The sequence below is a fragment of the Sciurus carolinensis genome, chromosome 6 (assembly GCF_902686445.1).
Source record: "Sciurus carolinensis chromosome 6, mSciCar1.2, whole genome shotgun sequence".
Lineage (NCBI taxonomy): Eukaryota > Metazoa > Chordata > Mammalia > Rodentia > Sciuridae > Sciurus > Sciurus carolinensis.
In genome coordinates, this window is record NC_062218.1 from 81,311,037 (window position 1) to 81,599,394 (window position 288,358).

Genomic DNA, 288,358 nt, shown 5'->3' on the forward strand with positions numbered 1-288,358 from the left:
TGATAGTACTAGCCTAGCATGTAATCAAGCCATAATTTAATCCCTATAAAAACCAGATCTTGACACTGAATAAAATAGGAAGGTAACAGAAGGGTAACTAACCACAGGTGCTAACCCAGTCATATAAAGGAAAACCCAGAGCACATCTCCAAAGACCTCTACATCCCTACAGCTGCCTGGAAATTGCATTTTCCTAGTACTTTGGTTCTTTGATCTTGGTGTATTTCAGAATCAGCTGGAGAACTTGGTACATGACTCATGATCTGTTCTACTCTACAACTTCATTCTTCATGTTGCTTTATTTTGTAGTGATACATACCAAAGTTAGGGAAACACCATTCTGATCTATTTATCCTTTCCCTCTGCTTGGTTAGTGTTTCTTAAAGTTTTCTGCACATTAGAATAACCTAGAGAGCCCTTAAAAATCCAGATGCCCAGGTCATATACCATACCAATTTAATTAGAATCTTGGGAAGGAGAAGCCAGGCATCAGGATGTCCATCACGCCACCCAATTTGAGAACTAGCATCCTTTACCTGTGATTCTTAAGTTCTGATGTTCACATGTATTTCCTAGGAATCTTGATAAGGTTCAGACTATGATCAGTAGGCCTGGAATGCAGTATGAGATTCTGCATTCCTAACAAGAACCCAGGAGCTTTCCCAACCCCCAGTATTTCCTCCCCCATCCATCCAACCAAAAGATGGATCAAAAGTGTGAATTCAGAGATAGTGAATCCATAATAAAGAATGAGTGGTTGATTTAAAGAATGTTGCTGATAATGTAAAAAAAACAAAACAAAAAAAAAAAAAAACAACTTAAACTGAAACCCATGGTGAACTCAAGGTTCTATTTCAATGCTATAATCAGTTGATCTTCAGAGCAGTGTATGTAGTTTCTAGGAAAAAGTTATTTATAAGTTAAGTCTAAATGAGACCAATGGAGCTATAAAAGATGAACAAAAATACCTTGAGAGTCAATATTTGTACATAAGAATAGTTGATAAAAACAAATAAATGTTAACATCCTGATCATGAGAACTTACCTGATGAAACCTTCCTAATGTAATTAAGAACTCAAATTTTGGGAGATGAGCCCTCTGAATTCTTTAATTTCATACTTACTATATATTGGAACTTAGTCCATTTTCTGTTGCTCAAACAGAATATCTGAGATAATTTACAGGGAAAAGAGAACTGTCTTGGTTCAGGGCTCTGGAGGGTAGTGCCTGCATCCATTCAGCTCCTGGGAGGGTTTCATGGCAGAAGGGCAAGCCAGCTTGTACAGAAAAGACCATGTGGTGAGAGAAGCTCAGGAAACAGAATCTGCTTTGCAACTACACATTCTCACAGTAACTAATTCAGCCCCATGAAGGGGAGAACTCACTGCTATGAGAGGGCATAATCTACTCATGAGGGTTCCAGCTCCAAGTCCAACCACCTCCCACTAGACCCTACCTCCCAACACTGAGAAATTAGGCTTCAACCTGAGTTTTGATGGAAGAAGTCATATTCAAACCATAGCATTCTGCAACGCTGAAATATACATTCCCTCCAAAGGTTAAATAAACCTTTACTGACTGAACAGTAATAAGAAACTAAATGACATTGATTTCCATTAAATTTTGCTTATTTATAAATCACTCATTTAATATTCTGCTAAATGTGCACTTGAACTTTGTATATTTAGTTCATCAACCTAAAAACACTGGTAAGGCTCATAAATATATAAATGAATCCTGGAGAAGTTTTCCAAGTGTAATTGATCAGTACAGCTCTTTGTGCTCTTCTGTTCCTCTGTTACCCATTTTTAGCTTTCATTTTAATGTAAACACCAGATTGAAATGGGTCCTGATAATTACTCTTGTTAATTATAGAGTGTGGAACTCCCAGAGTGTGTTCCTTAGAACACTAGGACCATTTTGTTCAAATAACATTGGGAAATGCTGTATTCAAATCTTACTCTTGGAGGTTTATATTGCATATTAGCATGTTATGAAAGCCTCTATTATTAAAATCTCTTGCAGAAAATAAAAATAAGAGTGCTCAATCCTGTCTAGGCCCAACCTACTACTCTGCAGAAATTCTCCTGGTTCTCTCCACCACACTCCAGGGCACACCTTGTGTAAAATGTTGCTCTAGAGTTTCAGACCTAAAGTTAGAGGATGAAGGATGAGAAAATATTTTGGTGTGCACAGTTTTTTTCACTCTACTTTCTGCTCCCTTAAACAGATCTATTTGAAAATATAAATAGCGTCCATGAAAATTATTTCTGATAAGAAAGAGTTTGGGGTAATTAAAAACCCAGGATAATTAAATTATGGCCTGTATCTAATTAGTTCTTTTTAGTAATTAAATGAACTTTTCTTCTAATTTAAGGCATGACTTCAGGAGCTGATTGTCTACAAGCTATTTTCTAACCAATGATTCTTCCCTGTCAGTTTGAGAAGTGAGTAAACTTGGTTTCCTCAAACTACACTATGCTGTTCATCTCCTTTCACTGATGAAGAGTGAACAGAGAGAACAGAAAGAGAAATTAGGAAAACTACCCCATTCACAATAGCCTCAAAAAATAAAATAAAATAAAATACTTGGGAACCAATATAACAAAAGAAGTGAAAGAACTCTATAATGAAAACTACAGAACACTAAAAAAAGATATTGAAGAAGACCTTAGAAGGTGTAAAGTTCTCCCATGCTCCCGGATAGGAAGAATTAACATTGTCAAAATGGCCATACAACCAAAAGCACTATACAGATTTAATGTAATTCCTATTAAATTCCCAATGACATTCTTCACAAAAACAGAAAAAGCAATCATGAAATTTATTTGGAAAAATAAGAGACCCAGAATAGTCAAAGCAATCCTTAGCATGAAAAACGAAGCCAAAGGCATCACAATCCCAGACCTTAAACTATACCACAGAGCCATAGTAACAAAAATGGCATGGTATTGGCACCAGATCAGACATGTAGACCAATGGTACAAAATAGAAGACAGAGATGAATCCACATAAATATAGTTAGCTCATACTAGACAAGGTGCCAAAAACATTGGAGAAAAGATAGTCTGTTCAACAAATGGTGCTGGGAAAATTGGAAATCCATATTTAACAAAATGAAATTAAATCCCTATTTCTTACCCTGCACAAAACTCAACTCAAAGGAGATGAAGACATAGGCACCAGAACAGAGACCCTGCACCTAATAGAAGAAAAAGTTGACCCAAATCTTCACCATGTTGGCTTAGGAACTGACTTCCTTAACAAGACTCCTACAGCACAAGAAATAAAATCAAGAATCAGTAAATGGGATGAAATAAAAAAAAAAGTTTCTTCACAGCAAAGGAAACAATCAATAACATGAAGAACGGGAGAAAATCTTTGCCACCTGCACCTCAGATAGAGCTATCAGTCTCCAGGATATATAAAGAACTCAAAAAACTCAACATCAAAAGAACAAATAACAAATAAATAGGCTAAGGTACTGAACAGACACTTCACAGAAGAAGAAATACAGTTGATCCACAAATATATGAAAAATGATCAACATCTCTAGCAATTAGACAAATGCAAATCAAAACTAAACTGAGATTCTATCTCACTCCAGTTAGAATGGAAATTATCAAGAATACAAGCAACAATAATTGTTGGTGAGGATGTGAAGAAAAAGGTACACTCATACATTCTGGTGGTTGCAAATGGTACAACCATTGTGGAAAGTAGTATGGAGTTTCCTCAGAAAACTTGGGTCAACCATTTGACCCAGCGATCTCACTCCTTGATCTATATCCAAAGGACTTAAAATCAGTATACTACTGTGATGCAGCCACACCAATGTTTATAGTAGCTCAATTCACAGTAGCCAAACTATGGAAACAACCTAGGTGTCCTTCAACAAATGAGTAGATAAAGAAACTGTGATATATATATATATATATATATATATATACATACACACACATGTGTATATATATATATATATATACACACACACACACACACATATGTACAATAGAATATTACTCAGCCTTAAAGAAGAATGAAATTATGGCATTTTCTGGTATATGGAAAGATCTGGAGAATATTATGCTAAGCAAAATAAACCAATCCCCTAAACCAAAGACCAAATGTTTTCTCTGATTTGCAGATGCTAATTCACAATGGGGGTAACTAGGGAAAATAGAGGTATTTTGGATTAGGTAGAGGGGAGTGAAGGGAGGGAGGGAATATGGGGGTAAGAAGGATAGTAGAATGAATCAGACATTATTACCCTATTTGCATATATGATTATTTGACTGGTGTGATTCTACATTATGTACAACCAGAAGAATGAGAAGTTATAGTCCACTTATGTATGTGTCAAAATGCAACCTACTGTCATATATAACTTATTAGAACAAACTTAAAAATCTTTTAAAAAAAGAGTGAACAGAGACATCAGAATCCACAAATACTCAGATTTTAATATTAACTCTGAGGGAAATAAAAATCTAGAACCCCTTGTAAACGTAGGAAACACATTGTATTTAACATGGTTTACTTTCATAGTTAGACTGGACTTCTCAACTTCCACATTCTTTTGGTGCTGCTTTTCTTTGTTTTTATTCTTTTCAAACTTGGTCCTATAAGCTTATTACCAAACAACCTAAAAGCATAACACAGTAAGCCTATCCGAGACAATGGTTTTGCTCTGTGTTCAATGCATGACAGTGAGTACACTCTGTTTTCTTGCAATCTGCCTCTTGAGCCTTGGATCTGGGGAAATTACTATGAGAGATCACTCAAGTATTGAGGTAACATATGCATAGTCTAGATAAGGCATAGAACACAGTCATGCACCCTATGCTGGGACAGTAGTAGCAGATCATTGCTCTGGCTGAAAATGGCAATAAAGGAAAGGTGAGACACAGGAAAAGGGAGAAGAGCCAGAGGAAGCACAAAACATGAAAAGACCCAGGAGAGGAAAGAAGACTGAATTGCAAGGCAATTCAGCTAGGCCAGTGGTGTGGAAAGCACACTGCAGTACTCTGCTGAGAAGAGGATAAGGACAGATAAACTTAGAGCAATTCTCTCACGTGGAAAGAAGTCAGAAGTGCCTTTGCAAGTGTAGCAACAAGGCATTTGCTTCCTCACACACTCATTCATTCGACAATGATTGAGTTCTCTCTGTGGGAAAAGGCTCAACCGCCACACTCCCAAGTCTATCGCAACAGGTCAAGACAACTAGATTCCCTGATCTGCTGCAACAAGGATAAAGTCACCAGAATTCTCTGCTTTTATATACTGGGAACATGAAATCTGGCAGAAAACACAGATGGTTATTCTTGTTTTCATGAGAAAAAATGCCAGGAAGAATGAACATTGATTGCGGATCCGATCCCTGTCTCCACCTTCCCGCAACCGTCTGCAATAAAGCCTTCTCATGACCACTAGATAGTACATAAGCACTGTAGAGAAAGGTCGAATCCCAGAACTAACAAAACCCTATTATGACTGAAACTTTTCTCAGTTTCTAAAAATAAGTCTCTTATCACTGGGTAGATTTGAGAGTCAGTTATAGAAAAAAATTTAAAATACAATTTTCACATATCTAGGTTTGTTGTTCAGGAAAGTTACATTCTTAGGTTTGGATTGAAAGAAATGTTGGGAAAAAAGTTCCATTTCCTAAATTTTTTCATTAAAATTTAAGTGCAAGATACAGTAACACTATTCAGCAGCAATGAGAATAGTATTATATTTTCATGAATCTAGTGCTTTCTTACTTTTGAAAGAAAAATTTATTTTAGATGCAAAGCTTCATATTCAAGTCTGATAATTAAAAGGAGACTTTTCAAAACAACATTTTATAATCCTATAGTTTTTAATTTAGGCTTACAATGTTCAGATGGTAATGTGAATGGAAATGGTGACTCAATTACTTTTCAAATGAAGTACTTTGATGAGTATATTCATCTTCTCCTGATAGGGAATTATTATTGCCTTAAATTCAATCTTAGAGCTGCAGGAATTTTCATGGCTAAACTGCTTTAAATTATCTTAACTTATGATTCATCCACCATGAAAAATGAATATGTTCTACTTACAGTAAGTTGAAATGACATGTAGTAGACTGAAGATGACTTTCAATATGATTTTCTAAAGATATTTTATTAAAATATTTCTCCTGGTGGCTAATAATCATGCCCCTTATTCACTTCAGGGGTGGGATCAGGGACTATACCAAGCTGGTAGTGTGTGTACTTGTTCATTCATTCATTCAATGGATGCACAGTCAAGCAGATAGTCAAAGCTGCAGACTCTGTGAAAACAAGGAGCAAATCATGGTTCAGGTCTGGGCAGACATTGAGAAAGAAAGGGGCAAGGACAGGACTGTGGCCACTATTCCCAGGGGAGAGGTTACTTGCTCTCCACTCTAGTTTGAAACAACCTGTGGGCAGAAGGTAGGAGAGAAAAGGATCTAGATATAGTAGAAATACATTAGAAGTCTGCTGGTAAATCTGATTACATGAGGTCCTGAGAAGATAAACTTGCTTTAGCTTTAGACCTATGAACAATATGTACACTAGAGAGTTCATAAAGAATTATTCTAAAAGTCAGTTTTAATACCTGGTATATCTTTAGTTAAAAGTATGTACCAATGGACACACTTCAAGAACTGGGAATACAAGACCATCTCTTAGGTCAGAGGGACAGATATGATCAACTTAATTTGGTGCAGTGAACCCACCTTCCCCCAGCAAGGGCTTGCATAATATCAGATGTATTTATTCACAGTAAACACTAGGAAAAAATTTGGGGAAAACAAAGCTCCTTTCTCATACAGACCTGGGTAAATAGAAATGTGGAACTCAGGAAAATATGGCCTTAGAAAGATTATCCTCCCCATGCAGTATTTTAAAATCTGTTTGGTGAGTAGAGTTCCAAACATTATAATAGGAGACAGCGTGGCACATCTAAAGATCAACCAAACTCAAAATATTTCAAACTTCTAAAAAGAAAATATGGTGAGTTTCCTGTCTTTAGAAAGACAAACAAAGTAGTACAGGCCTTCAGTAGTGGAAGCAACTACATTTGCACCCACAATGAAGAAAACGTTTTCTTACAAAGGACAAGTAAAAGATGGGTTTTGAAGAACATCATCTCCCTAGAGATCTGTAATTAGCCATTTTGGACTCTATTCTGAGTCCAATAATCTTACCCTAACCCTGTGTCTTCCTAGGGTTCCCATGCGCACACACATGCACAACTCTGAGCTAATTATTTAACCTTCTTTTTAAAAAATTTTTTAGTTGTTGGTGGGCCTTTAATTTATTTCTGTATGTGTGGTGCTGGGAATTGAACCCAGTGCCTCACACATGCTAGGCAAGCATTCTATCACTGAGACACAGCCCCAGCCCTCTTATTTAACCCTCTTTAGTATTATTTTTCTCATCTGCAAAATGGGAGCAATGGTATGTACCTCCAATTCTGTTGTGAGAATCACATGTGATGCTCACGTGATTCACTTAGCACCATGTCTGTCTGGAAGACAGTACAGGCTAATGTGAGATTGAAGTCGTTGTTGTGAATCAGTACTGTTTGTGTTTCCATAAACACTTTAGGTATGTGAACGTGTTGGTGGAATGGATTGTATTTCACAATTTAACATGAATTTGTAAATGAGTCACATTGAACAGATCTATAAAATTAAATTATTGAAGGAAGGTCAATGCGATAAAAGAACCCTGAGCACTCTTGGTTTTAATTTTCATCTTCTTTGTTAAAATGTCAAATACAGGCATCTTTTATAACCCTATATATGTGTTCCTGGAAAACTTCACATTTTGCAAAAATTGCTCACTAAAAATAATAAGGTCTGTGGGGAAAATAATATTAAGGGTAGATATTAAAAATCAATACAACTTTGAAAAGAGCAATCTAACACAACCAGTTAGAACCCTAATAAAAATTATACTCATATGGTTATATTTCCATGGATATTTCCTATAGTATCTCAGTCATTCCAACCTTTGTGTTCCTTTAGCATGGAGTCATTTGAGATGAATGTTCTTAAAGATAGTCAATATCCATTTAAGTAAAATTTAAAATATGATCCAAGCATATCCTTCTTTAACATTAAATTTTATTTTAACATAAGAGAAACATTTTCAGGCATCTTTCTACTTGAAGTTCCTTAAAGAGTTTAACAATACAGCAGTTCTTAAAACCACTAAACAAGCCACATATTACACAAAAGATAGACATTTCTTCAGGGTATATCTAGCTTTTATCTTAAAGTCTTAATACACTGTGAAGATTTTTCTTTATCTATGAGAAAGCTCAGCCATATTGGCCTCAAAACATTAACAGGCTGGGGAAAACTGCATGAAGCAACTTGACTTACTCTGACTTCATCTCCTATTTACCAATCTCATATGAGCTAATTAGTATTAAACACACATTGTGGGAGAACAGGCTGTATGTTTGCATCATCGTTGCTATGACAACAAATGTAATTATGATACTGGTCATTGAGCCCCATTGCCTGTGGAAAAACTACTCTCAATCAATGATAAGGACTGTTCTAAAAGAATAAATTGCAATGCTGAATAAATATCCAATAAAATTGACCAGTAAGAGTGTAAACAATGTTTCCGTCAAGACTACCTTCCAATGATGATTGTATCTCTCACACCTGAAACACAGAAAGGCTTTGGAGGAAAAATCAGCCCAAGACTAACCAGATCAATTCTCCCCTATTGATTGCATAGAGATCTGTGATTTTAGGATAAAGACTGTCTGTTACTTTCCATCACATACAGAAACCAGGCACTTTGCTCCAAAGGAAAAAGAAGGGGGAGTGACATTTTTAAAACTATGGTTTGCCCCAGAGGCAATTGCAGCATAACATTGGCCAACAATGGATCATTTTCACTTCTCTCCCACTTCCTTGACAGATTGAGCAACACTTGGATCTACTTTCCCTGTCAAGTGAATCAGAGTCCCAAGAATCTCTTTCCTCATCTTGTGGGTAAAAGGGAATAGAAAGAAGTAGGGAAGGGAAATTTTCAGTTTTCTAATAATGTGTACACTTGCCCACTATACATGTGTATGTGAAAAATAAGAGAGCTGTCACTTCCCACACCACCAATCCTGATGCATCTCAAAACTGAAGCGGATGCTTTAAACTTGTGCACTAGTGCAGTTGTTTCAATTGCTAAAAAGTTGAAATATTTCCATATTGATTCTTCTGAGCCCCACAAGTGCATAGACCATCATTTTGGTCTCCTTAGTTCCTCCCCTGGGACTTCCACCTAACCTTGTCATTCTCTGGGCTTTACCAATGAGGGGGAAAGAAAAGTTTTAACTGACCCAGCTGGGGGTCTGGGCTTTGCTCTGCACCAAAGCAGCAACCATTCTGATTGCTCTGTAGTTATTACAGTTTGGATCTGGAATTTCTCCTGAAGGTTTTTGTGTGGAAGTCTCGGTCCCCAAAATAGCAATGCAGAGGTGGGGCACTTGGAAAGTGATTCAAGTATGTGGGCTCTGATCTCATCAATGGATTAATCCATTGACGGATTCATATGTATTTTAGTTCTCTTATTTTGGCATTGAATCCAGGGGTGCTTTACCACTGAGCAACATCCCCAGACATTCTCACTTTTATTATTATTTTTTTTTATTTAAACACAAACTCTTACTAAGTTGTTGAGACTTGCCTTGAAATTGCTGATCTTCATGCCTCAGTCTCTCCAATCTCTGGAATTACAGATGTGTGCCATTGCATCCAGCATGGATTCATAATTTGAATGGACTATGGGGAAGGGGTAGAAAGTGTAGGAAATAGAGCCTAATTAAAAGGAGTGGGTCCTTGGGAGCACGCCTCTGGGGATTCTATCTATCCACAAGTTCTTTCCTCTCATTCTTTCTCTCTGCTTCCCAGCTGCCATGACCCAAGCAGCTTCCTTCACATGCCCTTCTTCCATGTTTTAATTCACCACAAGTGCAAAGCAATGGAACTAACTGACCATGGACTGAGACCATGAGCCAAAATAAATCAATCCTCCTTTCAGTTGTTTATGTCAGGAATTTTGATCAAAGTGATAAAAAGTTGACTAAGCAGTAGTACATATGCAATATGAATTGCTAAATATTTTTAATATCATTCCTAGCTAAAACCTCCCTAGAAATGTCACATGATGGGAAAATTTGTTAATTTGCTGAAGCTTTACCTCTACCATACTTCCAGTAAGTTCAGACTCTATCTCATATTCTGGCACTTGTCCTGTCCTTACGGATGTTTAAGGAGCTCATTCACTGCTCTAAATAACAATTCATATCATCTTTGCTACTACTTCTGGCTACCTGGCCTCTCCAACTCTGCTGATTCCATTTCTTGTTGGACCTGTGGAAACCAACCATTAATTCCTCCCCTTCTCCCTTTCTTTAGATATCCTGGTGTCCCTCTGGCCTTTCTGCATCCTGATGCTCTCAGTTGGGGATCTTATCTCACAGCCTCCATCTTTATAAACTTTTAGAGTTCACATCCCACCATAATTGTTCCTCTGAACTACTTGCATTGATATTTCCCCAAATGTGACCTATCCTTTTTTCTGTCTCTGTCCTCTACACCTGCCATTCTCTTTGCTTAGTGTGTGATCTGCACTAGTTGCTGGCTGATTCCTCCTCATCTTTCAAGTCTCAGCATCACGCCCTTTCCCCAGGGCTAGCTTAGTTGACTTACCATTGCTCTCAAAGCTTCTCATCTTACTCCTAGCAGTCACTTACCACACTGGGCTACTGTTTCCCTACTATAAATGAGCTCCTTGAGTAAAGAAACTTTATCTTGTGATAATTTGTCTTTAGCATCTACCACAATGACTGGCACTTAGAAAACTCTCAATAAATTTTTGTATGATAAAATGAAACAATACAATAAAAACTGTTGATATGGCTAATGCAATTCTGAAAAGCAGGCACATTATCATCATTCCCATTCTACAGATGAGGAAATTGAACACAGAGAAATGCAACAACTTTCTGAAATTCACATAGCCAACAAATGCAGATGTGCTTCATATCTAAACAGTTCGTTCCAAAGCACATATGCATGATTATTACTTTATTATCTATGTCTCCTGCTTCGGAGTTAGGGATTGAACCATAGCAATTGCAAAGTATCATTTGCCTTTAGTTCAAAATAAGCCTAAATTTAAAGCCGCATATTGAGTAAGAAGCCTTGTTTTATATTCAGGCTATTTTATTCCTGAGTATACATATTTAATGTCCAGGCCTAGATGGCAAGACCTAGGGACCAGGGTACAGAGTAAAGAAGAAAATAACTAAGATCAGAAGGATAATATCAAAAACTCGTGTCTGAAAGATAATGCCTAGATCAAGTCCCCGAAATGTATTCAAGATGGATCATCAAAAAGACAGAGGTGGGAATCTGAGAGAGCAAGAGCAACATCCAGCAGGTTGGAGACACAGAGACTGAGCTGTAGATTCTACCACCACGTTTTTGCTAATCAGCCACAAGGGGTCTAATTTTTTATCTGATTGGTTTGGTTACAGTGAACATTGAGTTACTATTAAAAACTGTAAACGCCACATCACTTAATTGCACTGAATCACCTTGAAATAATAATTTAATGATCAATGATAGCCATTCAACTTGGGGATTTATGCCAAAGAATGCTGAGTGCTTCTCAGAGATTTTTAGGTCTTCAGTAATAAAGTTAACTGACTTTATGGTGCCTGACACTGCCTCCCCCATCAGCAGCATCACACCTATTACACATGCTGCCTCAATGGGGCCCAGAGAATCCCATAAATTGATTAATTATCATCAGTAGCTAATATTTCATGCCCAGAATAGAAGACTAGTAAGGGAATAGAGGTAATAAGATGAAAAATAACAGTATGAAATACAGCAAGGTATTCTCATCATTTTTAAACTTCTCTCTATCCTTGGTTCATAAACAAACACAAGTCAAACAGCACCAGCAACAAATAAGTTCCAAGATGGCTGGCCCTGAAGAGCTCTCCTCAAAACACAGTATTGGTTGTTACACATTTAGAAGGAAAAGGAGAAACTCATGTCAGATTAGATCCCCTGACATATACAAGCACCCATCAGAGGGTGTTTTTTAGTTGTGGATGGATGCAATACTTTTATTTTTATGTGGTGCTGAAGATCAAACTCAGTGCCTCACACATGCTAGGCAAGCCCTCTACCACTGCCCCTGAGCTATAACACGAGTCCCACAGCAGATATTTTAATTCATCTCTGTACCCTAAGCAACTAGCTGGGCTTAATGTTTATTTTTGTTTAGTTCAGCTATTTGACATAGAATGGCAATCCATTTTGTGATTTAGCATCAGATTGTGATAAAATACAGCCCCCAAATACATATTATCCATCAATATGATAGCACTTCTTCCCCACTCAGACCACTGACTCATAGGCAAAATCTCTCTGGAAGCCCTATGTCAGACACACCCAGACATAATGCATTGCAAATTCTCTAGGCATTCCTTAATCCAGTCAAGTTGACACCTGAAATTAACCATGGTGGTCCCCAAGGCTTTCTTCTGTCAGTATCATCCTCCACACCTCTCACGTGGCCACCCTCTATCATTTGCAGAGTCCCCACATCCCAACCACTTCAGATTTCCATCACCAGCTCTACTTTGTCCAGCCAGTTTGGCTCTTTACAGTGTGGATTCAGCCTTGACCCTGTCCTGAATTTCAACTGTCTCCTGTAATCTGAGCCACCAGATGCACAGGTGACTCAGCATCATGCACATTCACCTTTCATTTGCAGCTCTCCACAGCCTCTTTTGCAGAACTCTCCTCCTGGGGCTTCTGTATCATGCTCTTATGATCCCTACCCTGACTTCTCTGGCTCTCTTTTCCTTTGCTTGTTCCCCTAAATATAAGGTACTTCAGCCCCTTCCTCTTACAGCTCTGTGTTTCCTCTTAGTAAACTCATCCACAGTCATGACCTTATTGCCTTCTTAAGTGATTTCCAATCTTTTTCATAAATTCCTGTTCACATTTCTAACTGTCCCCTGATTTCTTTTTAAATTTTTTTTATTTGTTCTAATTTGTTGTACATGACAGTAGAATGCATTTATACATTTTGAGAGATCATACATAAATGAAGTATATTTTCTCATTATTCTGATTGTACATGTTGTAGGATCACATCAGTCATTCTGTCATATATGTACATAAGGTAACAATGTCTGCTTCACTCTACTATCCTTCCTAGCCCCATACCCTTCCCCTCCCTTCACTCCCGTCTACCTAATCTACAGTAACTCTATTCTTCCCTATCCCCTGCCCCTTACTGTGAACTACTCCCTGACTTCTGTGTGGAAATTCTTATCAGTTCTCTAAGCTGGATAAGATCATACAATCATTCTATCACTTGTTTCTAGTGCAAACCACAAATTTTAAACAGAAAACTTAGAAATCTCTCTCTCTCTCTTTCTCCCTCTCAACTCCATCACTGTCACTTTTATCATTTCCCATGTGCCTTTTCCCCCTTTCGAGTTCTCATGTAAGACCCAGTTTGTATTCTATATTCTCTTCAAATCTTCTGTCACCCCTGCTTCAATGAAAATTCTGTACTACAAATTTATACAGACAGAGGTTGTGCGCTAGACAACATTGTTATTTCTCACTACATTCATCTGCACCCTACACGTATCATATCCAACACTTAGCAAACTTTCAAAAATAGCTCTTGAGCACATGAAGGAAGAAATTAATGAAGGAAGAACGTCAAGTATTTTGGGTGGTAGAGAAGAAAATACCTTGGTGCACCTCTTGCTTCTGCTGAGAATATTGCACAGTCATTATATAAAAATACAACTATTGATCTTCCACTTTTAGGACTGACCTGTAGGAAAAAAGGCAGATTTAAATATGATTATATGATGGATTATAAATGCTATCTTGAACCTGTAAAAGTGAAGATATGGTTGACCAAATATAGAGGTGAAAGTGATAAGAGCAGAGAGACATTTAGGGACACCAACACCTTTGTGTTGTGGGGGCGGGGAATGGAGCTCCATGGGTCTGGATTCAGATTGAGTAGCCTTAAATATCCCTTTCATATCATTGTCACTGTGACTTTAGGCAAGTCATTCCTCCATCGCCCATGCCTTGGCTTTCTCATCTATAAATTAGCATGATGTCTCTTGGTGTTGCTGTAAAGATTAAATATGACAATTTATACAAACACTTTAAACACTATCTACATGTGGCAAATATACAATAAATTTTAGCCATAATTACCTTACACTTTTTATGATGAAGAGATACAGTCTAAAGTTGATAGGATCCAAAACCAAGGTTTACATATACTGTGTAAAAATATAAAGGTAATGGAGAAACTAAAATAAAAACAATCAAAAGTCAAGTGTAGGAGGGGGAATTGAGGAGAAGAGAAATGAACTAAATCTTCATAATTTAAAGCAGGGACTCAATAAAGCCTACTTTAGGATATAACAGTCTGAAATATTATACAATCACATTGTCACTGTGACTTTAGGCAAGGCATTAAATTAAGGAAATAACCATCAGAACACCAAAAAAGTCAGAAAATGTTTTTTTATTTTTTTGTTGTTGTTTTTGTTTTAACTACAAGTATTTATTGATGGATCAAAGAATACAACTGTAATGGGACAATAAGGCACAACTGTGGATTAGAAATTCGCTACACAGCCAAAGAAGGGGGGAAGCCACAATCTTAGGAACTTTTTTAAAAACACAAATCAAGGAGACTCTGAAGTACCTCTCTAGAGATCAGTATCAGACAATTCTTTCCTTTTATACAATTCCTATACTACATCACTTGATCACAAAAACTGATACTTAATGAAGAATTTCTCATTCATTTATACTTAAGCCATCCTGCCTGGTCACTCCCCTGTTTCCCACCTTTATCCATTCCTTTGCAGTGATATTTTTTAGCAAGTTCCTTCCTAAAGACTTGTTCACACATCTTGGATTGTCTTCTGAAGCAAGGAAACAAGCAAGCAAGCAATGAGTCAGAGAAAAAACAGCCAATAAAAAAAAGGGCAATAAATAAATGAAGACTCACAGACATACGTAGGACAGTAATGGCCAGATTCAGTGAAGTCTAATGAAGCTGACTTTGGCAGAGACATTGCTCTGGCTTACTCAAGGGTCTGTAATGCCACCTTACATTGTCTTACCAGTGCCAGACCCCTTGTTTCTAAGGGATTAGCAGTGGCCTATACAAGGAGCTAGGAAGATATTGTAACCAGGCATCTAATGACACTGTACATTCAATGCTTTGGATCTGTATTAGGGGCTGACTATGGCTTCCAGCATCAACATTTGCCAAGTGTAAAATTCATAATTTTGTGTAAAACTGATACTGAGGACAGTCTTTAATTCTTTTGGACTGAGATAAGTTAGGCACTTCCATAACACTAGTCTCTCTACTTGGAAATGTGAAATGAAAAACATTCCAGTGCACTAACAATGAGGCATAAACCATGCTGCAGAGTGTAAATGTGGCAGGTTTCAAAACAGCAATCTTGTTCAAAAAGTCATGAAAAGGTCCACAAACATGTTGTCAGAACAGTTATTCTGGTAGTGACAGTGTCCCAAAGCTAAGCAGACCTATTTTCTGAACAGTCAACACTGCACTCTCAGGAGAAGCCATGTACGTACATAAGATGAGAGTCAGAGGGCAGAGGTAGAGCAATCCAGGCAAGCCACCCAGCTCAGGTGGCTCTACACTTTTCACCAAGGCCAGCTTTCGAGAAGGATATCTCCACCTAGAAGCCCTTTGATGATAGAGTAGTACAGAGGACCAAGAGAGGGTCACATTCTTCCAAGAGAACTGTTGGTCACCAAAAAGCTCCTGGAAAGGTAACATCCTGGGGACCCATTTAAGAGTGAAGGTAGATGAAAACTGCCAGACCACCAAACTATCCCGCCAAGTCAGAAATACATTTAACAGGTGTAGTTTGGGGTGTCAAATAGAACACAGGGAATTTTGAGGCTCAATAAAAAGCAGGGAGGCTGAAAGATTAAGTAAGGTAAGCTAAGGTAAACTGAGTGACAGGGAAGTAAGAAGCAAAGGACATATATGAAGGAAGTAGGAACATGCTAAAGCCTTGCTGGAGGGAAGGCAGCATGGTACAGCCTACATCCAGTGAGAGCTTTGCTGGCTGGTTCTTGGCATGATTCCATCTCTTTCTCAAACTGGATGAATGTGTGGCATTGAGCAGCAGAACGGGGACACATGGTATTTATAAATGGAGGACCAATGGATGGATACTGAACAGAAAATAGACTGGGTGTACCTTTCTGTAATGCCCTGTTTATACACCAAAGGCAGGTTTGTGTAGACAGAACATATCTGGGGTTGTCATGCAACAGCAGTAGTATTTTGGGAAAAGGGGAATGATGGAGTGGAGGTGGGGTTGGTGGACAGGAGGACTCTTAAGTTCCAGTTCTTAAATACTAGAAAGCAAGGAACAGTTTGGTCTGTCCTTTAGTGAAGAAATCGGATGCTCATTTTCTGTTCTACATCCACCTTCTCCAAAACTTTAACAAATTCTGTGAAAGATATAGCACTATCCCCATCCTGGTCAGCCTCCTGCATGGTCCTGTCTGCAATGCTGCCCAGCTGCTCATCTGAGATACTCACTCCAACCATCATGCATAGCACCTGTAACATCTCATCACGAGAGATCTTGTCATCTTCATCCAAATCATACAATTGAAAAGCAAAGTGCAGTTTGTTGCTTCGGCTGTCGAGTGGTTCTGGTCCATTCACATCTTTGCTCTTTTCATTGTCCTCAATGGGTCGGAAATGAGCCAAAGTTTTCATGCATCCACGGAAGTTTACCTGGTCCTCTCCCTCTGGAAAGAAGGCATTAATAATCCTGTCCCCCGGTGGGTCGATGGCAAGTTCTGGAATCCTCTGGAAATCTTCCCGGCTGAGAGTCCCATTATCTCCTTTGTCCAGGCTGGTGAACCGGCTGTAGAGACGAATGATCTGACCGTGGGAAAAGTCGGTCTCCTTCTTGATCTCCTCGAGTAACGTGGAGGCCTGAGACCCCATTACTGTGCTGGGAGCTCCTCAGGGAGCGGTGGCGCCTGAAGCCAAGCCAGTGAAAGGGAGGGTAGGAGAGAAGAAAGGGCGAGGGGTCAGGAAGGGAGAGGGCAGTGTTTCTACTGCGCATCCGAGAGGGAACCCCGAAAATTGTTATTTTAAAGAAGAGTAACTGAAAGTAGGAAGGTTAGGAAGAAGTTCTGTTATTTTTCATTTAACTTCTCCACTCTTTGAGTTTTACTACATGCATACATTTTATTGTGATTTTTAAAAGGTGCATACATTCACATTTACATGCACACTAGGTGCTAAAAAGCAGGGGAATAGTTGACTCCCTGACAGAACCTAATAGAACACTTTACCAATAATGCATACACATTTTTAAAAATCTGTTGAATGAATAATGTTGCTACTCTTGCCTGTATTTAAGTAAAGTTGAATAGTGATTTGACACTGTGACATTCCAAAACAACAAGATTGCCTTATTAACATAGTAACTGAGCTGAAAGTTATTTAACTTATGTCAAATATGTCAAGCCCATATGTCTTTGTATTTTCCCTTAGACTGGCAAACAGATGCTTCCTTATTCTTTAAACGAACACTCACTGTTCTTAGCACTTCAAAGAAAATGAATGTACATTCAAAATGACATGTTTCTCAGTACATAAAAGATAACTGTGCAAAAGTAAAATTACTTTACCACCTTTGTATGCACCAAGTTAGTACAAATTGCCACAGAAATATTCTATCTGATTATAAACAGAAGTCATATTTCACTTGTGGCAGAAAGTTTAGGATTTGTTTCACAAAACAAAATCATAAAGCAAATGTTGAGTGAATTATTTACTCAAGAGACTTATATAATCCCTTGAAGGAATGCAATGCTTTGAAAAGGAATTCTGTTTTTAAGTCAGTGGTGTCATATCAGATAGCTTGAATTTGGTTCTTTCAAAGATACAAGTTTATGGTAATTTCTTTAGAATATTGGAAAGATGTAATAGGTTAAATAAGGAAGTACCCTTATTTTTCAAATTGATTTATGTATGTATAGTAAAAACATTTCATCAGAGGTTCAGTGTATAGAAAGGTGTGCATTCAATGATAATCTTACTGGTAGATGAATGTAAATCTAAGCTACTAATTTGAAAGACATTTTGGAATTTGGCAGGAAGTTAAATCACCAGTAACAAATTTTGGATTCAAGCTAATATTTAATTTTCATCCTTTATCTTTCATATCGTCTTTTTGGAACTCTGTCTGTGGTCTTTTAGCCAATAATTACAAAGGCTAGCATTTGAACTGAGGGAATGGGATATGGTCCCTGACAGAATGCTGGATTGTTTCCCCTCCAAATGATATATTAACTCCTTAATTCCTCTTATATCTTCTAAATGAGTTAAATTCTGATCCAAATAATGAGAAAGGTCTCTGGATATTCTTGCAGACACAGGAAAATCATGGAAGACTTGCATCTTATAGAAAATTTCTATTTAAAATTGTAATCAAAGTACTCAATCATGTCCATCTTGGAGGGAGGTCCATTTCCTGTGTGTTTAATGTCCCCATTGGTATTATGAAACCTGTTTGCTTTTGTTCTTGTTCTCATTGTAAATGCAAATGAAAGTCTTACTTCTTTCCTAAGTGCAAACTAGTACCAAATGAACTAGGCAATACCAGATTTGCTTCAAGTAGGCCCATTACTGAAATGTGTAAAATATAACCAGATAAGAATATCCAGGCTGGTGCAGTGGCACTCACCTGTAATCCCAGTGGCTCAGGAGGCTGAGGCAGGAGAATCACTAGTTCAAAGCCAGCCTCAGCAACATCAAGGCACTAAGCAACTCAGTGAGACCCTGTATCTAAATAAAATACAAAATAGGACTGGGAGGTGGTTCAGTGGTCAAGTGCCCCTGAGTTCAATCCCAGTACCAAAAAAAAAAAAAAAAAAAAAAAAAAGAGAATATTTGGTAAATAATTATTTATTCTTTACAAGGAATATATCTGAGGTTTTGTTTTCTGTATTGGTAATCAGTTGTGGGAATTAAGTAAAGTTTTCAGATGCTCTTCAAATGTTTTTAATCTACTAAAAGCAAGATAAAACTAGCCTACTTTTTAAAAGCATACATATATGCTTTTAAATATATATATATATATAGAGAGAGAGAGAGAGAGAGAAAGAGTATATATGTATATATACTCAAAAATATAATAATATATATAACAGTATTATATATACACATATATATGTATATGTATATCTTTTACTTCAAGCTTTAGTTGTGCCACACCATTATTGCAAAATTCCTTTTTCTAAAATTTAATTCCATTACCACCCACATGTCTTAATCTAGTTCCAGAGCATATGCAACACATGATTTTTGAATGGATGAGTGATTCCCATTGTATTAGTCAGCTTTTTGTCCCTGTGACAAATATCTGAGAATCAGCTGAGAGGAGGAAAGATTATTTTGGTTCATGGTTTCAGAAACTTCAGGCCATGGCCATCTGGCTCCATTGCTTTAGACCTGAGGCAGGGCAGAGCATCATGGTGGAAGGGTGTAGTGAAGGAAAGGTACTCAACTTATGGCAGCCAGGAAGCAGAGATAAAGAGAGCAAGGAAGGGGAAAAGGACAAGATATATCCTTTCAGGGTATGCCTCAGTGAACTACTTCCTCCAGCTTGGTCCCATCTCCTACAGTTTTCACCCTTTCAATAATATCATCTGATTATTAATCCACCAATGGATTAATCTACTTATGAGGTCAGAGTCTTCATGATCCAATCACTTTCTAAGAGTCCCACCTCTGATCACTGCTACATTTAGGAACCAAGCTTTCAACATATGAGTCTTTGGGGGACATTGCAGATCCAAACCATAACAAGCATATAACATGTTGTTCACCCATGGATTGGAATACTGTCTTCCAAACCCTATTGCTTTTAGCAGGCTTTGCCAAGAACTTTTCTTTCTCACATACATTGCACCCAGAATGATAAAAATTTAACTGTGTATATATATTCTGTGTGCACCACACAAAACTACTTTTCCATATTCAATCTATGAAATATGCATACCCAAAGTAATTAGTAATGCTATTTGTAAGCTTACTTTTCAGTATATTTACAAATGCTTACACTAGCAAATTAGATCCTGTATAGTTATCAGCTTAGAATACTAATAAAGTGTAAGAATGCTATCAATATGGCTTAACCTCCACCCCCAGCCTCTATCCTCTTATTATGCCAAGGGCATACTTCCTTCTTCAGTCAAGTGATCATATTGTCTAAATTCTCTCCCCTCTCCTAAGGGTTAGCATGACCTGAACTCTGTGATTAATTTGTGCACAATTTATTTATACAACATGACCCTTATTTTGGTTGTGGCTTTTTCCCAGAAGAGCTAACTTTTAATTGAATACTTGTATCCTTCAATATTCATATTAATTTCAGTATTAAGAGCACACCTGTATGGGGAAAAAAATGAAAAGGCATCAGTATGTATAACATGTGGTATGATAGTAATAATTAGGACCAACATTTATTTAAAGTGTTTATACCATACCCAACCCAGTCTATGTGCCCCACCAGTCCTCAGGCCCCGTTTGCTTTGATGAAGTTGCCTTAGTAATTGCCAAAATCCTAGTTGCTGCCACAGTAAAACTTAAGAGCCAACACATGGCTCTTCTACAGCAGAGAGACCTTTAATCTGTATACTAGCCATCCTAGAAGCTCAGCAGGTATCCCAAACACCACCAGGAAGTACTGGGGAGTTAATGCACTGTAGAACTGACTACAGAGAGGAGACAAGAAGGAGTCAGCAAGTGGATGATTTCACCACCCACCACTCATGAATACACCATTTTGAGACCCAGTGGATTCATATGACCTCTCTAGGGATTTCCCACAGGACCAAGCTGCTTTTTCTTAAATCGCGACCAACTAATCAGCACATCAATTGACTTGTCTCCCTCCTTCCCTCCCTCACCTCCTTTCCTTCTTCTGTTTCCCTGAAATTATACCTCCTATTTCAGTACCTATGGTGCACAATAAATTAACACAAACTAGTGGCTTAAAACAACAATACTCATTGATTGTTTTTCATGTTCTCTGTATGTTAGGGACTTATACAGGGACGGTGGAGATAAGTTGTCTTCTCTCTACAAAGTCTAGTCTCAGTGGAACTCTTGAAAGGTAGACTGGGATTATCTGACTCTTGTTCATGCACTTACTGGGTGGTGGATCCCTGCTGTCACCCGGAGGCACAGGGCATGTGTGCCAGATTGTGAACGTCATGTGGTTTATTCTTCTTGGCTGATCTCAGAGCATTGTGTTTGAGTTCCAACATTCCAAGGACCAGGGGATTGCGCGCGCGCACGCGCGCGAGAGAGAGAGAGAGAGAGAGAGAGAGAGAGAGACAGAGAAAGAGAGAGAGAGAGAGAGAGAGAGAGAGAGAGAGAGAGAGAGAGAGAGAGAGAAAGAGAGAGAGAGAGAGAAAGAGAGAGAGAGAAAGAGAGAGAGAGAGACCAAGCAAAAGTAGTAGTTCCACAACATGTTTATTCATTATATTTTGTATTTTTTGTTGATTTCTCTGGTGTTAACACTTCCTGTGGCCAATTTCAGGCCACCATTTGAAGTCTCTGAAGAAGGTTGGAAAGAGACACACACATTCAGTTCTCACTTCTACATTAACCCTGGCACTCTACAAGCGCAGAAGCCATCTCTTTTCTGTACCCTAGCTGTGAAACACAATGTCACTTCTGCTGCATGCTGTTGAAGTTCCCCTAGTCATTTCAGAAACTGAACTTGGCTATAAAGAAAGGTTATTTTATTTAAAATCCTAAACTCCTATCTTAAGTTAGTGGCTCTCAAATTTTCTTATATATCAAAATCATTTGGAAGGCTTATCTAAATACAGATTTCTGGGCACCACCCCCAGAGTTTCTGATTAACTAGGTTGGAGATGGACTGAGAATTTGCACTTCTAACAAATGCTCATGTGCTGTTGATGCTGTGGGGGAGATTCACACCTGAAAGCCACTGCCCTAGAATCTACTTTTAAGGCAAATTACTCAAGAATCCAAATTAGACTTGGTAACAGAATCCTATGAATTCTGACTACCACAACCACACCATCCTCCGCTTCGCCGAGCAGAAGACCAAGCTTACCTATATATTTCATCATCTTAGGTCTAGCCTGTGCACTAGATAAACATATGCAATTCCTTTATAGACTGTGCGATTCACCACAGGACGTGTTTGCAGTGTTGGCTCTATGGGATCCTCCGCAGTTACAGTTGCTACCACTAGATGAAGCTTACTCATAGTTGTTTTACTTTGGGAATAAGGTAACTAATCTTATCTTTTTAATTTCAATAGAATTCAGAAAATTAGGTCTCAAAGTGAATATAATTGGCCTCAAGGCTAAGACCATGATTTCAGTACTTGATAATTATTTATTTCAAAACATATACCCATCTCTCCCTAACCTGTACTAACTAGTTTTATACTTTCAGGGAAAAAGAGAGGATATCACAGGAAACGGAAAGCCTCTATTTCCTTCTGTATCAAAGTTGGGAATTAGCTTATTCAACATTTTCAGAAGCATAAACCATGAGCCCACCCATGTTTATTTAATTTACATATTTGTTAGAGGATAACAGATGGATCCAGAATTTCTATAAAAGAGTGTAGTAGGAGCAGCAATCTGGCTGAAAGGAGTAGCCGTCTGAGAGGCCTGTTTTGTAGCTGTATCTAGATAGTAAAACGCTGTCTGAAGGTTGAAGAAGTGCTGTTTTAGGGAGGCTCAGCTTAAGTGTGGTGAAAATGCTCACTAGTGTGATCATTAGCTCTGCAGGGCTATTGTAAAATTATCCGACTTCTAGCCTGATTGAAACGAGGATGAGAGGCCAGGCAATAGGTGCAGACAACCCTTATTGGAGGCTTAGGCAATTCTACAGTTGGACAGAGACAAGGGAAAGGTGCTTCCATGGCAATAATGGTACACTTGGCAATTATCAATCTTCCCACAACTATAAACACTGATAAACATTAAAAACGTTTCTTTATAGCCACAAAGTGTATAAAGAACAGTGAAGAACTACTGAGCCAATATTTTAGAGAGGATGATTTCCACTAAGCAGTGAGCATGGATTCCAAGATGCCACAAGGGTATTTGACAATCTGCAGGAAGAAAATGAGAGGTAAACTAACCTTTATTTATTTATTTATTTATTTATTTATTTATTTATTTATTTATTTATTTATTTATTTTGTGGTGCTAAGGACCAAACCTAGGGCCATCCTAGGCAATCACTGTACCACTGAGCCACATACCCAGCCCCAAACTAACCCTTTGACAGCCTCATAGAAGCAGGTATAAAATCTGAGTCTAAGATCTGCTGAGAGTAAAAGAAAAGCAGCTCCTGATATCCAAGAGCTGGGCAGGCTGTCACGGCCAGGCCTCGTGTTGAAGGCAAGCAATTTCACAGAGCAGTAGCTTCACACGAAACTACTTTCTGACTCCGAAGGACAAACACAAGACAACTCCATAATTATATTTGAATACAGGCAAGTATGGACATTTTCTAGGCCACACAAATGACAGTTTCTTTACCAGTAGTAACCTTAGCCTTGGTCTGATCTTCCCTCCTTAAGATTCCCACTGATAGAATTACTCCCACTTCCTGAGAACATCTAAACCAAAAATCAAGCCTTACTTCATTTAACTCTCCCACAACACTTATGAGATGCCTTTTCTGACCCTCTTTTTCTGAGATGCCACATGGTTCCCCAAGGTGTGTGTTCTCTCCCTTGTTGCAGTGAATGATGAGCCCCACTTATGAAAACATTACTACTCATCTTTATACCTAATTGGGTGGTAGGTTTTTTAATTACTGTAAATATCATTCAGCTTCTTTCAGAGACACATTTAAATTCCTTGGAAATAGTCTGATTATATTATATCTTGTTTTTCTGGTTTGTTCAGTGGACTGGAGCAGAGTTTAATCTACAGCTAATTACATCCCAGTACTGTAGAGTACTTGGTACACTCTACCCTCTAGTCGGTTTGTCTTGAGATTTTCCAGTCTGGTTGGTGGGTACAAGCATTATTTCCATCTGTGTGAGCACCATATCCTGCTACCTCTAATCTTTTCCAGTAGTTCAGTCTCTGTTTCCAGTAGCTTTTGCATGCGTGTGTTGATCACTGATCAGCTGAATACTCAAGGGGAACCCTCCGTGGGCTTCCAAAGTCTGCCCATCTCCAGTTCTCTTCTCTTTGGTATTGATCCTATGCACTTCAGTTCCTTTGCTTTCTCAGACTCTATCTCCTCAATTGGAAGGATTCTTCCTCCCTAGGAAGCAAGCCTGGATCTCTCTCAAGTCAGGAAACTGAGAATGCTGCAGGGCTTTCCATATTTGTTCCCTTTTCTTCAGGGATTACTGGTTGCTGATATTTATTGGCTTGCAATACACATAGACTAAAAGACATAGATTATCGTTTCTCCAATTTTTGTTTTTGGTTGTTTCAAGCAAAAGAATGTATCAGAGACCCTATTCTACCTTGATTGGAGGAAGAGGTTATTACAGATTTTGTTTTTTAAGTTAAATCCTTAAGTAATAAGATGCTAACAAACACTGATTTGGCTTCATCATTTGGCTTTTATCAATTAGTTCAAAACATAGAAATTTACTTTCAAAATATTTACAAAGTTCAGATTCACTCTGGTTTATTGTAACTTTTTTTTTTTTTGTCTGAAAATGTACCATCAGTTATTTAGGTTATCTTTAATAGGAGAATGATAAAAACTCTAGAATTCTTCTTTTGGCTCTTAAATAAGAATTTTTAATGAGGTACAATTTCAGTTGTCTAATGTCAGCCTTATTTCTCTTTCTGTTCTACTTTAACAATGTAAGATTTTTATTGTGCTTTTCTGGTTTTGTTTTTAGGAAATTCTTTATGGAAGACATACTGAAAATGTCAGTTTTTGAAAAACTATCTTCCTGTCAGTACTGATTTAAAATTCTTGGATTGTACTGTTTTAATTTTCTGCCAAAACTGAGTAAGTTTAAAAGAAGCTACAGAAGGTATCTACCAGATGAACCCCCTCACTGGTATTTTGCATAAGGCCCTGGATCTTTGCTCTAACAACTTTCATTTTTTTCCTTTAAATTAAAAAATTTAAAAAATCATATTATAGTCCTTGCCACTATTTTATATGAAAATGAACAGAGGCATTGCAATAATTCTGTGAAGTACTTGTAACAGATTTTTATAGATACTTTTGAAATGAAGTGAAAGGCAAAGAGAAGGAAGCATTTTTTAAAACTGTGAGTGGGTTGTTTTGACAGTGACAAGCATCCAGCATTGACAAAGGCCAAGCTTCGAAAAACTATGTTAGGGGAGAAAATTCAACAGCCTTGCTTGCAAAAGAAAGCAGGAGATTCAGTAACACTTCATTTGTAAGGAGACCATTTGTCATTTCTCTTATCCATAAATGGGTGGCATTAAGAAAGAAAATGTTAAGGCATCTGAGTGCCTCCAGCTAGCTCTACTTGCTAATTTTCAAGTCACAGCACATTAGAAGGAACAACCTTGAAACAGGTCTAGAGCAGAGACTGAGAGTAACTGAAGGAGAAAGCAGAGGGTAAATAAAATTTGGTAAAAATGGAAGAGGCAGAATTAACTTTCTATAGTACCAACAAGAATTCAAAAGGATAGCAACAGAGAGTCTCATTACCTCTCATTTGCCTCAAAAGGATGGCAGTTTATTACAACATAACATAATCACTGAGTATTATTATAAAAGTCACTGGTGCATGTAAAAAGTCGAAGTATGTAAAACATTAATAAGCTGTTATTTACATGTTGCCTCAAATTGATTCTGAGATCGACACTATACCTCTATAAGAATTAAATATTATCATTTAAGAAGGTATTCTAATTTGGAGATGAGGGAGTAACTTTAATAAGTTAACTCAAACCCAATTCTCTTCATACTAGGTCTAGTTTGTAATAAATAGCTTGAGTCATTATGATTTAAATCTGTTAAGAACACTAAAAGACAATGGAAATATTTGTAATATATTTGAGAAAATATTCATTAAAAATAATCAAATCTTTGAAACATTTTGACAAATAAGTAAATCTCATCTCTTTGGTAAATTTACTTCAACTTATTCATTCTTACTGTTTATTGAGGGTTTGTGATATGCACAACACTCTGACAGGAACTGGAAAGAGCAACATAGTAGTGTTTGTCCCAGCCATGAGGAATTGATCATTTAGGGGAAAATATGCAACACAAACATATTAGTCCATGGTAACAACCCATAGACTTGACCAAACAAATGGGCCTAGTTAGGAAGTGGAAAGAAAGCATGTGTCACTTCTAAGGTGGTTTCTTGAAAGTAGTATTTACCTTGTGATAAGTAGCTTTCAGAGGAACACTGAAAAAGCCACATAGGTAATCTATGTTGTATGAGGCAGAGCTTTAGTAAAGATGAGGAAACACTGGACCCAGCTAGAAATGGAAAGTACCCTGAAGTATGGAACAAGTGTTGGGCAATATGTAAAGAAAAACTAAAATCGTTTAAAGTGCATTCTTGCATTCAGCAGCTTATTGAGGGCCTATTCTACACTGGGCTCTGCTCTAGGGTACAGAATTCGGCAGGCAGTGAGCAAGCAAACAAAGTCCCTGCAAATAGCTTGGGTTCTAGTGAGGAGACAAATGAGCAAATATGCATATATATTAAGTACATGTGTGCGTGTGCATGTGTGTGAGTATGCGCACGTGTTATCTGGTGTGGATAAATACTGAGGAGAAAAAGAAAGCAGGTTTAGGGGATGGACCTGGTTTGTGGCAGTATGGATTTAGTGTTGATTTAGGGACTGTTACTTTTTTTTTTTTTTTCTATTTGAAAACCATAAGGGTTTATTTTATTTTATTAAAATATTTTTTATTTTTACAGACACATTTTGATTCATTGTACACAAATGGGGTACAGCTTTTCATTTCCATAGATGTACACAATGTATATTCACACCATTCATGTAATCATACATATATATAGGGTAATAATGTTTCATCCTACTGTTTTTCCATTTCCACCCCCTCCCACCCCTTTTTCCTCTACACCATCCAAAGTTCCTTCATTCTTCTCTTCCCCCTGCCACTCCCCATCATTATATATTATCATGCACTTATCATAGAAAACATTCGGCCTTTGGGTTTTTGGGCTTGGCCTATTTAGAAAGCTTAGAATAGACCCACCATTTGACCCAGTTATCCCACTCCTCGGTTTATATCCAAAGGACTTAAAATCAGCATACTACAGTGATGCAGCCACATCAATGTTCATGGCAGCTCAATTCACAATAGCTAGATTGTGGAACCAACCTATATGCCCTTCAATACATGAATGGATAAAGCAAATGAGGTATATATACACAGTGGAATATTACTCAGCAATAAAGAATAGTAAAATTATGGCATTTGCTGGTAAATGGATGAAGTTGGGACTATTACTTTTTAGAAAGGCTAGGAAGGACTCTTCCAAGTATGAGACCAAGAGGAAGTAAAAAGTGAGACATCTGACCTCTCTAAACAACAAATGTCCCAAAGCTTATTCTATTATCAAGAAAAAAAGCACCAGGAAGCCCTTTTGATGAGAAATCGTCTTAAGTACACTATGAAGTATTTGGATTTTACTCAACTTTCTCTTCTAAGATTCCGTAGTTCAATTGGATCTCCCAGTTTTCTCATTCTCCATCACCATCTGTGTTCCAATGGGCAGGGGAGCATCCCTCATCCTGCAGAATCCACTTTCTGTGAATAAGCCCCTGGAGCCTTTCTCTTTGTCTCCTTTTCTCACTCACTATTTCCAGCCATCCCCCTGCCCCATTCCTTGATACTCTTCTAACCCTTTTACATGAAATGCCATTCTTTGAGAACTCATTTTCAGTCTTGTGTCCCTGGCCCTAGATTAGGTTAACTCCTTGATTTTTGCCTCTCTACTTTATCAAATTGTTCATTCAGTGTTTCAGTCACTGCTGTGACTAAAAGATCCGATCAGAACAATTTTAGGGGATGAAAAGCTCATGGTTTCAGAGGTCTTAGTCCGTAGAAGGCCAGCTCCATTCCTCAGGACCAAAGGTGAGGCAGAACATCATGGCAGAATACCGTGGCAGAGGGAACCAATTCACATGATGATCAGGAAGCAGAGAAAGAGATCTCCACTTGCCAGATACAAATAAATGCCCCAAAGCCATGCCCCCAATTCCCACCTCCTCCAGCCATACCCTACCACTCAGTGAATCCCAATCAGGGGATTAATTCACTGATTGGGTTAAGAATCTTAAAACCCAATCTTTTCTCCTCTGAACCTTCTTGCATTGTCTCACACGTGAGCTTTTGGGAGACACCTCACATCCAAACCATAACATTCAGGTTGAAATAAGAAAATATTATGAGAGGGAGGAAAATAGACCTAAGAGTTAATTAGCATATAATCTTGGCAACATGTGATCTTGAACCAAACAGCAGTATTGCAAGCACAGATGCACAAGAGGACAAAGCATGCAAAACCATTGCATGATGAGCTCTGCAAGAGAGTGAAAGCTCAGTTTGCTATATTTACTGGAAAATAACACATGCAGGGTACATTGCCTTCTAATGCTTTGGAATCTAAACAAAATAAACATAGGTTGTACCGTAGTCTGTCTACTAGCCACCCATGGTCTCCACATTAGATCCTGCCTCTCTTTATAAACAGGGTAAACATCTTGAGCAGGGAGGCATCACCAATCAGCAGTTGAAAGAATAATTTGGTGACACTGTACAACTAGCCTGCTTGGAGAAACCAGAAAAACCTGTTTGAGCATTGTGAAAGAGTCTAGAGAAATAGGAGAAAATCTTGACCAACTATTGCTCTGAACTCAAAAATCTTAACACCAAAAAAACAAATAACCTAATCAGCAAATGGGCAAAAGAACTAAACAGAAACTTCTCAAAAGAAGAAACACAAGAGGCCAACAATATATGAAAAAAATGTTCACCATCTCCAGCATTCAGAGAAATGCAAATCAAAACTACACCAAATTTCATCTCACTCCAGTCAGAATGGCAATGATCAAGAATATTAATAAATGCTGGTGAGATTGTGGGGAGAAAGGAATACTTGTACATTGTTGCTGGGACTGTAGATTAGTATGACCTCTCTGGAAAGCAGCATAGAGATTCCTCAAAAAACTAGGGATGAAACCCTCATATGACCCAGCTATCCCACTCCTTGGTATTTCCCCCAAAGATCTAAAATCAGTGTAGTATAGCAGTACAGCCATATCAATGTTTATAGCAGCACAATTCACAATACCTAAATTATGGAATCAACCCAGATACCCGTCAATAGATGAATGGATTAAGAAATATGTATATGTTAAGAAATTGTCATATGTATATATTTCACACACACACACAGTGGAGTTCTACTCAGCCATAAAAAGAATGAAATATGAAATTATGACATTTACCAATAAATGGATAGCAATGTGGAATATCATGCTAAGTGAAATTAGCCAAACTCAGATACTCAAAGGTCGAATGTTCTCTCATAGGTGGAAACTAGAGGAAAATAAAGGAAATAGAGAGGGAAGGATAGGATAACATAAAGAACTAATGGAATACAAATCAATAGATGTGTGAAAGGAAGTCTAGTAGAGTCTAGAAGAATGGGAGAGGGGAGGGAGGGAAAAGGAGGGATTATGATCTGAAATTCATTTCCACTCAGGTATGAGTATGTTGGATGAACCCAACTACTATGTATAACTGCAAATAAATAATAATAAAAAATAAATAAATTGGATTAAAAATTTTAAAAATTAAACAAAATAATAAAAAAATTTAAAGAGACCTGTTTGGAGGCCATCATGAGGAGTGATGAGGACATGGGTTGCTTTAACAGCTGTGAGAAATTTTTAGATGTTGGATAGAAAAATATTAAAAGGGAAGAATTCACAAAATTTGGTAACAAATTGGAGAGCAGCAGAATCAAAATAACTATATGTTCCAATCACAGATAATGGAGGAAGACTTTGAACAGGTAATAGGAAAGGGTGCTGATGTGGGGAAAGAAAACATTGAGTTGTTGGCAGAACATCCTTGTACCAGAGCATCAGGCTCTTGGAACTATAGCAGGAGAACCCTCGAAGAAGAGATCAGAGGAGGAGAAATGTGGGATGAGCAAGGAGAAGTGCTAAGTCTTCACTGGAAAGTGTAAAGAGAGAGAACATGGTAGAGATGTCATCTTTGTGGAAAGCCCACATTCAGGGTGATGAGGAAGTAGAGACCCAGTTCCACCTGGCTAAGAAAAAAGAGAGCCAAGAGATCTCTGTGCCCAAGACACAGGAGGTTAGACATAGAAAAGCCAAGGATAGTCATCCATGATGGGGATCTCAATGGCAACCTTGGAGTTAACTTTGTTGGTGGGTAGATGGACCTTGGAAATATTTCACATCACCAGGTACAGAGTACAGTAAGGAATTGAAGATCTTAGCTTAAAGTAACTGACTACTAAAAACCATGAAGTAGTTACACTTGGAAATAAGAATATGGGAGAGGCAAAATTGCAGGAGCAACAGCCATTGGAGATACTGGAATTAGATCCTATCTTACCACCTGACTTGTACTCTGAAGTTGGTACATTCTGCAGAAAGTTTTTGTGCTTTATGGAATGAACTTTTTGCCTTATGCTTCATTCATACCTACACGATAGATAATGAACTAGTTAGCCCTGTAATCAGGAAGTATGCAAAGTTTTGAATCTTAGAAGGGAAAGTGAAAGCAAGAATAAATGATCCTCCATTTCAATCTGCAGCAGCGTGGATTAAGGTAATTTATCAGCATTGTTCTTGGGTTTTTCTTTAAATCACAGTTTTTCAGTGAGAATAGTGACCTAACCTGAAGATAGAAATCTGTCGCATTGAGGGGGGTTTGTCATCTGAGCTGAGACTGGTGAGAGAGAGTGAATCTGGTGCTGCTGTACTAGAAAGTGTGCCATTGCTGATGGAACTTGATCTAAGACTTTCTGCTGAACTGATTCACTCTCTTTCAGGAATTTCTTAGCATTTCCCATGTGGTGCTTGCAATTCTTACAGTTTCAATCCCTGAATATTTTGTTTGTTGCAATGCCAAACTACAGGACAGTGTAATGCAAAGTTCACACTACCAAGGCTCAAAAAGGTATATTTAGTCCTAAACCAGCCTCAAACTTCTTGTGTGATTTTTGGGACAGTCACTTACCCTGAGTTTCTTTATCTGGACATTAAGGACTTGTACTATCTGACCTTTACAATCCTTGCCAGATGAAAGTTGGAGACTATCTGAGAAAATGTCACGGCCTTTCTATTCACTCTTGTTTGTGGGGGCAGAGGCAGTTCTCTGGCAGGGTGTGCTAAAGAGAGGCAGAGCTACTCCTTAATGCAGGTCAGTAAATGCAAATTACAATAACTACAGCAGTAATTTAATATCTGGCTTTCAGGCATATTCCCTATATGCTAGCTGCTGTGCTATGCCAAATTTTTCACATGAATTATTTCATTTAATTCTCCTAACATAAGGGGAGTATAATTATTGCACTCTGATAGATGAAGAAATGAATATTTGAAAAATCAGAATATCTACCAAAGACCATACAATAGCATTGGTGAAGCTCCTGTTGGAATCTGGGTGCTATGGTTTCAAAACCTAGTATAACTAATAAGCCATTCTATTTTGTAAAATTCTCAGAAATTCAAGATAATAAACCAATAAGATTTTATTTATCAGAGGAGCTTGGTAGCTATAAGTCAAAGCTTTTCTTAATGAGAAGTATCATATTTATCCATTATTTTTTATTATTATTTTTTCCTTTAATGATACCTTTTAATCTGTATTAACATTGAAAGTTGGAAAATTGAAGTAATTGTTTGGACAATTAATTCTGAAGAACTTGTTAATGATTAATCAAAGAAAAGAAAACAATTTATGGGATTAAGTTGGAGCAAGAAAAAGGTAAATAGAGGCAAGTGGCAGGTAAGGAAGCAGAGATGAACCACCTAAACATTATTCTAAATTTATTTTCTGATAGGAAGAGAATGCTTTAGTTCTATTTACAGAAGCAATGAATTCAGTTTAATTTGCATATTTAAAAGTAATGGAAGGTGGAGGACCAAAGTTATTGCACCCTTTATACCAGTAGCCATAGAATAAAACCATTGAGATGATGTTATTTATCAAAAGAGAGTAAGTTCAATATCGTTAATAATAAAATTAATATCTGAGATGAAAAAATATAGAGACTTCTTTGTGACTTATTAAGGCAAGATAGAGGCATCCTACTCAGTTTATTGTCAGGCATTCAGGCATACTCTTAAAATGATGTAACCAAATGTTATTAGCAACAACATACAATGAATTTACACACCTGCCCTCTGCTCATTGCTCAGGAATGCAGAGGGGATCCAATACATACCATTTTAAGGAAGGGTCCTTTTATTTGAGCCTAAAAGGACTTTTGTTTATAATAACCAGATGATTGCTTAAGTTCTACTTTATTTAATGGATATTCGGCTTGATTCTGATAGAGAGTGGTCTTTCACATTTTTGCATACCTTTTTATAATTTTAAGCTTTTATTTTTTAATTGAAATTTTTTTCTTTATGCTTTAAGTGTCTTTTTTTCCTTCTAGATTAAATCTATCCATTGAAACATTGTTTGGATCTTGGATGATATAACTGGAGCCAAGTGTGATGAAGAACTATGAGATTTAGCCTGAATATTAGCTTGTATTCCATAGAATAGAGTTAATATTCCACTCTTCTGCAATGATTAATTCACAGAGAAAACTGTTATTTAATATTTACATTGGATTTTTCTGCCTAGAAGTCATCCTGCCCAGGTTATGCATTTGTTCTCAGTTCTCAGTACCATCTGATTATCAGTTCAGTGAGGACCCTGGGGCTTTCACAGTAGCCACCAATGGGGAACCATTTCCTTGGCATCAGCTGAGGCTCCCCAAAATGGTCATTCCTCTCCACTATGACCTTTTTGTCCACCCAAATCTCACCTCTCTGGACTTTGTTGCATCTGAGAGGATTGAGATTTTGGTCAAAGATACTTCCCAATTTATCATCTTGCACTGCAAAGATCTTGAAATCATGAATGCCACCCTTCAGTCAGAGGAAGATTTAAGAGATAAGAAACCAGGGAAAAAACTGCATGTTTTGAGTTATCCTGCTCATGAACAAATCGCACTGCTGGTTCCAGAAAAACTTGTGGCTGACCTGAGATACTATGTAGCTATTGACTTTCAGGGCAAGTTAGCTGATGGCTTTGAAGGGTTTTATAAAAGCACATACAGAACTCTTGGTGGTGAAACAAGGTAAGGCCTTAATCAGTCATTACAGTCTCTTGTCATATTTTCTTTGTGGCTTACATCTATTCGTCAGTAGTGTGCTTCAACCCAATACACTGTGGGGAACTTGGAAGAGGGAGAAATTCGACTATTTCTTAAGCACAGTGGGGATGGGAAGACAGAGGCATAAACAGCTGGAGGGAGAATAAGGCAATTCGAGGAGAGGACAGTATGTGACTGAAAAGACAGACGTGCTTATATGCTAGGGGAAGGGATGGACCCCACAGAAAGGGCTGAAATAGGCGTGACTTCCCAAAGAAGGTGAGTCAACACCAGAAGGAAATGTGAGGTTTGGGTTGGAAAAGAGGAAGTGAGAAAGTGTACATTAGCAGGGAGTGGTGTCACTCAAACCCAGGAAGCAGTGGCAAAGAAGAAATCTGTTTGGAGAACTGAGAAATAGAGTCTACTTGGTCAACTCACATTCATAGAACACATGTTGTATGCCAGACACTGCTATGGACCTGGAATTACAGTAGTGAGAGATAGTGAAAGAGACAATGAGGACAAGAAGATAAGTGAAAGGGGCAAGGTAAATGATAGCCATCATGAAGGAAATAAGACAAGAACTGCATTAGAGAGAAAGCATATCTGGGGGGTGAGATGGATTTAGATGAGTTGGCAGGGAAGTCTTTATTGAGAGATGCATTTGAACTGAGACTTGAATTGAAAGAGCGGGGAGAGGGAATCATGAGAACATCTTGGGGCAAGAGTAAAGTCTGTCAGGTAAAACTGATGGAGAGGAGAAGGACAGTGTGAGTTGGGGAGAGTGACAGGGAAACAGAAACCAGGTCATGTAGAGTTTTAGAGCCTCGGGCACAGTGGAAAGTCATTGGAAGGTTCTGATCTGGTTTGTGCTTTATGAAGATCGAATATTATGATGGGAGTATATGTTGTCAATGTTTTGTTACTATGACAAAAATTCCTGACAAGAACAACTTAGAGGAGTAAAGATTGATTTTGGCTCACAGTTTCAGAGGATTTCATATATGTTGGAATACAGGGTATGTTAGAGTGTATGTGACTTATCACAATTTGAAAACTGGAGCTTTGCTGGCCAGCAGAAATGTCTGGGGACTTTGGTGCCACATGGATACCCTTAGCCAATGTTGATACAAGAATATGAGAGCCCAGGGCCTTGCCTTCAGTGGGGCAATTCAAAGGTTTGTTTTCTATCCCAGTGTTCCCTGGGAAAAGAACTGAGGCTGGGACTTTGCCTGATACCACATCTTGCCAGCTTTTCCTCTTCTCTTACTTCCTCCTCTTGACAGCATATTCTTAGTAATTTGGGATCCCCTTTCCTGGGAGCACAACCTAACATCACTCATATATACAATTATTAACACATTTTATTGAGGCCTTCTCAGACTTCAAGACAGTACTGAACTACTAATTTCCTATTCAATTTTGAGGCCAGCTTAACTAGGCATGAGCCTAATTTACTAAGGATCCTGGTATAGTTACTCGAATTCTGTGAGCCTCAATATCCTTGTCTGATATGAGTATGAAGGAAATAATGTAGAGTGCCCAATGATTGGCAGCCTCTGAATAAGATTTTACCTTCATTTTCTTCAAAGAGTGAGAGTTTGGTTTCACTAAGATTATAGTTTGAGAAATCAAATACAGCTGTTTGCTGCAGGTACAAACTCTTTTTTTGTTTGTTTGTTTTGTTTTGTTTTACTTGTGTATTCTGACTGGGGGTGGGTCTTTTCACAGAATAATTGCAGTAACAGATTTTCAGCCAACCCAGGCACGTATGGCTTTCCCTTGCTTTGATGAACCACTGTTCAAAGCCAGCTTTTCAATCAAGATAAGAAGAGAGAGCAGACACATTGCACTATCCAACATGCCAAAGGTATTGCCATGTTCAGAAATTTTTGAGATTGTTCTCAATTGTGTCTCTGTCTTTGCTTAAAATTTTTTCCCTTTGTTTTCAGGATATAAGCCATTAGTTTTGTTTTTATCCATCTACATATTTTACAATTATCCTAACCCCTCTGGACTTTAACATCATTTTGATTGTGGTAGTCCTACGCAAAAATCTTTTTTTCCCCCCAAAGGGATTTATATCTCATTTGAGTTCTTGTGGAAACAGTATTCTCCTAAATCAGTGACAAAATTTAGAATCATCTAGAACAGCACTCCTGAGACTTCAGTGTTAACGTGAATTGTTCAAATACCTTGTTAAAACACAGATTCAGATTCAGTAGGCCTTGGGGTGAGGCTCAAAATTCTGCTTTTCTAACAAGCTCCCAGCTTTGCCACTGCTGCTGGCAAGGGCCTGGAGGACTTTTTCAGGCCTCATTCTGGAAAAGTCTGACCTGGTAGTCTGTAAGGACACTTACAATCCCTTACCCTTTTTTATTTAAGTTTTGTAAGTAGTTCTTAAAATTATTTATGAAAGTTATTTTTTGAAATTTTTAATTGAAAGAGAACATTGGATACTTTTTTTGGGGGAGGGAGCAGTTGAATTAGTATTCAGAATACAGAGATCCTGAAGGACAAAACAGTCCCTGAGCCTCATTTGATATTTCGTCATTAATGATGTGCTTGCCATTTGTGCTATTGAACAAAAGATAAAATATTTCTCCATCACCACTTGGAAGGTAGGATAAAAAGAGGCCCCCTCGGTGGTGCTTCCAAAGGGTAGACTGCACAAAAAACAGTCGGGGTCACCAGCAGCCATTAAACAGCACTAGGGTCATTTTCCACTCTGCTCTACAGAGGGACTGGCCTTTGCAGATGCAGGAGAGAAAAGAGACTGTACTCTGACACAGCATTTACTCAGATTTCTGTTTAATGCTGGAAAACACATTTTCTCTGAAATATTAGCATGGCAGACCAAGGGAAAATGTGGAAATGCTGCAGGTGACACATTCACCTCAATTTTTCCATGATCAGACAGACAGAAGTTTAATTTGCTCTTTCATTTTCAGTATTGATGATCTGCTACCTTAGCTCTGAGGCTTCTTTCCAACAGCATGTTCATTTAAAGGCAATATGTCATTCAGTACATTTCCTGGAAGGTTTTATTAATATAATTTTTCATGTGGAGGGTAAAGCAGGACTGTTCATTAAAATATTATGCAAACAAAAATTGACACTTCTGTTATTATATTAGAATGCTGAATATCCTTAGAAACCTCAAGTAGTTTCTCTTGTTTAAGAAAAATCAACCAGGTACAGTGGCACATGCCTGTAATCCCAGTGGCTCGTGAGCCAGCCTCAGCAACTTGGAGAGGCCCTAAGCAAGTCAATGAGAACCTGTCTCGAAATAAAACACAAAACAGACTGGGGATGTTTCCAGTGGTTAAGTGCCCCTGGGTTCATTACCTGGTACAAAGAAAAAAAAAAAAAAATCAGCCAACTCTGTGAAAATATCTCATACAATCCTTGAATTTCTGCATTGCCTTAGATGACTAGAGCAGCTCTGGTTCATGCTTTCCAGTGAATACTTGAATAACTTTTTTTTGTTGTTGTTGCCCAATCCAGCTTTTCATACTCTCTGGATAATTGTTGCAACAAATAAGATGGGTTATGGTCTGATAGGTTGAAGCAACACACATGAAATTCTCAATTTGTTTAACTGAGAATACAAAATTTAAGGGAAGTAGGGGGCCACCCATGCACTAGCTTGGCAGCATATCTTTGGGGCATTTCCTTGCCTCCTTTCTTCCTTGAGGAAACACATACCTGCTGTGATATTTACTATGCAAATATAGTTCTTCTGGCATTGAGAAAATAGCTAAATTCTTGTCCAGCAATGAGTGTTTTATAATTGGAGCTTACATCACCATTCTGGAAGAACTTATGTGAATACCCCATGCACTTCTATTTAAGGAAATGCTAATCTGCATGGGTCACTCCAGGCTTCCAAGCAAAACTTGGCCTCCATGGACTGTGTTTCTCTGGGGGTAGAAATCAGGGCAAATGCATATCTGCCTCCTGATCATCTCAGCCACCAGCTTTCAAGGGCCCAGACTCATTTTTTCATAGTCCCATAGGTTCACCACCTCTTCTCCCAACTCCTTCAAACACTTGGCTTAATGGTCTTACCACTGAGTTTGCAGAAGGCCACAATCCTACCTGCCCCCTTCCCTCCACTTAAGATAGTTCCTTTGCTGGGGATCCACAGAACTCTAACTGAATCAGATTCCTAAAAGAGATTGTTTTTGGGCAAAATTAATTGGCTGCATAGAGTTAAAAATTACAGCCCAAATAAACTTCTACCTTTCTTAGAGTATTTGATCAGTATCTTCTGTTTATTAGAACTCAGAAACAGATTTTTTAAAATAGAACTCTGAACATTTTAATAACACAAACATTTGCCATTGGAGTAGTTAACCAGTTCGTGGTAATGGTTCAAGCTATGTTCTCTGGTTGAAGCAGACTGTAATCTTATTCCACAAATAAAATATGCTTAATAAAACCATGGTCAGTGCTGTTACCAGTCTGACTTCTTAAAAAGGGATAGGTGGAGCAGGAAAACGTTAGCATTTTGACAAATTTGAAGAAAGTGGAATTTTCAGATGATTAGATCTGTATCCATTCAGTATTTAGGAGCAGTGTGCATACTATGGTGGAGATGTCTCTCGCACAAGTTACTCAGACTAAACAAAGGTAGAACTCAGTAATTTCTCAGTGAATTTAATGGATGTAACTGACCAGTCTGCAGGCTGAAAACCTTCTGCTTCCTCAGTAGATGGGTAGAAGCTTAAATTACTAATGACCTTCTTGGCCTTACTGCTTTCATTGCTGAATCAATGAAGCAAAGATAAAATAAGACTATGATTCAAGCTATCATGCAGCATAAGAAAGAATGAGCAACATCTTTGGAGTCACACAGTCACATCCATATTTTGGTCTTGCTGTGAAACTAGTCGTGTGATCTTGGGCAATTCAGTTAACGTTTCTGAGCCTCTGCTTCCTCACCTATGAAATAACACTTACCTCACACCCACATAAGAGGATTAAAAGATAATGCAAAGTATCTAGCACAGTTTTGCTTCCCATTTCCTTGCACTGCCGAGGTTTATTTATTGTGCAACAAAGGGAAAGGGGCCATTCTCTGGCACTTGTGCTTAGAATCCCAGAACTTGAATTGATGCCAATGTTAGAGGTTATTCTATTTTAAGAATGTAGATGCATCTTACAACAAAATATGAGAAGTATCATTTTGTGATCCCAAAAGCAGTGCATTGTATTTTCAAGAGGATAAAAAGAAATATAGCTAAGAGAGGCCACAGAAAGTTATAAGAGGCCATTGATCTCCTAGAAGAGCATAGTCTGTCCTTCAGAAGGTCACGTTTCCCTCTAACTCTCCTGCCATAAGTCAGGCATGGTCATGAAATACTTAGTTCTCAAATATTGATTCCTTTCCCTTCCTGTAGGTTAAGACAATTGAACTTGAAGGAGGCCTCTTGGAAGACCACTTTGCAGCTACTGTGAGAATGAGTACATACCTTGTAGCCTACATAATTTGTGATTTCAACTCTGTGAGTGGTACAACCTCATCAGGGGTCAAGGTGAGACTAACTTCTAATTTCATACCCAATGCATAATAATATCCTGAAAGCAATGAGCTTTTAATTATTTTCTTTAGTATTTTTCCTTATTATTAAAGTATTATTCTTATCTTACATAATAGTATAGGTTAAAAAATTAAATAAAAAATAATATTTAATCCTATCTCCAAGATGTAGCTACTCAAAATCATAATTTAAGCTTTACAAATATTTTCTGTATGTATTAAGTACATATGGGTGTACATAGTAACACTACATACTGTATATATTTGTGTACGCTTATTTTGTAAAATAATATATTATGGCTGTCTTTTACTGAATTTTCACCAAAAAATAACATAGAAATTAAAAACCATTAAATATTTTTCTAAAATAGTATATTAACAATTGCATGAAGATTTTTAAAAATCAGCATCTTGTTTTAGAACATTCCTATTGTTCTTAATTGGTTTCTATAACTTTTTTTCTCAATGAAAGGAGATCTTCATAATTTTTAGTCCTAAATAATTGCATAAATGTACCAGAATGCCCAATGATTATCTTTTTTGGGTGCTGGGGATCGAACCCAGGGCCTTGTGCTGAGAGGCAAGCACTCTGCCAACTGAGCTATATTCCCCAGCCCGCAATGCTTATCTTGTAGTTACATTTTTGCTAACCTCAGTAGAGACACAATAGAAATAAAGAAGAACTTCCCATGAGGAAACAAATTATAGACATGAAAACATCTTCAAAGAACTCTAAAATAATGCTTATGAAAAATGGATCCCAAATGGCTATTATAACTTTCATACCTATATTCTTACGTAGATATGTATTATGAGTTACGTGTCTGCATACACATCAAAGCACCTCTGAACATAGATGTATATGTGTATAGATGTGGGTGTTGGGGGCTCAGGTGAAACTTCACTTTATTTAGGTTTTTTGTTGTTGTTGTTGTTGTTGTTGTTGTTGTTTTATTGGTACTGGGGATTGAACTCAGGGGCACTTGACCACTGAGTCACATGCCAGTATTATTTTGTGTTTTATTTAGAGACAGGGTCTCACTGAGTTGCTTAGCACCTCACTTTTGCTGAGGCTGACTTTGAACTCGCCATCCTCCTGCCTCAGCCTCCTGAGTGGCTGGGATTATAGGCGTGAGCCACTGTACCCAGTGGCACTTCACTTTAGAAGGACCTGTTTCTGTCAGCTTTCTTGGATTCACAGCCTAGATGTACAACTTTCTACCTGTGTGATTTGGAACATTTAATCTCCATGTGTTTTGTTTCCTTTGTTTCGTCTGTAAAATAAAGATAATAACATTACTTCACAGGAGGGATGTGTGAGTATTAAATTAGATTTTACATGTAAAACTTAGATTTAGCACAGTACCTGGCAAATCATCATCAAAAAACAAAGAAAGTAACCATTTGCATATCCCCTGCATGAAAGTTCTGAGGGACTTCAGTTAATTCAGAGCACGAAAGCAGGTCATGAAATGAAAATAGCCCTAATAGCCCTATACTTGGAAGCTAAGAAAATTGGAATCTAATTTTGTTTTTTCTACTTAACTGTTAGTTACTTTGGGCGAGTTATTGAATATACTTAGACAATTTTGAGTTTAAAATAAGCTAGACAAGAGATATGGGTGTAATCTTTAAGTTCTTGAAGGTTTTCCCACATAGGAATGGGATCTATGTTTTAATTAAATTCTATTTATAACTATAATTTTGGAATAGTGGTTTCAAGTGCCAGAGTATATCATTACTGATATGATATGCTCAAGTGGGTTCTCTCTCTCTTTTTTTTTGGGGGGGGTGTGCTGGGGGTCGAACCCAGGGCCTTGTGCTTACAAGGCAAGCACTCTACCGACTGAGCTATCTCCCCAGCCCCTCAAGTGGGTTCTCATAATGGGTTAATATAGCTTGTAATTTGTAGATCAACACTCAGGGAGTTGATTGTATCAGAAAATGCAGGGGTGTTTATAATTTTCAAAACTGACTTTTGCTTTTTGTTTTAATACTTCATAGAACATCTTATGTCTTTTTTGGCCGGGGGTGGGTACCAAGGATTGAACTCAGTGACACTCGACCACTGAGCATTATCTTATTGACAACATGCTAAAGGTATCTCAATACTTTCCTGAAAAATTCAGTCTGTCTTTCTGTGGGTAAGAGTTGTCAGGAATGGAGTCGTGCCCAAGAGCTGTAACTAAAAGACCACTTCTGATCAACATTTCCCAGGTGTCCATCTATGCATCCCCGGACAAATGGAATCAAATGCATTATGCTTTGCAAGCATCACTGAAGCTACTTGATTTTTATGAAAAGTACTTTGATATCAACTATCCACTCCCCAAACTGGGTATGTTCATAGTCTACATCATCGCCTTCATATTTGTTCATAGAACTTGCTTTGATTTCATCCCTGTTTATATGTGATCTAAATGAACATTGAAGATTCAGTTAGTCCAGGAAGGATAAATTGTGTTCTCCAGAGATGTTCCTTGAGTATAGGAAATGCAGTACTGGGAAATGAAATTGACCAAATTTTGTTATTTGCATGTACAAATAGGTAACAACAAATCCCACTATTAGGTATAACTTTAATGCACCAATGTATTAGAGGAAAAAGAAAGAAAGAAAACATTCAAGAAGTAAAAAATAGAAGAAGAAAAGAGAAATTGTAGTACTTATGAGAACCCAAGTAGAATGGATCATTTTTATTTTACTTCATCAGGTTTAAGGTCAACGTTCATTGAATATTAGAATTGCATGATTTTTCTGGAATATTATCTATACTATATTTGTATAAGATCAGCAATCTTTTCTAAAAGTCGTTTTATGTAACCAAAGAACTAAAAATTGCCCTTCCAAATATTATCCATTTGGTCATTGAAATGAGAAGATAAGACTGTGGCAAAGATTTTTAAAAATTGGGAAAAACAGAAAATTTAATTTGGGTGTATTAGTAGGTCTTTACATGGGATAATACTCATAATATACCTTGGTTTTAATTTCCTATCTTAAAAAATAAAAATTGCAGCCAGACGCATGGCAATAATCACAGCAGCTCAAAAGACAGGAGGATTATAAATTCAAGGCTAGCCTCAGCAACTTAGCAAGACCCAGGTTCAAAGTAAAAAAAAAAAAAAAGGTCTATGGATATAGCTCAGTGGTAGAGCACCTTGGGTTCAATTTCTAGTACCAAAAATAAATGAATAAATAAAATAAACATAAATAAATATACATTTTTATAATGTGCAAAGCACGTAAAAACTGTGAATTAGCTAGGTGCAGTAGTGCACTCCTGTAATACCAATTGCTTGGGAGACTGAGGCAGGAGGATCGGAGGATCACAAGTTTAAAGCCAACCTCAGCCACTTGAGTGAGGCCCTAAGAAACTTAGAGAGACCTGTTTCAAAATAAAAAATGAAAAGGGCTTGGGGATGTGGCTCAGTGGTTGACTACCTCTGGGTTCAAACCCTGGTATCAAAAGAAAAAAATGTCAATTAAGTTTAACCATAATTTATGTAGATTAATTTTTATAGTTTCTGACAGTGGTAAAACATTTTTTTTTTTCCTTTCGGACATGAGGACATATTCCTCATCATATCTCTTCTACCTTCTCCCCTGATAACTCCCATGAAACTTTCTTTAGAGAAGCTAAAATTCACCATTAAAGACATCTCTGGGCACTTACTTGTATGGTTCCGGAGTCTCACTGTATTGTTATGGTGCTGGTTCTAGCTACCCTTATTACAGCAATACTAAGTTCAATTTACTCATAGCCCACCACTATCCTTTAGGTAAAAATCAGGAAGGGACTAATAACAGCCATTGACAATCTTATGCTAAATACACAACCTTGAGATAATGTGAAACATCTATTAAAACTGACAGGAAGCACACAACTTAAGAAGGGGGAGCTGATACAAACCCTTCTAATGGCTATGGGAAATAATCCAACTGATATAAAATCATCGGTACAATGTAGAAAACGAGTTGTTCTCACATTTGAAGTGCTAATGCATATTGATCTTTATTAGTGCTTATTTAGTTTTTAAATGGGTTATAAACACTTGTTTTTTATCCACTAGAATTAACCAGTATTATCTCCAGACAATGTAATTATAAGTCAACTGACTTGATTCAATTCAAACTTTTTAAAAAATTATATTCCTTTTTAGTCAACCAGTATTTCTTCAACATGACCTAGCAGATATTAAGATTAAATATTAGCCAAAAATTTCTTAACTTACCTGAAGTCATTGGCAAAGGATATACATATACACGTAAACATGTATGCATATAATGTAGGTTAATGTAAATTTTACATGAGTTGCTTAAAGATTAGATTTCACTTCTCCATCCACTCCTGAGACTTTCTTAAGAGGTAGAGGAAATATTAATGTTGAAGAGAAAATTGAGGTCAGCAAGAATCAATGTCCACAGCTTTTTTCTGCTGCCTTTGAAGGACACTTGCTCATACTAGAGGCCTTATGTGTTTGAAGTATTAACTGAAATATTGATTACAGAGATTGTTTCTAAAACGTGTTTTCCTGGAATTAAAATACTCTTTTTTTTTTTAAGAAATAATTCATTATATCTTTTGGTGAATCTGAAACATGAGTAGAAAGTATTTGATGACATTAATTTATTTATTTTGGGCACTGGGGATTGAACCTAGAGGTGCTTAACTACTGAGCAACATCCCCAACCCTTTTAAAAAAATATTTTATTTAAACTGACTTCCTTAACAAAACTCCTGAAGCACAAAAAATAAAATCAAGAATCAACAAATGGAATGGGTTCAAACTAAAAAGTTGCTTCTCAGCAAAGGAAACAATAACCTGAAAAGAGAGCCTGCAGAATGGTAGAAAATCTTTACCACACACACATCAGATAGAGCACTAATCTCCAGGATATATAAAGAACTCAAAAACCTTAACACCATAAAACCACAAATAATCCAATCAATAAATGGTCTGAGGAACTGAGCAGACACTTCACAGAAGAAGATATACAATTGATCAACAAATATATGAAAAAACATTCAACATCTCTAGCAATTAGAGAAATACAAATCAAAACTAAGATTTCATCTTACTCTAGTCAGAATGGGAATTATCAAGAATAGTAGCAACAATAAATGTTGTTGGGGATGTGGGGGAAAAGGTAAACTTGTACATTGCTGGTAGGAATGCAAATTGGTGCAGTCACTCTGGAAAGCAGTGTGGAGATTCCTTAGAAAACTTGGAATGGAACCACCATTTGCCCCAGTTATCCCACTCCTCGGTCTATACCCAAAGGACTTAAAATCAGCATATTACAATGATGAAGCCACATCAATGTTTACAGCAGCTCAATTCACAATAGCTAAACTGTGGATCCAACCTAATGCCCTTCCATACTTGAATGGATAAAGAATCTGTGGTGCATATATTTACAATGGAATATTACTCAGTCTTAAAGAAATATGAAATTATGGCATTTGTAGGTAAATCGATGGAACTAAAGAATATCATGCTAAGCAAAGTAAGCCAATCCCCAATACGAAAGGCCAACTGTTTTCACTGATAAGTGGATGCTGATCCATAATGTGGCGGCGGGTAAGGGAGGATGAAAGAACTTTGGATTGGGCAGAGGGTAGTGAGGGGAGAGGTGGGATAGGGAATGGGAAAGATGGTGGAATGAGACAGACATTATTACCCTATTTATAAGTATGATTGCACAAATGGTGTGACCCTGTGTCATGTACAACCAGATAAATGAAAAGTTGTGTCCCATTTGTGTACTGAGTTGAAATGCATTCTCCTATCATGTATAACTAATTAGAACAAATAAAAAATATTTTATTTAGAGACAGGGTCTCCTTGAGTTGCTTAGGGTCTTGCTAAGTTGCTGAGGCTGACTTTAAACTTGCAATCTTCCTTCCACAGCTTCCCAAACCACTGGGATACTCCATTGTGCTGAGCTGATGCCTTTTATTTTTAAAGATTTTAAATTGTGCTAATATAAAATACAATATAAGCATTTTTAAGTAAATTATTTTTTGGTAGTAATGCACCTAAATTTTTTTCAGAGTTCAGCACTTTCAGGGAAAAAATGGTCAAGGGTCAACGAGTTACTTTAGCTACAAAAATGTATGGGTAGAGTTTATTCTACTTGATAATGAATACTGATTATTTTCAGTGCAACTACAAAACACCAAATCAATGTTAAGATATTTTTTGATATTTTCAGAAAATTGTATATACTTAGTGAAATATCATGACATGCATGGGCAGGAATCAATTTCCAGAAAGGAAATTGTAATAATCAAGTATTGTTATTATTATGTTCTAGATTTAGTTGCTATTCCTGACTTTGAGCCTGGAGCCATGGAAAATTGGGGCCTTATTACATATAGAGAGACGTCATTGCTCTTTGATCCCAAGACCTCTTCTGTTTCTGATAAGCTGTGGGTCACGAGAGTCATAGCCCATGAACTAGCACACCAGGTATGTCACATTCATGACATTTTCTTGTATCAGACCATAAAGAGCATCATTCAGGCCACCACTAATATTCCTGAAACAACATAAAATCAGCATTTTCCCTCTAGAGGGGAACTTGGAGATTATCAATGTAATATGGCAAGTAGTGGAGGACTCAGCTTCTAGAATGTGGGAATCATACTAGAGTTTTATCACAAGAGTGACCACTAAATTTATCTTTTAAACTCTTCAAGGAAAAGCCGTCAAATACCCTTTGGGGAAAAGGGTGTGAATCATGCAGACACAAAAAGCACAGAATTAGTAACTTTATAAAGACTTCTTTCAAAATATCTCTCCTGGTTCCGTGGCATTGCAACCTAGGGCCAAATAATCTCCCTTCAGTTAGATCCTTGTGGTTTTGGCCATAATGAAGTTGCTCAAGTATATATGAAGTTGCATCAAGAGCTGATGTATGAAGTGAAGTTAATCATAGTTCCTGCTTCATAAGACCTTTGTGAATGTCATAGATAAAGAAGGTGTCTGTGCCCATCATATCATTAAGCACTCAGTGTGTCATTAATGAAGACAACGACCATTACTACTACCTCTGAAAAATAAGTATTACAACCAGGTCTATAGTTACCAGAGATCATTTCTACTCTATTTTATTCCTAAAATCTCTAAGTAATATAGTAAATTATTAATGGTATTGGAAGTTGCCACATGGGCAGATATCATTTTATTGTAGAAGCTGGTAAAATAAAATCTCTTATCTAAAAATTTTAAATTTCATCCTTGATCATCAAAATAATAGCAAGGTATTGAGTAACTGAACTAAGTACTCAATCGCCATTACACAGGGATCCATGCTCTGAGCGCTGTACTTTGAGAACATGTAAGCTGCTTCCTCTGGTTCAGAATCTCCCCACTGACCATTTTAGGCATTTCAATCATAAGTCATTGGGAGTTCTAAAGCACTTAACTGAGTCTGGAGATTTCTAATGCTGTTCAATGATTGTGGGGAAATGGTCTGAGAGCTCTACCTCTGAGGCTTACTGCTCCCTCTGGGCCTTCCTTTAACGGCTTCTCTTTCACAGAGATAGAGATTAGGGCTAAAGCAGCAGATGGCACTGGGATTTTTGCCTTGATTATTTTATCTCCCCAATGATGTCCATGTCATCATGTCATCCTTTGTGTATAACCATGGCAAAGGATTCCCTAAAACCAATTGGGTCCGTAGCATGACATGCAAGGTCTCCACGAACCAGACTCTCTCCAGCTCTCCAGCTTCATCTCTTATCTACACCCAAAGTTTTAGCCATCCTAGACTACCTGTTATTTCCTGAATACTCCCTTACATCTTTGCTCCTGCATTTTTTAATACCAGCATACCTAAGGTCTACTTGCAAAGCTCAGGAAATAACTCATTTTCTAAGTGTCCTACATGTTCTCCCCAAAGAACTGGCTATTTCATCCTATAATCTTTTCTGCCCCTAGCAAAGCCAAAGATCTTAGCACCAATAACACTTTGCTGCATTTATTTATCTACTGGTTGACCTCCATTATTTGTATTAAGGCAGTGTCTGCATTGTATATACTCTTGTATTTCTGAAACATAGTTGATTCTTAGTAGGTATTTATTGAATGAATGAATAAAATACTTTTGCTGGTGAAGTGATCAGAATCATTTCTATCTGTGCTTCCCCATATTCAACAATTCTCAAATTGAGGAAAACTTCCTGTCCTTTCCTACAAATGACCTTAGAAAGATTGATGTCCACTTGAAAAATGATCTGAGAGTTGTCACAAAAGGAGTAGAGCTGAAGATTTCTAGAGGCTAAAGACCTAGCATTTTCTGTACCATAACTATAACAAGGCATTTCTAAGTCTTAGAATCTTATTGTTTAAGCTTCTGGTTTTTCTGGGATTTCAATCCTAAAATACATATATGAGAAGCACAGTTTTGTGCTTACAGGCTAAATACATAAAAATATGATGAAATGTGAAAGAACACAAATATTTAAAATGCATGATACAGATGAAATATTGGTCAAGAGTAAATATTTAGATTATTTTATCATTCATTTTTATTTAAATATACATCTTAGATCTTAGAACTTAATTCTTTTGGGTGGCCAAATTAATCTGTAGAAGTCAAGGTCAGAAGTTAATGACTACATTTGATCATCAGTAATATTTTTATAATAATCTGAGAATTCTAAATGAATTCTTATGATTTTCTTAAGTACCTACTACTTAATATGAAAGGATGACCTCACCAAGGACATTTTGGCTCATTTTTCTCCTGTGGCCATTATCTTAAAGACAAGATGAGATTATTCTTATTGTTCAAGAAAGAAAAACTACTCCTAAAAAAAAAAAAAATGTTTCCTTCTCTTTCTCAATATTAAATCAGAGCTAAGAAATGTTGGATGGATAGAATGGAAACTGGAGCATTAGGGGCAAGAAGGATACAAAATTAAGAAAGAGTAGACAAGCAAAAACATGGTGGTGAGAAGAAAAACTCAGGGAAATCAGTAGAAGGAAATTCTGCAGAGAAAAAACGGTGGCAAAGATAAGGGAGAGGCCTTAATTAGTAATAATTCTTAAAAGTTAGTAGCTATAATATTTTTTGCTACAGTTAAATTTTTTCAATATTGTTTAAATTCTAATAACATTGAGTCTTTACTTCCTAGTGGTTTGGCAACCTGGTTACAATGGAATGGTGGAATGATATTTGGCTTAATGAGGGTTTTGCAAAATACATGGAACTTATCTCTGTTAATGCTACATATCCAGAACTGCAATTTGTAAGTTCATAATTTTGTGTGTCATGTCATATACCCTAAAGAATCATGGACTTAGGATTAAAATTTTGAGTGAATATTAAAAAGAAACTACATAGCAATGTATTTTATGAACACAGAGTTTTTGATATGTGAAACAGATCACAGATCTCGATGAAACATTGAATGTTGTTGAAAACAATTAGCATAAACACCTCCTCCCAAAGGAGAGTACAGAGAGAACAAACTAGAACAAACATAAAGCAAACTACCACAAACATATATAGGAAAATATCACTGTCCATATACTTCAACAGCACGGCCATGGCTACTGGGTACTGTGTAGAGTTATTGATACATCACCAGAAGTGGACACAATTTGGGGCACATTCCTCTAACATTTCCAAAGGGCCTGTTGGCTTCCCCAAAATGTGCAAAGGACTATCTTTGAGTTCTTTGAAGAAAAGGACTTGTTTCTTTTTTTTTCTTAATTTAATTTTTTTGCAGTGCAGAGGAACAAACCCAGGGTGTTGTTTTATTTTTGTTTTACACCCTCATACATTTTAAATTTTTGTTTTGAGACAGGGTCTCATTAAATTGCCAAGGCTGGTCTTGAACTTTTGATCCTCTTGAGTTGCGGGGATTACAGGTGGGCACCACAGTATCCAGCAAGCATGTCTTTTTTTTTTTTTTTTTTTTTTAAATGAATATAGTGATATGATCATTTTTCAAATCCACATCTTGAGGTGGGGTTAGTAATGGTTAATTAACTCTTTGGATAGACATTTAGCCCTGTACATATGGATTCAAAGTCAGGGTCTTATTATTTCCTACATGCCGAATCAGTAGTTTAATCCCAACACTTCACACATTCTAACTAGTAAAATGCATATAATGCCTCTATCTACCTTGCAAGGGTGTTGAAAGGATTGCAGATAATGGTCCTAGCACACAACAAGTATACACTAAATAGAAACCATTATTTTTATTTCTGTACTCAAGGGTTTGGTATATGGTAAACATTCAGGCAATGTCTGAGGAAATGTTGGATTTGTACCATTTTAAGGTAGAAAATTGGCAAAAGGGGAATATAAATAAAGAGAAAGAAACATCTTGTAAAAAATTTTGATCAAATTTTTATCTCTAAGAACTTCTTACTGTGTTTTTATATTGCTTTTAGAGTGCCAACTAGGAAGTAAAAGTTTTCTCTCCTATCTAGGATGACTACTTTTTTGATGTGTGTTATGAAGTAATCACAAGAGATTCATTGAATTCATCCCGTCCCATCTCCAAACCAGCAGAAACTCCTACTCAAATACAGGAAATGTTTGATGCAGTTTCTTATAACAAGGTAGAAAATGTCATATGCAGGTAGAAGTTCTGCTTTCAGAAGAAATAAAGTAACTGTAAAGTCAACATTTAAGCCATTAATGCTTGCTTACTGCTACCTGTTTAATTTTTTATTTTCTATTCATTTTTTGAACATCGCATGTTTCATAAAATGTAAGTTTGCTTTAAAAGCATATCATACTACCTTTTTCTTTATCTCTTTTCTTTCTGCTTTTTTCTTTTTAAAGGGAGCTTGCATTTTGAATATGCTCAAGGATTTTCTGGGTGAGGAGAAATTCCAGGAAGGTGTAATTCACTACTTAAAGAAGTTCAGCTATAAAAATGCTAAGAATGATGACTTGTGGAGCAGTCTGTCAAATGTAAGTCCTATGCTGAATTATAGTAGATTGTAAAATCTAAAAAGTTATAGGATAATCTCAAAGGTTTATAAGTAGCTGTGTTGTCAATCAACAACATTTTTCCTACTTGGCAGGCTGTCAGCATCTCTAGTAGGCAGCTCCTTTCTATTTTCTATGGCAGCACACTAGACCAGGATGCCACCCTGAGATGGGTTCTCTATTTGACCTTGCTGTGGTTGGTTTCCCTCCCTACACTTGTATCTCCTGTTCTTCCAAAATATTTGATGACTTTACAATCCCTGCCAATGTAACACCTACTTTTCTTGGCCAACTTTTAAGTTTTAATTCTACCTATCAACTTTATTCCCCAACAAGCATTTTTTGTTGCATGAAACTAATATTCTCCTGCTGATGAACTCCTGCTCCATTCCTGCATTGTGTACCTTTGTTTCTAGTGCCCTTGCTACCTCAAATACACTTTCCCTTTTACAACAATTTAAATGCTATGCAACTTTCAAGACCCAGCTGAGAATTTGCCTCCTTCTATGGATTACTCCAGCCCTCACTGGTTTGCCTCACTGTTGAACACATTTATGAGCTGTTTCACACAATACTCTCTGTTATTGGTGTATATGGATTTAGAAAGAGCAATAGTAATTTGCTTAAGAACATGAATAATGTCTATTTTTTCAACACTATGGCACCTATAACATTGTTGATACAAAAGTGGTTAATAAAGTTAATAATTGATTAAATAACTCATGATCTCTTTGTCTTTGGGACTCATAGAAAAGGCAAAGCAGAACACAGCTCAGATGATTCTAATACTTTTAAAAGTATTTTTTACATTTTCTACTGCAAAGAAAAAAATTATGGAATAATTGGACTGGGAGAACTTGTGCCTATAGGTAGAAGAATCTAAGCCATGTTAGGCAGAAGTCTTCTCATTTTTATAAGCATTTGCATTCTAAGGAAGTAACAAAGTTCCTAAAAATTTTCCACAGCATTTCATAGTTTAAAAACACTTTCATGTGCATTCTCCTTTATTATGTGTGTCTGTGTGTGTGTGTGTGTGTGTGTGTGGTGTGTGTGTGCCATATAGAGATCCCAAATGATCATAAGTTATATGTCATTTTGTGGTCAAAGAAACAAATCCCACAAATTCTTTCGAAGTAACTGAAATCCTTTTATTTGCATTTCCTGAAAATGATGAAATTGAAATCCACGGTCCTTGATAATACTTAAAAAAATGTTCTTTAGTATCCAATTGCATCACCTCCTGCCAATGATCCAGATGCTCTTTCTCCAGGATTCCTTTTAAATGTGTCAATACCATGTTGCTTTTCTTTCCCATCACTCTCTTTTTCCTCTTTTGCCATGTATGTACAAGTGTAGAAATCAGCCTAGCCTCTCTCTGGCAAAAAAGAATCTGTCATTTGGTGTGCGTCCTGAAGGATGGGGGGTTGAAGGAGAAATCTGTGCAGCAATTACAGGATTATTTTGGGTCAGCTGTGAACACTCCTTTGTTAATTTTTGACACTTCATGCTTATAACCTTCTTAAAAAATAAAGTAGGCATACTTACCCCACTTTTTGAGATGGGAATACTAATATTAAAGAAGAGATTCCTGACCATAGTCACAAAGTCGTGAGTCAGTACTTAAAATTTGTCTTCTGACTGAAGTTCAATATTCATTCTTTCGTTTACATCACAGGCCCTTCTTAGTTGTCAGAAAAGTTCACCATCAACTTTCTCCTAAGTCCTAGATTCTAACTTCTGATGCCAAATAACATTCTGGTTTGAAAACAATAAATTTCTGAAAATATCTTACCATGTGTTACATAAAGTCAACTCCAATGCATGTCATTGGAAACTTGAGAATCAGAATTTTGGTGTTATTTTTTCATAAGTGTATTTAATAGCTCTTGAGAACCTTATTGTTTATTTCATTTTTTTTCATTTGCCCTTCCCCTTAGAGCACTGACCACTGGATATTCAAGGGTCATTTGCCAAATTCATGGTTTCCTTGAATCTCATTTCAATCTCATTCAGCTCAAAATTTACTATCACCCACTGAATGCTACTGTGGTAGTCATCATAGAAACATCCAAGTGAGCAGATGTTTCTCCCACTCTTAAAGAACCTGCAGAGCACTAGACCAGGATGCCATATCCAAGTGGCAGAAACATCCAAGTGAGCAGATGTTTCTCCCACTCTTAAGGAACCTGCAGTATTGTAGGGAAAGTTAGTCTTACACAGCATTGCCTCCTTAATGGGTGAATGAGTAAAACGCTCAATGAAAAAATAAAATAATACCTTCCCAGGGAAAATGGAAAAAAAACAAAGGAAAGTTCAACAAATTTATTCTTTCTTAAAATGGTTATTGACCACATTGAACTTTTTGGGAAATTACACACACAACACAAAATAATAACTTTTGTGTATTTTTATACTTTGATCACTACAAAGATACCTAGTTTTAATTTTTCATGTTCATCAAGATGTCTAGATGCATTCTCTTTACACATAGCTTGCTAATAAATATCTGCTCATGTCTATTACACATTTGCAGCCAATGATCAACTCCTAAAATGACAGTGCTTTTTTTCTTGTATTCTAGAGTTGTTTAGAAGGTGATTTTACATCTGGTGGAATTTGTTATTCTGATTTCCAGGTGAAAAGTGACACAGTAAGTATAGAGGAAAAAAGAGCTGATGCATCACCTGACCTGGAATGAGTCAGTCATGTATAACGGCCCACCTGTCCCTTTAAATAACTGGAGAGGAAGACAGACTCCACAATTTTCCTGGAAACAAAGCTGACTGGAGAAGGAATGGTCAGGCCTTTTAGGGCATTGATGCTATTATTACTATATTTCTGTTGTTTTAATTCAGCTTTCCCACAGCCACATTGCTCACTAAAAATAGCTCAAAATTCTTTTGAGTGGTTGTTATTGTGCTGGCACCCTTAGGCTCTAAAAAAATGCCAAAACAAGTATGTTGCTAGGTTTGGAAATAGTGTCTGCCTGTCTATCTTGAGATCTTATTTGTTTGTTACCTTTGGATGCTTCATAAGTACTGCAGGAGGGAGAAAAACTCATTGTGGAGGAAAAGGCAAACTTTTTTTCCTTTTTTTTATTTCTTTTAAGAATCATGGTAATCCAAGTCATGGTTTCTAAAGAAAGATTCAGCATCATCCAGTGATCAGAAATCCATATAAGAAGCATAGAAATTGAAGGTTTCACTCTGCATTCAGTGCACCTCTGTTGGAATATTTGAAACTCCCCTAAAGACAGACATTTCCTTTCTAAGCCTCTCTGCGGGCATTCCAGTTATTACAACAGAGAGGGACCTTTCGTATTTTGTTTTTATAAAAGGGAGCAAGAGAGAAGCTCCAGTCTCAACTGCTTCCTTGCTGGCTTTTCCAGTTAATCCTGCAAACTCCCCTTCATATCCCCCACTCAGGAAACCTGCAGACGGTGGCCCTGGGGTGGCCTGTCCCAATCCAGTGACCTGGATTGCCTACACTGAGATACCAGTATGAGTCCTAAACTGCTCTCCCTCCCTGAGCCTTGCTTCTGCCATTCAAGGAGATGGAAGCTTCCAATCTCCCTTTGGAATCTCCCCTTCTTCTTGAGTTACCAGTCTCTTGTCATTTCAGCTTGCCTTTCTGGAGGAAAATAAGGAGGTTAAAGAGATGATGACTACATGGACTCTCCAGAAAGGAATCCCCCTGGTGGTGGTTAAACAAGATGGGGGTTCACTCAGCCTACAACAGGAGCGCTTTCTGAAGGGAGTTTTCAAAGAGGACCCTGAATGGAAGGCCCTGCAGGAAAGGTGGCTACTTTTCTTCTTTGGGTCTAGTTTATCTCATCTCGGTTTGCTCATTATTTTGTTCACTTTCTCCCAACTCCTCTGACAGCTCTGCAGGGTACAATTTCTTTATAGAAATTAGGCCCAAATGAGCCTTGATAACAGATTTAAAGAGCTTCAGGTGGCCCAGATGGCTTTGTTCGACAGTTCCATTCTTAGAAATTCCATGCTGCTTTCAGAGCCTAAGTTCTGATGCAGAGTAGTTGGTTATGTTTCTATAATGTTACACTGATTTCTGGGAGTGACTGGCCAACACCTAAGAATTATGACAGCTAAGCTTCTTATCATTAGAGAAAGGATATTCCTATGTGATAAATTAGATGTAAAACCTCCTGTTGACTTTCATTTTTCAGCAATAGTCTATAAATGTATTCTGAAAACATATATTTGTGATAATACTGAAAGCAAACTCAATTAACCACAATATCATCTTGTTCACCAGCCTTTCCTGCAAAAACTTGTTAAAGGTTTCACTGAAATCAAGTGACACAATACCATCCACATTTCTCTGATCTATTAGTCCTATCTTTAAGATTAATGAGGTTAATTTAAAATGAAATAATCTACATTAACCTGTGCTGGCTCTTCTAATTATTTTATCTTTTGCTCAGGATATAGCTGTATAATAATCAATTTTAGAATTTTTCTGAGTGTAAGAAGAAAAGAGAGGTCTGTAACACATAAAATATATGTGTTATTCTTCTTTTTTGTTCCATCAGTTACATATTGCCAATCCAACAACTGTTCTCATATGGCTTCTCTGTGTGCACATCTTTCCCCTTTTCTGTGTGTTCTTCTCAAGTATGAACCTCAGAGCTTAGGCAACTTAAAACTTAGTAACAGTCTGGGAAATTTAATGTCTGATTCAATGTTGGGAAAGCAGGAGTCACAATTTTGTAAATTTTCAAAATATCATGAGAGAGTTGAAAACTACAGATTACCCAGAATAACAAATATATATGTATACATCTGCATATTTCTGCACACACATATGATTTGTACTTTCCCTCCATCTGGAAAAATATTTAAATGATTCTTATAAAATTATTACCCTCTGATTCATGGTTATCCAAACTCAAGAGGTACTATTCTTTCTCCATGCCCAAAACCTATCCACAAATCCCAATCAGTTAATTCTTGGCAATTCATCTGTCCATTTTACCTTTCTAGGTAAAGATGGCAGGTTTGCTTGTTAAACATCTGTACTCTGTGTTAACATGTAGGCCGTTTCTTCTGAATCTTTACTAGATAGGGCTAGTATACATTTATATTTTACACGGTGTTTATTATTTTTAATTTTTTAATGGTGCATTTTAGTTATATATAATACTAGTATTCATTATGCCATATTCATACATACACATAAGCTGATCAATCTCATTCCCCAGTACCTGCCCTCTTCCCTTTCCTTCCCCTTCTTCCTCTCCCCATTCATTTGCTCAACTCCACCTATCTCCCTTCTGTAATTATTATTACTTTATGTAGTGCATTATAAACATATAAGTTGGATTCATTTTGGCATTTTTACGCATGGACATAGCATAGTTTGGTAGATTTTGTTCCCATTAGTGTATTGCTCTTTCTGTTTTATACCTGTTGGTGTTATCAAGCGCATGATTTTACATGGGTAGGATTACTAAAGCTGTCTTGATCTAAGAAAGGAAATGAATTCTAGAAGCTGCTAAAAAATTAGTCTAGAAAATAGTCAATTTCTGTGATTTATTATGGTAAGGCCATTGAAAAGTTACAGGCCTTGACCTCTAATCCATTCTGTTTTTCTGTTCTCTGAGCTTAACTTTTCTGAACTGGTTGTCACAGACTTGCAGCCACTCAGCAGTTAGGGAAGTGATTAAGAAGATAAGTGAAAAATCAGATTTAAGTGAGTTCTTTACCTCTTAAGAATTCCCTACAGCTTTGGTTTCGTTATTTGAATCAACATCAGGCTGTAGAGGTTTGGGAAATATAAAAAGAAGATTGGTAATTTTTCCTTCGCACAAAATAACCTTTGTTATGGTGTGAGATTTGGACAGCAAATGACACAGATATTTTTGGCAGAGTTCAGCTAGTTATATATTGCTGCTCCTACATAATCATCATGAAAGAAATTTTTGTGTACCCAAGAATACACTAATCACAGTCAGAACATTTCACAAGGCCACTGATAGGGGTGAGGGGTGGGTGCTTCAGTGCTTTTTACTCTCTTTGGAGTCTGACCACGTGAAAACTGTAATGAACATTCATTTACTCTGTGACCCTCTACTTTTCAATACAGGTTCCTGTGGCACATCCCACTGTCCTACTCCACCAGTTCCTCGAACATGATTCATAGACACATTCTAAAATCAAAGACAGGTAATGAACTTACTAGCCAAAGAGGTATCTCAGTGCTGAAAATAAACATGTTTTTGTGGAGGAAAGATATTATAAATAAGTCTGATATTAAAAGATTTATGTTTGAGGGAAGTTCTCATTTATTGATACATTCTCATTAAAGTTACTCTTCAGATAGGCTGAATTTTTTCATGCAGTGGTAAGCTCTCTTGTGCTTTTAACATTAGAGTTAGTTTGAATTTATATCAAGAAATTAGGGAATCCTATCTTATGTTCCTTAATACCTACTAATCCATTTTGTGGATGATGCATGAAGCAAGGCTGTTTAGTAGGAAAAAGCATTTGTTCTGGGATTGGTCATGGATTCAGATCCTCACTCTGTCACTTATCAGATGTGTGACCTTCAGAAACTTAACTCCTCCTGAGTTCTAATTTTTTCATCTAATTTTGAATGAGGACTAGACTTCACACACTTGTTGGAAGGCCTATAATGCAATTTTACTACCTAGAATAATGTATGCCATACTAAAAAATATGATATAATTTTAATTTCATCTCTCAATGCCAATAAAAATTTAGTTTTTCCATTATAACATCATGTTCAATTTGAGACCTTTTATTATCATAATAAAAATTAAACAAATGGATCACCAATTTATATCTACATACATATTTCAATGACCAGTAACTAAACCTTTAGACAAGGGATCAATAAATGAAGCTAGATTTCAATTGTGGTCCTCATCTGGTTCACTGGGCTCTTACATGCTGTAAGACCTGTATAGACTATTTTTTAGAACAAATTCAGTCATACTATTCCAGTGAATTAACTTTTTTTTATTTAATAAGGTCACTTCCCCAAATGAACCATTCAGTGGACTATAAAAATGAGTATCATCATGTTTCTTCCAAAGCTTTGTCTTCTCATTGATTTATTGGTGTTAGTATTAAAGTAATAGTTTTGGAGAGGTCTCTGATATCTATGTTGATAATGAAATGCCTATGACAATTTCTTCCTCTTAGATACTCTGGACTTAACTGAAAAAACCAATTGGGTAAAATTCAATGTGGATTCAAATGGGTACTACCTCGTTCACTATGAGGGCCATGGATGGGACCAACTGATTTCTCAACTGAATAAGAACCACACGCTTCTCAGACCCAAGGACAGAATAGGTCTGATTCATGATGCCTTTCAGCTGGTTAGGTAATGCCAAATTTCATCTGATTTCACAGGAAATAACTGTCCTATAACCAGATATGATAGATTTCAGAATGAAATGTTCAATATTGACCATTCATATGATATGGAATTCAATGGAGGTGAAACACTGGCCACTAGACCAAGGCCCACCCACTGAAAATGGATCTTAGCCAATGAGTGCTTATAAATTTAATCCAACATATTTAAATGTGGAGAATTTTATATAAAAAATTATGACTTCTAGAATCTCTTTTAAATATGAGAGTTGGCAACTGTGGACCTTTATTCCCACAGAACAATCATAAAGGAGCCTGCAATGGATGATCTCCTTTAGGCCATGTCTGTGGTATCCCATGCATCAAAGTGTCAAATGGCACCTGGTGGGCTATTTTCCCTCAGATATGATAGACCTTCAAATCTCTTGAACATTTGACCTCAAATTTGTTTATGGTAATAGCCATTACACGAAATACCCATATAATCTCTTAAAATGAAAATGTATAAATATGATATTAACCTTTATAATTGTAAATGAATAGTTAGCATAGGGCACAAATCATTCAGTTTTCTACTTACAGTCTGGAAATCAATATGAGATTGATAAGGAAATGAAAGATGAATTGGCTGTTTAGATTTATTCCTCTTTAGATTATCCTGGAAAGGCAAATTTTTTTCTGTCCTTTTCAATTTATCATCAACAAAATCATATTTGGAATAAGTCAGGTTACAAGATCTCTAGTGGGGGAAAAAAAAAAACGAGGATCAGAATTACAGTGTTTCACCTCCATTGAATTCCATATGTTCTAAGAATTACTGTAGTATCCTCATTTTATTCAGTGTGATTTATTATTTCCTTATATGCTTATTTACATCAAATTTAGTGAAAGTAACTAGCAGGAATCTCTTCTGTGAAGCTTCTCAGTATAACAGATTTCCCCAGTTATGTGAGGCTTAATTCTGAGCCCTAAGGGTCTCAGGAACATCATAATGGCACCGCACATTGGAGACCAAGATGAGGAAAAATACCATGATGCGTAAGAGCAGATGCAGATAGGCTAGCTAAGAAGTAGATTATTGCTAGTTGAAGGAATTTTGTCTGCTTAGAGAAGCTCTGAGCAGATTGCAGAAAAGATAGATTAAAAATTTAAAACTAGGAAAAAAGAAGAATATTGACAACTCTGCAAATGAAATCCCATCTTTCAAGTAGTGGGAAACTTCCTTTCGCTGTTTCTAACCTAAAAACTTATTGGTAGTATAAACTTAGCAGGGAGAGATCTACAGTTATTGACACATTGGTGGAAAAACAATAATGTTTTCTTCATTAGGTAGACAAATTAGTGAAATCAAGAGTCCAAGTTTTGGAATAAAACAGAAGAGTAAAATAACTACTACATTTTCACTTATTAGTTAACTCAGCTTGAGCAAATTATTTACCCTTTTTAGTCTAAATTTTGTAGATTTTAAAACTTCAGTAATAATAATGCCTAACATACAATACATGATGGTTTTGAGGATTGCATTAGATAAAACACTAAGTACAGTACCTGCTCAGTAAATGTCAGCTGTTAACATTATTGAGGTTGTTGAATAAGAATTGTTTAAAACATCATGTGTTGAATAGGAGAGGAATTGACAACATAAATATGAGTTGGAAAAAAAGCAGAATGTAAATTTGTGTATTATTATTTGCAAATACATAGAAAAAAGTCAATGGAGAAAATAAAACCGAAGAAATTATTATAAAATGCTATTAGTGAATGTAAAGGGTAATGAAATTATGGGTCTCCCCCCACCCCCATTTCTAATTTACAATTGCTTTGCCATATGTTTATATTTGTTATATTACTTTTACAATGACAGTACAGTCAACCTTCTGTATTGTGGAAGACTGGTTTCTGGATCCCCCTTGGATACCAAAATTTGCAGTTGCTCAAGGCCCTTTTATAAGGTTATTTGCAGTATTTGCCAATACTGCATGTAACCTATGCCTATCCTCCTGTACACTTTAAATTACCTATTACTTATAATATCTAATCAGTGTAAAAATTTGTTACACTGTATTGTTTAGGAATAGTGACAAAAAGTCTATGGTCAGCAGTTTCAACTAAATACACAGTTGAATACATGGATGTGAAATCCAGAGATATGGAGAGCCAACTCTATAAGGAAAGAAAAACTCTCATAATGGATCTTAAATATTTTTACTTGCTATTCCCTCTCTGTAATATATACTTCTGCCCTCCCTGTTTTATGAAGCTTCAATTTTAGAGGTAAAAGAAATAAACAGTGATCATGTTTATTTTTGAGAATTTAACCCAGAAATGGATATTTTTCTGAATTAGATTTTTGCTCTGCTGAAATGTACCTTGTCTGAATAGAGAGGAATTGTTAAAACAGCAACTTTATTTTCTTACAAAAAAAAGTTGTATTTGTTTCCTTTAATCTTCCATCTTAAAAAGAAATCCTGAATTAACTCTTCAGCTATATGGTACCATTTCACATCTAACTGCAATTGAATACAAATAAATAAATGCAGATATTTCCTGTTAGATTGAAATGTGTGCTTAGATAACTGTATATTCCTTAAGCTAAACTAGCATTTAGATAACATTCTGTGAATTGATTGAAGGATGGGGCAGGTAAAGACCTGGATTTTTGTTAAAACATTCAGTAACTATATAAAGTGATCTATTATAAATATATTTTAACATTAAAATAAATAAAAGTAGGCAAATAAAAAAGTGAAGAGTTCTAATAATGGCATTAATTTCGGTAAGAAATCAATTAGGTCAGACTTAAAAGAAAAAAACAAAACAACAACAAATAAAGCAACATACAAACTAGTTTTTAATGTGTCAAACATTAAATTGCAACCCTAGAATGCCATTTCCTTCTATTGCTGGTGCTAAGGTATCAACTGCTCCATATCTGATGATACCCACACATGTGGTAAGGAATAGTGAAATTTTGTGGTTGTGTTTCTTACAAAATACAGCAGATCTCAGAATCATAGAGCATATGGTTCAGCATTCTGTCTTCAGATGAAATTTTTGGAAGAAATTCCATAAATGTGTTTTAAAGGTGTATGTCATTATGATTAAGAAGAATAAGGCCACAACAGAACTTGGCTCTTTTTATTTTTACTTCTTTCTAGTTTCGGTTCTCTCTTTTTAAATGGGTTTAAATTTCCAAAGTCAAAGGATGTAGGACATTATGTTAATAAAATATGCAACAGAGACATCCTTTGTTCTGGAATGTTCCACATCATATGATGGTGCTTAGTCTTGGAGTTCAATGTTCTCAAGAACGGCTTAAGGACCCTGTGTGGATCACAGCATCACAGAAACACACGTGAGAATCACTTTCCAAGATAGAGGATGTAATGGTTTATTTCCTTTGCAGAACACATCTCAGTTGCTTGTTCTTCTATTGCAAGAAAATGTAAAAAGACATGTAACTTTAGAAACTAAGTAAAACAAAAACACTTATTTGTCCTGTTCACAATGATCACTACTTTTCTGGTAGACTTGTTATCAAGCCCATACCATTTTGCCCAATGCAAATCACTGAAATGAGTTTTTGCAAAGAAAGTTTGTTTGCAAGGTGGCCAACTGTGGATGTGAGAGACCCAAGTCTCAAATCCCTTTCTCTAAGGATAACCTTTATAGATATTGATGGGATAAAAAAGCAGCATGGACTTCAGTGTAGGGAGAGGTGATTGGAGGTAGAGCAATCCGTGGTATGCATGTGTGTTGTCAATCTTCATCGTTCTTCATGGGACAAATGTACAGAAAATGGCAGTGTTAGCATGATCTGAGGGCTGAATTTTCAACCTCTTGACATCAAAAGGTCACCCACAGAACATCTGCTACAGGCCCAAGTGAGGCTTTTTAACAGAAAGGTTTTCAAGTCTCTGAAAAGTAACCAGGGCATCCATTATCATCAAAACCCTAATATCTGAGATGTTATCTACTGCAAAGCTAGTGGGAGAGTAATTATTTATTATTTAGCTGCCTGACCTCAGAAATTAGTGATTTTTAAAGTCAACTAAAAACAAGTAACTAAAGACAAGTGAAGCTAGAGAATATATTCAGGTTTTCTCTCAGTTTCATAAAAACAAATATTAAAAAAAGAAAAAGACATGGCACCCATCCTAAAAGCTCCCAATTTGTTTAAAGGAACAAGGGAAACACAAATGAAACAATTACAAAATGACAAATATGTAAAAATGTCATTATTTGGTACTAAATATTAATGTTAATGTTAACATATATGTATTTCATTTGTTATCTTCTTGCTATGAACTAGGTGCCTTCTAAGTATTTTTTTCCAAATATGAATTCAATCCTCAAAATAAATGTATGAGGAGGATACTGTTATTATTTCTCTTCATACAAGGGAGGAAGCTTAGATCAGAGAGTTAGGTAATTTGTCCAATATCACATAGCTAGTTAATATCAGAGCTAGAATTTAAATTTAATGGTCTGGTTATGGTAAACTACTTCTAATAATTGCTTTCTGTTTCACATTGCTGTAATAATTGAAAATATTAAGAACTCTGAGATCTGGACAAATCACCCACATTTGCTTTATACCTCAGTGCAGGAAGGTTGACCCTGGACAAAGCCCTTGACCTGACTCACTATCTTCAACATGAAACAAGCAGCCCTATACTTCATAAAGGTCTGAGTTATTTAGAATCATTATACCACATGATGGACAGAAGGAATATTTCAGATGTCTCTGAAAACCTCAAGGTTTGTGTTATTTTCCAAAAATGTATTAAGAAAATACATGGTATATGGAGGATCAACAAGGCTCAGTGTATTTTGTGTGACCTCCTGGGAGTTAAGTTAGGGTGAAGCTGAGGACACTGGCTGATAGCCCAGTCAAATCCCAGCACCCAATGATTGATGTCCCTCTTTTCTTTCTTAGAGCCAATTCTATGGGCAAAGTTTTGCTACTAAAGGTGATTTTATATTAATTGATGGTCCTCTTTTAGATCAATTGATGGTCCCCTCTCAGATAGGAAATGCCATATTTCTAATGCCCAAAATTAGTTTCTTTGGTGTAGTAGGCGGGAGAAAGAAAAAGATAAGCAAAATATGAAGATAAGTAGCTCTGTGTTTTTCAGAAAATTCAGAGTTGAACATTTTAGGTGGGTGAGAAAGAGCTGTGGTAACAACTAAATTTAGCCTCTCTGTAAACCATTCTGTTTTCTGCAGCGTTACCTTCTCTGGTATTTTAAGGGAATGATTGACACACAAAGCTGGAGCGACGAGGGCTCAGCCTGGGACAGAATGCTTCGTTCACTGCTCCTGAAGCTGGCCTGTGACCTGGGCCACGCTCCCTGCATCCAGAAGGCCACTGAGCTCTTCTCTCAGTGGATGGAATCCAGTGGAAAGTTAAAGTAGATCCAGACTCCCCATTCCTACTCTTTGTTCTTCTCACTTTGATGTAAAAGTCTTTGATCAAGGAAGACATTAGATATAAAATCTCTTAGGACAGAAAGAAAATAAAAACATGCTGGAAATTACACACCCTGTTTCCTGCTCCCACATAGTATAGTGCTCAATAGATATTGTGGGAAGCAAGTTTCTCTCCTTGTGGGGGAGAAGTAATATACATTGGCATGGTGACTAAAAGGTAACCAGGGAATAGAAATAGAGAGAGCCCTGTCTCAGAAAGTGGTGTGTTTAAAGATGAGAAGATGTTAGAAGGAACAATGAGAAATATACATGTAATTAAAGCCAGGAATCATTTGATGAAACTCGAAAACAGAGGGAGGTGCTTTTTTTATAAGAATGTGTTCACTCTCATAGGTACTATCAAACCCCACATACTTTTTTGATGTGAGTTTTTAATTCTGTCCAATACAATCTATATTATTTTTTTTAAATTTCTGTACCAAATTGCTGTGATATGCTATTATAACTTCTTTCCCCAAAACTAAATCTCAGCCAGCTTCTTGAAATCCTTTCTTGAATTCTTTTAGGAAAAGTAATTGATGTTTTCTTCATTTTGGACTTTTCTGCTTATTTGGATTCAAGTCTAAAATCTAAAAATATCTTTTTGATTTGTAATTTTCTTCTTTTTGTTCTTGTTTGAATGGGTTCTATGAATGAGAGAAAAATGTAAATGTCACCAATTGAATATTATTATTCCATCTTTCTGCTGGTTATGAGAGCCATGATCCTAACTAACTCAACCACAGTAGATATGAGTTGTCCACATGTTGACCATAGCTGTGAAAATATTGAGTAAAGTTTATTATGCTTATAATAAAAAAATACATAATTAAATATTGTAGGTTTTTTCCTAAACTTCTTGACTGCTAGTATAAATCTTAGTGAAGAATTTTGTTACAAAGATTAATTGATTATTTATCTGTGAATTCAAAGTATAATTATTTGCATATCTCCTATGTGCCAGCTAGGCATTGCTGTAGGAGCTAAGGATTACAAGTTGTGACAAAACCAGTTACCCTATTTTCAAGGAACTTATAATGTGTTTTCTACTAATTTTCAAAAATGTGTGCAGTTAAAATACACTAAAATCAAAGCAATGTGGATTATAATTTAAATCTGTATTTGATGATTCAAATGACACTTGGGATATTTAAGTACACATTGTATAGTAGAAACTGGTACAAGTAATATTTCAATCCAGTCTCCAAAATAGTTATGTCACCTTGTGTACATTTTTCTAAACTTTCCAAGAATTATTTCCACTTCTAAAATTTCAGGATAAGAGCTCTGTCACTGGGTAGTTTTGATAGTTAAATAAGTTATAAGAAAACTAGTGCTATCCCTACCAAAAGGTTGATTCATGACAAATAAAAATTTCCTGCCCCTCCCCACTGCTCTGTATTGTGGTTTTTCTGAACCATCTATTTACCAGTTACTGTTGATCTATCTATATTTGGGGTGGAAAATTATATAACGATTTAGATTAAAACAGGTTAATACCCTTTGAAACAATAAAAAACCAAATTATGTGTCTTCTTTAGGAGGACAGAAAATAATATCATTGTATCTTATAAATTTTAGACTGCAAAATGACGAGGCCCTAATCAATTGTGCTAAATTACAATTCTCTAAACCTAGAGCTGACGAACAACCCTCAGATACCAGAAAGTACTTTTAATGTAAAATTAAAGTATAAAGTAGTCATTTTTTAAAAAGTCATATAGCACCAATAAAGGTTAATATGATTTGATTTAATTTGCATAAATCAGTGTTTTCATATATCAGAAATTTTTTATTTATTGATTTCACGACTTTCTTTTTTAATTTTTTCATTTTTTATTCCTTTTTTGTTTATATTATTTTACACCAACTTTATATCTTCTACTTTATCTCAGAGTAGGTTAAAATTTATGCTTATTCTACTTGAGAACATTTTGTTGATGGTAGGAGATAAAACATAATAATATGCAAAGTAAAATTACATAAAATGTTTTCATAGAACTTGGCAGAAAAATGTTTTAATACTCCAAGTACTGGAAATAATTCAGGAGTGAATCTGTCATGGTAACTTAAAATTGTAAAATTAAGTTTTTTATTTCATAAAACTCTTTTTTCTTTTGTGCTTAATATTACAGTATTCCAACAGATGTTTTAAAGATAGTATATTCTGTGGGTGCTCAGAAGACAGCAGGGTGGAATTATCTTTTGGAGCAATATGAACTGTCAGTGTCAAGTGCTGAGAAAAACAAAATTCTGTATGCATTATCAACGAGCAAGCATCAGGAAAAATTGGTGAAGTAAGTTCATCAACTAAACTGTTAAAAGTAAGCTGACACAAATTCAGTGAAGTCACTATAATTGCAGCCACCAATTTTAAAGGTATAGAAATCATTGAATTCAAATTTGAATGGTTCTAACTTTACTTTTCAAAAATCTATATTGATAAAATGTGAATAGTAAACAGACATTCTTCTGTTATTAATCATGATACTAGATAAATTGCATGCTTTACTTTTAGCACTTTGGAGGAAAAATATTATAAAAATACATTCTTACATATAAGATGTATACAAGATACTAATAAAAATCTTTGAAATAATTACCAAATAAAGTTACTGCTATTAAAAAGCAAATGTTTAATTGGAATTTTAAAATGATTATTCAGTAGAAAATTCATTATCATTTTTGGTAAATTGTAGTTTTATCATGCCTCTTTCTGTTCTATTGTTTTAATTGTATTGGTAGCCTAAGTTAACTTCTATGTACATATAATCTACTATGAAAAAACAAATGATTTTTATTTCTTTAGGTTAATTGAACTGGGAATGGAAGGAAAAGTTATTAAGACACAGGACTTGGCAGCTCTCCTTCATGCGATTGCCAGAAATCCAATGGGTCAGCAGTTAGCCTGGAATTTTGTAAGATCAAATTGGACTGATCTCCTAAAAAAGTTAGTATTTGTATAAGTCCAATGTATGTTCTTTCATGCAGATGTCTCTGTTACTTAAAACCATGTGTAATCAAGTGTATATAAAAGTATATAAAAGATATCATCCCCACTCAAATTTTTCAATGAAATCTACTGGCTTTAAAATTCACTCACTCCAGTTATCCTGTACAGGTGTAAAGGAGAGAAATGAGAATAAGAGAACAAGAAACACACTTTACTCATTCATCCCAGGCAAATAATTGCTGGGAGCAAGTATAAGTTGAGTTAAATCTAGTCATCTCCCCATCTACCCCGGCCCCCTCCAAAACTGGAGCCCTCTCCAATGCTGGGTCTGAGTTTTTTCATGAAGTTTCACAACTTTTGGGAAAACTAGAGCTTATGACTCTGTTCCTGGGCTTAAATATTATCTCTCAGAAAGAACAATTTAGATTTCATTATAATGTACAGGATGGCCTCCTCTCCTTCTCTCTCTCTCTCTCTCTCTCTCTCTCTCTCTCTCTCTCTCTCTCTCACACACACACATACACACACACACACCTTCTTCTAAGGCATTCAGCCCATCCTAATCCAAAATGCCACTTGTGAGCTATACAGAAAATATCCTGAATCAGAGAGCTGTGTCATTTGCTTTGTTCATTTTAGTATCAGTATCTCTAATGTAGCTTTTCCAGTGTCCTCTTCTCTCTTACTTTTTAGAGATGAAAGATTCAGAGTCCTCAAAGACAGCTTTGTGTAACCCAAACCCCATTTCCACTCCTCCCCTGGACCTTCAGGGTGCAGACACTGGTCCTCATGATACCAAACAGAAACTACTTTAAAAAAAAAAAAAAAAAGGTTTCCTTAAAGACTCTGCATGAACCATTGGGTTTCTCTGATTGTCAATCTTCCTCTAAAATGATCAGACATTTTCTGCAGTGCTGTGGATTTCCTTTGTGCTCCTGTTCAACCACATGTAGAGCCTAGACTTGGAGCCTTTGTCTGTGCTAGGCTTTCTCAGCATGAATCACTTTAACCTGTACAAGTCTCTAAACAAAACTGAGATGAAGGACTATAAATGAGAATTCAAACAGAAAACATTTGCCCAAATAAATATAATATTTAAATACAATGGTATCCAAAATGGAATGGGGAAGTATGCAAAAGAATATACTGCAAAAAGAAAATATCACTACATATATTGTTTCTTATCTCATATTTTAAATTGTATGTCATTTATTATAACCTGTTAAAATATATAATATAAATTAAATTTATAAATTATATATTAAGTTATATATAATATAAATTACATAAAGATATTTTATATTATTTCTTATAACATGATTTTAAATATTTTAACCATACCATAATATATAATTCATAAATATATTCATAAATAAAAATATGTATTTTGGTGACTGGGAGTATAGCTCAGTGGTAGAGCACTTGCCTAAATGTGCAAGCCCTAGGATTGATCCTCAGCACTGAAAAAAAGAAAAAAAAATATATATATATAAATACATTTATATATACATATGTGTATACATATATGTAAGTTCTTGTTCAAAAATTTTTACTAGTGGGGTACTTAAACCAAAAATAAAGAGAAGATTGCTTTAAATATAAATTTAAACATAAACATTTCTGAAAAATCTAACCATATTTGGCAAAGATGCCAGATCAACATTTTCATTTTATGTTGAATTTTGTCAATTTCATAGTTTCAGGCTTGTACCAAATGAATATGAGTTATTTTTATAGTAATTAATGGTATTTACTATAATACACAAACTTACACAGTTGTTAATATTTCATATTTTATATATAACATATGATATAATAAACATAAGTTCAGTGTTTCCATTACTTATACATGTGAGGTTCCTTTCTTTTTCAGATTTGAGTTGGGTTCATTTGCCATGAGAACCATCATTTCTAGTACATCATCTCTCTTTTCTTCCAAGGATGAATTGCAAGAGGTGAGGTTTTTGACTTTCTGCTACTAACAACAAATGTGCAGACTGTAGGATTGAAAATAATTTTAAGTGCAATATGATTTGAAGTTCTCATTTTATTTAAAAACGTTATTTTTCCAATGCTACATCACAAGCAAATGGGAGGGATGCAATGCAAACCTGACATATTTTAAGAAATATGTGTTCATAGCATTTGAAATGAAAATTCATTTGACAGATGAGTTCTTTGTATTATTTCATCAGTGTTGTATGATGATGAGGAGTGCATATTGCAATGTGGAAATGTACCTATTTATGTTTTCAACAAAACTACTACTTTTGTCCTTTTCAAAAGCACTTGTGCGTTTTATATCTTCTTTTCATAAGAAATACTAAATGTGTCTTTTAAGCAAATTCAGAATTCCTGAACTAAAATTCCAGCTCACCATTTATTCTGTGACTTCTGTGAATAAATCACTTAACTTCTTTACCCACAGTGTGCTCCCTTGTGAGATAAGCATCTATAATTTCTGCCTGCCTTTATTGTTTGAAGATGAAGGAAAGTAACATTTACGCCAAAAAAAAAAAAAAACTTTTACAGTTTAGTAGAGAAATGCTTGCACCTGTGTGCATATAATTTGCCAGCTGTTTTGAAATCCTTTGAAGAAATAGTATTTTTATGAACCATGCCAGTAATTTTTTTCTTGCACATTTTTTTCAGGTGAAACTATTCTTTGAATCTCTTATGGTCCAAGGATCACATCTGGATATTTTTCAAATTGTCCTGGAAACCATAACCAAAAATATTAAATGGCTGGAGAAAAATGTTCCCACTTTGAGAACTTGGCTACTAGCTAATATTTAAATGGTCAGCAGAAAGGGAACAGCAGACTCAGGCTTCCTTTGCATGAAGTGAGAAAAAAAAGCTGCAAAGCTCAAGGCAGAGTTCTGGATATTTTGTCTAACCAGTGGGGAGTCTCAAAAAATCAAACAAAGGGGAATGAAGGGAAGGGAGGGAGGGTGGGAATAGGAAAGACAATAGAATGAATCAGACATAACTTTCTTATGCTCATATATGAATACACAAATAGTGTAACTCCACATTATGTTCAACCACAAGAATGGGATCCTAATTGGAATGGGTTAGTCTCCATGTGTGTATAATATGTCAAAATATACCCTTCTGTCATGTAAATCTAAAAACACAACAAATAAAACACACAAACAAACAAAACCACATCAAATAAAAACGCAGGAAAAAAGAAAAAGCCACCAACGTAGCTGCTGCTCTCAGCTATCATCTTCAGTTGACAGATGTATGATGCTGGATGGGGGATGACCAGTTTAGTAGTTTGTTTAAAAGCAAACATCTGAATAGTGGGAATAAGTGGAGATCAAACACATATGCTTAAGGATGCAACTGTCATATTTTAGGCTCGATGCTGCCTTCTCCACTGCCCTACACTAGGCCACTGTTTTTCTGCTTTAGTTTGTTGTTTTAAAATTTTTAACCTTGCTTAATATCCTGGAGTTTGCCCAACCAGTTTTATCTCCAAGGAAAGAGCTAATCCATTAAAAAACAAAGGTCTGTCTTTCCTCACTCTCCCCATCTTAGACTCAGCCTCAACTGGTTCATTTAATTTTTACCATTCATGGAAAATCTGATATAGACTTGAAGGGTAAACATCAAGAATCCAGTCTTTGTCACCAAATCTTAGATTGTTAGAAATGGAATGTGAGGATTTAATCAAGGAAGCCAGTGGGTCCCACTGACTTGAACCTTACATTTGTGAAAAGCCTCAACGGCTGACTTTTTTGTTGTTTTTTGGTACCCTGTATTGAACTCAGGGGTGCTTAACAAATTTTGAGCCACATCTCCAGCTTCCCTCCCCTGCTTTTTAAAAAAATATCTTATTTAGGGTCTGGGGTTGTGGCTCAGTGGTAGAGCATTTGCCTAGTATGTGAGGCACTGGGTTTGATTCCCAACACCACATAAAACTAAACAAACAAAATAAAGGTATTGTGTCCATCTGCAACTAAAAATATTTTTAAAAAATATTTTATTTAGAGACAAGTTCTCGCTGACTTGTCTAGGGCCTCCCTAAGTTGCTGAGGCTGACTTGAACTTGCGATCCTCCTGCTTCATCCTCCTGAGGTGATGGGATTACAGGTATATGCCACTGAACCCAGCAAGAGTTGGCTTTTGAAGTCACTTTTAATGAAGTGGAACTGTAATCACAGAGGCACTGGAAAGAAGATACCATATTACTGCAGTACATGTAGTTGCATTTTTAAAATTTTTAAATTTATTGTTATGTTTTACAGACTGCATTTTGATTTATTGTACACAAATGGGGTACATCATTTCATTTCTATGGTTGTGCACGATGTAGATTCATCAACCACATCAATGTTTATAGCAGCTCAATTCACAATAGCTAGATTGTGGAACCAACTTAGGTGCCCTTCAACGGATGAATGGACAAAGAAACTGTGGTATATATACACACTGGAATATTATTCAGCCATAAAGAAGAATATATTAGGGCATTTGCAGATAAATGGATGGAATTGGAGAATAACATGCTAAGTGAAATAAGTCAATGGTATGAATCTACTTGCATTTTTAATAAATCTTTGGAAAATTATAGAATTAAATTGTATTGTATATTTTGCGTTAATTACAATTTAATGTAAATATTTAAAGGATCATCATATTTTATAACCCAGTTTTATCATTCCTTCATATTCTAAGGAAAGTTCTTCATCTATGAGATGTACTGCTTCATGCTTCTCAATTTTTTGAAGGTAGTTTCAAAGAAAAAGAAAGAAGGTCAAACAAAGAAAACACCCCTCTACACAGAGTTAGTAAACTTAAACTCATGATCACATGAATCAGTATCAAATACAAAAAAGTTCCACGAAGACTTGAGTCAATATATATCTGACTTATTTATTTGGATGATTAAGAGAAGTTGGGGATACAGGGCAGGAGAGGAGAGTGTCATCCAATCCATTTCGAATGGTATAATGTAAGTTGAATACACTTCCATAGACCTTTCTTTGGTGCTCAGAGATAAGACACGGTTTCCATGGGCCATCACATGCCCCAATACATGTTTTGCTGTTTGTTTTCAAATCATTTCTTGAAGTCATGGAAACATCTTTGACTATATTTGACCTGGTCCTGTGCCTGCCTTCAATTTTATAACACCTAAATAAACACCTCTAGAATTTTATCTACATTAGCATAAGGAAATTGTATAGAATATTTTTCCACCAAGACAATATGTAAATTAATCAGTAAATGTATAGAGCTTTGGCAAAACTGTGCCATCAATAACATTTCTGTAAAGTGTAAGTTTCTTTCTTTTGTGTAACAATTTTACTGTAAATTTTCAAGTTTTTTAATCTTTTTCTCTTTTTACTTTATTTAAATACAATGTGGAATGCAATTTTTAAGATTCTTAAGAACATGTAGAGAAAATAGTAATTTCATTATTTCATTTATGATTATTATTGTGCCAATAATGTTTGGATGAACATTAGTTTTTTTTAAATAAACGTGTTGTACTTGTTAGTATGATATTTTGAAAGCTTTAGGGTGGATACCAGGCCACCAAGACCAACTCAGACTTGGCTAAAGTTGGTTTTACTTTCTTTTATCTCAGATGAACAAATAAGATTGAAAGAGTTCTATACAAGATCATACTTAAACTGTATGAGAAATGGAGTGCAAGGGGGAAAAGATAGGGGAGCAGTCATGACTTCTCTGACCTCCCTCACTCCCTAAAGGACCCAGTGAGAATTCTGTGACTTCAGCAGCCCCCTCAGAATGGGAATCCAGATCAAAGGAGCCCAGAACCCAGGCCTGCTCCCTTTTTGGCTTTGTGTGTAAGTGAGTGGGCACATTATCCCTCTAGACTGTATCTTAGTATCATGATAATAATTTTTTATTCTACATCATGAACATCTGCTTTTTATTCCTGCTATGCCATTGAGCTTATTTGAGATTCCAGAAAAGCATCTTTGACCAGAAACTACTATAAGGGATCCTGATTTTTTGAGAGAAGTTCATGAGGACCTTTTTGTTTTTTTATTTTTTCTTTTGTGTTTAATTCTACTCTAAACTGGAAGGGATAATTCTAGATACACCTGAGTGCTAGTTTTTCACCTGAACACAAGTTTTCTACCAAACAAGATTGTTTAAAATTATCATATTTCGCCTTACTTGAACTCATTAGTGAGCTTTTTTTCTTCCACTTAACCATGTGTCATTGTTTTTTTCATTTCAACATATGATGGTTTATGACTTTAACATTTGTGAACTTTACACTGATCATATACACTTGACCCTCCATATCAGTGGGCTCTACATTCAACTGAGAATTGAAAATATTTAGAGAAAAAACTGTGTCTGTACTGAACATTTCCAAACTTTTTTTCCTCTTCCTTATTTCCTAAGCAACTTGGTATAACAACTAGTTATAGAGCATTTACACCGTATTAGGTATTATAAGTAATCTCGAGATGATTTAAAGTATACGGGAGAATGTATACATACATTTTATATGCGGAATTCAACATCTGTGACTTTTCATAACCACAGGGGTCCGGTAACTAATCTTTCTTGAATATAAATGCTGGGCTGTCTGCTTCCTGATATCTTAATCTCATCAAAATCTAGTATCTGAATATTGAAGAAGAAAGGGAAAATAAATCATGAAAGAAGAGACTTTTCTTGGTTGAAGCATATGTGTATTTTATATAACCTTATATTTTGAAAGATTTTAATGAATTGTTTTCCCAAAAGGGATGTTATTCACTTTCCTCTTGTTCCCTACATTCTGTCCTTGTCAGTACCAGATGTCAATCTCTTATCCCTAGTAACACTACTATGGTAAAGTACTGCCATGCCACTAGTTTCTTCAAATCATTACATATCCTTAGTTTTAGCTGAGTCTTTTGTAAACAGATACTACTGTACCTGAATTTCATTTCTTGTTATGCACTCGCAACTTGGGCAGCCCCTGGAATTTGACATTGACCCCCAACATTCTTGAAAGCATAAAACCAAAGCTTCAGATGTCCTCAGATGGAAGCTGGCCTTGGTCTTTGACTTATTCCCTCAGGTTTCCTGCCTTCAGTTAGATTTTGGTCCATGAGTATTCCTTACTAATATTCCAGGTCATTGGTGCATTAAAACAAATTTTTAATAATTTCATTTTACACTTCTATTTATTTTTATCAGGATCAATCAGGGTGCCTAGTTTAATGCATTCCCAGAAACCATAATAACTTGTTTTCCAACACACAAATTTTAACATTTTTACATATGAGGCTCCTTAGGATGTAAATTGATTTGCAGCATTGACTGTGTTGTACTGATTTCTCACAAATAAGATTGTGGAATTCTTACCACTATATCACACTTAGGAAGTTGGCAATAAAAACAGATAATTTGTCCAGGATTTAAGTCAGGAATTTTTCTAGTATTCATAGGGAGAAATGGTTAGAATGACTAAGAAATGCACAGTTAGCTGAAAATATAGAAAAATATTTTGTTTTCATTTACTTCGGCAAACTTTACTTCCCAATTATAAGTTCAAGATATTTTGCTAATTTATTCTTCTATCCTTAAAGTTCTAATCTTCTACCCTACTCCCAGGTAAGGTTGGGAAACTGGTTTTCTATCCTCAGTACATGATTCAATAATTCCCATCTTTAAGTATGATTTCTCATGATTTCATACCTCTGTGAGGAATTTCCATATTAATACTACCTGGACTATTCCTCTAGTCATCCAAGCAATATCTCAGCTAAAATTACAAACTTATTTTTTAATAGGCAGAAAAGACTTAATAGAGACAAAGGACATTATTTCTTAGTTGTAAAACTGTACCTGCCTTTAAACACTGTTGTCTAATACACTGAATTTGGAATTCTAACTCGTTTCTAATACTTTGAGTTGGAGTTGGGATGAGAATAGATAAAACATTTTTTAAAACTGAAAAATAGAAAGAGGCCAGGATGGGCTACAGGAACTTTTTCTAAAAAGGAAATTATTTTTCTGTGGCATAGGTTGCTGGTATATAATTTTATCTTCTTTTTTATTTGTACCTCCAGATGTAGAGCCACAAGCCAAAAACAGGAATCTTAGAAGAACAAACAGGGCTTTTATTTAACTGGTTAGGGGTAAACAGAGAGACCAAAGATTTAGGAAAAGATCTGATACAAAACAATTGTGCACAATCTACATGAACCAGGCAGAATTCACAGTGGTGAGACGCTATGTTTTGGGCAATTTAACACAAGTTCAGGGATGGAGTTAGGATTACTTCGACAACAATGTGTAAGCTATTGATTAATAAAAAGAGGTCTGATAACATTGAGAGTATTGTGTCTGTTTATTTTTGTTCTAAGTTGTGCCTTGTCTATAGATAATAGTTATGACACTAGTAATCAAACCATGGTTTTTAAAAATAATTCTATCTTATTGAAAGTCATTACCAAGTAGGGAAAGCACATATTCTTCTAGTGTCAGATAAACATACCTCTAGAAAGTCCAGTTATTTGGATTTGAAGACCAAGAGGAACATACCAACTGTTGGTTTCTCCACTGAGGATCTAGAAAGAAAGCACCAGCAGTATTGGCCTTGTAAATCTAAACCTAAAAAGGTCAGACCACAAAAGGAAACCTCATGGATTTTCATTAAAATATATTTCCCTTAACCAGTCAATTTCACCACTACAGATTCCTTCCTTTGGGCAACTAAAATGGTAAAATACTGAATTGTATCTTTCATTAGTCAAATTTAATTGTGGCTTTAAAAAATTTACACTTATTTCTTTACAACTCCTGAGAAAAGGACCCTGAACCTGAAAGAAAGGACTGGAGAGTGGCTTCTGTAATGGGGAAAATAGCCTGAGAAGAACTGGATGGTAGGAAAGTTTGGAGGGCAGTATCTGTCACTTACTCAAGTGTATTGCATGCATACATACCAGTCGATAAGTATTTGTTGACCGTAAAGCAGCATCTGGCAGTAAGGAAGAAAATTAGCAAATGAAATCTAGAACTCAGAGACAAACCTACTCAGCAATTTTTCTTAGGCTTGTCCTGCTCGTACATGACTGTACACATCTGTGTCATGCATCATGCATTATGTGTGAATTCTCTATGCTTATCCTGCTTGGCCCAATGGAGTGTAAGTGCCTTAAAAGCAAAGTTTTAGCTCCTGTTTTATTTTTAGTTCTTTTTGGTGCTCTGCACACCACAGGCCCTCCATAAATATCACTGAGTGACTGACAGCCTGTGTTGGCAGCTTTCAGGAAAAAAACACCTGAGTCAGTTGAGAGTTGGCCAAGAATCATAGTGAAGAGTTATTTTCTGTATAAATATCGCAGGACCTTCTCATACAAAAAACAAACAGAAATTTGAAGGACACATACTACAGGAGCAAACCTTAAGCTCCATTTCAGCATACCATAAAGCAAAAGGAAAACTAAATCAGAATCTTCAGGAGTATAAACAACTCCCTAGAAAGAACAAGTCACTCAAGATTTCCAGTTAGAAATAATTTCCAAAAATATCTTTTATGCCTTCTGACTTTCACAGAAGGGGGCCTAGGACTCATTTCCATGGCTGCAGCAGGTCCCACCATTCCTGTCACTCTCTAACCTAGTGAGGTCCCTTCTGTTGTGGGGCTTAGATGTCAACCCAGCACTGAAACTTCAATTTCTCAGGACATCACTATTTTCAATATTCCTTTGGAATATATTAGCATGCTAGACATTGTTTGTTGTCACACTATATGTTGTACACTTTACTATATTTTGTGAATCTAAACTTTTTTATGTAAACTACACGGTAATAAAATCTCACAATTCACACTTAATAGTTATAGCAATTACATCTTTAGAGCCAACTTTGTGCCAGCCTCTGTTCTAAGCATACTCTAGGTATTTTAATTCATCTGATCCTCACATTTGTCCTGTAAAGTGGGTACTTGTAACTTTTCTAGTGGAGGTAAATATTAGTTCATGGAGGTTTTTATTTGCATTTCTTTGATGGTGAATGATAGCATCTTAGTCCGTTTTGTGTTGCTATAACAAAATACCAGAGGGTAGGTAACTTAAAAGAGAGTCTACTTAGCTCATAATTCTGATGGCTGAAGAATCCAAAGAGCATGGTGCTGGCATCTGGCTGTGTCACAACATAGCAGAGAAGTGGAAAGGGAATTTGGCTGCATGCAGAAGAAAGAGAGAGGTTATATGGCAAGACAGGAAGCCAGAGACTAGTCTAGTCTCACTGTTTTTATAATCTGCTCATATGGGAATTAATCCAGTCACAAGAGACCTGACCCACTCTAATGAGACAGCATTAATCTGTTCTTGAGGATTGAGCCACCATGACCTTATTACCATCCACTAAACTTCAATGTTCCACCACTTTAACACCACCATATGGGAGCAAGCTTCCCGCCCATGAACCTTTGGTGGACATACTCAAACAGCAGATATTGACAATTTGTATATCCTTTTTGAAGAAATGATATTTAGACCCTTGCCTCCTTTTAATTGGATTACTTTTATTATGGGCTGTAAAAGCTTTAAAATATATTTTAGAAACAAGTCTTTTGTGAAGTATATACTTTCCAAATATTTTCTCCCATTGCATGGACTATTTTTTTTTTTTTCCTGGCAGAATCTCCCTATGTTGTTCAGGCTGGCCCTGGCCTTCATTTCATATCTTCCTGCCTCAGTCTCCCTGGTGACTGGGATTATAGGCATGCTTCATTGCCCCCAGCTTCTTCTCACTTCTTGATGCTATTCTGTTTTTTCCAGATTTTTTTTTATTGGTTGATGCTATTCTTTGAAGTCAATTCTATCTTGGTACTTATCCTCAATCTTATTTCAGTTACAAGAATATTGTTATGAATTGAGTAGTGTCCTCCAAAATTTGTAAGTTAAATTCATTGTTCTCAGTATCTCAGAATGTGACCTTATTTGGAAACAGGGTTGTTTCAGATTAATTATTTAAGGTTGTGTTGGATCCTACAGCATGGGCTTCTAATCTGACTTGCGTCCTTATGAGGAGAAATTTGTACATAGATATATGAACACAGGGAGAATGTCAAGAAATTATCAGAACCTGGAGAACCTGGGGGGGGGGTAGGGGAGAGAGAGAGAAAGAAAGAGAGAGAGAGAGAGAGAGAGAGAGAGAGAGAGAGAGAGAGAGCGCTTGAAACAGATCTTTCTTTAGTGCCTTCAGAGGAAGCCTGTCCCTGCTGACACCTTGATCTTGGATTTCTATCCTCTAGAATTATGAGACCATAAATTTCCATTGTTACTCAAATTGCAGCAGTTTTTATGGTAGCCATAGGAAACTAACGTAGATGTCTAATGCAAAAATTAGATTGTTTTTTAATTTTAGTAGTTATATCAGATCAAAATTCATGGTTTAATAATTTACTGTTTCTTGTTTTATAATCTTAGTTATGTTGCTGAATTACATGAAAATTACATTGCATTTAATGGGCTCTTTATTTTTTCCTGTATGAGTATCACAGGGCTTCAAAAAATTATCAGTATAGTATTAAAATGTGTCAGTGTCCACAACCTCTAGTAAACATTTTAGACTACCTACCTAACATTTGGGTTGCTTAACTTCCTTTTCCCTTTTGAGTAAGAGAAGCATATTTATTCAAATTCTCCCTCCTTCTTCTCCTATTAAATAAGGGAGATGACTCTAAAGTCAGCATTTTAAGAGGACTTTGTCTAAGAAATCAATAATGATAAACTTTTCATTCCCAGTGGTTGGTTTGGATATGTACAAAACACACTTTTAGCATATGAGACCTCTGGAGAATTTCAATGGGGATTTTTGAGAAAAGTTTTCTTGTTCTTAAGAAAGAGACATGAAGAGAAAAATTTCTTCTTCCTTACTATAGTCACCTTTTTGACCACATGGTAGTTAGTCTTTGGGAAAATTACTCATACAGAAGATTGCAGGATTGCAGTGAATGAGAAGTTGGTTTCTTTATGATGTTGGGGAGTTGTAACTGAAGTTTGTCTTGTCTCTGGACTTGTTATGTGAAATGATAAATGTCCTTATTGTTTAAACTAGTTTGGTTCAGAGCTTTGGTTTTCGTAGTACAAAATATCTGAGCTAGTATATAACTATTCCTTCCCAACAATAACCTTTTCCTTTACTTAGCTGCATTGCTTTGCTGATGTTTGAACTCAAAAAGAACATCATTGGATAATTATTCTTTCTTTTGTGCTCTAAACATTTGTGCTTTATTGCCTTTCACTTTAAATTCTTTCTAGATATAAGGAGGCAACAGAAAACTTCATGATAATGTTTTAGAGCACAGATGGCCTGAGTTCCAGCTCATGTCACTATAAGTCCTCTACCCTTTCTAGACTGCAGTTTCATCATCTGTAAAATGTGTGACTAATCTAAGTCCCATATTTTAAAGATGTGTGTGAACAGATCAATGTATGTACAGATCTTAGATCTATGGCAGACCAAATGCTTTCATTTTGATTTTAAAAAATTCTATATTCAACTGTCAAGCTTAGTTATTTTAAAATTTTTTAAAAGTTTTTTTCTTGCAGTTTTAAGGTCTTATTAATTTAAATGGAATATAAAAAATTTAATTTCAGCTGAAAAATTTAGATGTCAGAGTTTTAAGAAATTATTTTAGGTGTACATATTTATGGATACAGTGTGATGGTTTGACATATATATATATATATATGTGTGTGTATATACATACAATGTTCAATGATCAAATCAGGGTAGTTAGCATTTCTATGTCTGTAGATTTTTAATTTTTTTATTACCATATGATAATTATACATATTTATGAGGCACAGCATGAGATTTCAATATACATATACAAGTATTCTGATCAAGTCAGGGTAATTAGTGCTTCCATTTTATTATTATTGTTTTGTGTTTGAAGACTTTGAACTCCTCTCTTCAAGTTTTTCATAAAATATATGTTATTGTGAACTACAGTAACCACACTATGCTGTAGAACACTAGAACTTACTACTTCCATCCCATATATCTTGGTTCCCATTATTCCACTTCTTCCATCCCCCTGCCCTGTCCCTTTCCAGCCTCTAGTAATAACTATTATACATTCAAATTGACTTTTTAAAACATTCACATATGAGAGCATGCAGTATTTGTCCTTCTATGTCTGACATTCCATTTAACATAATGTGCTCTATTTCCATCCATTTTGCAGAAAATGATAGGATAGCATTCTTTTTAGTGGCTAAATTATTGTGCATACATACCATATTTTCTTTATTTGTTCATCTGTTAATGGGCATCTAGGTTGATTTCATACCTTAGCTATTGTGAATAGTGCAGCAATAAACATGGACATGGAAGTACCTCTTTTATATGCTATTTCCTTTGGATATATAACCCAAAATGAGATAGCTGAATCATAGGGTAGATCTACATATTTTTTAATGTTTTGAGGAACCTCCATGCTGTTCTCCATAATGGCTATACGAATTTATTTTCCCTTTGTTGTTCTTTTTTTTCAAATAAACAAATGTTTATTATTCAGGGAACCCATTTTTTTCTTTTCATGTTTTTTTTTTATGTTTTATAATTCAAATATTAAATGGTACAAAGCAATAATTCTGAAAATGGTAAATGCATATAGTGGATAATGTCACACTAGCTTCTCTGATCAAGAGTAGTAACTTCATAATAGTTTTTTAAAGTATTAAGAATTCTTAAACTAAGAGGAAGTTCTGTGAGGGAGGATGGGAGGGGTTAGAGATAGAAACATAAATGGGTCTCAGTAGTGAAACTGAAATACTTTTTCCTCAGAAAGCTTTTGTGAAATTAAATATAAAACAGCACACAACACAACAAAGCAAAATTCATTATTATTCTTTTGAGATAGCTAGGATACTGAAGCATATTGTTTTGTTTACTTTTTTTTCCACAAGATCCTATGTCTTTAAAGAGTCCTCAATGTCTTTATATGTATGAAAGAATTGGAGGCAGGAAGGGCAAAGAAATTGTTCCTCTGTCAAATCACACCAAGATATCTTGATCCACCTATATTTGCTAGTGCAGTGGGGAAACATTTTTACCACAAGTCTGCGGAGTTGAAGTATTTAAAACAAAACACAAGACCACATGTTTCACACTTAAAAGAATGATAGACTGTAGCTTAAGGGTGAGGTGGGGTGAGGTGAGATGAGGTGAGGTGGTTTAACAAGCTAGAGTTTTAAATATCTCTGATACTAAGTGCGTTGGCTGCAAAAATAACTCCAAAGGAACATGACATGACCTAAAATATAGAGGAGTCCCTTATCTAAGTAATGCAATGTAAGAGATCATTTTAACAAAATCCAGCTTTGCTTATACTATGTAATATCTGAACATTGATACACTAGCCCTTGTAATTTACTTTCTATTTTTGGTTGTGAAGTGCCCTTACAGGGTCCACCCTAAGGGCTATTGTCTTTCACACAGTGGGAAGAGAGCACCTCTGAAATATCATGTAATACATATATTATCTCTGTATTGAACACAAATACATCAATTATAAATGTTCAATATAGAAACACTCCATGGGTTTTTTTAACATTGGCAGTGAATTATAGCTCTAAATACCACTGTATCCATTCACTTATTCAACAATTATTCATCGCATACTTATCTAGGCATCAGGATACGACCCTAAAAAGGGTAATCATTCAGCCCTCAAAAAACTTGCATTCCTAAGAGGAAGATTGATAATAATTAAACGACGAACCAAAACCATTATTTTGGACAGTGATGAGTGTGGTAAAGAAAATAAAGTAGGGTAGAAAAGAGCACACGGTGGTTATTTTAAATGTGTGCTCAGAGCAGCGTTCTTTGCAGACGAGATATCTGAGCTGAGACCTAACTGGCAAGAAGAAATCAGCAGACAAAATACCAAGAAGGAACAACTAGTTCTTTTGCAAGAGGTATACAGAAGAAATGGTTAACAATGCTAGATGGAACTTGGCGACTTTCAAGAACAGCTAGAAGGCCTCTGTAGCCAGTGCATGGTTGAGCATGTATTGCTGAGGTACCAGAGTTAGGTAAGGAGTTTTACTTTTATTCTAATTAAAATTGTTATTGATTTTAAGTTTTAAAGCGGTGTGGGAAGTAAAAGATGTAATACAATTGACATTTTAAAATACGATATTGCACTTCAATTTCATTTCTCTGAACCCAATTTCTAATTCTGGTGTTGGACGGAAAACATCCTGGCCCTCCGTCCCTGTTTGCCCAGGCTGTTTGCGCTCGTCGAGGCCTGTTTGCACCCGACGCCCTGCTGTTGACAGCCTCAGAGGACCGTGTGACAGTTGGCAGGCGCAGTGAGGCGTATCCGGAGCCAAGTAGCTGCAGGGGCCGGAGCTGCGGGAGGGGAGGAGGGAGTGGAGCGGTGGCTGCGCGCTGGGAACCCGGGAGGCCTCTGTCGCGAGGGTGGCGGCGCTGCGCACTCGGAGAGAGAGCTGTGGAAGAAGGCGGAGACCGGTTTCCCCGGGGTTCACAGGTCCACTGAAGATTCTGTTTTGTAGGCTCACAAGAGCTTCCCGGATTTGGACTGGAAACAATGGAGATTCGGGACTGGAGACAATGGCGCGAGTGTTGGGGGACAGGAGAGACTAAGAGAGTGTCCTCGGCCTAGCGCCGCGGGGCCTGGCCCAAGGCCCCAGAGACCGCACCCCAGGGAACCGCAGGTGTTGATTTAGAGCCGAGATCAGGCGGGCCTGTGCCCACAACCTGCGGCGCCTGAGGCCCGGCCGGGCGATCCAGCGCCGGGTTTTTTGATCCGCCGGCATCTAGAGGCCGCGCCCAGAGCCGCCAGCCCGCAGACCCGACTTGGAGCGCTGTGGGGTCCGTGTGCGTCCCCGCCCTCATTTCGGTCTCCAAGCCAGCTGGGGACCACTCTGCTTCCGGCGGGCAGCCCTGCGGTAAAGATCCACAGCACTTGCTCCTCTGGCCTCTAAGTGAGTTGCCTGGAGTCAGTCTCCCTGGAAAACCGACGTTTCGCGGCCCGAAGAGTGACTTTTCGTCCGCAGGATCCTGCTCTGCCTTCAGATCGACTTCAGTGACACCTTCTCAGCGAGGCCGCACACTTCCACGCCATCCGAATGAACTACCCACTCACTTTCCATCACATCACCCCGATTTAAAGCGCAGTGGGGCACTGATTTTACTCTCGTGTGTCTTCTGCCTTTGTTTATTGTCGGTCTTTGGAATGTCCGCTCCACAGGGGCGGGGCGGTGCTTTTCTGGCGCCTTGCGGGTGTAGCCGCGCTCAGAACCCGGAGGGCCCCCACGTTGGCTGAAGAAGTGAACTCGCTTCCCGGTTCCCGGGAGCGCAGCGGCCGCGGGCACTTCTGGAAGGGGCGGGGCTTGTGTTGGCCCCGCCCCTGCCGCTCTTCCCCCGCCTCTCCCTGAAGTCGTCCGAGGGCTGAGCGGTGCTTTGGGCTCCGGCCTCCCTGGCTCTTTCTGCAGCCGAAGCGAAAACCCGGAACGGCGGAGCGGCGCCGCCCCACGCGGCACCTCCCCGGCAACCCTTAGGCCGCGCTGGGCATGCTCAGTCAGCAGGGCCGCCTCAGCTCTCGGAGTAGGAAGCTTGGGCGCTCCGACTGTAAGGAGCCGCGGCAGGGGGATAATGGAGCCCTTCACCAATGGTGAGTGGGCAGCGCGAGACCTCGGGACCAGAGCTCTGGGGGCCCCGGAGGGTCTTCGACAGTAGTGACACGAGGGGCCGGGCTGCCGTCGTGCCGGTTCCCCACGAGGGCTGGGGGGCGGTGGAAGGGGGTCGGGGAGGCAGCTGGAGGCTCGGGCGGCGGGTTTGGCCCGCGCGCAGCTGGGTGCTGGCGTGAAGGTCAGCGCCGCTGCCTGCTAGCGCTGCGGCCACGACCCAGCCCTCTGCTACACCGCCGGGTGAGCGAACCACAAAGTTTGAGCTTGTGCGCAGAGGAGGGGGCCGCGGGAAAGTTGGCATCCTGGCTTTCCCCCCGTAGAAGGCGGTGTCAGCCTCCACTCTTCAGCAGGAAGGGTTAAACTGTGGCCGCCGCCAAACCCCACTTCTGCCGGTGCGTGCGGAGCTGTCCTCCTGTCCTTCAGCGAGTTGCCGGCGTGACTTCTAATAGGGCGGGTGGGGATGCGGGTCTCGGCCGGGTAATTTCGTGGAAGGAAGGGAAACTTACGGAAAAACTTGCTGTCCCCTGCCGTGTGCCGCCGAGGTGCTGCTCCCATTGCCACCTTCCTGTCTGTTCCTGGTGCACTCTGCAGGGCGATCAATCTTCTTTTCACTGACTCCTGATATTATCAGTTTTTCAATCAAGGACTCATTGAATATCAAAGATCTGTCACGGTGATATCACAGTGTAGGGCAAGAATTAAAGCAGGAGCCTGCAACCTGAAAACAGCCACTGCCTTTTACCGAATGGGGAGAATAAATCCCACCCTAGTTAATAGCTTTTGTTTGAACCTGAAGTGCCTGAGTCAACAATACAGGAGTGAGATGTCTTAAGCATTTTGCAGCATTTGAGTTTGTGAATTTCCCTTTAGGATAGAAAGTAGGAAAACTGCTAATAAGGAAGCCAACATACTAAAATTAGGGGATTCACTCTCTATGTGACACGTGTTTTCCTGCGGGATGATTGGTTACCTCAGATAGAGTATTGCATTAATAGGAGAAATAGTCTACCTTGTTGAGTGAGTTAATTGCCACCCAAGAGATATTGCCCACTATATCCCAGACCCCAGCCAGACTGTTGTAGAATGCTTTACTTCATTCATGGGATTAAGAACCATTCATTATATTCTCCATGTCCCTAATTCAGACTGCTTTATTCTACTGCCATCTTTCTGTCTGTACGGTTTAATTAGGATGGCAACTTCAACTGTGAATTTTCTTTCGTATTTAGGTTCTACCTGTAAGTGCTAAGGTTCTAAGAATAGTCTGGTAAAGTTCCTCAGAGTTAAAGAAGATATGAGCAGAAAGGAACCAGGGACCATCTAGTACTTGAGTGTAAAACATGTATTAATACAGATCATTAAGTCATTGTAAATGAGTATTCCAAGGCTTATTTTTTAGTCTAGGCTGAATATTTGGATTTTCCATGTTTGTAGGATTTTAAATGTGAAATTTCACCTAATTGAAAAAAAAGGGGACAAGACTGAATCACCCATTTGGTCAAGACTGGTGCTAATTGTTTTGCTGAACCTTTACCTACAGGATTAAAGTACATTCTCAGGTCTTAAAATTAATTTTCTCCCCTCAGAATATCCTACTCTAGATGTGAATACTTGCAAATTATCACATTTGAGAGGACAGTGGCAAATTCCCAGAGAAAAGAACAACAACAACAAAAAGCAATACTTAATTTTCATGTAGAAAATTGGATTTCTGATTCTTATTCACATTTTCAGAGTTGATGCTGGAGATAGATTGATAAATGCATCATTTTAGTTACTGTAGCATCACTCCTTGAAACCTGAACTAGTATCCTTTAACAGGTAAAATAGAAAGCACAACATGTAAAGTCAGCAAGAAATTAGATGCTGGTAACTTGAGGTACTTTTCAGGTTTACTTCAAAACTTTTGAAGGTTTGTTATAGGATTTTTAGTGTCTTCAAACATGACATGACATAATGGTAAATATGTTTATTTTTGTACTTAATTCTTTTGAACGCAGAAAATATGCACACATAATTCTGTCATCGCTCTGGGTGTTTTCTTGCAGAGTATTTTATTATCTTAGAATTTATTATTGCAGGATTTATCAAGCTTGGTATTGGCTTGTGTTACATGTTCATCCTCTTTTAATAAAGTCTTTACCACTTATATTTTCTCATATGTCCATATATAGAGGGGTGTGGGAACTTAACAAGAACAGCTTCAATAATTCAATAATTCAATGGTTCTACCCTCTGACCTATAAATTTGTAAAGGAAGTGAATTTAGTTTCTATTGTCATTCTGACTTTCAAGATTTATCTTTCCAGTAGAGATTTCTGTCTTTTCTCCATTTTCTGTCAAAAGTTGCTGCTGATATGGCCCATTTTCTTGGGCTCTGCTCTCTGCCTGTTGATGATGGGTTCATTTGTTGAATATCCTATGTTAATATGTTCAGGTCACATGCTGCTGCAACCCATTTAAAATGCATGTCTCCAGAAGGAGCTTATAAGGATGGACCTTAGGGTCAGGAATTCCCATTTGGCCCGGGAGATATTTTTGGCTTTGCCCTTGGGGAGGGACTGCTGACTGTTAAGCTGAAGACTGGACATCTGGTTTGGCTTTGGCACTCTGGTGACTATTTTATGGGGAGAGAGATTTAAGATTGGTTTCACAATAACTCTTGTATTCTATTAGGCAGGTTTAGGTGAAACTTTTAGGAAGTAGTGATTTGTTTATTTACAACAACCAAAAAAATCAATGGCAACTCTGTTGATTATTATTATTATTTTTTTGGATAAGGGTACTACTAAATGAAGACAAATAATTATTTGGTGTCTATCTGCTTTGTCCTCTTTTGCATGCAAGGTTGGGATATTTCAGACTAACTCAAATTCATGTTAAGAAATGCTAAAGCCAGTGTTTACCCTCAGAATCTGATTGACAGTTTCTGAGGTTGGGCCTAGACATCAGCAACTTCATTTTGAGGATACCAGGAGTGTTCTCTAGAAGGGAGCTTTTGGGAAACAAATTCAGGATTTGGAAACATGTTGATGAATACATTTCCTGCTCTTACATAGGAGATATTTTTCTCTATTTTCTAGTTTAAAGTGTGATCTGAAACAAATCTAGAGGTTAGAAAAGCATTGGTATTTTGAAGTCCCAGAATTGAAAAGATAATTTAAACAGCTTTATATTTTTTATATGAAAATAATAACCACAAATCACTTTATTGGTGTAACCTGGTGTACAATGAAACAAGGTGGATTTTCTTATTTTAAAGAGTTGTTTTTGTTTATATTTTCAGATTGGTATCCAGTTGAAAGTATTTTTCATTTCTAAAACGGAAAGTCTTGGCAACAAATTAGGTATTTGTGGGTTATAAAGCAGTATAAAATTGTGGTTTCATCTTTTTATTTTATAACTTAGTTGTTCCATAGGTATATATATCTTTTTTAAAAGCCTTTTTAGCATCATCTCTCAAAAATGTGAATTTACCACATTTTGTTTATATGTATACATATGTATGTGTATTTGTATATGTATGCATGTGTATATATATAGCATATATGTATATATATTGTTCTATAACAAATTATTGCATTGAAAGAAAACCTAATGAAATGAAAGCTCATAAGTTTCTCTGTGTGATGGAATATAAATTAAACTGTTTTTATCTAAGTTTTTTCATTTGGGGTAAATAGGACTGTATAGTAATTGAGGGTTAGCATCATTAGAAATTTAGTGGTAGAAACAGTCTTTGCTATTACTTAACACATTTCTAAAAGTGTCTTGAGACAAGATAAAAAACAGCATATTTTAGAAATGGTTGTAGTCAGTGATTCTCATTTGTAGATTGTCTTTGAGAACTCAGTCTCAAAGTGGTAAAGAAATTATCATATGGAAAATAAGCAGGGGTGATTTCCTGGGTAGTCAGGTAGATACCATTTTTGAACACTCACATTTTCTGCTAGGCATAGTTACAAAAAATCCTAAAAACAAACAAAAACAACAAAAAAACCCCAAACCAAAATGCAATTCTGTCATCAAACAGTATTAACCTAAGATAAATGAAAGAATCCAGTTTTTTTTTCATGCTCCAATAAAAATATGGAAATGTAGAAGAAATAAAAAAGTAATGAGGCTTAGTCCAAGACAGTGTTCTAGTGATGAAAAAGAAATAATCTTTTTAACCTGGTTATATGGCATCTGTCACCAATAAGTGCACATTTCTGCTGATTTAATGTACTAGTCTTATTAGGAAACTAATATTCTTTTTTTAAAAAATAACTTTATTTTATTTGTTTATATTTTATGTGGTGCTGAGCAAGGGCTCTTCCACTGAGCCCCAATCCCAGCCCATGGAAACTAATATTCTTATTAGCAGTGTTGTGACCCTTTCTGTGAAAACATTAGAAATTGCGATATGGAAGAATTTAACCAAGATCACCTCAGAATTTGGACTACACCTAGATTAGGCCTGTGGTTCTTGGCAGTTGAGGTAACAGTGCAGCCATGTTCTGTCAGTTATCTCATGTCTTGAAAGCTAGGAGTTGAGCTCATATTACTTGGTCTTTTCATAATACTGTGGGAGCAGCCAGAAAAAAGTCTTTTTCTTTTCTTCTTCTTATGTTTTTTTAAAAATCCCTCAGTATGTACCTTTTCTTAATGTTCATAGGAAACCAAGATTGGAAATGGTGGGAAGTTCTGGAACCCCTTTTTGTGGTATAGCTGCCTTTATGTCTTGTGGTTTTTGTAGAGAAGGCTGCTCATTGTCCTAGTGTTCTAAACAGTAAATCTAACATTAAGAGTCCACAAAATGGTGCTCAGGAGTCCCCTAATACCTGATCTATTGTTGTAATCCATGTGTGGTTGTTTTAGAAGCAACTTTAAGAGTTCAAATCCTTCAGAGACCTTTAGGAAAAACTGGAACTTAAGAGGAGAAACCCCAATAAAGATCAAAGGAATGTGGAGATTTGGGGGTAAAGGAGGAAGCTGCGGGGCAAAGATTTTTTAAAACTGTCATGCATTAAGCCTTAGAAGTCTTTGGTTTAGAAATGAGCCTGCAATGGAGAGCAGAGGCACTGTTGTGTAGGGTTGAAAGATAGGGATAGAAGAGGAGAGGTTGGTGGGTCTGGTGGATAAAAGAGAATTGAGTATGGGGATGAAAAAGTTAAGACTGGTGTTTGGATGCCTTAGCAGGAGAGAAAACATTTGCTAGAAATTTAATCATACTGCTTTCTTGCTATCCTAGTCAGAAAAATTATACTTACTTATAAGTTAGGACTTTTCTCTTTCCTGAATATTTTATGTTTGATTTCAAGGGAAAAAAATACAAAGAGGACTGTAGAGTCATCCTCCTTTCCCCACCCTGGTGGCAGCGAGTGGTGGCTCACTGTTTTTATTACCTGGTTTTGATATCTTTTTTGCTGGTGTTTATGGTTGAACAATGAACCTTTTGTTTTTTTGTTTTATTTCGTTTTTATTCCAATCTTAGCATCTTAACTAGGAGGAAACCCAGCTATTTGCCAAATAAAATTCAGGCTTCTAAGAGAGTTTCAGAAAACAATGGAAAACAGTTTAATTGTAGGAGACCCTTTGAAGTTCTTTTCTTTCTTATGTGTATTGCTTAATGAAGGTCCTCCTGGGAATTCCACATATTTCAAGAATGTTGTCACTGAAACAGAACTTGAGTCTGCTGTCTGGACTTCTAGATTGGGGGACCCAAAGTCTTTTCCAGCTCCAGGGTGCTTCATGGGGGAAGCCAACCCAAAGATATAGGATGAAGAAAGTAGAAGAGGTCTTCCAGAAGTTTCTGTGGGTAAAGCCTCTTCCATGGAAGGGAACAGGAGAATGGAGAATGCAGTGAGAAAAGGATTCCTCTGTGGGTTGGGTGTTCTCCCTATCTCTTGCAGCAAATGATGGCCAAGTCTCTGCAGTACTGTTTCCCAGACAACTGCCTCAGGTATCATTCACTGTCATAGAGATTTCTGGTGGGGAGGAGGCTTTGAGCTATCTGAAACTATTACTTTGTAAGATTTAAAACAACTCTCTGAATATTCATCACTAGAACAGCATTACATCATTCTAAAGTTGTTCTTTAGAGAAAAAATGCATAGAGATTAATGGGAGTGGTTGGGGAGAGCTAAAGATACAAAAGATCTTTTTTAAGTTGGTATTGGTGGTATGATTTGAAGAGAGAAATCTTGTAATATTTGCCCACTTTTAGTTGTCAAAAAGGCCTCCCTTCATGGTTAAGAAAAGAGGCTGGTACAGCCCTGGAGACTCAGTGGGAGCAACTGGTATATCCAAGCTTACAGAGACCATGAGCAGGAGTTTGGGTTGACATGCCCTTAGGTTTAACTGCTCTTCTATGCTAAGTGCATCAGCCCTTGGGGCCATTGATATTGTCCTTTCAGTATCTAGATTAGGTTACACAACTCAGGCTGATCATGAAATATTGGGGGCCAGTCAGTGGGAACAAGAAATATATTGCTTTCTTTTTTGTGTGTAGTGCTGGGAATTAAACCCGGAGGCTGTCTACCAATAAGTCACATCCCTAATCCTCACCACCTCTGCTCTGTGTGTGTGTGTGTGTTTGTATGTTTTACTGGGGATTGAACCTATGGGTGCTCAACCACTTTTTGTTTTTTATTTTGAGACAGGGTTTCCCTAAATTGCTGAGGCTGCCCTCAAACTTATAATCCTCCTGCCTCAATCTCCTGAGTAGCTGGGATTTCAGCTGTATGCCCCCATGCCTGCATAGAAATGTATTACTTTTAAAGCAACAATTTCTCTTCTGTGTCAGTACTTGCTTGAAAGACTTCATAATTTCCAACTGAAGGAAAAACACAGAAAAAAAATTGAATGTGGAGAGCAGGGTCTAGTCTGACTTGGGGATTTGATATAGTATAGTGTGTTGAGTTAAATATAAATAAGCACACTTTCACTAAAGCATGATTAGCTTTGTTCAGGTTTAGATGTTCATTGTAGTGGAGTACATAGTTATGTTTTAGTTAATTTGGGAAATACTATTGACATGAAGAATTGAAGAATTAATATATAGAAGCTTTTTCTTGGGCACAGAATTAAATGAGGATGATTCTTGGTATACAAAAATGTGGTTACAATCTCAGCCTTTTGAGTAATTATCACTAATTTTTAAAAAGTGGGTTAATAGTTAGAAAACTGACCCTCACTTATAAATTGACAGGAAATTTACTGCTATAGAGATTAAGTCTGACAAGTCTGCCATACACATACACACATGCACAACTTGACTTATTGGTTTGATGAGTCAGATTAAAAAATTTTTCAGAGAATAATCAGTAAAATAATTCTTTGTTCAAATTCATCTGAGATCAGGTTTGGAAAATGTATTCAACAACTTAGATATTTTCTAATGCATCAGCTTTCTATATACATTAAAGAGTTCTTATAAATTTCCTTTGTAGATCCTGTTCAGTGTTCCTCATTTTCTATTAAAGAATTCACAGATATTCATTATGCCTAATGCCATATTTTCATTTTAAATAAGAAATTATGTTAAGATGTTCTTTTAAAAATATATCCAGTTGATGGAATTAATTAAAAATAAACTTTTTACCTTTAGATTCTACAAGGGTATTTACATGTATACAGATTTGCCTGAGAGATTAATGAGCATATGTAAGGCATCGCTGACAGTTTCAGTTACTTTCTAGGAAGTGTCCTGAGGATCATTAAGGATTTTTATACCTATAGTAAGAGGAAGGATTTAAAATTATTTTACAAGATTAAGATTGTTAATTTGTTTGGGGAACAGGTTTGACATAAACAGCATAAATAATTTAGCCTAGGAAAAGAAAATTGAAACTAAAGTATTTGATATTTCTTAGCAAGGATATTGGCTGTCCCTTAAGTTAATAAAGTGGCATAACTGTGGATTTTGATCTTTATCGTAATGATAATGATAAACAAAGCAAACTGGGCATGGTGGCTTACCCCTGTAATCCTAGTGACTCAGGAGGCTGAGGCAGGAGGACACACGTTCCAGGCCAACCCTCAGCAACTTAGTGTGGCCCTGAGCAACTTAGTGAGACACTAACTCAAAATACCAAATTAAAAGGGCTGGGGATGTAGCTCAGTGATAAAGTTCCCCTGGGTTCCATCCCTAATACCAAAAAAACAAAAAAAGCAACGAGATACTTTTCCTGTACCAATTGCTATGTTTTTTTAGTCTATGGGAAACCATATTGTACTTGGTATCTTAATGCTTATTGTATTCGAGGTGTCCTAACCAGAATTTTAACTAGAAGTCCTTCCTCTGTGGCATTGGCAACACATTTTGTCCCTTCGTGTCATTGACAATGTTTTTTGAACTCCTATTTATTCTTCAAGAACTCAGTGATGCATTATAGTAAATTTTTAATTTTCCCTTACTTCTATATTAATTCCATTATAGATTATGCATATATATGTATATGTTTTATCTAAATTTTTTTATAATGTATACATAACTATGTAACAGTTTTTAGAAGATGAATGCTTGGGCTTAATTCTACTTTAATGAAACCAAAGAATAATAGAGTTCAAATTTAATTAATTTTTCTTCTTTTTAAAACTTTCCATTGTTTTTCCTTATTAGACTTCCATTTTGCATCATGTTAATAGTTTGTTCTTCTTTGCTTATTTTTGTCTTCTAGGATTAAAATAAAATGTACCTAAATTAACCTTCCTTGCACTGTTCTTTTTTGGGAGGCAATTTTGGGAATGGGGATCAGGGAAGAAGCATAGAGTAGAAATTTTAATATAGATTTTCTTCAGTACTTTTTTTTTTTTTGGTACTGGAGATTAAACCCAGGGGTGCTCAACCACTGAAAACCACTGAACCACATCTCCAACTCTTTTTTTTTTTCCTTCTTTAATTTTGAGACAGGGTCTCACAAAGTTGCTTAGGACTTCACCAAATCACTGAGGCTGTCTTTGAACTGCGATTGTCCAAACTGCTGGGATTTTGGGAGTGCACCACCCATCATGCCCAGTTTCAATACTGTTTTAAACTGCCTCCTTTTATAAATATTTTAATTTTTTTTTACTTGTGCCTGTTTTTCTTTTTAGAAATATAGTAGTATTTAAATGATGATGCCCTTCCCAAAAAAATGTTAAAATGTACCTTTACTGTATGCTAAGTTATTTCAAACTTTGGTCTTAAATATGGGATAAAAATATGAATGCAGCAGGATCCCTGCCCTTGAGAAGCTTATATTCTGGTGGCAGAGCTATTTTTTTTTTTTTTTTTTAAACATGAACTCAGAAGTTAGTATACTCTTTTTGAAAACTGTCAGGCTGAGAATTACAGGTCCCATCCCACAGTTCTGCCTTCAGATACATTTGGTTTTGTACTTTTCTTTTTCATCTTGGACATCTATCCATGAATCTACCTATTTTGTAAGACTATGACATAGTTAGCATAATGATGAAAAACAATTCAGACTGCTGCATTTAAATCCTGACTCTATGATTTTTACTTAAGGATATCGTAGGATGTTTTCAGATCTTTAGTTAAAAAACTAAAATATACAGCAGCTCAAACTTTTTCTGATATTGATAGTGATCTAAGGTACATGGTCATGTGGGTGTGTTCCAACCATACATGGTGAGATTTTGAAAATTTGGGAACAAATGGTATTTATTGTATCTTAATTATTTTTTTAAAAATTTGTTCCTTTTGGTTATACATGATAGAATGTATTATGATATATTATATATACATGGAGTGTAACTTCTCATTATTGTGGTTGTACATGCTAATATCCTAATTCTTGACTAAAGACTTGACGACAATACAGGACTCTGTCCATTCAGTATTTGCTAACAATCATAAATGTGTGACATTTTCAAGGAAGTGTTGCCTGAGAGTAGAGGAATCCTTCATTCCCACATCCAGTTTAATTTTGGCCTTGGTAGGTTGTTCTGGTTCCTTCAAGCAAATGTAATATGTAATACCTCATTATTTACAGAAGTCAAACTTGTTTTAATCTTAGATCAGGTATTGAGTGTAATTTTTCTGTTAGTTGTAGTTGAAATAGACCAAAAGGGTTAGTGTTCACATAATAATAAGGAAATTTAATTGGTAACAAGGTTCCAATTCACAGGCATCAGGAATGCAAATAAACATACACATAACAGATTGTGTCTTTAAGTTCAAATCTGTGTTATATTTCTTCAAAGGAGCTAGTTTTACTAATTTTTGCTGGTTCCTGTGATGCCCTCATTATTGTTTTTGCTCAGTGAATGTAACTTGGCAGCAGCTTTTGGCTCTAAGAATCTATTATGAATTGTGGCGACTTATCTGCCTACCTCTACCCTTCCATGATCTGGATCCTTCCCTACCAGCCCCAACAGAGGTAATATTTTAACTTATGAAACACAAAAGCTAGTATTTTGACCAAAAGCAAGGTGAAGGATATAAGAAATAATTATTTAGTAGCTATATGAGTGGATTGCGTGAGAACAGAATAGAAATATTCCTTACCTTGGACCACAGTCGATTCTGGGAAATCTAAGGATAGCGATTATATTTTCGCACAGGAATAAGTTGGAATCTACTTTTCTGCTCAGGGATGTTCAAAGAAGCATAAATGGTATGTTACCAAAGCAGAAGTACCACTTATTTAGGACTCCATGGTTAGAACTACATTTTGGGCTCCATATAAAGGATGTTCGTTCTTGTTCACTGAAGACCAGATAAAAACACAATTTTGTTTTCTACATAGGTAGCATCTAACATAGTGTTTATTATAAAATACTCAATGAATGTCATCTGAGATTAATGCTAATTCACATAACTCATAAATAATAGTTCTGTTTTGGTTGTACTGCTAACTTGGAGGGTTTCTTTCATTCTCTTTTTTAAGGAAGATCAAATTCAATGCCTGTTTCCTTTTTCTATGAACTTTTGTATAGCAAATACATGTAATTCCAAATTATGTTTTTTAAATAATCTTCTTCAGTGTTTATTCAACTTCCCCCATGCATTAATTGAGTATTTACTGTGCTTTGTATGGAGGAGACAGTGCTAAATAAGACAGTGTGTCTGTATTTGAGGATAAAGATGATATGGCTGGAGAGAAGCTCTTATTCTGAAGAATTTTCAAAATCAAACTTGAAGAGTGACCCAAAATTTTCCTTTTTCTGTCTTTCTTGTTTGGTGCTTACTTTGTATCTGGAGAGCTCTTGTGAATCTGAGACGTAAGTTAAATCAGTTTTTCTTCTTCTAGTGTTGCAGGGCCTTCTGGGGGACCTGTATTGGAGTACTGTGCCCTATATTGGAGAGCCACAAAAGCAATTCCAAATCAATTGGATTTAGCTTTTCAAAAGGAATTTTCTCATATTCCCTAGAGTTCACAAGTGGACATGAATTGGTCACATACAACCTTTCATGTGGCCTTTTGAAAAGAGTAAAGGAGTTGAAGCTATGACTTGTCTGTCCATTGGGCAAGGCCATTGAAAGGTGGGGCTCTCTATTAGTGATATAACAGAATTAGTATGATTGGTTAGTTGCAGCAGAAACTAAAATATGAAAACACAAATTTTAGCATAACCATAAAGAGGAGGAAAAGAAAAAAAAAGAATGTCTTGGTGTTGAAGGATAAAAATAAAACGACACTGCAAGAAGAACAAAGCTTTAACATTACCTTAGTGACTTCATAACTCAAATTATGGTATATGATACTGGGAAGACATTGATTCACTCTTCCCTTCTCCCTTAAAAATTTTTCATACCTTCCTCTCCTCCTTACTTGTCATATTTATGGGGAGATTGTATAGGAAGAGTACAGGTAGTATTGTATTGGCCTACTTTGGCTGCTGTAATGACAGAAGGTACCAACATGGTAAGTTTCTGGTGAGGGCTCTCCTTTAGTGAAAGATGCCTTCTTGGTGTGTCCTCATATGACCCTTTCTTTGTATGTGTGGCATGAACTTTGATGTTTCTTTCTCTTCTTATGAGAATACAAATCGTATATGGCTTAGGGTACTGCACTTGCAATCTCATTTACCCTTAAAGGGCTTTCTCTCCAAATAGTCACATTGGGGAAGTGAATTTGGGGGATTTCAACAAATGAATTGGAAGGAGGGACACAATTCAAGTCTATAACAAGATCCTTCAGTTTTGGACAGTTCGTTGCTGGAAATTTGAGGGTAAAGTGACTGACTTTCTCCATAGAAAGCTGTTATTGGTATTTATATTTCTGCTGGGAAATGCTCAAAGAATATATGGTCATTTTTTTCTGGACCCAGGTATCCAGGATGACGCCAAACCTCTTGTCTCATTCATGTCCTGTCAAGGAGTGATCCAGACCTTCTATATTTATTTTCTTTACTTTGTGTATTTGCTCTATATGCTTTTTCAAGCAGTACAGTGAGATTGGTATGCTCAAATAAAGATGTCTGAGGTGTTTGGGAGTTTTACTTTATATTTAAAGACAGAGTTGTACTTCTCAACCCCTTTTATATTCTTAATTGTGAGCCCCTAAGAGATTTTATTTATATGAGTTACAGCTTTAGATAATTATTGTTAGAAAATAACACTGAGAAAAACTTTAAATATTAATTTATTTAAAACAGTAAAAGACCTTTTATATGTTGACATAAATAACATTTTTATGAAAAAACTTTTCTAAAACAAAAAGACAAATGGGAGGTATTATTACATTGTTGCAAATATCTGGCTTATTAGAAGACAAATTGGGTTTTCAGATTTTCTTCTGCATTCAGTCTGTGTGTATCACCTTGTCATGTAGCCCAGTTAATGCTGCCATATGCTCATAAGAGAAAGAAATGAAAGTATAAAATAAGATGTTGTTATTCCAAAAATACTTCTAACTTTGAAGACCCCCTAAGAGGGTATCAGGACTTCCCAATGGTACCCATACTACATCTTGGGAAATTGCTACTCTAAGCATTAAAACCTCACTGGGGAAGAATAACTAGACGTCCACAACAGGTAGGAAGTGGGGCTGTTAGAACTGGTGGCAAGTTTCTCAGGATAGATGTACATCACGAGGCAGAAATGCTCTGGCCAGGCATGTCTTAGAAGCCATATTATCAGATATTTTGCTTATTAGAAGATTTAGAATCCCTTATTTTAAACTTGGGTGGTTCTAAAGCTGGAAGGACACATGTTCTCTTTTAACTAGTTATCTTTTAAAAAATGATTTTTGTGCCTATTTCTGTTTATACAAAGGATTTTCAAAAAGCTGCCCCATTTCAAACCATATGACCAGACCACCACTTCACACATTGTAGAGATATATCATTTAGCTTCTTAGTTCTTTAGTGATTTCTGGACTTGTCTTAATTTTAGTGAAATAAAAACATATATAACTAAGTTCAATTTTTTTTAATACTTGTCCTTATCTAAGGACTCAGGATGCTACAGTGTTCTTTGTCCCATCCCTGCTCTACCATAGAATGATCCAGATCTTTAAGAGAACTAGAATTAACCCTCTTTTTTTCTGGGGTCTTTGGGGCCATAAATTACTAAGCTTGATCCATGTTCCCAAGCTTTGGTCCTGGGCATTAGCAGGTCACATGGGATCAGCCTATGGAGTTTAATCATGCATGTGACAGTTCATCTGTAATTAGTTTGGTATAATATGATTTCCACTTGGCTGGCAGTGGGGATAGGAGGGTACTACACTGAGCTATACACTGGTTTTCAACTAGGTGTTCTCCTGTAGGGCTGAACCCTCACATTTCTAATCGGCATTTTGTCAGCTTGAAATGCTGGTAAGGCACAAACACAGATTGGTCTTCTCCCAAAGTTGTTAGAGGTCATTTTATTCTGTTTTTCTTAGAGAAAATCTAATTAAGAAGTTGAATTAGCACCTATGACTTCTTTAAATGCAGTTCTTTTCTTTCCAGCAACTACTGCCACCCACCATGTCTCTCTCATACACACAGACACATAAGGCCATTTCTGGTCCCATTTATCCCGTAGAATAAAATGAGATGGAGAGGAACATTCACTTATGCATTAGCTTCATTTTTATGGGACATAATATGTGGTTAAATAATGTCTCCATATATAGAAATGTGTGCTTTTTTCATTTCCAGGACTTTCATGTGTCTTTGGTGGTTAGTCTGAAAGTTTTCTCTTGTGTTTTGATATTTTCTTTTTCAACTAAAATAACAATTTTAAGAAGCAAAGCAGAACTGTCTTAGTTTGTATAAACTGCTTGATGTTTTATTTTCCAGATGTGTTAGCAGAAGTTAATATAAAAAAATCCTTGTGTGGCATAATGCAAAAATTATTTCTGAATCTGAACCTGCAGTAGTTTCTAACTGGTGTTTATCACTTTATGTTTGCTTTTATCTTTGAGGTTAAGGAATGATCACCAGATAATTTAAGGTATCTGTCAAGTCTTTGATTACTAGACACATTGCAGAAGAAATAAAATTGTTGCTAGTGTTAACCTGGCCATAGCAGGGTTGTCAGTGATATTAAGATTCTCTGTAGTCTGTAGAATCTTGTTATGGTATGGTACAATAGAGATCACTGAAGCTGTGAAGTTTAAAGTTTAAGATATCAGTAATAATCCTAAAACTGTCTTCCCTCCCCTTTTTCCCCAAGTAAGACAGGGCAAAATGATCACATGTAAATATATATGTCCCAGCATATGCATGTAGGTTCCCCTGACTGAACTAGGACTCTAGGAAAGGAGGTTTAATACTTCCCCCATCCTAACCCATCCCTTCAAAATACCTTGAAATACCTATTAACTTGCTAGAAAATTACCCCTTCTCTCTGCTGGTTTTTTTGGTATCATTAATCCTTTTAAGCAGAACTTGTGGAGGTCCTGAAACAATAGTGAATCAAAGGCTTGGAGTCTGACATGTGAATGTATAATAATTATTCAATTGAATATGCCTGTAAGATTGACCTTTGTATAATTAAAATCAGAGTACTGAAATGTTGTATATTCCTGATTCTTGGTGGTATATTTTCTGAACTTGAAGTTAAGGCAAAACAAAAAGGAGGACTTTACAATCCCAGCTTTCCCTTTATCCCCCATTCTTAAGCAATCACTGGTCTACTTTCTGTAAATATAGATGATTTTGTGTTTTTTAGAATTGTATACAAATGAAATTATATGAATTTTATATAAATCACTTTGTCCTGTTTCTTTTTTCATTCAGCATAATAGTTCCTTTTTAAAAATACTGAATAGTATTCCACTATAAAAACATATGGTAATTTGTTTACCTCTTGATGGACATTTGTTTTGAACACTGTAGTCAAGTCCTTGTGTGGACATTTGTTTTATTTCTCTTGGGAAGTACCTGGCAATTGTTTGACTGGATCATCTGGTGGCGGTATGTTTTGACTTTTTAAGAAACTGTCAAACTTTCAAGCAATTTCATATTTTTATTAGCAATATATGAGAATGCTTATTAATTTGATATGATTAATCTTATAATTTTAGGTAATCTAATGGTCATGTAGTAGTATTTCTGTGTGTTTTAATATGCATTTTCCTCACAACTATTGAGGTTATCTTTTCATGATTCTTTTTTTTTTTTTTTTTTTTTTGGTATTGGGGTTTAAACCCAGGAGCACTCAACCACTGAGTCACATCCCCAACCCTTTTTTGTATTTCATTTAGAGACAAGGTATCACTGAGTTGTTTAGGACCTTGCTAAGTTGCTGAGGCTGACTTTGAACTTCCTATCCTCCTGCCTCAGTTTCTTGACCCACTGGGGTTATAGGCATATGCCACCATGCCTGACCATTAGTTCATCTTTTATGAAATGACTATTCAAATTTTTTGCTCATTCTTTTAAATGGATTATTTGTTATCTTATTGACCAAAGAATTCTTAATATTCCAGATCCACATTTATACAGAGATTGTAAAAATATAATAATTCTTTTTATATAAAACCTCTAAAGATGTTGTTCCATTGTTTCTGAGTCTTCATAGTTTTCTATTAAGAAATTCATGATAATTTGAATTTATTACACTGTTTGAATATGTCAGGGTTTTTGTTGTTCTTTTTAGTTATACATGGCAGTAGAATGTATTTTGACATATCATACACACATGGAGTATAACCTCCCATTCTTGTGGTTGTACATGATGTGGAGTTACATTAGTCGTGCAGTCATATATGAACATGGAAAATTTAGGTATGATTCATTTTACTGTCTTTCTCATTCACATCCTCCTTTCCTTACCCCCATTGCCATCTGTCCTGTCCAATGTTTTTGTTTGTTTGTTTGTTTTTGTTTTGTTTTTTTCCCCCCTCTAGCTGATGTTTTAGTTTTTCTTTACTTTGGTCTGATTATTTGTGTTTTGGTTTGGTTTTCTTGGGGGTTATTCATATATAGTTTTTTTCTTTTCTTTTTTTTTTTTTTGAATATCTAAATTTATGTCTTCACCATTTTTGTAAAGTTTGGGGCCATTGTTTCTTTACATAATTTTTCTGCCCCCAATTTTTCTTTGTCATTGTAGAACTCCAGCTACATAAATATTTGTCCTTTTGATATTATCCTACACATCCCTGAGGTTCAATTTTTCCTCAATCTTTCTTTTCTAGGTGATCTTCAAATTGAATAATGTCTGTTAATCTTTGACTTTTTTTCCATCACCATTCTTTTGAAGCTGTTTAATGATTTTTTTTACATTTTCAGCTTAAAATTTCCCTTTTGTTTAATTTATTTTTGCTGAGAATTTTATTCTCATTTATTTTAATGTTATTCTTTATCTTAGAGCATTATTATAATACATCTTTAAACTATTTATTTGAAAATTCCTTTATCTATTGATTGTCTTTACCATTGATAATAAATAGTAGTGAAATAGTATATGTGAAGTAATTTTGGATTGTATTCTGGACATTGTGAATTTCATATTGTGTAGTCTCTGGATTCTGTTTTAATCCTCTGAAGAATGTTGATATTTTTGTTTTAGCAGGCAGTCAGCCTGCTTGAGTTCAAAATTTGAGTTCTGTTTTGTCTTCTGTGGACAGTGGTTCTAAACTCATTTCATGTCTTTTTAGCCTTTATGTGATAGCCAGAACAATGACTCCCAAAGATGTTCTCATCCTAATTCCTGGGGCCTGAAAATATTTTAGGCTACTTGGTAAAGGGGAATTAAGGTTGCAGTTACGTTACAGTTACTAATCAGCTAACATTAAAATAGAGGTTATCCAGGATATCTATATAGGACCAATGTAAAGGTTTTTAAAAGTGGTGGAGAGAGATTGAATATTCAGTATCAGATTGCCATAGTATAAGACTCAAAAGGCCATAGCTGACTTTGAAGATGGAGAGGGACACAAGCCAAGGAATGCAGTTTCTAGAACTTAAAAAGACAAGGAAATAGATTTTGCCCTACAGCCCCTAAAGGATCTTAGCACTGTTGACATTTTGATTTTGGTCTAGTAAGACTCATTTTGGACTTCTGACTTCCAGAACTGAATAATAAATGTATGTTGTTTTACGCCCCCAAGTTTGTGGTAATTTGTTCCACCAGCAATGGAAACTAATATACTTTGCTTTATTGATTGGTTTTGATCTCTCATGCACATGTGTGACTTTTCTGTAATTTTTGTGGATTAGTAGATAGAGTTAGGAGATCCTCTTTCTGATTCTCTCCCCCTTGGCATTCCCTCATACTGTATAGCCTGAAGAGACTATTTTTCCTGCTTCCTTTGTGAAGAAATTTGGGACTCCCAATTTTACCTAAGTGGCCCTGTCATATAACTGACTCTATGACTGCAGCTTGTCCCCAAGGCAAAACAAAGAAGGGAAACAGAACAAAATTAAAGCATACAGTCATCCCAAGTTTGTCTCTATAATCCATCATAAGACGAAGTGAAAATCTGACACCTGCAAAGTAATCTGAGTACAAAGTTTGCCTAGATGTTGTTTTTTCCCTAGTCTCATACCTGATTCAATGAGTTTTAGTTGACTTGCTTTCATTCAGTCTTTCCAAAGATTTCAGCCGATTTTCTCAGAAAGCCTTTCTTCATCTGTTTCATAAGTTAGTTGAATTACCTAATAGCTCTACCAAGCATAACTGGAAATGTCATGACTGGCTTTGGGCAAATTTCTTATTAACCTGCAGTGCTGGTGTGGAGCTGACCAGCCACGAATGGTGTGTGTGCTCTGAGAACCAGTTTATTAGACTTACATTGCCACAGTAACAAATTATCACAAATTTAAAAAACATAACCCAAATTTATTATCTTATAGTTTTGCAAGTCATACCTGACATGAATTTTACTAAAGTCAAGGGGTTGCCAGGGCCATCTTCTCTTCTGTAGACTCTGGGCAGCATCCATTTCCTTCACCCACATTCCTTGGCTCCTTGTTCCTTTCTCATCTTCTAAGCTGGTAAAGGCAAGGCAAGTCCTTTTTATATTACTTCACTCTATTTTGCTTCCTTCTTCCACTTTCAAGGACCATCGTGATTTTATTGAGTCCAGAGAGTTTCTACAAGATTGATTTTGTTTTTCCCTACAATTAACTTACAGCTACTATAATGATCTCTGTGTTTGTTGATGTGTTCTGTAGGTAGAATTGAGGAAGAGATAGGAGTGGGATTATTTGGGCATGGTTCATGATATTGCCAAAATATCCTTGGTCAGTTCACCAAAATAGCCATGTAATTACATTTACCTAATTTAATCATTTGCTAGTATGTTTTAACTTTCGCTAAAGTTTTATAGCCATTTATTTATATTAGACAAGATGATTTTGTTTGTGTGGTATTGAACCAAGGAGTGGTGCATACTAGACTAGTGCTCTACTACTGAGCTATACACCCAGAACTATCACAATGATTTTTAAACAACTTTTGAAGATTTAAATAATAGATATAATTGTTTTAATATGGTCTTAGTTTTAGATTTTAAAAATCTGGTTTAGTTAAAGTTATAACTTTTTAGGTAACTCTTCATATCTTACTAAATTTGAGTGTTTGGGGATTTTCTGAACCTGAGAAAATAAAAAAAATTTGGTCATGAGAATTTATTGTGTATTTAAAATTACAAGTCTTATGTATGGTTCTAGTATCAAGGATAAAAATTCAAGTTTATTTAAACACATTTTTAATCCATCCTGCTGCTTTTTAAATTTACCTTAATTCCCAGATTATAAAATTGACTATATCAAATAAATATTTGTAAGCAGAAGAAATGTTTACTGTCTGATACTGTGAATCATAATCAGAACTGGCCTTCATGTGAACTTACAAATCCCCTGAAAAATAAACAGCTGCAGTGAAATTCCATTCAGTGAATAAATCTAAACTAAAACTTAAAAAGCAAAATAAGATGCATGCAATATGATTTGCTATAAGACTTAAGTTGTTAATTAAAATGCATTTTAGGCAAATTGACCAAGTTCTGAGATTGGGGTTGGGGAGTGTCATTACCTACCCTTTCAGCCAGAATACTGAACTAAGTCCCAACAAGTGACAGTGCAGTCATTGATTTTTCCACAATGATGACCATATGTTTAGACTATTGTTTGTAAGAGACAGAAAAGTAGTAAAATGTGTCGGAAATATTTACAATAAAAAACATACTTAAAAATTAGTAAGTAGAGTTTTATCACTGAGGAAGAAAACTTTTATATTAAAAATTACAGGGCTGTGAATATAGCTGGTTGGTAGAACGCTTTGCTTGCCTTGCAAGCATAAGGCCCTGGGTTTAATCCCCAGCACCGCAAAAAAAAAAAAAAAAAAAAAAAAAAAAAAATTAGTCTTTCAAAGGTGCAAAAAACATATATTGGAGAAAAGATAACCTCTTCAACAAATGGTGCTTTGAATGGAAATTCATATGTAGCAAAATGAAATTAAACCTCTATCTCTTACTCTGCACACAAGTCAACTCAAAGTGGATCAAAGAAAGGCACTAGAACAGAGACCCTGCACCTAATAGAAGAAAAAGTAGGCCCAGATTTTCATCAAGTTGGCTTACTACCTGACTTCTTCACTAGACTCCTAAAGCACAAAAAGTAAAACCAAGAATGGATAAATGGGATGGATTCATACTAAAAAGCTTCTCAGCAAAAGAAACAATCAATAATATGAAGAGAGAATCTATAAAATGGGAGAAAATCTTAAACACATGCACATAAGATAGAGACTAACCTCCAGGATATATAAAGAACTCAAAAAACAACACCAAAAATACAAATAACCCAATCAAATAACCCTAATAGGCTAAGGAACTGAACAAGCACTTCACAGATGAATATGATTGATCAACAAACGTGAAAAAATGTTCAATATCTCTAGCAATTAGAGAAATGCAAATCAAAACTAAGATTTCATCTCCAGTCAGAATGGCAATTACCAAGAATATAAGCAATTATAAGTGTTGGTGAGGATGTGGGGAAAAAGGTACATTCATACATTGCTGGTGGGACTACAAATTGGTGTAGCCACTCTGGAAAGCAGTATGGAGATTCCTTAGAAAAGCCTGAAATGGAATCACCATTTGACCCAGCTATCCCACTCCTTGGCCTATACCCAAAGGACTTAAAATCAGCATACTACAGAGATGCCACCACATCAATGTTCATAGCTGCTCAATTCATAATAGCTAAACTGTGGAACCAACCTAGATACCCTTCAATAGATGAATTGATATAGAAACTGTGGTATATATACACAATGCAATATTACTCAACCTCAAAGAAGAATGAAATTATGGCATTTGCAGGTAAATGAACAGAACTAGAGAATATCATGCTAAGCAAAGTAAACCAATCCCCAGAGAACAATGTTTTCTCTGATAAGTGGATGCTGATCTATAAGGGGTGGTGGGTAGGAAAGAATGAAGGAACTTTGGATTGGGCAGAGGGGAGAGAGGAAAGGGGAGGGGTATAGGGGTGGGAAGAACAGTGGAATGAGATGGACATTATTACCCTATATACATGTATGATTACATGACCATTGTGACTCTGAACCATGTACAATGTGTCAAAATGCATTCTACTGTCATGTACAACTTATTAGAAAAAAAATTTTAAAAATTACCATCTTTTATCCCAAGTATTTAATTTTACTGTATGAGGAATCAGCTAGTGCTACAGGGAAAAAAGAAATAGCAACTACAGTACATGAGAAATTTCTCTAAAAATCTATTTTTTCCCCCACGATTTTCCAGACTTTGTTTTGTCTGAGATCACTATGGAATTTGTTGCTTAGAACTTTGTTGCTTAGTTTGTCTGTTCTCTATAGTGATTTTTATCTTCTGATTTGTTTTAAAGTCATGAGAATTAATTTTCTTATAATATGTAAAAATTCATTTAAAAAATGAGTTGCCATTTCTCTTTTTATAGAAATAAGAAAATCTGGAATAGAGCAATAATTTGTAGCATCATGTAGACATCCTTCAGTTGATGAATGCTTGGGTGATTTGAGATACACTCTTATTTGAAAATAACTCAAAAAATTGTCTGTGGTACAAAAACAAATGACTTCTCAGAGGTTGCTTAACCATTTCCTGTGAGTCTGGGAAAGTGGTTGTTTTCAAAATCACCAAGCTGAATTTAGATAGAAGTAAACTTAGGGAGTAGTTCTGTGGGTTGAACTCACCATTTCACTTCTATCTTCCTACAGAGAAGTTAAAAATTTAAAAATGTTAAAAGGAGATCTAACAAATGATAATTGTTTTATCTATAAATTATAACAGAATTAGAAGCTCTTTTTAAAAAGCTTTTGTCTTCTAAAATAGCAATAACTTTTCATTAAAAAGCTTCTAGTTAACAAAAAATTAAGTACAATGAACACTGTGTTGTGTTTGGACATTTTCATAATCTTAATGAAGTAGAGGGCAAGTTCAGCTGACTGCCAGTGATGAAGAGGTAATACAATGAATTTTGTGGAAAATGTCAATTATCATTTTTTGTATGCCTGCTACATGGCTGGCTAAGGGAGTTGTAGAAACCAAAGTGTCAGCGTCTGACATGTTGTGGTGGTTGTATATGGGTGGGACTAGTCTAAACTTCTGTGCCGCTCTAAGCTAACTCTAGAGGCTGCATAAATATAAAACATACCTCTGATACTAGGATCTAGTTGACACTCCTGGACTGTTTTAAATACCAGAGTCAGGTCACATGATATGAAAGGGTTTAGGTACTGCAGTAAAAAATGTGGGTTAGGAATTTTGTTATGTTACTTGTTGTTTAGCCTCTGCAAGTCCTACTTCTCCATCTGTAAAATGTAAGGACTGTGCCTGGGATTGTATGTAGTTCAGTGGTAGAGTGCTTGCCTAGCATGTGTGAGGGACTGGATTTGATCCTCAGCACCACCTTAAAAAATAATAATAAATAAAGTTATTGTGTCCATCTACAAATAAAAAAATAAAAATAAATGTAAGGATTGAGATCCATATAAAATGTGGATTAATAATACACACAGCTAATAATTATTGACCACTTACTATGTGCTAGGTTGTATTCTTAATGCTTTAATTCTGAAAACTTGACAAGATAGGTACTGTTATTATCCCTGTTTTACATATGAGCAAACTGAGCTTAGAAGGATGAAATAACTTGCTCAAGAGGCTGATGATGTAGCTCAGTGGTAGAGTATTTACGTAGCATGTGTAGGCCTTGCTCAAGGTTACAAGGAAATAGCAGTGTATCTGGTTCCAGGATGTTCTTAAAGACTCTTCTGTGCTGGCTCTATTGTTTAGCCCAAGATTTTACTTCAGTGAATATTGCTGTTTATCATCATCATTATTGGTGCTAAGGTGGTGGTGGTGGTGATGTTGATCTTGAATTTACTTTTTTAAATATCTAGATTGCTCCTGTGCAAGGGTCCCAGGCAATGTTCCTTCACATCCATTGACAAGGGAGTAAGAAACCATTAAATCATATATATCAAAGCCCCCAGACTTAGAAGAAAAAATCCACAGGTACACACAGGGGGTTTTGTATAAAGAATGCAGTGTCCTTACATCGAGTGTTTCATTCTCTCCTTATGTTTCTGAATTAAAGTCTAAAGTCCCTGCATGTGTTCCCATTTCAAAGATACCATAGAATTGTAGAACTAGTTAGTACATACAGTGTAATTTCAGTTTTGTCTTAGGGCACAAATAGTTCATAAGAATAGTAGGGGCCGAAGGAAGTAGTTCAGTGGTAGAGCACATGAAACCCTGAGTTCAATCCCTGCACATTTAAATAAATAAAGAAAGAAATCACCAAAATATTAAGAGTGATACTGTGTAAGGAATAAAGAGATCATTTATTGCTACATGGCACATTATAACATGTAATAGCTTAAATCAACAGCCCTTTTATTTGCTCATGATTCCTTAGGTCAACAATTTGGATTGGACTTAGCTGAGTGTTTCTTTGACTGATTTTGTCTGAGGTCATTTTTATGGCAGCCATCACTTGACAACTGGACTTGAGACTGGATTGTCTAAGATAACTTCATTCATATATCTGGTAGTTGGTGCTGACTGTTGACAAGGACAGCTTTCCATATGGTTCTTCATCCACAAGTGGCCAGCTTAGATTTCTTCTCATGGAGCTGTCAAGGAAGTAAAAGAAGTATTGAAAGCTATAAGGCCTAGGATTGGAAATTCTGCAGTGTTCTTTTCTACTTTATTTCATTGATTAAAGCAAAAGTAGGAGACATTAAACAGTTGAAGATACAGTCTTCATGTCTTAATAGGAGGTCTGTTCTATGGGAGAGCAATAGCAAATTTCATCCTGGTATGCATGTTTCCTCATTTCACTGCCCAAGTGCACAGTATTGATAGTTTTTCATTAATTTATTATCTTTAGATTTTAGCAGATTAAAATATGATGTCTCAATTCTTAAATATAAAAAGAATACAAGATAATAAAAACACGCAACATATACAACTCTACCTCTCAGAAATAACCAGTTAACATTTTTATTTACTTTGTATTCAAGCAGGTATTTATTTGTTCAAAATTCTAAAATCTATTTTTCTCTATATTTTTAATATCTTTCTATGTTTAAGATAGATGTAAATTTTGTCTGCTTAGTATTTTATTAGATATGAACATACCCATCTCTATTGCTAAAAATTTAAGTTGTGCTGTGGTTTGGATATGGTTTGTATCCCAAAGGTTAATGTGTTGGAAGCATAGCCCCCAGTGCAGTACTGTGGGAGGCTGTGGAATGTTAAGAGGTAGGGCCTGGTGGGAGGTCCTTATGTTGTTGGAGCCTTCCCATGGAATGTAGTTAATGTAGTTCTTGTGGGACTCTGAGTTAGTTCTCAAAAGAGAGTTTTATAAAAAAAAAAAGTGAGCCTGATCTCCCATCTCTGGCTTCCTGTCTGACAATGTGATCTCTTCTTCCCACATATGCTTCTGCCATTGTGGTGCCATCTGCCACGAGGGGCCCATACAGTCAAGGGAGCCCTCACCAGAGCTGGTGATATGCTCTTTGGACTTTTGGAAAGCTCCAAAACTGTGAGCTAAATAAATCTCTTTTCTTTATAGTACCTAGCCTCAGGTATTCATAGTAACAAAAAACAAACAAAAAAGGACTAACATAGGTTATTTCCAATTTTTTGCTATATAAAAATACTACTATAGAGCTGGGGCTGTGGCTCAATGGTAGCGCACTTGCTTCGCATGTGCAAGGCACTGGGTTCGATTCTCAGCACCACATAAAAATAAACAAAGATATTGTGTCCATCTACAACTAAACATATATTAAAAAATCTTGCAGAAAAGTTAAAGAACACTGCTGTAAATATTCTTTGTATAGCTCTGTGCAGTTCCTCTTAGATTGAATTCTTCTTGTTAACTTCCTTGGTCAAGGTCAAGGAATATATTTTAAACTTTGATGTGTATTCATGAGGCATGATTTTAAGAATTCTCTGGTTTAAAATCATTAGTGAGTACAACTGTTAAGAGCTAGGTTCTTTATATTCAAAATCTTGTTAAAGAGAAATTTCTAAAAGGTAGTTAAAGTGGAAAACATAAGAAAATACATCCCTTTAGCATTTCACTTGTAATTTGAAATGTGCAAATTTAGTTGCTGATATTATCTGATTGACCACAGTTTTTATGTTATATATGGGTTCACTGATTAAAGTTCATCTTTCATCTTGTATATGGATATGTTCTAATAATGATACATCTGCAATTTCCAGGTTTTTGTTTTGGTTTTGTTGTGGATTGAAAACTACAAGAATGGGTGCAAAAATTGCAGAATTCCACCTTCTCCCTCTTCCTTTCCCATCTCTTAGGTTTCTCTTGTTTGTGTCTAATTTGCTAGCAGTGTTATTTTGGGATCTCAGCTTTGTTGGGTCTGAGGTTTAATTCAGTTTTCATAGAAACAATTTTCATGTAATACAATATTTACTATAAGTACCATTATAATTTTGACTACCATGAACTTGTTTGAGAACAACTAAATCTTGGTAATTCTTGATAAGAATGTAACTACTTTGGTGGAGCCAAAGGTGCTTGAATTCTAGACAGTAACCTTGTAATTGTAGGTATTTAGTGACCCCTTGGCATCAGAAAATGTTTTACAGAGGAAGTAAAAATGTTGGTTAATTTGGAGTTTAGTTTAGTGGGCATAGCTTAGAAGAACTTCTGCTTTGTTTGTTGCGATAGACAATTTCTTTTCTTTTCTGAAAGAAATTACTTCTTCATTTTTTTTTTCCCGTTTTCCAGTTAAAACTTGAGTTGCACTATAGGCATTTATTTGCTCCTCTCCTTGATCTTTCACATTAAATTTTATATCTTTGAAGCATTTCACAGCAGGATTCTTCATGTGCTTTAAGTTCTTGTTTTTGATACTCTCTGTAGTAATTGGCATTCTTTAGTAGAATTTCTCCTTTTTGTCTTAAGTGATCTTCATCGATGATTAAAGCAACGTGCTTCTAAGCTACAAAAACTACACAAGCAAGTAGTTCAACTTCTTTGCTTCCCTTGAGCACTGAAATGTTGATTTGTACTCACAGAACAACAGAACTGCCCAGAAAATAGCTGTGATTAGACTCTGCAAATAATAGTACAGCAGAGAATTAGAATATGTTGGAAAGTTTACTACTCAGTATTTTAATTTGGTAAAGTGTATTTGATATCTATGTAATGTTACCTTTTAGATTATTTCACCCAGAAAAGTTGAATGTTATGTAAATTTAAATGCCTTCTTACAAATTACAGCTGTCCTGAGATATATGAGTTGTATTGTATACATGCAGTTGAGGCAAATGAGCATGACTTCAGATACACTTAATCCCTAGGGATGTCTTGGGAGTTATTCTAGCATCTTTATATCAAAGCAGCCATTTGAGAAATGTCTTGGAAGTCAGACAACTTAAAATGTAAAAATCTGTATTAAATTCTCAAACAGATGATATCTAAAGTTGCACAGTGGCCAGGATCCCGCATGAATACTCTGTGGCAGACCTTAAAAAACATCAAAAGGCCAGAATTGATCCTTTGTTTTTTATGTGGCTCTTTCATTTTTAATGAAATTATCTATTAATATGTGCTGCAAATGACATTTAAACATCATCTTTTATAGTAAAGGTATGAAGGGGGAAAATTATGCTGATGGATCCTGGAAAGAAATATCAATATGCTTGGCTGAAAAGTAAAAGATGTGTTTATTTGCTTATGCATTTGAAGCTTCTATCCTATTTAGTATAATAGCTATAAACTATTAAGTGGTACTTCTTAGTTTGCAAAGTGTTGTGACTCACCTTGTTTGACCCCTATGGTAAATCCACAGGGTAGTTATGCCCATTTTACTATTGGGAAACTGAGGTTCCAGAATACACAGGGAGTAGAGCCTCAACTACAATCCCTGTTTTTCTGTACTATATTTAATGTTTCATGAGCCATAATTGATTTAAATTAGATGCCAGCTTTGAGTAAAGAAGAGGAAATGTAATGCGTGGTCTCAAGAATCAGCATCCAGTAAAATGCAGTAACTCTGTGCCCATCGTTGAAGTAAACCTGGGCCCTACAGATTTAAGATCAAGCCCCACAGCAGGTGTTGAAAAGACCTTACTAAAACCTCAACTCACCTACGAATTTTGTCTTACTTCAAGCTTCAGTAAACTTGGGTTCAGCCTTTGAACAGACGTGGTGGTAATTTTCATTAGTTAATATTTCATTTTTGTTGTGCGGATTACTGCTATTTTTATTTTAATATTTATTTTAGGCTTCTTCCCTGCTGGGCACTATGAAGACCAAGATAAGTGAGATAAAAGCCTTTCCCTGGAGGAATTACCCATGGGTGAAGAAAAATTTGTAATTGCAGTTTATTTTTGCAGAAATCCCCTTCTCTACAGAGTAAGCCAGGCCTTGAGATTTTTCTAAACTTTTGTTCAAACTATAATACTTTAATAAGCAAAAAGTTACCAGGGTTGAAAGGAACTGATTATTTTAGAAAAGTCAATATAGTACAAGTATTGAACTCAGTTTTCATCCTGAATCTGAAAGGTTTTTAGGCAAATTGTGTATGATTTCCATTTTTTCAGATTTGAGAGACTACTCATGGTGTATAGTGTGGAGAGATTGAGATGACTCATAATTCCGGAATGTCTGTTTTGATCTCTCCCTTTAACCTCTTTGGAACATTGGCAGGGTGGCCAGCGAAATTAACACTACATAGTCTACTTATAAACAAAACTCTTTGTGCAGTGGCTAGCAAAGAACCTGTAGTTGATAATCTTCCAAATTGGCAGAATTATGCTAGATAATGTGAAGTTTACTATAAATCAAGTGACTTTTCCTTGATAGTCCAAGGAGTTAGTTATCATGAGGGGAAAAGGTAGATTATAGTAATACCTGTGGAAGTCTTACTGTTTTGTTTTGCTTTTTTATTGGAGGGGAGGTGTGTATTTAAGCATTTCTTTATTGTGGTCCTCCTAACTTTTTTTTTAAGAGAAGAATTATGCATCTTAATTTTTTGGTGTACTATTTTAGAGACAGGAGGAGAATTGGTTAGAGTAAGACAAATTGTTCCAATAATGGAGTGATTTTTAAAAGATGAAAGAAACTAGGGATTTAAAAAAATTACACTGGACTAGGTAATCGATACAGAGGAGAAAAAGGAGGCCTAAGGGATGAGGGCAGTCAAAAGGGTAGAAAAAGGTACAGAAATAAAGTGACAGCAGGAACTATTCATGCCCGTGAGAAACCATGATGATGGTCTTATAGGCCAGAAGCAGGACAGGCATTGTACATGGTTGTATGTGCTTTACAGGTCTGTGGAAGAGTGGCCAAGTGCTAAGGACTGATTTAGTTTATGGATAGGATTGACCACAGCATCTCTGAGATTCAGGCCAAAGGTGCCAGCGATGGAGATTTCATTTCATGTAGCTAACCTAAACTACTCTAGAATTGGTGGTATTTCTGCAAAGTGAATCTCAGAGTTGTTGATCCCTAAATTAAGTAAGAATTTAAAATAAGATGCTTAAAAATTGCCTCCCCTTTTCCTGTTCAGAAGCACACAGTTAAAATTTTAAATGAACATTTAAAAGAGGGTTTCCTTTTTAAGAAGGAAAAAAAAAAACCCTATAGAAAGAACTCAAACATACAGAAATGAATGAGAGGTTTTTACTGGGGTTGGGAATCAGAACATATATATTTTCTTAAATGGGGTATAACTAGCATTATCACTAGCTAATTTTTATTTTTTGCTAGATATTCTTGAGAGAGGGACAGATTAAGATGGGCCTGTTAAAGTAGATCTCTGTCTCTATCTCATGACCCAGTTCTGATTGGTCCCTTTAATTAACTGTGCTTTTGAAAAGAAATGGAAAATTGGTCTTGGAGATCCACCAGGACTGAATGATATATGTAGATTTTTAGGCCAGTTTCTAAGACAATATGATTTAGAGGCAGTTTGGCCTTGGTGGCACACACCTTTAATCCCAAGACCATGGGAGGCTGAGGCAATAGGATCTCAAGTTCAAGGCTAGCCTCAGCGATTTAGTGAGACCCTAGACAATTTAGTGAGACCCTGTCTCAAAATTAAAAAGTTAAAAAAAAAAAAAAAGATTTAGAGGCAAAATCCCTACCTTCCTGCCCTCAAGCAGCATTTTTTTAGTTTTTCTTATTTTTATTTTTTTAACATCGCTAACTTTTGTGTCTTTTTTTTTCATATTCTTATTGCTGCATTACAATTATACATAATAGTGGACTTCCTTGTTACATAGGCATACATGCACATAATATAACTATAAAATTTGACCAATATCATTCCCCAGTGTTTTCCCTTTCCCTTCCCTCCTCCCTCCCCCAGATCCCTTTGCTCTACTGATCTTCCTTTGATTTTTATGAGATTCCCCCTACCTTTCTTTTCCATTTTCTTCTTTAACTTCCACGTGAGAGGAAACATGTGATCCTCAACTTTCTGAGTTGACTTAATTTCACTTACCATTTCCTGTAAATGATATAATTTCACTCTTCTTGGTGGCTGAATAAAACTCAACACACACACACACACACACACACCATGTTTGCTTTATCCTTTAATCCATTGAAGGACACCTAGACTGGTTCCGTAGTTTGTCTATTGTGACTAGTGCTGCTATAAATAGGAGTTTGCATGTATCACTATGGTATGATGACTTTAATTCTTTAGGGTAAATACTGAGGAGTGATATAGCTGGGTCAGATAGTGAATCTCTTTCTAGTCTTTTCAGGAAACTGCATACAGATTTCCATAGTGGTTGTACTAGTTACAGTCTACCAATGGTATAAAGTGGTTTTTTATCCTACATCCTCTTCAGCATTTATTTTGTATTCTTGATGGTTTTTTGGTTTTTTTTTTTTTTTTTTGCTTTAATTTACTGTTATCTCTTTTCTACTTCATTGGTTTTTGCTCTGTTCTTTATTACCTTTCCTTACTTGGGTTGTTATTTTGTAACTTCTTAGGTGGAAACTTATATAATTGATTTTAAACTTTTAAATAGTATAAGCATTTTAAGTAACAATTTCTCTCAAAATCTGATGTTTTTATTATTCATTTCAAATATTTTCTAAATTTCTTGTGGTTTCTTTGTCTCATGGATTATTTAGAAGTTTTTTTGTTTTGTTTGTTTTAGTTTTCCAAATATCTAGAGATTGTTTGTCTAATTTACTAATTGATTTTTTTAATCGTTTCTGATATGGTTGGAGAACAAAGTCTCCAAAAGACCATTTTGGGTGCTATGGATATAGCTCATATAGGGTAGAGCACATGATAGCATACCCTATCATTGCCACTGATAAAAACAATTGCAGCAACATTCATCATCATCATCATAATGCTTTAGTGTTTTGAAGTTTATTGAGATCTTGTTTTTTTTCCATCTTGGTGAGTGTTCCATATATGTATTTTGCAGTTGGTTGCTTTAAGTTTCTATACATATCAATTAGATCAGATTGGTTGATAGTATTGTCTATATCTTCTATGACCTCATGTATTTGTTGTCTACTTGTCCTATCAATTATGAAGAGAAAGTTTATACATTCTCTAACCGTGGTTCTGAATGTTTTTTTTCTTTTGAATTTTATTTCCCTTTTTATGAATTTTGAAATTGGCATTAGGTATGTACATATTTAAGATTGATATCTTGTTGGATTTCTCCTTTTATCATTGCACAACTTCAGTATACTTTTTAAAGACACTTTTTGTGTCTTTAAACTTAAAATGCATCTCTTGGGCTGGGAATGTAGCTTAACTTACTAGCATGAGTTAAGCCCTGGGTTCAGTCCCCAATACTGCAATAACAACAACAAAATTGCATCTCTTCCAGATAGTATACAGTTGGTTCTTGCTTTTTATTCCAGTATGACAATGTCTGCCATTCAGTTGGATCTATTTATAATTAATGAAATTATTGATATAGTTGAGTTTAAGTCTACCACTTTGTCACTGTTTTCATTTGTTCCTTTTGTTTTTGTTTGTTTTTTCTATCCTGCTTCCTTTTGGGTTAACTGGGTATTTTTAGTATTTCAGTTTATTTTCTCTATTGGAATCTTAACTACATATACATATATTTTAAATTGCCTTTTCAGTGTTTGCTCCAGGGCTAGTAATGCACATCCTTAACTTACTGAAGTCTGTGTGTAGTCTGTTGTACCACTTCACATTTTATGCCTGACCCTTCTTACTTCCTGCTCTGAACCTCCCACTTTTACTTAACACATCTAGTTTCCCCTTCTCAATTCATAAATATGATTTAATATCATTTCTCTTACTCAGTTTCTTCCCTTTTTTTGCTCCTGTTTTTGTATCTTTTATTTCCATATTTTATAAATTATTTACAATGTTGTTTTTGGTTTATGCATATAGTTTTGAAAAATAGTCTTTTAAGTCTTTTAAGATGAAACAAACATGCATTTACTTTTTAACACTTACATATCATTTCTGGTATTCTTCTTTCCTTTCTGAAGTCTGTTTCTTTCTGGTATCATCTGTGTTCATCCTGAGGAACCTTTATAATTCCTTGCAGTGTATGATGACTTCAGATGAAGTCATCTACTTTATCTGAAGTCTCTAATTTATCTGAAGATATCTAAATTCATCCTGTTTATGAAGGATATTTTCAATGATTTGGAATGCTGAGTTGACAGTAATTTTCTTCCATCCCCTTATAAATGTCATCTGTATCTTTTGACTCCCATTATTGTTTTGCTCTTGTATGTAGTGTGTTGTTCTTAGCCTCCTTTAAAGATTTTCTCTTTATCTTTGATTTTAAGCAGTTTGATCATGACATGCCTCAATATGTATTTGTTTGTATTTTTTGTCTTTGGAGTTTTTTGAACATTTTGGATCTGGTAAATGGTGTTCTTTGTTAACCCTTAAGTCCCAAGTTTAGAATTCTAAGACCATAAAAAACATTTAGCTATGATTTCAGAGTTACTACAAGAAGTGTTTTCTTTGTTGTTCAATTTAAGTTTTTATAGGTATTCTACATCTGGGATGATGGGATAAAATAGGTTCCACTTAGAAATTTTTAGCTATTTTTCAGATATTTTTTCAACCTCATCCTCAAACTACTGGGGCTCCCATTACATATATGTTAGATTATCTGTTATTATTCCACAACAATGTGATACCATGTTTTTCTTTCTCTAACCATTTGTATCTTTGTTTGTCAAATTGGTATTTCTAATGCTCTGTCAAATTCATGGACTTTTTTTTCCCCTGCTATTTCTGGTCTGTAATCAGGTCCATTCAGTTGTTTGTTTGTTTCATTTGAGTTATTCAACTTTTCAATCCTACAATTTCATCCTCCACTTTTTCTTTTCTTTTCTTTTTTTTTTTTTTTAATTACTGTGGATTGAACCCAGGGCTTCATGCATGCTAGGCAAGCATTCTCCTACTGAACTACATCCCTAGTCCCCTCTTGGTTCATTTTATAGTCTCAACTTTTCTCCTGAGATTCCTATCTATTCACATATTCTCCTTTAAAAATGTTTTGTCCTTTATTCTTTGGGCCACATTTATAAGAGTGTGCTAATGGTGTTGCTAAATGCAATATCTGGACTCATCCTAATGAGATTTTTTTTCTTATGGGTCACATTTTCTTTTTCTTTTTTTAAATTTTCTTTTAGTTGTAGATGGACACAATACCTTTATTTATTTATTTTTTTATGTGGTGCTGAGAATCGAACCCAGTGTCTCACATGTTCTAGGCAAGCTCTCTACCACTGAACCACAACCCCAGCCCCAACATTTTCTTATTTCTTTGAATGTCTAGTAATTTTTAATTACTTATTGGACAGTACTGATGACACCTTGTAGAGATGCTGTGTTAAATAATTCTCTGTAGAATGTTAGTTTTTATTTTTGTCAGAAACTTTGTTACTGGCTGATCACTTTCTGTAGGTTTAGTTTTATAAAGTTTATTAGGGCAGATCTGTAGAAAGCCCAAGGTGATTCTCAGGCCCCTCTCACTTAACAAAGTCATCCTCAGATTCTTCTTCCAATGTGGATTTCATTAGATCTTGGTTTTTAGGCTTTGTTAGTATGGGTGTACAGCAGACTTCATGCTAGGGTGTGACTTTTGCTCCTAAACTCTTACCTATTTCAAGGTGAAGCCCAGGGTGCTAATGAGTTCTGATTCCTCTGGTTAGGTTGAACTGCTAATGTTTCCCTACACTGCTGACCTCTAGTATATCTTTTCCATCTTAACCTTATTAGAGCCACTTATTTGTTTTCCTCCTGCATTTGGCTGAGGACTCTGAGGAAACCCTATAGACCTCTCTGGGCTCTCTGTACAACTCTCTTCTCCCCAGTGCCCTGGTCTGTGCTCTACTTGAACTTTAGCTTGCCATGCTACATAGTGACTGATTGTTTGAAGATAGAGAACCAGAGTGATTGTGGGCTCACCTTTTCCCTCTCTCTGAAGTCACATTTTGTTTTGCCTTTTATCCAATATGTGAAAAAGTTGCATCATTTGTCCAGTTTAATAGTTATTTATGACAGGAAGAATAGTCTGGTAAAAATTTCTCTGCCGTATTGGAAGTAAAAGTCTCCCACAGAAGTTTTAAGGGGTTGAAGTAAACTTTAGTGGTAGTTTAAAAGGGAAAAGTGAATTTTATTTATTTATTTACTTACTTACTTAGAGAAGGAGTCTCACTGTGTTGCTCAAGCTGGTCTTGAACTCCTAGGCTCAAGTGATCCTTCCATCTCAGGTAGGACTATAGGTGTGTACTCACACCCAGCTGGTCAAAGTAAATCTTGATTTCTTATGATTAGAGTGAAATAAAGTAAAATGAATTTATGGTGCTCATGGAATGCATCATTTCTCTGTAATCTTTCTGCTTCCCACCACTAGTCACCTATTCAGTTTTCCCTTCACAAAAGAGACAAGTTGGGTTGAGAGTGTGTTAACCAGAAATAAGACTTGGATCATGCATACAGCGTTATGATCTTGTGCACCTCACCTGAAGAATTAAAAGTGGTTTGTGACAAAGTACTGTCTGCTAGGGGTAAAATAGTAATGCATGCAGGAGTCTCTGTTTTTATTTTATGGCACTACTTATACATTGAGGTGTAAGGAAACAGTGTGTTAGAGAAAAGGACTGCTTATATACACCTTGTTCTCTGTCCACGATTGCTCATTAGATTCTGATGTTAGAACTTAACATGAGCACAACGACCAATGAGAAGAGGTTTTCTTTGAGTGCAGGTTAAGGTGACTGGGTAATGTTTTGTCTGATTAGACATATGCATGAAAAAAAATCATTTGTTCTAAATTCTAGTTTTTTTTTTTTTTTTTTTACTATCAAGCCTGAACTTCTTTAACATAAAATTCCTTTTTAAGGATCCTTACTAGGGAAATAGTTACTTTTTTTGATAAGTAGCCATCTCTTAGGAAATTTAATGAAGTTTACATTTGGAAGTGATCTGGAAGATTTCAGTGCTTTCTCACCCTTGAAGCTTTTAGTTTTCTATAAATATGTCATAGGGACCTCCGAGAAAAAGTAATGCTTTATTGTTAGGACCTCATTTGAATATAGCAAGCCTTGTATCTGCCCAGAAATACTTATTTAGATCGGGCCTGTTCTTTTGAAGTTGTTTTGACTTGTTAATTTGAAAGCACATTTCATATTCTCTGACAGTTGAGAGGGATTACAGTCTGTGGGAAATTTTTTGCTTTTCTTTCAATTTGCTTTCTGTGTTATTTGCCGTGACTTCATTTTTTTGTCCTGTTTTCTTAATTGCACCTCTCAGTTAACCACTTGGTTCTTGCCTGCACCCACTATACAAATGCCCTTGATTTTTCACTACATGTGTAACTGTCGAGTAAAAGTTTGCTTCCTCTAGGTTTTACATATTTTTTCTTTATTTTTATGTGATCTATATATCACTTTCTTTCTCTTTTTGGACCTGGACTGGTATGCATTACTAAAAGATGCTTATAAAGACTGGTGGTCAAATTCCACATGGCTTTTAAAAGGACATCTCAGGCATATTTTTCCCTAATTCATACTCCCTGACCTCTTCCATGGTACCTGTGATTTATTATTCTCCTCAAATCATTTTTGCCTTCCCCACAGTTGGCAGAAAGAAGCTCGGGCACAAGACCTTGCTTCTCCTCTCACAGAGAACACAAAGGCTCTCTGGGGAGCCACACCTAGACATGCCTCTTCTCTGCCTTCAACTCCTGTTCTCCAGGTTCAGAGGGAGAGTGCCTAGCTTGCAGTCAAGGTTAATCCCTGTGTTGGAATTCTTGTGATCTCTCTTTTTCCCTCTGGGATGTTACTCCAGTACTTCCCCTTTTGCCCCTCCACCTCTACTTTTTATCTTTCTTTGCTTTTTCTTTTTCACCAAAATGTATGCATAAGTTGTTCCCATCTTAGATATATTTTTAAAAAAGGCTTTAACATTTCTCTATACCATACTTTCTTTAGCTTGACCCTATGTTTTTTCAAGAACAGTCTACAACCCTTCCATTCCCTTGTTCACTTTCCATTCTTTCTTTGGGAAACTAGAATCAGGCTTCTACTGCTTCCCACTTCCTTCTTTCTACTGTTCCCCTAAAAGTGCCTCACAGAAATCACTGGTTTGCTGGTTGACAAATGTAGGGGCCTCTCTAGCCTCATTTTATTTGACCTTTTTAAGATACTTAATACTGAGCACTTCCTTCATGAAATCCTTCCTTTGGTTTCTGGGGTGCTACCCTCATAATTTTCCTCTGGTCCATTCTTTTTTATTCTTTATTTTTGCTTTATTCCTCTGTCCCACCCCTTAAAAGCTGATGCTTCCTGACTGTTCTCCCCTTTCAGTAGTCTCATCTATCTGCATGGTTTTGAATTATATATACCCAGGTGATTTGGAAATTTATTTTTTTACCCTCATCCCTCTTTTGAGCCCCAAACACACATATAATCCTACGAAACAATGATGTTGTTTATTTACATTTATAGGTGAGGAAATGGAGCTTAACCGGTTTAAAATCAAGCTGCCAAATCCTGGCTCTTTTACCTCAATGTAAAATCAGGTCTTGAATTTTACATTATGCTGTAAATCAAACATTTCTACCCAGCTGTCTGACAGGTATATCAAATATATCATGTCCTAAGCTGAAATCCATCCCCAAATTCCCATTTTTATTCCTTCCTTTCCTGAGTGGAGGGGGGGAGAAGAGGGGGAGAGAGAGAGAGAGAGAAGAATATGAAAACCTATATTTTCAATCTCAGTGATTGACTTTCCTTCTTCTAGCTATGCAAGCAAGCTGGATCATGTATAGGAATTGAGATCAGCTTCCCTCTGTCCCTCCACCCTACTGGCCCATCCAGCCCAAGGGAGTATTAATTCCTGTGGTTCTACCTCTTTACGATGACTTGTTCCCTTCTCTCCACTCCCACTATTACTATCATGATTGAGAACTTTATCTTGACCTGAATGGTCACTACAGTGACAGTCTGGCTCACTGCTTCTCAAATTATTTGAGTTGAAGAATCAGGGTTTCTTATTTTGTTTTGCTTTACTTTTACTCTATTATAAAAATATATCATTAGAAAAATGAAATGAAAAAAGACATGCAAAAAAGTTCTATTTTAAAAATTATTAAGTTCAGACATAAAATTACACTGACAAATTGCAATAATTGTTCTTGAATACTAAACTTCCAAATGTATCCTGTCAGGTGGAAAATGAAGTTTGCATATTGGCACTGGTCTACAAACAACATCAAGATAGTTCACAGTATCTGATATAAGGAAATGCTTCACTTTTCTTAGGTCATAGCTACATGGGTCTGTGTTATTTAAAACCATAAACTCTAATCTAGAAGCTCTTGACTTATAGATAGCTTGCATATGTAAATTTGAAAGGTTTTAGATAAATGCCTATTTCTTTAATGCACTATCTTTCAAAAGGTATACATCCCATTAGAACAAGAAACAATCAAACATTAAATTATAGTTTATGCTGAAATTAAATGTACTGATTTAAGAATCAAATTAACATTTTCTTTTTAAATAGGCTTGAAGTACAGTCTTCATGGGCTACTGTAATAAAAGAAATTTTCACTGGTTTGATATATTTAATTTGATATGATTGTACATACCAGAAAGTGCTTCTAATATGCAGTAGAATATAATAGATGGTTGAATGTGCTTCGTTTCTAAAATTCTCCTTAAATATTAATATAATGGGGCATTAAATAAGGAGTAAGTTATCTGGATTTTGTCAGGCACTGACTAAGCAATTCTCAGAAAACTTGTTAGTGAAGTGCAGACGGGAGAGGGTAAATAGTCAAATTGTAGACTATCCTTTGGCTTTGAACAGGACATGGCTGAAGAATCAAATGAAAGCAAGGTTTTAAGGGGACAGAATTTAGAAAAGGGAATGCTTCAAATATTAAGCTGAGACTCTACCTACAGTTTGTTAGAAATTTATTAAATAAAAACAGATTGATCAGCCCCCATTGTTGTCTAGTTAGGTATGGCACAGAAGAAAGCACATAGACAGATGCCTAAGGGAGCATAATCTTCACATGTGAGGCACAAAGTTAAAGGGCTTCTAGACTTTTATTCTAGGTCTAAATTATAGTGCTATGCCAGGTTCTAAAAAACTACCACAGAACATTTCTAAACATTTAAGAGTTCGTTAAAATTAAAAAAAATTTTTTTTAAATATTTGGTCTATCAATGAAGTAGTCGACCTCAAAATACAACTAAACTGTCAAACAAAATAAACTCTGTTACAAGAAGTTGAGCATTGTTGGAAGCTTAGAAGATTATTCTCAGAAGCAGGGTATTATAACCCCCTTCCAGTTTCAAATCACTCACAGAAAATGGCACAAATTTACAACTTTAAAATGATTAAGTTTTATTCAGAGAAAACTTTTAAGGTAGTATATACCCTTTACAAAGTTCAGGATGGAGAAGAGGTAAGAAAAGGCAACCTCACTGGTACCTGTACATTTCTATTAAGTTAAATATTGAATAGTTTAATGTAAGCTTTGCTCTGGTAATGGTGAAATAATAGGCTTAGCAACTTTATTGCCAGTTAACAGGGTCAATAATTGAGGTATAAGTTTTCATCTTTTATTAAGTAGGCGTATGCAGTATAATCAAATAAAATTTGAAATCATAATTTTTAAACCTGGGCTCTAATATCAGTATTACCACTAAATCATCATATAGTTATGAAAAGAAATCAACCCATTTCTGTTCTCGGTTTTCTCAAGTCTGAAGAAGAATGCTTGCCACTTCATATAATTGTCGTGAGTCCTAGAAATAATAGGTAACAGTACTTGTAGAGAAAGATTAAGAATAATTCAATTTGATAACTTCTTAAAAGCTGAAATTTTATGATTTTTAAATAAAGTACAGTGAATGTGAATGGCCTAATCCTAAGAATTATTGATATATGATGGTTATTTACTTTTCTACTTTTTGAAGGGTATTACTTTTTCTCAGTGATTCTTGGCAAATTGGAGGAGTGGTTCCTTGTAGTTTGTGAAAGCCTCCACTACTTCCCTACCCCAAGATTCACTAACACTTGTGGTGTATAGTATAGCTATTGTAGATGGGAGTATTTTGTATTTTTGAATGCTATAGAAGTGTGGAAAACAGGTTGAATTGTAGTTTTATCTGATATTTAGAGATTTTTGTCATATAATTTTATTACTTCTTGCTTATGGAAATTTTCCATATAATTTGCTATTTCTAGTTTGCTATGGGACAAGAATAGCCCTCTCCTGAGGGGTGGGGAAAATAGTCCACTCTGTTGCTTAGCCACCACTGGAGCCTAGAAACAGGGTGACCAGTTTGCATTACTCCCCAGGAAGAATGAGACTCAGGGAAGAGACAAAGGCCCTGAAGGAAGGCTCAAGGTTTTTGGGGCAGGAATTCTAGGGTCCAGGTGCCTAAACCCCAGAATAAAGACATGGACTGTGGGTACATCCCTTTGATCCTATTGACTCCTGGCCCTGTGGGGATAGACACAGCCAGGCAGGCCAAAGCAGCCTGCTAAAGCCTGGAGCCAGGGCCCAGGTTGTTGGATAGGAATATATTAAGAAAATTAATCTGTAATTTCAACTGTCTTTTTTGATATTAGCCTGTTTATTTATTTGTCTTATACTGTGGTATGTTTTATTTATGCTTGGCTTTTTAATGAATAACTCAAGAATGTCACAAGCATCAAATTCAGTAGCTCTGATATGGAAATAAGTCAGTAATTTAAAAAAATTGTACATTAAATCTGTTATGCTAGAAAACATCATACTATAAACTTTTTTCCCTAACTCCTTATGTTTGGATTTTTAGATCGACTTCAGCTCCCCAGGAATATGATTGAAAACAGCATGTTTGAGGAAGAGCCAGATGTAGTGGACTTAGCCAAAGAGCCTTGTTTACATCCTCTAGAGCCTGATGAGGTGGAATATGAGCCCCGGGGTTCCCGACTGCTGGTGCGAGGTCTTGGTGAACATGAGATGGACGAGGACGAAGAGGATTATGAGTCATCTGCAAAGCTGCTGGGCATGTCCTTCATGAACAGAAGCTCAGGACTTCGGAACAGTGCAGCTGGCTATAGGCAGAATCCAGATGGGGCCTGTTCAGTACCCTCTGCAAGGACCTTGGTGGTCTGTGTTTTTGTCATTGTGGTTGCTGTTTCTGTAATCATGGTGATTTACCTACTGCCTAGGTGTACCTTTACCAAAGAAGGCTGCCATAAAAAAAACCAGTCAATGGAACTAATTAAGCCAGTTGCAACAAATGGAAAGTTATTTCCATGGGCACAAATTAGGCTTCCCACTGCCATTATGCCACAACGCTATGAACTTCACCTGCACCCAAACCTAACTTCAATGACTTTCAGGGGTTCTGTGACAATTTCACTTCTGGCTCTTCAGACCACATGGAATATCATTCTTCATAGCACAGGTCATAATATATCAAGAGTGACTTTTCTGTCAGCAGTTTCAGGTCAAGAAAAAGAAGTTGAAATCCTGGAATATCCATATCATGAACAAATTGCCATTGTTGCCCCTGAAGCCCTTTTAGCAGGGCACAATTATACCGTGAAGATAAACTATTCAGCAAATATATCTAGTTCTTACTATGGGTTTTATGGTGTCACCTATACAGATGAAAGCAATGAGAAAAAGTATGTAACCCTCTTAAATGTTTCTGTTTCTTTGCTGTATTATAACTTCTGCAATATGGATCCCTTTTCCACACCAGACATATTAGCTGCATTTTTTTTTTTTTAATTTGGGAAGTTATGTGCACAACAGAATGGTGATTTGGGAAAACATACTATTATTCTTAGGCAAAAGTTTGAGCATATATTATTGCGGGGTGCAGGGTAGAAGTTTGCTGATGGAAGGAACTGGATAAAGCATAGATCAGTTGTAGTCTCTGTCATAAAACCTTAAGTTGTCTTCAACTTTTACCGATTTTACTTATTCTGTGATTCTGATTTTCTATCACACTTTGAAGTCTCTATGGGAAGCAGAAAAAGGAGGAAAATGGAGAATTTTTAGGAGAGGCTTAGTGAGATGGAGAAAGAGGACACAAAGCATGGTATGCTTATATATGCAATTTTTAGTATCCTTATCTTTACTGGTTTACTTTTTAAAGAAAATTCCAGTTTGACTATTTGATATCTGATGGAAATTTTTAAAAGTGTAGGAGAAACTCAGTTCGTTTCAATTAAAAAAAAAAAAAGGTGAGACAAAACATAAACATATTCAGCTCCTTATTTGGATGCTATATTTCTTACTTTAATCTTAGTATTCATGGCATATAGTTGGAATTTCCAGAAAGATGTAATACACACTACATATATCTTAAATAGTGATATCATAAATATATTAAATTAATATCATAAATAGTGATATTATGTGCACAAAGTCTTTATGTGCACAAAGTCTTTGTCACATCTGCTCAATGCAATTGGCGTATTTTCTCTATTTGTGAACCAATTTGTGAATAACTGATGTGGGCAATTTGGCTAATGTACCTTGATGTGTTATAAGAAATAGTTAGAAATGAATATTTTAAATGAATATTTTAAATCTATCTTAAGAAAGCTTTTTGATTCTTAAATGGAGAAAGAGACAAAGCAACATCTGTGCTTCTATTCAGAGAAATAATTTTATTTTTTATTTATATATAATACTTTTTAAATAAATGACAAATCCATTGCTGCATTTCAATTCATACATGTTATTTGACATTGAATACAAATTTATAATTGGAGTGGCAGTTTGGAGTTCTTGGCATTAGTCCCTTTTCTGTAACCTCCATCATCCTAAGAAATACAGGATGTACATAAAAGAATGACTTAGTGTGCAAGCTCCTAACCATCTCATCCAATTAGAGCATTGCTTCAGAATCCCTGGACCTATTACTATACAATGGAAAGCATGAATGTTGTGTAGCAGAGTAAGATGTTTTTGGGTATGACTATTGACTCTTGCCATGGACTGGACTGAGATGTAGAACATGCTAGAAAAATGGAACATGATTTCTTAAAATTAAAAAACGCAGTATTAAAATAGTAGTTTAAAGCCTTAAAATAATCAATGAAACCACTGCTATAAACAAAACGTAGCTTTATTAACCTACCTGTTAGAGTAATGAAGGCCTCACGTGATATCTTGGTAAAGGTAAAAGTTTAGAAGATTATTTATATCTTTTAATATATTATTATTTTATAAGTTTAGGAGATTATTTATACCTTTTAATATTTTGTTATTTATACCTTTTACTTTTAATTCTGAGCAGGTTTTCTTTTTCTTTCACTTTTGATTATGCTTAGTTCTACTGGAAAAGTTTTTATACTTTTCTCCCTCTGAGGTATAATTAGAGTAAAATTTAAACTGGTAGATAAAGTAATTAAGGTGTACATTCCTTGTTGATTAGAAAAAAAAATGTGTGTAATACCTTGAATAGTCACTGTGTGTGGTAAGGAAACTACCTGTGTGATCTAAATGGGGGACAGTGAGTAGTAACCTTGTACTTAAACAGAAGTTGTTGATAACAGGCTTAAGATTCTAGGTGACAAAATGATACTAAAAGAACAGTAGACAAATTTAAGATGGAAGTGTATTTTGTTTGTTTTTTCATCCTTAAGTCTTTTTCTTGAACTCTGGAAGCATCCTCTTAATAGATCTGGGCTGATCTATAATATTTTAGTCTCAGCCTGGGTGTTTGGAAGGGAATCCTGTTCCTGATTGCCTAAAGGTACGTACCTGGGAAAGTGTAGAGTTTGGGTCTCCACTTTCCACACTGTTTCTTTTATACTTATCATCTTACAGTGAAAACTAACCCCAAACAAGAAGGCTGCCATGCAGTGGCTGTAAATATGCTCTATGGCCTGGGAATGCACCACAGGGGCATACTTGCCTTGATTGTTTTATGGCTATTTGGATTATCTCCCAAGTGGAGACTTGCTTTATTCCTTTACCTAATTGGAAATTTGCATTTTCCCCTGTGTCTTTTTATACTTTCCTCCCAGCCTGTAATTGAGGACCTTTATATGTGTTATATGTGTTAATTGTTGCTACTGTGTAGGAGGGAGGAAATTTTTGATTCATGTCTAAAGAGAGAAAAGGAAATCAGAATACTATAGGACAGCTAGATTTTTTTCAGTCTTGATCAAAATGTAATCTGTGAACTTGAGGTTTAGTGCTGTGAAGCCAGAGTATGTACAAAAGATTAGTGGCAATTAATGGCAGCTCTTCTTATTTATCTTCCATCAGACATCTATCCAAGACCTCAGTGGCCAGCTGCAGCTGACCTTCGTGGCTTCATTTCTAACTACACTCAGCAGCTGCCTTAGTCCATGAACATACATTGCTTTCTTTCCTTGTACTGCCCACTCTTCCTTCAGTGTACTCTCTTCCCTTTTCTGCCTGCTCAAATATCCACGTTTTAAGACCCTTTCATACTTTTTTACCAGTTTCCTTAGAGTGTCTTCAGCCACTAGTCAGAATTTGCTTCCTTTTCTTTGTCCCAATGCTTTGTTTTCACTGCCAGGATATGATTTGCAGCCTGATATAAGCTTTGGTGCATTGTATAAACCTCTGCCTTTTCTAATTGATTGCGGGTCCTTTAATGACTGGGATTGTACCACATTTATGTTAATACCCCTAGTACTTGGCAGGATGCCTTGTATAGTAGGTGCTCAATAACTTTTGGATTGAATTTGCATTTGTTTTAGGTACTTTGCAGCAACTCAGTTTGAACCCCTCGCAGCAAGATCGGCTTTTCCTTGCTTTGATGAACCAGCGTTTAAGGCCACATTTATCATCAGGATCATAAGAGATGAGCAATATACTGCTTTATCAAATATGCCTAAGGTACTGTCTGTTCTTTGAATATAAAATCTTTGGTCTCTTTCTCTAAAAAACTTGAATTCCTCTATTGCTGAAAATGATTAGAATCATATAATATTAATATTCTTTCTTAAAATACTTAAGTTGGAATACAAATATTAGTTAGAATCAGTTGGGAAGTCAGCCTGTGGAGCACTTGAAAGAGAAAGACCTGCTGGACCTAGAAAGTTGGTATAGGAAATGCAAAGTGTTCTGTGTAATGAAGTTGTACTAGCATTAATACTGTGAACTAGTACAAGATCAGAGTGATATTTTCTGACACAGCGATTTTGCTATTCAAAAAAGTGTTATTTGATTTTGTTCAATCACAATTGTTCTTATAATTCTACTGCTAAATAAAAAATTGATATCCTGTAATTTCAAGGTCAACAAGAATAGGAGTTTCTTTCTTCAAGCAGAAATCAGAGTAGTTTTTATGCTAAATAGAACCCAAGGGGTGATTGGTTGTCTTGGATACCTCAGCCTGATAGAAGCCTCCTGGATCCCATTTGGCTTGTGGGGAGGCACAGTCATACCCAGCAAGACATGGAGCTCACCCCTCTAGGCAGTAGCCAACATGGTCTGTCCTTAACTGAGACTGCATTCTAATAGCTTCACTTTTAGCCATACTCCTCGCTTTAATCTTTCTCTGTAAGAGGTGGATGTCTATTTGCCTACTATCATGGCTGGGAAATCCTGCAGTTGCCTGCAGACTTCCCTAGTGACTTACCATCTTAACCCACTAAGCCTTCACAGTTGTCTTTAACATGGCACTGTACAAAGCCCTTTTTATCATTCAAGGGATATCCCAGATGTAGTTTCTGCTTCTATGGATGTATTTGTAGCAGTAAAGTAGAACCTAGGTTGTAGAAGATTTGTTTTGGTGGAGTTTTAAAGATGAGAAACAACCACTTACGTGTATTTAAAGCCATCTCAGGGCTAAAACCTCATGGATTTCACTGTACTCAGTATGTCCTCATGATGAAGGATGGTAGAACAAACCGAGACTAAGGGCTGTGCTCTGTCCAGAAACTCATGCTGAGATTAAAATATGTCAGTATCTTCACTTCTTATTTCTTATATGAATATTCAGTTTCTCAGTGTCTTTGTCATTGTAATTTATTCCTGCAGTTACAGAACTATCATCTTTTCTCTTTGCCTGTAGAAGTCATCAGTCTTAATGGAAGATGGGGTTGTTCAGGACGAGTTTTGTGAGAGTGTGAAAATGAGTACTTACCTGGTCGCTTTCATTGTGGGGGAGATGAAGAACCTGAGTCAGGATGTAAATGGAACCCTGGTATGTTGATGTGGTAATTGTCTGAAAACCTGTTTCAGAGAAGGTTAAGAGGAATTCTGACTTTAATGATTCCTTGTGGTGGCCTTATGAAAAGAAAAAGCTTTTAGATCACACTCTGACATTTTATACCACAAATATTATTTTACTTATTGTTATTTACTGTTATTGGTTTAATACCTGATAATAAATAATTTTCAAGTTTCTTAATTTATAAGAGAATTCTAATAAGGCAACATGTTTACCAAAGTTTCTAGAACTATGCTGTACAATGTAGTGGTCACTAGGCCTATATAACTATTTAGATTTAAGTTAAGGTTAAATAAATTTACAATCCACTTTGTCAGTTTCATTAACTACATTTCAAGTATTATAGTAGTGTTTCTGTGGCTACCATATTGTGTAGGTTGAAATAATTAGACAAATCCCCTTTTTTTTAACAAAGCAAATCCTGGGATCCAGGGTATTTATTGGTCAGGGTTCAACCCCAACATAAAAACAAAAACAAAACAAAACCTCCTCTCATCATAATGGCAATCATCAAGAATACAAAAAATAATAAATGCTGGCAAGAACGTGGGGGAAAGGTACACTCACACATTGTTGGTGGGACTGCAAATTAGTACAACCACTCTGGAAAGCAGTATGGAGAGTCCTCAAAAAACTAGGAATAGAATTACCAAATGATCCAGCTATCCCATTCCTTGGTATTTATCCAAAAGACCTAAATCAGCATACAATAGTAATACAGGCACATCAGTGTTTATAGCAGTGCAACTCACAATAACCAACTCATGGAACCAGACCAGGTACCATCAACAGCCATAAAGAAGAATGAAATTATGCCTTTTGCTGGTAAATGGATGGAACTGGAGAACATCATACAAAGTGAAATAAGCTAGACCCAAAAAGTCAAGGATTGAATGTTTTCTCTCACATGTGGAAATTAAAACAAAATAAAGGGGAAAGGCAAGGGTGGGAAATCTCATGAAAATAGAAGGGAGATCAGTAGAGTGCAGGAAGGGGATTGAGGAGGAAGAAGGAAAGATGGAAAAGGGAGTAACTGCAGAATGAAATTGACCAAACTATACTATGTACATCTGTGAATATACCACAGTGAATTTCACCTTTATGTATATCTATAAAGCTCTAATTTAGAAAGAACTAAACAAATGGTTGAGGAGGAGAGGGAAAGAGGAAGTACTGGGAACCGAAATAGAAAAAATTATATTCCATTTTCATTTTTTTCAAAATGAACCCTGATATTATATGTAACTATAATGCACTAATAAAAACATTTAAAAAATAAAAGAAAGAAAGAATGAAAGAAGAAAAGCAAGTCCTGATTCCTGATTGAGTTTATTCATAGAAAATGAGTAAGATTTTTAAGGGTCTGGTCTATCTACAATTTGCCAAAATTTCATTCTAGTAAAGTGTTTCTGTTTTTCTTTGTCATTAACACCTATTTTTAAAAGTTTATTTGATTTTATTTTAATACTTTAATAGCAGAGACCTAATAAAGTGAATATTTTCACATAATGATAATATAGAAGAGTAAAGGGCTCTTTCAAAGCCTCCCTTCCCCCCCCCCTTCCTCTTTCCATTCTTGCCTCAACTTTCATCTGCTACGTTGGCTTCTTAATACCTGTAGTATTATATTCAAACCCATCATTCTGATATTCTAATATGCAAGGCTGCCCTCATAAAGCTCAGCTATCTTTCCAGTTGCTCCAATGCTAATTCTTCCACATAGTGAAGCTAAATTACTCATAACTCACTTATATATGCCTCATTTGTTTGTGTGTGTGTAGAAAGAGATTGAGAGAGAAGAGTTTAAGGTGGCTTTTTTTTTTCCTTTTGCTTAGTTAGATTAAGAAGAAACATGAGTAAGTATGAACCCTGGAGTCTTCTTGGATTAAAATCCTTCATACATACCTTATTAGCTGAATCCTTGGGAAGATAACAGTCCAATCTTCTGAACCTCACCTTGTACAATTCTAATATTATACATACATAAAAAAACACATATATAGTATACATATAATATATACATAGTGTACACTCCCTTTTTATCACATGTAAATGTCATGTGAAATCCTTTGCATGTCAGTATATATAAATATTCTCAGTTTTAGTGTTACCCAGTAGTAAATGTTTTGAAAAAAATATACAAATAAACAGTAATTTTATTAATTTCTTCTGTTTTATTAGGAAATATGGAACAATGTAATGCGTGGGATTCTGTGTGTTAGTAGCTATTGTGGGCAGTCATTTATAGACATTTTTTCACTTTATATGCTGAGTGAGGATAAAGCATTAGATCCATGTGGCAGATGAGGAAATCAGAGGTTAGATTGACCTGAGATTACATACCAAGTTATAGTCAAAATTTTACTGTCCAACAAATATGCTACATCTTACGCCATATGGCATAAATAACAAATGTAGATATGGTGACCAGAAATTCAAAACTTGGAGTGTAGCAAAGGATTTTTATTATGCTAAAATATTATAATCTTTAGGCTGGCTTCTATTTTGTAATATTTGACAGTAGTTCAATTTAACAAGGTCACTTTTTAATGTGAATCTTACCAAGTAACTAAAAATGTCACAATTGACTATAGATTACTACACGTGACCTGTAATAATAAAGACTGTGTCAGAGGCTTGAAAAAGAACATTAATTTTGTCATTTCTGTTTATTCTTCATTCCGTAAATCTCTTCCTGCCTTTAGGAATGCCAGAATTACCTGAAAATTCTAGGCCAGTTGTGAAAAATATACTGATATTTGTTTGTCTTGAGGTTTTTGTTTTGTTTTTTGCCACTGCCTGCTTTCATTTTTATTGTACACAGACCTAATTGGTAGAAGCAAAATTGAATCATCGTTAGTCAGATGTGGTGTCTGTCCACATTTAAAAGAATCGTCAATAGTATTATCTATGTGGTTAGAATTTTAATATTCTGTTAGAAACATACTCTGTTCAAAATTTCTACAAAAAACATTTCTACCTCAAGTGTTTTTCCACCAGCCTGGGACACTATGCATAATATATATTATTATTCTGTTCCATCGAATCAGTTATTTTGAATGAACTTGTTACTGTTTGTTTGTTTTAGGAATGTATGCTTTTTTATTTGTTCAGTTATTTATTTGGGAAAGCCAGCATTTTTCAGAAAATTTAGTACAAAAACCTAATATTTTCTGTCCCTGTATAACTTGCTGACCATAGTATTGTTTTGGTGGAGGGTGGGGCTAAAACTTGATTCTGCTTTTGCTTTTGTTAACTAGTGTTTGTTTTTAATAATTTAAGGAACAGATAAATTAAGCCTAACAAATCTGTTGTTCCTCAATCTTAAAGAATCCTTTTCTTTGGGAGTTGTGTTTTTGGGAATCTCCTATAAGGTCCTTGCAAGATATCCCACAAGAATTTTAAGTTGTAAGTCTTGAGACCTGGGTGCCAGTTGATTTCCATTTAATGTTTTTTTTTGGAGGAGAGATGTTATTTTATGTTTTCTTATTGGGTAACAACTCCAGGCCTTAGGCATGCTAAGCCTGTCTATACCACAGAGCCACACCCCTGCCCCCATTTAACAATGTTTAGAATTCTCTTATAAAAGCAAGAATGCTATTCAGGACTTTCTTTACTGAGATAGGTTGCTCTGTTTATTTTTATTTTTTTACTACTTCTATTGTTTAGAATAAGCTTGATAATAATTATAATGATGAGATGATTTATCTCCAGTAAGGACTCATAGCTATGTTCTTTTAAGGAAAAGTAAAAGAAGTAGAAAGGAAGAGAAAATACCAAAGTACCTTCTTTTTATACTCATTGTATTCTAGAAATGGGAATAAATGAACCCTTTCATCAGATTGCAATTTCATTTACAGTCACATCATATGTATTTAACTTAGCATTTAGCCCAAAAAAGAGGAATACCTATTTAAATAATATAGGTGATTCCATCTTCTTTCCCACTTAGTGAATGCAGTGAATGGGCAATGGGACTCATGAATCTGTTATTCTCTCAGTTGTTTTTGTTTACTATGTGCCACCAAAGTGTGAGTATTTCACATGAATTATATGTACATATAAAACATAGGCCATAGAAACAAGCCCTAAATGAAAAAAAAAGGAACAAGTAAACTGACCCAGCATTGAAAGAAAAACTGAGTGGCCATACTTTTGAAAGAGAATATGTTGATCTAATCAGTTTTACAATATAATTTCAATAAATCTGCAATTTCTACTTTGTATGTTAACTTTAGAACTAACTCTAGTAGTATGTGACTCCTCTGTATTTAGTGTTTGCTAGATACCAGGCTCTATGATAGGCTGCTGAAAAGAAAACTAAATACATATGATGTGACTGTAAATTAAACTGAAATCTAACTCAGGATCTTCATAGTTCATAGGTAAAGAAAGACAACTCTAGGTAATAGGAGAAGATGAATATCATAAAATTTAAAATGGGCAAGTGCTTATGAACCTCTATAAGATGACTGAACCTAATTTACTTGGGATGTTAAGATAGTTAAGAAAAGGAACCAGTAAGGTATTTTTTGAGCTTCGTTGTATGTGTGGGAGGGACTTGCTAAACTGTGGGGATTAAAAGAATTGTAAGCAAGAATTTCTGTCCTAAAATATCTCTTACAACTCTGTGTATTTCTTAGATATGCCAGTCCTGACAGTACTCACCTGAATATTGTAGCATTTTAATTTTATCCGTCCTTAATCATACATAATGTTTTCCCTTAGGTTTCTATATACGCTGTGCCAGAAAAGATTGGTCAAGTTCACCATGCTTTGGAAACAACTGTGAAGCTTCTTGAGTTTTATCAAAACTATTTTGAAATTCAGTACCCACTTAAGAAATTGGGTAAGAATCACAGTGACTTCTGATTTTTACTTCAGTTATAATAGATTAGTGTTGCAAATGTGTTTTTAGAAATAGTTTTTATGAAAGTTATTTTTTTAAAAAACAAGAAACACTGTTAATTCTTTTAAAAAACATAATTATTAAATTACTAACATGCCATGAATGTACCTGAACTTGGAACTTAAAACACTTAGAAGTTATGCGGCTGTCACAAAGGCACTGTGTAAGTGGGAATTAGCTTAGGGCTTAGTCTGAAGTTTGACTGACTTCCAAGAAATTTTCTAATTCAAATAATAAAAACTGCATATGGGAAATCGGGAGAGCAAGAGGATTTTAATGCTCTTTAATGTGGAGCTGTTCCCAGAGAGTTCAATATGGATAGACCCTGAACTTCATTCATCCTTGTTGCTCTAGAAAGATGATTGGTTGTGAGGCACTTTTTTTTTCCTTTGGGAAGGGACAGTGAGTCACCTGAAAGGATTTGATCAGGTCTTCCTCAGCTGACAGCTGGGTGAGGAGTATGGAGAGAATAAGGATGGTTCCACTTACTAAGGAGTATAAAAATAACTCACTGCCTTTACCATGATAAACCAATGAGTAACATATTTTGTTTTAATTAGGGGGTTTTAATAAGAGCCTTACATGAAGAAAAGTTCATAACGTTTTTCCTGTTATCTCTAGATTTGGTGGCCATTCCTGATTTTGAAGCAGGAGCAATGGAAAATTGGGGTTTGCTTACTTTCCGAGAAGAAACTCTTCTATATGACAATAATACTTCTTCAGTGACAGATAGAAAACTAGTCACTAAAATCATTGCTCATGAACTGGCCCATCAGGTATTAACAACCAGTGCTGTTACATCTCATGACTGTGTCTACTTCATGTACTAGAGCTTTAAAATACACGTAGATGTTACTAATTATTCAGCTTTATCAGAAAACACTACCTTCTTTTATCATAAAAAGTACTTTTTTTAGCACAAATTTAATTTCCAGTTGAAAATTCTTTGTTTTTATATGATATTTAAAGCATTTTTTTATTTAAAGCGTTTTAACCCCTATCGTCTCACCTCACAATTGCCTTAAGATGGGTGACAATCCCATTTTACAGATGAAGAAACTGACTCTGCTTAAATAAATGACTTGCCCAAAGTCACATATATTAATAAATAGTAGCACTGGACCTTGGAGTCACTATCTCTTCAAGACATTTTCCCCCTAACAATTTACAGCTTCTTGGTATAACTTTTTGTAGGGAAGTTCCCTACATTGCACTTTTCTCTGACAACTCTTAAATTCACAGTTGTCATGACTAGAGTTTTTTTTTGTCTTCTTTTGCTAGAATGGGGTTCTGTGTTAATGTAGGAGAGAGAAGTCCCAAGTAAAAGGTGAGGGCATCTTTGTGTGACACAGAGAAAAAGAAAAAAATTGTGTGGGTGTATAATGCCTTGTCTCTGCTGGGCCCTGGATGTGAGGTCCTTGCCATTGTTGGGTATGGTTCAGGATGTCATGAGGGGCCCTGTGTGAAGGAAGACCAGGAAGTGCTCTGGTCTGTTTGCTTTCTACCTCAAGCACATCTGCGTAGGGCTCCATAGCCCTTGAGAAGACTTCTTGGCAAGCTGGAATATGAAGCCCTTATTCATATAAATGGGCCATAGATAAAAGGTGTCTGTGGATTCCTCTGTATCTATTATTTCTGGGACCAGCCATTTCTACTTGGGGAGTATTTCTATTATTTCTTCTTTAGAACTTACAAAAAATCTTCCAGTGAAACAAGGTTTAGGATAATGTCTTAGAAATTTTTCTGTTGTAATTCTGTAAAGCGTTTTGTTTTACTATCTCACAACTCAATCTTTTGCTGCTGATTTTAGATAAGTCATAGGCTACCCTAACTAAATTGCATACCCTGCAACCACTCTTTATTTCAAAGATTTTTAACAAACATATTTTTAGGAGAGTCTCCTATTATTTTTTCTTTCTTTTTATTTCCTCATAGAAGAAAACATTTAAAGATATTCCCGAATTCATCTGTTTATATAAATACCAACTTTCTTAAAGAATGGTGTTTGAATTCTGGTTTGAATCATGCCAATACAAAACTAAAAAGTTTTATTTTATTTGTAAAGCAAATTTATATGACTTTTGTAAGTCTTTGATTTATTCAAGTATAGTTTATTTGACTATAATACGAGTATATTAAGATACTTTAATCTGGTTATGGACAGTTAAGATGACAATTCAGCCAATTATTAGAATATTCCTAAGAATGTAATTATCATGTTGGTTGGAACTTTGTTTTTCCCACAGTGGTTTGGCAATTTAGTAACAATGCAGTGGTGGAATGACCTATGGCTAAATGAAGGTTTTGCCACTTTCATGGAGTATTTCTCTTTGGAAAAAGTATTCAAAGAACTCTCCAGTGTAAGTACAATATTTTTCTTATTTGGAATGCTCAGAGGAAAAATAACCAAGTTATGTTTTCTATGCATTTGGAGAAATGAAAATATTTCTAGAAAACTATAATAAAATTCGTCCTTGTTCCCTTTACAGTGGGTTCCTACACATCTACCCTCAAACCCAGGCAACCTCTGATCTGCTTTATGTTCTGTTTATAGGTGAAATTTGGCATTTTTGTATTTGTCTAAGTCTTATTTTGCTCAGCGTAATATCTGGGGGAAGCATCCATGTTGTTTGCTCGGTAGTGTTCTGTGGTATAAATGAATATACTATGATAACACTTTGTTATCTTTCTGTTAGTGGGGTCCTGGACTATTTTCAGTTTGGGACTATTATGAATGAAGTGGTTGTGAACATTTGTTAAAAAAGAAATTCACCCTTGTTAATGATATCTATACCTTTAGGAAACTTGATGGTGAAAATTATACTTTTATTGATATGTTTCACTGTAATTACATAAGTTTATATATTTTTTGTCATTAAAATGAATATTAAAAAAATTGTTTTCTTACATTTTATTTTTAACAGGTGTGGCTCTTCTGCTTGATGGGATTTAGATAAATTTGAAAAGCCTTTTTTGCATATCAAAACATTTTTTATCTTGTCTATAAAGAGAGAAGAAAATTAAGACATTTTGTAGCAATGCTCTTTGTTATCACTACATGTGTGCTTTCTTATAACAGCGATATATAAGTTCATACAAACAGATCATTTGCCCTTTTATGGTACAGACCATACTTTGTGTTCTTTTCCAAAAATGTGGAATACCAATCCATGATAGAGAGACATAATAATGTTGTTACTGTTATTAGACTCTGGAGATATTTTTTGTATTTGGGAATATTTGAAAATATTAGGGCATGATGTGCCATATTTTGCCAAAATAATTCAGACTGTGAGTGGAAAAGTGTAAATACCTTTTTCAACTCTTAAATTGAGTGACTTTCTGTTTAACTTCCTGGAGAAATGAACCAAGACTGCTTTAAAGCAGAAGTGTGCTGGGGCTGGGGAGATAGCTTAGTCGGTAGATTGTTTGCCTTGCAAGCACAAGGTCCTGGGTTCGATCCCCAGCACACACACACACACACACACACAAAAATAAGCAGAAGTGTTCTTTGAGCTTTCAATTTGAAATTTTTGTGTAGGGCTTGTTTAAAAATTTCAAGTAATAGGAGGAATTAATTTTTAGGTACTAAATAAGTTATTCCAAATTTGTATACCCTATTTAATTAAGCAGTGAGATATACAGTTTCACCACTTGGTGGTGCCCAGAATGTTGAAAAACCGCTAATATATATTCTTTGGGAGCTCATCTGCTGAACTATCAAGAGTTCCTTCTGTTTAAGAGTTATATTTTATTTTATTGGTTCTCAATTAAGAGAAATATATAATGTCTTATTAAAAACCTGTACTACATATGATAAATCAGTTTAAAGATGTATTATTTTAATTTCAGATTTTATTTAAAAAATTTAGTCATTTTAGAATATTAATCTTGGATATCCACATTTGGCAATTGTTTACTTTAGTAATGGGTTCTTAATTCATCTTTATTCTCTTGTTTAGGAAATGCTGATTTTCTTGTGACTAGGTTTTAACTGTATTTTTAAATTTAAGGGATGTGCATGAAGGTCATAATCTCCTATTTTCAAAATTTTATATTCTGAAGTTTAGTGCAGCTGATTATATTTTCACTATGACTTTAAGTAATAATTAGTGTAATTCATATCAATAGCTACTGTACTTAACCTTTGCCTCTGATACTGTTCATGATATCCTAATCTGTTTCATTTTTGCTAGTATGAAGATTTCTTAGATGCTCGGTTTAAAACCATGAAGAAAGATTCTTTGAATTCATCTCATCCAATATCATCATCTGTTCAGTCTTCAGAACAAATTGAAGAGATGTTTGATTCTCTTTCCTATTTTAAGGTATTGCTAGGCAAAAATATGTAACTGCAGTAGACCTCAAATTAATTTCCTAATGTCAGTCAGTTGCATGATTTAAACTATTTTAAATATTAAATGAATATTATTTTCAGATATCCTGCTGAACTTTGAGTAAAATTTTAGACATTTGTATCTATTGAAATTTCAGTGTTAACTTTTTATGAGGTTTCCTTTCTCTGTCTCCTTTTTAAGTTCAGCAACTAGTTCTCCAGGTAGTTACTAAGGTCTTATAAGCAATACATCCTTCAAAGTTGATTTGTGCTGCAGATCTACAGGTAGAACATGTCCAGAAAAGGACCTAAGTAAGCCTGGAGTTGTGTTACTCAGCATTGAGGGATATTCTAAAGTTAGAATTGCTAAAGCTAGTAAGCAAAAAGACATTTTAACTATTAAAGATTACAGTCCTGGATCAAAAAGAAGTAGGCCCCAGGTTTAGGGATGAAGAAAATATAAAAAAATTCGAAACTGTGTTAGGATCACTGTAAGAGAATAAAGGAGTCAAGCTATCAACATTGTTTTAAGGGCAGGGGTAAATGTTATGGCTTATTTACCTCATTTTGGCTATCAAATTAGTTAACAAATTCCTGCACTAGAGCTGGATGCAATAGTGTACACCTGTAATCCAGCAGCTCAGGAGGCAGGGGAGGAAGATGGAGAGTTCAAAGCCAGCCTCAGCAACTTAGAGAGGCCCTAAGCAACTTGGTGAGACCCTGTCTCAAAATAAAAAAATTAAAAGGGATGGGGATGTGGCTCAGTGGTTAAGTACCCCTATGTTCAATCCCTGGTACAAAAATAAACAAATCAATAAATTCTTATACTAGATAGAGAAGAAAACATGTAAAACTTAAGATATAATTCAATATATTCAAAAAACTCAAAATTTAGGAAGTGGGATCCTTTGGCTCATGAGTTGATGATTGGGTGTTCACTCTATTGTGTGAGATGTACCTCCCTCTAAATCTTGTTACCACTTTTGCACATTACCTGTCTGATGTAAAAAAAAAAAAAAAAAAAATTTATGAGGTGGGTATTTATGGAGCAGTAAGAGAAATAATGCATGCTAACATGGTATAGAAACTTTTTACCTGAGATACTGAAGAGTGATTCTTTGGAGGAAAATGGAAATTTAAATGAGTTAAATAATAACAATATATAGGTTAAGAGGAATGGGAGAAGCAGGGTAGGAAAAGAATGAAATAATGGGTTCTACAAGGAAAAAATCAGGACCAAGAAATGTTTATTTAGAGAGAACATTTGGCTGCAGTGGAAGCCACTGTGAAATATAGAAAGATGAGAAAGGTACGGCAGGGTCCAGTGGCAGAAAGTCCTTAATGCCATCAGGACTCTGGGTGTTTTTTTCTGTACACAGTGGGAAGCTTCAAAAGATTTTTGAACAGAAGAATTACTTGATTTAAGTTACTGTTTAGAAAAATGTTTCAGTTTATAAAGTGGATTTAAGTGAAGGGAACACTAAAGTCAGGAAATTGCTGCTGAAGTTCAGGCATGTAATGTGAAAGTTTGAAATAAGGTATGGTAGTAAGAGTAGAAAGAAAACAATGGGCATAAAAAACTGGGTGGGAGTAAGTACTTAAAGGACTTGGTGACAAGTTAAGACAGGTAAAGAAGGAGGCAGAAAAACGTTTCCCAGAGTCAAGCCTGACTGACAGGGAGAATTACAGTACTGCTAACAAGAAAATCAGGAGTTTAATTAGCCATATTAAATATATAGTAGGCTTCCTTTATCTGCAGTTTTTCTGTCCAAGGTTTCAGTTACCTGTGGATAATGGTGCTTGAAAAAATATTAAAGGGAAAATTCCAGGAATAATCTGTCAATTGTAAACTGCACACCATTCTGAGTAATGTGATAAAATCTCATGCTGTCCTTTCCCTGGTGTGAATCACCCATTTGTCCAGAGTATCCATACTATTTATTGCTACCTATCTGTTAGTAACATAATAGCCATCTTAGTTATCAGATCACCTACACAGTATCACAGTGTTGTGTTCAAGTAACCATTACTTTACTTCATAATGGCCCCAATGCACAAGGGTTGTGATGCTGGCAATTCCTATGTACAAAATAGAAACAATGGTGCTTCCTTTAAGTGAAAAGATGAACCTTCTTAAATTAATATAGAAAGAAAACAAATTATGTGCTAAAGTTTCTAAGATCTATAATAAAATAAGACATTTTGACAGTCTACAGTCACATTTATGACAAAATATTATCATAATTGTTTATTTTATTATTGTTATTGCTGATAATCTCTTAATAGGCCTAATTTATAATTTAAACTTTATTGTATGTATGAGGTTTGGTACTACCTGTAGTTTCAGGTATCCTCTGGGGGTCTTAGAAAGTATCCCCTGCAGATATGAGGAACTAATGTTTTTGAATTAGAGCTACTCCAGTGTTAAAGCCTGTTCTGGAGCTGTTGATGAGGAAACATCTTAACTTATGGTTCTGTTCTTATACAGAACTTACTGCCTTTATACTGAACTTAAACAGAGTAGTTATTTTAGGATGTGTTGTGACAGAGCCCTGTCTGCTTCCAGTACCTATCTTCCAAACCCAGAATTCATTGTCTTCTGATCATATTGTTTCCACAGCAAACAACCTCTATCGATATGGTAACTAATTATTTTTGAATCTTACATCATTGAGAAAAGCAGGAAACTGAGTAATTATCAATATTTTGTGCAAGAAAAAGTAAATGACAATAGGGAATGTGTTTGATATGTTCTGTTTGTTCTTTATAATTATCAAGCCCAGTACTGATGCAGGTTGTCTTGTGAGGATTCATTCATGCAGCAAGTTTTGCAAGTACCAGCCTGTGCCAGCCTTTGTTCTGGGTGCTGGGGATACCTTAGGAAACAAGCTAGACTAGCTTTGTGAAGCTTTCATTTCAGGGGTCACCTCCACAGATATCACCCTGGGTTCGAGTCTCTAATGAGCATTCCTGGTAGAATATATTTCACATATGTTATCCTATCTTGCTGGAGGAAATAAATACATCCTGTATGATTACCCTGAGAGAGGACTCTTGAAAGTTTGAACCTAGTTTTCTCTGGACTTTATCCCATGCGACTTTTCCCTTAGCTGATTTTACTTTGTAACCTTTCACTGTAATTTATTAAGTATGACTGTCAGTTTTGTTTTGTGAGTCCCCCTAGTGCATTATCAAACCTGTGACTGATCTTGGGGAGTCCCACATAGTTTGAGATGAGAGATTGCTTTGCATGTTCATGCACCAGCAAGGAGCCAGTGTATCTGAAGTGGAGGAAGAGGAAGAGGAAGTAGTAGATTAAATGAGAAGAATTATAAGAGGTCAGATCATCGTAGGGTCTGAAAGGCAATAGCAAGAATCTTGATTTTATTCTAAGTGAAATAAAAACCATTTGATCCAGGAAAAATCATGATACATTTTATTTTGTAAAAGATTACTCTTGTCTTCAGTAGCACATGAAATCATGAGACTAGTTAGGAAGTTGTAGTGGACTAAGGTAACAGTAGTGAAGGTGATGAGATATGACTGGACTTGAAATATTTTTAAAAGTTGTTCCAGTAGAATTCACTAATGGATTAAACATGGAATATAAGAGAAGAGTCAAAGACAGTTTCAAGGTTTTTGTCCAGACAGCTGGAAAAAAACATAGTTGTCATTTGCTGAGGTGGAGAAGTAGAACTGGTGAAAGAAGGAAAAAAATAGTTCAGTTTTCAGTATGAGATGCACATCAGATATATTAATGGAGATACAAAACTGGCAGTTGAATATGAGTCTGGAATTCCAAGGGGAAATATGGTTGTATATATAAAATTATGGAGTCATTTAAAACCCCTGAAGTTGAGGAGATCAACTAAGAAGCAAATTTAGGTAGAGAAGAAAAGAGCTCTAAAGAGCAAATGCCAGGGCACACCAAACTTGACTCCCTGGGAAGATGAGAAGGATCCAGCAAAGTAGACTAAGTGTGATGCCAGGGAATAGGAAGAGAGTCAAGAGTGAAATCCCAAGGCCAAGTCCATAAAAAATTTTAAGGAAGAATGGATGATCGGTCATACTGAATACTACTAGTGTGTTGATAGGATGAGTCTGAGAACAGACTTTGGTGTGGCACCAGGAAGTTTAACGGTGACCTTGATAAGAACTAGGGAGTGATGGCTAGCAGATGACTCAAAAGAAAATGCAGACCACACTTTTGCGGAGTTTTACTACAAAGAGAGAGGGGACAAGAAATACAGTGATAACTGGAGCGGCAGGAAGTTAAGGAAAGGTGGGAATTTTTAAATTTGTTTAAAATTAGGAATGCTAAATAGTTTTTATTTTGTTAATGGGAACACTACAGTACAGAGAGAAAAGTTGGTGATATAGGACTAAAGGAACTGTTTTGGAACAAGAATGAATACTTAAATTTATAGAACAAATAATAGGTATAAAATGTAGGGTATTAAGTTTATATGTTCTGATAATTTTGATGACAACAAGGTTACATTTTTATCAGAAGTGAAATTCATTCAAAAAATATTGCTAGGCATTGAGCTACTGCTTTAATTACTGTAGTTGAGTTTTTCTATTATTTCCCCAATTAGTATGTAGTCTAAAAGAGAAAATAAATATATAACCAATGCAGAAAGTAATATAAATTGCTACTGAAGATGGACAGAGATGATTTCTATTTCAAATAAGGAAAGGCTTAACAGAGGAGGTGGTAGTTGTGAGAATGAAGATGTGTGCATGAGTGAATATGTGTGGACTTAATAGTTGCATGCCTGGTTATGAATCCTCTGTGTACGCTTGCTGCCCTGTACATATTTGAAGTGACTCTGTAGGAAGAGGAGAGATTCTGGCTACTTCAGCAACATGGCACACTAAAATTAGAAAGTAATGCACAATCTGGAAGACAGACTTTTGGGAATAGAGTGACTCATGGAAAGGTAGTGCACATGTAACTCTATTAATTCTTTTTCAAATCCCTTAAGTTTGAGACAATTTGAACATAGTCCACATCTAGCTGTGAGACAGTAGAGTATAACCAGGTTGTATATGTTAAAGTACATGTTCAGAATGGTTATATTTTGAATATTAGATTCTCAGTTCTGTTGCCTATAATGTTCTATAATTTTCTTCCTTTTCCCTCAGTTTTTTGTTTGTTTGTTTTTGAAAACAGGGAGCTTCTCTCTTGTTGATGCTAAAAACTTACCTTAGCGAAGATGTATTTCAACATGCTATCATTCTTTACCTGCATAATTACAGCTATGCATCCATTCAAAGTGATGATCTGTGGTATAGTTTTAATGAGGTGAGTGAAACCCACATAATTTATTTAAGTCCTGTCTTCTTACTGCAGGAACTCTTCTGTTTATATTTTTATCACTTAAGCAAATAAATCTGTGGTTGCAAAGTATGGTTATTTAAGAGATAGGGCTATAGTATATCAGTGTATAATTGGCATAAAAATATTTGTGAATACCGTACTGAATTTAAAGTCAAGAAATGGGAATGCTGTTCTTAATTGTTGAAAAAATGTGTGGGTTTCTATACTTTATTCTTCATTCCTCTTTTGTCAGGAAAAGGGAATTATCCCATATTAATTAATATTACTGAATCTTTGATATTTGATTTTTTAAAAATCTCTTTTCCTAGTTTTATTCTTTCTCTCTCTCTTTTTAAAAAAAATCTCCTATTCACCATTCTGTACTGTCTCCTGTGAATCCCTTTGTCTTTTGAGTCCATGTTGCTCTATGTAGATGATATATCACAGGCTAACTGCCATAAACTGTACACTGCCCTGGGATCATTTAACTCTTTGGATTCTGTTACCTACAAATATTCTGATATACATTGTAGTTAGGTAGATGTTATGCTTCAAAGCAGTCATGAACCCAGCCTTCTGCTTGCATGTGCGTTGATTCTACAACCTTGATAAGCATTTGAGTTTTTTACTCTGATCTAGATCAGTGGTTCTTCATTCTCTGAAATATTGCAAACATATTTGAAAATTTGATGAATGTTCTGTCCATATTTCCTAGGAAAACCACAAACCATTGCACATTTTCAAACTTTTATGAATGTTGGGTTAAGAGTCCTTGCTTTGACTCTTTCCCCATACTTTCTCTGGTACAACCTAATGTGAATTCTGGTGTTTTCTAGCTGTTAACTTTTTGCCCAAAAGATACACCTTCCCTACTCTCTGAATTCTTTTTGAAAGGTGTCAGTTCTTACTAACACACACTTGATTCCAAATTCGGTAATCATATAGTAGCATTTCAGTTGAAAGTCATGTTCTTTACTTTATACCCATTATCTTATCTCTTAGCATTTAGAAAATATTTTTGCCTTCCTTACTGACTGCAGCTTTTGTACCATAGTGTAGTCTCATCCCAACTTAGTCCTCACATCATACTCAATTTTTTCAGCATTCACATCAAATTATGCACCCGGCTCTTCATTTCAGTATTGCTTCAAACACCCCAAAGCAAGTTGCTTTCCTTCCCAGCCTCTGGTCCATAAATAATGAGGCCAGAGCCATGAGAAATATAAGAGTAATATCACAATGAATTTAGAAATAATCACTTAATCCTTTTGTGATTTAAATAAGCATATGGTGATTAAGTTTGCATAGTAGCATAATATGAATTTAGCTGCATGTGACTTAGTTACTAGCAATTCAAATTTAGATGTGATCTAGAAAAATAATTGAATCATAAATTCAACCCTTTTGCTTTAAAGATACAATTGTTCATAAATTGCTTCCTAATCTTTGATACCAGACTTCTTAAAGGTAGTGGTTTTAGAGATCTGTGTACCTCTGCCACTAGATTCTAGATTTTGCAGATAAGTTCTTTTGTTTTCTCGGAAAGAAGATCTTTGACCATCAAAAAAGTTTACCAGTATTCTCTAAAGAGTCTTAGTCAAGAGAACCGACTGCTGCTTCTGCTGCTGCTCCCTGGCGCTCCCACATAGGTCTTTGAAAGACTAACATGAAGCGGAACATAGGAGAATAAAGAAAATCTGACTTCAGTTGATTCACAGAATTGAATAGCAATGCTTTTCATTCTAAAATTCATATCATTAATCATATCTTCTAAATGTTAGCATTGTAACCTAAAAGAGTGCTTCTTCCTTCTTAGAAATTTTAATTTTAGGGAATTTAGGGATTTTAATCTTAATGAACTCAATTGTTCGTTAGAAGTACTAAGAGCACATGCTGCTTTTTGACACAGAGCCCATCTCACACCCTTACTTTTCAGTCAGTTCTGTTCCATGCTTCTTTTCTTTGAGAAGTTGCTCATTTACCTAAATTAGAAATGTAAACTCAACTCAGTTTTAATGCTTCTTTTTTACATTAAAATTAAATGTTGTCTTGATAAAATGTGCTGGGGAAAGGTAGAAGGGTACAAATAAAACAAATTTTTAGTTAATGTTTTAAGTAAAAATGCCTTATTCTTTTTTTTTTTTTAATAGGTTACAAACAAAACACTAGATGTAAAGAAAATAATGAAAACCTGGACCCTGCAGAAAGGATTTCCTTTAGTGACTGTTAAAAGGAAAGGAACAAAACTTTTCATACAGCAAGAGAGATTCTTTTTAAACATGAAGCCTGAAATTCAGCCTTCAGATACAAGGTATATACTCTTTGTTTCTGTATTATGTCTTTTGTACCCTCAAGTGAAGTATATTTAAATGTTTTGTAATCACACATTCTAATGAAACCTAACATGATTATCCTTGTCTGGGAATAGCTTGAATTTCTCCTTCCTGTCCCCAAACCAACAAAACATGTGTAACTAAGTGAAATACTGGAAAGAGATATAATCTCCAATATCTTCTTTTTACAGCTACCTGTGGCATATTCCAATATCCTATGTCACTGATGGAAGAAATTATTCAAAATATCGATCAGTATCATTACTGGACAAGAAATCAGGTTTGACTGTAATTAATACCTCCATATTAAGAAATTACAAATAGCATAATTTCTAAAATATGACTAAAGAGCAAATCAGACATTACACTTTTCAGTGTGTATATTCTCTGAACTGGTTTTATGAATCATATATCCAAGATGTGATGAAAATGAGATTGATTCTGTATTTGCACAGAATTGGCCTTTAGTTATAAGAAATAAGGTACAAAAAGTTACAGGGAATGTGCTGGCAGTCTTGATAAGAAATAGCAAATGTTTTTATTTCCTGGGTAAACATTTCACATTTACAAAATAAGAAGTAAGAGAAGCGGAGCAGTTTCTTAAACCGTTATTTACTATCCACTGTCTAGGAATGGGATATATTAATTGCATTTTAACAGGCATCCTAGATGATTCATATGTATAATAAAGGCTAATTAATGACCTACATTTAGAGCAAATAATTATTATAATATGTATTACACATGTAGCATACCTTTTTGGCAATGAGAAAATGGAGCAGGAAACTATGATAGCAAGGAGAATGGAGATATTGAAATGTGAAGGTGGCATAGGTTCCAGGATCTAAAACTTTGAGCTCTAACTTTGACATTCAAAATGTTTCAGATTTTGAAGATTTCTGAATTAGGGATGCTCACCTAGTAAAATCTATGCAAATAGTTAAAAAAATATATATAAAACATTTCTGGTCCTAGGCTTTTCAGATAAGGAATGCTCAATTTGTATATGTTGTCCTACAAGTTGTCTTTTAAAAGCAATTGAAATGTATTTTCTGACCATCTGTTAAAAACCAATATGATAAGCTACACCTTGCATCCTAAAAATTTCCATCCTAAAAGGGTTCTGTAGAAATCAGTAATGATGCTTTAAATTTATGTAAAAGGGAAATTTGGATGTGGTGTTTAAGTCCATGTATTTGAGAAGTGAATGTAAAGAATGTAAAGAAGCTGACTTTTTATAGCCAGATTGTCTGGTTCACTACTTGCGTCTATCACTTATCACATGTGTGATTTTAATTGAATTATGTAACCTCTCTAAAATCTCATTCCCTTTACTATAGAATAAAAGTAGTAATTATATTTAACTTTATAGGGTTCTGGTGACATTGTCTGACAAGTGTTATGTATTATATTAAAGCAAGCTGTTATCAATGTTGTTCCTTTTCAAAAAATAAACTTTTAAACATAGTGTATCCATATCACGTAAAACTGAGGAAATGAAGAACAAATGTTTTCCTATCATAAATATTATCATGATTCTTTTTTTTAAATATTTTTAGTTGTCAGTGTACCTTTATTTTTTTATTCCTTTATTTATATGTGGTGCTGAGAATTGAACCCAGTGCCTCACACATGCTAGGCAAGTACTCTACCACTGAGACACAACCCAGGCCTATCATGATTCTTTCTAGTCATTTTTAAATAAGTTTTTCACTTAGTTGAAATCATTATGTAATGTGATTTCTGTATCTTACCTTTTTATAAATGTCTAACAATTTGATTCACTATTTGCCTTTTTCTTTAAAATTCCCCAATAAAAATGTTTGCCTCCTTAAGTTTTTTCCATTATAAAAACTTATAAGGAATCCTTCTCAAAAATGAAGACTATTTTATCACTTGTAATCCAATATATGTAACTACATTGTCCTTCTGTGGGATAACAGTTGAATGCCACTTGAAATATATGAATGTGCCAGTTTTATTGCAGTTTTATCACAAAACTGCAATGGAGTGTTACCGTAACAACAATAATAATTTAAAACTCCAGGAACATTTGGTGATGTCATCCTATTTTTGATTGATATAGCATGGCTAGAGGAGCAAGGAAACGCTTCTTCTCTGGTGAAACAAAACTGTAAACTTTAAGGTGATGCTTGGAAAGATATTCCGACCCCAGGGAGAGCAAATAGGTTTGTCTCCTTATATCCACCAACACAGCCAAAACATGGCTTCAGCATTTGAAATGAACCTATAAGGAAACTTAGCAGACCTCCTGATATTTTATTAAAATTTTGATGGTATTAGAAATAATTGGGCAATAAGAAATCTCTTTTTGTCTGTTTATCTTAGCTAAGTTTACATGTGAGCTTGTTTAACTCTTTGAAATTCATACTGCATAGATTAACTCACGTTTTCCTGCTTAGACTTCTCTTTGTTAGCCTTTACTGGATGTTCTCTTCTTTTGCTGGTCAAAAATTCTTTGAGCAACTCAAGTAGATCATACTGCCTTTCATCTCTGGGTCTTTACATGTAATGTTTTCTCTCCTTGAGAAACACCCTCGCCTCCTTACTTCCTAGACCTCCTATTCTTCAGATCTTAGCTCAGCCATTGCTTGCTCTGGGAAGACCTCCCTTGCCCCAAGATATGGTAGATGTCCATCCTATTTAGGTTTTTTAATAACATCCTCTACTTCTCCACTTTTAATATACTGTAAGTACTGTTTCACTTAATGTCTATCCCTGTATTCTATATACACCCCAATTGAGGGTAAGAATCATAGCTATATGAATCACTCTTGTAAACTTGGCACTCAGTAGACACATAAAAATTTATTGAATGAATAAATGTTAGTCTATAATGAGATGACTCAATTTCAGATTTAACTATAAAGAGTTCTAGGAAAAAATATTCAAAGCATGATGAAATATTTTTTGTCCTCCATTTAAAAAGAATCTCAGTAAAGGGGAATATACAAAATGCCCTGTAATATAATTATTTTAATCTAGAGATAGAACTTGGCCAATATATGACCCACATATGACTGTTACTTCCTCCTCTCAACTGCTTATTTCCCTTGCTGCTGCTGCTGCTGTTCTAATTTCTGCCAGTCAGGTTTTGAGAACCCACATTGAAAATGTTCTATCTTACAAAAAATATTTGATGCTGAGGTCAGTTGAATTTCCTTGGTTCCTATACTCCCACTGAGAATTATGCTTACTATAATCTTATTTTCATTTCTTTTCTCTTTATTTTCATTTTTTTCTATTCAGAGAAGGTAATTTCAGGCCTCTGCTTTAAGACTTGACCATAGCTTATTATCTCAATTTGTTAAATCTATACAGGAGTTTATATTTGTTCAGTGTCTTTGTCACTTTTCCCCATATGTATGAATTTTGGACAGCTATTTGTATGAATAAGAAGACCTAAATGTGGCCATTTTCAAGGCCACATGTTGAAGAAATTACACTAAAATGATATTTCCTTCTCCACTTTCTTTTTCTCCCTTTTCTTCTCTTATCCACATCTTACTAAAATCTAAGCTCTTTAGCTATAGGAGGTATTTATTTTAAATTTAACAGGAAACATTCATGTTTCTGAAAGCATATCACTGTTCCAGAAATATATTTGTGAAACTAAAAGACATGTGATGAAGGGAAAGGCACTTAGAAATAGGAATGGGATATAATGACTGAGTGTGATGGTTCATACCTATAGTCCCAGCAGCTTAGGAGGCTGAGGCAAGAGGATCTCAAGAACAAAGCCAGCCTCATCAATTTAGCAAGGCCCTAAGCAGTTTAGCGAGTCCCTGTCTCAAAATAAAATAAAAAGGGGACATGGCTCTGTGGTTAAGTGCCCTTGGGTTCATTCCCCAGTAAACACCCCCCTCAAAAAAAATAGAAAGGGATGTAATGAAATTATTTATCATGTGCCATTCTCTGCTCTTGCCCTTTTTTCCTAATAAAATAAGAGAAAATAAAGGATATTAAAGAAAATATTAACTAGAAGGGATGCAGTTCAACTGCATGTGTAATACTAGCTCCCTGGAAGCTAATTGGATATGAAATTTTGAAACTTTGTAGTAAAATATGTTTTCTGTTTCAGTGCTTTAATGTTTTCTTTGCAAAACAGTAGTTGATTTCATAGCTCATTGACAAATAACTTTTTAAAAATCACAATTAGATTACTTCATTGGGTTTCTGCCATTGAAGATCAGAGTTGCTCACTCTTTTGTACATTTCAATGGACTGTGAAATTTGGACTGTTAATCTGTTAATGATTATAATAAATTAAGAACATATGAGGGTGGCCTCATCCATATTTGAGCTGCAGGATGTAGTTACGCTCCCTTGTGTGTAAAGCTATTATTTTTGATATCTGTGGTTTTAAGGTCCTCCATTCTTGATCATTCAGAAGACCTGAAAGGGACTAGTTTGTTGATGCCTTAAATGATAACTCTCCCCTCTATACTGTTGGCTGCACTGTTTATATTCTGTCAGCTTGATGACAGTAATAATTTCAAATACATTCCCACCTGGGTTCCTCCTCTCTACCATCTGGAATTGGCTAGGTTTACAACAGGACAGGTTGCTTATCAGTCAGGATACTCAGTTTTTCATAATTATTTGCATTCATCCAGTGGAACTATTGCCATTCTTTTTCTCCCTTTTTATGGGGCCCCCTATTTAGGGGGCTTTGTAGTCCTTTCTCCCAAGGTCTTTTCTTGGAAAAAACTTTATAGGAGATTGTTTGGTGAGCTGGAGAATGTTGGTATTTTTTAGATTAGCTCATGACCAAGTTAATTTCATTAGTCATAGGTTTGTAAAAAATGATTTCAACTTGGAGCAGCTGTTGTTGCCTTTACAAATATTCCTTAGAAGTGCATTCTCCCTGGAAAAAGAAATAAACTGATTTAATCTAATTGATCTTTCCCACCTGCTGCTATATCAGCATACAGAAATGAGTATGGAATTTTTTAATGAAAAAAAAAAGATGGATGGATATGTCCTGTTAAGACATGATCTGAATGTCCTTTTCATAGAATTGGAATAGCAAAGGTATTAAAAGAATCTGATAAATTTTTTTCTTGTATTTTCTTCTCTCTCAATGTTTCTCTCATTTGTTTTGTTTTTGGTTTCTCTTAGATATCATCAATCTTACAGAACAAGTACAGTGGGTCAAAGTCAATACAAACATGACTGGCTATTATATTGTACATTATGCAGATGATGACTGGGCAGCACTAATCAAACAATTGAAAACAAATCCTTATGTTCTAAGTGACAAAGACCGAGCCAACCTCATCAACAACATCTTTGAACTTGCAGGGTAGAGTATGCTTGGTTTGAGTTTTTGTTGTTGTTTTGATGAATTACTGAGGTAAAGAATATTTCAGAAAAATGGTTTACTGACAGACATGGTGATGCATGCCTGCAATCCCAGTGACTCAGAAGACTGAGGCAAAATCAATCTCAAGTTTAGTTCAAAGTCAACTTTGGCAACTTAGACTCTGACTCAAAAAAAAAATAGGGGGAGTGGGGGTAGGCACTGGGGATGTAGTTCAGTAATAGTACCCCTAAGTATCACCAAAACAGAAAAAGAAAAATGGTTTCGGAACGTCAGCTATAAACATTGAAAAGTTAATGAACACACAACAAAATTTTAAATAATAATTCAAGAGTAGACACCAACAAGCAGAATACATATTTTTGCTGAATAAATTACTTTAGGAGTTCAGACTTCCTTTGGCTTCACAGAGAGAATTCTTTTCAAGCAGCAGTAGGATTTAAGTGTGATGCTTAGTGCCCACCTACTGGCTTGATGGACACCTGATGGCTGGAGTCTCTTTATCTGTAGACTACTCACCTTCCAGCCACCTCATAAATTATAGAATCTCACAGCCAAGAATGGCAGTGGCCTACTGTAAAGATAGCCTTTGAAGAGATTACTATCTAGATTGATAAATTGGCCTGTAAGCATGAGGAATATTCAACAGGGTTCTACTTGACTGTTCTTGCCTTGTTTTGGTTCATTTTTTATGAAATGACCTTCTTGTATTATCTCAACCATTGCTACTATGACTTTTATAAAATGCTTACAGGTTTAAAATGTGCTCACCATAAATTCACAGTGGATAAACAATTTCTGAAAAATAACCAAGGAAACGTTTTTGATTCACATACTCTCTGTGCCATTCCCTCTCTTCTGTTAAATATAATTAATTTAATAAATAAAGAAAATCTGTACTGTTTATCTTTTCTCACCTAAGACATTGTGATACTTTTACTGAATCAGAAGAAATTCAGAGGTGACTTAAGGAATAAAACATGAGCTATTGTATTTTTGTCTTAAAATGCATCTTTAACGTTGGACCACATGAACATACAATTAATAATACTGAGTATTAACGGTACAGGATGGTGAGTCTCAAAGATCAGAAATTTAAATTTCTATGGTTAAATTTCTGATCTTTGAGACTCACCATCTAGCCATAAAACTTCTCTCCAGCATTCATAGAATTTTTCTGTGTGTTTCAGTATATTTACTTTTCCTGTTCTTTTATCCATTAGCCTAGGCAAGGTGCCTCTTCAGAGGGCTTTTGATTTGATTGATTATCTTAGAAATGAGAACCATACTGCACCCATCACTGAAGCTCTGTTCCAGACTGGCCTTATCTTTAACCTTCTTGAGAAACTAGGGCACATGGATCTGGCCTCGAGACTGGTGGTAAGTCTGTCTTTCTGCCAATTTCCCTTACTGCCTGCCTTTAATGTTGTTGTTTATAGTTTGAGTTTGTTCAGCCAGTATTGGACTAAAATAGCAAACAGTTAAATTCCATTTTCTTCACTTTCTTGATTGTGAAATCTTTACTTCGAAACAAAATGTAATTGCTTACCATGAAGAGATGATAAAATTTAGTTTAAGGTAGATTTGTTTGAATATCCAAATGTAGACTTTTGACACTGCTCTCAAAGTGGGGTCACATATAAAGAAAATGGCTGTCTTTTAATCCTGTTTTCACACAATGAATTTTTTAAATAGGACCTTTTTCAAAGTAGATATCCCAATAATTTGCTATTTATCAGGCCTTTATATTTGTGCTGAAAGTATCTTGTTTAGGAATCCTGCTGATTGCTATCCAGTGGCTGATGACACTATTAGCAAGCACTAAAGGAGTCTTGGTATTGCAAGTTGTTTACTCTTTTTTTTTTTCTAATTTAAAAATTTATTTATTAATTTGTTCTTTTTAGTTATACATGACAGTGGAATCTATTTTGATATGTTTGTACAAACATGTAATAAATATATCTTATTCTAATTAGGATCCCTAAAACCTCTTTCCTGATCTTAACAGTTGTTGTTTTAGACACTTTCAGTATTAAACTGTTGGTTGAGTCTTTAAAGATGGGAGGTAGTGATTAATTCTTTATTTTTGTCTAATTCTCTGATTCAGCATATTCTGACAATAGGGGCTTGCTTTATAAATCAGGTTTTCAGGAACCCAGGCAAAAGGCACCTTTTGGAAAAAGGAAGAAGGCCTTGGACCAGGAATTAGAATAAGTCTTTGGGAGTTTTAGAATCCTTACTTGTAAAAGAAAGGGTTTGGATTAAATTCGTTTTAAAAACAACCTTCTTTGTGCCTCTGTTATTGTGCTACTGTACATCTTCTGTGATGACGCTTTGATTTTATGGGTGATTCTCAGTGAAGGAAGGGAATACAAGGCAGTTGGGCCAGATGGAGCTTGAAAAGCACCCTCTCCCACACATTTCTGATCTGACCCCAAAGAAAGCACCTCATTCCTAGTGCATGAGATGTTGAAGATTATTTCTGAGGACTTTTCTAATGGATAAGATTTTATCATTTTCCGTTTCATAAGGCTTTCAACTAGCAGCCCTCATAAAAACTAGTGCCTAGAACATGACCTGGCCCAGGGTGACACTCAGAAATGTTAAATGAATAAATGAGTGAAGCACACCAGAAACAAAAGCATCTGAGTGCTTTTTATATTCTGTACATGCTGAGTGCTTAATGGAGATTACCTTATTTGATCCTCATACATTGCCAAGATAGGTGTTTCTATCCTTGTTAAATGAGGAGACTAAGCAACTTCCCCAGGCACTTACCTAGTAAATTATAGAGCCAAGATTCAAACCCAGATTAGTTTCACTCCAAAGCCTACTCTCTGTGTTGTGTTCTTATATTTTGTGTCCCAGAAATGTCATCTTTTCAGGATGCCTTTTTGTTAGAAAAATTAATGCTTCTTTCTTACTATCATTTGTTTTCTTTTTAAAGCTGAAATTTTACATAAAAATAGTTTGAAAAGCTTATAGACTATACATTTAAGATTTAAAATATCAGAACCACATCTAGTTGTTTTCTTGAAAATGAAATTATCAATTTACAGTATATCTTTTATATCTATAATGTTAGTAACAGAATTTTTTTTACAGGTTTTATGTGCATTTCCAAGAGGTATGGAGATAACTTGCTAATCTCTTAAGGCAAATTTAAAATCCAACACAGATTTTCTATGTTGGTATGTAAAGAGATTAGCCATTTGTTAACCAGTTTGGCTAATGTTGATAGACATGTGGGTTGTTTGTAGTTTAGAGCTATCACAGGTAGCACTAATATGAGTTGTTCTTGTGTCTGTGGAGAACATTTATATGCATTCCTATGGGGTATATGTCTGGAAATGGAATCACTGACTCATAACATATGCATATTTAATGCTGTGCTGTCAAGTAGTTTTCATAGTTGTACCAATTTGCATTCCCATCAGCAGTATATGCAAATTCTAGATCTGCCATAGTTAGTATTCATAGTAAATTTTTTTTAGAGGGTATTTACCAGTACTGCAATTTTGGCTTTAATCTGCATTTCCCTGATGACTAGTGAAGATGAATTTCTTTTGATATGTTTACTATTTTAATATTGGATGTTATCTTTTGTAAAACTGCCCAAGTCTTTTGCTAATTTTCCTATTAAATTTGCTGTCTTTATCTTACTGATTTATAAAGTTCTTTATCTATTGCAGATATGAATCTTTTATTGATCATATGTATTTTCAAACATCTTATTTTCCTCTGAATGATGTTTATAATTCATATAAACTCAACTTTCAATGTAATTTAGTGTACAAAATTTTTGCCTACATCAAGATATTGTGTTCACTTCTGAACTTTACCTTTTACATTTAGAACTAGGATGGATCTGGAATTGATTTTTGTGTATGGTATGAGGTAGACACCAAGATTCATTTTTTTCTTCATTGTGGCTGTCTGGTTTTCTCAGCACCAGTATAGTTCATTTTATATCTTTTTTTTTTTTTTTTTTTTTTTTTTTTTTTTTTTTTTGCGGTGCTGGGGAAGCACTCTACCAACTGAGCTATATCCCCAGCCCTATATCTGTATTTTTAATTGTAGAATTACTTTGGAGGTGATAAACGTCATATTAGATCAGTACAAATTGAGGTACTATATTAGTTTGCTTAATAAATTATTACAAATTTAGTGTCTGAAAACAACAGATATTTATTTTTTCACAGTTCTAGAAACTAGAAAGCCAAAATCAAAGTGTTGGCAGTGTTGGCTTGTTATTTTTGAGGGAGAATCTATTTCTTGTCTCTTTCTTAGTTTCAGGTGGTTGCCAGCAATCTTTGGCATCCCTTGGTTTGTAGATGAATCACTCCAATCCCTGCCTATGTCAACATGGCCTTCTCCCTGTGTTTCTGTGTCCCAGATTTCCCTGTTATTCTGAGGACACCAATCATTTGATTAGAACCCACTGTTTGCCAGCATGACCTCGTTTTAACTTGATATATACAAAGATCCTATTCCCAAATAAAGTTATATTCACAGATTCCAAGAAGACATGAATGGGGCAGGGGTCATTGCTCAACCCAATAGAGGTAGCAGTAAATAAGATTAATACATGTAACTCATTTTCCCCCCTATTGAAGGACAGTATCAGTTCTGAATATAAAGAATGTCTGCCTACTCTGAAGCCATCCACCTAATTAGGTTTCATCATGACAGAAACCATTTTCCACCAGCTGTCTCCATTAGCTTTGTTTAGGGCTTAGTCTCAGGAAGCACTTGATACTTACCTCAAGCTGCCCTATGCTGAGAATATAGATGTTAAACTCAATTCAAAGAGCTGGACCTTTGGAATTCTTTCTTATTGGCACTCAAGTAACTCTTCTTCCTACTGGATCTTCATCCTGGATGATTTCCAGTTTTCTGGGCAGGTGTGTGTTTATTTTGAACATACTACAGGGTAGAACCCCAAGGACTGATGGACAGATGGTGGGGAAAAGAGGCTTAGTATATGTTTCTAAGATCATGGTTCTTTTTGCTGCTATAGGTCTTCATATTGTTAACTAAAATCCAGGTTGTCTTCAGTTCATCACTAGGGGGAACCTGTATCTTTGAAATTTTTTTTTCTAATTTTAGGACAGTATGGTAGCATCGAAACTCTCAAACTTTGAAACCTGACACTCTGTAATTAGGATTGGAATGGCAGACCTTTCTGAATCCTTGAATCCAATGTTCAAAGTATAAGTGTTTAAAATTGGTGTCTAATTATTTTTATAATTTTAACCAGAGAATTATATATATTTATTGGGTATTTTTGTGTAGGCCGTACATGATATATGGCACATATTGTGATCTATACTGTACCTGACACTCTGTAATTAGGATTGGAATGGCAGACCTTTCTGAATCCTTGAATCCAATGTTCAAAGTATTAGTGTTTAAAATTGGTGTCTAATTATTTTTATAATTTTAACCAGAGAATTATATATATTTATTGGGTATTTTTGTGTAGGCCGTACATGATATATGGCACATATTGTGATCTATACTGTGGTGTTGTGGTGGGTGGATTTGGAGGCACATTTGAATCTTGTTAAATTGTTCACATCTGATGTTAATGTCTGATCCTAGCCATATTCCTGTTTTATCACTTACAAATCTGTCATTCTCTTGCATATGAGGCATTGGTGGGATAAGCCTTTTTCAATAAAAACTGACATTTCACTTTTAAGAAACTAAGTTGACCTAGGAAAGAACTCTCTGGGCGTCAGTGTAAAATTAAAGCAGTAAATCAAAATGTAATATATAAGTGCCAGCATCTTTCCCTATCTTTTATTTTTTAAGTCATTGTATGTTATTGTTGTTGCATTTTATTGCATATCCATTGTTTATAATTTATATAACCCAACAACTTATTTCCTCTCCCCACTTCCTGTTTTCACTTTATGAAATCATAGGGACAAATTCTATTGTTTGATGAGCTAAAATTTCAGACATTAATTTAGAAACCATAGAAAAATAGATCTTACTTTATCTCTGAAAGGGAAAGGTAGTTCGAAGTACCTGCTTCATTAATATTAATTTAAAATGTAACCTAAATTGCTTATAAGTGATCATAGTTTATAACAAAATTTTCTAAAAATATAATTATTTTTATAATTTGAAACATATTTAAACTAAGCTATTTTAAGAATTCCTCTTGATGATGTCATCTAGAGAGACAAACTAGCAAAACTGCACTCCATAATTGCAGTGGTGTAACATCTTCAAGGGTCAGGTTTTCTTTGCTTTCAATACATGAAGTGCCATTTTTTCTATGAGCTCCTTTGTGTAATAATAAACTCTTCATAATCATTGCCATGTTTCTCCACTGGCTTTTTTACAGTGGGATTTCAAACATGTAACTTTTTTCCCCTTCCATTCTTCCTTTGTTCCTATTTGACAGTTATGAGTAGCTGTTAAATTTCTTTTATTATTTAGTCATTTGGGACAGTGAGCTATCAGAATTCTATTGAAAAGGTCAGGCCAGTTGAAGACAGCTGCTACCAAGTCAGTCAGCTGTGTCCATGGGGATCTCCTGCTTTGCTTTTATGTTCCTTGCATTATCAATCCACATTGCAAATATTTTCCACTTCATGTCCTCCCAGTAACTCCCAAGCTTTACCACTAACACATTCCACAAGTTGTCTATTTTCTATTTCATTGCTTTTGAACAAATGAAGCAAGTTAAAAAATAGATTATCACAAACTTTGAGTCCTTCTTGCATAGATTCTTTTTTAGATTCTCCTATTCAGCTTCATAAGAGACTTATTCAGAGAAGGTCTACTGAAAAAATGGCCTCAAGTTTAAAACTCTCCAAACAAGACTCATTTTGGGTATTGACAGTGATACACAAGAAGAAAATAATGCTTTGTGAAGAACTTGAACTGTATTTCTGAGTTGAAAGATTTTTTAATTTGGTCATCTATGACATTGATTAGTTGAGATCTGAGAGTGATGGTGATGGTAAAGATCAGTGGAAGGGAATCCCCCCTGACTAAGATTCCTGGGGGAGAGGGGACACCAGTAAATTTTTTTTCATTTTGATCCTCCTATATATAGCTGTAAAATTTTTCTTTTTCTTTTTTTTTTTAATTTTATATTAGAATTTTTTCTCTTCTAATGGATTTAATAAATGCATATTTCATAGGTAGTTTTTTAAGTCTGCCTTCACTGCTCCCCATGGACAACAATTTGCTACATGAAAATACTTAGTAATATGAAAATACTGTGAATAGTTTTATGCTTTTATTGTAGAGAGATGAAAAATTTGGTGACTCCTAAATACAAAAAATACATATTCTACAATGATATCCTGTTCTGAAGTAATTATAACAATGAACTGGGTAGTATAGTAGATATTATTAAATAATTGTTTTCTTAATTGTGATAAGGCATTTTGGTTATATAAGAGAATGTCCTTATTCCTGGGTGTTGCGTGCTATACTATTTACAAATGTAACATCATGTCTGTAACTTATTCTCGTATGGTTCAGCTAAAACTAGAAAAAACAAGCATGTGTGTGCTTATTACACACATACAAAACAAAAGGATGTTAAAAAGTGGTAAATCTAGATGAACAGCATATGGATTTCCACTGTACTGTACTTGCATATTTCTGATAGGTTTGAAAATTTTTTACATAGAACATTGGGGGAATACTATAATTTTTCTTCCCTATAGTATTCATTTTCTTGTTAATTTGGTTATATTAATTTGCTATAGCATCAGACTAGTTGATATATTATAATAGCTTTAATATTGAATTCAGAAACATTTAAACATTAGTCTTCAGAAAAGAAGTACATTTTTCTCTCCTTGTTTTGTGGGTTTATGCAGTCTAAAGTGTTAGGTCAGGAAGTTTGAACTTCCTTCCATCAATGAGTGGTTATAGGTGATCATTTTGGGCAGGAAAATAACTTCTAGCTGAGCACACACAGCATACTGCACTGATACCATTACTTCTTTCTGTGTTTATCATTAAAAAATTCCTCCTTGTAGCAACCTTATGTACAGACTTTGTTATTGAGTGGATTCATCTCAGCTATACATGGAATTCATATGTCATTTGATATCTAATGAGAAATATCTATGCCCTTTTTTTTTCCTCATGGAATGAATGTTGGGGAAAAGATGTAATTGTCCTGATTTTGCCAATTATTCTATTATTATTACTCCTTTATAATCCATTTTGTCTCTTTAGACTAGAGTATTTAAATTGCTTCAAAACCAAATCCAACAACAAACTTGGACTGACGAGGGTCCCCCATCTATGCGAGAGCTTCGGTCCGTCTTGCTAGAATTTGCTTGTACCCACAGCCTGGAGAACTGCAACACTGAAGCCATGAAGCTCTTTGATGATTGGACAGCATCCAATGGAACTCAAAGGTGAAGTGTATGTCCACTCAAGTGAATTCCCTTCCTTTTTACCTCACGTCATACTGAAAACAGATATTCTCATCCTGGGTCATAAATGTTGTAAAACTGTTAATGTAGAAGAGCTCTATGCACCTATGTTCTAAGACAAGACATTTTTAAAAATTTAGTCAAGTACACATAACATTTACTATCTTAACCATTCATTAGTGTACAGCTTAATAGTGTTAACAGTTGAATACTGTTAAGTATGCTCACATTGGAGTGCACCAATCTCCAGAACTTTTCTGCTCTTTTAAAATTGAAACTCTATACCCATTAAATAATTCTCCACCCCTCCTCCCTATGACCCCTGGAAACCACTTTTCTGCTTTCTGCTTCTATAAGTTTGACTACAGTAGATATGTCCTATAAGTGAAACCATACAGCATTTGTCCTTTTTTATTTAGCATAATGTCTTCAAGTTTCACATATGTTGTAGCATGTGTCAGAGATTCCTTCCTTTTCAAGACCAAGTAATATTTCACTATATGTACATACTGTATTTGTTTATCCATTTATTCATGGATAGACCTTTGGATTTCTTCTACCTTTTAGCATTGTGAGTCATACTGCTATGAACATGGGTATACAAATACCTCTTGGAACTCTTGCTTTGAATTCATTTTTAAATATATTCAGAAATAGTATTGCTGAATCATAAAAATTCTATTTCTAGTATTTTGAGAAACTGTCATGTTGTACCATTTTACATTCCCACCAAAATTATATAAATATCCCAGCTTTTCCACATTCTTACCAATGTTATTTTCTGATTTAAAAAAATTTATTGCAATACTAAGAATTGAACCCAGAACCTCATACATGCTAGGCAAACACTCTACCACTAAACTACATCCCCAGCCCCTATTTTGTTTTTATTTGATAGCAGCTATTCTTATGGGTGTGATGACAAATAAATCTCTTTTAATCTACAAATAAAACATGGTAGGTAGAATGAACAGTTAGTAGCAACACTTTGGGTGATGATCGATTATCTCCAGGCAACTTCTTGGGCATTATGGAGAAAAGAATCAAGTATCAGAAAGTTGGTGGTAGGGAATTTGAATAATCTTTTCAACTTTCGCCCATTTCTGAGGCAAAAGTTGAAGGAAGTAGACTGTGTTTCATCCCTTCTCCTTACACTCTGTCCCACATTCACACTGCTGTATTTATACCATGAAACTTGTCGCATGTTATTATCATTGTACACTTTGAGATAGCCATGAGTCCTGGAGGACAGGGACTATATCTCATTCCTTTCCCCTCTCCAACATCCAGTCAGCTGTCTGCCTGATTCCTAATAGTGCTCAGTGAATAATTATTGTATTAAATTAAACTGTGAACTGATGTTCTTCAGAGTCACATCCTTAGGAAATCAGCAATCACTGAATTAACCTTTTTCTTGACTCTTAATTGTATAGTTAAAATTTTTGTGATTATTGCCTACCCTGCCTCCTAGCACATCACCGCCAGTCAACACCATGTCCTTGTCTCTATATTCAGAATGCTGTCTTATTCTTCTCATTTTCATTGTCTCTCTTACAGCCTTCCTACTGATGTTATGACTACTGTGTTCAAAGCTGGAGCAAAAACTGAGAAAGGCTGGTCATTCCTCTTAAGCAAGTACAAATCTATCGGCTCTGAAGCAGAGAAGAACAAAATACTTGAAGCTCTTGCCAGCTCAGAGGATGTACGGAAACTATACTGGTATGAAGCTAGTCAAGGAATTTGAAACCAAAAGATAAAAAGCACTTTGCTCCTAAGATGGAAGCTCATTTTCTTTGAGATATCCCTCTTCCTCTTTTTTGTCTTAAGCCAGACCTGACTTGAGCAGTGTGATGTGATGCTGCAGGTGCTGGGCTTCATATCGGGGACTGAACCTTTATAGATAGGCAGAATATGCATTGTTCAAAAGAGGCTGGAAAATATTAGTATCACAACCCTGTCCTCCAGGAACTACCCTGCTCAAAAATGTCTCTTCCCTTTGGCATGTTATCCTAAACTCCACAGTTAGTACCTCATTCTTTTGGGCCAAGGCTCTGTTCAAGCTGTCATTTTAAAAATGCAGACACTTCAGAAGATAATGTAGGACTAGGGCTTTGTAGCTTAGTGGCAGAGTGCTTGCCTAGCACTCATGAGGCACTGGGTTCGAGCCTCAGCAGCACCACATAAAAATAAATAATAAATAAAAAGTATTCTGTCCATGTACAACAAAAAAAAATTTTTTTAAACAAAAAGATAGTATAAAAGCTTAAAAGTTCTGTCTTCATTCGAATTTATTAGGCTTCTTTTTAACATCCAGCTAATGAAGATTTGGAAATGGGAATTTCACATGGGTGAAAGAAGGGCTGTAAGGAGGCCTCCTAATAGGAGGAACTTGCAGGGGCAGCATACAGGAGCCTGAGCCAAGAGAAGTGAGAAGCATGCACACAGAAGCTGAAAGCCATGCAAGAAGGATAGGTGGAGGCTTCTGGGTCTCCTTGCTTCTCTTATGTAATTTCACTTAGATAAATCCTAATGGTTCTCACAGAGATGCCCTCAGCATGTGCCTATTTTCTAAACAATATACCAAAAATAAGCATTTTCTTTAAAGCAGTGGCCAGCCTTTGACCTAAGCAGATAGAGAAAACATTCTTTATTCTCTAGTGTAACACCCACATAAACTCCCTTTATAAAGTGTTCAAACAGTACCTAAGAAGATGAACTAAAATGTGAAAGTCTCTCATGATCCTTCACTTTCATTCTTATTTGCCCTTCTCTTTGTTAATAGTAGCAGTTGTGGTCTACAGCTTAAGCATTCGTCACCTGAAAATTTCTACAAGAGAAGCACTTTGTCTCCCACATTTCAGATAAAGGATGCTCAATCTGCATATGCATTTATACATGCATGTATATTTAACCATATTTTTTTTCAGTACTGGGAATTGAACCCAGGGGTGCTTTACCACTGAGCTGTATCCATAGCCTTTTTATTTTTTATTTTGAAAAAGGATCTTGCTAAGTTGCTGAGGCTAGCCTCAACTTGCAATCCTGCCTCAGCATCACAAGTCACTGGGATTACAAGCATACACCAGCATGCCCAACTTTAATCACATTTTTAACATGGGTTTATCCTACACTCAGTGTTTTATGACATTCTTTTTGATTAGTAATCAGTCATTGAGTTTGCCAAGCCAATTCATAAAGCCTATTTTATTTGTTTTTATGGCTGCATAATATTCACAAGTATGGTTCTATTATAATTTGTTTAATCTGCCACATCTTGTTGGACATTTTAGTGTCTTGTACACAAAATCAACAAATGCTAACTATTAATTAGTATATTCTGAAATATATCTTCATTGTCAAATCATTTAAACAGCCCAATTTTTAAAAGAAATTAAAATACTTATCTGCCTATTCAAATCAAAAATGTTTATGCCAGAAATACCAATCTCAAGAATTGTAATAAATTCTATCAGAATCAATTCCCTAAATGCCCTTCCTATATCAAAAATTATTATGTGACAGTGTATATAAATGCCTGTGTCGAGTTCATCCTTTATTTTTAAAAAATGGCAAACTTTCACTCTTAAACTAATTCAACACTTATTTCCCTTGATTTGCTATGGAGCTTTACTTAGGAAGTCAATACTAATTTCAGTAGAGCCACCATGTCTTCATGAATGATTATCTTGGAGACTAAATCAGTTTTGCTCTTCAGGTTAATGAAAAGTAGCCTCGATGGAGATATCATCCGAACACAAAAGTTGTCATTTATCATTAGAACAGTGGGCCGACGTTTTCCTGGACACTTATTGGCATGGGATTTTGTCAAGGAGAACTGGAATAAGCTTGTACAGAAGTAAGTTTCTCAGAAAATGACTTTTAGTGTTCTCAGGCTCTGCATTTGGAAAAAGCCATCAGTGTTGTGCTGGTTCACAGGAGTTGTGATTTGCTGTGAGAGGAAAAATGCTTCCTTGACAGTTTATTGAAACACCCAGAAATGTTCACATTTATAAACATAATTCTTTGGTTAGAATCATTTAACAGCGGTATTCCATCAAGTACTAATCAAGGCCAGCCATGCATGACACCACACCAGGTCACTTAGACCAGCCTGGCCACCAACTATTTCAGAATAGCAATTTATTTAGCGTCTTTAAAATTTCTCTCCATTGCCAAGGCATTGTGAGAACTCACACCTAGCCAGATAGCACATGTAGGTTTCTTTCCTCCTTTCTCTCTTTTAAAACAAATGATATTTCTGGGTGTGTGTGTGGTGGGGAGGCGGGGTCTTTGAAAAGATCAAATGGATTAAAATTCACCTGGATATCCCAAACTCCCCTAGCCTAATCTGCCCACCTTCCCTTCTCACTGGCAGTAACCCTTGACCCTGAGGTGCAGTTCCCAAGAGGCTCCCCTTTGCCTTTAGCATTAAAACATGTCCTTTGCCCTCAGAAACAGTGCTTTGCTTACCAGTAGCTGCCTCATTTTTCTCTCTTATATTTGTGTTTCTTCAGGTTCCATCTGGGGTCCTACACCATACAAAGTATTGTTGCTGGATCTACTCACCTGTTTTCAACGAAGGCTCATTTGTCTGAGGTTGGTTACATAAAATGCTAATGGAAAAAGAGGGGTGGGAAGGGTGGGGGGAAGGGAAAAGAAAAAAATAACAGAATGAATCAAACACCATTACCCTATGTAAATGTATGATTACCCAAATGGTACGCCTCTACTTCATGTACAGAGAAACAAGTTGTACCCCATTTGTTTTCAATAAAAAAAATTTTTTTAAATGCTAATGGGAAGTCTGAATAGCTTTTCCCCATAGGGTTCCTGGTTTAAGTGATCTGATGTTCTTTCATGCTAATTCCCATCCCTTCTCTGTTAATCAGTGTTAATGCTGCTATACTGAGATTACTTATAGAGGTTCGGAAGTATGACAAGGAGGAAGCATTCTAAATCCATCCTCAAGACTATTTATTTCCTTCTCTTCCTGATAAAAATAATTTCAGTGGTAATAAAATTGTTTTGAGGAATTCCATTCAGAGTTTGAATTTATAGCACCAAACCTAACTTCAGATACCATTCATTGTTTCTTGAACATTTTTTCTCTTTTAAGTTAGAAAAATTTGTTCTTGTGGGAGTAAGGGAAATTCATTTTAGTCACCACTTCAGATATCATTGTGCTTGGTTGAGAACTCCATGTAGATACTTAGGATTTTAAAGTACTTCTCTCTGCTGCTTTCAAGGAATCATCTGAGCCATCAGTAAGTTAAGGCTCATTTTTAAAGGATGGTCAGAGTTACCTGAGGTTTCCTATCCTTTTCCTTTATAATTCTTCTATGTGGAACTTACAGGTCCAGGCGTTCTTTGAAAATCAGTCAGAGTCAACCTTTCGGCTTCGTTGCGTCCAAGAGGCTTTGGAAGTCATTCAGTTGAATATCCAGTGGATGGAGAAGAATCTCAAAAATCTGACGTGGTGGCTGTAGCATGCACAACTGCACCTTGTTTTGTCACCCATTTAGAGAGCTTGTGAGTTTGGGCTCTGCTACTTCTGCCAAAGCCAAGGTGAAGCCAGGACTACGGCAGGGTTGTTTGCACTGTTAGGAGTTTTAGTTAGCTCAGGGCCCAATCGTATTTTTCATCTGTCTTTTCTGAAATGTCTCTAGGCAGTATGTAGTTATTTATTATAAAATTATATTCATCTGTATGCCAACTATCTACAAAAACAACAAGTAATTTTTCTACCTTGAAGATATATGGGGAAAAAAACATTTTGGAATTCTGTCCTATTTCTCAGTGTCCAGGAAGTTACTGACACAATGAAACAAGGAAAGGTCTGCCATAAGACCCACCGTCTTTGCATGCTGCTTGTTTGGCAACCCTTTGTTGCTTCTCGTTGACAGACACTTTTGGAACGTGGCTCAGAGCTAGCCTTGAAGAGTATGATAATGAAGATGGTGACACATGCAGCTGCAGAGAACTGATCTGTGTGCAGATCTATTTTTGATTTAGGGTTTTGAGTAATCCTTTATTTTCTGAAAAGAGTTTAAATAATATCTCTATTATATTTTTTTCCTGCACAATAGCTGGGTGCTACAGAATTTTTAAAAATTTTATGTTGTTGTTGAACAGATAAATAACCAGGCCAAAAGGTTAAATTTTCCAAATATTAATACTTTTTTTTCATTTGTATAGCATTAGCATAGGAAAATGTTCCAAACTGAGTTAGCTTTAATTACAATTATTTTATTCATAAATGCCAATAATCCCCCAAATCTGTACATGTCATCACTTATGTCCTAGGTAGGCCTTATGTTTTAGATAAGTATTTCTGTGTTTGTGACAAACATTCTGTTAGCACTGGCATTTTCCATTGTGACTTGCATCACTAGTACTAGGAATACAAAATTTGCTTAAGTTGTCTTTTGACCTCACAGATCATAGATACTTTCTCTCTAAATCACACCTATGTGTGAATTTTCATTTTATATGATACAGTGGCATATTAGAAGCATATTTTCAAATAGAGCCTTTGAGAAATTAAAAATTTTTATTTGAAGTTCACCACAATACCTTAAAAGAAAACAAAGAGAATGTGGGATAGGAGTAAATTAAATTCATGTTTAATATGGTGGACTTTGAATTTTTTCCACTATTAAAAACAGTACCATACTTTGGTTGAAAAAAAATCATATTTTTTCTTTTACTGTGGCCAAACTAACATTAAATGGAGTGGCCAAGGAAAGAAAGAATGAAAGAAAGAAAAAGAAAGAAAGAAATCCAAAATTGTATGGCATTTTACTCCTGAAGGAGAAATACTGTACTTGAACTTTTTGAGCTATGCAGACTTAACCTAGATTGTTGTTGTGTTTCCTTGATATTAGTAGAGAGTTTTCTTCCTTAACTCTTGAGAACTTTATATTTTGTTTGAAAACAGCATCAATGTTCATGAAAACAGGGGTGACTTGTTTGTGAGCACTTCAAACACTCCGCACAGTCAGACATTGGGAAAGGTCACCTTTTTTTATTCAGCAGATATGAAGTTAGAATATGTGGGGTTGTGTACAAAATTATATTTTATTTTATGAAAATATTTTTATATAACAAATTTAAGGCTGGCAAGCTAAAAGATAGCCTGCTTTAATCCTAGTGTGTCTTTCCCCAGTTTAGTCTTTTCTAAACATTTACCTGTTTTTGAAAATATTCTGAGAATCACAGAATCATCTAAAGATGTCTTATTGAAACTGAGATGATTGTAGATCTTTATTACCCTGTACTTTGGTAAATGAATGATAATTCAGTTGATATTAAAAGGTAGTGTGTTTTTGTACTTTCAAAGTGAGGGAAAAATAATCTTTTAGGCAGTTTTTTGTTACTGGCATTTTGCCATCTTATATTACTAAGTTCCACTTAGATACAGAGTTTAAAGTTTGCTGCTTCCCAAAGTTAGATTCTTCAGTTTTATATCCCCATCTTCATATTGCTCCTAAAATACATATTAACTCTGTATATGGCAAATCTTGTATTAAATTATTTAATTGTTTTCTGTGATTGTATGTGAGGTATAGGTGGTGGCATGTTGTTATAAGTAAAACCTTATCAAAACACAGACTGAAAAAGAGGTAACTCATGATCCATTACTGTCTTTATACTCAAAGGTATTCATTCCCGTAATCCTGGATCCATATCATCTGCAGTTTTATTTGTAACCCTCACCTCAGTTTTTTTGTCATGTTAGTAGGCCTCATCTCTGTTTTTCCCACAGAATTCCATAATTTTTAATGTTAGGCTAACCCATTTATATGGCACCTCTTAGAAGTAACTCTTAAGTCAGGAATATAAGGTTAAATGAGAGTTATAACTTATAGTTATTAAGTATATTGGTAGTTTTCTGATCTCAGCCCCCCCCCAGTTTTATGATATGCATTGTATTTCTTTGAACTCAGAAGCACAGAAGTCATAGTATGCTTTCACATAAGCACACAGCTATCTGACATAATTGAGTACTTGTATGAGTATTCAGTTCACTGAAGAGAGATGATCTACTTGAATGTACTATAAAAGGCACATCATACTAAATTATTAGGAAAGACAGAATTGAAAATCTAGAGTTGTGGAAGGAAAATGTGTACCTTGGAGATCTGAAAGGTTGAGAAAATAGAAATTAGAGTTCAGTTTGTTTTTTTGATATGAAGGAATTAGACATATTAAACTGCAAGTAGTGGCAGCTTCCACCATAAGCTTATGCCTTCCTTTGTCTTGTTTTTTAAGTTTCTCTAAATGAAATTATATTTGTCCTTGTGTCAGTGTTCACAAAATTACTATCACAAATTCTATTTAACCCTTTTTTTCTGTGTGTGTTTTCATTTTATGGGACTTCAGCCACTGTCGCTGTAGGAATAAAAATGCTCTCAGAAGAGTCCTGGGTATAGAGAGCAAATTGAGCTGCATCAGTTTTATTGGGCAACAGTCAGAATCCTTTCTGAATATTGGGAAGTAAGAAGTCAAAATTAAGTGCTGAATTGATTAGATTACTTGTAGCCTGTTACTGAACTGAATTTTAAGAGTCACTCAGCTAAAGCATTGGGACCATGATCTGCAATTAGGCTGCTGAGCATTTACATGAGTCCTGTGTGTTTCATGGGGTGACAGGGAAAGTACAATGTGTCTCAGATGTGTCATAGCCACGGACAGCAGTTCCTGGACTGAGGGCAAAATTAGACCTGGATTTTGTTACATAGGCCTAAGAATTGGGGTCATAGGTGTGATGGAGCTCTTCTCACCTTTGCCTTCATTACTTTTGTTTTGATTGGAGTTAGCTCTCTTTAAAAAAAAACAAAAAAACAAAAAAAAAAAAAACTTCTTTCCCTCAACCCTCATTTACATTTTAAAAAACTAAGGTATATATTTTTGCTGAGTTTTGCATCCTTTTATTTTTTAGCTTCATTCTCTTCACTAGCAAGTAGGTACCGGTGAAAAGTGGAGGTCCAAAAGTATGATAAATCTCTTCTCCCTTTCCCTGTTGCCTGTATCGGCAATAGCTAGTAGAATGGTTGATTTTTTAAATGGTTTTTACTTTTAAGATATACATGTGTGTTTTGTTTTTATATTCTTTCATCTTAGGTCTTGATGAAAAATGAAATACTGCCCTATGACTCTCTCCTCTTCCCTTATTGCCTTTGTGACTATAGCTACAGAGTAATTATATGCTTTCTGTTTTTGAAAGGAGATGGTAGTGCTGGAAGGAATGCAGAGTAACTTCTTTTTAAAAAGTATGAACAAATGAGCTAGGTGCAGTGGCACATACCTGCAATCCCAGCAATTCAGGAGGCAGAGGCAGGAGGCTTGCAAGTTCAGGTGAGCCTGGGCAACTTAGTGAAACCCTGTCTCAAAATAAAAAAAATTTGAAAGGACTGGGAGCATAGCTAAGTGGTAGAGCACCCCTGGTTTCAATTCCCAGTATCCCCTCCCCAAATAAGTGTGTACAAATGTTTTCGCTACGATTTTGTGTTGTTTCATTTTGCACTTCATTCTTTTTCATGGGCATGTCTATAAACCGTGGAGGTCCACAAGTATGACATTGTCCCATTTACCTCTCTTATTGCCTGCGTGGATAATAGCAGAGTGGTCATAGTGGCTGTTGCTTGGATCTAGTCTTAGGGACTATAGTTCTTTCAAGTGTATATAGATGTTATGCTGCTTCTTATGCTTCATCTTATACTTCTTTGCATGATTACATATATGCTTAATGAAAATTGAGGTTCAGAGTATAACAAATCTCCTGCTTGCCCTTTTCCTTTTTGTCTTCTTAGGCAATAACTAATGGAGTACTTTGTTGTGTTGGGGGTGTGGGAGAGTGGGATTTGCACTCAAGTGTATATAAATGTGCTTGCTACTACAAGGTGTTACGAATTCATTTTGTACTGTGTCCTTCTCATGGATGTGAAAGTACCTAGTGAAACATGGAGGTCCAGACGTGTTATCAGTTGCCTCTTCTCTCCACCCCTTATGCCTGTTGGACAGCAGCTAGAGTAGTTGTGGAGTGAGATATTTGGAGGGTGGGGGAGAGAGGAAGTGTATTTAGTGTATATATGTGTTCTTACTACTATCTTGTATTAATTCATTGGGTAACCAGACTGGAAGGTACTTAATGAACCATGGAGTTCCAGATGTATAACAATCTCCTCTTCTCCCTTTCCCTTATTGCCTATGTGGGCAATACTTTTTAGAGCAGTTTGAGTTTTTTGAAAGTTTTTATGCTAGAGGAGAGAAAGTGATTTTAGGGTTAAGGTATATCATTTAAACATGTATATAAATGCTTTTGCTGCTATTTTTTTTTTATTTATTTACTTCATTTCCTACTCTTTCCTTTGTGTGAATATATGAAGAAAGTTGAGGATTTTTCCATGACAAATCTGCTCTTCTCCTCCAATGTCTTGCCTGTGTGGCAGTGCCTTGTAGAGTAGGCAGTTAGTTGCAGGGCTTCTGTAGGTACTGGAGCATATACTTTTTAAATGTATATACATGTTTTTACTTCTTTATTGCAGTATTTCTCTGGGTCCCAGTCCTTCACTTGGACATGTGAGGTTCCCGGTGAAACCGCAGTTTCTCTCCTCTTCTACTTTTTCCTCTTTTCCTTTTTATCTATGCGGGCAATAATTTTAAAGTACTTTGGATTTTTTAAGTTTTTAGGGATGGATGGGGACTAAGGACAGGATTATATACTTCAAAACGTGTATAGTTTTTGTTACTGTACTGTACTGTGTTCTCTCATTTTGTGCCAAGTCCTTTGCATGGGCTTAACAGGTACCTAATGAGACGTGGAGGTCCGGATGTATGAAAATTTCCTCTTTTCCCCTTTCCTTATTGCCTTTGTGGGCAATAGTTGTAGAATAGAAGATTTTTTTTTTTAACTCCACATCCCCAGAAGGATGGGGTATGTACTTGTATATCTGTATATAAATGTTTTTGCTCCTTTTTTCTGTTACTACATTTTGTACCTAGACCTTTCTGTGGATGTTTAGGTACATAATGAAAATTGAGGTTCATTCTATGAAAAATTATCCCTTCTCCCCTTCCCTTATTGCCCATATGGGCAATGGCTAGTAGAGTAGTTGTTTAGTTGTGTTTTGTTTTTGTTTATTGTTTTTTGTTTTTTGATTTTTTGTCAGAGCTGGGGAATTTCTGGGTTTACATATATATTTTTGAATGTATGTTAAAGTCTGCTAGTTTTCATTTTTTTTTCACTCCCAACCCAGTTTTTTGTTTGGACTTGTAGGTAACAGATATAATGAGAGGCTCAGACCCAGAGGTGTGATGTATCCTCCTTTTCTTCCCCTATCACCTGTGTGTACAGGTAATAGTATCTAAGTACTGTAGGGCTTATTTTTGTGTGTGTATGTTTTGTTTGGGGGTTTTTAATGGGGAATGAGCTTATTAGAAAAAAAGGCTAAGTATATATATTTTTAATGTGTAAATATTTTTTCACCTTTTTGAAACTAGTTTCATGTTGAATCTGTCCTTTGCATGACTATTTAGGTACTTAATGAACATTGAGATTGACTCTATGAAAAATCTCCCATACACCCCATCCCTCATTGCCTATTGGGCAATGGTAGAATAGATGTTTGGTTTCTTTGTTGGGGGGAGTCTGGTTGTATATATTTTTTAATCTATGTAAATATTTGCTGCATTCTGTGTGTTATTTCACATTGTACCCAGACCTTTGCTGGGACTTGTAGATACATAATTAAACATGGAGGTCCAGATGTATGATAACTCTCCTCTGCTCCCTTTCCCTTGTTGCCTATAGAGGCAATACTTTTATTACTTGGGTTTGCTTTTTTGTGGGGTGGATTTTTTGGGTGGGTTGTGGATAGAGGAAAGGGATGGGGTTTATACTTTTTAAAACTGTATATAAGTATTTCTGTGTTATCAGTTGGGCCCTTTGTCCTTTGCATGGATACTTAGGTGCCTAATGAAAATCAAGGATCAGTGTATGACAACTCTCCCATTCTCCCCTTCCCCTTACTGCCCATGCAGGCCATAGTCAATAGGATAGTTGTGTGTTATCTACTTAGTTGTTTGTTTTGGAGGAATTTTGGTAAGGGGATAGTCTGAATAAGTGTAGACATGTTTTCATTTCTTTGTTGTTTCATTTTTTTATTTAGTCCTTTGTATGACTGTGTAAGGACCTAATGAAAATTAAGCTTCATAAGATAATAGAGCACTTCTTTCTTTCCCACATATTTCCTCATTTAGTGGTAGCTAGTATAGTATAGTTGTTTTGTGGTTATTTTGCTTTATTCTGTAGGATACATACCTTTAAGGATGTAAATACACACACACACACACACACACACGTATGTGTGTGTGTGTGTGTATATGTGTGTCTAATTTTTTCCCTTTTCCCCATTATTTCCCTTTTATACTTAGTCCCTTGCAGGGCTCTGAATATACCTAACAATAAGGCTTGAAGGTGTAGCAATGTGGTGGTGTAACTAATGCCAACAGGCATGCAGCAAGTAAAATGAGAAAGGACACTTGGATGTGGTTGAGTAGCAGAAACTAATCAGATCCAGCATTTCTTGTGTTGATTACACTGAATGAAATGGTGAAAAGGAACCTGTACTTTTGTAAATTTCAGAAAGGCAGAGGATAGTACTAAGTAGAGGTGTGTTTAAGCTTCGTTGCTGATTCATCTTTCAGTAAGTGGCAAACCATTGAAGCAGGTAAACCAATAGCACCCCCTCCAACTCATTTGAAGACCCTAAGAGTAGATTACTTTTAAGGCCTGGAATTATGATTTATCTACAGAAATCTTTTATAGATCAATATCATGTTCTTACATCCCCATGAGGCATTATTTTGATTGTTGGAATGAATATTTTTGAGTCATTGCCATTGCTTTGGTGAATGACAACATAGGCCCAAAAACTAATCCAAAATAAGTTTTGGGGACAAGCTCTTTCCATCTTTCAACACCTACATGTGGCAGGGCAACTTGGCCCTTTGCTACCCAGAACTCTTTTGTGTGGCTGTATCTTTCCTCAGTTCTCCTTAGGCTGGATCATCCCTGCTCTTTTTTTCTCTTTTGTCTTCAGTGTCTGCACTGTTAGATATTATCTTCAATTGCACTTAGAAATTTAAGCTGGTGTTGCCTCATTAGCTTTGTATTTTTTGTGCATTTCATGCATCCAGGCCTGTATGTTTGCTTTCAGCATTCTTATATCATATTTCACATTGTCTCTTCATGGTACGTGTTATGACTGCACAATTGTCTGCATCAAAGAAAATGCATGTATAAACCTCGTTCTGTTCATTGCAGCATCTTAGCATTATTTGTTTTGTTTTCACCTTTGTAATGATGCTGTTTCATGCTGAAGATTTGCCATATCATTATTTAAGAAACATTGAGTGATAGGACTCCTAGAAAAGTTGCAAGGACATTTTATTTACCATATGAAACTCTCAGGTTTTAGTGTTGAAAAATTAGCCTATACATTGCTGTTACTTATACCTGCTGCTGTAGGAAAAATAAGAGTTTATTCTTGACACATTTAACTTTGATCATAAATAAAAGAGAAAGGGGCACCTTTTTGCAGTTAGTCATGGCAGTCATTAGTGATATTTCTGAACAGTTCTTAATTTGAAATACTTCAAAGGAAGTAAAGGTCATGGCTTAGCTGAATGAAATGCTCCAGAAGGTGAACTGTGTAACCACCAGTACGATAATACATTTGTTTGTGTATATGGGTATAAAATGAGAATTACAGCATAATTGGAGCATTTTCATTAATCAACAAACTCATATTGAGACAAACCTTAGTCTTACAGCTGTCTTGATTAAAGCCAAGTGTTCCACATTGCTGTGAAGAGTAGGCTCTTTCAAATACTTTGGAAAGTAATTACTTGGAAACGTGTAATGGTATTACATTTTTGTATTTAAACACCTGTAGAGAGCTTCAGTTCCTTCAATCTGAGCTTGTGGGTAAAATTCTAAATTTGTACCATAATATGTATTTTGTGGAAGATTTTGAAAATAGTATATATATATATATATATGTATATGTATATATACATATATATATAATATTATATATGCAAATTATGTTGTTTCACTTATAAAGGGAAAAGGCTTATTTTTCTTTATACTTCTGATAACTTGTTTTGCATATGACCAGCACTGATTGAAAGGCATGTTTAACTGCAAACACTGTTGCTTATTTTTTTTTTCCTTTTGGGAAATGAAAATAAAAGTATTTAAATACAAATATTGTGTGGATTCTTCAGAACACAAAAGATACTTAAATAAAGTAGTATTTCTTCTCAGATTTTATAATCTGAGATTATGCCTTGCTCTACCAGGACAGCTTCCATATACATTGTCTTGCCTAATTTACTTTCTACCTGACCAGTACCCCCATATCCTTACTACAGTGTAACTCAAGGCTTCTCAAACCCACATTATTGACATTTGGGGCTGGATAATTCTTTACTGTGGGTGACTGTCCTTTGCATCACAGGATGTTAAACAGCAACCTCAGCCTCTGTTGCCAGTTGCAACGAAAAGTCATTAGATGTCAATAGGAATGCTTCCCCTCCCCTGTCCCCTGTGTGACAAGGAAAAACGCCTCCTCTAGACATTGCCAAGTATTTCCTGGAGTGGGTTAAAACTTTCAATGGATGTATGAGACAAGGGACTCAGTAAGAGGAGCTCCATCCAGGACAGTTACTTACTTTTTGGACTGAAGAAATGCATGTACCCTCAGATTTCTTAAGGAGTGATTTTTACAGTAATATACATACCTAAGTCAGTATGAGATATGTAACTTCCTAAGGGGGCAAAACCAGGGAACATTCTTGGCTTAGTCTGAAGGTGGGACTCCCTTTAACTTACAGATAATTGGGGTGTGAGTGCACAGCCTGTTTGGAGTGACACAGTTATGTTCCTGGTCAGGACCGCAAACAGAGCTTATTTGATCTATCCCCATGAGTAGTCTTGAGGGAGAATTGAGAATTTCTTAGACTTCCAAAAAAGGAAACGAACCAGTGTTCTTTCCAGTAATCTTTAGGACTTAAAAGTTGATCCTTTGAGGGCAAATTAAGTAAGACTCTCAATTCCCATACCCAAAGCCTTATTTCTGAAGTATAAAACCTTGACACTATGCCCTTTTTGAATTTTTTATTGTGATCATACTAATACATAGGCAACATGCTCTTAGAAATTGCGAAGATTTGATTAAAATTCTTAAAATTTTTATTCACATCAACAGTAAACCATTGAACTAAAAACCCATTATAAGTGTATAAAATATTTTTACTCCAATAGACTTTGAATGGAGAGTAATGCAACTTTCCCCATTTTTCAATACCATTTTTAGAACTTAGAGTACAGAAGAATTTCATTTGACTATGTCTTTTTGCTTTCTTTCAATTCTTATGATAAGGCTTCCCCTCCCCAGTGTTTACTAAAACTTGTGTGCAAATCTAATGGTTGATTTATATGCTGTAAAGGGGTGTTTTATTATCAGAGAGCAAATATACACTTTTAGGTTATTAATTATGCTCATCCTCTAGAGCCAATAATTTGTGATAAGTTTTCAATACCTTTTGCTTATATACTTTTTTATTCATGGATGACATATAGTCTACTAATCAAAGTCTAGTTGAGGTTAAATGCATGTTGGGAACTATTATGATTTCTATTATGGTTTGAATATGAGGTACCTCCCAAAAGCTCATAGGTTATCCAAAGTGGCAATGTTTAAAGTTGAAGTGATTAGATTATAACAGCTGTACTCTCATCAGTAGATTAATCCATTTGATAGACTAATTCATTTGATGGATTAATAATTTGAAAGGACTACCATATTGGGAGGTAACTAGATAATAAGTAGGGCATGTCTTGAAAAAGTGGGTCACTTAGGGAATGCCCTTGGGAATTAAATTTTGTACCTGCTCCTCCTCTGTCTCTGCTTCCCGGCTGCCTTGAGTTGAGAAGTTCTCCTCTACAACCCACTTCTGACATGATATTCTGCCTTACCTCAGTCCAGAGCAATGGAGTTGGTGATCATGGGCTGAACCTCTGAAACCATGAGCCCAAAATAAACTTTTCCTCCTTTAAATTGTTCTGGTCAAGTATTTTGTTCACCATGATGAAAACCAACTAATGTCATTCTGTTCTTAACTAAGCTTAATTATATTCAATACCTTTTTTTACATACATAGTGATTTTCAATCTGGTTTTCCCACTCATTTTTATAAAAGTGGAACATGATGTAATAATACAGTAATATAGCAGAGTTGTCAACATCGAACTGCTGATAAGCAAAAAGCACCAGGAGTCAAAAATTTGAAAGGATATTTGGAGACGTACAAGAGGCCAAATATGCACAATAGGTATACTAAGGGATGTCAGTATATGGTTTACTAAGGTTCCATTATGTTTAAGCCAAAGATGGGAAGTTGAAAGTCCTTTTGTCCAGTGTTCTGACACTGTTGCTCTCCTCTATAAATACTGTTTGATAGCTACTGGGGTGCTAAATGTAGGATTGCTCACTGGCTGCCCTATGGATTTAGTGGCTATTTATATCTTCATTTTCTTCATTTCAAAGGCCCCTGCAATTTTCAATTTCTGAAAAATTATTGAAATATTTCATATGATAACAAAGTAAGGATTTCAAGAAATTAAAACACTCAAAAGGCTGTGGAGCATAGACTGGAATCAATCAGGAATTATTTTCTATTTAAGAGGGAATTGTTATTCCTATTAGCCTTAGTTTCATCTACTTGTAAAATTAGGGTGCTGCCTACCTACAGTACCCTATCCTGCAGGGTTGTTGTTAGTGTTAAATGAAATACCTGTAACTTTTCTAGCACAGTATCTGGCACAGGTACAGTAGATATCAATCACTATTATTAAAATTGCCCACTGCTTTCTGAGTTGTAGGACATTAATATCTTGAGTCATAGATGGAAATGGATTTTTAAAAATTGAATAGGGTTATATAAATTGCCAGTTAGTAAATCACATAAATAGTCTTAACTGCTTTTTTATATACACTTAAGTCTTAAATTTGCAAGATTTTGCTTGAGTGCCATTGTGGTGTAGTAGAACAAGCATGCAGTTATATTGGTTTTAACAGAAATAAAATCCTGTTAATGAATTTTGGTAATGTAAGTAAGTACAAAATAAAATCCCAACTCTGTTGACTAATCTGCAATGGGAGTAATAATACTACTTTGCAGTAAAAACGTGAGACAGGTATGTGGTATAGACCTATACTTCATAGTGGCTCAAATATGCTTTTCCTTCTTTCAATTTATTTGCCTTAAATTTGCAAAAGAATCAAGCATGCCCAAGTTCAATTTTAGCTAGAAAATATTGTATGTAAATTATGCCTTCGATGGTATGGTGCAGAGAAATTGGCCAAATGGTTTAGGATCTCTGATAGCTAGTACTAGGAGGAAGCTTCCATATGACCTGGTCTAACTCTGTCATTCTCGGAATAATGGCACCAGATATTACACCTTACCTAAACTCCCACATGATAATGTTGTATGTTAAATTTGTATATGTGTTTAGGTTAAAAACAGATTGTATGTATCACCTTTGAGACAAATGACGTGCAATTGCTTAACAAATACTGTTTCCTTGTAGTAGTAGAGAATATTAGAATTTACTATTGAAAGAGGTGTTTCATTACTTTAATGTTGAATGTAGAGTTAAATTAAACTCTCCAGCATTTTAACATTTAAACTTGGTGATGATGTGAATGATTCAGTCATGATATCAATAAAGTAACTCTTTTGTGTGTGTGTGTGTGTGTGTGTGTGTGTGTGTGTGTGTTATCAGAGACTGAACCCAGAGCCTTATACATGCTGAAAAAGTGCTCTACCAAATTGTGCTATCCTTGAGCTACCTCCCCAGCCCTTTTTAACTTTATCTTGAGACAGGGTCTTCCAAAGTTCCAGCTTGCAATACTAACTGTCCCAGTCTCTGAGTTGCTGGCATTACAAGTGTGCACCACCACACCCAGCAAGAATAACACTTTTGGGGTATGTTAAATGAAGTATGTTCCATTGAAGTCATCTGTCTCAGGTGGAAGGTGCTAATATCAGGAGTTTCCAACAGACTCTTACAGCAAAGGGGAGAGGAGAGAGAGAGGATGGTTTCCATTACTGAAGTGAGAAGTACTATAATGTTTGATGAGTCAGATGGAACTACTAGCTTCACTGACTACAGGTGGATAATAAAAATGAACCATCCTAAAGTAGTTTGAAGTCAGACTGAAATGGACCTTGGCCACAGACTCCTAGACCGTGGATAGACTACTGTCTTTTCAACAGATCCCCTTTTGTTACCAGAAGGTCAGAACCTTCAAGTTCATAGTTAAGAGAAAAGAAAGAGTATTAAAACAAAGAATTTTAAAATCAATAATTTCACTTATTTGATCTTTTAGAGAATGTCTTAAGATGCTCCTCTGTCCTGCATGTGTCTATAGTCTTTTTTCTTCCTTGCTCAGAACTTAGCACCTCTTCAAGAATCCTTCCCATAAAATGCCTAAAGCCAAAGCATGACTGAACAGCACAGGTTTCCCCAAAACATTACCTCTGGTGGGGATCCTGAGGGGCAAGTAACCATCCCATGTCACAGAGCTTAATCTTCACTCAGTATTTCTCTTCTCCAGGGCCTCCCCTTTACCTGGACATTTCTGAGGGATCTTTTTACTTACCCTTCACAGACACACACATACACATACACATATACACACTCATAAATATTCACATGCACATATGCACACACACATACCCAGGCCTTGCTTACTCCTCTCCTATTCCTAAACATCCTCCTGAAGTTAAAATTTCTCTCTCCCTGTTCATCTACATACAATGCACATGGTGAAGTACATCACCAAAACTTAACAAAACTTAACAAAACTCAGGGCCTACAGTTTGCTGCTGGCCCCACAATTTAGAAGACCAGTTTGTGGACTTTTTCTGTTTGGACATGTTCCTTGAAGTCTCACCCCCTAATTGCAAGCAGCTTATCAATTGCTTACATCAAACACATTGTTCTCATAAAAAGAAATTTCATCTACCTTTTTAGATTGGCAACAGATTTTCTTCCTATGCTTTTCCACGCTAACATGAAAATTGGCTTACAATGTTTGAGCACATCCTGACTTTGGGTGAGAGAAAGCATCCATAAGTTGAATGGGTAGAAGAGAAGCCAGGGCATCCTTGTAAAATGTCCTTCATGAATCATTTTTCCAATAACTATTGTGATCTACCTACCCACTAAGCCCTGTGCTAGGCAAGTACATGAGGTTTGGCTGTAATGTGAGCAGTTGGCTCAGCCAGAAGAATGCCACCTGGGTTTTATAAATACTGCCTACATGGTGGGTGGCAGATAGTGGAGGGCATGTGGGTTCACAGGGAGCAGAAGCAGCCTACCCTAATAACAGCATAACTGGGTGGAACAGATGTGGGGGACGCTCATTCTCCAGCCAGAATTCTCCCTCTGCTCATTTGGGTGTGGGGTAGAATGTGAGAATTGGAGGCCTTTATGCAGATTGGCCCTCTCCACTGACTGGAGACCAGAGGGGTTTTTTACTTGTACTGAGTAACTACACAGGTATTCATTTCTAAAGGTATTCCAAGTGAAGGACAAGAGGTAGAAAGTTAATTGCCTGGTTCCATTTCACTTCAGGTTTCCTTAAATTCTAATTAGCAATAAATGAGCTTGACTTGCCTCAGCCTGAGTTATAAGAGTGCTTTCTTGTCTGAGTCCCTCTGTGCAGCTAAGCAAGAATAAGGAGAGTGTTTCAAGGCAGATTTGTAAAGCAGGGAGTCTTGGCTTATACCTAAGTTCAGTAAAAGGAAAGCCTGTAGCTATCTGTAGTTAAAACCCGATGGGTGAATTCCCATAGCATAATCAATTAAATGTGCCACACAGAAAATGCACTGTTTGTCAGCTTGGCTTCTAGATGACAGGCATCCATCTCAGTTATTTCAACTACTGCCCACCAGCCTTAGTAATCAAAGCAGGAATTCTGACCCTTGACCTTTCAAAGGTTGTTGTTTTGAATTAAGAGCAATCCGCTCACATTTTTTCAGAATATTCTTAGGCTGCAGCTTCAGCTGGGCTGGACTGGGATGAGGAGGGAGGGACTCTGGGGAAGGAAATTGAAGGAATCTTGGGAAATACGCTTATGGTGAAAGGACACTAAAGAAAGCTAGTTTCATGTTTTCTCTGATATGCAGATGCTAATTCACAATAAGGGGGCAGGGCTAGGGAAGAATAGAAACACTTTGGATTAGACAGAGGGGAGTGCAGGGAGCTTAGGGGTAGGAATGATAATAGAATGAATTGACGTTATTACCCTATGTGCATATATGATTACTCACCCTGTGTAACTCTACATCGTGTACAACCAGAAGAAAGAGAGGTAATACTCCATTTATATATGATGTGTCAAAATGCATTCTATTGTTGTGTATAACTAATTAGGACAATAGAATGATTTTAATTAAAAAAAAAACTCTTTCATGCTTAAACATAAGATTGGGAAGATATGAATTGGGGAAAAAATGGCAGCAAGAAAGCACAGGTCCAATCTTACAGAAATTCCTAAAACTGGAAATTCAACAAGAAAACCACCTTAACAAAATCATCATATTTTAAGTAGTGGACCTCTCTTTTTAAAGTGCATACATACACAAAACAAAAGCTAGAAATAGGAAAAATGTCAAATTACTTATATCTGATAATGATATACTAAATTATAAAAGACATATTGAGAAAAGTTTCCATCAATTTAAGGTCTGTGGTTTCCCCTAAGACATGAAGTATATAGTATTTTTTGTAAAACTGGAATTATAGACAATGTTTAACTCAATATTATGAACAATTCTAGACCATTATTGATATGTATGTATATATATACTGATATTTAAATATATATATATGTATATATATATATTTAAGCAAATTTTTAAATTTTCAGCCTTGAAGATGTTCCACACTCCACTTCCCAACACTTTGCTTCCACACCCAGTAACCCCCGTATGCTGGTATCCAAGCCCTTGTGTAGTCCTCTATACCCTATGGGCTAGACATGTTAATTTGCTTCTAGTAAAGAGAACATGTCAGAAGTAAGGAGATGTTACTTCTGATATCAGATCATAAAGACACTGTGGCCTTTGTCCTTGGTACTTGGTCTTGCTCTCTTGGACTACCCCATCTAGGAGAAACCAGACAGCGTGTCACGCAGCAGCTGGCATGTTAAAAGGAAGTCCACATTACTCTTCTTAGAAGCAGAGCTTTAAAAGCATGCCAACATTGTGAGAATAAGCTTGAAAGTGAATCCTACCCTACTTAAAAGATAAGGTGATTACAGTCCATCTTACACCTTGACTGCAGTCTCATGAGAGGCCATGAGGAGAAATACCCAGTGAAAGTGCTCTTAGCTCTTGACCCACAGAAACTAGTCGATAATAAATGTTTCTCTTTAAGTCAACAGATTTTGGAGTAATTAAGCAGAAATAGAATACTATTATAAATTTTGGTACCTGAGTATGAGGGTTACTATTACAAAAACATAAAACAGTGAAGATTTTGAAATTGAGTGGTGGACATTGAGCATAGTGTTTAAGTGACAACTTAAACACACTGTGTATGGAATTTTGAACTTTGAGGGTGCTGTGGGTAGCAGCATGCAGAAGTGAAGAAAATCTCTTTGAAAACTGGAAGAAGGGGGATCCTTGTCATTTAATGGAAGAAAGACTAGCAATACTTGATAGGATTGTGTTGAAAATGGAGAAAGTGCCTAAGGGACTGAGATTTCTAAAGGATATATCTAAGGAAAGTTCTAAAGGTGCTTACTAGTACTTTGTGCTGCTAATGGTGAAATATAGCAAAAAAGAAATAAGTTGAAAGAATAATTATTTTAAAAGAGCCAACATTTTATTATTAAATTTTTTTTCTCAGCTTCTCCAGATTGCAAATGATGCTAAAATTAAAAAAGTACCAAATGAAAAAAGCCTTTAAACCTTCAGATTTTTACTTGTAGGAAACAGGCTAATACATCTGATTAGCTAGGGGGTGGGGGTAGGAGGAAACAATGCTAGCTTTCATTAAAGAGAGACAGAGACAGAGACAGAGAGAAAGTAGGGGTCAGTGCCATAGAAATAGTCTAAAATATTTTTTATAGCTGAATGACTATTTTCTGCCTCTCATTTTCTCCCTCTATAAAAACAAGACTGCTGCAATTATCCTATGTCTGTCTAACCATTGCATGCCATGTATTATGAGGGTAGATAACTTATTTTTAGTTTCCTTGTTCTATAGATTTAGAGGAATTATATTGAGGAGCTGTACTTTGAAAACACACCTGAAAAGCCTCATCTACATATGGACATGATTTAAATGATTGGATTCTGGGCTTTGAGCTAATAGTCAGTAATGGGTTCAAAACTTTTGGGGCCTTGGGTATGTTACACAAGGGAGAGACCTGAATCACCGGGATGAACAAGTGGCTGTAGTGTTCTATTACCACTCCCAATATTTTGCCTCCTGGAATTCATACCTTTATGTTAATATTCTGTATGTGTGGACTGAGCTTGCTGAGTCCCTTCAAATGAATGGAAAAAAACCAAAATAGTTTTATGTCACTCAGAGATTAAATTATTTTAAAAAATCTCTGGTGAACTCAGTTGCCACATCTTGAGTCAACCTGGGGGTGAGAGGTTCAGGTGAATGAATCTGTAAGTAGGTCTTTTGAGGCTTTCTTACATCAGCATGTTAATTTAGAAACTAATTCATCCCCAGTTGAGCCTTAAAATGACTACAGCCCTGGCTTATGCTTTAATTGTAATCTTATGAGAGACTCTGAGGTGGAGAAATCTACAAAATTGCTCCCATATTCTTGACTTACAGATACTATTAGATAATAAACATTTATTGTTTGACTGTAAAACAAAACAAACAACAAAAAGAAAGCTAGTTTCAGGTGAAGTGGCCTGACATGAAAGTCTTTCCCTTTTATTTTGAAGGCGGGGGTTAGCTCTAAAAGGATATCCTCCACCTTCCTTCTAGAATGACTGATCTATGTTCTGATTTAGTAGCCTAAAAATTGCCACCAGCCAGATGACCAGGAAGGGACCTGAGGCATCCTAAGGAAGGCTCACTCCAGCAGCAACTCTGAATGATGGTGCCCTCCCAGGACAGCCAGACTCTCTCCAGGAGGAGGCAGTGCAGGCTCCATCCCAGGGGCGAAATGTCAGGATAGATCCCTGCAGGCAAGGGATCTTGGAATTGGTGAGATGAGGTTCCTTGTGCGGAGGCAGGAAGAGTGCTAGCCCTCAAAGGTGTTCTTGCTTGACTTGGAAATGTGATCTTAACATAGCTCGTAAGCATGCTCAACCTGTATTAAGGCCAAAATACAGACTCTTGATTTGCCATGAAAAGAAGACCAAGTGGCACTCGTGCCAAGTGTACAGAAGAGACCTGCAGCTCGGCCTCCTCAGCCTGCAGCTCCTCAGGAACATTTCTTCTTTTACTCCTTAATGAACCAGTTTGCAAACAATTGGCAGAAAACTGAAAGGTACATTCAGACTAGAGTAACCTAATAAGAAGAATGGGTATTTAGGAATATCAGTCACTGGTTGGGGGGTAAAGACAGTTTGTCAGTTGTCCTCTGTGTGTTTTTTCTTTTTCCCTCCCTTCCCCTGCCCTCCCCTCCCCTCCCCTCCGTTCCTCTCCTCTCCTCTCCTCTGTGTGGAAGTTTAGCTGTGTCATGTTTTATATATTATAGCTCCTTCTTCAGTCATTACAGATCATAAGTAAAGATCTTTGCTTTTCAATAGTCAGTATTACTTGTATGACCAGAGCACATTCTGAATACAAGACAAAATGCAGACAAGAATGGCAAACTATCCTTGTTTCTGGAATTGTGATTCCACTTTTACAATTGCACTGAGTGGTAAAATTCACTTCCTGCTTAAACTTTGATCCTATTTATTTCATTCACTAGGCCTTATATTTGAACTTCATCTCTGACCCCTGGGTTTTATAGAATTCCTTCCACAAATGTGTAGTTATATCTCGTTCATCTGTCTGCCAGGAGAAATTTCTCAGGTGAGCAAATACTGGCAGAACCCAATGAATGTACACAAATCAATGTCTTTCCCATCTCGGTGAACATGTAGTAGGTGCTCAGCAATTTGTTGGGAGGAATATTAAAGCAGCACGTAAAGGAAACACACAAACAGGGATTTACACTTTTTTCTTTAAATAATTCATATTACTTGAGCTTTATATAGTTAACATGTGCTGCTTTCTTAATTTAGGGAAAATGAAAGACCACAGAAAATTTAAAAAAAAAAAGTTACTGTCTTCCAAATTTACTATAGAAAATGTTCAGAAAGTAATTACAGAGAACTGTCAGTGAAAAATAGCAAATAAAGGACCTCTGAAAGCTTACTCATTCACAAAAAGGCAGAAGAAGCAATCTGGCAAGGAAAAAAAAATAAGAACCATCTTTTTTTTTTTTTTTTTTAAAATGTTGAAGTTAAACAAAGGCATACAGCAACCCAGGGAGTGTTTGGTTAAGAAGAACAGTGGAATCTCAGTAAGAACAGTGAGTCAGTGAGTTTTGTGGCATTTTAAGTTACCCTAGACACATTCACTCTGCCACCAGCTCATCAGCAGCCTTGAAAAGTAACCACTTGTGTTCCTGATACTGGGGTCTCAGAATGAACCTCATCCCCAAGAACTTTCATTCTTTTGGCCAGTCTTGTGATCCTTTGGGAGATCCTGTTCAATAGATCTGTCTTTATTTGACTTTGCTTGAATCCATTCAGTGTTAAAAAAAAAAAAAAAAAAAAAAAAAAACTCAGAGCAGAGGAAAGAGTGTTTGTAGCAGGTTTTAATATGATGGCTGCATGAGGCAATGAGACAACTAGTAGACTAAAAATCCTATCTCACTTTACCATGTGACTGACTTCAAAATTCCATTGGAGGAGGAATGGAGACTAAGGCACAGTTGTCCATTGCCTGACAGCATTGATGGCGTACCCAACGTGCACACAGAACTCCTTGGCAAACACTGGAAGACTTTTTAGTTCTAGGTATTTAAAAAAGGGAATCTCTGATCAGTTAGTTAGCCAAGTAAAGACTTCAGTGGCCACACATGACAAAGATTCAGACTTTTAGAGAATTAGGTCAGAAAAGTCACTAAACAAACAACTACAACAAGATGCAGCTGCAACAGCAACAAACCCTGGGAGTACAGGGAGTGTCAGATTTCCAGAGTTCCACGTTACATTATCATTATATTTTTTGAATGTTCAATTTTTAATAACAACAACCAAAATATGCAAATAAACAAGAAACTTGAGCTATACAGAGAAAAAAAAATATAGAAACTGTCGCTGAAGACACAGCCACATCAATGTTTATAGCAGCTTAATTCATGATAGCAAAACTATTAAACCAACCTAGATGCCCTTCAACAGATGAATGGATAAAGAAAATGTGGCATATATACATGTATAGCATTTGCAGGTAAATGGATGGAACTGGAGAAGATCATGCTAAGTGAAATAAGCCAATCTCAAATAACTAAAGGCCAAATATTTTCTCTGATAACCAGATGCTGATCCATAGAGCGGAGTGGGTAGGGAAGGATGAAGGAACTTTGGATTATACAGAGGGGAGTGAGGGGAGGGTTGGGTGGGTGTGGATGGGAAGGATGGTAGATTGAGACAGACATTATTACCCTATATACATGTGTGAAAAAAAATTTTTTTAAATATTTATCACTGTCAAATTTAATGAAAAAAATAAAATTAAAAAAAGTCACTGAAGAAACTCAGATATTGATTTATTTTGAATCAATTATATTTTAAAATATTTAAAGAACTAAAGGAAAATATAAAAACAATGACCAAATAGGAAATATCGATAAAAAATAAAAATTATAGAAAGGGACAAATAGAAACTCTGGGATTGAAAAGTATTAGAATGAAAAAATTCACTAGAGAGTCTTAGAAGCAGATTTGAGCAGGCAGAAGAATCTATAAATTTTAAAATAGATCAGTTTCCATTATGTAATCTAAGGAGAAAAAAGAATAAATTTTTAAAAATGCGATCTCAGAGACTGATGGGACACCATTGGACTTACCAATAAATACTTAATGCCAGTCTCACAAGAAGAGGAAGAGGTAGAAACAACTACCTCTTTTTTTTTTTTTTTTTGACTAGAAACTCCCCAAATTTAATCCACATATCTAAGAAGCTCCATGAATTCCAAGTAGGATGAATTAAAGAGATTCACACCTGAACACAACATGATCAAACTGTCAAAAACATAACATAAGAGTCTTGAAAGCAGCAAAAGAAAAGCAATTTATCCCACATACAAGGAATTCTCAATGAGATTAACAGCCAATTTCTCATCAGGAACCAGAGAGGCTGGAAGGCAGTGTGATGACACAGACGTGATGTGAAAGAAAAAGGAATCAGTGAAGGACTCTATATGCCACAAAAATAACCTTCAGAAATAAAGGAGAGATGAAATCATTGCCACTTGAACAGAAACTGAGGGAATTTGGTGTTAGCACAGCTTCCTTTTAAGAGTTACTAAAGGGTATCTTTTGGACTGAAGCAATAGGATACTAGACAAAGCCACAGTAAGATTAACTATATGGGTAAACATGAAGGACAGTATAAGTGCATTTTAAATTATAACTGTTTTCATCTATGTGAATAAAAAAACAACTGCATAGGACAGTAATAATGAATCAAAGCTGATTGGCTCAAAGTGTGTAAAGATGTAATTTAATTTAGCAGCATCACTGGAGGGAGGAATGTAGCTATAAAAGGAACAAACTGTTTTGTATATTATTGAAATTAAATTGGTACTAATCCAAAGTGTTAGATTATTACACATTAAGATGTTAAAAGGGGCTGGAGATGTGGCTCAGTGGTAGAGTACTTACCTAGCATGTTTGAGACCCTGAGTTTAATCCCCTGTAATGCACACACACACACACACACACACACACACACACAAAGATGGTAATGGTAATCCTCAGATTAATCAGTTAGAAAATAATTACAATATGTAGAAGAAATAATAATAATTAAAATAGTATGCTAGAAAACAACGATTCAACACAAGAGAAGACAGTAACGGAGAAATTGAAATGCAAAAATAATATCATATAGAAAATAAATTGCAGATATAAACCCTACTCTATTAGTAATTATATGAAATGCAAATAAATTAAGCTTTGCAATTAAATAACAGAGATTGGTAGCATGGATTAAGTGATCCAATTATATGCTATCTATAAGAAATACACTTAGATTTAAAGATACAAAAACACTGAAAGTCAGAGAATAGAAAAAGACTTATCATGCAAATGATGACCAAAATAAAGCTGAAGTAGCTATAGTAATAAGAGATAAAATAAACTTGAAGGCAAAATTTATTTCTAAAACAAAGAACATTTTATTATAAAAAAGGTCAACTCACTCCAAATTATAAATAATATACATTTAAGAACAGAGCCCACAACTGCATGAAATAAAAACTGAGACTTGACAGAAGAAATAGATAATTCAATAATAATAACCGTAAATTTAAGAACCTCCTCCCAACCTTTTAATGGTGGCTGGAATAACTAAACAGATTAGCATGGTAGTAGAGGATTTGAAAATAGTATAAGCCAACTTGACCTAAAATATATCTATAGAACATTCCACTCAACATAGCAGAATACAAATTCTTCTCAAGTGCACATAGAGCATTATTCAGGAAAGAGTATATACAAGTGTTATGGTTTAGATATGAGGTGTAATTCAGAGGTGAAATGATTGAGCTATGAGAACCTTAACATAATCAGAGCATTAATTCAATGATATGGATTAACTGGGCAGTAACTGTGGGCCAGTAGGGTGTGGCTGGGAGAAGTAGGTCTCTAGAGCATAACTTTGGGGTTTATATTATTTCTGGTGAATGGAACTCTCTCTGCTTCCTTTTTGCCATGTCCTGAGCTGTTTTCCTCCACCAGGCCCATCTGCCTTACCTCAGACCCAGAGCCATAGAGTTGGCTATCTATGGACTGAGAACTCTGAAACCGTGAGCCCCAAATAAATTTTTCCTCCTCTGCGTTGTTATTGTCAGGTCTTTTGGTCACAGTGACGAAAAAGCTGACTGAAACAGTAAGCCATAAAACAAACCTAATAAATTTAAAGGATTGAGATCATACAAAGTATGTTTTCTGATCACACTGGAATGGAATTCTAGATAATAACAGAAGGAAATTTGGGAAATCCATGGAAACTAAACAACATACCAATGGGTTAGTTAGGCTTACCTAGAAAAAAAGAAAGGTGACTTAACTTACTAAAATCAGGAAGGAATGAAAGGGACATTACAACTCTACTAATGGAATAAAAAAGATTATAAAGGAATACCATGGACATTTAATTGTGTAACAAAAAATCAAATAACAGATGAGATGGACAGATTCCTAGAAAACCTTTTTTTTTTTCCCTACAGAAACTGACTTTAAGAAGTAGAGCATCTGAATGCACCTATAATAACTTGGAACAAGTAAAGAGATTGAGTTATTGATCAAAAATATTTCCACAAAGAAAAAACAAAAACCCAAGACCAGATAGAAAATCATCTGTGAATTGTAACAAATGTTTAAAAAATTAGCACTAATTCTTCCACAAACAAGAGAAGGCAACACTTCTCATTCAATTACATACTTTATTCACATGTGGATTATCTCAATTTAAAAAAAGTTAAACAAAATGTGATTTCATCAGAATATCAGTTCTCAAACTTTTTGTTCTCAGGATCCCTTTATTCTGGTCCATTATTGAGGACCTCAGTAAGATTATGTTTATGTGGGTTAGAGACACTAATGTTATGAGGGTTTTGTTAACAATTCTGACCCCTACATAGACTAGAAAAAGAAATCTCAAGGAAAGAGAACTACAGATCAATATCCTTAATAAATACAGATACAAAAATTCTTCAACAGAATACTAGTAAACTAAATCTAACCTCATATCTCCCAGGAGTACAAGGTTGAATTACATAAGAAAATCATTTATGGGAATACATCATATCAACATAAGGAAAGATAAAAATAACACCATCATCTCACTAGATGTTGACAAAGCATTTAACAAAAGCATACACATGTTCATGGTAAAATGAAACACAAAACAATCTAGTATCAGAAGGGAACTTCGTTGACTTGATAACTCGTACCTGTGAAAAATCCAGTTATTGGTGCAAGACTGAAAACTTCACACCTAAAAACAGGAAAAGACAATGATGTCCACTCTTACTACATCTATTCAACATTGTATTGGAGGATCTATCCAGGACAATATGGAAAGAAAGAGAAATAGAAGAATTAATATTAGAACTAGTGTTAAGCCTCCTTGAAGTTAAAACTAAGAATTTTTAAAAATTAAATTAGTAACTTATTTTATAACAGAAGAAACTATTGACAGACTAACTATGAAATTATATTTTATAACAAATAACTACATTTTTCAAAATAAAACAAACAAAAATCCACTGTTTTGCATTTTTCAAATCTCTTTCAATGTCTGGCCTAATAGAAGGCATCTGGATTCAGATCTGCTGTTTCATTCAGTCTGTTGTCATATGTACTTTTGGTTGAAGTATATAAAGAAAATTCAGGGTCTGCCATGTTGGCCATTCAGATCTAGGCTTCATTCTCCTCGTTAGGAGCCCCAGGTTGCTCTGCTGTACAGGAGCTGAAGATCCTTAGGGAGAAGGACTGGCTCCTGAACACCCAGAAATGGTTCAAAAAACTGGAGAGAGACTGCTCTGAATGAAAGCAAGGAGCTTTAAGCAGAAAGCTTCCAGAGAAAACTGATCGCCGACCTCCAGTGGAGCACCAGCAGTCTGCTGTTGCCTGGAAGTTCACTGTTACAGTACCTGCAGGTTTGATTACACGTGGTTGCCACCATTTTGAGACAACAGCCAGGCCCCATAGGACCCCTGGCCGGACTGACTGAGCCCCGTCTCCAGGATCCCTCAGCCCAACCGATCACTCCCTGCCTCTGGGGCCCTCACATCGACTGACTGCTCCCTTCCGCCAGGACCCCCAGACCAACTGACTGTGCCCTATCACCAGGACCCCAGACCGACTGATTGCAAACAGCCTCCAGGATCCCACAACCACACCAAACACACCGGACCTTCAGGACATCCTGCTGACCACGTCCACCCCTGAGCTGCAGCTCCCCATTTGGCAACACATTTCGAAGCCACAGCGATCATCTTGGATAATCCTGGAAGCCCTAGCTCCGATCTTTAGGCGTCCCATCCTGAGACGCGTACTGGAGGCTTGAAGCTCATTGTCAGATACCTCTCAAGCATCAGGCTACTGAACACTAGGAGGTTTTATTACAATATGACTGTTATACTGTAGATTTTCTTTTTTCTCCTTATAGAAAACATTTAAGTTTTATTTCTTTACTTTTCTTGCTCTCTTTTCCTTTTGTTTACCTGTTCCCTCAGAGTCTCTTTCTCCCTTTTTTTGCATGCTAACATCCAATTTCTTTTGATTACACTCTCACCCTTTCTATTATCTAGAACTTCTGTATAATCTTTTCTTATCCCATTAACAGCCACATTCTACATCCCTCTGCATCCTCTTTGTCCTCCATTAGAAACTGCAGACCTTATTGCAAATCTGTTTGTTTCATTGAAGATAATATTTGAACTCATTCTGTTTATTATGACAATTTTGTTATTGTCCTCATAGGGGCATTTGGTTTAGGATTGCATAGTGTCTGAATTGGGCACTGCTAATATTGATCTCCCCTTAAAGAATGGGTTTTGGAAACCTATAGGGCCACTATATGCCTATAGGGGGAAATCTGCAATACCCCAGATCTGCACTGCTAGAGGGGAAGACACATGAACAACATGAAAAAACAAGGGAAGAAAATGATCCAAACAAATCTAGATTCTATATTAATAGAATCCAATGACAGTATGTTAGAAGAAATGTCAGAAAAGGACTTCAGATTATACATGATTAAGATGATTTGCGAAGCAAAGGATGAGATAAGAGAGCAAATGCAGACAATGAATGATAATACCAAGAAGCTGAAAGAGCACCCACAGGAAGCAAAAGATCATTTGAACAAAGAGATAGAGATTCTCAAAAAAAAAAAAAAAAAAAAAAAAAACAAATGGAAATCCTTGAAATGAAGGAAACAATAAACCAAATAAAAAACTCAATGGAGAGCATTACCAAAAGATTAGACCACTTGGAAGACAGAAACTCAGACAATGAAGACAAAATATTTAATCTTGAAAATAAAGTTGCCCAAACAGAGAAGATGGTAAGAAATCATGAACAGAATCTCCAAGAACTATGGGACATCATGAAAAGACCAAATTTAAGAATTATTGGGATTGAGGAAGGCACAGAGATACAAACCAAAGCAATGAACAACCTTTCAATGAAATAATATCAGAAAATTTCCCAAGCCTGAAGAATGAACTGGAAAATCAAATACAAGAGGCTTACAGAACACCAAATGCACAAAATCACAACAGAGTCACACCAAGGCACGTTATAATGAAAATGCCTAACATTCAAAATAAAGATAGGATTTTGAAGGCCACAAGAGAAAAGCATCAGATTACATATAGGGAGAGACCAATACGAATAGCAGCCAACTTCTCAACCTAGACTCTAAAAGCTAGAAGGACCTGGAACAACATATTTCAAGCTATGCAAGAACATGGTTGCCAACCAAGAATTCTATACCCAGCAAAACTAATCTTCAGATTTGAAGATGAAATAAAATCCTTCCATGATCAACTAAAGTTAAAAGAATTTACAAATAGAAAGCCTGCACTACAGAATGTTCTCAACAAAATATTCCATGAGGAGGAAATGAAAAACAACAATGTAGGTCAGCAAAGGGAGGAAGTACCTTAGAGAAAAACCACTCAAAGGAGAAATCAAGCCAACTTAAAAACCAAAAATAAGCCAAATGACTGGGAATACAAATCATATCTCAATAATAACCCTGAACGTTAATGGCCTAAACTCATCAATCAAAAGACACAGACTGGCAGAATGGATTAAAAAGAAAGACCCAACAATATGCTGCCTGCAAGAGACTCATCTCATAAGAAAAGATATCCACAGACTAAAGGTGAAAGGATGGGAAAAAACCTACCATGCACATGGACTCAGTAAAAAAGCGGGGGTTTCCATCCTTATATCAGATAAAGTGGACTTCAAGCCAAAGTTAGTCAGAAGGGATAAAGAAGGACATTTCATACTGCTTAAGGGAACCATAAATCAGGAAGACATAACAATAGTAAATATTTATGCCCCAAACAATGGTGCATCCCTGTACATCAAACAAATCCTTCTCAATTTCAGGAATCACATAGACAACAACACAATAATTCTGGGTGACTTTAACGCACCACTGTCACCACTAGATAGATCTTCCAAACTAAAACCAAACAAAGAAACCATAGAACTCAATAACACAATCAATAACCTAGACTTAATAGACATATATAAAATATTCCATCCATCAATGAGAAGACTCACTTTCTTCTCAGCAGCACATGGAACCTTCTTGAAAATAGACCATATGTTATGCCACAAAGCAGCCCTTAGGAAATGCAAAAAAATAGAGATACTGCCTTGTTTCTATCAGATCATAATGGACTGAGAGTAGAAATCAATGACAAAATAAAAAACAGAAATTACTCCAACACCTGGAGACTAAATAATGTGCTATTGAATGAAACATGGATAACAAAAAACATCAGGGAGGAGATAAAAAAATTCTTAGAGGTCAATGAGAATGACAATACAACATATCAAAATCTCTGGGACACTATGAAAGCGGTACTAAGAGGAAAATTCATTGCATGGAGTGCATTCCAGAAAAGAATGAAAAGTCAACAACTAAATGAACTAACATTCAGCTCAAAGTCCTAGAAAAAGAAGAACAGAATAACAGCAAAAGTAGTAGAAGACAGGAAATAATTAAAATCAGAGCTGAAATCAATGAAATTGAAACAAAAGAAACAATTCAAAAAATTGACAAAACAAAAAGTTGGTTCTTTGAGAAAGTAAACAAAATAGACAAACCCTTAGCCACACTAACAAAGAGAAGGAGAGAGAAAACTCAAATTACTAAAATTCGTGATTAAAAAGGAAATATCATGACAGATACCACTGAGATACATAACATAATTAGAAGCTACTTTGAAAATCTGTATTCCAACAAAATAGAATCTACTGAAGACATTGACAATTTCTAGAGACATATGCTCCTCCCAAACTGAACCAGGAGGACATACACAATTTAAACAGATCAATATCAAGCAATGAAATAGAAGAAGCCATTAAAAACCTACCATCCAAGAAAAGCCCAGGACCAGACGGATTCTCAGCCGAGTTCTACAAGACCTTAAAGAAGATCTCATTCCAATACTTCTCAAAGTATTCCAGGAAATAGACAAAGAGGGTACCCTTCCAAACTTATTCTATGAAGCTAATGTCACCCTCATACCCAAACCAGGAAAAGACACATCAAGGAAAGAAAATTTTAGACCAATATCCTTGATGAATATAGATGCAAAGATCCTTAACAGAATATTGGCAAACCATATCCAAAAGCATATTAAGAAAATTGTGCACCACAATCAAGTGGGATTCATCCCTGGAATGCAAGGATGGTTTAACATCTGTAAATCAATAAACGTAATGCATCATGTCAATAGACTTAAGGATAAGAATCATATGGTTATTTCAATTGACACAGAAAAAGCGTTCAACAAAATACAACACCCCTTCATGCTCAAAACATGAGAAAAAATAGGGATAGTAGGAACATATCTGAACATTGTAAAGGCTATTTATGCTAAGCCCATGGCCAACATCATTCTTAATGGAGAAAAACTGAAACCATTCCCTTTAAAAATGGGAACAAGACAGGGATGTCCTCTTTCTCCACTTGTATTCAACATTGTCCTGGAAACTGTAGTCAAATCAATTAGGCTGACTAAAGAAATTAAAGGGATACAAATAGGAAAAGAGGAACTTAAGCTGTCACTGCTTGCTGATGACATGATTCTATATTTAGAGGATCCAAAAAACTCCTCCAGAAAACTTCTAGACCTCATCAATGAATTCAGCAAAATAGCAGGCTATAAAATCAACACACGTAAATCTAAAGCATTCTTATATGCAAGTGATGAAACAACTGAAAAGGAAATGAGGAAAACAACTCCATTTGCAATTCCCTCAAAAAAAGGAAATAAAATACTTGGGCATCTATCTAACGAAAGAGGTAAAAGATCTCTACAGTGAAAACTGCAAAACATTGAAGAAAGAAATTGAGAAAGACCTTAGAAGATGGAAAGATCTCCCATGTTCTTGGATAGGCAGAATTAATATTGTCAAAATGGCCATACTACCAAAAGTGCTATACAGATTCAATGCAATTCCAATTAAAATCCCAATGATGTACCTTACAGAAATAGAGCAAGCAATTATGAAATTCATCTGGAAGAATAAGAAACCCAGGATAGCTAAAACAATCCTTAGCAGGAAGAACGAAGCAGGGGGTATTGCAATACCAGAACTTCAACTCTACTACAAAGCAATAGTAACAAAAATGGCATGGTATTGGCACCAAAATAGACAGGTAGATCAATGGTACAGAATAGAGGACATGGACACAAACCCAAATAAATACAATTTTCTTATATTAGACAAAGATGCCAAAAATATGCAATGGAGAAAAGATAGCCTCTTCAACAAATGGTGCTGGGAAAACTGGAAAACCATATGCAACAGAATGAAACTAAACCTCTATCTCTCACCCTGCACAAAAATCAACTCATAATGGATCAAGGACCTCAAAATCAGACCAGAGACCTTGCATCTTATAAAAGTAAAAGTAGGTCCAAATCTTCACCTTGTTGGCTTAGGATCAGACTTCCTTAATAGGACTCCCATAGCACAAGAAATAAAAGCAAGAATCAACAACTGGGATAGATTCAAACTAAAAAGCTTTCTCTCAGCAAAGGAAACTATCAGGAATGCGAAGAGAGAGCCTACAGAGTGGGAGAAAATCTTTGCCACTCATACTTCAGATAGAGCGCTAATTTCCAGGATCTATAAAGAACTCAAAAAACTCTACACCAAGAATACAAATAACCCAATCTACAAATGGGCTAAGGATATGAACAGACACTTCACAGAAGAAGATCTATAAGCAATCAACAAACATGAAAAAATGTTTACCATCTTTAGTAATAAGAGAAATGCAAATCAGAACTACACTAAGATTCCATCTCACCCCAATTAGAATGGCAATTTTCAAGAATACAAGCAACAATAGGTGTTGGAGAGGATGTGGGGATAAAGGTACACTCATACATTGCTGGTGGGGCTGCAAATTAGTGCAGCCACTCTGGAAAACAGTGTGGAGATTCCTTAGAAAACTTGGAATGGAACCACCATTTGACCCAGCTATCCCACTCCTCGGCCTATACCCAAAGGACTTAAAATCAGCATACTACAGAGATACAGCCACATCAATGTTCATAGCTGCTCAATTCACAATAGCCAGACTGTGGAACCAACCTAGATGTCCTTCAATTGATGAATGGATAAAGAAACTGTGGTATATATATACATTGGAATATTACTCAGCTATAAAGAATAATAAAATTATGGCATTTGCAGGCCAATGGATGAAATTGGAGAATATCATGCTAAGTGAGATAAGCCAATCCCCAACATCCAAAAGGCGAATGATCTTGCTGTTAAGCGGATGATGACACATAATGGGCGGTGGGAGGGGGGCAAGAATGGAGGAAGGAGGGACTGTATAGAGGGAAAAGAGAGGTGGGGGGGGAAGGAAAAAAGTAACACAATGAATCAAACATCATTACCTTATGTTAATGTATGATTACACAAATGATACACTGTTACTCTATGTACAAACAGAAACAACATGTATCCCGTTTGTTTACAATAAAAATAAATTAAAAAAAAAAGAAAATGCAGCCTCCCACAGATATGTAATTGGATGAGGGAGGAGCATTTTAGTAACATTTTCAGATAATTACTGATATTCTACTTGTATCATCAGAACTTTACAAGTGATAATCTCCACAAGGCTAGTTGCAATGTGCAATCTGAAATGCTATTAGTGAATTTTCTGTCCCATTTGTTAAAAACTATTGGTGTATCTTATATCTTAAATTAATTTTTTATTGATAGTTTGGATCTGGAATGTCCCTTAAAAAATTCATGTGTTGAAAGCATAGTTCCCAGTGTGGCAAGGTTCAGAGGTGGGGTTTTGAGGAAATGATACGATTGGGAGAACTATATCCTCGTCCTCATCAAATCTATTTGATGGATTAATAATTTGAATGAACTGTGTGATGTATCTGTAGGAAGGTGGGGTGTGGCTGAAGGAAGTGGGTCATTGGGGGTGTGCCGTGGAAGCCTGGACCCTTCCTGTATGTTTCTTTCTTCCTCTCTCTTTCTGGTTCCTGGCTGACAAGAGCGGAGGAGCCAGGTCTAAGCTGCCTCACCTCAGACCAAAGCAATGGACCCAGGTGGCTGTGGACTAATATCTGAAATCATAAGTCAAAATAAACTGTTCCACCTTTACATTGTTCTTATCAGGTACGCTGGGCACAGTGATGAAAAGCTGAATAACATACCTATGAATCATTTTGAAATGTCATGTGGTGGTATTTGGACAATTTTGGTTCAAAGTTATAAAGATCTTCCAAATAGCTATTCATGTCATTATACATTATGAAAAAGAAAATCATATCCATTACTTTTTTTTATTATAAACATTATTATAATTTGAATATGCATTGTCCCCCAAAGCTCCTGTCTTAATGCAGCAATGTTCAAAAGTGAAATGATTGGATTATGAAAGATGTATCCTAATTAGACCATCAAAATTTGAATGGATTGAATGGTAACTGGAGGCAGGTGGGGCATGGCTGGAGGAGGTGGGCCATTGGGGGTGAGCCCTTGAAAGGCTCATCTTCTTTGAGGTTTCTTTCCCTTCCCTCTCTCTGCTTCCTTACTGTCATGAACTGAGCATTATCCCTCTACCACACCCTCTGACATGATGTTCTGCTTTCTGAGAGCAATGGAGTTGAATGACCTTGGACTAAATCTTTGACACTATGAACCCAAATAAGCTTTTGCTCCTCTAAATTGTTCTTATCAAGCCTTTTAGTGATAGTGATGAAAAGCTGACCCACTAATATCACCACACCCTCATAAAATTAATATGCCAATAGGTATTGTGAAGTCATGATGCTGTGACAAAAGATTTACAAAGTACTAGTTTTCTCATGAATTTTCAGATTTTATCATTGTCAACAAATGCTGTCCCTTGCTTTCCTTGAAAGGCTCAGTTCATCATTTTTTAACCTTTCAAAAATTATTTATTTTTGCTTTTAATTTTGAAATAATTATAGTTCACAAGAAGTTGCAAAGCTAATACAAGAGTACTGTGAACCCTTCACTCCATTTGGGGTGCCATGGGAGACCAAGGTTACATTTTATATAATTATGATATAATATCAAAATAAGGAAATCTACAATGATCCAAAATGTATGCAGTTCTTGCCATTTTATCACATATGGACTTATATAACCACAATCACAACCAAGACACAGAACCTTTTTATCAATACAAAGAACTCTTTGTGCTATCCCTTTATAATTATATTCATTCCTTCTCCCCTCTAGCAAACAATCTGATTTTCATCTATATCACTTTATTTCTAGAATGTTATATATATACAACCATGTACTATATGACCCATTGAGCTTGACTTTTTTCACTCATCCTAATACCCATGAGATCTTTTTGTTGTATGTTTCAATAGATCATTTTAGGCTGGATAGTATTCCATGGTGAGAATACTAAAAAATAATTTTTATTATTTTATTAATTTTTTAGGAAACTTCCACTAAGTACTGACTTTTGATTGAGAAAGTATGATTTGTCAGTGTTCTTTCAAGTAGACATGGTGTTCCATGAAAACAAGTGGCTAGTTTAGCTCACATCTTAATTGTGCATGTACTTTGCCTTGAGATGACCGTCTGTTTCAAGAGAAACAGAAATGTCTTGTGGGTACTTTCCAGTTCACCTTGCAAACTATTGAAAAGATCTACACTTGTGTTAGTTACATTTTCATTGCTATGACTAAAATACCCTACAAAAACAACTTAGAGGAGGGAAGGTTTATTTTGGCTTACGTTGTTTCAGAGGTTCAGTCCATGATTGCCGATTCATTGCTCTGGGCCTGAGGTGAGACTGAACAGCATGGTAGAAGGGTGTAACAGAGGAAAGTTACTCAATCATGGCATCCAGGAAGCAGAGAGTAGTTTGGGGGAGAAGATATAATCCTCAAAGACACATCCCCAGTGACCCACCTCTTTCACCCCTGCCCCACCTGCCTACAGTTACCATCCAGTATAGTACTCCTTTCAAATATTAATCCATCAAATGGATCAAACCATTGATGAGATTGCTGTCTCATAATTTAATCATTACACCTCTGAGTGGTTCTACTTTAACAGGAGCTTTGGGGTGACACCTCATATCTAAACCATAACAGTACTCAAGGGTTGAGACTGGTTAAAATTGACACTTTTTGCTGCGCCATCAAAGACATTCTTCAACAAAACTGATATTTTGTCCTCTTTAAATAAACTATATTTTTAAAAAATCATTTTAACTTTACAGAAAAATTTGAAGATGGCATAGAAAGTTAATGTATACTCTCATTCATTTGTTGTTTTTTTCACTGCTACCACACACTTTTGAAGAATGAAATGACTACTAGTATGGTCTAGTTGCTGCTGTCTTCATTCATTCGAGGGCACTGGCAGCTTTATCCACCATTGCTTTCACACTATCAGTGCTGATGTCAATACAATAAAAAAAAAGTTTAATATTGATAGGAAAATAATTTTCAACCCAGGGTTGCCCCCAAAAGAGTCTTGGGCACCTTCAAAGTATCCACATACTACTCCTACATTAAAAGAATATAAAAGCTTGTTGTACATTGTCACCAAATACAGTAGAAATGTGGATCAATAATGGAAGGAAACAAGGTGGAAGAAGGAATGGAGGAAAGAAATCTCATTCTGAAAACTTAGCAATCCCACCATTCTCTTCAACGCTTCATCCTTCTACTCCTGGGCAGACCACTTTTGCTGGGAACCCCTGAATGATGTGCTCAGTTCCATTATGAACTGCAGGTAGCCCACATTGCCTCAACACCCCTCTCTTAAGAAAACATGGCATATAGAATTATGGATGGGTTATGTGCCTGCCTATCCCTTCACTGTGTTTCAGCCAGAGTTGATTGGACCAAGGATGAAAACCCAGTGCAGGGGAAACAAACCACAGTTTGAGCTGATCCCCTCAGGTTCTCCCAACATCAAGACCTTGGGCCACAGAAGGACTCAATACATTAACTCAAAAGGGCTGTTAGGGTTGAATTTATTACACTAATTTGTAAGGAGACCTCTGAGACTATGCTAGATCAAAACAATTCAGGTTTGCCTGAGACTTTTCTGGTAGTAGCACTGAAATTCTTGTGTCCTGGGAACTCCTCAGTCCCAGGCAAACTGAATGGTTGGTCATCCTACAAAAGCACCACTGTGTAGCAGCCACAAGTCTGTGAAGAAATAGACAAGGGAAGCAGGCACATGTAAGCAGAGGTGTAAGATTATGGGGCCAAGTGAAGAGTTGGTGAGATCATCTACCTTGATTCCTGATCCCTTCCTGTTCCTTCTTCTATACACCCATTCATCCATTTGTTGGACCAAGCTTATTGAGCATTCCCCTTGTGCCTGCCAATTTGGTAGTGATGGGATGGCTTTGAGGCTTGGGTATACTTCCCACTCTTGGATTTTTCTAAGATACCTGAAATTCTTCCAGTAAATTTCATTTTTCACTCAATGAAAATGAGTTCTCTCTTCATTATAATCAAACCATTCCTAAAAGAGCTTGTCTGTTGAGATGATTGAAGGGGAGTAGGAGGGAATTTCAGCTTTAAAATTCTACAACTTTTTGAATCCGTGTATAAAGGACTCTCTTACTTGTGGCATTTATCTAACTGCATCCTCCTTTGGGGTGCTTTGAAAAGAGTGATGTACATGAATCTTAATGACTGGGAACAGCAAAATTAAGTAGACAGTTTTGAGTAAAGAAAGCTTCCTGTGTTGCTCCACAAGTTCCCTCTAAAGAATCCTGGATGTACCCACTAGATCAGTGACTTTCAAACATTTTTTTACCTTGTCTCAGAGAAAGTCAAAGTATAAATGGTAAATAGCACCACAGATTACTCTGTAGCGGTGGAATGGAGCAGATGTCAGATTTTGTCTTTAATTCACATAACTTTGTGTAAATTATAAAATATGTCCCCAAAGTAAGACATATTTTGTAATAACACACATATGAGAAAAGACAGAGTGTTAAACACATTTTAATAATTTCCTGTTGGGGATAAAGTGGTGAATGGAAGTAGGTAATGGGCCAAGCGAAGAAAGAAAAGAAAAATGAGAAGGAACTAATGTTGACTAATATGAAGATAAAATAATTAGTGTAATTATGATTTTTAAAAATGCATTTTATCTTGCTACTCAGGTACACACACACACACACACACACACACACACACACTCATTTATCTGTAACAAATCTTTCCCAAATTGTTTACCTTCCCTGTGTTTAATATTCTCTAGTTTTAGTCCACTTTTTAAAAAATGTTTACAACCCATTAAAGTGATTTCACTTCTTCCCAGCATCATAGGACACAGTTGGAAACCTCTGTGTGACACGTCAAGTTAAAAGTGCATGCCCTCGGTAGAAGATCATCTAGCATCTCTAAATTTGTTTGACAAAGAGTTCAAAATCATTTGTGCACAGAAATGTTTGCAGTAAACAAAAATAGTTTGTCTTTTTTTTCCACTTTATATAGATACATTTGGGATTCATTTCTTTTCTTTTGGTGTTGGGAATTGAACATGGGGCCTCACACATGCTAAGTACGTTCTCTATCACTAAGCTACATCTTCAGTTGCATTTCGTGTGTGTGTGTGTGTGTGTGTGTGTGTGTGTGTGTGTTTTTCTGGAGAGTGAACCCACAGTTTCATGTGTTCCAGGCAAGTGTTCTACATCTGAGCTACATATAAAGCTCCTCAATTTCTAATTCTAATAAAAGTTTAGAACTACATTGTGGTAGGCAAAACAGTGGTACCCCAAAGATGTTCACAGCCTAATCCCTGGAACCTGTGAACTTGTTACTTGACAGGGCGAAGGAAAATTTAGTTCTCAGATGGAATTAAAGTTGTCAATCCACTGACCTTCAAAAAGGGAAATTATCCTGGATCTTCCAGTTGTTCAGCCCCAGCGTTTTAAATGCCCAAGAATACTGTTTACCAATCCCAAAGAAAGAACTTGGAGGACTCAATGGGGAGGTTTGGGACATGTTATTACCTACACACTCCTCAGCACCAGCAGGCTGGGATTCACTGGAAGATCACACTGTACCTACATGCAGGGGGAATAGGTAGGCTAGTCATGTGTACACTGTGCAGATGGATTTCTTCAGATGTCTTACAAGTAAATTCTTTTACTTTACAACCAACGTCACTCTGCTTCAATTCTCACCTGAACATAGGAAATAAAGGAGTGGCCAGCTTCCCCTCTCCATTCCCTTCATTATCACATTCTTCAGAGTCCTACTTAACTCATGACAAGCTTTATTAGGCTCTAAGAATGTAATCCCAAGAATCCTTGAAAGTAGAAGGGGAACCAAAAGAGGAAATCACAGGGGAAGAATCCCTCTTACCTTTGCCAAGTTTGAAGAGGGAGAGAGAGGGCACCAGCCAAGAAATGCAAACCAGGTCTGGAAACTGGGAAAAGTAAGAAAGTGGGTCCTACCCATACCTAAAGATAGGCTGCACCAACAGGCCTTGATTCTAGGTCAGTGGTTATGCATGTCATATTTTTGACCCACAGGAACATAAGATAATGATTTTGTGTGTTTAAACTTCTAAAACCTGTGGTACTTCCTTCCAGATGCAAATGAAAAATTAATACCCAAAGTTACGTTAATGTAGTTAGAAAAGTTGGATCTAATCACTTGCTACTAAACAAGTAACTGCAAATCCCATAATTCTTAGCTCTGAGGAAGGAGTTCTAAGCTTCAACAAGCTACTACAAATGCCAAGAAAGTTACTTGGTAACAAAATAAATAAATAAACAGTTTCAAATGCAGCCAACTAGAGATCACACTCAGCTCTTTCAGACTATGTCTCTTGGAAAAAATTGCTTTTTTTCTTTTCTTTAACTCCTTTACTTAAAAAAAAAATTCCAGAGACATTTAAAAGATATGTAGAAATCATCACTCATGAAAATTTTCTCAAATATAGGAATTTACTGGGTGGTAAAAAGTGAAGAAATAATGTCTCTCCCAGGGTTCCTTTAGTAGAGGTAAGATCTAAATCAGCAGTTATTAATACCTCTAGAGTCATAGATGCATTTGAAACTTTTTAAAAAAATACACATATACACCTACACACTCAAATTGCATTTTAAGGGTTTATCCAGTCTCTACAATGTTTATTCACCCACATTATAAATAGATATTTGATTTTAGTTGTACTTGATTTTAGTGAGGCAGAAATGTCTTAGCAAATATTCATGTGATGAAGCATAAATTAAAAAACTAGAAATAATACTATTTTAATTTTAATTAACTATAAGGGACTATGTGTTCCCTGAAGGACTGATGCTATTTGTTTTTGCCAACAATAGGCTCTAACTTCAATATTTTGTTGGGCAATGATGTGGGCTCTGAAATCTTATAACTGTGAGTGCTGTGGGAGTGATTTTGTCAGTCACAGGTTCTGAAGTATCACTTTCAATTGAAGCATCCTGGAAAACTTCACTCTGGAGAATGTGACCAGGAAGTCCTGAGGGAGAAGCTCCAAGATCACAGCAAGGTACTAGGGGGTAAAAACAGGTGAAACTTTGGGTTTTTCCCACTTTTTCTAAAACATTCACATTTTTTGCTTGCTTATTTTAGTTTTTAATTCTCTTCATGGAGATCTAGTAAAATCAAAACAAAATCTCTGGTGATCCAAGATGGCAGACTAGAGGGTGACTGCATCTCCAGTCGCTCCAGAACCCAGGATTCAAGAAGGGGAGGCATTGAGAGACTTGGACTAAAATAGAGTCACGGGGTGAGTCTCCCCCACCAGGTGAAACTCGGCCTGGGTGGCAGGCCCAGATAGGGGCGACTTATCAGAGCAGGGCAGGGCAGCTAGAGTCTTCCCCAGGTAGCCCTGCTCACTCCGGTGGTGGGCTCCTCCCACACAGCCAGCTTCTCAGAGCAGGCCACCCAGTGAGAGCCTCTCTGCACAGAACCAGCTCCAAGTCCCGCCAGCGGCAACCTTTGGCCCACAGGCAGCTTCAGGGACCAGGACAGGGCAGCCAGGGACTTCCCCAAGCAGCCCTGCTCCCACCAGCGACAGGCTCCTTTCATGGCCAGCTTCTCAGAGCAGACTGCCCAGTGAGAGCCTTTCCGCACAGCTCCAAGCCCTAGAACCAGTAGCGGACTAGGGACAGCTTTCTTTGGAAGCACTGCATTATCAAGTTCCTCCAAGACTTCAGGCTACTGAAGGTTGGGAGGTGATACACTGGAAATCTACAGGGACACTATAAGCCAATAGAGGAAATCTGCAATATCTCAGGGTCCCACTGACATCTGACCAATATGAGAAAACAAGGGAAGAAAATGTCCCAAACAAACCTAGATACTATATCAATAAAACCCAATGACAGCACAGCAGAAGAAATGTCAGAAAGGGAGTTCAGAATGTACATAATTAAAACGATCAGGGAAGCAAACGAGGAGATGAAAGAGCAAATACAGGCATTGCAGGAGGAAATGAAAGAGCAAATGCAGGCATTAATGATCACACCAATCAACAGTTAAAAGAGCAAAAAAAGGGAAGCAAGAGAGCATTTCAATAAAGAGTTAGAGATACTGAAAAACAAACAAACAGAAATCCTTGAAATGAAGGAAACAATAAACCAAGTTAAAAACTCCATAGAAAGCATAACCAATAGGATAGAACACCTGGAAGACAGAACCTCAGACATTGAAGAAAAAATATTTAATCTTGAAAACAAAGTTGACCAAACAGAGAAATGGTAAGAAATCATGAACAGAATCTACAAGAATTATGGGATCTCATGAAAAGGCCAAATTTATGAATTTTTGGGATTGAGGAAGGCTTAGAGAAACAAACCAAAGGAATGAACAATCTATTCAATGAAATAATATCAGAAAATTTCCCAAATCTGAAGAATGAAATGGAAAACCAAGTACAAGAGGCTTATAGGACTCCAAATATACAAAATTACAACAGACCCACACCAAGGCACATTATTATGAAGATACCTAACATACAAAATAAAGACAGAATTTTAAAGGCCGCGAGAGAAAAGAATCAAATTACATTCAGGGGGAAACCAATAAGAATATCAGCAGATTTTTCAATCCAGACCCTAAAAGCTAGAAGGGCCTGGAACATTTACCTAGCCCTGAAAGAAAATGGATGCCAACCAAGAATCTTATACCCAGCAAAACTTACTTTCAGAATTGACAACAAAATAAGATCCTTCCATGATAAACAAAAGCTAAAGGAATTTACAAAAAGAAAGCTGGCATTACAGAACATTCTCAGCAAAATATTCCATGAGGAAGAGATGAAAAACAACGATGCAAATCAGCAACGGGAGGAACTAGCCTAAAGGAATAGCCAAATAAAGGAGAAAGCAAACCATGTCAAAAAACAAAAATGAGTCAAATGACTGGGAATACAAATCATATCACAATAATAACTCTGAACGTTAATGACCTGAACTCATCAATCAAAAGACATAGACTGGCAGATTGGATTAAAAAGAAAGATCCAACAATATGCTGCCTGCAAGAGACACATCTCATAGAAAGAGATACCCATAGACTAAAAGTGAAAGGATGGGAAAAAACATACCATGCACACGGACACAGCAAAAAAGCTGGAGTATCCATCCTCATTTCAGATAATGTGGTCTTCAAGCCAAAACTAGTCAGAAGGGATAAAGAAGGACATTTCATACTGCTTAAGGGAAGCATAAATCAGCAAGACATAACAATCATAAATATCTATGCCCCGAACATTGGCTCATCCATGTACGTCAAACAAATCCTTCTCAATTCCAGAAATCAAATGAAATACAACACAATAATACTAGGTGATTTTAACACACCTCTCTCATCACTGGATAGATCTTCCAAACACAAATTGAGTAAAGAAACCATAGATTTCAATAACACAATCAACAATTTAGACTTAACCGACATATATAGAATATACCATTCAACAAAGAATGAATACACTTTCTTCTCAGCAGCACATGGATCCTTCTCTAAAATAGATCTTATTTTATGCCACAAAGCTACTGTTAGCAAATACAAGAAGATAGAGATACTACTTTGTACTCTATCAGATCATAATGGATTGAAATTAGAAATAAATGACAAAATAAAAAACAGAAACTTCTCCAATACCTGAAGATTAAATAATACACTATTATATGATGAATGGATAACAGAAGACAACAGGAGGGAAATTAAAAAATTCTTAGAAGTAAACGAGAACAAAGACACATCATATCAAAATCTCTGGGACACTCTGAAAGCAGTACTTAGAGGAAGATTTATTTCATGGGGCGCATTCAAAACAAGAAGTAGAAATCAACAAATAAACGACTTAACATTACAGCTCAAAGCCCTAGAAAAAGAAGGGCAGACCAACACCAAAAGTAGTAGAAGACAGGAAATAGTTAAAATCAGAGCCGAAATCAACAAAATTGAAACAAAAGAAACAATTGAAAAAATTAACAAAATAAATAGTTGGTTCTTTGAAAAAATAAACAAAGTTGATAAACCCTTAGTCAAACTAACAAAGAGAAAGAGGGAGAAAACTCAAATTATTAAAATTCGGAATGAACAAGGAAATATCACAACAGACACGAGTGAAATACAAAACATGATTAGAAGCTATTTTGAAAATCTATATTTCAACAAAACAGAAAACCTCGAAGACATCAACAAGTTTCTAGAGACATATGAATTACCTAACTGAACGAGGAGGACATACACAACTTAAATAAATCAATTTCAAGCAATGAAATAAAAGAGGTCATCAAAAGCCTACCAACAAAGAAAAGTCCGGGACCAGAAGGGTTCTCAGCCGAGTTGTACAAAACCTTTAAAGAAGAGCTCATTCCAATACTCCTCAAACTATTCCATGAAATAGAAGAGGAGGGAACCCTCCCAAACTCATTCTATGAAGCCAATATCACCCTGATACCTAAACCAGACAGAGACACATCGAGGAAAGAAAATTTCAGACCAATATCCTTAATGAACATCGACACAAAAATTCTCAACAAAATTTTAGCAAATCACATACAAAAACATATTAAAAATATAGTGCACCACGATCAAGTGGGTTTTATCCCAGGGATGCAAGGTTGGTTCAACATTCGGAAATGAATAAATGTCATTCACCATATCAACAGACTTAAAGTTAAGAATCACATGATTATTTCAATAGATGCAGAAAAAGCATTTGATAAAATACAGCATCCCTTCATGCTCAAAACACTAGAAAAAATTGGGGTAGTGGGAACATTCCTTAACATTGTAAAGGCCATCTACGCTAAGCCAATGGCCAATATCATTCTAAATGGTGAAAAACTGAAAGCGTTCCCCCTGAAAACTGAAACAAGGCAGGGATGCCCTCTTTCACCACTTCTATTCAACATTGTCCTTTAAACTCTAGCCAGAGCGATTAGACAAATCAAAGAAATTAAAGGGATACGAATTGGAAAAGAAGAACTCAAACTATCCGTGTTCACTGATGATATGATTATATATTTAGAAGAACCTGGAAATTCCACCAGAAAACTTTTAGAACTCATAAGTGAATTCAGTAAGGTGGCAGGTTACAAGATCAATGCTCATAAATCCAATGCATTTTTATACATAAGTGATGAATCTTCAGAAAGAGAAGTTAGGAAAACTACCCCATTCACAATAGCCTCGAAAAAAATAAAATACTTGGGAATCAATCTCACAAAAGAGGTGAAAGACCTCTACAATGAGAACTACAGAACACTAAAGAAAGAAATTAAAGAAAACCTTAGAAGATGGAAAGATCTCCCATGCTCTTGGGTAGGCAGAATTAATATTGTCAAAATGGCCATACTACCAAAAGTGCTATACAGATTCAATGCAATTCTAATTAAAATCCCAATGACGTATCTTACAGAAATAGAGCAAGCAATTATGGAATTCATGTGGAAGAATAAAAAACCCAGAATAGCTAAAGCAATCCTCAGTAGAAAGAGCAAAGCAGGGGGTATCGCAACACCAGATCTTCAACTCTATTACAAAGCAATAGTAACAAAATTGTATGGTATTGGTACCAAAATAGACAGGTAGATCAATGGTACAGAATAGAGGACCTGGACACAAACCCAAATAAATACAATTTTCTCATACTAGACAAAGGGGCCAAAAATATGCAATGGAGAAAAGATAGCCTCTTCAACAAATGGTGCTGGGAAAACTGGAAAACCATATGCAACAGAATGAAATTAAACCCCTATCTCTCACTCTGCACAAAACTCAACTCGAAATGGATCAAGGACCTCGGAATCAGACCAGAGACCCTGCATCTTATAAAAGAAAAAGTAGGTCCAAATCTTCAACTTGTTGGCTTAGGATCAGACTTCCTTAATAGGACTCCCATAGCACAAGAAATAAAAGCAAGAATCGACAACTGGGATAGATTCAAACTAAAAAGCTTTCTCTCAGCAAAGGAAACTCTCAGTAATGTGAAGAGAGAGCCTACAGAGTGGGAGAATATCTTTGCCACTCATTTTTCAGATAGAGCGCTAATTTCCAGGATCTATAAAGAACTCAAAAAACTCTACACCAAGAATACAAATAATCCAATCAACAAATGGGCTAAGGAAATGAACAGACACTTCACAGAAGAAGATGTACAAGCAATCAACAGATATATGAAAAAATGTTCAACATCTCTAGTAATAAGAGAAATGCAAATCAAAACTACACTAAGATTCCATCTCACCCCAATTAGAATGGCGATTATCAAGAACACAAGCAACAACAGGTGTTGGCGAGGATGTGGGGAAAAAGGTACACTCATACATTGCTGGTGGGGTTGCAAATTAGTGCAGCCACTCTGGAAAGCAGTATGGAGATTCCTCAGAAAGCTTGGAATGGAACCACCATTTGACCCAGCTATCCCACTCCTTGGCCTATAACCAAAGGACTTAAAATCAGCATACTACAGAGATACAACCACATCAATGTTCATTGCTACTCAATTCACCATAGTCAGATTGTGGAACCAACCTAGATGCCCTTCAGTTGATGAGTGGATAAAGAAACTGTGGCATAAATATACAATGGAATATTAGTCTGCTGTGAAGAATGATAAAATTATGACATTTACAGGCAAATGGATGAAATTGGAGAATATCATGCTAAGTGAGATAAGCTAATCTCAAAAAAACTAAAGGACGAATGATCTTGCTGATAAGCGGATAATGACATATAATGGGGGGTGGGAGGTGTTAGCGTTAGGGTTAGGGTTAGGTTTAGGGTTAGGGATAAGCAGGGTGGTAAGAATGGAGGAAGGAAGGACTGTACAGAGGGAAAAAGGGGGTGGGAAGGGAAAAAAAAAAGTAGAGGAAGAAATGGAAGCTCTGAACCATTAGCCTGTCAAGGTCCCAGGAGAAAGAGAGGCAATGTGGAAGGACAAAGACATTTTTTACTTCCAATAATGGAGAGACATAGTCCTTCTCTACACTGCGTATCACGGTTTAATCATCATGCATTCCTCTAAACCAGGAGCCAGCGAACTTCTGTTGTAAATAGTCAGATTGTAAATATTTTAGATTTTGTGTTCTGTATAGCAACTGCATATCTGCTGATAAAGCACAAAAGCAGCTGCAGACAATATGCAGTGAAGGAGCATGCCTGTGTTTCAATAAATCTTTATTTATGTACACTGAAAAAAAAAATCTCTAGGGCATAGGATGGATCATGTTGTGTCAGGGTTGAAGCTGCTCGCTGATTCTCTAGCTATGAAGTACCCAGCTTATAGGACTGCTGTTAAGGACACTTGGAAGAAGTCCCTGGACATGAGTGCTATGCCCAGGGCAGCTATGGTTGTAATTATTACTCCAAAGTGCTTTCTTTAGTGATATAATTCTCATAATCCTAGAAGTTTTTACTTTCAAAGCAATAGCCTAATGTAGTACTCTCCACACTTCTTTCCATTTGACAAGAGAGAATAAAGACCCAGTTAGGGTAAATGATTTTTTTCCAAGGCATGCCAAAAGTAAGACAAGAACTAGAATCTCATTCTTCTGATTTTATGAAACAAAATCTAGTGCTTTTATAAAAAAATATTTTTGTAGCACTCTGGTTCTTATGGTTCATTTCTTTATTAATCTACAGCAGTTTTCCATGTATATCATAAGAACTAATGAACGTTGCTGTCTTTGAGAACTTCAGAGGATGGAATAAACATTTACTGTGCCTGTGGATGGAACATTTAGCTGGAAACCAAATGAATACCAGAAGATCTTACAAACACCTCTTAAAATTCCTTATTGAGTATTTACTTTGTTTCAGTCTGTGCATAACAGGTTAGTCATGGAGATGGAAAAATCTAGAAGAAGGGAATATAATACATATGGCTATAAAAATATCAAAAAATTGTAGGATGTGTCCTAGACACTTTGGAACAGGATTTTGTCGGGAGAACCCTGAAAAATGAGAGCATCATTTCAAAGCCAGTAAAGAGGTAAAACCAATGCTTGGTGCATTCTTTTTGTGATTGTTCATCCAACATAGAAACATATTTTGGGGTTTCTTCAGTGTAAGGTATTGTAGGTTGTTTCCAGGAATAGAAAATGTAAATGGAGTAGAAAAGTTTGGAACCAAGGTGCGGCTTGAGACTTGGAGAGGTAGGAGTAGAAGACAATCCTGCAGAGTCACATATAAGGAGGAAGTTGGGAAACTGAGGCAATGTTCAAAGAAACAATATAGTCAGAAGCACAGTTCTAGAGGTACCCAGTCAGAAATGGGGCAGATTATCAGGCATCTAAAGTGGAAATCATGTGTGTAGACCGTTCATATTCAGAAGACTCAAATATTCATGCCATAATCTCAAATACTGGAGAAAGTAGCAGGTAGAACTCCAGTTCCAAGAAAAAAAGTGCTGAGCAAGTCAGAATTACTGCCACTTGTGGTCTTGGGAAGATTAGGTATAACTTAGGGCCAGATCCCATGCCGAAAACCATCTTGGTACATGAGAAACTGAACTGTGAGCTGGTCAGTTTGGGCAGGATGAGATAAGAAGCTCATCTATTCAGGGATGGCCCTGGGCATGGGAGGCACTGGGAAGCAGGATGTCTTGTGTTGGGCAGAGGAAGAGATGCAAAGTTTGGATTTTCATTCAAGGACCAGCTGGGTTTGGAAGAGATTCTAATGAACCCCAGATTCTTGATGCAGTTTGTCTCAGAACTTGGAGTAGGTGGAGTTAGCTGCTCAGTCTCTGTGCTTTCTTTTACTGACAGAAATACCTAAGAGAAACAGCTTAAAGGAGGACAATTTTGTTTTGGCTCATGATTTCAAAGGTTTCTTTCTGTTCATGGTCTCTTGGCCACGTAGGCCTGGGGTGAAGCAGTACGCCAGGACAGGAGCTCAGGGTAGAGGAGAGAGTTCACCTGATGGCAACCAGGAAGTAAAGGAGTGAGAGGGAAGGGCAAGGGTCCCAATATCTCCTTCAAGGGCACACCCCCAATGGCCTAATTTCCTTTCAATAGGCCTACTTTCTAAGGTTCTTGTACCTCCCAATAGCACTATGGGGGCGGGAACCAAGCCTTTAGCACCTTAGAGGGACATTTAATATTCAAACTATAATAGGCTGGTAGGAGAGCAGCCACCTACATCTGAGAATCTGAGAGAAGGCAGAGATAGAGAAAATAAACAAACATATGAGATAGAAACTGATTCAAGTGCTGAGACTGAAATCTGTAGTGGATAATGAAGTAGTAGATTTGCCCTAAATAAGTAGTTATTATTTGTCAGGCAGCCTGGGGATCTTGGAAATAATTTTCATATACATAATTAGGCCACTTTTCAAAATGTTGACATAAATGGCTTCAGTTGCATAGACTGAGGAGGAATTATGCCAGTCTTTCTATGGGGGACTCTGCAGGCAATAACTGTCCCCAAATACTTTTGCCGAGTGCCTGAATGTCCCACCCTTATAGACAATTCTGTGGTTGAGGACATTATTGCCTTAGAGTAACTACTTACAAACACATATTGAACTAAGAAGAATTCTTCTGTGGATTAATACAAATTACCTTATCACATTAGTTCATTACCATTTTAAAAAGCAGACCTCTGAGGGAAAACTTTTAAAAATAAATTACGTGTGAGAAAGAAGAGTCTAGAAAAGTGGTTCTTAGACTTCCCCACTTGGGACCCCTTTTATTGTGTCACACATTCCATTCCATGCAACCTCTATTTCAAAAAATTTAGTTATAAAGTGTTGGGGTGTGATTTATTCATTTAATAAGAATTCTACTATTCTTAATCCCATCACCCCATCACCAACTTCTGTGTGCCAAACTACTTTGCCTAACATAGTCATATTAATTTAGGTGAAACAGATGCCTGAGCCAGGAGCAGTAAATTCATAGTACTTAAACACACACACACACACACACACACACACACACACACCATTTGAGTGCCATGACAAATGCCAGAAACTGCTTAACTTTGGGGCAGGCATCACAGGGCACTGGGAACCTCGGTTCCTGGAGAAGCACTCCCTCTAATAGTAACAATTCGAGAATTTAGTTCCTTCCAGGCATGGTGGCACATGCCTATTATCCCAGCAACTCAGGCTAATGCAGGAGGATCCCAAGTTTGAGACCAGCCTGGGAAACTTAGGGAGACCCTATCACTAATAAAATAAAAAGTAAAAGGACTGGGGATGTAGCCCAGCAGTGCTCCTGGGTTTAATCCTCCCACTGAAAAGAAAAGAAAAAAAATTCCGTTCCTTCCTGTGAAGGGTGAAGTCAGTCTTGCCTTGTTCTGGTTTAAAACAAACACCAAACACCTAGATTTCTACGTGTTGGCTCCACTGTTTCTCCTTGAAAGCATAGAGGAGGTCAAACCTAAACTTCTATAGACAGGTAAAACCTATGGGTTGAGATTGTGAAATCCTCTCTAGATGGCTTAATGTGGAAGTCTTTACCCTGGGATCATTTTATTGAAATTTGTTAACATACATGTTTTTCCAGTAAAAGCTTAACATGATTTAGTAAACTGAAACAACAGGGTTTGTTTTTTTTTTTTTTTTTTTTTGGCATAAAAATGTCTGATATCTCAGCTTTCTAAAATATTCAGCTATTTGTCTAAGGGAGGCACAGGGTTAAGATGTCAACCAGGTATGGTGGGAGCAAGTCTGCTGGTTCAAGTGATACTCCAGCAGCAGGGAGACACCACGCCCTGTTTTCACAGCAAGGCAATCCTGATAATAAAGTAGACTTAATTTGCATCCTAATTTGCAAGGGTATTCTTGCTTTGCCTCCTGCTCCCCTTACACATTTATTTCTGTACAGTGACTATCAAATGCTGATTATTTCTCTGTGCAGCCCAAATGTCCAGAGGATTTTCACCTCATAATATGTTGGAATGTAAAAGTCCCCAAGAGTTGTGGAGATTTGCAGATGAAAAAATTCATCCTGTTTCGGTCCTCTGCATGCTACTTGTGTTGCTGAAATTGGTGTCTTTGTCAAGCCGATGCAGGGCTGCTTTCCAGTACCTACATTCTGAGTGATCCAGGTAACCTGAGCTTCCCAGGCCATACCATACAGCCGGAAGGAAACTATTTCCTTTCTCTTGGAGGTAATGCATGTCAACTGGCCAGGGCCACGGGTTCAAAAGCAGCATCACCTTCTGCCTGGGGGTGACACTGGCCTGGTAGGAGCCCTTTGAAATGCCAGGATGGGCTGCAGACTGGTTGAGCAGGCACTCAACTGTGCAACAGCTGGAACCCATTAAAGTTGGCAATTTTTGCCCAGGGGATGAAAATGCCTTCGCATTGGCAGGGCCAAGGACTTGGCTCACACTTGACCATATTTGTAAAGGGATGCTGAAGAGAATTTGAGACAAAGGAGGTGAGCCTTTCCCCCAGGGCCCTGTTTCACATTGGAGCTACCTGCCTGTGGAAGTAATTAGGTGCTGCGCTGATGCTGATGGGCTCCTTGTCAACTTAATGACACTTCACTATGTCCAGGAATGGTGGTCCAGAGAATGCAGAGCCATTCTGTGAGAATTTTCTTGAGTTAAAATAACCTGTGCACAGGGAAGGGATTCCAATGCTAGTGGGTTCCCTCTTCTTCATTTTTTAATTATTGTTATTATTGGTACTGGGAATTTAACCCAGGGCTTCGTGAACGCTAAGTCCTGTGACTGAGTCCTCTGTTATTATAACTTTTAATGTTAATGGTTGTTATTTTTAACACTAATGTCATGAATGTATTCTTTCTAATCTGTTTAGAAAAAATACAAGATATTTCTGAGGGCATTATATTCTGATACCTTTTGCATTCTTTCCTTTAAAAAGGTACACACAGCTGGATGCAGTAGTTCACACCTGTAATCCCAGTGGCTCGGGAAGCTGAGGCAGGAGGATCCTAAGTTCAAAGACAACTCAACAACCTAGTGGGACCCTAAGCAACTCTGAATTCAAGCTGTATTTCTCTGTGAAGAGCAAAGCCTCCTGAGCAGGCTAGGGAGATTCCAAGACTTAAAAATGGTGATTCTTACTGCATCACTCAACAAAGTGCCAGACTGATAGAGCTAATCCTGAAGAGATTAACTTATAATCAATGGCAAAGAACTCTGATCTTCAGAATGTTTTATAACTGTTAAGGTTGGATCTTTAATGACTCCACTAAGATTTCATGTGTTAGGCAACACAGAAATGTTCAGAGGTGAGTGACTAAATTAGAGATCTGGCCGGGTGCAATGGCATATGCCTGTGATCCCAGCAACTCAGGAGGCTGAGGAAGGATGATCTCAAGTTCAAAGTCAGCCTCAGCAACTTAATGAGGCTTTAAGCAACTTAGTGAGACCCTGTCTCTAAAAGAAAATATAAAAAGGACTGGGGATGTGGCTCTGTTGTTGATCACCCCTGGGTTCAATCCCCAGTACCAAAATAAATAAATAAATAAATAAATAAATAAATCTGTAACCTTATCAGTGTATTAATTTATTTGATTGATCAATAATTCAGATAGACTACTATACTGGATGGTAATGGTAACTGTAGGCAGGTAGGATAGGTCTGCAGGATGTGGGTCACTATGTTTGTGCTCTTGAGGATGACATCTAGTCCCCCTGGCTCCTTCTCTTTCTCTGCTTCATGACTACCATGACCTGAGCACCTTTCCTCTGCCATGACCTGAGCACCTTTCCTCCAGGGATGCATATTCCACCATGATGTTCTGCTTCACTCAGGCCCAGACCAGTGGAGTCAACTGACTATAGACTGAGTCTCTGAAATTGTGAACCCAAATAAACTTCTCTTCTAAATTGTCAGGCAATTTGGGCACAGTAAGAAAAAGTTGACTAATATGGTAACATCACGTGAAATTGCATTGTCACTTTATGAGTGACACTCTACTTTGACTATTGCTTCCACTTTATGGGCACGATGGTTTCAAATTGTTCCTTGTACTACCAAAGAACCTCCTTTAGGAACTGGCATCCTAGAGTTTTCCTTTAGAACTAAAAAAGGCAAAGATGTGCAAAACTTAAAGCTTTGACATTTATAAAACTATATTTAATAAAAGCTTGTAAATTGCATTAATTATAATTATAGGATACTTTATTAGAATTACTAATGATATATTTAGGAACATAAGAAACATCCACCAGAAACATCAAACACTTACAGTTCCGATTTGACAGGTATAATTTGTGTTATAACACCTAAGCATGGGGTTGTGCTCCAGGCGGGCACTGAGGATTACCATGTGTGAATTTTAGATGGGTTCTGGGGTACGGTGCTGTGTTAGTCAGCTTCCTGTTGCTACAACAAAAAGAGAAAAGCTCACATAGACATAGTGCCACATGCCTCTAATCCCAGCTATTGGGGAGGCTGAGGCAAGAGGATCACAAGTCGAAGTCCAACCTGGGCAACTTAGCAAGATTCTGCCTCAAAAAATAAAAAAGGTTGGGGATATATCAGTTATATCTCAGTGGTGGAGTGCATCCTCAGTTCAATCTCTAGTAGGAAAGAAAGAAAGAAAGAAAGGAAAGAGAAAAAGAAAGAGAGAGAGAGAGAGAGAGAGAGAGAGAGAGAGAGAGAGAAAGAGAAAGAAAGAAAAATACAAAGCAAAGTTTATTTGGCTTGTAGTTTAGTTGTTGAAGTCCACGATCAGTTGATCACATTGCTTTTGTGACTATGACAAGATAGTACATCGAGGTGGGAGCAAGTGGTAAGGAAGCTGCCCATGTCTGGAAAGTTGAGAAGCAGAGAGGGAAAGGGGCTGGTGTTACAATGCCCACTCAGGTATATTCCCAGTGACATAACCTCCCACCAGACTCCACCTCTTAAAGGTTCTACAACCTCCCAATAGTGCCACAGGTTGAGACTAGGGCCTATGAGAGACAATTATCTAAACCATAGTAAGTGGTAAATTTAATTCCGGTCCCTGTGGGTCCTCACATTCTTTTTTTTTTTTTTTTTTCTTCAAACTTCTTTCTTTTCCAAAGGACCTCGATTTTCTGTGAAATGTTTTTGAATACCGTCTCCTCCTGCCTGCCCTCCTGTGGTGGGGAGGGTAAAACTAGCACATATTTAAGTAACAGTATAAGAATCAATTTATTCTTCTAAAAATGCTGCGACTTGAAATCTGTGCTTCCTTTAAAGTTACTAGGTTTTCCCCACTCAGTGTCATTTGTCTTCATAGGGGTGGTTCTTACATTAAGGGGACAGATATCCAAGGATGCTCTGAGATTGACCTAGTGTTGCTTAGTGATTTGTTTGACACTGAGAACAATTGCAAAAAACAACTGAGAGAAGGATTGGACTCACTGAAAAAGAACTTGAATCAACTTCACATGGGAACAGGTCCGGGTGAATATGTTTCTGTGAACTATCTTATTCCACAGGTGGAAAAGACTGTTAAAGAAACTTATTATGGCACTGAAGAGCATTATCAAGTAATAATTATTTATGTATGCTGATGTTGAACTCTTTAGAGAAACCTTAGAGAGATTACCCCAGATGCTCTTTTGTAAAGACTTACAGCTCCACTTTTGAAGAAATATCATGAATTTGAGATCCTATGATTTAAGGATTAATTACCTGTTTGCCAATGCACCTTTATTTAATTTCCATCCCCTTAGCTGAAATCTGACTCTGAGGAATGCAAACAGGAAGGGGTGGGAAAGTGCCTCCAAATACTGAATTGTCTTTGAGACACATTAGTCTGACAAACATGCCCTTCAGTCATGTCCTCAGTTCTTTTGTTGATGTGGCTTTGCTGACATTACACACAAACTCTCCTTGCCCTAAATGTTGAACTAATCAGACTGTTTTTTTCATGAGTTTCAAAAGCAAAGAAATGAAAGACAAAAAAAAAAAAAAAAAAGAAAAAAAGAAAAAGAAAAACTGCTAGTATGTTATTTACCTTTGTATTTAATTTTTACCTCTCTTGCTATTTTTTTTTCAGTTGAGTGAATGGAGGATGCATAAAATTGCAAATAACGATGTTATAAAGTGAAAACCACATTTTTTCTTGAGAAAAACAGGCCAGGCAGTGTGCCACTTGAATTCCAAAATAAGATCAATGTTTTAAAACAATGTCCAGAACTGTTTATTAATTTAAATAATAGATTCATTACCAAGCCCTGGCTTCAACTGAGTATGGAGAACTAGCTTGACTGTGTCTTTTAATGAAAAACACTACCTTCAGGAATACCGAACACCTACTAAATTGTGCTAGTTAGCAAAAGATGACAGGTGACTGGCATGGCAGTGACTGTAATGAAGTATTTTGGGGTTGGTAGGGCAGAAACGGAAATGATGGAGTTTCACTTACAATCACACATTGGACAGGGAAAGACCACCTTTAAGAAAAGAGAAAAGAAAAAAGAAGAAAAAGGAGAATGTGTTTTTCATTTTTATCCATTGCTTCTTCCAAGTTTTCCCCCATTAAATTTGTAAACTGTGGGGTACATTATACCATAGTTAATATTATTTATCAAAACAGGACAGTTACTATTCTCTAAAGGCACATTAAACATAAGTTAGGGTATACCCTTTCCATGGTGACCTTTTTTGGAATCAAAAATCTTTGTTTTTCATTGCTATGTGATTTTCCTATACTCCCAGTCCATGAAACTTCAGAGAACATCAGGCAGGCATTTTCTCTATCTCAGGCACCCTTCTCGACAAAATAGTGCTTGGCTCTTTTATTCAGTTAGGTTTCCGGAATGAATTTTGAAGTAGAAGTCATGAAACATAACAGCCTTAAAAAACTTAGTTCATTTACTCTAATTGTTCCTGACTGAAAGCAAGCAAACTAATTTCCCAACCTGTGTTCCTTCTTTGCTTTTAACTCATTAAATAATCTAATTTGAAAAGCCTTTAAAACTGAACAGAATTCCCAGGTAACCATCCTTTCCTTTGAGCCTAGTAAATGCCTGCTTGGAGTGGTTTTTCAAAGGGCTAATGGTTTTAATTCTGTGTGCAATATATTTTACCCTATGTTTTGTTTTGTGGAACTATTTCTGTGGCAGAGAGAGGAGCATAATTAGAGAGGAATGGGCCTTATGGTAGATTGAGGGAAGATTGTAATGTCAAAAACAGAAACGGGTCCACCAACAGTGTTTTCTTGTACTGAAATCCGTACACAGCAGTCGCTTTTTTTCTGGCTTTCTTCTCTGCTACCCAGAACAACCTCACTTGAAGGGACAACTGAATTAAACTGGAAAAGAAGCAGGTATGTGAGTCTGACAGTTGGTTTTGACTCCCACCCACTGAGAGAGTGAAGAAGTTTATTGTTTCAGTTGATACCTGGTTTTTGGTGATATATTGTTTGTTGCTGTTATTTTTAAAAGCTATTCAGTTACTTTATTTTGAAAGGTGGGCGTGAGAAAAGCCTTTCTTCTCCCTTGGAACTAGTCCATATTTTAGCCTACAAGCAACAGGAACTGTTCTGTGTCAGTCATTTTCTGGGCCCTGCTTATGAATGAAATCTCAGGAGACTTCCCCAGGAACCCCTGCATACTGGAACTCATTTACACACCAGACGTGCCTCGCTCCTCTCTTTACATGCCAGTAGGCTTGTCATTGAAATCCACAATGGGGCAGCATATTCCAGGATTCTAAGGAGACAGAGTTGTGAAGTATGTGACAAGCTTTTAGGAGTTATGGTTATAATTGGGATTTCTGCACATTATCTCTTTTACCTTGTTCTGAGTTGAAATTCTTGAAAACAAGAATATTTCGCCAGGCATGATGGTGGATGCCTGTAATACCAGTGGTTTGGGAGCCTGAGACAGAGGATAACAAGTTCAAAGCCACCCTCAGTAACTTAGTGAGGATCTAAGCAATTTAGAGAGATCCTGTCTAAAAATAAAAAAAATAAAAAGGACTGGGGATGTGGCTTGGTGGTTAAACACCACTAGATTCAATCCACAGTGCCAAAAAAAAAAGAAAAATCCATTTATCTTCAGGCTCCTTTTGATGTCACCATGCAGGACATGCAGTTGCTATAAATGGAATGACAAGAAGTAAAATGTGGCAGCCACCTGAAGACTCAATACACTACATAAAAATTCATAGATGCTTCCGTCAATCTTTTTCTAGAGGTATACTCTTCCCTTACTGAATGGATAGAATGAGAGATAGGTCAAACTTCATATCAAATAAATAGAAATATCTGGGGGTGAGAGCTAAGTGTCAGTACTTTTTAAGATTCTTAGATGATTTCTTTCTTGCTTTCTTTCTTTCTCTTTCCTTCTTTCCTCCTTTCTCCCTCTCTTTCTCTCTCTCTCTCTCTCTCTCTCTCTCTCTCTCTCTCTCTCTCTCTCTCTCTCTCTCTCTCTCTCTCTCCACTGGGGAATGAGCCCAGGGGCACTCCACCACTAAGCCACATCCCAAGCCCTTTATACCTTTTGTTTTGAGACAGGGTCTGGCTGTTTGCCAGCCTGACTTTGAATTTGCCATCCTCCTGCCTCCTGTAATCCCTGAGTTGCTGGGATTACAGGTAAGCACCACTTCACCTGGCTACAGGTGATTCAAATATGCAGCAAAGTTCAGGAAGCACCATTACAACCTACTGCGTTCATCAAGGGCTCTTCCTCAGTCCTTGTGACCCACCACCCTAAACCATGGTTCCTCAGCCTAACAAGTTTGCCAAAAACTCCATTCAACTTTCTCAGACATTCTGATCCATTTCTTAATCATACTTGATTCAAGTATCTTCAGAATCTAGCAAATGTTTTGAAGGGAAAGCAGGATAGGTTTCTGGCTCTGTTCTAAACCTATTTATTCTCTTTCACCAGGATTGTGGCCTCCATGCCTTCAGTATTGCCTCATCAACCCCATGAGCCTCACAAAGTTCTGCTGATTTCTTTAACTCCAGAAGCCTCCCTCTGCCCAAGTGAAGTCCATACTTTTAGCTTCTTATCTATTTCCCACATCAGCATGTGTCCCCAGGAGAAAAGCAATGGAATATCAATTCAACTCTCCATGATCTTCTATCTCCCACCCTATCCCCGTTAAATAATGGCTTCTGTAGCTTCAACAATTCTCCAATGCCTGTGAAACACATGTGCACATAATTTTTTAAATCTGATTTTCAGTGAGCATTGTCTTCTTTTAATGACTCCATTATACCCAGGAGTAGAAATCTGACAATAAAATTCAAACTATTTAGCTAATTATGTTCAAGATTAACAGTAGTATTTTGCATCCCAAACCATATTCAGATAATCACTTATTTTTAATTTTTTATCGAGCATCTACTATACATAGGGCATTAGGGGCAATGTAGCAACCAGACAAGCAAACAAATACATTTCTTGCTTTTGTGGACTGAACCCTAAAGAGCAAGAGACAATAGTCAAACAAGAGGTAATTAAATGCTATGAGGAACACAAAATAGGGCAAGGGGACAGAGAGTAGGAAGGAATCTCTTGTTATAAAGGATATCCAAGAAAGGCCACATTGTGAAACAGAAGCCTGAATAAAGCTTGGTGAAGCCATGTGAGTGATCTGAGATCAGTTTATTCCACAAACTCAGAACAGCAACCATGAAGGTCCAGAAAAGCGAACATTCTGCTATGTTGAACAGCCACTAGATCAGCAAAGCTAGTAACAATGAGGGGGAAAGTGATAGAAAATATCTAGGTTTTTTTTCTTCTTCTCCTTTCTCTTAGTATTTCTCATGCCCTCTCTTGTTACTTTTTTAAGGAACCTAATGGGGAAGAGGACATCATTGTCTTGAAGATTCAATTTTCTGTGTATTGAAAGTCTTTGTAGTCATTCCTTTGAGATTATGGCCCACTATGATATCCTGGGGCCTGTGCCATCTGCAAGTGAGATTTATGTGTGTTTTTTTGTTTGTTTGTTTGTTCCTCAAAGAAAAGCTTTATACCAGCTGCTCACTCTTGCTGGTGTTTATGGAGGTCTGACCCAGTACACTGAGCTAGGCTTACAAAATCAGGCCTATTGCGGTAGAATTGAAATGTTTAGTATTCTTGAGTCACGTTTTTTTCTCTTTAGTATATAAACACTACATATCCTTACATTGCCAGTTTTCAATTTTAAAAGAATTCGGTATTAACCATGTGTCCAGTATAACAGTAGAGAAAGGGCCCAAAAGGAGTATGAACTTTGCCTTTGAGGAACTTCGTCTTTGCACAGGCATCCCAGTGTGAACCAAGGTTAATCCTGCTCCAGGATTCAGCCTCTAATTACGGTGGGCAAATGAGTCTTCTTTAATAGAAAAGACAGGCCAGGTGCCATGGCAAATGCCTGTAGTCCCAGTGACTTGGGAGGCTGAGGCAGGAGGATTGCAAGTTCAAGACAAGACTCAGCAACTTAGTGAGACCCTGTCTCTAAATTGGGGGAAAAAAAAAAAGGCTGGGGATGTGTCTTCAGTGGTTAAGTGGGTTCAATCCCAGTAGCCCCCCCCTACCCCAGATAGAAAATACAGGTTAGGTAAACAGTTTTGATCTAAAGCCAACAGACCAGTGATGAAGAGAGAGGTTTTTCTCTTTGAGAGAAAGATTTCAAAATGTGTAAAAACAAAAGAACTGTTTTCTGTATGTCTTCTAAGACAGTCAGAGCTCAAGGCAGTTCAGATTTACATTCAGAGTGTCAGAAAGAAGTTTCAGAGTTACTACCTGAGCAAGAAGAGGGCCCAAAAGGCCAGAGAAGCCAGGGGACCAATCGTCCCCTTAACTGAGAAGATGCAGGAACAGGCCTCTTTCTTTTACAGTCTTAGTTCTCTTGCACTGGCAAGAGCATAATGCCTTTGACCACCACTAGGGACATTACCCTCTTGGGTGGAACCACCAGTGCTTTTGTATCAGCAGCCACAGTAAAAAATAGCAGAAGAGGATAATGGTAGACACTATGTGGTACAAAAAGAATTAGCCTGCAAGCATGTCCAAGATACTCCCTGTGTGTCTCTTCACAAGGGGAGAAATTTGAGTCAGAAGTCCTACCAGAAGTGGGATGTGATAAGGACAGAGCCAAAGAATAACATTCTTGGGTCCCCCGGCCACCGTACTCAGGACTGAATCTGGGGTGCTCTACCACTAAGCTACATATGCATCCCTTTTTTTTTTTAAATTTTGAGACAGGATCTCACTAAGTTGCCCAGTCTGTCTTCCAATTTGTGATCCTCCTGCTTCAGTCTCCCAGATCACTGGGATTATGGGTGTGTGCCGCTGTGCCTGGCAAGAATAATATTCTTGATACTAGGAATTGAACCCAGGGGTGCTTTAACATTGAGCTAAACTGCTGTCCTTTTTTTTAATTTTAAGACTAAGTTGCTGAGGCTGACCTCATACTTGCCATACCCCTGCCTCAACCTCCCAAATTGCTGGATTACAGGTGTGCACTACCATGCCTAGCTAAAATGACATTCTTAAGGTTAGCAATGTTATTTTTAATCCCTAAGAAGTAGTGGTTTCTGGAGTGAGTTATGAAACATAAAATCATACTTCTAAGAAAAAAGGGGATAAAGTAAATTCACTTTACACAAGGAGATTAAATTAAGGCTCTTTATAATAAAAATATTAGTATCACTTCAAACTGTATGTGTTAAAGCCCTAACTCCCTATGTAATGGTATAAGGAAGTAGGGTCTTTGGGTGATAATTAGATTTAGCTGAGGTCATGAGGTCATTCCTTGATGGAATTTATGTCTTTGTAAGAGGAGGAAGAGTCACCACAACTTCCTTACTGTGCCACATAGGGATACAACAAGAAGGCAGTCATTTACAAGCCAGGAAGAGAGTCCTCATTAGGAACCAAATCTGTTGACCTTGTTCTTAGACTTCCCAATTCCAGAACTTTGAGGATATAACTTTATGTTGCAACTTTGTGGGGTTTTTATAGAAGCTAGAGTAGAGGCCCAAATAAGTAAATGATTTATATATATTTAAATGTTTTCTCCAGAGAACATGGGGACTAAGTCTAGGCTTCAGCCTGAGTTAACCCCTTTATATATTCTGTGTGGCAAAGTGGTGGAACTGAAAATGTTTAGCAATTTGGTAACCAACACATGATCAGGTGTGTTAGTAAACTTCCTGCTACTATAACAAATACCTGAGATAATTAACTTATAAACAGAAAAGATTTATTATGACTCACAGTTTTGAAGGTTTAATTCCATGTTGGTTGGTCCCTTTGTTTTAGGGCTGTGGTGCTACATCATGGCAAAAGCATGTGGCAATGCAAAACCACTCACCTCATGACTGGAGGGCAGGGAAGGAAAGGGGTAGGGGCCTACTATTCCTTCAAGTGCACACCCCCAGTTATCTAAAAAGCTCTCACAAGGCCCCATCTCTTAAAATTTCCACCATCTCCAAATAGCATCAAGCTGGGGGCCAAGTCTTTAATACCAAGCCTTTGTGGGCCATTCAAGTCCCCTGGTACTATAGTACCAGGAATTTTCCTCCAGCTTAGCAGCAGGTATTAAATATTTTCATTCATGCCTTCATTTAATTCACCCATTACTTCTAAAATACCTATTATTGCCAATAAGTACTTACAGTGGATCATGTCCTGAGTCAGGAGATGAAGATTTTTGTAAGTGTGCTTAGGCTTTGCTTTCCATTGTATTCTGAGCTTCTTGAGCACATTTACCACTATGTTTATCAATGTATTATTTAAGGAATATTTGTTGAATAAGGGGAATGAATAAATGTGACATTGAGCCTACTGTTTTTCAGCCAGACTCCAGAGAAACATGTTGACATTCTTGAGGTAGTTCTTTTACTTATTAGCATCGTTGCAGTGTGCACTGCTAATATAAGATTTTTTCTCTTGGGCTATAATTAACAACACATGAGTTATATGCCAACATGTTTATGAATTTCAAATATGAATAAGACATGGTGGTTTTATAGTCTTGAGGAGAAAAAAGACAGAAACAGGGGAGCTCTGACACAAAATAGAGTACCAGGAAGAATGTGGATTCAGTCTAACCTGAGGTTTGAGGTGAGTCTTCTTGGCCGTGATCTTGGTTTTATTTTGCCCAACCTATAAAATTTTTCAAAAATGCTATTATTTATCTGGCACCTATTATATGCCATATTTTATTCTCATCATCCTAAAATTAGCCTACTTAATCTGCACAACAAACTGAAATGATGATATCATCCCAGTTTGAATATCAAGAAACAGAACCTCAGAAAATTAAAGCAACTTGCCCAAGTTGCTTACTATTAAGCTAGTAAGTTTGGGAGCTAGGGATGCAAAATCCAGATCAGTCTGCTTTTCTCTTGGTTCCTGTGTAGACTCACATTAAATCAGAGTTATACAGTGTGGAGAACACATTGGACTTGGAGCCAAATCCCAGATCTATTTCCTATTGTTTATGTGACCTTGGGTAAGTCATGTAAAACTCTAAGCCTCAGTTTTTTTCATCTATAAAGCAGAAATGAGGCAGTTAATGATAGGATTGTTGTGACCATTAAAATATAGAATTTAATTTGAAATACTAAAGCAAAGTGCTTATCTCCATGAATATTATTAAGAAAAGACATTTTAGTTTCCCTAGATCTGATCAGAGGTCCACGATGCCCTTGTGTTTGCACAAAATACTTCCTTGTGTGCATGCTTCAAAAGCACAATTGTTAACCAATAGCAAACGCTGGGTAATTGTCTTGAGAATTTGAGGTTTTATCAGTAGCTTTTGAGGTAAAAATGTCTCCCAGAGGAGAAGCAGAAGCATATTTTCACACTAGCTTCTAAGTTTCCTAAATTCTTGAGCACAGCTGGGTGAAATAAATTGAAAAAGACTGAAAATATTATGTAAACTTGCTTCTCTCCACTGATGATGGGGAGTGAATTTGACAGGAGACCAGCAACTCAGACAAATCCTAGGATTCCAAGGAATTCTAATGGGCAAATAAAAGTTAATATTAACTGTCAGATCAAGACTCAGATGATCATGTCAAATCCTCACAGGCATCTCAGTGGTATTCCTTCCACATCTTACACATGTGCCAGACAACTAATAGCATGACCAGTGTGCACAATGCAGCCCAGACCCATGAAATTTGACAAGGACATGGTTGACCATATTCATACTCCAAATATGATCCTCAGACCAGTAATATCAGTTTCACTTGGAAACTTGGAACTTCTTGGGCTTCACCCAGACATACTGAATCTGGGACTGCAATACACAAAGCCTGAGGTGATTCTTATGTTTATTAAAGTCTAAGAAATACTGAATTAACCCTGATGAGGAAGAGCTTGTGCTCAAATCTACATAGTGGTAATAGAGGCTTTTTAAACTTCCTAGCTGTGTGTCTTTGGGCAAATTACTTAATCTCACTGAATCAATTTCATCCTTTATAAACTAGAAATACTAATAGTTCCTACATTATAGAACTGTCGGAAAGTAAATGTGTGACTATATATACAGCATTAGGCTAGTAATGGTGCATAGTAAGGGAGCTAAGTGTTCTTATTTTACAAACCCATGTCATACAGAATAGAAACAGAAAATTATAAGCCTCCAAATTGTTGAAGTCAGAGGCCATTGCTATAGTTTGGACGTGAGGTGTCTCTCCCCCAGCCCCCCAAAAAAGTTCCTATATTAATTAGGAATGTTCAGAAGCAAAATGTAATTAGATTATAAGAGCTGTAACCTCATGAGTGGATGCACTAATCATTTAAAAGGACTACAGAAATGGGTGGTAAATGTGAGCAGGTAGAGTATGACTGGAGGAAGTAGGCCACTGGGGCCATGTCCTTTGGGATTATATATCTTGTCCCTGACTCCTTGCACTCTCTTTCTGCTTCTTGGTTGCTGAGTTGAGCGGTAAGCCTCCGAGCGGTAGGCCTCCACCACACCTTTCTGCCATGATTTCTGCTTCATCCAGGCCTAGAGCAAGGGTGTCAGCCAACCATGGACTGAAACCCGTGAAACCCTGAGGCAAGAAACTTTATTTCTCTACATTGTTCTTGTGAAGTATTTTGTTCATAGTGACGCAAAACTGACTCACATAGCCATCAACTTTGTTTCCTGTCAAAGAACTGTGAAGAAGGGAAAATGTTCACACAGTGATCTTTTGAGTAGATTCATCTCCAGATCAGCTAGGATGTCTTAGCAAACAGATTAGAAAAGGTCAGCAAATATCTGAAACATCTATTGCATACCAAAATTTAAGTTAAATTATGATTTATTTTATCTTTTATTATCATAAGCTTTAGTTTCCATTCAAGTCTGTTTCCTAAGAAAAGCAGAGAGCCTCCCAGAAAAAGTGAGATGTCTGTTTTAATGGTTCTCATGACTGTTGCCTAGTGACTTTGGGATTAGAATGTTTGTTATAGTAACATTTTCGAAAATATTTGCCACAGACAAGTTTATTTGTTCACCTGTGTTTATCATAGGAATTTGATTTTACTCTCTAACCTATTGATAACAATCCTATTATATCCCTGATTTGACCCTAAACCAGTGGATCAGTATAAAAGGTCTGTGCAGATACTCCTTGAATTAATAGTACAGCCAGGCATAGCAGTGCATGCCTACAACCCCAGCAACTCAGGAGGCTGGAGCAGGAAGATCACAAGTTTGAAACCAGCCTCAACAACTTAGCAAGACCCTGTCTCAAAATAAAAAATGAAAAGGACTGTGGCTGTATCTCTATCTCAGTGGTAAAGCACCCCTGAATTCAATTCCTAGTACCAAAAAGAAGGAAAGAAGAAGAAGAAGAAGAAGAAGAAGAAGAAGAAGAAGAAGAAGAAGAAGAAGAAGAAGAAGAAGAAGAGGAGGAGGAGGAGGAGGAGGAGGAGGAGGAGGAGGAGGAGGAGGAGGAGGAGGAGGAGGAGGAGGAGAGGGAGGAGGAGGAGGAGGAGGAGGAGAATTATTAAGAGCACAGATAAAGGTTGTTTTCTTGTTTTTGTTTTTTGGTAAAATGTGTGTGTGTGTGTGTGTGTGTGTGTGTGTGAGAGAGAGAGAGAGAGAGAGAGAGAGAGAGAGAGAGAGAGAGAGAGAGAGAGAGCGCAAGCACTCATGCTGGAGATTGGCAACAGTGCCTTGTGCATGCTAAGCAAACCATCTACCACCAAGTTACATCCCCAACCCCTGTAAAATATATTTTCAAAGTAAAATGAAGTAACTTGGCAATTAACTTTAAAATTTATATATATATGTATATATGCGCATATATATTTATATATAAATTTTATATAATAATAAATTTAATTAATTAATTTAAATTAAATAATAAATGCAGTCTTGCTGTGTTGCTCAGGCAGGCCTCGACTTTGGAAATCAAAGAATCCTCTTGCCCCAGGCTGCTGAGCACCTCGGTCTACAGACTATGCCACTAGGACCAACTGACTGGCTAAGATGTATACTGTGGAATTTAAATTTGCCACAATTAGCAAGTGTTAGAATAATTATGCCACTACTTGGTTGAGCAGAAGGATAGGTACATAAAAAGAGTATGCAAAATAGATTCATATTAAAAGCTTAGATTGGGTGGAATTGGGAAATTTAAGTAGACTACCAAACATCTATATATCATACAATTAGTTTTCTCTGAGTTAATGATGCTTTAGAGATTGTAATTTTAAGCCATAGTTGCTTATTTCATCATATTAGCCATTTAACCTAGTTTTCCTTCCTCATTAGTCTATGGTAACCGAAGTGGATTGTTTTCAATTTAACCTATGTCTTTTAAAATCATTTTCATCTTTATAAACATAATTTCTTCAAGTGTCCAGGTGGGGAAATCTTTTTGATAAATATACATACATATATGTAAATGTACACATAGACAAATAATAATTTAGATATTAAGTGGGGAATTATGTAGATTCACAGGCAGAGAGCAGATTGGTATTTACCATCTATGCTAAGTGCTATTTGCATAAAATAATGCAATCTGCTTCTGAGAAATAAACTTCTTTTGTCAGTGGGGAGAAAAATCTTTCTCATTGGAGAAAATCTTTCTCATACCAGGGTTCGTTCAATTTGGACTGCCAGACATCATAATGACAAAGCTTTTTCTTTTAATTAGTTGGGTAAACTAGAATAACTCTCCTGCATTCAGAAAGACTATTGTGTTTTAAATGCTCAAAACCTAATTATTCAAAATATCAGAGTTCATTTGTACCAGAAGAAAACCAGGAGAAGAGATGGGGAAGGAAATTCTCACAGTTGTGTTTGTTCCATGGTGTTAACAGATTTAAAACTTCACCTGTATTGCAAACTGTATCACTGTATTGACAGTGAGGAGACACAGCTGTCTGCCTTGGCCCTCTTGCCATACCAAGTGGATTTTGTCAAGCCATCTATTGTGAGGGTAGAGGAGCTCGTTCATTTAATGACACATTGACTCAAGACATCCTTTGCCAGCCCCACCGAGGAAAATAAGTATGTAACTAGCACATGGGCCCCATGTGAGCCTTTCTCTTTTCATGTCCCTTTTCTTTATTCTTTCAGGTCCCACCCCTTTCCTTGGAGGCGGAGGGGATGAGGGTGGGTGTAAGGGCTGTTATAGAATATGGAACATCTGTAGGATATTATTCCAAAGCACAGAATAATGGTTTGGTAGGAACCAAAGAACAGAAACAGAAATATTTAGTGGTATAACTGAATAGATTGGTTGAAGGAAGGAAGGCACAGAAAAGAAAAAGAGGAGCTCCTAATATTTAAATGGGACATTGATGTTTGTGCTTCAAGTTTTCCTCCTGTTACAGCCAGTTCCTCCAGGCTGAACAGTTCTCCAGAGAGCAGAATCAGCAAAAGTTGACATGTGCATATTTCAGTGTCTTTCCTTTCCTTCGTTTGCAGCAAAATCTAGGCTATGGTGAAGGGATGCAAGAGACACCGTGATGGTTTGAATATTTAAAGATAAACTTTTGAAAAACAGAGAACTGGAATAAATTTGTGTAAATTTATTATAGCAGAGATGGGTATTTCTTATAACATGTATACATAGCCACTTTCTACAGGGAATATGTCTTCTTCATCTTTGTATAACATTGCTAATAATCTTTATTGGTTAATCTGAATGACACACTCTCTGTTTATTCTTTGTATATGTTTGTGTTTAACATTGATGTTAACTTTGTAAAAACATACATTACTCCTATGTAATTGCCCCCATCACTAAACATCTCTAAACATTGTCTATATATTTTTTTCTCATTTGGTTGAGTAAAAATTCACTAGTGAAAAATAGAAAAATGGAAGAACAAAGAAATAAAACTTCTTGAATGTGTAGATTCTCCATCAGATGACAGGGTCTGGTTGTGAAATTCAACACTTCTTTTTCTCTTTTTTAGTGAAGAGCATTTACAGATCTCAAGAACCTTACCTATTACAGCAGCAATAACAATAATTCTAAGACTTTTAAGAGGTGACTTTGTGGGCAAATTGGACCACATATGTTGCAATCTGTAATTGGTTTTCTATTTTTGGAGAGTAATCTCGTAATATGTGCTAAGTATTTATTATGTGTTAAGAATCTTTAAATATTCAAACCATTTGTCAAGTTAATTCCACCCTAAAAAATGTTTGCTTATTATTATGTGATTTTCAAAAGGGATTGAGGCCACTTATATTAAAAATATTTCATAAAAGAGTACTCAAAATAAAGATTTAAAAGAGAGTTCAGAAATACCTAACAGAACTACCCTTGGAGAAAATAAATCAGACAAGAAAGGTGGTTCGTACAAGAATTTTCAGAATAGTGCTACTGAAGATATTGAAAACTGGAACAACAAAAATTCCTCTGAAGAGCAAATAAACTTGCTGATGACATACTATTTAAGACAAGTGTGGGAAACATGGTAACACATGGAAAGATTTAAGTGAAATAATGTTAAATGACTAAAATAGAACAAAATAATATGGATACAAATCAGTTATATAAATATATGTAAACATGCTATAAAAGTGAAAGAGAATAGCTTAATGTTTGTTAAATGGTCTTTATTTTTCCTTCTAACATGAAGAGAATCTCCTGCCTAAGGAATTTTTCACCACAGCTTCCTCCTACCACTGGGAGCAGAAGGATGGGATTTAAACCTTCCGTGCATTGTTATCAACCCCTTGGAGAGAATCACAAGAACCAAGTTATTGACTCACTGAAGTTTGGTTTGCTGTCCACCACCAAGACAAGACAATTTACCTACCTTTTTTTTTTTTTAATTTCCTTTACTGAGTTTAAAAACAAATGAATAATAATAATAAAAGAAAATTATACCATTTCTTTAGGGGAAAACTGAATGATGAAGCAATATATCATCAAATGAAATTTCTATAGCTAATGAATGCCAAAGCAGCAAAACTCATATTTGGATATTAACCAACATGAAATCCTGAAACTGTCACAGTTGGTTGTTTATTCTCCCCAAACCCCACGAGTTTACTTTCAATCGTCAGCTCTTATAAAAAAAAAAAAAAAAATTCCCGATATACATAAACTGAAATTTAAAAGATAATGTATTTTCCCTCTTCACCCCCAATCCCTATTTCCCCCCAAATACTGAAGCATATTGCTCCAAATTTGTTTTTTACATATTTAATTTATTTTTTTAAAAGAATTTGTACCTTATATTTGCTTTGAAAATTGTTTTTCTATCAATCTATGTTGGATCTTTTTGTGTCTGTACATGAAGATCTGCCTTCTTTTAATACATTTAGTACAGCTAATTGCTAAGAGAAATACAATGCAAATTTCAAATGTGAGTCACATATGCAATTATACATATTCTAGTAAATATAAAAAGATAAAAATAAATAGATGAAATTAACTTTAATAATATATTATAGCCCAATATACCCAAAACATTATCATTTCAGCATGCAGTCAATGTAAAAATATTAATTACTTATTTTACTGTGTTTCAAAATCCAGTGCATCCTCAATTAGACTAGCTGTATTTCAAGTGCTTAGTAGGTACATGTGACTTGGACAGCACAGAAAGTAATGTATCATGAACCTATTTAAGTGGTCTCTACTGAGGAACATTTCAATGTTTACTATTATGAACAATAAAACAAGGAATATCTTTTTGTACTTATTTTTGTAGAAGTGTTTCTTCAGGATGAGTTTTGTAGAAGTGAAAATCTTTGGGTCAAAGGGACAAATCATATCAAATTTAATAGCATTGACTCCAAAAAAGACTGCATTGATTTATATTCTCACCCATACAGTGTATTTCCTCATGAACTGACCAATGTTGGATATTATAATTCATTACTTTTTCCAATCTGACTGCTAGAAATTTTATTGTTCGATAAATAGTGAGGTTGAAAATAGGAATTTCTTCTCCTGGAAATTGCCTGTTGAGCATGCATTTTTCTCATAATAGAATAAAACTGTCTTCATTTTCTAGGTTAATGGGACCAGATTCTAACTTTCAATTCTGTGTGTCTAGATTCCAGAGACTTCCTTCCTCTTACATGGTGGAGTGCCTCCCATTCACATCTGGGAACTGACTGGAAAACCCCTATTCTTCAGCCTGGTGCAGGGAATGAGGGCAGTCCTATTGATGCTCTTTGGCACATACACTATCTTTCCAAGTTCCCGATCTTTGTGAAGGTTAACCAGAAACATACACGGTCACTATCTTTTCTTTGTCCTTAGGATATAAGAAGCTTTATTGCTGTCAAGAAAAAGATGCTGGCAGTGCCTCTCTGAGTTATATATTTCACCTAAAGTACTCCGGGTATCAGTGGTGTAGAAATGCATGGCACAAAGAAAAAATAAACACTTTTCTAGCAAACCTGATTGTTATAAATTGACATATTTTTATAAAAATGACATATATAATTGTTATAAAAATGACACATAGTAATATTTTATTATATATAATATACATTAATATAATGATATTAATATGATATATGCAATAACATATTATCATAAAGCAATGATACTAGTAAAAAGGAAGAAAGGAAGGAAAGAGAAAAAATAGGAAAGAGCTGGAAGGAGAGTAGCTTTATTGGGAGTAAATGTAAATGAGAAGGCTTTAATTACCACAGTCGACTTCCTTTGATTAGTGCCACAGTACTTTAATTCTCAAGTGTGAATAAAGAATAATTTGAATAAAATGAATGGAATGTGTAACAGATGACAACAACTTGAGAAGGAAATTGAAGATTGAATCCAGGGAAGGGATGGTCCTCGAGTTAAAAGGAGAAATGAGGGGTCAGAGTTAGAAGGGTAAAATTAAAATTTTCTGCTTTGTACTAGGTACTGTAGGGAGAGAAAACTTCCTTCCTGCCCTCTGAAGATTCAGTACTGGAGTTTATGGAGTAAACTGTCAGGGCATAGATTATCAAGAGAAAAGCAAGTTTTATTATAGGCATATGTGTGGGAGTCCCATAAAATGAAACTTGAAGAAGAGCCAGATGATGGAAGCTAATATTCGACGTCCTGAATGGAGATAGGGGTTAAGGGTTTCTGGGAAGGGTGAGTGGAAGAAATGTACAGCTAAAAAAGTTGTCTCAGAGCAGCCCCTCAGAGGGCGCGAGTCTGGGACAGACTGTGTCTGGGTGTGGTATCTTCTCTCTTGTGAACTAATCTTCCCTGGTTGGTGAGATTCCTGAGGAGGGGCTCCTGACAGTTGAGTTCTTTTTTAAAGGATCTAGCTTTAGTTAGATAAAGGGATGTTAGAGTAAGCCCCTCCCTGAGCACTGGGGGAGAAAGAGGTACTAGAGATAAGAGAACAGGAGGTCAGAGAGACCATGCTTCTTTAGTTCAAAGTGTTTGGCAGCTGGCATTCTGGCTCATGCCTATAATCCCGGTGGCTCCAGAGGCTGAGTCAAGAAGATCCACAAATCCAAAGCCAGCCTCAGCAACTTAGTGAGAGCTGTCTCAAAATAGAAGAATAAAAAGGACTGACTGGTGACGTGAACCAGTGGCTAAATGTCCCTGGTTTCAGTCCCTGGAACAACAAAGTTGCTTAGCAGGCCTAAGTATCACAATTGGGAGTGTCATTTTCTGATCTGCAACAGTATGATTAGCTCTCATCTTCCCCACAGAGTCCTTTTCTCAACTGAGTTCCTCCCTTTAACTCTGACACACTCTCTTCTAGTTGTATATATAGCTTTTGGGTTTGTTTTCTTTTCCTTTTTTCTTTTTTTTTAAGGCCACTCATCTTAGACCCTGTAAATCCTACAGTAAATGTGTGTGAACCTTGCAATGCCTGGGATGAAGCTGCTCATGTGGGAAGATGCAGCCTGTTAAAGCCTCTTTTCAGTGGAATAATAGCCAAGCACCCCTGGCTTTTCACAGGCAACTGGTAAACCAGCCAAAAAGAGCTTGTCCTTGGATTTTCATGGGAGAAAAAATGAAAAAGGATGCATGACACATTGCCAATAAGAATTCTCTAAATGAAAGGTAGTAAGTTCTCTTAATTTACTGAACTTAATCTTTAACAAGTACATTTATGTGAGTCATTTAAGATAAAAAGAGCTATGTTTTGATGTTTTGACCTTCATGAGAAGTGATGTTTCCTCCCTCTTTATTTCAATTTGCTTTGGTGATTTTATATCCAAAAAAAGTTTTTTTTTTTTTTTTAAGTCTAAGAAGTCATAATAAGTAAATAAATAAATGTATCTCCCAGATCATTTGCAAGATTAACTGAAAGGGTAAAATATCTCCCACTTTTTGGTTTCAACTAATTATGGTAACAAGTTGACTTTTCAACTCTCCTTGTAGTCTGGAATCTCGATGGTTCACCTGAATTTTCAAAATTTCCATATGGAAAACTGTATGCACTCGGCAGTACCTATTTACTTCTAGGCATCATCTCACAAATCACTACACAAAAGAAAACTATCCAGGAGAGACACAGTGGTTTGCCTCAGAATAAATTGCTTCCAAAATCATTTTAGGATTGCCTGAGTCTGACTTGTGAGTCAGAGGAGGGCCATACTGAAGGCTTGCAAGTCACTCAATATTAAGTAGGGATATATAAACTGTCTAGGCTATTGAACAGCCCAGTTTTGCTACAACTGTTTTCATTTGTTGGGATAAACTGTTTTCCTTTCCATTAAGGAGCATTAGCAGCCACTGATAATGAAAGCCAGGGCCCACCAGAAATAGAGCAAAGGAAATTTCCTGACTCACTTGCATAGCATCAATTCATCAGCTCTAAAGATATATGAAGTGTGACTGCAGAGTAATGTGAGTGATTAGGTTTCTCCACACACTAGAACCCTTACATATAAATGAGCACTGTCCCCTTGGGGCGTCCTAAGGGAACCTGTCTGCTTATTTCAGTGTGATTGTCTGGAATTATTTTTGGATTTCCCCTCTAGGGAGAATGCTCTTTTGAACATCCTTAATAGTGACAGTTTGTCCTTTGAGGATGGATTTGATTTTTGGAAATGGTACAATGTATTCATAATATACATCTGTTGTTTTTGTCTACCCAGAAAGCTTTCTCCCAACTTCTATTGTTTATTCTGTCTTTGAAGGCTCTCAAAGAGGAAATGCTTTTTAAAATGTCTTGGAAAATGGCCAAGTTTCCCTCTGGTTATTGAACCCATTATTTTATGTGGGTTTCTCTTCCTCCTTCCTAGGTATAAATTTAGGTAGACTGACTTGTCCACTGGATTCAGAGGAACAGAGAAGTGACATAGGCCTGACCACAGCCATTGATTCAGGAATGGTCACATGACAAAAGCACCACGATGGCCCTGAGCTCTGGGACTGGCACTGGTCCTGTTGGGGGGAAATGTCTCACTCTACTATGACAGAGTGAGACATTTGCTGCTGCAAATTGAGAGAGACATTTGCTACTATAAGAAGAGCTCCTGCCTAAAAATGGGACCAACACAAAAGAAAGCAGATCTGAGACATGAGAGGTGATATATAAATCTGTGCACATCCATATACAACTATACAGTAAGAGAGACCAAATTCTGGTTTGTGCTCCTGGATTCAGATATACTTGAAGCAAAAATTGGCCTGGGATTTTTTTGTGTATGTCATGAAGCAGTAAAGTCCCTCTTTGCCAGAAGGTTTGACTTGGGCTTCTGTCTTACCCCAGATCAGTCCTAACTAATCCAGTAGGACAGAGTATTTTTGGTGAATGAACTTATCCAGAAGGGAGTATAGAAGGCACTCAATTATGACAAACTTCTACTCAAGAAACATTTATGGAGCACCTGCTAAGTGTTGGGCCTAGTGATCAAGATACTGAGATGAGTTGGTCAGTTCAAGGTGCAAAGCACTTTCACTTACAAAAGACTCTGTTTTTCTCCCTTTCCTTATGCACACTCACAGGGCCCTTCTTAGAGAGGACTTAGTGGCAGGAAGGCTTTGGCATTTATGCATGGTCTATATGTGTGATTAATTTCCCAAGGTGAATAAGTTTTGAAGAAAGCAACAAATGTTTGAAGTTGTGAATTCTATTTTTTTAAATAGAATTTTATTTCCCTTCTCTAGGAACACACACACACACACACACAACAGAAATTTCTGTTCAGGGGAACAGGATAGAATGGTTAGCATATAATTTGCAAGTTTATTTCAGAGTAGAGAAGGACTCCTGACCTTGAGATACCTTCTGTGGAGTGGGAGGAGCAATAAGTGGGTTAATGTTAACCTTGTCACTAAATCTAGTGCTGGATCTAATTTTCCCAGCAGCGTTTCTGTCACTGAAGAAGGTCCTCATAGTGTTAGCTTTTTTGATCTATTCCTAGGATGAAAAGTCCCAAATAGTCAAATGTGGTTTTGCTCTTAAGTGGGTGGTGAGTTTTCTTTGGCTGCAGGGTGAGTGATCTACTCAGAAAAGGAATAAGGAAGTTTATTGCAGGGTGCATGGGCCCACAGTCCTCATTATCCTCTCCTGGGCTCATGCTCTCACCATCTTGAGTCACTGCCTCTCTCTGCATCTGCTCTATGCACCAACCAACTTCTCCACCTTCTCCACCAGCTGCCTTTACTGACTGGTTTCTGCTTTCTCATTCCTTCAACAGGCAGAGCCTCTTCCAATTTCAGCTCTCAGTTCAAAATGGCAAATTTCTTCCATGTTTCTTAGTAAATATCCCCAAGGAGGACATTGATCAGTCCAGTGTGTAGATTTGAGCAGATTTCCCAGAATCCCTGTCTAACTAATGGTGTTGCTAGTTGTGATCAGGGTGAGGCAATGTCACCTGGAGACAAATGAGGACACTGAGGAAGCAGGGAAGCTCAGAGGCACCTGCTCTCTGTAATCCTGCTTCACACGCCTCTGCCTTTCCCCACAGGTCCAAGTGAAAACAGACTACAGAGAGGCTTATTAGCTGCTTTTTTAAGTCACCTGGACATTCCTATTTCTAGTTATAACAATCAGGGAAATTTTCTAGGGGTTTGTGGGAAAGGCAGGAAAAGCCATCTCTTTTTCAGCAAGTTGGTAGAAGAAACCGTGATCAGAAGAAGCAACTTCTTATTGATGGCAGTGGTGAGGCACTGGAAAACTGATCTATTGGGGAACAAAGGAAAGTAAAGGGACTGTCCAGACAACCTGCCTAAAACTGAGAAATGCACCTAGAGAGGAAATTCAGTAGGATGCCCTAGACCCATTCACGGCTGCTCCTTGTTCTACCTTCCCTGCCTCGACACAACCTAAAATCATATCAGGTCCCATAGATCAATATTTTAGGTACCCTATGGCTTATCTAGGCTGGTCTAGCAAACTTAGCACCATTTATGACCTTGTTTCTACAGAAAAATGCACCCTCAGGGTTGAACTAACTGATTTACAAATGGACTTGTGGAATGCAATTTCTGCCAAAATTGAGAACTGCCCATCAATAGCAATCTGGGACTTTCACTTGGGAAAAACCACTAGAAAATCAACACCTCTTAGAAAAAAGATTCTGCTTGCTTTCCCACCACCTACTCTGTTCCCAGAGGAAAGTGTTACCAGGGTTTAGTTAGGTTTTAATAAGTGAATTTAACCATGAACAATAGAGATTGTCATGGTTTCTAGTAGAGTAGTTAAGTGAAGTTGAGTGTTGGAGCCAAAGTGATCCAAGAATGGGAGTTACTCTGTGGGAGAGAGCAGGCACATCTCTGTATCTCTTCTGCCTCTCTCTAGCTTCCAGGAGAGGTATTCCTTTTCATGTCCTCTCCTCAGAGGCCAGACTACTGTTGCCCAGGAAAGGATGTCTTAGATCACTTTAGGCCAGGAGATCTCAAATTAAGTGTGCTCTGAAACACAGCAGAAGTGGTAAATAATCTAGACTCTCTGCCAGAAGTTTCTCAGTAAGTCTGGGGTACAGCCCAGAAATTTGTGTTTTTAAACCAGGCCCCCAGATGATTCTGGCGCCGATGGTTCATGTATCATATTTGAGAAAGAGCCCATACCCTGGGGCAGAATCTGGCTCTCTGGCTTGGATGAGGGGTGTGTGTTGCATGTATGCGTGCCAACGTGTGTGGGCACTTGCCCTGTTTTAGTTCTGGGTTTCAGGAGAGACATCTTGTCTAAACAAAAGGATTTGCCCTACCTAGTTCAGAAGAGCTCTGCATTTGACTTTGGGGCCAAGTTTAAATGAAATAATAACCCCCACTGGTTAGGGCATTGAAGCCAGTGCTTCCTGGGCAGAGCAAGGATTCTCAGCCTTCTTATACATCAGAATTACCTAGGGAGCTTTAAATAATACTGATGCCTGAACTGCACTCTCAAATATTTGATTTGAGTATAGTCTGGATATAGTACAGATATCTAGATTTTTTTAAAGTTCCTTGGCTATTTCTAATGTGTAACCAAAATTGAGAAACACTATGATAGGGAAAATGAACTTTATTTTCCTGGGCCCTAGCTGAAAACAATTTTAATATTAATTCTTCTTTTTTTGCAGAACTGATGGATTTAACCTAGGGCTTTATACTGGTGCTACATCCCCAGTCCTTAATAATAACTTTAGGAATTTTATTATATATTTCACTATAGAAGAAATCTCAAATTTGCATTTCTGCATGGCAAAAGAAACAAACAAAAATAATAGGAGAGAATATCTTGATTAGGATTTATCTGTAACATACTCAACAATAATGAAAACATTGTTAGTCTGCCTTCTTTTGTCACTTAGCTATAAAAAATGTCACGACTGAATTCCCTAATGTGTCTCAGCTTATAGATAAAGTCAACTACAACAATACTTTTGGCTTTAAGTGCTTTCCTTAGAGAAACAGGAAAGTTTTAGACCATTAAGGTTTTTTACCTTTACATTTGTTCCGAGACCTATACGATGAGATTCACAGTTGAGAATAGTTACATTTCCTGAATTCTTGTACTTTGCTAGAAGTAGGTGAATGAAATTAATAGAAAAAGTAAAAGTGAACTTTTGAACAAATGGACAACTGATTTTGAACATTAGAGGAACAATGCTTTTATTAAGTCTGTAATATTCTGATATATTTACCCTAATTTATTGGCTAGTTTGTCTAAGCTTTTTCCATAACAATGGTATATTTGGATTTCATGAAAATTAGAGTACCTTTTGTCAAACACAGTGGAATTCTGTATTTCAGGATGGCGATATTTATCATAGAAATAGTGTGCATGGGCTATAGCTAAGCCACATTGTATCTCTGAGGTGACACTGAAGAGACTGTATGTATGTTTTTAAAATTGTGAGTCCTAAACTGGGGACCAAGAATGCTCTAGGCAATTCATGGACTTTGGAGGGGCAATATACTCTCTGAAACTGTTCAATTTTGAATGTATATGCCTTGTTCTATTTTCCTTGGAGGTGGAACAAAACATTTTTGAGAGTCTCAAAGGGTTTATAATCAAATAAACAACAAAAAATAACACACTAAGATTCAGGACTTCATATGTTTAAAGAATCCTTCACTCTGGTCCCTTTTACTTCAGTGTGTTACTGAGAACAAGATACAGAAAAAGAAAAGACAAAAATCTGCTTTGCTCCTCAACCCTGCTCTTCCCTGGGTCAGATTACTTTGCTTATATGATGTTCTGATAGCCATTGTCTTAGCCAAAACTGATTTACTACTGAATGGGAATCAAAGGGACCTGTCAAGATTTCAACTTTTGTTTCTTTTGCCTCTATTTACAGTTTAAAGAATGGATACCATTTTCTAAATTGTAGGACGGAATGTAAATTTGACATTGTCCTACATGATCCCAGTTCCTGTACTTAATTAAATGGTGTCCCCTGAGGTGGTCATTATCAAATGCTGCAAATCCTAATAGTAACCTAAATTTAGATACACTCAACATGGGAAAGAGTGGCCTCTTTAAAATAATGTAAAGAGGGATGATTTATGAAAAAAATTAATAGAAAGTTTCCTTAACTTTAAAATTTAATACAATAAGCAAAAGTTAATTCTAATTCCTTTCAGGAATATAAGGGACTAGAATTCTCTTCTAGGTGACATTTAGCCCCATTATGGGGGGACTATGACTTTTGTTAAAATAATATTTTAAGATAAAGTTTATTTAATATTACATATCATCACCTTTTTGAGATATTAAAGGAGGGCAATTGTGTACTTAAAATTTCCCTTGCTCTACAGAAATGGGATACTTTATATTTTTATTATCAAGCCTATTTTCAAAGTATATGATCAGATAATAGTTTTCATGAGGAATTAAGGAGTGACAATAATCTTTATATGTATTTAAATATGAGGGTGAAATATGCTTTGTAAGCTTCAATGTAATTGTAATGATTTAACTTTTGGGAAAGTTAGTCTGCATTTGCATAAGCAAAAAAAAGAAACTAAACTTAATTTATAATTGAAAAATTAATTTGAATTTCTATCTAAATGCAGATTAATCCTTTTCATGTTAAAGTTATAGAAATACCTATGAACATTTAAAAGTATCATTGATGTCATTCTTAAATCTGGGTGGCCAGGAACTATCTAAAAATTGGTTTGTATTTGTGATTTTCTAATTGCTTGAGTGACCCATAGAAATGAGTCAAATAGAGATGGAAACATTTTATCCCTCTTGTAAAGAAGATTCCAGTGACTTAAACTTAATAATGATACTACATGTGAGCTCCTGGTTTCTTATGTACTTAACAACGAATACAACTGAAGATCTCTTTAGTCCCTGTGAAATGGACCAAACGTGCTTTGTTACATGCTAATGATTTTTCAAAATGTTTTAGTGCTACATGCTAATGATTTTTTAAAATGTTTTAGTCCTTAAAGTATCTCTATCATAGCTCTATCACAGATATGTCTGCAATAGTAAAAATCAAAGCAAATTATTTCAAGTTATCTATTTGCAATTAAAAATGACATGATTCCAGCAGCTCGGGAGATTAGGCAGGAGAATCGTCAGTTCAAAGCCAGCCTCAGCAAAAGGGAGGCTCTAAGCAACTCAATGACACCCTGTCTCTAAATAAAATACAAAAAATTGGGCTGGGGATGTTGCTCAGTGGTCTAGTGCCCCTGGGTTCCAAAAAACAACAACAAAAAACAAAAAACCGAACGTGATTGACTGTAAGACTCAAAAATTGGATATTAATTCTTCTGGAGGAATAATGAGAGTACCACCCTTGGTGACATTTATCCTCACCTATGGAAGAATGTGGGTTTCAAAAAATTATTACAATGTGTTTTAATCCACATTAAATTTATCTAAAATTTTTATACTGTTAAGATCTTTGATAGTGAAATGTCCAGAAAAAATTCCCATAGCTGCCTTAGATTATACTTTGTGGAATATAAACTTACATTTAGCTTTCAGAGATTAGAAAGAGACTCTGACCCTTTATATTTTTTAAAACAATCTGTGTTGTTTATTTAATTCCAAGTATTTTTTTTTTAAATTGCTATCCTGCTACCTCCCCTGGTCCTGACTGCTGTTTTCTGGTGGGTCCTATATCAGTCCATTCTTTAAAACAACATAAACAGTCTAGCAAGGCACGTGTCAGCTAGGTTTTAGATTGGAGCCAACCCTGGAAAATTGCTTTTTTCAAACAATCCTGTCTTTCAGTCTTTTCTTCTGAGGCAAAAATCTTGAGGAAGTGATGAGAAAATAAATCAAGTGGGAGGTTGGGATCTGGAGCAGGCCTACTATTCACAACGTCTATGAATGGCATGGATGGGGTATTAGTACAGCCTTCAGGTAGTAGCTATTGATGCTCCTTCCAAGAGCTTTCTAAGGTTAGAGTCCTTGGGGACACTGGGACCTGGCCTTGCTAGTGGTAGCCACAAAGAGCCGCAAGGCTCAGTTGGTCATCACTGGGTGAGGAAGGGTCAGGCTCACTGTAGATCTGAGTCAGGGCTAAGCTTAGGATTTCTTTCTTTTCTTTGTAAAACCGTAATTCTTGTCCTGCTTTCCTAGCTTCCTCCAGCTGCCTCAGGGCCATTCGTAGCTCTTGAGAGAGAATTCCTGGTGACTCCCGCTCCTTCATGATCCAGTCCAGGGCCATATGGCTGCGCATCTTTTCATCTAGTGAATACTGGGAATAATAGGAGATGACTTCCTGGGAACCAAGAAACCAAAGTTCAGTGTCAGTTAAGAGCCACAGAAGCACTGTGCTCAAGGTCTCCCACACCCTGCCCCCCAGTCTTGGGCTTTACCAAATCTCCTGGACATGCATTTAAAAAGGAAACGATGAGCTAATTTTGGCCCACCAAACAAGTCGCTTGGGTCTGAATCAAAACACACTATTAAGAATGACAATAATGTTCACAAAATAAAGCCCTTTACACCTCTAGAAAATGCAAGCCTTTCTTTGAAAATATATTCCTGTAACAACTGTTATGAATACTGCCTCATTCATTCATTGGACACGTCTGCCCAGCATTATTTCCTTTAACAAGCTAGAAAGAGTGAAACACCTATTGCAGAAAGCAGAAGTGTTTAATCAAGGGGGCTTCAGAACAAGACTTGTTGGAAGCCTGGAGAGTCAGCTTCCCAGTTGCTGTGCTATTAGCATACAGAAAATGACAGTCTAGAGAGTTCATAGTAACTACAGAGAGAATGTTAAAAATGTATTATGGAATGTAGACATTATTATTATTGATAGGACAATGATAGCTTCATGGTATTGAGACATGGTACAGTGTCTCTTGCTTAGCAAATGATTAAAAATTAGCCACCACCTTCAATTCAATTGTTAATACATCCTACTGTCATGTATAGGTTTGATTGTGTGGAGTGGATGCATTGCTTATTCAAAAACATGTGGTATTTATTTATGACCTTAACAAATTAAAAACAATCATGGAAAAGTGTTTATAACCAACCCAGCATATTTCAAAGGACTTCTACAAAATCAAAGGAAAGGGGAAAAAAATAGCCAAAGTCATTGTCAGCTACTCATTTCTTTTCCATTTTTGACATTTTGAAAACCAGGCTTTCTAAGCAAAGAACAACAGAAAACTCCTGGGGCAGCAGTGCACAGGAAAACTCTCACATCCACCCTCCACTTGCTGACTATAGAGGCTTTGTTCCTCATACAAATTCCTGTTAGGAAATTCTCGAAAATAAACTACAGTCTTTCAAATTCTGTTAAAGAAGGATAAATCTCCCAGAGGCCAGCAAGTGAAGACCATTAAATACGCAGGGTTTACGTTTGCTATTAGCAAGGGGGAAAGGGTGCTTTTCATCAGAAAGAGTGAGAGACCCTGTCTCTGAAAAAGGAAGAACTGCTGAAAAATTGAGGTGATTGAATACCAGCTTGTCCAACTTAACAATCCTTTCTGTGGTCAGTGGGAACGTTTGGTGTGTGTATGTGTGGGGAAATACCTTAACCACAACCACCTTTGCCTGTTGGCAGTAAGAATGTTCCAGATGGTGTGTTTCAACTTCCTTCTCCACTGGAAGGTTGAGGGCATCAAGCTGAATGAAGCAGGCAGGACAGTCACACAGAGGAGATTCTGCATCTGACTTGGAGACCAAGTCTGTCAATGGTGGCTGCGTTCGGCATTCAGTATGGGTATTTATATCAGTCCTATGCCCAGACATTTTTCGTGTATTTGGACTGTTTTATGTATTTCTTCATGCACCCTCTACGCTTATAAATAATTATGAAATTTAAGTAGAGAAATAATCTGCATCAAGGGAATTTCCCAAGAAGATGACAGCGAGCCATCTGCTTCATCATACAGAGCAAATCTAGTGCTGACTGGACAGTCTCACCTGTCGAGAACACTTTGTTTCACGAAGGGCTTTTAGACTTCCATTCCAGTGCAGTAGTTGGAAAATGGTCATCAGCTCCTAAGAAATGAAACACCTGTCATTAGTCGTGAGCAGATGTGTCCATCTGCAAGAGAGGACCAGGGCATAACTCTGATCCCCCAAAATATTAGGGAAACATACAATAGTATCATAATACATTGGGACTTTTCAAAGACCAGAGTCCCCAGTCTCCTGGAGAATTCATTCTTCACACCCTTGCTATGTCTGTGCCTGCATAACACAATGACTTGTACTCAACATTGAAAACTCATATACTCTAATAATCATACACCCAAGACGTTTTCTAAATATACCAGCACATCTGAAAAATAAGTTAAAGGCAAAGTTAGATGCTGCATTGTTTTTTTGAAATTGTCAGAGATTGGGAAAATTTTAAATGTTCTTTTTTTTTTAGAAAGAAATGATTAAATAAGTATGATGTATCCATGCTACTGAATACTTCACATACAAGAAGGATGAGCACACGCTCTAAGTTCTAATGCAAAGAATTCCATGATCTATTGTCAAAACAAAAGCAAAGTGCACAACAATGTATGCTCTGTGTTACTTTTGATTAAAAAAGAGGGGCAGTGGTTGAAACTCAGTGGCAGGGCACTTGCCTAGCACGTGTGAGGCACTGGGCTGGATCCTCAGCACCACATAAAAATAAATAAATAAATAAAATAAAGGTTAAAAAAATTATCTATTTGAAAAATAAAAAAGAAGAGAAGCTCCCTATATACACATTGACATGTAACTGCCTAGAAGAGTTCTGCCAAAGCATAAAAGAATCTGGTAATAAGGTTGGTGATGTAGTTCAGGCGTTAGAGCCTGTGCTTATCATGTGTAAGGCCCTGAGATCAATCCTGAGAACCAAAATAATAATAGTAAAATAAATTAATTAATGAAAAAAACAAAAACAAACAATAAGAATCTGGTTGTTGTGGTGGCAGATACTTGTAATACCAGTAATTTGGGAGACTGATGAAGGAGGAAGGCAAGTTCAAGACCAGTCTTAGCAACTTAGCAAGAAATTGTGAAGAAGGAGGAGGAGGAGGAAGAGGAGGAGGAGGAGGAGGAGGAGGAGGAGGAGGAGGAGGAGGAGGAGGAGGAGGAGGAGGAGGAGGAGGAGGAGGAGGAGAAAAGGTCAGGGACTAACAATGTAGTGGTAAAGCATCCTGGATTCAATCCCCAGTATCAAAAGTCAAAACAAAACAAACCTGGTAGCCCTTGATATTTTTAGGAATGGTAAATGTATGCCTGGGAGACAGGAGTGGGATCCTTCTTCTAATCTTTTAGAAAACCTTTTGAATTTTGAATCATGTAACCATGTTACCTTATTAAAGAAAACAATTTAAATTTTAAGAATTTAAGCCCAAACTAAATATGTAAATATCATGAAATAAAATTTATAGGAGGATACTAGTTTTGACTGAGCTTTTGCAGAGGACCCAACAGACCAAACCAAAATGGAGTCACTCATGCTAATATTACGTGTTACCAAGCTGAAACTAAGCTATTTTTCTGATCTTCCAAGAAACCAGAAGAGAGAGATCCCAGTTGTAGTTGGGATCCCAGCATGATAAGGAAGTCGTCCCTGCTTTTACCTTCACAAGGAAATTAATTTTGAAACAACCAATCTACTTTTGATTCTGTTTCTGCTTTCTTTAGCTGTTTTCTGCCTATAAATTCAATATTTACTGCTGAGTTCATCAGAATGCTTATTCTATTTTATGGAAATCTTGTCCGATTCTAGAACTGTAAATAAAAGCCAACTAAATCTTTAAACTAAATTTGTTGTGATTTTATCTCATGACAATACAAAACATATAATGGACAAACTACAAAAAAACTGTAAATTTCTCTAAATTTATAAATTCAGTCAAAAAATGCCTCAAAATGTGGACAAATAAAATTGTATTGACATTATAACATTATACACACCCCCACACACACACCCACACACAAACAAGTGGACAGTGTCCACATCTGAGGGCATTGAGTTCTGCAGGAGCTCCATTTTTCCTTTCACTGCCTGATATCAAGGGCAAGCCAAGGCATATCAATTAAAGACTTTTATTTTCCTAATGTAGTTATAACTAGAAGTTTTCCACTGAAGTTATCTGTGTTTCACTTATAGAGGGATTTTTGTTTTTCTTTGTTTTTGCCAGAGAGACATCTATTAGGATTAATAGTATAAACCACAACCACATAATTATTGGAAAATTACTCAATATAATTAAAGAATTTCCTGCTCATGAAAAGTTATGAAAAACATTTAGACAGATGTCCTACTTATACAAAAAGCTGACTTTAATTAACTGTCCCTACCTCTGCTTACTCAGGAAAGAGTTTTCTTTAGGAAAACCAGGAGATACATATTTAGTCTTAGATGTAGGCATCTTAAAATTATCTGGCAAATTTTAAAGCTCTAAAACTAACTGTGGGAGGAGCACATAGTTTTATCTAACCTTATTTTAAATTTGCCATTATAATTTAGTGTTTCTCTTCTTTTCAGTCTGGGATCAAGTTTGGCTCTCTTTCCTGTGTTCCACTGAACAATAAGTACCTTGGGAGAGTCACAATAAAAGCAAAACCATTTATTTCCATTAATAAAAATACAATATGAATATCAGGCAAGTTGCTTGTTCTGTCCTAGAGACCCACTGTCTGCCTGGGGTCCTGGATCTAACATCCAGGGAAGCGACCCTCTCATGACCTCTCCTCCCCCGACCACATCCAGGTTTTCACTCTATCACAGCACTGCACTAATATGGAACAGTGGAAGGCTTCGTTCTAGAACGCAAATCTTGCCAAATGAGTCTTTCATTGCTGTGCTTGTCCATCTTTCCATGAAAAGAAGCCTCAGTGACTCTGGAGGGTAAATTTGTTCTACCCTTCCCACCAATCCTACTCATGAATATTTGTAACCATAAAAGTGAACATAAACTGTGCATGCTCTGATATGGAACAGGATCTATGATGCAATAGGCGGGCCAATATTTGTAAGTAGAAAATTTCTTTTGGTTTCATATTTTATAAAGAATCTACTTGAGCATTATATTCATTGTGTATTTCCATTTTTTAAAAAGAAGATAAATATCACCATACTCCTCCACCTGACCCCCACACACTCCAAATCTGTATGTAAAGTTTGGGTTTTTTTGTGGTACTAGAGGTTGAACCCAGAGTCTTGTGCATGCTGGGCAAGAGCTCTACGCAGCTATACCCTCGGCCCCTATCTAAAATTGACAATCAAGTAAGATTTATTTTGTGGTTTCCAGTATCATCTTGATATTGTCCTATCATTCCTGTAGTCCAGTTTGAGAAACAGATAATTGCTATTAGGGCTTTTGATTCATCCTCTGATAGTTGCCTAAAAAATGTACTTTTCTCCCTCTAAGGTCTTCTGGGCTCTCATTCTTATCTATACACTAAGGGCTGCCTCTTCCAGATTAAATGATGTCATTCCAATCTGAAAATCCCCAAAGATTCTAAAATCCACAACTACACTGTGAAAAGAAATGGAAACATTTCTCCTGCCCCTTGACAACCTTCATCTCTCACAAACTTCCCCAAAGAGAATTATAACCATTTTTGCCTCCAGATTCCTTCTCTGGTTTGTCTGAATCATGATCCCATCAACAAGCAGCTGTTTTTCACTTCAGTAACACGACCACCTCTTCAATGTTGCCCTGGTTGCTAAAATTCTCTAGGGAAAATGACCTCCTTTCACTCTCTTACATTATATCCTGACCTAGGATTTGTCCTTTGTAGAGATAGTAATCACCACTATACTTCCTGTCCCGCTTCTCTGTTTCCCTTCATAAGATGAAATTCACCATCTTCCTGACACTGAGTGAGATATGCTCAACCCCAGAAAATCCTCACATTATTGCAGATTGATGGGGAGAGGCTGCTGTGGACCTGTGAGGAATCTCTTCCTAGTCCCACCACACTTCCTTGCTGCCTGGTGCTTGCCATCTTGCTTTCTACCTGCAGAAGTCCTGTCACTCTAAAGGAAGTTAGTATTGTCTGTTCCACCAGGCCTGCTCTTGGTTGAAGTTCTTTGGGCCCTGGTGTTTGTTATATGGAATAATCTAGAAGCCTGGGAGCCTGACTGAACTGATGGTGGGTCAGGAAGGGTTTAGGCTGAATGAGATGATTCATGCATGCTTAGTGACTTTTATTTAAAATTTTGATATTTTGTTTATTAGGAGGAATTTGCATTAGTTTTGAGTTTTTAAAAGATTACAGTATAACATTATCTATCTTGATCACTGAGTATTTTCAGTGTCTGTTTCAATTTTGGGCCAGAGATAAAGGCTTGACTCACCTAACCCTAGTCAGGGCTCTTCTTATAGGTCTGTCAGAAACAAGCCCTGCTTCATGAGTGTGAGGTCTATGCAGTCACAGCGTTCAGCACTTGGTTTAATATACCACAGTCTCAGACTTCTTAATAGTTTTAGAACAAAGACCCTTGCATTTTTGTTTTGCATTGGGCTTTGCAAATTATATAGCCAGGGTCATGATCAGCAAGGAAAATTAAAGTTGAATGGAGAATAAAGCCTGTGTTTCTTTCCTCTTCAGGCAAAATTGCAGTTGCAGCTCTCAATACACAGCTTTCCTGGTTCATTTTGTCATTCATTCCATTTAAACTGGCAACAATCGGGCTCTGTCCTCAGGGTTCTGCCTGGTGTTGCCTCCTATTAGACATGATGTTTGATTTTTCGGCTACTTTGTCAGGGAGAAAATGCTCACCCCTTCCCTCAGGAACTTTGTCTGAAAGACTGGCTTGGTTCTGTGATTCATCAGAAATAAGAAAAACAAACACTGTAAATGGAGAACTTGAAAAACAGGTGGGCACCATCTCCCCACCCAAGAGAATGGATTTAAGAGGAAATTTGTTTATGGGATGAGGTTTTAAAAGGCGACCTGGAGAATTTAGCAAAGATGTAAATAAACAACTCTTCCATGGATTGCATTAGGCTTCAGAATAAATATATTAACCAGCTTCAGTCAATGTCTGCCTAGAAGCTGACCTTGACAAGACCCAGCGACTATTGCTGCCCCATTCTCTCCCCACCCCCAACAGCAGGCAGTTTTCTCCCGTGGCAGGGTTACCTCAAAACAAGCAGCCCTGGCTTCCCGTGCTTCCCTCCCACGAAGTGAAGGTAAGCAGAGGCCTATCATGTTTCCTCTGAGTGCTGGCTGCAGCGTGGGCCCCCTGAAAGCCTAAGGGCAGTCAGGAGACACCAGCCTTGTTTTTCTACAGCATAGCCATCCATGGCGAGATACAAATACATAGCTATGACCCACCAGGGGACTGAATTGCTGCACCTCTGCAGAAACAGCCCAGGTCTATAGTCAGTTCCCATTATTTGCAGACCCAAGCTGATGCATTTAGCCTAGGCCACTAAGGAATGTGCTGGGCCACAGCAGGCAGGCAGAAGGAAAAGGGATGTGCTCCACAGGTCTTCCTCCAAGGTTGCCAGAATCCCTCCTGTGGGGAGGGGTTTGGATTTTCCCTGCCCTCACGTTTTCCCCTTCCTTGTCCCCATCCTGTATCCAGTCTCTTTATGAGAATTTATGAAGCATTTCCACAGTATGATTCAAATTATTATTTCACATATTAAAATCCCCTATTACATAGACCACACAGAAAACACAGCCCAAAGCAAGGCAATTAAAATATTGCTAAGAGGAGGTTGAGTAAAGCCTTTCATAGTACTTGGAAGGAATTTTCAGATTTTTAAAAATTCTCACCTTCTCCATCTTTGGCATACTGACTCAATCACATCCAAAATCATTCTCAATTTTTCTGAAAATAGAGCTAGTAAATCACATGGTAGGTACTGTGTAGTGGGGCAGGAAATGTTCATTCTATAATAAAAGAAGTATAATATTCTTTGGGTGTAAAGGGAGGAATTTAAAAAAAATTATTTTCTTCCATGTGGGCAGGACTATGCTATGTGCTTTATAAATGTCACATTACTTAATCTAGAGTGGGCATTATTGTTTCTATTTTATAGATAAGAAAACTGAGTCTCAGAATGGGCAAGCTTCCAGGTGGCTTTACACACTGGTCTGTGTGATTTTTAAACATGTACATTCCTTCTTGTGAGTCATTCTTTTCCCTTTTAATTTTCTGTTTAGTTTTACATCGTTATGGAAAAAACGGACCTTTTGTAGTTCCACATTTTTATCCTACAGCAGGGACTCACAGTCATCTTGGCTGGAAGCTACCTTTCCCCATCTGAAGCTTCAGGTTAGGCAGAGCTATCAAGGAAATTCATCCAGCATCCCCTGGCATTTCAGTAAAGCACCTCCAGAAAGACATAGAGTAATGTTGTTGACCTCCTGGAAGCACTTGCCACATTGAATTATGATAACATTAGTTAAAGGCTAATCATCACATCAAATGTGGAAAGAATCCAATAAGCATCACTTATTAATGCTATTATTATTGTTATTCACATAAGTATTTATTTTGCATATACAGGTGCACTTTGACTTCCCATGGGGTAATGGCCTGAAAAGTCCATTGTAAGTTGAAAATGCCATTGAGTCAAAAATGCATTTAACTAGCTGAATATTATAGCTTACCTTAAACATGCCTTCCCTACTTTAAACATGCTCAAAATATGACCTACAGTTGTGCAAAATTGTCTAATGCAAATCCTATTTTATACTTAAATATTGAATTTGTCATGTATTTTATTGAATACTATATTGAAAGAAAAAAAATAAAATGGTTGTTCAACTGTGCTTTCACACCATGGTAAAGCTGAAACGTGGTAAAGAGGGAAACATCTGCAATATGTAACGTAGCAAGCTCCTCAGCTCTGTTGTTGCTTGTCAGTAGCAGATGGAAAAGAGTAACAGATTACTAACTTTTTTGATTTGATTGATGATAGGGGGAGGCAGATCTTATGTAACAGAAATATCATAATTGAAGTGGTATTGTTCAGTGTACACTGCGGGAAACTTCCTCTATGACAATTATGAACTAGAGGGGTACAACCAGAATTTCAAATTTGATTTGGTTTAAGGGGAACTTTGTATTGAGAAGCTGGTGTGGTGTTCCAGGGAAGTAAGACTGCTGTGCTCCTCACCTATATCTTAGACCTAAGTCTTTTACTTCCCTTCGTAAAAGTGAAAATTTTGCCTGGTTTGCTTGTTCATTTTAGTTTACTGAAGTGTGGCTAAAATGGGGCCATGGTGCTCTATTCTAGAAAGAGGAAATTAAACAAATAGTTTTTTTCAGTACTGGGGATCAAACTCAGAGGCACTTTACCACTGAGCTAATCCCCAGCTCTTTGTTATATTATTTTGAGACAGGAGCTTACTAAGTTTCCCAGGCTGACCTTGAATTTGAGATCCTTCTGCCTCAACATCCTGAGTTGCTGGGATTACAGGCCTGTACCACTGCCCCCAGCTGAGAACTATACTATTAGAAAAGGAGATGTTAGTGATGTTATCTGCAACTCTCCCAGACTTCTGGATAGAGTAACCAGAAGGCAGGTACCTGAAACTCCAGCATAGTCTTCCCCATGTTCGACTCCAGCATATAGTGATAGGCTCCAATGCTTGTGCTGGGGTCATCTGCATCATCTAAAGTTCCCTTGGGAAGGAAAGCAGAAAAAGAAAATGTTAGTGATTTCTCCTCCCCTTATGTGAGTGATCAGGGATTAATCCGCCACACAGTAAGTTTACAACCAACTGTCCCAGTTGATTTTGGATAAAATCCTTAATCTCACCATAATTCAGAATAAAGAGGGTTTTGTAATCAACTTGAATCTAGCTTTTGATTAGAATATTGACTGATTATATACTTGATAGAATAGTAGTTTCAAAGTAGAAATTCCTGTATCATTGCATAGCGTTTTCGGTGGTGGTGGTGTTAATGCTTGTGTGGCTACCTTCTGAGGATGACTTCATTGCTTTCTGAACTCTCAAAGCACTGACCCTGCTCTGATTTCAGTGATAGCCAGCAAGATTATGTAACTGATATTGAAGAATTCTCCAGCTGTATGGATCATTCACATTTTATTACTATGATTCTTAGTGGGAAATATTCATAATATGCTGGTATTTGGATTGGAGACATGGATCTTGGCTTATATTTTTTCACTCCTGGACCACTTAATCTTTAGGAAACTAGGTGGGTGAGTGATGGGTACAAATGAAATTCCCTTTCATTGTGGTTGTGGGGAGTGGTGCTAAGAAGCTAACACAAGCTCTAGAACGGCATGCAGGCCTCCTTCAATATCCCATGACCTGAATTCCAGGGAAGGTGGGCAATGGCGACTTTGTGAGGCTGAGCAAACAACGTCTAGCATCAGATAGCAGCAAATTTATAGCTTTTGAATGCAATAACATTAACACACTGCTGCTGAAATATTTATGTTGGCTTTTTAAATATCCCAGAGGAAATCCATGCAGAAGCCTGCAAGCCATATATATTCTCTTTCTTTAGAAATTTCCACGAAAAAATGATAAATTACATTTACACTGAGGGTCCTCCCTGCTCCTGAGTAAATTCCACACTTATATAAATCAGGCATCATTTTCCTAACTTCTCTTCCTCAAAGGCACTTGAAATTTACAGGGCCGGAAAATAAAGGCTTCCTTTCATCCTCAGAATAGATATGGAGCAGAGCTCCCTGCTTCTCCCTAGCAGGTCAATTGCTCTCCTTCCCTTGCTCCTTCCAAATATCTTCTCTATGTGATAAGAGCATTTGTGAGGGGAAAATGACCATGATAGCCAAATGATGTCTCCTTCATTATCAGCAGTTTTTACAGAATGACAGATTTCTAGTCAGGTTTAGGCAAACAGAGGGAAAATCTTAGATAGGATTAATGCATGCTAATGCAAACCAAAGGTGGCTACTCCCTTTGGTAATGCCAAATTCCTGCCTTCAGGCATATGCAGAGAAACACCTGTCACAGGTGGGAGGCCCAAGGCTTCCTCTGTGGCTTATAGTTTGGAGGTAATGGGGACAGGGACCTCCAAATCATTCATGGGGCAAATAAATAATTCAGTGCTGAATTGCTGAGAAGATGTCTTATTTTTGCTCTTAAAGTATTTCTTGTTTTTTTTTTTTTTTTGTTTGTTTTTTTTTTTTGCGTTGCTGGGGATTGAACCCAGGGCCTTGTGCTTGCAAGGCAAGCACTCTATCAACTGAGTTATCTCCCCAGCCCAAAGCATTTCATACTTGTGTCCATCACAGAAGTTTTCAAAACTCTCTGAAAGAAATAAATTGATATTAAATTATGATAATTTTAAAGGTTAATATATATCTGGTTGACTGTCTAAATAGTGTTTTCTTAAAAATACAGATTGTAGGGCCCCACATTGATTGGCCTTGAAGTTAATAAATAAATCAAGGTAGATCAAATGATCTACCTTAGTGTAAAGTTTGATTAATTGTGATCCAGGGAATTCAAGAATATTACTGAGTCATGCATGGTGGTGCATGCCTATAATCCCAGTGACTCAGGGGACTGAGGCAGCAGGATCACAAATTCAAGGCCAGCTTCAGCAACTTAGCAAGACCCTGTCTTTAAAAAAGGGCAGGGGGGAGAGCTGGGAATATAGCTCAGTTGTAAAGCACCCCTGGACTCAAACTGGAGTCCAAAAAGAAAAAAAAAAAAAAGAGAAAGAAAGAAAAGAATATTACTGAGATGCGTATTACTGAGATGCGTATTATTGAGATGGGGAGTGGGAAGCCAGTTCCAATTTCATGATTTCCAATCCAAGTATTCTTTTTGCTGAAAAGTAATCATTCAGTGGGTAAAAATTTAACCTATGCAATTTTTAAATTAAGAATTTTCTCACTTTAGCATCTCCCAAGATTCAGATGCCTCCTTGATATTCTCAGGGAGGCCAGCTCTTCCCTCCGTTGATGGTACTCACACTGGTGGAGGCCACTGCTTCCTGAACACTTTCCATAATGAATTCCTTGGTGATCCTGCGAGAAGGCAGTTCATTGAAGAGGGAGTTGATTAAGGCCACTTTCGCTGCATCCCGCCTGGCCTCAGCTCTACTTAAGCAGTACTTGAGAAGGGAAGGACAAAAGGAGTCATTAAAGGATTCAGCAACTCACCATTTCATCCCTGCATCAGTGGGTCTCTGGATATTTCTATTCTTACACTCACTGTCTGCACCTGTTCTTCAATACCCCTTGCTAATTTCCCTGAAGATCATGCCGATTTTCCATCAGCTGTAGAGCCCATGCAAATATCTTGATTGTCTTTGATGGCTTTTTTGAATTGCACAGCTATGCAATGTCTACTGTGGATCAAAGATTTTTGCCTACTCTGTTAATAAGTTGTAATAAGAGTAGTAATGGTTGCTATTATGTGCTAGGTTATTTAAATTCATTATCATGGCCTTCCCTAAATCCCCATTTCAAAGAAAAGAAGTAAGGAAAGAAGATTAACAGGAAATCTGGAGTTTCTTGAACAATGATTAAGACCCAGGATTTGGAGTCATACTGCCAGAGTTGGAGTTCAAGTTCTAGCACTTAATAGTTAAGACTTTGAACAAATTAATTAGTCTCTCTGTGTCTCAATTTCCTCCTTTGTAAAATGGGAACAATAGCAGGGTTGAAGTAAAAATCAATCAAATATTACAGATAAAATATTGAGAATACCTGGTACATGGCAGCACTCTCCAAGAACAGGCCAGCCGTATATACTCTTACCTGTAGGTTCAGGTAAGGGTGCTGCTGTCAATATCTACTGTTTTTGCTTTTCCAGCATTATTCCCCTTTTGTTCTAGAAACAGTTCTACAATTTTCTTGAGGGCTACCTTTTTCACTTTGCTTTTAGCTCATGCAGTTTGGGTGGGTCATTTTCCTTTTGGTTTTTCCAAAGATAGACAACACAGACAGCCTATGATTAGTCACTCATTAAGAAAAATGTCAGTGTTCCCAAATGTAATGTTCCCCATCCTCCTAGCCTGGCTTCCATATTGCCCACACAGGTCTGCCTGATGAGCCTGTTTTTTTAATGTCCTCTCTTGTCTCTTTTACCAACAGATAAAAATTCCTATTCTTTGAGTTCTGGCTTGATGTGTATCCTGGGTGTACAGAGATGAGTGAAAGTCCTCTAGATTTTAGCCCTTCTCCAATTCCACCCCATGAGCCCTATGTTGACCATCTCTACCCTACTCAGGTACACTCCAAACATGTCCATGTGTCCTCCAGAGCCCTGCCTCTTCTCCTCATTGCCACAAACTCAGTTAGGGTCCTCCGAATCAGGTTCCAGGTCCTCTGTGATTTCCCCTCAAACTTTATAGACTAGTAGGGATGATGTAGTGATCATGTAATCGACTTCTGATCGCTTTTCTCATCCTTTCTCCCAACCTCCAGGCCTTGAAGGGGCTTAACCCAGTGTCAGTGTTTGGAGATGCTTGTTATGTGGTCAGTGCATGGATGAAGTAACTGAAAACCTCTAAAATTACAGGACAAGACGCTGAGGAGGAGAATTAAAAATAAATCTGCTTGGGTCTAACAAAGTAGAATAATTAAGGGTAGGGAGAGCTATTTTAAATCACAACACAATCAATCTCACAAAAGAGGTGAAAGACCTCTACAATGAGAACTACAGAACACTAAAGAAAGAAATTAAAGAAAATCTTAGAAGATGGAAAGATCTCCCATGTTCTTGGATAGGCAGAATTAATATTGTCAAAATGGCCATACTACCAAAAGTACTATACAGATTCAATGCAATTCCAATTAAAATCCCAATGATGTACCTTACAGAAATAGAGCAAGCAATTATGAAATTCATCTGGAATAGTAAGAAACCCAGAATAGCTAAAGCAATCCTCAGGAGAAAGAGTGAAGCAGTGGGTATTGCAATACCAGATCTTCAACTCTACTACAAAGCAATAGTAACAAAAACGGCATGGTATTAGTACCAAAATAGACAGGTAGATCAATGGTACAGAATAGAGGACATGGACACAAACCCAAATAAATACAATTTTCTCATACTAGACAAAGGGGCCAAAAATATGCAATGGAGAAAAGATAGCCTCTTCAACAAATGGTGCTGGGAAAACTGGAAAACCATATGCAACAGAATGAAATTAAACCCCTATCTCTCACCTTGCACAAAACTCAACTCAAAATGGATCAAGGACCTCAGAATCAGACTAGAGATCCTGCATCTTCACCTTGTTGGCTTAGGATCAGACTTCCTTAAAAGGACTCCCATAGCACAAGAAATAAAAACAAGAATCAATAACTGGGATAGATTCAAACTAAAAAGCTTTCTCTCAGCAAAGGAAACTCTCAGTAATGTGAAGAGAGAGCCTACAGAGTGGGAGAATATCTTTGCCACTCATACTTCAGATGGAGTGCTAATTTCCAGAGTCTATAAAGAACTCAAAAAACTCTACACGAAGAATACAAATAATCCAATCAACAAACGGGCTAAGGAAATGAACAGACACTTCACAGAAGAAGATGTACAAGCAATCAACAGTTATATGAAAAAATGTTCAACATCTCTAGTAATAAGAGAAGTGCAAATCAAAACTACCCTAAGATTCCATCTCACCCCAATTAGAATGGCGATTATCAAGAACATAAGCAACAATAGGTGTTGGCGAGGATGTGGGGAAAAAGGTACACTCATACATTGCTGGTGGGGTTGCAAATTAGTGCAGCCACTCTGGAAAGCAGTATGAAGATTCCTCAGACAGCTTGGAATGGAACCACCATTTGACCCAGCTATCCCACTCCTATACCCAAAGGACTTAAAATCAGCATACTACAAAGTACAGCCACATCAATGTTCATTGCTACTCAATTCACCATAGCCAGATTGTGGAACCAACCTAGATGTCCTTCAATTGATGAATGGATAAAGAAACTGTGGCATATATATACAATGGAATATTACTCAGCCATAAAGAATAATAAAATTATGGCATTTGCAGGCCAATGGATGAAATTGGAGAATATCATGCTAAGTGAGATAAGCCAATCTCAACAAACTAAAGGACGAATGATCTTGCTGTTAAGCGGATGATGACATATAATGGGGGGTGGGAGGGGTTAGTGTTAGGGTTAGGGTTAGGTTTAGGGTTAGGGTTAAGGAGTGGGGCAAGAATGGAGGAAGGAAGGACTGTATAGAGGGAGGCACTGACTCCACTGTAGTTTTATTGCTTGCTAGAGCTCTGCCTGCCTGCTTCACCTCCAGGTTGTGAGTTTCCTACGGGCAGAGTCCATGGCTTAGTTGACTTTATGTCCCTTGCCCCTTTAGCACAGTTTTTTGAATGAATAACTGAATTCAGCATAGGAAATTTTTTTAAAGTCACTAGACTACCAAATATAATGTTCAAGAAATTCTCTTAAAGAAAAAATTCTTTAATTTTAAGAAAAGGGTCCCATTTCATGATACCTTATGTGGTATGTGTAACCCAGTAATATAAAAATATATTAATACCTGGATTTCAGAGGAATAATTGGGTATTATGTTTAAACAGTCTGATATGACCATTTTTGCCTAAGTGCAAGATACGTTTATTATTCTTTGGAAAATCAGTTCCCCATTAAAAAGCAAACAAAGTTTTTGCAAGTATTACCTGACATCTGTAGCAGTAGCTCATTTTAACAGCAATTTAGTTTCACAAAATCTACACTAGAGCTGTTGGGGTTTTAGAATTTAGAGAATTAGATTCAGACTGGAGCACTCTTAGGAGACAAGTTTCTATCTAAATAATAGCAATTTAAACCATCTTTCATGAAGAGAGAGACCTAGTAAACACTACTTAGATAAAAGAAGCTATCTATTTTAAATAAGAGCAGTTAAGTACTACATCAAAGGCACCACATACATTTACAACCAAATGGCACTGCTTCAAAGATCAAAGTGCAGCCAGGCTGAGAGAACAGAAAGAGCCTTTACCCAGAAAGCTTGGGAAAGGAGACTCAGCCAGTATCAAGTTGTTAAGGCGGACACTTGTCTTTACTTATTTTCTTGTTTCAGTATACAAAATTCTTCCTTAAAACAGGAAAGAAAGTGTACCAATTGAAAAGTGCATAAAACAAAATAAATTCTGAGTATTTTGAGACTTTTCTTCCTATTGTTCTTTACATTTCTGAAAGACAAGTTCTTCAAACTGTCTATAACATTAACCAGTCACTTCTATAAATCCAAGCCAGTAAGCATTGCTTATTTTTCTTTAGGGTTCTTTTAAGGGAAACCTTAGACCCATAAGAAACCTGTACTTGAGAAAGAAATTCAGTAAAACAGAAATCTACTGAGTCTAAATCAGAGTGTCCGGATTCTCCTGGAAAAGGTGCTGTTAGAGTTTCCATCAAATAGTTGGAAACACTGTAAGAAAATAAAATATGGCAAGTGACAGGACGTTTTACTGGTGTCCAAACTGGTCATCAAAGGCATCAGTTGGGGAGTGAGTGAAGTATGATGTTATTTCAATGCAACTTCCTGCTAGAATTGGACTTCCCAGGTTGTATAGTTTATTATTGCTATTTTAAAGCCAGTACCCCATCATAAATACAGATTAGTACACTGTGCCTTATCCACTAGCCAAGCTTACTTGTTAGTATAGAGAGACAACACCTCTCCCTTACACTCTGTGAACATGCAGAGCTAGACCATTTAACAGTGCAGATTTTACTGAAGTCAGCTGTGAATTTCTTAAGAAGGAATGTGGAACCACATGCTTTCCAAGAGGCCAGTAGACCTCACTCAGACATTATTTGTCTTGATGCTCAGATGCCTTTCATTTGCTGGTAGATTATAAAACATTATAATAATTTCAAAGTCTTCTGACTAATCTAAAATTAAAGAAAAAAGAACAAGAGAGAATTTAAGTAGCTCAGAAAAGCTATTTAAAGGCAGTAGTAGCTTGCCTGCAACATGCCCTGGTGATCCCTCCTTCTGGGGTTCACATCCTAGTTTATTCCTGCTTACACTGCACTACTGCACTGGGGGTGGTCTTGAAACAAATGAAACATGGCAGAAGTCATGGGCTATCTCTTCTGATGTTACTTTGTAAAGGACCCTGAGCTTCCATCTTGGTCCTGCTTGCTTTCTCTCTTTGATCACTGCTTTAGGAAAAGTCAGCTTTGCTGTTATGAGCAACCCTGCAGAAAGGCACATGTGGCAGGGAATAAAAGCCTTCTGCCAGTAACACCTGTGTGAGATTAGAAGCAGGTCCTCCAGTCCCAATCAAGCCTTCAGATGAGTATAGCTCCAGCTGACAAATTGCAAGCTCCCAAGACCCTGAGCCAGAACCACCTAACTAAGCTGCCTTCAAATTCCTAGTCCTCAGGGACTGTGTGAGACAGTTAATGTTTATAACTTTTGAGACCATTTGTTATGCAGCAATAGATAACTATGACAAAGGCTTTGCTGACTGCCAGTAATCAGAAATTCTCTTAGCATACCCTTGAGGGAAAGCTCGATGACAATAATCCTCATTGCTGACACTATGTGCTTGGCACTATGCTAAGCACTTTATGTTTATTATTACATTTCATTATTACAGCAATTGCTGTGAGGCTGATTTTGCAGTTGAGGAAATGTAATTTGAAGACATGTAATTTGGCAAAGGTCACATAGTATTCCCTAAACCAATAGAGTACTCTAGACAAGACTCCAGCTTTGACATTCCATGGGTCATTTTGACATTAGATTCCAAAGTGTTTTCTCCCATCCCTGCATGACAAACCTGGCTTGACTCAAAAGGCCAAGGAGGACGGAGGACACTGGGGCACTAAATTGTGCTGGCAAAGGAGGGGAATGTGTTGATGATTATCTTAATATCCTTTTTCCTATTCCCCATTTGATGTTTTCCTGAACTATAGGAAGATAGAAATAGAAAGACCAGTATGACTAAACAAGAGAACAGATGTTATTTCCTGTAGGAAATGTCTCCTTCTGATTGGATATACCCTCTTGATGAACTATGTGGCCAAGAGCTTTGGAAAGTCTACCACTTAGAGTTGCTCAACGATTTTAAGAAATGTTTGGAAACTTCAAAAGTAAAAGTCATTCACATTAAACCTTCTCAGTTGTATTGGGTAAGAAATTCCACCCACCTCACCAGCTCAGCTCTTTCTGGCTTTGTGTTTTATTTTGAAGTTTAGCTCATCAAAACCCACCAAGGTCCTCCCTTTGAAGATTGACATTTTAATAAGATTTCCAGGTGATTTCGAAGCACCTAGGGCTATTTTTAGAGGAACATCACTCCAGGCTCTCCCTGACTGTCTCATATTTAACTGGCAGGGACAGAATCAGTTTTGTGTGGCCCAAGGCTTATCAATTTAGGGACCTTATTTAAGAAAAACCATATGAAATTACAAGTGAAAAAAGCTGGCATTGTGACTTCAAGGGACCTTTGTGGAAACTTCTTGGTCTTATGGTAAATTCACCTTTGCTAAGAATGAAAAGTGCTAATTTCTCACTAGAGGACTTGCCTCTACCCAAGAGTCAAAAAAAGCAGCATTCGTGTTAAAAAAAAAAATCCTTCATTATATTTCTTTTAAAATTTGCTGACTTATCTAAGTGATCTCTCAATTTTACTTTTACACTCATCATCTTTACTTATTCCATAATAATTTGCACAATGTAATGTTAAGATCCATCCAAGATGACGGTGATGATGATGATGATGATGATGATGACAACTTTGTTCAAGAGATTGGGCGCTTAGCCACTGAGCCACATCTGGGCCCTTTTAAAAATTTTGAGACAGTGTCTCACTAAATTGTTTAGAGCTTTGCTAAGTTGCTGAGGCTGGTTTTGAACTTGAGATCCTCCTGGCTCGCTCAGCCTTCCTAGTTGCTAGGATTACAGGCATGCAGCTCCACACCCTGCCCATGCAAGATTAATTGTTACACTGTCCTCAAATAAAATAATTTTTAGGATGCACAGAAGTTCTTAAATTCATTTAAATAAAATTTTGAGAGTTGCGAATATATTTTAAATAGAAATGCCTCATAAGAAATGAGTTTTATTGCTATTTATGAAATACTTTAGAACTATTTATAGGTGTGTTCCTGTTTATAGGAACACCTTCTAACCAAGCTGACACAATGTATACTATGAACAGCAACTTTCCTGGCAAACCTCATTTGAACAATTTTTCCCCAGACTGTTTTTTAAAAAAATGAGGCAGGATACACGTGTGATATAGACATTTCTATATCCCAAGATTTTACTGAACATATGCCACAAATACAGTGCTTTCTACAGTTATTCATGCATGTGTTTTAAAGACAGGAAGAAAGGTCTTCAGATCCAAAATATACACAACAAAGTTAGGTTCCCTTGTACTCACTGCCTATCAATGGTAGCCAAGGAGTTGAAATGTGACCTGTAAGAAGCAAAGTTTTTGAATAACGGTAAGTAATAGCAAATGCTGCAGATTGTATCTACATGGGAACTCCAAAGTTAATAATGCCATCTTCTCTGGGGTTAAGGACAGGTCAGGGGTATTTAGGTAGCATTCATTCAATAGTACACCGTACCTGAGAGGTTCTCCCAACCTGGGACTGTGCAGGTGGCAAACCTAATAAACTGACTGTGAGAGGTGAGAATTCTTGCCCAAATCCTGTAGGCTGTTATGTCTAACATTCAGGTGGTTGGGAACATTTTGCTTTCGCAACTTGCAGTCTCCTTGACTTGCAGAGTTTGTGTGTATGACCTGCCAGCCCTGGTCAGTGTCACCAACACCTCGGTTACATCCTGACAGCAAGGCTTCAGCAAGGAAGAATGCCACCAGCCGGGCCCCAGTGCTTTCAGCTCTTTAAGACCTTGACTGCCCTGGCCGAAGCATGAACATTTGCATGTGTTCCAATTTATCTAATTATGAATGTCTTAGCATTTTACCCCCTTCCAGATGGGGATATGAAAAAGGGTAACCATTGAAACTCAGTCACCCAAGTTAATATTGTGTCTCTCTGTAGGTCATGCTGCCAGCAAACATGTTGGGAACAATTTAGAGCTCTGTGTGTGCTGGGAATGGGGGTCTTTGCTAGGTATGGGGGAGGGGACTGGTCTGGGAGTCCAATTTTCAGAGAAAACTCACCAGTTCCTGTCAACTGAAAGAAACGTTTCAGGCACATGGTAGGTCAGAATGTTATTTTATAATATAAACCACCTGGCATTCTCCTAATTTACCTCTGCCACAAATGCTATTCTACACACATACCTGGACCAAGTCCCTGGTAACTATTACAAACCCACGTGATACTGTGCTCCTTGAAACCTTTCTTTTTCTTTCTTTTTCCTCTGTTTTTTAATTTATTTTCTTTTTCAAATTAAGGTGAAAACAAGATGAATTGATCAGGACTCAAGATTTCAGTTTATTTTTATAGTAACTTTGATGTAGAAGGATCACATGAAAGGGATGGGAGGGAACTAGAAGGAGATGGAGTCAGACTTTCCTCCCTACTCAGCAAGGACAGATGAGAGGGACTGTGAGTGTCATCCCAGAGGTTACAAACCAGGGTCTAGGAGACTCCTGTGGAGTTAGTCTGAAGTCTATCATGGGGTCTTTTCTAAACTTTCCTTTCATTACATTCTACTGTCCTCTTTGAAGGTCAAGAATCTCTGTCCACTCTGCTTAATGAGGGAAACAGATTAAAGTTAGGTAAGGAAGCTGGGGAATAAATACAGGGTTTCATTAAAACAATATGCACCTCCAATTTCATGGGCAAGTCATTAAAGTCTGATAATTAGCTGAAGTGACTTTTAAATGGGATGGGGTTATAACTGGCCTATCTTTGTGTCTCATTAGTAATAGAAGAAAATCCTTTCCTATGGAGATTTCCACCAGGAAGTGTGCCTTTAGAAGTTGTTATGCTGCATCTGAATCTAGGTATTCAACTCTAGAGACAGAGAAGAGGTCACGGATGACTTCAAGTAGAAATACTTAGCATTAAAACAGCACTGCTGCTGGACAATAGTCTCAATTTTATGGCAGGAACGAAGCCACTATTTGGAGTGTGGAATGTTAAGGCCAGCCCTTATTAAATTATCAGCAAAGACAGCATTACAATTCCATTTAGTCCATTATATAAATTGATCAAATTTTCTCTTAGTCACTCTCTCCTGGGAAAAAACTTAATTTTATAAAATGAATTTTCCGTGATTTAAATGTACCTTTAGTTGCCTGGACTTCAAGAAGATTCACTCAATGTATGAAGGTATAAAACATTTGTTATTATATCTGATCAGACAGGTGAAGTATGCGTTTTTTGCCTTAAGTAACAAAAATAAAACAATCTTAAGCACTCCTATCTTTCTTTTAGGCAGTACCATCCTTGGGAAAGTAGTTCTTTTAGATGTTTTCACAGGCAATAACTTTGGTTTGAAAACTAAAGTGACAAAATAACCAAAGGCCATTAAATGAATTCAGTGCCTTTTAGAGATAAACTTTTGCAAGGAGCTCATCTGCTCTCAGTGTCCCTGTGGAGCAGCCCTGCTACACAAGACCAACCATTTATTATAAATGAGAAAAATGTCCCACAACAAATCGACGGTTTGCCTGTGGAAATATTAAACGTGTCAACTTCTTGTGGTGCCTGGTGTTGTACGACTAGCCTAAGAACCACACCCCAGCTTTTAACACCTGTTTATTTTCTGTGAAGCAATTTTAACAACAACAAAATACTTACGTGAAAAAGATATGATACCCTGGTGAATAAGTGTCCCACACTTCAAATAAATCAAGCTATTCTATCAATGTTTTAGCCAAGGGCACATTTTTCATTTAATCATAATTCATGCACATAAATAATTGCATTTTGTAGTACTAAACCCAAAGGAATTATTGCTTTTACTCAAAATAAGAATGGAATTCATTAATCCAAGTCACTCTAGCAAACTCTATGTGGAAGACCATGTCACTGGCTTGAAAACAAAACTTGAATCCCAAACCTTGAAATCAAAATATAAAATGGAATAAAATGTTCAAATTCTCTTTTGGATTTGGAAATAAAAGCAGCTGCTGAAGCAGTGAGTGACTTTTCTTCTGAGTTCCTCAAGAGAGGAGCCAGAAGACGATCTGATGGCCCTTGTGTTCCTCTTATGGTGAAACATGGAAAGTTTATGGTGAAAATACAAGTTTGCATGGCCGTGATATGTGGCTAGGGAAGAATTAACTGCCTAGACAGAAATTGCATAAAGAAATTGTACTCACAATGAATGAATTTCTACTTAATGTCTGCAATCTTAGAAAATGGTTTCTTTTACAAAAGACACAAAACTAATGCATTTCAATATAACTTCCGGAAAAATATTTTGTATCAATCAATTATTTATTGTTTAGAAATTCGAAAATAAAATCATCTTTTTACTTCTCTTTTTGTAGTAGTTTGTGAAGGCCTTGTCTAAAGACAGGGTTACAGTTGCTGCTTTGTTTTTTTTTTTTTTTTTTTTTTTTTTTTCTCTTTCTCTTTTGTGGGTTGTGGTGTCAAGACCAACAGAAAATTCTTTAATTAGTCTTGGTGGACACAAGCTTTCCATTTACTTCAATGGGAAGGTCCTTTGCATAAAAAACAGCGGTTTGTGTCCATCAGAGCCTTTGACTGAACTGCTTTCTTTGATTAATCAGAAAACTAAAGTTGAGCCTGAATACCACTTTTCTAAAGAATAAATGAGCATAATCTCTTATGGTTTTCATGAAAGTGCCTGAAACCAGAGGGATTAGTGGTGCGATCCAGGCCCATACTCCACTTCAAGTATTTTCAATTACTTGGCACCATTGGAGGTGACGTCCACGGCTCAGTAAGGAGGCTACTGCTGGCATAATGGTTTCTCCATGTTTCAGCACATGGTCTTGGCATTAATAATCCCACGTGAAGTGATTTGCAATGCACAGGGGTGACATTTGGTTATGTGAAAGGCATTGCAGGAATGAGCACGCAGGCTCTCCTAGGCCAACTGCTGGCAAAAGCACAATGAAGTGTTCTAGGGTGAAAATAGCATGTAGGAAGGTTTCTGAACTGACAAAGAAAACTGTGGGGACGTTGCTTTAAGAGAGATTTTCTTTTATTTTTTTCCTCCTAGTTTTCCTTTCTCAAATTATGTTTCGGAGAGTCAAATGGGTTAAGGGGCCACGTTTGGCAGCCAACCACCCAAATACATTTTCAAAACATATTTGATTCAGGAAATTCTGGATCTTTTAAAGCAAAGATGTTAACAATCCTCTTGAGAACCTTAAAATATGATGATTTAAACATAAGGAAAAGGAGACCCTAAAATGACCAGAGAGATCACCCAGAGGCCCTCCAGCTAAAGATTTCAAATTTTCATTTTGTTTTCTATATTTTTTAAAGACCACAGAGAGGATGTTGGATCTAATTCCTAAGGGAAGTCCTATCATTTGGGGCCAAAATTTATGAGATGAATTGGAAATTCATAATTCCCAGGAGAGCAAAAATAAGAACAAGAGAACTAGCATTTCTTAGATTCATATCCCCTCAATCTACTCAATGATCTGCCAAATGCATTATATACTAGATAGATTATAATGAGTACATTTATTTATTTTTATTTTATTTTATTATTGTTATTTTTTGTGGTGCTGGGGATTGAACCCAGGGCCTTAATGAGTGCATTTATTAAATAAGAACAAATGTATTGGTGCCTGAGTGTGAGCACAGCCAAGGTTGGTCATTTGTGGTCATGAGAGTCAAATGGGGGAAAGTTATGCTTAAATTAAATCCAGAATTATAAGTTCTTTGTAATCAATGGTTTAAAATTCATCCTCTTCCAATATTTTAACTACAGATATGAACAAAATAATATCAGTTGATTTCAGTGTCACTGGCTTTTTTGTCCTAGTCCACTACATTGCAGAGTTAAGTGGACTATCTTTGCTGACTATTGATTATGTAAAAAATGACATTAATTTCATTTATTTTACAGATTTGTTATTCATTCATTTCTGTATTTGTTCAATAAAATATATTAGCATTTAATATATGAAAAACAGCGATTGAAATCAGAGGGACATACTATAGATGCTATCCCTGAGGAACTTACATTTTATGTCACTGATAAAACATGCATAGTAAAGTCAGTATAAGATAGAAAACATGAAACATCAGAACAGAAAGAGAAATAATGGCCTTGGGAAATCAAAGGCAGAGATTTCTAGAAGGGAGATTCAGAGAATATTTGTGGAGAATATGACATGGTTTGGAGTCCTGAAATGGGGCAGGGCTTAGACCTGAAGAGAAGGTAGCAATGGCACTCATAAGTAGGCCACTGTGTGAGTATGGGAATGGTTAGTGTTATGATTGGGATCTCAATTGTTCCCTCAAAGCTTGTTAAAGACTTGATTCCCAGATGGTGACACGACTGGGTGGTGGTGGAAACTTTAGGAGGTGGGAACTAGTTGGAGGATGTAGGTTACTGGGGGCATGTGCTTGAAGGGTACATTGGGATCCTGGTGCCTTCCTCTCTTTCTCTCTCTTTGCTTCCTGCCCATGATGAGTTCAGCAGTTATCCTCCACCATCTGCTCCCTGCCACGATGCATTGTCTCACCACAGGCCCAAAGGCAACAGGGCCAAGTGACCATAGACAGAAACCTCCAAAACTGAGCCAAAATAAGCTTCTCCTCTTTACAGGTTGTTTATCTCAGGTATTCTGTCACAGTAACTGAAAACTGACTAACATTTTTTAATTAATTAATTTATTTTAAATATCGTTTAGGTGTAGATGGACACAATACCTTTATTTTATTTATTTATTTATTTTTATGTGGTGCTGAGGATCGAACTCAGTGCCTCACACATGCTAAGCAAGCACTCTACCACTGAGCCACAACCCCAGCCCTAACATGTTTTTTTAATATGATTCATGTAATATTCTTCTATTACATTGCTATGATTGCATCCCTTCTCTTACATTTAGTGTGGTACATGTCTTTTTATATTTTCCTTAATTAGAATGCCAACGATGTACCTTTCTTTTTGTGTCTTTTCAGAGATACAGATTTTGGTTTTGTTAACCTGGTTTCCCAATTCTTGCACCTTCCATCAGTTCTCCTAATTCCCCCACCAGTTCCTATACATTTAATATGATTTAAAAACCAGAATAATGTACAGAAGCAATCTCAGAAAATGTTGCTTGGCCACTTTTTAGCAGAACCTGTCTTTAAGTCCTGCCTAGTCACAGAGCTGTGTGATTCTTTTGTCATTATCCTGTTGGAAATACGCGGGGCCACTTCAATCTGAAACTGGTGATTTTATTTAACTCAAAGAAAATTGCTTCTGTTATTTACTCCTCCCCTCTATTTCCTGTGCCTCTTTCTGGAGCTCTTAATAATGTGCACCGTTAGGATCTTTCCTCACGTCTCCTGTACTGTCTTCCTCCACTGCTCTTTTTGCCCTAAGTTCTTAAAGACTTACTACATTATTATTTTTTAACTTTGTTACCTGTTACTAATTTGACTGTCAACTATGTCTGCTCAACTCTTCACACCTCTTTTATTTGTTATTTCTATTATTCTAATTTAGCAATGGTATATTTAACTCTCTTGTATTCTGCTTGTTCATTTTTTTCATAGCTGTTTTAGGGGTCAAATCCCTTTCAACATTTCCCCAAGATATCTACCATCATATTCTTTTATGTTCTGTATTGCCTGAATTAGGTTATGCTTTTGTTTGCTTGCCTCGGCCTCTTCTCTTATGCTTTTGGTTTTCCTCAGATGTTTAGTGATCTTTAGTTCACTGACATTTGTGGACAAAGACACCTATTTCTTTAGGTGGCCAGCAAGATCTTTCCCTGGGTTGAGTGTGTTTCTTAGGGAGTATCCCCAGTGGGAGGGCTGACTAACCCTTTGGATAAGCCGAAGGGTATGTTCACTGGCAATTAATCTCTCAAAATGCTCAATTGTGGACCTGTAGGTACATGAGTCAGAGAACCTTTTTTTCAGTTGTGGCTTTTCGTCTTCTTCCCCTGCCTTTATCCTGGTCAAGCTCTGTTCACACATTCAAACTGCTTTCATTAGGTGATTTGCTTTCATTCCTCAGAGGTCAAAATCCACTGTTGACTCCTGCTCAGGGAAGGGGACAGCAATACTCACTGGTTCTATGGGTCAGAGGTTTTGACAGCAGTTCTTTAATTAGCTTTAAAATGATTCCAGAATACCTTCCTGCTCTCTGTTCATCTGTTCCTAGAGTTTCTCTAGTTCTTTACTTTCACAGTACATTCCTCCTGAATGTGTTTAGACTGTAGTATTTTTGCACCTAATAATCTGATTCCACTTTCATCTCCCAGAATTGTCTCAAGGTTCAGCTCTTCCAGGGCCACCCTTTCTTGTTGCCCAGCACTATTGTGAATTTATATATTTTTAAACATTTCTTTAACATTTCAAGGCATTGTAGACTAGAAAAGAGGTTGAGGTATAGGGTAAGTCCATCATCTTGATTCAATCTTGAGACATCTTGGCATTTTATATTCTATGAGCAGTTCATTGTGTTGATTCTGTGGGCTATTTGATGACTGTCTGAATATTGATCTCCATCTTAGTTGCTCTTTCCAGTTTTAATTAAGATTAGATGTCCAGAAGTTGCTGGTGACAATGAGAGCATGCTTTCTCTCCAGCTCCCCACTGGACAGAATGCAAGGTAGTTCTATTTTCCCAAGCAAAGTTAACCACAAGAGTAGGAGGGGGCCCTCCAAATTCTTATTGAAGTCTACAGCCTCTATCCTAAGTCCCTGTTTAACCCACCAACCTTCTGTAGTCTTACTAGTGTCCCATTCCTCTACTGAAATCACTCTTCTGAAGGTTATCAAGGACTTTACGCTCATCACTACCCGTGACAATGGTGGCTTCAGGTTACACAGGAATGCAGAAACACAAGTCATCTCTCTGGAGCTTTTGGCTGTTTGCAGTTCTTTCCCTGGGGGCCTCCAGATATGTCACAGGGACTCTCTTCATGTTCCATAAACCTGTGGTTTTTGTCTAGCCATTAAAGCCAAAGCTGAGGTGTCACCCTAACATCTGGCCTACTGAAGTCCCTTTGCCCTTACCTTCTAACCACACTGTACGCAGCTCACCTCCATGGGGACTCATCACTCACTTCCTGTTGGTCTCTCAGTCTTTAACTTCATTTAGCTCTAAAGCATTTTCCCCCCAGTATTTGGGATTAAACCTAGGGCTTCACACGGCTAATCAAACCCTCTACCACTGAGCTGCATACCCAGTTCTTGTTTTTTAGAAGGGTCTCCCTAAGTTGCCCTGGCCAGTTTTGAACTTGTGATCTTTCTTCCTCAGTCTTCTGAGTAGCTGGGATTATAGGCGTGTACCACCACGCCTAGTTAGATCTGAAGCATTTTCATACTACTGCCAGAATAATCTTTCTGAAACATGTTTGAATATGTTGTTCATCTTCAGGGGTTGATTTTATATAGAAAAAAACCTGTGCTCCTTTGCAGGGTGTGATGGTCCCTCGATTTTCAATAAGAATAAGAATGCCTAGCTGTCATTTAACAGGATAACATGAAATAATGAGGCATTAAATTCAAAGAGAGAGTAAAGGTAGAAACATGAATAATACTAGGTATGATGTTAGTCTTAAAAATTGACATTAGTCTCAAAATTAATATAACATTAAGTTCTGTAGACTTACACTACAAAGGTACACAATGAAAATTTGCCTCTGGACTTCTTAGCTGTCAAATCTAAGAGAGATACTTGGTTGCTTATGAATTTCACAATGTCCATGAACTATAAATAAAGTATCTTTGCCAGTTACTAAAAATTGAGAGATTATTGTATTAAAAATGTATCTATTACTTGAGTCCTCACTGACTCTTAAGTATAACTCTGTAATTGTTGTAACTTTTTAAACATTGATTTCTTCAGCGTATGGACAATAGCCTCAGCCCACTGCTTGATACTTCCTGTTATTAAATTAGTAATTATTATACACACTGTGTAACCCAAGGTTGAGATAATGTAGGCAAATGTTTTTGTGTGAACAAGTATACAACTAGAAATCTATCATTATAGACACAGACATAAAAACTCACCCAACTGGAAGGGTCTTTGTTAAAAGAACAATTCTCTGGATACCTATGATGTACCAGATATCATGCTGAACACACTACATGTATATTTCATAAGACTTCCAACCAATCCTGTGGATACTGCTCCCCATCTTAAAGTTGGGAAATGGAGAACTCAAATAAGTTTCCTAAGGGTATGCAGGTAGATAGCGGCAGAACTTGGGCTTAGTACTGATGCTTGATAGCAGCCCTGTGACTCTCACCCCTTTGCTATTGGTTCCTGCTTTGGTGTGCTGTAGATTGATTAAATTGATTGCATTCATAAAAGTGGAGACTTTCTACTGATGGGAAGCCCTGATGGAAAGGCTTTCCCACTATATCTTAGTTCTTTAAGTTTTATTCCAGAAGTTTTTGTAGGAAAGGGCAGCAGTTATCTGGCAAATAAAATGCTATACTGTAGAATTTATGTTCCATAAAGAAATATCAGGGTATATTCTCACATAAAACTAAATTTAAAATATTTTAAAAATTGGAACATTTGACCAATTTTCCAGGATATATGATAGGATATGGCACAAATTTGTTCACTATATCCAATTCATATAACCTTACTATTTTACAAAAGGATTTGTTCTAGTTTAACACAATTAACGTTCACTGAAGAATTGGTAATTGCTTCTCACCTGAAAGTTGCCAAAACAGCTCCCCCCTGGGAGTGTCACGTAACTCACAAAGGGAGGCCCGGAGGATGGCAGAGACTCATAGACCACCACACCTTCGCTCGGGAATGCAGCCCGTTGCTGCTGCTTGCTTTCCCAAAACTCTTGTAACATTGACACAACGTTCACTGAAAAAGATGAGAAACAGCATCTGTTATCAAGGATGGACATACCCTGGCTAAAACAAAAGTTTATTTGAAGCTTAATTCTGTATCCTGGCAGTTCCAGTTTAATCAGTATGTGTAGGGTAGGGGCTGCTTTCAGCTGTGAAAGAATATATTTTATTTAAATGTATTCAGATAAATAAAATACATCATTTTAACATACGAATATATTTAATGAGCAAGATAAGAAGTTTTCATAATTGTCCTAATTCCGATGATGTTGCATCATTTATAAATTACTTTTTAACATTAAATTTATAAAAGTCACTCTTCCGTCTTTGAAAATTTTCCTTAATAGACTTTTCCAGAGTTATGCTTATCTGTGGCCTTATTTCCCACTTCTCATCAACTCTTTTTTTTTCCTTATTTTTTAGATGTTGGTAGACCTTTATTTTATTAATATATTTATATGTGGTGCTAAGAATCAAACCCAGTGCCTCACACATGCTGGGCAAGCACTCTACCACTGAACCACAACCCCAGCCCCTCTCGTCAACTCTTAACCCTGCAAAGTGAAAGCCCAGTTGCGAAGTAAAGATGAAATCAATGTAATTTTAATTTGGATTTACCATTTCTAAAATTTAAGAGGAAAAATTCAGAAAAAAGGAAACTCTCGTATGCTCTCTCCACCCCAATCTAAAGGAGAATGAAAGGCAACTATGGAATAAGCAGGGGGCTGGGAAAGGCCATGAGTGAAACTAATAACATGGAGACCTTGTTAAGGATAAGGTCTGTTAGATGACTTCAGAAAACATGGTAATGGCTGGGCCATGTGTTTTAGATTAAATGACCCATGATAGCCTGCAGAAGTTCCAGATCAAATTAGGTTGGTTTGTTTATCCTGTACTCCAAATTGAATTGTAGAAATTAACAAGGATAATAGAATTGTAGAGTCGAAAGTGACCTTATGGGTCATGTAGGCAAAACTCTGCCTAATGCAGGAATTCCTAACCAGTACTCCTGACAGTTGCCCATCTGGCCTGTACCTGAACATGTGGAAGGACCTGGTACCTGACATATCTGAAGTTGCGTGTTTCAACTGTTAATGGTTCTGTGCCAAGGTAAGCTGAAATCTGCTTTCCTGTAAGTTTTATGCAGGGGTCTGCTTCTCACCTCTGGGCTTCTCATGTTTGTTTATCTCCTAACACACATGAGAAACTGCGACATATATGAAGGCAATGTAAGATACTTGCTGTGCGCATTTGCTTGCCTTCTTGTGTGAAAAGAACAAAGGTTTTCCTTGAAGAATCACATACTTTCCAGGGGTGGATCTGGGGATTTGACCAAAGCCAAATCATTTACAGACAATGAGTCCAGGACTTTTGCTGGGAATTCTCTTTTTTCTGGGGTTGCAATAGGTTTAGTAATTAAGTGTGGCACTGCCGGAACAAAAAGGAAAGCTGGCTTGAGAGTCAGCCAAGAGATGGAGAAAGAAAGATGAAGTTCTGATGACATAGTGTGAGCCCATTGTTCTATGTTTGCACAGATCTAGGATCCTTGCTTGAGTTACCTAAACAACTTATTTACTTTTTCCTCTGAGTCATTTTGAACTGGCATTTCTTACTTGCATATGAACATATACTAACACAGACAAGTGTCACATTTCCTGAGGTTCTAGATTAAATGGTTTTTATTCTGTCAAATATTTTTTACTAACATGATGTCTATGCCCTTTGCTATTATTCTTTTTTAAAAAAATATTTATATATATATGTAGTTGTTGATGGACCTTTATTTTTATTCATACGTGATGCTGAGAATTGAACCCAGTGCCTCACACATTCTAGGCAAGTGCTCCACCACTGAGCCACAACCCCAGCCCGACCTTTGCTATTATTCTAAACACACTGCTAGATGTGCTTCAAAAGGCTGTACATTGATACTTTCCTGGGAGCCACAAGTGTCACAAACTTTGATCCAGAGGAAAAACATTGCGCGACCACTTTCTATCTAAGCTGTTAACTAGAGTACAGGCCCCCCCCTGCAGCTCCTCCCTATATCACTGATAAGCCTCATGGTACATAATTCAAGCAAGTTCTGAAGACCTCTAAGGAATTGGATGACTAGGTATATACAAAAACAAAAAAACAAAAAAACAAAACAAAAAAACTTCAGTGTTCAATAATTAAGAAGTGTTTGGGGAAATAAATTGAGAAAATGTAAGACTGTCAGTGGGGAAATTGAATTAATAAAATATATATTGAAGGGGGTCAAGCTAAGAATTGTTCATTACAGAGCTTTTAAATTCATTTAAAAAATTGAAATAGTATTTTCTGCAAGTAGATATAACTCAAAATAGAATAATAATGTTTATATTCTAAACTATATTTTTGCTCCCTATCCTCCTCTCCTCCTCTTCTTTCCATTTCTAAGAAAACAAGGATTTATGAGCCAACTGGCTTGTGCCTGTACTTGCAGCTGACTTTCAGAACTCAGCAGAGATGTCCAGAAGATTGAAGCCTAAAACTACTGGAGTGGCCTGTTGTTCTGCTACTCAGCAAGGGCTATTAGTTTCTGTTTTAGTTAATACACTGCAGAATGAGATTTAGTTGAGATCTGGAGTAGAAAGTTGAGGATTCAGGATTCATGATTATCTAGGAAAAATGAACACAAGAATTCTGGCATACAAAACTATTTGGATTAAAGAGTTTTAAGGTATGCAATAAGTAAGAATAAAAGCAGCAGTTTTCAAAATTTTCATCCTACAACCTCGGAACATTTCTTTGATGGTCCTACAGATGTCATCACCCCTATAGAGTGCAACATATGTACATGCACACACACCATCCATCTTTCTATCTCTATCTCCTCTTGACAACTGGAAAACCAGATGAATGGAGTGCAGAGGAAAGAAGGCCAGCTTGCTGTTTGGAATTTCAAAGATTGGTATACCAGAGGATGCTATATTTATGAAACACGTGCTCCTTTATTTTTGTGAGGTGGCATCAGCAAGGTTTATGGGCAGTTTCAAAGAAAATGTGAACAGAGGGTCACATGTGAAGAAAACCACCCAAGATTGAAGTTAAGCGTCATTACATAGTTTAGTCTGTAGGTGCACCCAGTTAATTATCCTGATTCCCATGTTACAGAATAAACTTGAGCTACCAAATGTGCAATATCCACCCCTATATCTTGTGACTATTTGCAAAAATGCCCAGCTCCACCTTATTTCCTGCAGTCTCAAATGAATTGTGCTGCTTCTCCTGGGCATTGTTCTCTTAGTCTTTCTTTTGACCTATTTTTCAATGCTTCCTCTTTACTTACTGCTTCCCAGAAGCCATAATATGCTTGGGGCAATGAAGGAATGAATAAGTGAATTAATCAATCAATTAAATGGAACATTCAACTTTGGAACTATTTCTGGCTACTGCTTATGAATTTTTCCTAATATAGCCAAACTGCTGGAAAGAATATTTTATATTGTCTGCTTCCTTATCTTACATTCATTTTTAACCCACCACAATCTGACTTCCCTCTACATTGTTTCACTGAAAATACCTTGATGAATATCACCAATTCCTAGTTTTTAGTCCTCATTTATTTGACCTCAGCTGCATTTGATTTAGCTATCAATTTCTTCTAGAAATTATAGAAATCTCCCTGGTATTTTCTGCTTTTCTGATAATATTTCTCCTTGATTATGAGTCTTTTTTTCTAATAATTTCTCCCAGTTGCTTTTGTCGTTATCTCTCCCTCTGCTAATTCCTCGTGTTGGTTTCCAATAGAATCCTGTCTTGTTTTCTCTTGCTTTTCTCTGTTATTCTCCTTGAATGATGGAACCTATCTCCACAACATCTACTGCAATATATGACAGCTCCCAAACTGTTCTCCTGTAACTCCAACTTTTCTAAATAGATACTTCCAATCGGATGTTGCACAAATTGAACATATTCCCAAGCCTAACTCATTTTCTTCTCTGTACACTCTTCCTCCTGAATCACTTTCTTTCCTTCTGAATTACTTGGAAAGTGATATTATCATCTACACAGTAACCTAAATCAGAAGGCTGGCAGGAATCTTAAACTTTATTTCCTCTTTCCATATCTAATAAATGCCTGAGTTTCATCAATGCCATATCCTTGATGTCTCCCACAGGCATCACTGCCTTCGTCCACACTGCCATTATCCATTGGCTCATACTCCTTGCATCTCACATGTATAGCACAGGACGCTCCTGATGCCAGTCATCCTCCCAGCTAACCCATCCTCCCAGTGTTCTGAGGGCAATATTTTTAAGTCTCATAGCTGATCACATCCTTCACATTTTAAAATCCTTTTGTGTTTCCTTCATTACCTGTGAAATAAATAGCTCTTGGCAAGGCATGAAAGACCCTCTGCTTTGCTACTGTATTTCATCCTGAACTCCTCTCTCCAAGTGCCCCTTCCAGTCTCCTCATACTTCCATATTTCTTATAGCACTGGTAAGCCCCATATTTCCTTCCATCCTCCTGGAATGCCCTCATTTCTACTGCCTTCTGTCTTCTTGAGTGGCACCTATTCATTTTTAAGACTCACCTCCAGCATCAGTTCCTCAAAAGTAAAAACAAAATATAATCTCCAATCATTTGCTAATGAAAGTGCAGAGTCCCTGGGAAACATCATGAATATCACTTGGCATATGTTAGAAATGCAGGAACTCAGCCTCCACCTCAGTCCTACTGAACTAGATCGTCATTTAAAAGATTTCTCAGGCAGTTGGATGCATATTGACGTTTAAAGAAGTCCTACTGTAAGAAGAGACTACTCCCATCTTCCTTATCATGAAACTACTACAGGTCAGATGCTGCTTGATCCTTCAACACCCTCTTGAAATAGGTATTTTCATCCCAACTTAGAGGTGAGAAATAAAAATTCAGTGTACAATCACCCAGTTACAAAGTCCGGGATTTTTAACCCAGTTTGTCTATGTGTCTAGTCTATGTTCTTTTTTCATCCCATGATACTCCCTCATACAATGAAACATAAGTTGTTTTCATGCCTGTCCACCTCTACTAGAGACTGCACTTTCTGGAAGAGAATGACATCATTTTCCACAATGCTTCGAATTGTAATAGAAACGTAATAAGCATTAGTTGAATTTTTGAATGTCGTCAGAGGGGCAGGAGATGTGCTGCATTTGTGGAGACTGCTGGCATGGTGGGTATAAAGAGTTCACCACAAGAATTAATTCACTTACCTTTTCCTGCGAACCATTTTTCTGACATTTTGTTCTTGACAAAGTCAAGTAAATCACATGCTAATATTTGTACTTTTTAAATAAGTGAGATGATATGATTCCAGCATTGAGTTGTTTTACTAAATGAGCAGTCTGTGTTCATGTGAATAGACATCTTCTGGATCAGTCTTCAATAATACTTTGCTCTCTTAGCAATGGTGTAAATACCCACTGACTGTATGGTTCCTAGTGGGCTGTGCCTGAGCCTCCTATTCCAATTCTTTCTTTCAATATGTAAAGGAAGGAGTGGTCTCAAGAGGAATAAGAAGAAATGACCACGATGGCATTTGAGGGGCTTATAGCAGCATCTGTCTTTTTCATTTCCTCTATTCCACTTTGCATGAGCAAAAGGTCTCTCTGCACTACCTCAGGGAAGGAAGTTCTAATCTAGAATACATCATTTTTAGCAGTGTATTATTTATCACAAAGATTAGTAAAGATCCTTTGAAGTTTCTCTTTTCTCTCAATTGGACATGAAAGGAGATCTAGACCTTTATCTAGATCAAGGTCTAGATTTATCAGGTTAAGATAAATTGGTCGTCTAGTGAATCTGTACATTGAACATGAGAGTAGCCATGATTCTCAGCTGGAAACCTGGAGAAAAGAGACAATTTGGCTGGCACTGGAGTCAGAACAGGTCAAGCAGCACTTTTGGTGCAGGGCTTAACACAACTCATCTTTGGTTTTGCTATGCTCAAGGTAATCAATGTCTAACTGATAAAATTGCTATTAAAAAAATAGAGCATCAAATGGCTGAGGCTGGGGGTATGGGAGGAAGGAGAAGAAGAGAATCGGGGAAATCTTAGAACAATAGCATGATATCCAGTTTGGTTTTGTGATTTCTATCATCTTTTAATATCTGAGAATACGGAAAGCAATTTACTTCTGTGTTGACATTGCATATGAAATTTTTCGATTCTTCCTCCTGAGCTGCTTTTTTGATGGAGTAATAGACCCCTTCAGCAGTTTTGACTATTTTGTTTATCAACAAGACAGTGTATTATGTAGTTTACACATATTAGCATGACTATTTTCTTCTTCAGTGTGTTTTGAAATATGAATGTGATTGAGTTTTCAGAGTAGTAATTGGATCCTCCAGCAAGTCAAGTTCAACACTGAGGCTTTCTCTGCTAAGCCGTGAAGACACTGTGGAACACCTTGTCTATCTAACCTTTGACAGAACTCCATCGGTGTGCCCTTGAACACAGGGTGATTATTTTTCATCTCTATCATTTTTTCTCTTTTTAAATTTTATTTTTAAATCTTCATCTCTGTCTTAGTTCAAGTGCTCCCTCCTACTATTGTGAGTGTTATTTCTGCCCCTCCCTCTCCTCCCACTTCAGAGGAAACACCACCTCCTCCATCATGCTATGCTCTCTGATTCCAGCCCACATGCATCCCCTCTTCTGAGCTCTATTCCATTAGTGGCCCTGAGTCTTAGCACTTAATCACCTGTAAACCATGATAATAAAATGGATATGGTGATCCTGGCTAAATTTATCAGGTAAGACTTGGCTGAACTTCCTTCTGGCCGGAGGAATGAAACACCTTGTGGTAACAATTCATCTAATAGTACAGTTTTCTGTTACTTAACTCACAGCAGACTATGGGATTCTAGAGGGCAGAGATTCGTTCTTTTCTATAGCCTTCTTGGTATCCAGCATAGGGCTATTCACCTAGAAGTAGTTATGGAGTTCAGTTGTAGTCTAAGAAGACTCTACATGGTCTGAGCAGCTGAAGTGCAAGGAGTGTGTAGAAGGTGAGTGAAATTCACTGTGATTCATGGAGAGGTCAGTATTTCCTTCTCAATGAATCTCCACCGTGGTCACATAGCATGGGTGTAATGGTGGCCATGTCCCAGCTAGATGTGGCAGAGTTCATACAGAAAGATGCAGCCGGGTCAGAGTAGACATAAGATTGCTGGCCACTTGCTCACTTTGGTTTGTACGTTTACAATAAATGTGGCTTAGGAAAACTCTGAATGGGGATGGTAGCTCCATTAGTTTTGGCTGCCAACTCCAATAAATTTGTGTCGACTGCCTGGAGTGCTCTGCTGAAAAGGTGTTAAAAATAGTTTCTGGGATCAGTGGAACAGAACCCCATAATTAACCAACAATGTGACATTGGCATACTCAATGCATCAATCCTGACCTTGATAATATGAAATAATAAAGAAGTTCAGGTCTCTGCACGGAGATCCCCACAGAGCTTTACAATCTGACTGGAGAAACAATACATTCATCATGTAATTAGTGAACAAAATATTGAGTGCTAAACTATGGAACAGAGATGATGTTTAAATAATATTTAAAGCTTAAAAAGTTGTAGCACCGTAATTATGTAAATACAAGGGGGAGAGTAGATGAATGTGTGAAGGAAGTGTCAGAAAAAGTCTGCACAGGAGGGGAGTCTAAGCTGCACTCTTCCAAGAGGAATGAGGTGCAGACAGGGAGGAAGGAAGAGGATTTGTGCTTTCAAAAGAGTGAGGGTGGCATCAAACACAAGAATAAGATGGGTGAGTATGCCTCCACTGAAGAATTGTTTAGGGAGTGAGAAATTCAGAAGATGCCACCCCAAATATGACACTTTGGTATGCTGGTTACTTTCAGCCTAAGATACTTGGGGACCGATGGATGCAAGCAGAGGTTTTTTCTGAGCTGCTCTTAATCTGCCTAAAGATGGATCCTACAAAAGGAACTCAATAGTCATGATTCCCCTAACCGGGAATCTTATGAATCAAAGTCCTTTACAGAAGAGGAGACTGAAGCTTGACATAATATCCATCCAGGGCTGGGGATATAGCTCAGTTGGTAGAGTGCTTGCCTTGCAAGGCACTGAGTTCAATCCCCAGCACCACACATACACACACACACAAAAGATCCATCCAGACTCTCACCTTTTATTTTGAGGGATGCTCTTAGAAAAAAATTTTATGATTGTAATTTTTATCTGCCTAAAACAACCTTTATTTACTATACACTTCCTCCCTCACTCTCTCATAATGTGTGTCTCCACCATCTTCCAGAAGCCCCAAGCCCCTACTCCTTTCCATAACTCAGGATACTATATAAGCTTCAATTATCTGACCCTCCTTTGACTCTCATATTTTGTGGGAACCCCTTGCATACACATGTACTTAAATATGGATTTTTCTCTTTTGATCTGTTATGTGGCAATTGAGCCTGTAATCCAGCTAAGAAACCGGAAACAGCAGTAAGAAGTCATTTTTCACTCTCCTATAGAAGCAATAAGAAAGGATGCTATTAGGAAAAGAGTATGATTTGATAAGTGACAGGGTAAAGGGACTTAGCTTTTTTTAATACTTGGAATTGATTCTGTTGTCTTGATGCCCCAGCTTTACCTGGGTGGAGATAAAAGCGGGAACACAGAATCCATTGCCCTTTGCCCTTGCCTGAAGTACTATGCTGCCCGTCCATGGAACTGTGGAGTCACAAGGAAGGGCCCAGACTCTCAGAATGTGCGGTTGCTCTTGTGCATCTGGGAAGCTCAGGGCAGAACATTACTCTAAGAGGTGTCTGTGTGGAAAAAGACATGAGAAGTGGGTAGGAGATGAAACAAGCAAAAGAGTGCTCCTGGGCTGGGGAATGTAGCTTGGTGGTGCAGAGCACTTGCATAGTATGTGTGAAACCCTGGATTCAATCCCCAGCACTGGGGAAAAAAAGATGCTCCTTCCACATACCAGAAGGAGCCTGAAGCACCTTCAGAAAAGGACATCAATAACTGGACACCCAGACAGCCCCTATCCTAAAAATTCACAACTTGTCATATATACACATTATTGTATTTTCATTTTCACAGATTGGACATAATGGAGATACCATAGAGACCCACGATCTATGTTTCCATATGGAAAGTGTGAGATGTAGAGAATTTAAATACCCAGTGGATTTCAGAATATGTTATAGAAGAATGCTAAAATATAGGCACTACTTCATACATAATAAAATGTGTACTGCATCTTGTCTCTCCATCTTTTATCAACAGGAAGGCCGTTAACTGAGTAGTTAAAAGTCTGCTCTCTAGAGTCAGAATGCCTGGGTTTGAATCCTGTCTGAACCACCACAAGATACTTAACTGCTTCGTGAGAAGCAGTTCCTCAGCTGTGAAATGCAGTACCTATGTCATAGAGTTGGTGTGGAAAATGGTGACAATAGGTTTTACACATGGTACTAGAGAGTTAGCTATTATTTATGATTACAGAAGGTGACAGAAAAAAATAAAGAAAAGGTATGATTATATGTTTGCTTATTGCAGCTTTGAAACTAATTGTTCCTCAATTGGAAACCGTATGATTAAATATTCTAAAAATAGTCTACAAGTCTGAAAAGTCTCTAGCTGAATACATCCTGCTATTTATTCCATGATATGTGAAGAGTTCAGAGATTGAAAAGAGAAAGATTTTTTGATAACACTCACTGGTGAATTCAAAGTTCCATAACAGCATATAAATGTGTCCAATGCTACATGTCTCCGCATCTGGAAGCATGAATTTTTATCCCAATTGTTGACTTTCTAATGAATGCTAAAGGCAACAGATCTTCTCTTAGCAAAACCTACAGAAAAGAGTTAATTTTTAACTTAAATTAATGTTTAATGACTGCATATGCCTCAGGAAAGCAGAAACAATATATTTCATCGCCCAGTTTAATTACCTGATATAACTTCTGCATAGAAGGTAGTCATTTGTCTGCAAAAAAAGATCTTAAAATCTGCTATAAATTTATCAGAAAAAAAGGATCAATTTCTTTAAGCCCTACATGAGGAAAAAATTTAACTGGGTAAAATTTCCCTTGCCAAAAACAATTGAAGAAAAATTAGAAAGACTGTCATTTAAGGATAAATCATTAAGAGGCTTTCAAGATGATTAACCTATTTTCAAATTGATTCTCTACCTCTAAACAGATGGATTTGTGTTATATAATATTTTAATACAACCTTCAATTAAATCACCCTTAGTAGGTGATATTTTAAAACAGACTTAATTGGTAGTTTCTATTCTAGCAATTCAATCCTGTACAACTTGTTCTTCCCAATGTCATATCCTAATTTTGTTAAGGAAAGATAGAAAGAGTCCCCCCCAATAATTTAAGGGACAAACTCAAAATGTGATGCTGTTTTGTCATTTATGCAAATGGGCTGAAAAAAAAATGGGGTGTGCTTGGGTCTTGTGCTGGGCTTGAGTGAACCCCAGGACACTGTCTATCCATGTAATCATCCTCAGTCCTTTCATTGACCAGGCAAATAGAGTGTTGGAGATGCAGGCTCTGTGTCTGGGTCCCTTTTTATTTTGTGTAGACACTCAAATGCGGCCACAGTGGCAGAGTGGGACATAGGCAGCTTGGAGTCCTGCTTTGTTCCCAGCAGAGGGGTTCTTCTTTGGTTGTACTCCCCAGAGTCAGCTCCTTCAGCTGGGAAGCTGGCAGTTTCTTCTTTTGTTTGCTTTTTCTTTTCTCCTTTCACCTCCACCCACTGCCCCAAATATTTTCCTGAGGGAATTATGATCTTTTGGGGTTGTTTTACAAAGTCAACTTCTCAGGAGATTCTATGAAATATTCAAAAGGAACATTGGTTTAATTTTCACCTTTAGAACTGAAAACTGCTGAACTATAAATCTTTTGGGGGCATATTTAAATACCACTTACTTTCTGTGTATTTGCAAGCACAGGGGGTGAGAATAAAGACTATGAAGGAGCAGGAGAAAATCACAAAGACAAAGTAAAAAGTCATAAGTATACAACATATAAACAGTATAAGTAGCATGCCCGAATTCACATGTGTGCTTTATATGTGCACCATGGGTCAGATGATGTCATCCAATCTCAAAAGATGCCTAAAATAAAAACCTGCTGTAACCTATTTAACCAATCAGGAAGTATGTATCTTTCCCATATTCCATCAGGCATTGACACTGTGTTGTATTTAAAAGAGACTTTGTAGGACCTTTGATTTTAGATTACCAAATAAGTTTCTGTTACACAGGTTGCTTGATTATCAGTTCTACTTTGTTTAAAATAGTCAAGTCTTTACAAATGGGACTTTAAGTGTATTATATATCTTCCTTGCCTGTAAATAGTCATTTTAAGAATACTTCTCAATACCTGACACAGTCATCTAACCAGTGTGTATATACAAGGCACAGATAGGATTTGGTCCTGAACAGCATGGGCATGGCCCTTGGAGACCCACAGTTGGTGGTACATACTGAGGATGGATATAAGGATGGGTAAGTTAAGCCTCTATACACTGTGGGGAATGGGATAATGATGAGTCGCTCTAAGTCCAGGTGGATGCATCTCTGGCTGAGTTGCCTGGTGTGACTGTGTTTACCTGTATGGCCCCTTTGTGCTCCAAGCTTGCTCCTATCTATTTGACTGTCAACTTATTCCTGCAAGGGGTTAGCCTGCGATAACTGTGCAGTGGATGAATGGATTAGAAGGGTCCTTTCATCACAAAGGAGAGCACCTGCCAATGGCAAAAATCTTCTCCCCTTATCGTGAGGAAGAAAGATCAACCAATCAGAAATCAAAAACCATCTGTTTTGCACCTGTTCAGATGCCTGTCTCTGTGGGAGGCAATTTGGGGTTTCAAAAAAGTACAAAATCCAGCTCTTCCCTGGGACTTACAACTTAGGTGTGGACAAAAACACCCCAGTGAAGTGATAATAGGCTGTGCAGGGCCACATGAGAGACATGTAAACTAAATAGGACGGGCCATGAGTGCCAGTGGAGTGGTGACTAAATGATGGGTTCCACAGCTGCTTAACAAGATGAGCTCAAAATAGGGATCAACTGATTATCATCATACCAGGAAAAAAAGGCAAAACCATAAGTCAAACAACATTTTGTGGACACCAGAGAGAAAATCTAGAAAACCAGAGACAGGGTAATAATTGGCTGTTTTGTTAAGAATAAACTTCCATTAAGACTCTTTTTTTCTTTCTTTTAAAATATGATTATTTTAACTACTTCTATAGACTAAACTTTAATGGGCATTTGAACATGGAGGAAAAGAAATACAGAGCCTTTGGGGTTAAAACTTCAATATGAAATGTATTAAATAAAGAAGATTCTTTTATGAAGGGCTTCTAAAGTTGTCTTACATTTCTTAAATCAATCTGTAGCACATAATCAGTAAAACCGTATCATTTAAACAGAAAGATCGTAACTTAGAAACTCACCCTTAGGCAGCTGTATCCTATTATGGCCTGTAACTTAACACATGAGTTTCAGAAGTTGTTAAAATTGAGTTCAGGCTAACAAATCTTAACTGTTTAAAAAAAAGAAAACTCTGGTGAGATGAGACAGCTTGGGTCTCACAGGATGGGTGTCTATCATATTTTATTTTGACCTGTTAAGTCTTATTTATACATAAGAAATATAACTATCAGCGCAGATATGACCTTTAAGTGATCAAGAAGCTACCTCCCCCCACTATTTTGAAAAATTTTCCTTTGGTGCTGAGACTTTCAGTATTTAAACTCTGTCAAATGTCAGTTTTTTAAATAATTTTTCTTAGATGTTGATAGACCTTTATTTAATTCACTTATTTGTATATGGTGCTTAGAATTGAACCCAGTGCCTCACACATGCTAGGCAAGCACTCTACCACTGAGACACAACCCTAGCCCCTCAAACAGTTCTTATGTCCCTGATGGCTAAACTGAAATCTACATTTTTTTTTAGTATAAATTCAAATAAAAATAGCTGCATCCATAAAAAAGTGGAACTATCATTTGAATAGGCTTCTATAAAACATACATCTCCAGTTTAATGCTAAAATTATTAGAGCTTAAATTAGTGTGATTAAGATGCAGTCATTATTCTAAAATGAGGTAGCAAACAGTGGAGTTTTTGTTTGTTTCTGAGATGTATATTCTTTCAGGCACAGTTTATATTGTGCAACACAATGCCTTGTGTAGGGATTTTACCACACAAGGACCTTCATCCTTTTCCTCCTACTCCATTCCTTTCTGTGAAATGTGAAAACTATAAATGTATCATCAAATTTATAGATTTCAAGTAACTACACTAAAAAGCATGTATGGAAAAAATACTTGACTCTCCAGGGTTTTGCTCTCCTCTGCTGCATATAGCCAGATTCATGATTACTAAGATGTTTTTAATAGCTCTATAGTCTGGTCCAATTTTTCCAAAGGGTAAAAATATACTCTTTGAAGTAAAGTATTCACCTATCTGATGTAAATAAAATGTTTCATGCAGAAAAATGTTTTCCTAAATAAAAGAGTTAATGCACCTCAAATATGTGAGAAATTTTCTTCAGTTGAGCAACGTGTAGTACAGGTTCCATCTTACTATTTTATAAGCTATGGGGAAATATTATGTCACTTTATACAGTCAGAGCTAGAAAAAATTCATTTTCATAATGATAATTAGGACAGATTTTAATTTTTTTTTTTTTTTAAGAAAGTGTGTCTTGATTTTGGCCTTCAGTTAGTAAAAGTGGTTTCTCCCCATAGGCACATTTGACATTCACAAATCTTACATCTTTCCTGAGCTGGTGAATTGTTTCTTGCTGAGAAAAACCTTCGATTCCCCCTAACATAGGTATTAGGAAGTGTAGCTACAACAGATGTCAATATAAGCTTTTCCCCAACGTACCATAAAGCCATAAACTCCCAGAACTTATCCAGGATCTGGTTAACTCCAATGGTTCCTTATTGCCTGAGTGTCAGTCAGACCCAACTTGCATCCTCCCAGGACATACTTCTTGCGTGACTATTGGACAAGACTTTTCCTCCTCAAAAATGTCCCACACCTGTAATCCCAGTATCTTGGGAGGCTGATACAGGAGGATAGTGAGTTCAAAGCCAGCCTCAGCAAAAGCAGGTACTAAGCAACTCAGGGAGACCTTGTCTCTAAATAAAACTCGAAATAGGACTGGGAATGTGGCTCAGTGGTCTAGTGCCCCTGAGTTCAATTCCCCGTAACCCTCCCCCGCAAAGTGCCCTTCCTTCCCACTTTCTCAACACACTTCTGCTCAGATGTGACCAAAAGCCTCCCTCCGCACTTTTGAAGGAGCCCATTTCTCTCCCCTCATTGTTTTCCTAATAGATACTGCTATCAAACTCAAGGACAGGGTAACCAACACCTGAGTCTTTGAGGCATTAAATGTGAGAAACTGGAAGACAGAATTTGTATCCTGAGCCTCCATCCCTCCTACTAGAAACACTGTCCACAGCAATCCCACAATACATACCATTGTTATCTACAGGTGAGGGAACTGAGGTTCATGGAGGTTAAGATAATGTAGCTAATAAGGGATGGAGGCACATGGCCAGGACTTGCCATCCTCACATTAGTATTAAATGGATGAAGGAAGAGCCCTCAAATGACTGATAAGCATATTACACTCTTGCTATTTGAAGAGTTAACACTCAGATCAGGATCTGCAAGTGCAGTTCTCTTGAAGTCATGTGATGATCTCTTTTGAGAAAGCAAGTGAGGACCTGCCAGACAATGGCAAACAGTAGGCACGAATACTCCCTTGAAAGAACACCAGGGTCTCATTCATGATAGCTCATCTTTGGTTGTGATGCATGACTCATGATCAGAACCTGGATATTTCACAAAGATGAGAATAGAGGGCAACATGGAGATGTTCCATAATTTCTCTGCAAAGATATCCTGTCTGGTAGTATAGAAATATCCAGTGTTACTTGTTACAAAGTAGAGACATTGATGTAGTGAAGAACAGTCCAATGTCAGCCTAGATTATATTGGGAGACTACCTTGTTTAAAATCTCTTTCCATTATTTTTCATTTGAAATGTGAAACAGGGAATAAAGAACAAAAAATGTGATGTGGAATTAATTTCCTTTCAGGAGAGAAAATAAAAGACAAATCACAACTACTGCCAGATGAACACCTCCTCTAAAATAAAATGACAGATTTAACATATTGTAAAATTTGAAGGACCTCCTTGCCTGAGAAAAAACTTTAGAAGTTCATTTCCTTAAATGAATGTAACTGTTCCCATGTGCATCTGTCTCAGACCAGAAAATGTTCTGGGTACTTTTTCTGACCAATTATTGTTTTTAAGCAATTCAAAAGCCAATGGAGGGCAATGAATGAATAGAATGATCATTTACACTCCCCGCCTTATATGTGTCCAAATAGTGAACAGGGCAAACACTGCCTTTGCATTCACAGAAGAAAAATTCAGAAAAACCTGGAAGGTTTATTTATTTATTTATTTTTAATGTTCCTTTGTTTGACTGAGCTAGCTGTTAAAAATTCTTGGATCAGTTTTTCAGCTTGCAGGAAAGCAAGGTGACCATTTTTCTTAATTGGCAGTGATGTGCTCAAGTACTCGGCCCTTCCCTTCTGGCAGAAAGAGGTTGGAAGGGGTGGCAGAGAGGGAGGAGCCAGGAGTGAACAGGAAGAGAGGGAGCTTCTCAGAACCTGCCATTCAAAACTGGTGGCAGTTTTTTATAGGCTGCCAGCAAGAGTGTGGTGGCAGAAACTTATGAGTGTGCCAGAGAAAAGAGGTCCACGTGCCAAACCCTGGCATGTGCAGCACCTACAGGTTGCCAAAGCATGGTTTAGACCTCAACCAGACTTGCTGTTCTGCATCCCCGCTGATTCCATAGGATGGCGAGTGATGTTTTCATGCTATGGAAACTCCTGGAACAGAAATTTACCATTTGACTCCCTTTTATTTAGTCATTTTTCACATTATAAAAACCGGAAGAAAGAGGGTCAGTTGCTTTATATTCATACACATTAAGCCAGGCAAGCAATTCCTGAGTAGCAGCCCCTGCTAGGATAAGCAGGCAATGCTATGCCGTCAAATCTAGGTTCTGTGTCAATGAATGAAATATATAAAATGGGATGCTTTTTGCTTTTGCATATGAAAGACCTCCTGCAAAGGCCTGGGTCATAGAACTTAATATAAGCTTTATTATTACCTCCTCTAAAGAATTCTATTCTCTCTTCTAAACTGTAAGCAATTTCTGGAATTTAGATCAACTTAAAAAGTGCGGCATACAATCTCAGATTTAAACTTCTTAAATTTACAGTGAGCTTAGGGAAAAATCTTCTATTTCTTTTTACTGCTTCCACCCTCAGCATAAGTCCCCTGGTCCTATATAATTTATCCAAAGCTTTGGGCAGCCGAAAAGTCCTTTTATCCTTCACTAGTAATTCAGAGCCTTTGTAGGAGAGAGACATTCTTTCCTTCTCTTTTCACTTAAAGAAACATACCACGCCTGAATAGACTCCAGGCTAGGCTAGGGGATGGAGTGATTTTTATTAGCTCTAACATAGCTATTGACAAATGCTTGCAGACAATATTAAAAAAGAAAAAGAAAAAGAAGAAGAAAAGGCTTTCACTTTATGCCTTAGAGGGTAGATTGGTTACAATTTAATTCTAAGAGGAAAAATTTATAGAATAAAATGGCCCAACATTTCTCTTTCTTCATCACACATATGAGAAATATAAACTAAAAGGACATCTGGAAAGGAACGTTACTCAGTAATCAGAAAGCAAAATCCAAACCATTGATGTTTTGATGGAGACAAACATAACTAAATTCACAAGGAGGAAAGCTGTAACCGATTGAAGTTAAAAAAAAAAAAAATCCATATGCATTTTACCTTTTGGGCAGTTCCAAAGCAAAGTTCTATTTCAGAAGCCCTTTGTAATATGAAACCCACTGTAGATAAGATACAACGTGAAGATAGTCTGTTTTGCAGCAGCAGGAAATCAAATTGGTTCCAGAAACGAAGTTATGTGACAAATAGTTTAATAGTATTGCTAGAATTGGAAAGCTTGATTTAATTATTTTTCATAATTTTTTAAAAAAAGATTTTGAAATAACTGCTATGCCAAAGGGTGGGGTGTTGCTGAGGTTGTTGGGGGGAGCTTCTCATTTTATTTTTAACTGAAGTGTTATAATTTGTTATCAAAATTAAGGAGCTCAGTGGTGATTTATTATTAAATTTTGTTTGCAACAAAAATTTTTATAGAAACACAATACTTGGTCTAACAAAACTAATATATGTTGTGGAGGCTTAAACAGGTTAACAAATACAGGTATATTTTGTTATCATTTCCAAGTTATTTTTAGTTTTAATCTTGGTTCCAGTCAGTCTTGCTTTATTTAAAAAGCATCTGGAAAAGTTCGTTAAGACTTGGCGGGTTTTAGATTTTAGAAGAAAGGACTTCTAAACAGTCCTGCAAGATGTGTCACTGCAAAATAACCCAGCGCCTCATGCCAGTAGGTGAAATGAAATCTTTCTTCTGACTGAAGTCCTAAGTTAAACATCACTTAGGACACAGAACACGACTACAGAGATTTAGAAGAACTCATACTTAAATGGGATGTGACTAGACGTTTAGAACTATTTTCTAAAGTAAAAAAACTTCTTTTCCATTCAGTACTTACAGTCTTTGAAGACTAGAGCTGGGTCTCTGTGAGGCAAGACTTGGGCAATGATGTGTCTCAGAGATTCCAAGGTTCTGTCCATCTCGGGTCTGCCTGTGTGAGCCTGCTGCACAGTGTCCTCATGCCTGAATTCTTGCAGTCCTGGACTGAATTTGTGCAGCTCATTGATGCACTGGATTACCAAAGAATCCCTTTTAACATCTGCCAATCAGACATTTCCCAGAATCTAAAGACCCCTCAGGGGGCCCTCCTCTCGGGCTCACTTATCTTTGTTGTATGCTGAGCTAATTAGCTCGAAAGGCTGGCTGACAGGCGGTCCCCATTGCTTCCTTCTGTTAAACACACCCACCTACAGGCTAGCTGGGGAAGCTCGCTAATCATGGGAACAGATTTCCTCTCCAACCAGATTTTGCCTGAATGCTGTGCAGCTTTCTTGCTTGATTTTTTTTTTTTTTCCAACTACACTGCCCCCAGGAACGTGAAATCAAGAAACTTATTCTCAAGAAAATTTCCTAAGTAACAAAGAAGCAGCTCAGGACTTCCTGGCATGTATAATCAGTATAATCAACACTATCTAAATTCTCCTTGGTAAAGGAATACTATAAAGATAGTGACTATAGCCAGATTGTGCTTTGTGCTGAATTCATGAGCATTACTTTGGAAACCACAGTTTAGTACCCTCAAATATAGTCACTTCTGATGGGGCAAACCTGGTGAATGGTTATACAGTTTGCTTGGGAACATTTATTTCTCTATTTATCCTTCAAGGAAAATCATTCCCAAGGTGGACTTTAACTGATTCTTATATCGGTCTTATATTATTATCTTACATTTCATGAGAATTTTGTCAAAAAATCTCAGAAATTAAAATATACTTCTCAAAGAATATAGGTAGTTATTAAAAGATCTTAAAGAGGTGGGGCTGTAGCTCAGTGGCAGAGCACTTGCCTAGCATGTGTGAAGTACTGGGTTCGATTCTTAGTACCACATAAAAATAAACAAATAAAATAAAGGAATTCTATCTACAACTACAAAAAAATTTTTTAAAGGTCTTAAGAAAACCAAGACTTTTTTAAAATCTGTGATCAATACCACCTGTAACAATTTGCCAAATAATCTTTTGACAACAGACATAAATATGTCATGTGATCCCATTGCAAAAACAAAGCATTATAACAGTAATAAAATAACTGATTTCTAATATTATGAGCTATATTAGTTATTGAAGAATTTTGGAGGATTTCTTTGCTTTTCTTTAAAATATTTTTCCACAGTAGACATAAGAGGCTGTTTTCCAATATTCTTTCCAATTTTCAGATTCCATAATTATGTTGTATTTTATGATGAACTGAAACCAGTCCTTTAAAGACTATATAAAAATAAAATGTCTTCCATGTGATCAGATTCTTCAACTATTTTGTAGAAGTGTGGGCTTAATAAAAGGAAAAGGAAGGAATGGGGTTATAGCAGCAATTCTTATTATAACGACTATCACCTGGCAAATGCCCACAGGGAGGGTAGGCCACACAAAACACAGACGTGGTACTGCCCCAGAGCATAAAAGACATTGATTGATTGAGATCTTATACACACACACATACACACAAACACGAACTTGAAAGAAATCACTCACACTTCATGTTAAGATACTTATTTGGGGTAGCAAAGTGCACTTAATGCAGCCTATACACAATAGGAAAGTGTATGTGTGCATATGTGTATGAGTGTGTGTTGTTGTTGTTGAGTAATGAACCCAGAGCCTTTTGCGCGGTAAGAAAGAACCCTACCACTAAGCAACACCTCCTGCCCAGGAAAATCATTAATGTCTTTGCAGTCCAGGAGTTTATAACTTAAAAAAATTTTTTGGAGGTAGGAGTTTATGCTTTAAAACAAATGGTTTGTGGACAAAAAAATATATCATATAGTTATTGGACATTAACTGTAAATGAGTGCAAGTAATTGCAGTGTGATATTGCATTGGAAGCCACGATAATTAATGTTGCCATTAGAGAACCAGAAAAATAATATGGATTTCTTAAAAACATAAGACTGATAATATAAAACCAGAGGAAATTAGAAATTATTGGTGCTTGAATTTCAATTAGTAAATGGGCATTTCTGTGGGCTTAAGTAGAATTCTTAAGCAGGATTTAAAAATATTTTGATAGTATAATGTGATAGAAAGAATGATGAATTTGGGATCAATGGAACTTAAGATTTGGTATTTGCTATCTATTTAACCTTGAAAAGCCACTCATCTCCTCTGAGCTCATAGTTCTCATCCATAAGATTCAGCCGGATGCTTTCTTTCAGTTCTAACATCTGTGATTCTATGACTATGTTATGAATGAGCACAAGTATTATCACAGATTTTCTAGTCCTCTGAAAAGTCATGTATTTATTTCCTAAAAGTTGGACTGATCTTCAAACAAATCACTGCTATTCCTACAGTTGACCTCATATCCATTTATCAATCTGAGAGATATAAATCAAAATGATGAATTCAAAGATGCTTACTGCTAATGCTAAATACAATGAAAGGTTAAGAATTTGTTCTGAAAAATAATCTCCTATCTCCATAAGGTTTTTATAAAGAAGGCAAAACTATGAACATCTTCATAGAGAACACCAAAGCAGCTTTGCAGAGACAAATTCATATAAACATCATGATCTTTAATGAGTTACATTTCATGAAATGAAAACAGGAATTCTAATGTAGATTATACAACATTCCAGTTAGATAGCATAGTTTCTTCAGTAAGCCCAATCTTTCAATAAAAGTTTTCTTAAAACTTTGCTTATGCATTTCTTCCTTGAATGTCTGTAAAGAGTTCTAACTTTAAAGTTCTGTTGTAAAACA

At 36.7% G+C, this 288,358-nt stretch overlaps 4 protein-coding genes and 1 non-coding gene across 7 annotated transcripts; 3 read left to right on the plus strand and 2 right to left on the minus strand.

Moving 5' to 3' along the window:
* Positions 1–16,435: 16,435 nt before the first annotated feature.
* LOC124987667 (calcineurin B homologous protein 1-like) lies at positions 16,436–17,097 on the minus strand. The gene has a single exon (XM_047556988.1). It carries the CDS (start codon positions 17,095–17,097, stop codon positions 16,525–16,527), a length of 573 nt encoding a protein of 190 aa, XP_047412944.1. The 3' UTR covers positions 16,436–16,524.
* Positions 17,098–30,867: 13,770 nt separating this feature from the next.
* On the plus strand, positions 30,868–68,754 carry Erap2 (endoplasmic reticulum aminopeptidase 2). Its single transcript, XM_047556838.1, has 19 exons — positions 30,868–30,975; positions 32,813–33,505; positions 35,252–35,390; positions 38,926–39,060; positions 41,283–41,403; positions 45,387–45,541; positions 48,214–48,327; positions 49,523–49,654; positions 49,881–50,012; positions 52,612–52,680; positions 53,652–53,827; positions 56,136–56,215; positions 57,218–57,401; positions 61,999–62,155; positions 62,624–62,808; positions 65,002–65,163; positions 65,676–65,816; positions 67,693–67,774; positions 68,472–68,754. The coding sequence occupies exons 2-19, from the start codon at positions 32,949–32,951 to the stop codon at positions 68,613–68,615; spliced, it is 2,865 nt and encodes a 954-aa protein (XP_047412794.1). The 5' UTR covers positions 30,868–30,975; positions 32,813–32,948; the 3' UTR covers positions 68,616–68,754.
* Positions 68,755–80,838: 12,084 nt separating this feature from the next.
* On the plus strand, positions 80,839–172,017 carry Lnpep (leucyl and cystinyl aminopeptidase). 3 transcript variants are annotated; one of them, XM_047554970.1, is made up of 18 exons: positions 80,839–80,863; positions 121,700–122,540; positions 125,604–125,742; positions 126,923–127,054; positions 131,810–131,930; positions 132,612–132,766; positions 134,237–134,350; positions 136,187–136,318; positions 141,503–141,634; positions 143,800–143,960; positions 144,174–144,262; positions 149,125–149,308; positions 150,550–150,706; positions 157,544–157,728; positions 159,304–159,465; positions 161,462–161,602; positions 162,261–162,342; positions 163,101–172,017. In XM_047554970.1, exons 2-18 carry the CDS (start codon positions 121,723–121,725, stop codon positions 163,230–163,232), a joined length of 3,036 nt encoding a protein of 1,011 aa, XP_047410926.1. In that variant the 5' UTR covers positions 80,839–80,863; positions 121,700–121,722; the 3' UTR covers positions 163,233–172,017. The 3 variants fall into 3 exon arrangements, with proteins under 3 accessions (XP_047410926.1, XP_047410925.1, XP_047410927.1); XM_047554969.1 differs by lacking the exon at positions 80,839–80,863 and adding an exon at positions 81,182–82,467; XM_047554971.1 differs by lacking the exon at positions 80,839–80,863 and adding an exon at positions 82,706–82,723.
* LOC124987766 (small nucleolar RNA U13) lies at positions 137,230–137,330 on the plus strand. The gene has a single exon (XR_007109275.1). It is a non-coding gene; the product is annotated as a small nucleolar RNA U13 (small nucleolar RNA).
* A 66,540-nt stretch (positions 172,018–238,557) lies between the features above and the next one.
* On the minus strand, positions 238,558–285,764 carry Lix1 (limb and CNS expressed 1). Its single transcript, XM_047556496.1, has 6 exons — positions 285,499–285,764; positions 267,657–267,820; positions 250,873–251,013; positions 248,482–248,577; positions 240,915–240,992; positions 238,558–239,253 (listed from the first exon to the last, which is right to left on the minus strand). Exons 1-6 carry the CDS (start codon positions 285,578–285,580, stop codon positions 238,966–238,968), a joined length of 849 nt encoding a protein of 282 aa, XP_047412452.1. The 5' UTR covers positions 285,581–285,764; the 3' UTR covers positions 238,558–238,965.
* Positions 285,765–288,358: the final 2,594 nt, after the last annotated feature.

Bases quoted from the DNA above. Each gene is read 5' to 3' on its own strand.
- LOC124987667 (XM_047556988.1), bottom strand. From the start codon at position 17,097: ATGGGGTCTCAGGCCTCCACGTTACTCGAGGAGATCAAGAAGGAGACC.
- Erap2 (XM_047556838.1), top strand. From the start codon at position 32,949: ATGATTAATTCACAGAGAAAACTGTTATTTAATATTTACATTGGATTT. The intron at 62,809-65,001 runs GTAGATCCAGAC...TTAATATTACAG, and splicing joins GAATCCAGTGGAAAGTTAAA to TATTCCAACAGATGTTTTAA. The intron at 65,164-65,675 runs GTAAGTTCATCA...TTATTTCTTTAG, and splicing joins CATCAGGAAAAATTGGTGAA to GTTAATTGAACTGGGAATGG.
- Lnpep (XM_047554969.1), top strand. The intron at 136,319-141,502 runs GTATTGCTAGGC...TTTTGAAAACAG, and splicing joins ATTCTCTTTCCTATTTTAAG to GGAGCTTCTCTCTTGTTGAT. The intron at 150,707-157,543 runs GTAAGTCTGTCT...TTGTCTCTTTAG, and splicing joins ATCTGGCCTCGAGACTGGTG to ACTAGAGTATTTAAATTGCT.
- Lix1 (XM_047556496.1), bottom strand. From the start codon at position 285,580: ATGGACAGAACCTTGGAATCTCTGAGACACATCATTGCCCAAGTCTTG. The intron at 267,821-285,498 runs GTAAGTACTGAA...CATCTTTTTCAG, and splicing joins AGCTCTAGTCTTCAAAGACT to TGAACGTTGTGTCAATGTTA. The intron at 248,578-250,872 runs GTGAGTACCATC...TTCCTTCCCAAG, and splicing joins AAGCAGTGGCCTCCACCAGT to GGAACTTTAGATGATGCAGA.